Source organism: Pseudophryne corroboree, chromosome 7, assembly GCF_028390025.1.
Source record: "Pseudophryne corroboree isolate aPseCor3 chromosome 7, aPseCor3.hap2, whole genome shotgun sequence".
In the NCBI taxonomy this organism is placed as follows: domain Eukaryota; kingdom Metazoa; phylum Chordata; class Amphibia; order Anura; family Myobatrachidae; genus Pseudophryne; species Pseudophryne corroboree.
Window position 1 is genome coordinate 320,717,899 of NC_086450.1, and position 260,897 is coordinate 320,978,795.

General features: G+C 45.6%; 2 protein-coding genes, 1 long non-coding RNA gene and 1 pseudogene across 3 annotated transcripts; 1 reads left to right on the forward strand and 3 right to left on the reverse strand.

Moving 5' to 3' along the window:
- Nucleotides 1–525: 525 nt before the first annotated feature.
- LITAF (lipopolysaccharide induced TNF factor) lies at nucleotides 526–134,820 on the reverse strand. The gene is made up of 4 exons (XM_063934301.1): nucleotides 134,571–134,820; nucleotides 51,638–51,827; nucleotides 23,927–24,083; nucleotides 526–4,352 (listed from the first exon to the last, which is right to left on the reverse strand). Exons 2-4 carry the CDS (start codon nucleotides 51,819–51,821, stop codon nucleotides 4,244–4,246), a joined length of 450 nt encoding a protein of 149 aa, XP_063790371.1. The 5' UTR covers nucleotides 51,822–51,827; nucleotides 134,571–134,820; the 3' UTR covers nucleotides 526–4,243.
- On the reverse strand, nucleotides 20,835–20,951 carry LOC134946174 (5S ribosomal RNA; annotated as a pseudogene).
- LOC134943638 (uncharacterized) lies at nucleotides 110,014–111,035 on the forward strand. The gene is made up of 4 exons (XR_010181649.1): nucleotides 110,014–110,050; nucleotides 110,162–110,236; nucleotides 110,348–110,412; nucleotides 110,687–111,035. It is a non-coding gene; the product is annotated as an uncharacterized LOC134943638 (long non-coding RNA).
- Nucleotides 134,821–143,689: 8,869 nt separating the features above from the next.
- On the reverse strand, nucleotides 143,690–144,601 carry LOC134944153 (cilia- and flagella-associated protein 251-like; the record flags this gene model as incomplete). The annotated part of the gene is made up of 2 exons (XM_063932732.1): nucleotides 143,965–144,601; nucleotides 143,690–143,760 (listed from the first exon to the last, which is right to left on the reverse strand). Coding segments are annotated over exons 1-2 (708 nt in total), but the record flags the coding sequence as incomplete, so codon positions are not given.
- Between the last annotated feature and the right edge of the window lie 116,296 nt (nucleotides 144,602–260,897).

A 260,897-nucleotide genomic window follows, 5' to 3' on the forward strand; every position in this document is an offset into this window, starting at 1 on the left:
CTTAGACTCCTACCACAATGGTGCTGCTTCAATGAAGGTGATTAACTGCAGTTTGCACAACAGATCTACAATTTTTACATAAAAAGAATAACGCTTTAAAAAAAATAAAATGTAACTTTCTAATAGCACACATCTTATGTACAAATGGTGGCCATAGTATCCATGGTGCCTCTGTGCATTGTGCTTCATATGAAGATCAACAAATTCTGCCTGACTTCATCGGACAATGAAGACACCAAATCTCAGTAGACTGAAACACTTGCCAGTACATGTTTTGTAATAGAAACCTCCTAATCCCTAGAGATAGCATGGTAGGTGGTTTAGAAGTGTTTTCAATTCAGTGTGTTAGCATGTCATTTCTCGTTAATCCTCGGATGTGTGTCTAACATCAGCTGTTTTTTTTGTAGTAGAATAAGTCGCATGTTATTAATAACCACATCATATCCAAGAACGAGTACAATTTAAAATGTGGCAAGAGATATATAAGTTGCATTGTATCTTACAGAGAACACCAGACTTCAGCAATATACGCACGTATCAAAAGTACTGCATTTATTGGTAGGTAATATAAAGCTATTTACTTTAGATGTATATAACAAATGATAACATTTTGTGATCTTTTTGAGAGAAAAAAAAAAACTCTGTAAACATTTTCTAATATATTTTCCATAAAACATCTTTTGGTCCAGATTTTCTTGCGTAACAAAATCCACTTTCAAACTTATAAAGTCACTCAAACATCTTTATGAAAAACATACAGGTGAGTTTCCAAAGAAGGGCCCAATATTATAATACGCAACTTAATTATAACGAATATCAAGCATCAAAACTAGCAAAGTCAAAAACACTAAGCAGTAAATAAAAAAGACAACAAGGGCTAACACAAATGAGACATTAACAAGAAAATGAAAACCAATCTGTGTAAAGAAATAAGTTTATACAAGTTTTCTAGTTAGTGAATGAATTGGTGTGAATGACTTGCTTTACCAGACCACTGAAAATGAGTGACTGCTTCTGGTATGTACAGTTGTAGGCTAAATGTACCCTATAGAGTATATGCTACTCTAAAATCATACAAGTGACCTTTAAGCGTTATTATAAGTGTTATTATATATATATATTATATAGTAAATGTAGATACTATATAAGGGCTATCTTATAGATTACAACTTGCTGAAAGGCTTATCTCTCATAAGCATGTTTATAATGTGTGCAGGGTGTGTATTGCATACGGGCCCCTGAGTCCACGGGGCCCAGCACTGCACACCCTGCACCCAGATTATACTAACTGTACATTGTGCCAGCAAGAGGGTCCCTCCTCCTCCACTGCGTCATCTTCCCAGTGACATCTCTGGGTTAATATGTCCCCAGCTAGCTCAGGTTCCTTCTATTTTATGCATGCTGTCCCACATGGACATTTGCAAAATCCTGCTTAAGGGGATGGAGACTGTGGGTCGGGGAACATTTCAAATGGAGAAATCTGAACCTGTGTGACACCAATTACATAAAATGTATCTTATTTTTGTACGATTAATGGTAAAGATATATGTAACCTGATACCTATGAATATACAAATCTATACTGGGATGTGAGCAACATACATTAATATAACATTCAACTTAGAACAAAAACCACAAAAAAAGTACACATCTTTCAAAATAAATCTGCTAATTACTAATTAGCTACATTTAGGAGTATTTGTTGGTGTATAATTTTTTAATAAAAATTTTTTTTATTAAAATATAAATGCAAATAACAGATTTCATATAAGCCGGATTTATAGATTGGTATATTTATAGAGAAGCTATTGAATTTGATTCCCTGTCTATTCAATTGCAGGCAGTTTTAGTCCGTTTTTAAGGAATTTTTCGCCAATGTCTTTTCACCTTTCCTTTTTTTGTGAAAAGGCATTGGTGAAAAATGCCTCAAACTTGGCAAAAACAGCCCGCGTTTTCCCTGGCGCCAGTGTGAAAACATGTGGATTCGCCGATCCACGTTTTTTGCTCCTGCTGTATTTTTTTTTTACCTAGGTGAAAAAACGACCTTGCTATTGAATATTGAATAACCATACGCCCTAAAAATAGCAAAAAAATTCCTTTTTTTTCGCCTAGGCAAAGAAAAAAAACAGACCTAATTGAATACCCCCCATAGTCTCAAATTATCCCCATAAATTTTATAACTGTAGAAAAATGGCATTGTTGTGTATTTCACCTAAATACTGTGGTAATGAGAAGATAATGTAAGCACCGTCTCCAATGCAATCTGTCACTCAGAAGAACAGAGCAGAACCAGGGACTGCTGGGAACAGGTAGAATAACATCAACAAAAAAATCTAAATGAGGATATAAGCCTCTCCTGTGATGAAGACAAATCACACCCAGATCTGCCCAACACTGTCCACATTCTCATGGAGCCACGATGCTTTCATAGGTACAAAAACTGGGACAGTGCCACCAAAATAGGCACAAGCGCTGTCACAACAATGCAGCAGCTAGGGTGTATCCACTCTTTCCTGATTAGGAGCACTGGTCTTGCACTAGCAGGAGGACCTAATACTGACAGGCAGCATGCCCCCCCCCCCCCCCCCCACCTTTCCTACAAACTCTAGAACCACTGCTGGTAATAAGTCATGCTCTTTCAACCTTGTATACCATGTGCTTCCATAAGACCCCTCTACATTACACCGCAATGTTATAATGGACATATCCACAGCAGTGCTCCAAATACATTTTGCATTAACAAAAACATTAAGGTCTCCTGGTCTGGGATTTAAAAAAAAAAAAAAAAAAGGGGAGAAAGCCACATCCACTCAAATCCTCAAGTACCACCAAAAGGTCTTGTGGATTTCTTTAATCATGCCCAAGTTAATCTATTTTGCTGGGTCACCCATCAGCCTCCACATACAGAAATCCCCCAAAAATGACCAGTTGGAAAAACTTGAGTGTTGAAGTTGAGAACCCCTGCAAAGTGCAAGTTAGCATTAAAGAATATACCAGTCTCATACAGCAAACATATCAGAAACTGGGAAATGTTTTAAACCATTTCCCATATATTAGTTGACTATTACAGCCATGTAGATGGTCAAATCTAGGAGAATCTGTTGGCACAAATGCAAATTCACTTGTTCTATGACTGCGACTGTATTTGCATACAAATGCTATGCTGCAGTGTTTTCATGGAAAACCCTGTAACGTGGCATTTCGGATGCAGCTAGAGCCGCAATTAGACACAGAATATAGTAAAAAAACAAAAAAAACAACTGCAAATAAAGACGCTCGGTGCTACAGAGTCCAGCCACGGCATGGTGTGACTTTAAGGGCTGTTTAGCATGACTGCAGCAAGGATGCCTGTGATCCACAAAGCACCACCGTAGTTTGGAGGGTGCCCATATATTGATTCATCTATCTTACTGGACTATAAGGTCTATAATGGAGCACCACATTGTTAACCTACTTAAGCATTGAGTGCTGACATACCAGGGTGAGTATATATACATACACACACTGATTTATATACATTTGACAAGTGTGTTTTTTCTTTTTATCATAACAATTTCGGTGAGCCATATTAAGGTAAGGAAAGTAGAAAGGTTCATACTAGTGCAAACACAAATTCCTGTTAATGCATCCACAGCTGTGGATTACTCAGTTGGTACGCTTGGCTTAGTGATAGTGGTGGCTGGCATTCTGTGGCCTCTAACAATATGCATGAGAATACAACCACTGAATTCACTAATGTGTTGTACAGTAATTTGATGTCATTTGTTCCTAGCGAATTGATAGTCTGAATATATTAACAAAATGCCCATAGAGAGGTTACTCTGACATGTATTACAGCCAAGGGAATACTAAATGCAAATAACAGTCATTATAAAGGTTACAACCCTCTATATTTTAGCACATTTACTAAAATAAAGTGTATGTGGTATAAATGTTACAAACACTAGGTGAAGTTTTACGCTCATTTCCAGTCACCATGTGCCCAAACGTCAAAATAAAGAAAAACATTTAATAACATAAACGTTTTATCAAATGCTTTCTTTAGGACCAAAGAAAAAACTGCTCATGGTTTGATCTATAGAGGTTTGTTGACCAGACATCTGTACGGAGGACTCCACAAACTGCGTACAAGTCATCACAAGAATGTACATTGCGTACATTGTGTCAGAGCGTGATCTAACATACACACAAAAAATGTTGCAAAGTTTGGATCTACATGAGAACAATTGATGGAGTAGTCTTGTTTAAATCCGTTTGTATGAGCCGACAAGCTTGTGGCAGTTTGAGCAGTAATGATCCACATCCCTTAAAGAATCGATACAGAAGGGGATGAGACAGCAACCCAATCCGCACCTGAGAAGGATAATGGAGAATGTTACTAGATTTTTCAAGTCACTCAGAAGAGAAATATCAATGCTGAATCAGCTCATTTACTCATTATTTACAGAAAAAGACTAACAATATACAATAGCGCCTGCACCTTTCAAAACCTGTATAATTCCTCTTTCCTGCTTGGGATATCGCTCTCTGCTTTGGTGCTTCTAGTACAGTCTTGTCTGCATCTCAGCACTGAGATGGAGACCAGACTGTGCTAGAAGTACCACAGTGCGACACCCCAGGCAGCAGAGAAGAACTGCATGGGGTTTGATAGGTGCACTAATACAAGTCAACTATTAATTAATTTTGCAGCTTGAATCAAATAAAATTTAGGAAAAATCACTGCAAGTATTTAACAAGATATTGGAACCAATGCTTAGAGATTCTGGTCCACATTGCCATGATAACATCCCGCTGTTGCAGATTTGTCAGCTGTATATTCATGCCTTGGGCCTCTTGTTCCACCATGAGTGCCGTAACAGGGTGATTTTCCAGTCTGTGCTGGCTTCGCCCCCAAATGTGATGCCACGCCAAGAGGGCAGAGTCGCCGACATCAGGAAGAAGGGGCACTGCCCGTTGCATCTCTGTAAATTCTAGAAACTCTAGATATACTAATGCCACCCTGTCTGACACCAATAATCTTTCCAAGATCAACATCACTTATATCTAGGCTTACCACACTTTCCCTTTAAACCAGGACACTAATGAATTGCACAGGCTCTGTGGCTGGCTGGGTGGCTGACTTCAAGTCTTCATTTCAGGGGGTTTCACTCAGCCACAGAACCTGTGTAATAATCCATTGTCATCCTGGTTTTAAGGGATAGTATTGTAAGCCCACTTCTATTACATTTCTTCCCAATTCTGGTGTTTGGGCTGAACAATATGTTAACGTCTCACGTCTTTGCCACATCTGCATACTTTCATGCATTCACTTGTTGCCACATAATTAGCTGAATTGGATATTTGCATTAACGACAGGAGTGCTGCTGCTCTGTACGTATACCCAAATTCTAGCACCATACATGCGGCTATTACACGGTTAATGCAGCTGTTCACTATAATTCCATACCTGGCTTCTCTCCGCAGGATCTCAGTTTTCCTTCTATTACACATAAAGGACATTACTTTGGAAAAGGGAACAGGCTGGAGGAGTTACACGCTTTTCCAAAGTCTCTTCCTAACAAATGTATTCTTCTTATAAAACTAGGATGTTTATATATCACTTATTAATGAAACATTTAGAATATAAATACACCTCAGTACTATATTGAATTGCTACTAATTACATGTGGACTATCATAAATGTTACTACTTACCAGCTCGTCAAAATGACGGAAAAACAACAGAACAGAAATGTCTGCGCCGGTAGCTGTGTGTGCTCGAACAGAGCAACACTTGAATTGCTCTGTCGGGCCCCATCTAGTGCCCGCTGGTGCGCAAAACGCTTGCATTCCCCCCATAGAGGAGAGGAGTTCTCTGCAGGGTTCACAGGTTATTCACAGGATAACATTGGGATTTCCCAAAGCAATTTAGGTGGGGACGCTCCTGATTGGACAGGAGAATCCTTCGCCCGAATTCAGTGTCGTGAGAAGCAAAGGTATCCAAGGCATAATGTCTAATGAAGGTGTTAATGGAAAACCGTGTGGCTGCCTTACATATCTGTTCTACTGAAGAACCACATTGTGCTGGCCATGATGGCCCTACCTTACGAATAGAGTGAGCAGACACATTAGCCGGAACATGAAGGAGATCAGCTTGAGAATATGCTTCTGAAATAGTCATCCGAAGCCACCTTGCCAGTGTCTGCTTATCAGCAGGCCATCCTCTCTTGTGAAATCCATAGAGAACGAAGAGAGAATCTGTCTTTCTGATGGCACTGATATGATCCACGTAGATCCTTATGGCACGGACCACGTCCAGCGATGAATCTCATGGAAAGCCGGGACTACAATTTCTTTGTCACGGTTAAATTTAGACACCACCTTGGGAAGATACCCAGATTTAGTTCTAAGAACTGCTCTATCTGGATAAAAGATCAGAAATGGAGGACAATATAACAATGCCCCTAAATCTGATACTCTTCTAGCTGACGCCATGGCCAGTAGAAAGAGAAAGGTTTAGCTGTCAACAATTTAAGATCCACTTTATTAAGTGGTACAAATGGGGCAACTTAAAGGGCCTTTTTGGACTAAATTTAAGTCCTAAGGCACTGTAGGAGGAACAAAAGGAGGTTGAATGAGCAGCATTCCCTGGAAAAAAGTATGCACGTCCTATAAATTGGCAATTTTCTTTTGGAACCATACAGTCAATGCTGACACTTGCACTCTCAAGGAAGCCACCTTAAAAACTTTATCAATTCCTGCCTGAATGAATGCTAAGACCCTGGAAACTCTGAAAGACCTAGGGTCCATTTTCCGTTCACTGCACCAATGAATATAGGTTTGCCATATTCGGTGATAAAGGCGAGCTGAGAAAGGTTTCCTTGTTCTGAGCATTGTTTGAATTACCTGTTGTGAGAATCCTCCAGCATTCAGGATAGAGGTTTCAAGAGCCACACCGTCAAAAGACAGTCGATCCAGATGTCTGTGATAACAAGAACCCTGCATCAGTAGATCTGGACGTTGAGGGAGCATCCATCGACATTCTCTGCAGATCTGTGTACCAATGTATTCTGGGCCAAGCCGGAGCTATTAGTATCACGGCACCCTTTCCTTGCTTTATCTTTCTCACCACCCTGGGTAATAAGGTGATTGGAGGAAACACATAAGCCAGATGAAAGTCCCACCCCACCGACAGGGCATCCACAAAGATCGCTCTGGGATCCTTTGTTCTTGACCCGTATGTGAGAACTTGGTTGTTCTGACGGGACCCCATTAGATCTATCTCTGGCAACCTCCACTTGTCGACTAGAGTCTGGAAGACCTCCAGGTGTAGAGCCATTCGCATGCTTGAATGGCGTGTCGACTGAGAAAATCCGCTTCCCAGTTTAGGACTCCTGGAATGAACACTGCGGACAAGGCTGGATGATGAAGTTCTGCCCACTTTAGTGTGTGACTTACCTCCTTCATAGCTTTTTGGCTGCTAGTTCCTCCCTGATGGTTGAGGTACGCTACTGCAGTCGCACTGTCCGAGCGAATCTGAACTGGTTCCCCGAAGAATGTCCTTTGACTGAATCAGTGCCATGTATATGGCCCGAAGTTTTAATATATTTATTGGCAGGCAACCTTCTTCCTTGGTCCATTGCCCCTGGAAATAAAACCTTCCTGACACTGCTCCCCAGCCCTGGAGACTGGCATCCGTTGTCAGAATTTCTCAACCTATTATTCAAAAGGGTCTCCCTTTTCCAGATGGGATGTCTGTAGCCACCAGGCTAATGACCTTCTTAATTCCATCGTAAGGACTATAGTCAGCGTGTTTATCATCTGATGCAACGCATTCCATTTGGCAAGGATCAGATGCTGCAGAGGCTTCGAGTGGAACTGTGCATACGCCACAATGTCGAATGTTGACACCATCAATCCCATCACACGCATTGCTGCGTGAATGGATACCTTTTGACTGTGTAGCAACTCCTGAATCCTTGACTGAACTTTGGATATCTTGTTCAGAGGTAAAATTACTCTCTGAAGGCTTGAATCCAGTACAGCCCCCAAGTGAGTCATCCGCTGTGATGGAACCTGAGATGATTTTGCCCAATTTATGAGCTACCCGTGCCTTTGCAGACACGTTACTGTCTGTTGCAGATGACATAGGAGCAATTCCTGAGACTGTGCCAGGATTAAAAGATCGTCGAGGTATGGAAGAATTGTTATCCCCTGCTGGCGGAGAGCTGCTATTACCACCATAATTTTGGTAAATACTCTGGGGGCTGTGGCTAACCCAAAAGGTAGGGCCTTGAACTGAAAATGCTGTTGGAAGATAGCGAACCTGAGATAGCACTGATGAGACAGTGCTATAGGAATATATAGGCAAGCATCCTGGATATCCAGGGATACCATATAATCCCCTGGCTCCATGGCCAAAATGATGGAACGTAAAGTCTGCATATGAAACAGAAGTACCCAAATGTATTTGTTCAGCACTTTGAGATTGAGTATGGGCCAGAATGACCCATTTGGCTTCTGAACTAGAAACAGGTTGGAGTAACAACCCTGACCTCGTTGTGCAGAAGGAACTGGAATGATTACTCTTGACTGAAGTAATTTCTGAACTGCCGCTTGCATACCCCTGGCCTTCATCTCTACCCGAGACAGGCTGGCACCTTTGAGGAGGGTGCTTCTTGAAGGCAAAAGCATAACCTAGAGATGCCGCTTCCTGCACCCAGGCATCTGTTGTAGACTGCTGCCAGATCTGTGCAAAGTGAAGAAGTCGGCCCCCCACCCTGATATCCCCCAGGTGGAGGCCCGCACCATCAGGCTGATGGCTTATTTTCTGTTTTACCAACCGGCCCTCTGGTAGCCCAATGCTTTTTAGTCTTAGCAGACTTGTTGTATTGGGACTGCCTGACATCACTTTTTCCTTTAGTTTTTCCTTGAGACTGAAAGGGACGAAAAGCTGGAACTTTAGGTTTAAATTTGTACGTGGAAGGAAACTTAACCTTCTTGAAGTCTGCTTCTGACTCCAAAATATCTGTCAATTGTTACATAGTAACATAGTAATTGAGGTTGAATAGAGGCAAATTGCCCATCATGTTCAACCTGTATTAAGTTGTGATGATTCTACATACCCGCTGAATAATGTTTTATGACTAGTTAACTACTATAACTCATGTTACCCCCGGATTAACCACGTTCATATTTTAATTATTATAACCTTGGATATCATTTTCATTCAGAAATGTATCCATTCCTTTTTTAAATCCAATTACAGAGTCCGCCATTACCACCTTTCCTGGCAGGGAATTCCACATACTAATTGCCCTAACAGTGAAGAACCCTTTCCTCCGTTGCGTTCGGAACTTTCTCTCCTCCAGCCATGTCCTAAACTGTGTTCTTTTAATAAATAATTCCTCTGATAACTCTTTGTGATGTCACTTTACATATTTGAAGATGTTAATAATATCTCCTCTTAGGCGCCTCTTTTCTAGTGTATACATATTCAACCTAGTAAGCCTTTCCTTATAATCCAGTCCCTCTAGGCATTTAATCAATTTAGTAGCTCGCCTTTGAATACTTTCGAGATCACTGATGTCTTTTTTATGCAATGTTGACCAAAACTGAACACAATATTCCAGGTGTGGACGTACCAATGCTTTATACAGTGGCAGGATTACATTCGAGTCCCTTGTCTCAATTCCCCTTTTTATGCACGCTAGCACCTTACTTGCCTTCTTTACTGCGTTCTGACATTGTGTATGGTTATTAAGCCTATTATCAATGAGTACTCCCAAATCTTTTTCCAACTATGTTTCCCCTAGGCGTTGCCCATTTAATATGTAGGCTGCGAGTTTGTTTTTAGTCCCGAAATGCATAACCTTGCATTTGTCTGTATTGAACCTAATTTTCCATTTAGACGCCCAGAGTTCAAGTTTAGATAGATCATTCTGCAAGGACTCCACATCTAATTCTGAGTTAATTACCTTACAAAGTTTAGTATCATCTGCAAAGATTGACACTGTGCTTTCCAGGCCTATTTCTAGGTCATTGATAAATATGTTGAACAGTATGGGAACAGAGTACTGACCCTTGTGGTATTCCGCTGACTACTGGGGACCAGGTTGAGGACTTCCCGTTGACCACTACTCGCTGTACCCTGCTATCCAACCAGTTGCTTATCCATGTGCAAATAGTTTTTCCTAGGCCAAGCTCCTTTAATTTGATCATCTGTCTCCTGTGAGGAACTGTATCGAAGGCTTTTGCAAACTCTAGGAAGACCACATCCACTGCTTTTCCCTGATCAAGATTATTGCTCACTTCCTCGTAGAAGCTAATTAAGTTAGTCTGACATGACCTGTCCCTCACAAACCCATGCTGGTTCTTGCTAATAATAATAGCGGACAGTAGATACTCCTGTATGCTGTCCCTTAGAATTCCTTCCAATATTTTCCCCACTATAGACGTCAAACTAACTGGTTTGTAGTTTCCCAGAAGATTTTTGGATCCCTTTTTAAATAATGGCACTAGCTCAGCTATACGCCAATCCTTCGGTACCATGCCTGATCTAATTGAACTATTGAAAATCAAGTATAGGGGTCGTGCTAGTTGTGAACTAAGCTCCATAAGCACCCTCGGGTGAAGTCCATCAGGACCAGGTGATTTATTAATCTTAATTTTGCTTAGTCTCTCCCGGACTACTTCTTCGCTTAAACAAGTATCTAACCATGAATCATTATTGTCACAATTGTTATGCTCTGCTCCCACCATCAGTTCTTCACTGGTGAATACTGATGAAAAGAATTTGTTCAGTATTTCCGCTTTTATTTCGAAATCATTTATCAATTCTCCTAATTCATCTTTTAATGGACCTATATTCTCCTTTTTTAACCTTTTACCGTTTATGTATTTAAAAAACTTTTTAGGATTGGTTTTACTCTCTATAGCGATTTGCTTTTCATTTTCCATTTTAGCTGCTCTTATTGCTTTTTACCATTTATGTATTTAAAAAACTTTTTAGGATTGGTTTTACTCTCTATAGCGATTTGCTTTTCATTTTCCATTTTAGCTGCTCTTATTGCTTTTTTGCATTTCTTATTACATTCCTTGTAATACTTGAGACTCCTCCTTTCCATTAGATTTAAATGCTTTGAAAGCCCGCTTTTAAAAAAAAAAATCAATTTCTGCCTTAACCTTCTTGCTAAGCCACAACGGTCTGAGTTTAATACTCCTGCGTTTACTGGCCATGGGAATAAGTGTATGAATATTGCTATCCAGCAACCCTTTTAAAACATCCCACATTTCCAAAGTGTTCTTGTTATTAAACAGAACCTCTATGTCGTTAAGTGCACATCTCCGCATACTGAAATTAGTCTTCCTAAAGTTAAAAGTTTTGGTGGAACCCCTGTAGCTGTTTCCTGAAACTGATGTCGAATGTGATCATATAGTGATCACTGTTACCCAAAGTCTCCCCAACTTTAGTGTTTGATATAATGTCCACTTTATAAGTAAATACTAGATCCAGGGTAGCTTTACCCCTAGTTGGATCCTCGACTAATTGAGACAAGTAGTGATCCTTTAACATATTTAAGAACCTATTGCCCCTCGCTTTAGCACATGAATCGTTACTTCAGTTTATATCCGGGTAATTAAAATCCCCAATCACAAGGATGTCCCTCAATCCCGCAGCCATTTTGATTTGCTGCAAGAGTTGTTCTTCCTCATGTTGTTCTTCAAATTTTGTTTGCCAAAAAGAATATCTCCAGAATAAGAGTATTAGGTCAGGACGCCAGTCCTATTGGACGCTGCAGTGTCTAGTATATGAAGTGGCGAGTTATAAAGTGGCAGCTAAAATCAATAGCAGTGTTATACCTGAATGTCAGTTACATCTTCAACTGATTTTAATTGCAAATTGACTCTTCTTCCCTTCTCGTCAACAGGTAAACAATATATTGCAGACTATTCCAACTGTTTTTACTGAAGTATTACTAGGTAAACAATATATTGCAGACTATTCCATCTGTTTTTACTGAAGTATTACTAGGTAAACAATATATTGCAGACTATTCCAACTTACATTGCATGGTAAAAACTTTAGAAAGCTGTTCTAAGTGGATTTTTAAGTGTACTATGCAAAGAACTTATAGTGAGAGTGGGGTTTACTGACCTTACATTTGTTAGATTTTATTAACACCTTTTGCTGAAGGTGGAGTGTTGCGGTGTGGGGGAGGGGGTTGTAATCATGTTGAACATGTGTCTGTAGACTTAAGGGGGGTACACACGGAGAGATCCATCTTTAAAATCTAAGCAATCTGATTAGATTGCTTAGATTTTAAGCACGGATCTGGAGTGTGTATGCCTCCAGCGATAGCGATGCGCACTATCGCCGGTGCTAGAATGAGCCTGCTTGCAGGCTCAATCTAGCGGGTCACTCATTTCAGCGCTGTGTGAAGTGAGCGGCCCCCCGTTGTCGTCCCCCCTCACTAAGCACATCGCGCTGTGCTGAGCGGGGGGAAAGATGTGTGCTGAGCGGTCTGTGTTAAGATCGCTCAGCACGCATCTCTCCCATCAGTACTGGCCTTTATTTATTCAGTATAGGTCAGGACGCTGCAGTTCCTAGTATATGCCTAGTATATGAAGTGGCTAGTTATAAAATGGCAGCTAAACTCAATAGCAGTGTTATACCTGTGTTAAACCGAAGGCAAACAAACTTACAAGATAACAGAAGAACTGCGTTACAACCACAAAACTCAGGATCATTATGTGGCATCTCCTCACCTCTACCATGAGAACTCCAGGACCAGGCTTACCACCTCACCGGCTGAGAACATCAAGTCTGCCCCTGGGCCTAACCCTCAAGATGAGCAAAGAACTGTGGTGGCACAGCACCAGGCTCAGCAGGGACATCCCCATTGCTCCTGAGTGTGCCCCCCACATTCTCATATCCGTACTATGATCTTATGAAAATAATGTTAACCCAATTTTCCTTCTGCCACTGGTTACCTGCAATTGTCGTCGTCGTCCCCCCCCCCCGGTTTTTTTCCTATCTTCCACCCCACCGTGTGCTTTTCCTGTAATGTTTACCTCCACTGATTGCACGCCCTGCCATTGCGCCCTACATACAGGGTACATCATAAATGCTCTGGGCCCTTGTATGGCTCACCTCCCACAGTGTAACCTTCGAAGTGTGCCCAACATGGACCTGGTGGTTTTGTTGGAACCCTACTCTGAACATTAGGACTCTGAAATCACCCACATTTTGTGTCATCTCTTTTAGGGGTGGACTATTCCACTCTGGGTAATTCTACGCTGTGCACCCAAGATGGCTGCCGCACTTGGTACCTTGTGAGGGTGGAATACACAACCCTTGAAAGTCATTACCCAAAATGCCTACACAAATCATGCATTATGCTTTCTGTGTGCTTAAGGTTTTCTTATATGTCTGTGTTGCTTATCTATTGCTGTATTACTTAGATCCGCTGTATTATGTGCATTGTTTTTGATGTCTGTAAAGTGTCTTGAGTCCTGTTGGAGAAAGAGCGCTATATAAATAAAATTATTATAAAAAAGGCAAAGATCCCAAAACCTTCTTAGATTCTGAATCAGCTTTCCACGTACATAGCCAAACTGCTATGCGAGCAGCTATTGTTGAAGCTGATGCCCTGGAGGCAATTGTACCCATATCCAATGCTGCTTCTTCCAAGAACACTGCAGCCTGTTTTATATGTGCTATATGGGATTTTTGCTCTCTAGATGCCATTGAAAAATCCCCCTCCAATTCATCAGCCCAGGCAGCCACTGCCTTTGCGATCCAAGCTGAAGCCATGGCTGGTCTGATGACTGCCCCAGACAGGGAAAAAATGGCTTTCCGTGACATCATTTAATGATGTTGAAAGCAGAGGTAATGTAGATTTTTGCACTAATCGAATTACATGCGTATCTACCTTGGGAGCCACCTCCCTTTTTAAACAATCCCCCGCTGGAAGAGGATAATTGGAATTCCATTTCCTAGGAATTCTAAACTTCTTATTGGGCGTAGCCCAAGTCTCTTCCATGATTTCCGTCAGCTGATCTGACCCCGGAAACTCAGTCTTAACTGTTTTGGGACATTTAAACATAGGTGCCTTGGTTTTTAACACAGGCTCTGCTGAGTCCTTTCAGGATAGAATGGTGTTTTAATTGCTTTAATTAACTCAGCTATATCCACTGAGCCGAGATATGCCTCCTCCTCTTCGTATGCCGAACCAGAGTTTATTGAGCTTTCATCCTCTGATGAATCCTCATCTGAAACATGTGTAGCCTGTGAGAATGAAGATTTACTTACTACTGGCTTATCAGCCTGTTTCTTTTTGAGAGGCTGCTGCTGGAAATTATAAACTGCAGGTGGGAAACTGCATGTAAGGGTTAATTGTGTAACCTATCCCTAGTACAGGAGTTGGAATTATCCGTTCAGCTAACACTTACACAGTTTACTACACAATTTGTGACTGTAATCACTATAAGCTTTTTAAAGTGACATACAATCCGACCCTACCCTGCTATGCACCAGCATTGAGGAAACTGACAGAATATATAGTAAAGTCAGCAATCACACTAGCAGTCAGTCACATGTTATACATTAGTATAATAAGCAATATGAGCACATCATCAACTACAAATACATTTCAAGTATGTAGGAGAACATATTACTGAATCATGTTTAAACAGATCTACTGTATTCAGACACATAGCGAAAGAAACAGTAATAGTATACAGACTCATGCAATACGCACTTATCTAACTATTCGTACTCAAAAGGTAGATAGAAACTTAATGCTGTATTACCCATACAGAGAGACTCACCCTGCTTCCAGGACCGATCAATAAGTTTGCAAACGCTGAGTGGATCCAGCCGCTACTAGTGTACACTGCCGCTCCATGAACCTATAGTGAACACAAGACGCTCCGTGAACACAGACGCACCAGTCACACAGCCGCTTATGCTGCGACTGGGTCCCCTTTGTATACAGCATCTCAGACGGAAGCGGGAAAACAGTTCATGGCGGGAGACTGAGTAAACTGGTCATGAACCGGGGTTAGGGGCGACCAGGAGAGCATCTGACTCCCCACTGCCGACATCAACCCTAGGGATCGCGGCCTCATACTATTCCTAGAGCCTATGATCCCTAAGGCGCTGGTGCACCAGAGGTGGCAGCCGCGTCAGCGACTGTTTCATAGTCTCCTCCCAAAACAGTGCGGTTGTGTCCATATTCCCCTTCTAAGCGGAACCGATGCCTTACCTTCTTCCCATGCTCCGGCCACAGCCTGATAATGTCTGCTGGACCTGCTAATATATCCGACACAGACGCCCGCCGAAACAGCACTGTACTCAAGGGTAAGCGGCGGAGAGTTGTTGGAGCGACTCTTTCTAAGGTACATATAAGACGCTTTTTAGAAAGATCACTCAAGAAAAAATAGTAAGACTATAAAAATAAAATAAGAAAGCTTAGGGCTGCTAAAAACCAGCAGCCCCCTGACCATCATCCGGCTCCTGCCGCACCAAACAAAAAACTGATTTGCCTGAGCCAGGAGGCGGGTATATATGGATGGCCCCATTGCATGCTGGGAGGCCGAAAAGCTTTGACCGATTGATGCAAATCCGCTGTCGCTTCATCATATCCCAATGTTACCAGGTGCTGTAGGTGAATGGGACCCTAAAATTTTTCAGAGTTTCCATGGTCTTAGCATTCCTTCAGGCAGGAATGGATGGCTTCCTTGAGAAAGCAAGGGTCGGCATCGACTGTAGAGTTCCAAAAGTAAATGACCAACTTACAGGATGTGTGTACCGTTTTCCATCCAAGTACTCACCAGGCCCCACACTGCATAGCTTCCAAGATCTGGTGAGATTGGGCATATCCAGTGTGGTGTGGCTGTAGACTTTCTTTCACTGCACCAATGAATATAGGCTTGCCATATTTGGTGATAAATGCGAGCTAAGGAAGGTTTCCTTGCTCTGAACACGGTTTGAAAGTATCCTCTTGACCTCAGGATAGGAGGTTTCAATGGCCACGTTGTCAAAGACAGTCGATCCACATGTCTGTGATAACCAGGACCCTGCGTTAGTAGGTCTGAACATTAAGGGAGCAGAAGTAGAGCATACATTGCCATTCTCTGTTTGGTCTTCCTGTTTAAACTTTCTCACCACCCTGGGTAATAGGGTAATTAGAGGAAAAACCATCCACCAGATGACTGTCCTATCTCACCGATAAGGCATCCACAACGATCGCACTGGGATCCTTTGTTCTTGACCCGTATGTGAGCACTTTGTTGTTCAACCAAGATGCTATGAGATATATCTCTAGCACGCACCTCTTGTTTACTAGAATCCGGAAGATCTCTGGGTGTAGAGCCCATTCACTTCCCTGAATGGTGTGTCGACTTGAGAAAGTCAGTTTCCCCGTTTAGGATTCCCGGAATGAGAACGGCGGACAAGGTTGGATGATGAAGTCCTGCCCACTTAGGTATGTGACTTAACTTCATCACTTTTCGGCTGCGAGTTTCTCCCTGATGTTGAGGTACACTACTGCCGTCGCATTGTCCGAGCGGAACTGGACTGGTTTTCACTGAAGACTGTCCCGTGCCTACACCGGTTTTCAACCCTTATCGGTAGACAGCTCTTTAGGATCAGTGTCAGGAAGAGTGTGTTCCCAGTGTCTGAATCTTCCCAATCGGATATCAAAAGGATTTCCCTTTGTCCAACTGGGATGTCTGTAGCCACCAGGCTAACGACCTTCTTACTTTTATCGTAAGTACCATAGTCAGTCTTTATTGTCTGATGCAATCCATTAATACTTACCCTCCAGGTACCAACCAGGCCCACACTGCTGATCTTCCATGATCCAATGAAATCTGGGCATATCCAGTGTGGTGTGACTGTAGATTCTACTTGGTAAGAATCAGACGCTGCAGAGACCTAGAGTGGAATTGTGCATACTCCCTCCTGTCTGTACAGATACCATCAAACCCATCCCCGCATTGCTGCGTGAATGGATACCGTTTGACTGTATGGAGAGTCCTAATCCTATAGTGAACCCTGGATATCTTGTTGTGAGGTAACAAATTACGCTCTGCAGACCTGATCCAGTACAGCCCCCAAGTGAGTCACTCGATGTGACGAAACTGGAGACGATTTGCCCCAAGTTATGAGTCACTTGCCCCTGCAAACACGTTATTGCTGTTGCCGATGACAAGAGCAAACTCTGACTGTGCCAGGAAAAAGATCATTTAGGTATGGGAAAAACCTTAACCCCTGCTGGCAGAGATAAGGTGTTATTACCCCCATATTCCTGGTAAATACTCTGCGGACTGTGGCCAACCCAAAGGGTAAGGCCTATAACTGAAAATGCTGTTTGGAGGATAGCAAACCTTGGATAACACTGATGGACAGTGGTATAGGAACATGTAGGTAAGCTTCCTGTATATCCAGGGATACCATAAAAGCCCTGGCTCCATGCCACACATAAGGAACGTAACGATTCCACGTTTCCAAATGTATTTGTTCAGCATTTTAGGATTGAGCATGGGTCGAAATGACCCATTTGGCTTCCGACTAAAACCAGGTTGAAGTAAATGTACTTGTTTACCAGAGGTGCAAATAGGAAATACACAGGTGCGCGGCCAACAGCAGCAGGTAGGAGGAAGGTCAGTTCCTCAAGACTAAACAGTAAAGGAAAAAAGTGTGTACCTGCGCTGGCTGAATAAGGTTAAATTGATAAACTGTCAATAAAAAGACAATAATAATAATAATAAAAATAGCAATAATAATAATAATAATGAAAAATGGATGGTTTGTTCTATATAAAAAGGTAACAATTTAATGGCATATCACATAAGACAGTTATTAAAAATGAAGGAATTCCTCTTGCCACTAGGTGGCAGTAAAAACTTGGTTTAGTTTATCTGGACAACAGTTGATAAAATTTCATAGTCTCCAATATTAGAATTGTCCATTCCTATAGGCTAGGACAGCCTCCCTCTGCGCATTCACTGTACTCAATATGTATTTACCAGATCCCCTCGTTGGTGAGCATCAGCCTTGGAACAAGTCCTTTGTGTAGCTGTAGGGGTGAGGCCAGGTAGAAGTAGAGATCCAGTGATGGGAGATAGGTCCAAATTATGCCAAGGAGGACACGGCTTTTGCGGGCCGCTGTGGAGAACGGGGTCCAGATAGAGCAAGTGCGCTCAAGTCCAATGAAAGAAAGCTCAACGCGTTTCACTGGTAAGATCCAGCTTCCTCAGGAGCATAAAATCCATCAGCATGGGGTGCTTTATTTATACCCTTACTAATGAGTCCATTAGTGTCACCTGTTTGGGTAATAACTACTTTATAGAAACAAACCATCCAAAACAATATAGAGAACAATCAGACCAAATAATATGTTAAGTATCCATTCATTTATTATATTAGAATCAGAAAACGAGTAAAAATAACCCATTAAAACATAAAAAGAAAATAAGAAGATGTCGATCACGTGACACACCTCGTCACGTGATCGGCAAGGAGGCAATCCCATTGGTCACTAAAAGGTCACATGGTTTCGAGCATGTGACTATGTGCTCAAGATCCCTTCTCCCAAAGTGTATTCTCCTATCTAGGGAGACCTAGGACACTTCCGTCCTCTGTGTGCATGTTGCTTGGACGCGCTCACGTGACGTGCGTCATCGCGTCACGTGAGCGCAACCAACTGATAGAGTCCCCTTCGTGTTGGAGACCCGGAAGTTCAAAGGGTCTTTTGGTGCAGTGATCGTTCTGTCCCGTGTCTTACAAGCATCGGCTTCCGTATCATGCGGTTGCCATGGAAACCCGCTCTGTATAACAAATCCCCGGAGCCCTATATAATTGATTCCGACATATTTTAGTCAAAAAGATATACATTTTATAAACAATAGCAGATCAACGTTTGGTGAGATATATGCACTTCTTTTTGAAACTTAATAACAGCAAAGTATCTAACTCTATGTGGATACATAAGGGCCTGTATAGGCAAATGATTTTTGGGTCTATTTCTATTTTTAATAAATGTTACCTGTCTAATGATAAATATTTTATTAAGTATTGTTCTCTCACCAAACGTTGATCTGCTATTGTTTATAAAATGTATATCTTTTTGACTAAAATATGTCGGAATCAATTATATAGGGCTCCGGGGATTTGTTATACAGAGCGGGTTTCCATGGCAACCGCATGATACGGAAGCCGATGCTTGTAAGACACGGGACAGGACGATCACTGCACCAAAAGACCCTTTGAACTTCCGGGTCTCCAACACGAAGGGGACTCTATCAGTTGGTTGCGCTCACGTGACGCGATGACGCACGTCACGTGAGCGCGTCCAAGCAACATGCACAAAGAGGACGGAAGTGTCCTAGGTCTCCCTAGATAGGAGAATACACTTTGGGAGAAGGGATCTTGAGCACATAGTCACATGCTCGAAACCATGTGACCTTTTAGTGACCAATGGGATTGCCTCCTTGCCGATCACGTGACGAGGTGTGTCACGTGATCGACATCTTCTTATTTTCTTTTTATGTTTTAATGGGTTATTTTTACTCGTTTTCTGATTCTAATATAATAAATGAATGGACACTTAACATATTATTTGGTCTGATTGTTCTCTATATTGTTTTGGATGGTTTGTTTCTATAAAGTAGTTATTACCCAAACAGGTGACACTAATGGACTCATTAGTAAGGGTATAAATAAAGCACCCCATGCTGATGGATTTTATGCTCCTGAGGAAGCTGGATCTTACCAGTGAAACGCGTTGAGCTTTCTTTCATTGGACTTGAGCGCACTTGCTCTATCTGGACCCCGTTCTCCACAGCGGCCCGCAAAAGCCGTGTCCTCCTTGGCATAATTTGGACCTATCTCCCATCACTGGATCTCTACTTCTACCTGGCCTCACCCCTACAGATACACAAAGGACTTGTTCCAAGGCTGATGCTCACCAACGAGGGGATCTGGTAAATACATATTGAGTACAGTGAATGCGCAGAGGTAGGCTGTCCTAGCCTATAGGAATGGACAATTCTAATATTGGAGACTATGAAATTTATCAACTGTTGTCCAGATAAACTAAACCAAGTTTTTACTGCCACCTAGTGGCAAGAGGAATTCCTTCATTTTTAATAACTGTCTTATGTGATATGCCATTAAATTGTTACCTTTTTATATAGAACAAACCATCCATTTTTCATTATTATTATTATTGCTATTTTTATTATTATTATTATTGTCTTTTTATTGACAGTTTATCAATTTAACCTTATTCAGCCAGCGCAGGTACACACTTTTTTCCTTTATTGTTTACCAGAGGAACTGACTGTTCCTGACCGAAGCAAATTTCTGACCTGCTTCTTGCGAAGCCAGGCCTTCATCTATAGCCGAGACAGGCTGTTTTGAAGGCTAAAGCTTAGCTAGTGATACCGTGCCAGATCTGTGTGACCTGAAGAAGTCGGCCCACCAACCTGGGGTCTCCCAGGTGGAGCTCACACCATCAGCTGATGGTTTAATTTTTCTACCGCACCTGGTATTCCCCGATGGGCTCCCATCTGAGTACTAACCCGGCCCAACACTGTAGATCTTCTGGTAGCCAAATGCTTTCCTAGTCTCCAATCACACTGTCGTGGGATTCAAATCTATGATGGTCTTACACTATCAATGGAAGCCTAACACGACCTGTTAGATACCACAAAAGGGCCGAAATACAGAACTTTTAGGTCTAAACTGTATGTGGAAGGAACCTGACCTTCTTGGAGTCTGCTTCTGACTCCAGAATATCTGTCAATTCTTACCAAAAATAATATTTTCAGAAAAAGACAATGATTCCACCTACAGCACCTGGTATTCGCAGATGTTTCCATCCAAGTACTCACCAGGCCCCACACTGCATAGCTTCCAAGATCTGGCGAGATTGGGCATATCCAGTGTGGTGTGGCTGTAGATCTTCCACGTACCCAGCTAAACTGCTCTATGAGCAGGTATAGTTAGGGCTGATGCCTTGGAGTAAATATTTTGACTATATCCAATGCTTCCAGGAACATTGCTGGTTTTTTTATATGAGCCATATGAGATTCTTGCTCTACTGAAAAATCTCCTTCCATTGCATCAGCCCAGGCAACCACTGCCTTTGTCATTCAAGCTGAAGCCAAGGCTTGGCCTCATGACAGCCCTAGACAGGAAAATTTGAAAGCAAAGCTAATGTAGATTATTCGTATCTACTTTAGGAGCCATCTCCCCATTTTTTAAACAATCCCCAGCTGGAAGCAGATCATTGGAATTCCATTTCTTGTGATTTCTAACTTCTTACTGGGCGTAGCCCAAGCCTCTTCCATGATTTCCGTCAGCTGATCTGACCCTGGAAACTCAAGTTTTGGGATGTTTAAACACAGGTGCCTTGGTTTTTAACACAGGCTCTGCTGTATCCTCTAAGGATAAGATGGCTTCATTGCTTTAATTAACTCCACTATATTCGAGAGCTGAGAACTACTTCTTTTTCATATGATGAAGTAGAATAAATTGGGCTTTCATCTTCTGATGAATCTAAACAATGTGTAGCCTGCGAGGGTGAAGGTTTACTTACCACTGGTTCTGCAAAGCTGTTGCTGTATGCAAGGGCTAATAATGTAACCCTTTCCCTGGTACAGGATTTTGGGGGATTATCCATTTAACTTATACTATAAAGCTTGTGCAAAGATAGCCCAAGGTGGATACACTCGTACCTGTATCCGCCTTGTATCCTTGCTGAGCTAAAACATTATGCATACAAGCCATCCTGAAACAGATCATAAGAGGATAATACAGCTTCAAACATGGTATGAGTGTCCTCACCATTGTCGCTTTAATACATGATAAATAATCAGCACTTCCACAGTGTACTACACAATTTTGTGAGTGTATCACTTTAACCTTTTTTCTTTAAAATGATATCCATCCGACCCTACTCATGCACCAGCATTGAGGATCTGCAAAACAAACTGACAAACATATAGTAAAGTCAGCATCATACTAGCAGTCAGTCACATGTTGTACATTAGTATAATAAGCAATATGAGTACATCATCAAATACAATAATACTTTAAGTATGTAGGAGAAACATTTACTGAATCACGTTTAACATATTAACATATCTAACGTATTCAGACGCAATGCAACAGAAACAACAGTAATGGTATACAGACTCGTATGCAATAGGCACTTATCCAACTATTCGTACTCAAAAGGTAGATAGAGATTTAGGGGGTCATTCCGAGTTGTTCGCTCGGTAAAAATCTTCGCATCGCAGCGATTTTCCGCTTAATGCGCAATGTCCGCACTGCGACTGCGCCAAGTAAATTTGCTATGCAGTTAGGAATTTTACTCTCGGCTTTTTCATCGTTCTGGCGATCGTAATGTGATTGACAGGAAATGGGTGTTACTGGGCGGAATCAGGCCGTTTTATGGGCGTGTGGGAAAAAACGCTACGGTTTCCGGAAAAAACGCAGGAGTGGCCGGAGAAACGGAGGAGTGTCTGGCCGAACGCTGGGTGTGTTTGTGACGTCAAACCAGGAACGACAAGCACTGAAATGATCGCAGATGCCGAGTAAGTCTGGAGCTATTTAGAAACTGCTACGAGGTGTGTAATCGCAATATTGCGAATACATCGTTCGCAATTTTAAGATGCTAAGATTCACTCCCAGTAGGCGGAGGCTTAGCATGAGCAAATCTGCTAAAATCCGCTTGCGAGCGAACAACTCGGAATGACCCCCTTAGTGCTGTACAGTCCGTACTCAGTAGAGTGGGATACAGGGAGACTTGCCCCGCTTGAAGGATCGATCAATACGTTAGCGAACACCGAGTGGATCCAGACGCTACTAGTGTACACTGCCGCTCCATAAACCTATAGTGAACACAGACGTTCTGTGAACACAAATGCACCGGTCACACAGCTGCCTATGCTGCGACCGGGTCCCCTCGTGGTAGCGTCTGGGACGGAAGCGAGGAAACACATCATGGTGGGAGACTCGGCGGAAAGTGGTCATGAACCGGGGGGAGGGGCGACCAGGAGAGCGTCTGACTCCCCCTGCTGACATCAACCCTAGGGCTGGCGGCCACATGCTATTCCTGGTGCCTATGATTCCTAAGGCCTAGCGCTGGTGCACCCACGTCAGCGACTGTTTGGTAGTCTCCTCCCAAAACAGTGCGGCTGTGTCCGTATTCCATCTGCTAAGCGGAACCGATGCCTTACCTTCTCCCCATGCTCCGGCCACAGCCTGGGAACGTCTGCTGGACCTGCTAGTGTATCCGACACAGATGCCCGCTGAAACAGCATTGTACTCGTGGGTAGGCGCTGTCGCGACCTGGCGGAGAGTTGTTGGAGCGATTCTTTCCAAGCGTATAAGACGCTGTTTAGAAAGATCACTCAAAAAAAACTAGTAAGACTATAAAAATAACATAAGAAAGCTTAGGGCTGCTTAGAAAACCAGCAGCCCCCTGACCATGGTCCGGCTCCTGCCGCACCAAACAAAAAAATGATTTTCCTCAGCCAGGGGGCAGGGATATATGGACGGGCCTGTTGCATGCTGGGAGGCCGGAAAGCTTTGACCGATTGGTGCAAATCCGCTGTCGCTCCATCATATCCCATTGTTATCCTGTGGATAACCTGTGGACCCTGCCGGAGAAAGATTAATTCATACATATAGAAATACCTCAAAATGTTAGGTTAGTGTTAGCTGATGACAAATCATGCTCTAATTAAAGGTTTCAGTCAAGTCCGCTTTGTGTCTTATGCAAGTTTGTATTGTACATAGAGTCTCTTAAATAAGGTTTTATAGAACGCAGCTTGTAAAATATAGCATAAAGTTTATTATGAGCTAGATAAAAACAAACAATCTGTCATGGGAAATAAATTGTATTACTTCAGAAGTAATAGTAAACTCACCCCAATAGGCACAATCCACCGCAAGACAACCAGGCCAAAGCTCCAGAAGTATATTGAAGACGGGTAGTTGTAAGTCTGTTACAAAATGGGCAACACATTTGAATGGGACGATCGAGAAATGCAACTGGCTGCTGAACGTACACAGTCTGGACTGCAACTGAAATGGATAGCACAAATTGGATACTTAGACACACAACATAATCATGTCTTTATCACATTATTTAGTCTGTTAATAGGTTTGGAAATAATTTTTGTTTTTTTTAAACCCAAAACCAATAACACCATTTTTTTTGGTTTGAACAATTTTTTACATCTTTCAATAAAACCATTTTTTTTTTACTGCTCATCATTCCTAAAACATCTGAAAAAGCACCAACACCAGAGTCCTACTTTATCTTTGTTGTTTGACTATACAGATGTGTCCTCTTATATCTTTGCTCCGTGCGCTACAAGTTGCGTTACATATAACGCATGATTGCCATGTGGCTCGGTAGGGCAGAGTGCGAAAATGCATCTTAGACGTAATGTATTAGGACGCACAAGCAGCTTCTACTGATTAAAATAATATACAGCAGCCTATATTCTGTGTGTGACTGCGACTGTATTTGCATACAAAATGCTATGCCACAGTGTTTTCATGGAAAACACTAACGTGGCATTTCGGATGAAAGAGAAAGAGCCGCAATTACACAAAGATTATAAGCATGCTGCATATCATTTTAATCAACAGAAGCGGCTTGTGCGTCCTATTACATTACTTTCGGTTATTTTCCTATTACATTACTTTGTGACTAAGATGAATTTTCGCAGACAGAAATGCAAAAAAATAAAAGATGATTAGCGCTACCGTGTCCCACCACGCCATGGTGTGACTTTAAGGGCTGTTTAGAGTGACTGCAACAAGGGTGTAAGAGGACACATCTGTACAGCTGAATATATGTAGATAGATTTAACACATTAAAACAAATCACACTCAGAGATTAAACTGAAAATAAGAACAGCTTAATGTTAAGCATTAGTCCTACTTATTACTCATAATTAAATAAATCTGAATAGCATCAGAGAAAACACACACACACACACACACACACACACACACACAAAGGAGGAGTTGAGCATTAGCACTGGGCATGCCACTGGCATTACACTTTTATTTTAATAAGAACACCACTTTTTTTTGTATACAGGTTGAGTATCCCTTATCCAAAATGTTTGGGACCAGAGGTATTTTGGATATCAGATTTTTCCTTATTTTGGAATAATTGCATGCCATAATGAGATATCATGGTGATGGGACCTAAATCTAAGCACAGATTGCATTTATGTTTCATATACACTTTATACACACAGCCTGAAGGTCATTTTAGCCAATATTTTTTTATAACTTTGTACATTAAACAAAGTGTGTGTACATTCGCACAATTCATTTATGTTTCATATACACCTTATACACACAGCCTGAAGAACATTTAATACAATATTTTTAATAACTTTGTATATTAAACAGAGTTTGTGTACATTGAGCCATCAGAAAACAAAGGTTTCACTATCTCACTCTCATTCAAAAAAGTCCGTATTTCGGAATATTTGGATATGGGATACTCAACCTGTAATAGGCTTTTTTTTAAAAGTCACGATGCCCTGTCTGTAGTCACAGCATGACTAAAAAATAAAAAAAAAACTTTTTTTTTTTTTTTTTTATAAACCATTTGGTTTAAATCAACCAACCCTGGTTAATAACTTTGAAAACCACAGCAGTGGTTTTTGGCAATGCTAACTAATGTATAATATATGGCAACAAGGACAGGAGCGAGTTTGGGTGTGCTCCAACTTAAGGGCCCCAACACACTCCCGCGACATGTCAGACAGACATGTCACGGGCGATCACCCCCCGGCAGCCTCCAAGGGGGCAGGATCGCCCACGATACATTGTATGCTGTCCTTTTGCATACAATATATCTTGGGCGATCCCAGCCACGCCTGCGGGGTCAGACCAGATTGAATGTGCAGCACATTCAATCAGGAGGATCCGATGCTCACGGGAACATGTATCGGATCGGATACACCTGCAAAATGCCCGATTTCATCCGATATATCGGGCCGAATGCTCGATACTGGATGAAATCGGGCATTATCGCTCTAGTGTATGGGGCCCTTTACACACTGACAAACCTTCCTTTTAGGCTCGTTCACACCTATACATTGCTAACGTGCATTTCATCTGCCAATGCCTATTAAAATAAACACACCGGACAAAATAATATGGTATGTGGAAAGACAAGTGGTATAAGTTCAACGACGCGAGATGTGAACATGCGTGTAGATGGTGACACTAAAACTATTGGATGATCATTGTGAATGTCTGAGGCTTTATCAGGTGGAACAATGGCATTATGGAAAGAAAAAAATAAAGAAAGAAAAATAAGATTTTACTTACCGGTAAATCTATTTCTCGTAGTCCGTAGAGGATGCTGGGGACTCCGTAAGGACCATGAGGAAGAGACGGGCTCCGCAGGAGATATGGGCACTTTAAGAAAGAATTTAGTTCCTGGTGTGCACTGGCTCCTCCCTCTCTGCCTCTCCTCCAGACCTCAGTTAGAGAACTGTGCCCAGAGGAGATGGACAGTACGAGGAAAGGATTTTTGTTAATCCAAGGGCAAGATTCATACCAGCCACACCAATCACACCGTATAACTTGTGATAACAATCCAGTAAACAGTATGACAATAACATAGCATCAGTTCACGCCCGATGCAAAAATAACGTAACCCTTATTGAAGCAATAACTATATACAAGTTTTGCAGACAATCCGCACTTGGGATGGGCGCCCAGCATCATCTACGGACTACGAGAAATAGATTTACCGGTAAGTAAAATCTTATTTTCTCTAACGTCCTAGAGGATGCTGGGGGCTCCGTAAGGACCATGAGGATTATACCAAAGCTCCCAAACAGGCGGGAGAGTGCGGATGACTCTGCAGCACCGATTGAGCAAACATGAGGTCCTCCTCAGCCAGGGTATCAAACTTATAGAATTTTGCAAAGGTGTTTGTACCCGACCAAGCTGTACACAGCTGTAGTGCCGAGACCCCTCGGGCAGCCGCCCAAGAAGAGCCCACTTTCCTAGTGGAATGGGCCTTGATCGATTTAGGTAACGGCAATCCTGCCATAGCATGCGCCTGCTGAATCGTGTTATAGATCCAGCGAGCAAGAGTCTGCTTTGAAGCAGGGCCGCCAAGCTTGTTGGCTGCATACAGAACAAACAGTGCTTCTGTTTTTCGGACTCTAGCCGTCCTGGCTACATAAATTTTCAAAGCCCTGACCACATCAAGGGACTCGGAATCCTCTAAGTCCCGTGTAGCCACAGGCACCACAATAGGTTGGTTCATATGAAAGGATGAAACCACTTTTGGCAGGAACTGAGGACGTGTCCGCAATTCCGCTCTATCCATATGGAAAACCAGATAGGGGCTTTTATGTGATAAAGCCGCTAATTCCGACACTCGCCTAGCCGAAGCCAGGGCTAATAACATGACCACCTTCTAAGTGAGATATTTCAAATCCACCGTTTTCAGTGGTTCAAACCAGTGTGACTTTAGGAAGCCCAAGACCACATTAAGGTCCCAAGGCGCCAACGGAGGCACAAACGGAGGCTGAATATGCAGTACTCCCTTAACAAAAGTCTGAACTTCTGGGAGAGAAGACAATTCTTTTTGAAAGAAAATGGATAGGGCCGAAATCTGGACCTTAATGGAGCCTAATTTAAGGCCCAAATCCACTCCAGTTTGTAGGAAGTGAAGGAAACGGCCCAGATGGAATTCTTCCGTAGGAGCATTCCTGGCCTCACACCAAGAAACATATCTTCGCCATATACGGTGATAATGTTTTGCTGTTACTTCCTTCCTCGCCTTTATCAGCGTAGGGATAACCTCAACCGGAATACCTTTTTTCGCTAGGATCCGGCGTTCAACCGCCATGCCGTCAAACGCAGCCACGGTAAGTCTTGGAACAGACAGGGTCCCTGTTGCAACAGGTCCTGCCTTAGAGGAAAAGGCCACGAATCTTCCGTGAGCATTTCCTGCAGATCTGGATACCAGGACCGTCGTGGCCAATCTGGAACGAGGATTGTTCTCACTCCTTTTCTTCTTACTATTCTCAACACCTTGAGTATGAGAGGAAGAGGAGGAAATACATAGACGGACCGGAACACCCACGGTGTCACAAGGGCATCTACCGCTACTGCCTGAGGGTCTCTGGACCTGGCGCAATACCTCTGTAGCTTTTTGTTGAGGCGAGACGCCATCATGTCTATCTGTGGCAGTTCCCATCGACTCACAATCTGTGCGAAGACTTCTGGATGAAGTCCCCACTCTCCCGGGTGTAGGTCGTGTCTGCTGAGGAAGTCTGCTTCCCAGTTGTCCACTCCTGGAATGAACACTGCTGACAGTGCGCTTACATGATTCTCCGCCCAGCGAAGAATCCTGGTGGCTTCCGCCATTGCCGCTCTGCTCCTTGTGCCGCCTTGGCAGTTTACATGAGCCACTGCGGTGATGTTGTCTGACTGGATCAGAACTGGTTGGTCGCGAAGTAAGGCCTCCGCTTGACGTAGGGCGTTGTATATGGCCCTTAGTTCCAGAATGTTGATGTGCAGACAGGTCTCTTGACTTGACCACAGACCAGGGAAATTTCTTCCCTGTGTGACAGCTCCCCAACCTCGGAGGCTTGCGTCCGTGGTCACCAGGATCCAATCCTGAATGCCGAATCTGCGGCCCTCGAGAAGGTGAGCACTCTGCAGCCACCACAGGAGTGACACCCTGGCCCTGGGGGACAGGGTGATCAACCGATGCATCTGTAGATGTGATCCGGACCACTTGTCCAACAGATCCCATTGGAAAGTCCTCGCATGGAACCTGCCAAAGGGAATGGCATCGTATGAGGCCACCATCTTTCCCAGGACTCGAGTGCAATGATGCACGGACACCTGTCTTGATTTCAAAAGGTTCCTGACCAGAGTCATAAGTTCCTGGGCTTTTTCTATCGGAAGATAAACCCTTTTCTGGGTCGTGTTCAGAATCATGCCCAAGAAAGGCAGACGAGTCGTAGGAACCAACTGCGACTTTGGGATATTGAGAATGCAGCCGTGTTGTTGTAACACTTTCAGTGAAAGAGATACGCTGTTCAGCAACTGCTCTCTTGATCTCGCTTTTATGAGGAGATCGTCCAAGTACGGGATAATTGTGATACCTTGCTTGCGCAGGAGCACCATCATTTCCGCCATTACCTTGGTGAAAATCCTCGGAGCCGTTGAGAGACCAAACGGCAACATCTGAAATTGGTAATGACAATCCTGTACCGCAAATCTTAGGTACGCCTGATGAGGTGGATAAATGGGGACATGAAGGTACGCATCCTTTATGTCCAGTGATGCCATAAAATCCCCCCCCTTCCAGGCTGGCGATGACCGCTCTTAGCGATTCCATCTTGATCTTGAACCTCTTCAAGTATAGGTTCAGAGATTTTAAAATCAATATGGGTCTGACTGAACCATCCGGTTTCGGAACCACAAACATGGTCGAATAATAACCCCTTCCCTGTTGAAGGAGGGGAACCTCGACCACCACCTGCTGAAGATACAATTTTTGTATTGCATTTAACACTATCTCCCTCTCTAGGGGGGAAGACGGTAGGGCATATTTGAAAAACCGGCGAGGAGGCACCTCTTCGAATTCCAGCTCGTAACCCTGAGACACAATTTCTATTGCCCAGGGATCCACCTGGGAGTGAACCCACATGTGGCTGAAATTACGAAGACGCGCCCCCACTAGCCCCGACTCCGCCAGTGGAGCCCCAGCGTCATGCGGTGGATTTTGCAGAGGTCGGGGAGGACTTCTGTTCCTGGGAACTAGCTGTATTGTGCAGCTTCTTTCCTCTGCCCCTCCCTCTGGCAGAAAGGACGCACCTCGGACTTTGTTTCTTTGTGAACGAAAGGACTGCATTTGATAATGCGGTGCTCTCTTAGGCTGTGAGGGAACATAAGGCAAAAAATTTGACTTTCCAGCCGTAGCTGTGGAGACCAGGTCCGAGAGACCTTCACCGAACAATTCCTCACCCCTGTAAGGTAAAACATCCATATGCCGTTTTGAGTCGGCATCACCTGTCCATTGCCGAGTCCACAGGACCCTTCTGGCAGAAACCGACATAGCGTTTATTCTAGAACCCAGCAGACTAAGGTCTCTTTGAGCATCTCTCATATAAAGGACAGCGTCTTTAATATGCCCCAGGGTCAATAAAACAGTATCCCTATCTAGGGTATCAAACTCCTCTGATAAGGTATCAGTCCATGCCGCTACTGCACTACAGACCCAGGCCGACGCGATTGCCGGTCTGAGCAAGGTACCTGAATGTGTATAAATGGACTTCAGGGTACCCTCCTGCGATCAGCAGCATCCTTGAGGGTAGCCGTATCCTGGGACGGCAGGGCTACCTTTTTGGATAAGCGTGTTAAAGCTTTGTCCACCCTAGGGGAGGATTCCCATCGTAACCTGTCCGTTGGCGGGAAAGGATACGCCATAAGAATCCGTTTGGAAATCTGCAGTTTTTTATCTGGAGATTCCCAAGCTTTTTCACATAACTCATTCAGTTCGTGTGAGGGGGGAAAAGTTACCTCAGGTTTCTTTCCCTTATACATATAAACCCTTGTGTCAGGGACAGGGGTTTCCTCTGTGATGTGCAAAACCTCCTTAATTGCTATAATCATATATCGGAGTGTTTTAGCCAACTAAATCACACACACAGGGAATGTCCTTTCTGAAGACAGTTCCCCCACGAGGTCCTTTGGAGAGACAGAGAGAGAGTATGCCAGCACACACCCCAGCGCTATATAACCCAGGAATAACACAGTAACTTAATGTTAACCCAGTAGCTGCTGTTTATATACTTTTTTGTGCCTAATTATGTGCCCCCCCTCTCTTTTCAACCCTCTTCTACCGTGTATCAGCAGGGGAGAGCCTGGGGAGCTTCCTCTCAGGGTGCTGTGGAGAAAAAATGGCGCTGGTGAGTGCTGAGGGAGAAGCCCCGCCCCCTCGGCGGCGGGCTTCTGTCCCGCTTAAATTTTATTTCTTTGGCGGGGGCTCCTACATATATACAGTGCCCAGCTGTATATATGTGTTTATTTGCCAGAATGAGGTCCCAAATGCTGCCCAGGGCGCCCCCCCTGCGCCCTAACAGTGACCGGAGTATGTGTAGGTGTGTGGAGCAATGGCGCACAGCTGCAGTGCTGTGCGTTACCTCCAGTGAGGATCACAAAGTCTTCTGCCGCCTGTGAAGTCTTCTTGCTTCTCATACTCACCCGGCTTCAGTCTTCCGGCTCTGCGAGGGGGACGGCGGCGCGGCTCTGGAACGGACGGCGAGGGTGAGATCCTGCGTACCGATCCCTCTGGAGCTAATGGTGTCCAGTAGCCTAAGAAGCAGGACCTAGCTTCAGAGAGTAGGGCTGCTTCTCTCCCCTCAGTCCCACGATGCAGGGAGTCTGTTGCCAGCAGAGCTCCCTGAAAATAAAAAACCTAACAAAAACTTTCTATCAGCAAACTCAGGAGAGCTCACTGAAAAGCACCCAGCTCCTCTGGGCACAGAATCAAACTGAGGTCTGGAGGAGGGGCAGAGAGGGTGGAGCCAGTGCACACCAGGAACTAAATTCTTTCTTAAAGTGCCCATGTCTCCTGCGGAGCCCGTCTCTTCCCCATGGTCCTTACGGAGTCCCCAGCATTCTCTAGGACGTTAGAGAAAGAATGATTAACTTAATGATCTCTTTACTCTTCAGGAACTCATTAAATCACCCCTGACTGTTTAGTTCCAGAAAAAAGTTTCTAGTCGTACACTTCCAGTGACATCACCTCTAATCCATGGAGTATGTCACGCTGGTAAGCATACTGAATTTGATGTTCTTGTAGGAGTCGTTACTGAATTTGTGTTAAAAACCAACTGTCCATAAAAATAATTTTACATGTTTCGGTGACTGGGAAACAGGGATAAGGTAATGTAACAGCTTGAGAAAAAGCCCTTTGTGCCCTGACTTGTACAGTAAACACCCCTTACTTAGTGCAACTAGATCAAGCGTGCCATTTATTTTTTGCTCTCTCTACATTATATTCGACTTGGCCCAAGGACCTTTATTTTCTCTGATTCTGAGTGACTCCTATATTTATGCCGAATCATGTCAGAATGTTATTTTATTTTTTTTTGCATATTTTACATTTTTACATACTGTATTATGTCTGCTCTTGTTTTTATTTCCGCTCTCTAAATACACTGTGCCCTGCTGGTGTAGGAACTAAACAAGTAGCGGTTATTTATTTTTTGTTATTTTTGTACTGAATTATATTGCTATTTGAAGTAACATTGACTGGCCATTAGGAAGTACGACCAATATTCTACAGATATGTATATATAGTTTTTTATATTTTATTCAATACTATCCCAAGCTGACCTGTCCATCTTGTTAAACACGTCATTTTACTATGGCTACCTTTTTTTTGCCACTGCTAGCTTATTCCTAAAATAAGCGTTCATTTGATCACGGACTGTATGCACCTACTCCTGGACAACCTATAATTAAAGATTATTTATGCAAAGGTTGAGTCCTTCTAGGCCAGGGGCGGCCAACCAGTCAGTGGCACAGAGCCAAAAAACCTTGTTAGGTACGTCAAAGAGCCGACATCGAGCCGAAGGCGCGCATGCAAAAATGGAATGTGGCCTTGTGCCTGCTAGACTGGTATAAAATACATTGAAAAAGCCAGAACGACATAAAATAAAAATTTTTTAAAGTCAGATCCATTGAAAAAGCCATTTTCACATAAAATAATTGAAAAAGCCAGATTCACATAATAAACTTTAAGTTCCCCCATGTGTCACTCCAGCCAGCTCCCCATGTGACACTCCTGCTAGCACCCTCCTATGTCACTCCTGCCAGCACCCCCCATGTCACTCCAGCCAGCTCTCCCATGTGTCACTCCTGCTACCACCCTCCTATGTCACTCCAGCCAGCTTTCCCATGTGTCACTCCTGCTACCACCCTCCTATGTCACTCCAGCCAGCTTTCCCATGTATCACTCCTGCTACCACCCTCCTATGTCACTCCAGCCAGCTCTATCATGTGTCACTCCTGCTACCAACCTCCTATGTCACTCCAGCCAGCTCTCCCATGTGACACTCCTGCTAGCACCCTCCTATGTCACTCCTGCCTGCACCCCCCATGTCACTCCAGCCAGCTCTCCCATGTGTCACTCCTGCTACCACCCCCCATGTCACTCCAGCCAGCTCTCCCATGTGTCACTCCTGCTACCACCCTCCTATGTCACTCCAGCCAGCTTTCCCATGTGTCACTCCTGCTACCACCCTCCTATGTCACTCCAGCCAGCTTTCCCATGTGTCACTCCTGCTACCACCCTCCTATGTCACTCCAGCCAGCTTTCCCATGTGTCACTCCTGCTACCACCCTCCAATGTCACTCCAGCCAGCTTTCCCATGTATCACTCCTGCTACCACCCTCCTATGTCACTCCAGCCAGCTTTCCCATGTGTCACTCCTGCTACCACCCTCCTATGTCACTCCAGCCAGCTTTCCCATGTATCACTCCTGCTACCACCCTCCTATGTCACTCCAGCCAGCTTTCCCATGCATCACTCCTGCTACCACCCTACTATGTCACTCCAGCCAGCTTTCCCATGTGTCACTCCTGCTACCACCCTCCTATGTCACTCCTGCTATCACCCTCCTATGTCACTCCAGCCAGCTCTTCCATGTGTCACTCCTGCTACCACCCTCCTATGTCACTCCAGCCAGCTTTCCCACGTATCACTACTTCCAGCATCCTCCTTCATCACTCCAGTCAGCTCCTCCATGTGTCACTCCGCCAGGACCCTTCTGTTTCACTCCAGCCAGCTCCGCCTTGTGTCACTCTAGCCCACCCTCATGTGTCACTAAAGTTCCCCCACCAAGTCTTGCCATTGCTGCAGCCCCTAATGTGTTCTCTGTTTGCCAGTGGGTGTCTCGCCTCTAGTATCTGGCTCCTTCAATTTTCAGTCCCTGTAGTGCTGCTGCGTGTCTGGCTGGAGTGCCGCAGTTTCTGTATCTGTTGTGGTCACATGATTTAGAGTGTTGGGAGCCACATTTAAAGTAAAGAAAGAGCCTCATGAGGCTCAAGAGCCACTGGTTGGCCACCGCTGTTCTAGGCCATAATAAAAGGATTACCTATCCCAATTATCTAATCCAGTGGTTCTCAAACTGTGCGCCGTGGCACCCTGGGGTGCTCAGGACACTTGCAGGTGTGCCTTGGATTATTGGTCCAGCACCAAATTCAAATAATTTCTTTGTCAATGTAATAGGTGAAACCAGTGCTGGCGGCTGTCAATTAAAATATGTGGACAAACAGAAGCAAATCTTGTCCCTCACCACACAACTGAACCTAAGGATGACATATAAACACAATTTACTTAAATTTAATATTTCTTTCTAAATTTCTCAATAAGAAACTCTTGGCCTAGGGGCGCTATGAAAACAATTCTGATACTCTAGGGTGCCGTGATTCAAAAAAGTTTGGGAACCACTGATCTAATCTGAATTCATATAGTTATGAATCAGGAGTGGCACCATAAGTAACAACTGTAGATTAAATTAGCTAGAACTTTATTTCTGCATTTACTAACAAAACAATGGCATTTTTTTTTTTAAAGTAAATTAAAATATCAATTCAACCACAAAGTGACTTAAGATTGAAAATCCTTTTCGTTGGGTCCAAGGTTTGCCTGTCTTCTGAAACATAGGGGTATATTTACTAACAGTCGATTTTGTGTTTCAGCCGATTTTGAGTGACAAGTATTTAGTAAAGTCAAAATCGATCCAAACAGAACTTCAATAGAACCTTCTATACTTGAACAGAGTTCAATTCCTAATCCAAATTTAATAATAGTAGATTTGAAAATGGACTCAAAATCACCATTTTCAATAGAAACACCAGCAATAGTTCTATCTGATTTTTTTTCCCCCCATGTAGAAATGTCTGAAACCTCAATATGATGGGAAAAAAACAGAAGCATGTAGGGTACTCTGGCTGCATAAATCAAGGAAAGGCACAGCAATGATTTAAAAAATAAATTAAAAAAAATGGGAATATGCAAATTAGGACAGGAATGAAGGTGTTTGTGGGTAATACAGTGCATGTGACCAGTCTTGACCAATAGAATTTTTTTTTTTAATAGTTTGGGTTGATTTTGGGTACATTTTTGATAAATAGAACACTTTTAGAACTTCAAAATAAAATTACCATCACACAGCAATTTTTAAAAGGAACTCAAAAATCGAGTAAATGAGCAATTGGAACCACTGTAGTCAATTTTGTGGGGATGTTGGTTGTATTCTGGTCGATTTTAAGTACAACCAAAATTGACTGTTAGTAAATATACCCCATGGTGCCAATTGTCGGCTTTCCCAGTACAGAGATAAAAAGTTAAATGATGCAACTGAATGTAACCCGGCCAAAATCTAAAGTAAAATATACACGTCACACGTGTGTTACAAGCTTTCAGGTAAATGTGGGATAAATCTGCCAGAGGCAGTGACATTGTACTAGTGTACAAAGAGTAAAACACTTTACATGAGGTGATTATGTCAGCTACAGTAAGCATGAAATGTTATTGTCCCTTAGAGACAGTATCTGGCTCTCCTCTGCAGATATTGTGGGCCTAAAAAAGGTATTTCGCTGTTCCATCCCAAGCCTTATGGTAGCAAATTCTAACTTCTGAGAAAGGAAAAAGGAAAGTAAGTAAAGGGGATAGGAAAAAATAAGTACATTTTTAGCATAATAGTCAATGCACCTTTTGATGGTCATCGGAGTACACTTCATGATTTCCGTGGGTAAGTATTTAACCCACCTTAAAGAAGATGAAAACTTGCAAAAAGTGGAGAGACCTAGGACCAAAATCAAATAGTCGCGAAAAAAATGCAACTTTACAGTGAATTGTGAAAAGAGCCTATTCAAATTGTCCGCAAAAATGGATTTGCAGTAATTTTACTGCAAATTTCAGTTCACCACCTCTGAGCAGGTGATGAACTTGAGTTAACAAAACAAAAACAAAAATCACTATTTTAAAGTAAAAAATGTTGGGATTTGGTGCAGAACCCCTGAATGCCAAAATTAGGCACGTAGAACTTTAATTATTTTTAAATGGTCAATAATGACGTCATTGTTGGGGTGAAAGAGCAAAATGATGGAAATTGAGGTACAAGGTATGGGACAGATATATTAGTGGGACAAGTGTTTTTAGACTTTCAGGTGGGAGTAATCGTTATGTTTCCACTTTTATTTTTAAAGTCCCTTAAAATGATCCAAATTTAAATTAATACGCATTTAACAGTCATCTAACCCAATTTAAGTACCCCAAGTTTTTATTATGACCAATAATAAACTTCTATACTGTTATCCTATGTTAGTTTAGCTGTTTTTTGGGGTACAGCCAGATTTCCCCATTTTTCCATACACTTTTAACTGTCATGAAATCTAGTGGTAATCTCGTTTTTGTGAAATTGTAATTGAATAGGCAAATCGCAGGAGAACGCATAGCTGTGAGAGAAAAAAAGTTTCCATTGCAAAAAATCTGTGAAAACCACAAAAATGGCAACTGCGGTAAATTACTGTGATTTTGCTGCTAATGGAATTTGTCTCCTAATATCAAACCATTCCTATGGGCTCTTCTTAACACAAGCAGGATGAAGGCAGCAACTACTAGTGACATTTCATAGGTTTGCTGAAGCAAATATTCCAAATCAAGACAAAATCAAAGTCAGACCTGTCTCTACATTTCCCAAAGCATGTGATGACAGCAATAACCCCCCCACCCCCACACACACACCTCATTTCAAGGGATGTGGTATGTGAGACTACCGGTATCCTGGCAGCGGAATGCCGGGGTGAGGGTTTGGGGATGAGCGCAACAAGCCCCTTGCGGGCTCAGTGGCGACCCGTGGTCGCTGCTGGGTTCTATTCCTACTCTATGGGTGTCGTTGACACCCACAAGTGGAAATAGTCCCTGCTTGTCGGCATGCCGACCGTAGGTATTGTGAGGGGGCGGGATGTAGGGGGAGCTATTGTGACCGGTGGTCTTCTTAAACTGTAGTTTAAAAAAATAATAATAATAATAATTTGCAACTGAATAGGCGAATCGCAGGAGATCGCATAGCAGCGAAAAAAACAGTTTTCATGGCAAAAGATCTGTGATATAGGGGGAAGTATTGTGACCGGTGGTCTACTTAAACTGTAGTTTAAAATAAGACCATAAAAAACTAGCGATACATTTAAAGTAAAAAAAGACAGGTTTGGAAAATGAGCACTCAAAGTGGAACTTTGGAGTCTATTTACTAAGCCTTGGATGGAGATAAAGAACCAGCCAATCAACTCCTGTCATTTTTTAAATCCAGCCTGTGACATGGCAGTTATATGCTGATTGGCTGGTACTTTTTCTCCATCCAAGGCTTAGTAAATAGACTCCTAAACCTCCTAAGTGAAAACCTTTTAAATGTCCATATAGAAGGCAACTTAATATATGTGCAAGCTATACACAGGTAACAAGCCTGTGCTGAGAAAAGTATGCTTAGTAAACATCTAAAAAAAAAAAGGTTAAAAAAAAATCAAAGAGAAAAAACACTACTTGCTCAGTGACATAGGATGAAAGGCAGACTTAAGGAAACACAACTTAATTATACAGTGATTAAAAGCCTAATTACTAAGAAGAGAAAGCAAAGGAAAAAACAAAAACAAACAGCTGTAAAACTATGCCCACCCTCTCTAACATAAATGCCTTATGCATGAATTAAATTAGCTGTTGGTATGACCAGATGTTCATGGAGAAGATGTGAGAGAGCCAATGTAGTGATAGCAGGCAGCTTCAGGATGTCAGGATTACATGTTTTTTTTGCAGGTTAGGTTCTATATTCGGTAAATCGTATCTGTAGATTTGTTAATTAAATTAGTTTATTATTGCGACCATTGGAATATCCTGTTCTCTCTGTGGGGCAGATTTATTAAGCACGGTGAAGTGATAAATTGGAAGGTGATAAAGGACCAGCCAGTCAGCTCCTAACTGTCATTTTTCAAACCCAGCCTGACATGGAAGTTAGGAGCTGACTGGCTGGTCCTTTATCACTTCACTGAGCTTAATAAATCTGCCCCTGTGTGTGGAATTTTAAGATTAAAAGATACGGGAATGGAGTATAATAGTTATACTTTATATTTCTGGTCTTGATTATAAACAGAATATGAAATCTAGAGAGATATACTGTATGAACCTCCAATTATTTTTATAGTTGGCCTCTTCTATAAATTGGTTAAAATAGTTCTTTGTCTTCTTAAACAAGTCATATTAGTGAGACTTTTTTTTTGGTATCCGTAAAGTAACATTGAATGTGGGGAATAATTCTATGTATTAATGGGGATGCAGTCAATTTACCGACAATCAAAATCCCGATGATCAAAATACCGACAGCAATTGACAGACGATGAAAATCCCGACAAGGTCAAAATCCCGACATTTAAAATACCGACAAGATCAAAATACCAACATTTATAATGTCGACAGGTCAAAAGGTCGACATGAGTTTTTCAGGATTTTTTAATTGAAACCAACTTGTTCATACTTTACCATCCCAGTGGACCTGGAGGGGGAATGTAATAGTGTGCCGAGTGCAGCGAGTCATGCGAGGGGACACGGGACACTTACATGGTGTCCATGTCAACATACTCACAAAAAAACAATGAAAAACTTGTGTCGGCTTTTTGACCTGTCGACATTTTAAAGGTCGGTATTTTGACCGGTCGGTATTTTAAATGTCGGTATTTTGTCCATGTTGGGATTTTGACCATCTGTCAATTGCTGTCGGGATTTTGACTGTAGGTATTTTTACCGATCCCTATTAATAAGTTGCGGTTAAGTATTATTTCATAAAAAGTGGTTGTCAGCCATGTTTTATCTTAATCTGCTATAATAGTATACTTATCTTTATTTTATTCAATTTTTCAATATATTTGCCGGTGGTTTGAGGATTTTTATCTTAGTGTGTATGTTATAGAGACATCAAGGCAACAGATGCATTAAAACACCTCTTTGCTAGTAACTAATTCATTAACTACCGGTGTGTGGATCCTATGATGAATGTATATACAGTGGGGATTGAAAGTTTGGGCACCCCAGGCAAAAATTCATTTTAATGTGCAAAAAGAAGCCAAGGAAAGATGGAAAAAATCTCCAAAAGGCATCAAATTACAGATTAGACATTCTTATAACATGTCAAAAAAAGTTTGATTTTATTTCCATCATTTACACTTTCAAAAGAACAGAAAACAAAAAATGGCGTCTGCAAAAGTTTGGGCACCCTGCAGAGTTAATACCTTGTAATGTCCCCTTTGGCAAGTATCACAGCTTGTAAACGCTTTTTGTAGCCAGCCAAGAGTCTTTCAATTCTTGTTTGAGGTATCTTCGCCCATTCTTCCTTACAAAAGTCTTCCAGTTCTTTGAGATTCCTGGGCTGTCTGTGACGCACTGCTCTTTTAAGGTCTATCCATAGATTTTCAATTATGTTGAGGTCAGGAGATTGTGAAGGCCTTCAGTTTATGCCTCTTGATGTAATCCACCGTGGATTTTGAGGTGTGTTTAGGATCATTATCCATTTGTAGAAGCCAGCCTCTCTAACTTGAGATTTTTCACAGATGGCATCAAGTTAGCGTCCAAAATTTGCTGGAATCTTATTGAATCCATTTTTCCTTCTACTCTTAAAATGTTCCCTGTGCCACTGGCTGCAATACAATCCCAAAGCCTGATTGATCGACCCCCATGCTTAACAGTTGGACAGAGGTTCTTTTCATTAAATTCTGTGCCCTTCCTTCTCCAAACGTACCTTTGCTCATTCCGGCCAAAAAGTTATATTTTAACCTCATCGGTCCACAGAACTTTATTCCAAAATGCATCAGGCCTGTCTATATGTTCATTTGCAAACTTCAAACGCTGATTTTTGTGGTGAGGACGTAGAAGAGGTTTTCTTCTGATGATGCTTCCATGAAGACCATATTTGTACAAGTATCTCTTTATAGTGGAATAGTGTACCACAACTCCAGTGTCTGCCAGATCTTCCTGGAGGGATCGTGCAGTCAAACGTGGATTTTGACTTGCTTTTCTCACAATCCTGCGATCTGTTCTGTCTGATATTTTTCTTGGTCTTCCAGATCTTGCTTTAACTTCCACTGTTCCTGATGACTGCCATTTCTTAATTACATTCCAAACAGAGGATATGGGCATCTGATAACGCTTTGCTATCTTCTTATAGCCTTCTCCTGCTTTGTGAGCGTCAACTATTCTCAGTTTCAGTGTTCTACACAACTGCTTAGAGGAACACATGGTACTGATTGCTGGAGCAAGGTCAGATGAGTCTGGGCTTTTAAAACCTTTGAGATTGACATCACCTGGTCTTTCCAGATGATGATTGAGAACAATCCATGACACTGCCAGGTCTCAGCTGTCCAAAGGGGACAGTACAAGGTATTAACTCTGTAATTTGATGCCTTTTGGAGATTTTTCCATCTTTCCTTGACTTCTTTTTGCACATTAAAATTAATTTTTGCCTGGGGTGAACAAACTTTCAATCCCTACTGTAAAGGACCTTTTGGACAATGGAATATTACTTATTGAGAAAGTCACAGGAAGTGACAAAACGCGTTTAGGACTCCTTTGCTGGAGACAACTGGGGTATCGTCACTCCCAAACTGATCGACCTGTCAGGAGCCTGATCAACTGACCCTCTGTGCAGGAATCACAGCTGCCGCTATTAATAGCAGCTCCAGCTAGCCGCATCATTGACCACTGCCGCCAGCTGCACCCGCCGAGAATGCTCGGTAAAGCTATCTCTTCCTCTCACACTGCAACGGGTCCCGCTACTTTGGGATAGCGAGACCAGTGGTTTCTTGCACGGCTTGCATATATGCGGTTATAATTACCAGCACGTCAGAGGAGTACTGTGAGTGACACAGATTAGAACTGCTCCCGTGGACAAAGCATTGCATATGCAATTCTTTCCATATTGGACCCCAGCTTCCAGCAGTTGTTACATACTATCAGGTTGCTACTACCTATGATTGCAACATTATTAAATATTTGATCTGGGTTAAATCTCAGACTTAGGGGTATATGCAATTGCGGTCGAATTGCCGAAAAACGGGTCATTTTCAACACAAAAAACCTGTTGAATTTGATTCGACAACACAATACAGTACTTTTCGACAAAAAGCTGCCGTTTCATTTTCGACTTCTGGCAATTCGACATTTTTTCAATTCGACATGTCTGCAATGTTCAAATGCGGCTTTTCGACAAAAGTATATTCAATTGAAGAATGTTGATTCAACAACAGTGCTTTTCGACAGTCATTTCGTCAATTTCATTCCGCCTCATTTTTCTGTTCGTGATCTAATAAAAATTTTTTAAAACATGTATTTTTTGGTGCTTTTTTATTGCGAATAGCATATCTATTTATATTTGAAGGGATTATCTACTTGGTTTGACTATTTAGGAGCCACAAGTATTATTTAATCGTTTTTTTAAAAGAATATATATATATATTTTTTTTTTTACTAACTACAATAATATGGAGAGATCAGTGCATGTTTTTCAGTTGGAAGGGGTGTGAAATGGTTAAAAATCCTAATCATAACCAGCCTCGGGCTCTTTGAGCCGGTCCTGGTTGTAAAAATACGTGGGGAAAAAATGACCGGGGTTCCCCCGTATTTTAACAACCAGCACCGGGTTCTGCGTCCGGTCCTGGTGCCAAAAATACGGGGGACAAAAGACGTAGGGGTCCCCCGTATTTTTCACACCAGCACCGGGCTCCACTAGTCAGAGAGATAATGCCACAGCCGGGGGACACTTTTATACCGGTCCCTGCGGCCGTGGCATTAAATCCCCAACTAGTCACCCCTGGCCGGGATACCCTGGAGGAGTGGGGACCCCTTAAATCAAGGGGTCCCCACCTCCAGCCACCCAAGGGCCAGGGGTGAAGCCCGATGCTGTCCCCCCCATCCAAGGGCGGCGGATGGGGGGCTGATAGCCAGAGTGTAAAATGAAAGAATATTGTTTTTTGTAGCAGAACTACAAGTCCATGGAGAACCACAAGTACCAGCATGCAGGGGGGAAACAGGCCCGCTGGTACCTGTAGTTCTACTACAAAAAAAATACCCAAATAAAAACAGTACACCTTTATTACATACATGCACACCAACATACATACATAATTACCTATGTTGACGGGAAGAGTCGGTCCCCTTCTCCACGTAGAATCCACAGGGTACCTGTAAATAAAATTATACTCACAACAATCCAGTGTAGATCGGTCCTCTTCTTGTTTGTAATCCACGTACTTGGCAAAATAAAAACATGGACCACGCACTGAAAGGGGTCCCATGTTTACACATGGGACCCCTTTCCACGACTGGCGGGACCCCCCGTGACTGCTGTCAAAGAGGGTCAATTCAGCCAATCAGGGAGCGCCACGTCATGGCACTCTCCTGATTGGCTGTGCACGCCTGAGCTGTCAATCAGGCGGCGCACTCGAGATACAATGTAGCATGTAGGCGCTCCATTATATCCAATGGTGGGAACTTTGCGGTCAGCGGTAGACCGCAAGGTCATGTGGGGTCACTCTTGTGGTCTACCGCTGACCACAAAGTTCCCACCATTGGATATAATAAAGCGCCTATGCGCTACATTGTATTTCGAGTACGCCGCCTGATTGACAGCTCAGGCGCGCACAGCCAATCAGGAGAGTGCCATGACATGGCGCTCCCTGATTGGCTGAAGGGACCCTCTTTGACAGCAGTCACGAGGGGTCCCGCCAGTCGGGGAAAGGGGTCCCATGTGTAAACATGGGACCCCTTTCAGTGCGTGGTCGGTTTTTTTTCGTTTTTTTATTTTGCCAAGTACGTGGATTACAAACAAAGAAGAGGACCGATCTACGCTGGATTGTTGGGAGTATAATTTTATTTACAGGTACCCCGTGGATTCTACGTGGAGAAGGGGACAGACTCTTCGTGTCAACATAGGTAAGTATGTATGTATGTATGTATGTTGGTGTGCATGTATGTAATAAAGTTGTACTATCACGGTGTGTGTGTACTGTTTTTATTTGGGTATTTTTTGTAGTAGTAGTAGAACTACAGGTACCAGCGGTCCCGTTTCCCCCCGCATGCTGGTACTTGTGGTTCTCCAAGTACCAGTTTGCGGGGGAGGCTTGCTGGGACTTGTAGTTCTTCTACAAAAAAAAAACAATATTCTTTCATTTTACACTCTGGCTATCAGCCACCCATCTGCCACCCTTGGATGGGGAGGACAGCTTCGGGCTTCACCCCTGGCCCTTGGGTGGCTGGAGGGGGGGGACCCCTTGATTTAAGGGGTCCCCAACTCCTCCAGGGTACCCCGGCCAGGGGTGACTAGTTGGGGATTTAATGCCACGGCTGCAGGGACCGGTATAAAAGTGTCCCCCGGCTGTGGCATTATCTCTCTGGCTAATGGAGCCCGGTGCTGGTGTGAAAAATACGGGGGACCCCCACGTCTTTTGTCCCCCGTATTTTTGGCACCAGGACCGGATGCAGAGCCCGGTGCTGGTTGTTAAAATACGGGGGAACCCCTGTCATTTCCCCCCCCGTATTTTTACAACCAGCACTGGTTCAAAGAGCCCGAGGCTGGTTATGCTTAGGAGGGGGGACCCCACGCATTTTTTTCAGGATTTTTTTTTTTAAACACTTTTGTGCCGTCCATGAAGTCGAATCCAGGCCGCCCACTATTCGTCAATTGGTCCGTTTTTCGATAGCGGGACTGTCGAATCCGTTATTTATTGACTATGTCGAATTCGGGTCCTGGCGGGAGGGTTTCGACTGTCGAATTGTGTAGAATCCCAAAACGGTCGAATTCCAGCCGTAATTCGACAGCAATTGCATATACCCCTTAATCTGAACTGCAATAATTAGTAACACACTTAAATCCCACTGCCAAATAAGATACATATAGTAGTGTGTTCATCTGAACTGCAACGACAGGAATCTATCAATTAAGATTCAATCAACAGTGTTATTTTACACTATATATTTTGCCTGATGCGTATTTTATTTGTATAGTATCGTGTTGTATGATTATGTGATTTTTCATGCGATACCTTTTTTATGCTTTTTTTAATAAATTGAACAACATATTAATGAAACCACTGGCACATATGGTGGATAGTATTTGGTTCATAAGCGCGACCCCTTCTTTATATTGCATTAGCTTCAGGATGTCACAGGAATTTTCCGTGGTGCTCACTGCCAGAACATGGGGAGGTCACTCTCAATAAGAGGGAGCTGTACTAAGCCTTGGAGAAAGACAAAGTACCAGTTAATCAGTTCATAATTGTCATTTTACAGGCTATGGGGTCTATTTACTAAACACTGGATGGAGATAAAGTCGCTGGAGATAAAGTACCAGCCAATCGGCTCCTAATTGTCATTTTACAGGCTATGTTTGAAAAAATAGGATTTTAGTACCTACCGGTAAATCCTTTTCTCTTAGTCCGTAGAGGATGCTGGGGACTCCAAAAGGACCATGGGGTATAGACGGATCCGCAGGAGCTTGGGCACACTATAAAGACTTAAACTGGGTGTGAACTGTCTCCTCCCTCTATGCCCCTCCTCCAGACCTCAGTTAGAAAACTGTGCCCAGGAGAGATGGACAATTTCGAGGAAAGAATTTATTGTTATACACACAGAGTGTCAAACCAGCTCACACCTCAAACACACCGTAGAACGTGGCATTCAGTAGAATACCAGCCAACGGTATGAACAAAACACAGCCACATGCTGAGAGAATATGTAACACAACCCGTGTGTCCACAGAAGCAAAATAAGACCCCGCATGCCATGTCATGAACAACGGTAGCAACCGCCAGACAGAGAAAACACACCACCAGGGTGTAACCAAAAGCAATAACTGCAGACACCGTACGCACTGGGACGGGCGCCCAGCATCCTCTACGGACTAAGAGAAAAGGATTTACCAGTAGGAACTAAAATCCTATTTTCTCATACGTCCTAGAGGATGCTGGGGACTCCAAAAGGACCATTTGGTTTATACCAAAGCTCCAAAACGGGCGGGAGAGTGCGGACGACTCTGCAGCACCGAATGAGCAACATAAGGTCCCCAAAAATCAGGGTATCAAACTTGTAGAGCATATCAAAAGCGTTTTACCCCGACCAAGAATCCGCTCGGCCAAGTTGAACCGCCGAGACTCCTCAGGCATCCGCCCAAGAAAAACCCATCTTCCAAAAGGAGGAACCTCCACCGACTTCGGTGACGGCAAATCAGCCATAGAACAACATGCCCAACCGCATCACAGATTCAGCATGTAACAGACTGCATAACGCAGTCTCCCAATCTAAGCTGGGAACATACCAGACAAACAGGGCCTCTGTTTCTCCAACCTGAGCCAAATTGATGACCTACATACTCAAATCCCTGGCTAGATCAAGGGAATTTGAACCAGCTAATGCCTAAGTAACCCCCGGCATCAAAATAGGTCGATTTCTGCGAAATCCAGAAACCACTCTTGGTAGAAATACCAACCGAGTACTCAATTCCTCTCTATCCACCTGAAAGATCAAACAAGGCTCTTGTGAAACAAAACCATCACTTCCGACACCCGCCTTGCGGACGTCAAAGTCAATAGCCTGACCACTTTCCAAGAGAGAAATTTCGTAAAGAAACTTATCAGGCTTGCCTCTACATCGGATTGTAAAGTATGGGTAAGCACGACCTAGCTGAAAGTCCTCCATAGGAGCCTTCCCGGATACACACCGAGACACATAATTTCTCCAACAACGGTGGTAACGCTGTGAGTTCTTTCCTAGCCTGAAGAATTGAAGAAACGACTTCACTGGGAACTCCCGTTCGGCTTAGGATATGACATTCAACCACCCCGCCGTCAGACGCAGCCGCGGTAAGTCTTGATACACGCCCTGATCTTGTTGTAACATTACCACACGTAAAGGAAGATGGCAGTAATTTTCTATGAATAAACCATGAAAAACTGGATAGCCAACCCTCGCTGGCTAGACTGGATTTAAGAGGATCATCGGAACCTTCGATTATCTTACGCTTACCACTGTCAGAAAAGTGAAAGCGGAGAGGCCACCTAGACCGACTAAAAACACCCACGGTGTCACACGGATGTCCACTGCTATATCTTGAGTGTCCCTTGACCTGGAACAATCTCCTCGAGACGCCAACATGTCCAATTGCGACACTCCTCAAAGACTTGTCACGTCTGAGAAAGCGTCTTGATGTTGACAGAATTTTTCCCGGCTGGATATCGTGTCCGCAGAGGAAATCTATTTCTCCGTCGTTTACCTCCGGAACGAAGACTGCTAATATAGCGTTTACCAGACTTCCCACTCGACTGCAAACTGTGCATCTTCTGCCATTGCCAATAATGCAAATCTGTACACCTGGCGCTGTCACCTACAAAGTGAGGGCAGCTAATCTTAGGGGACTTGATCCCGAGTTTCCCCAAAAGATAAAATAGCTGACCAAACAATAAGACAGCGCTTCTCACTTTGTAAAAACAATTTTTACTTCATATATATATATATATATATATATATATATATATTTTTATCACGATAAAGCACCGGCCAGTGCTAAAATACTAAAACATACAAAATAATGTTAAAAAATGTGTTTTGTCACATACAAATACTATATTTTTTCCACATGAATAAAGTGCACTGTGTAGATGTTATAATCCCTATATGGCTTTAGTTAAGAAAGACACATAGGGATATAGTATACAAATAAACTTTGAATTAATAGCACATAACAAGCTTATATAAGCCGATCTTCGTTAGCTAGTAAGTCCCACATGTGAAGTGTAAGATGTTAATTCAGCAAGCAGCATGACATTTTTTTTAAAACAGTCCACATGCAGGTAAATTACGATGTTAATCAAGCAGATGTCACTGATTAGAGTCCATCCATATTGGTACTTTATAACGTTGTTAGTATAACCAATAAATAGCAGATAGAGCTGAATTCTGCTGATATAAAAGCATATATGTGGGAGGCAGTAATTAAACACTGCAGTCCAAAGTCCACCTAAGGTACATAAGCTGTGTACCTCGGATTGATACCTCTCCTTAATTGATGAAGGGCTTTGCAGCCTGATTCATGGAGACCGGTGGACAGATGAAGACCAGCGCAGTGTTCCCTTTTCGGAAAAAGCCTCTCTCCAATGTAGCAATAATGGCCAAAGTAGCTGTGATAGCAGAATGCAGTGATTCAGACGGCCAAAGAGTCACCAAACGCGTTTCTCCGCCTACCCTCCGGCTTCAGCGGCTTCCTCAGTGTGTAAGGGATAAAAAAAAATATATATATATATATATATATATATATATATATATATATATATATGAAGTAAAAATTGTTTTTACAAAGTGAGAAGCGCTGTCTTATTGTTTGGTCAGCTATTCTGCCATTGCCGCTTTGTCCTTGTTCCGCCCTAGCGGCTTACTTACGCCATTGCTGACAAGTCGTCTGGCAGAATTAACACGGGCAGAACACGAAGACTACGTTCGTCTAAAATAGCTCTTAATTCAAGAAAACTTACAGCAGACAAGTTTCCCAACTTGACCTCATCCTCTGGAAATACGTCCCCTGCAAAGGACCGCTCCCCAGCTTCAGAGATCTGTATGCACGGACACCAGGATCTAAACCTGGATCTCTAGAAGGAAAGAACCGAGCAGACATCACAGGAGCGATGACCTGGCCGTTTTGATTATATTCCGGTGCATGTGCAGGTGAGACCCGGACCACATTTCCAACTGGTCCCATGTAAACCACTCTGGTATTAAACCTGCTCACCGAAAAAGGCCTCTTATGCCGTCTGTCTTATTAATGGAACCTATTGAAGAGGTGTCACCTCAAAACCGATCCAACTTTGGATCCTCAGACCTCTTTCCACAGGAAAAACATCAAACCTTAACCGGTCAGTATCTACTCTGAAACCCCCTTCTGACATCAGCGTCATTGGGAACAACAGCCAATCCCTGCGCCGAAGAACAGTCAGAGATAAACCACGATATGCACCTTTATACAGGGACAACCATACAATGTCCTGAACATGACGCACCTCTGTATGGTGTCGTGTACTGCCTCCCCTTCCATAGGGGAAAGGCAAGATCTATTAAAAAAAACAGCAAGGGGAAACAACCGTAACTCAGAATGTTCCGCTTTGGCTTCTATAAATAACTCACAGGTCCTAGTCTATTCCTGGACTAACTGAAAATTAGTAGACAAGTGGTCACCGGATTGGGGACCAGCCAGATCGACTCGGCGACAAGTGGTGTATATAGTGGAAACAGAAAACTACGTCCACTTCTGCGAACCTAACAAGGCTGCAGAACTCTTACCTTTTCACCTTCCACTGTCTACACAGAAAAGGAAAAAAGAACGGTATCGAACCGGTTAAAACGACTGCATCCCACAAAAGAATGCGTCACCAACCGTTGTGAAAGAGGCTAACTCACGAATTCAGACTTACCAGCGGAAACCGCCGAGATTGACTGAACAGAGGCCACACCAAACAGCTGTATAACTCCCACCAGCAACTCCCGGAGACCTCCACCGCATTTTTCCGGTCACACCACCTGCTGTCACGTGGCAGCCTGCTGTAAAGTTATAAGGAAACAAACATAGGCAAACCTACGCACTCTGGGTAGGATAATTCTATCGGATGCCTACCCGACTACAACACTCCCTCAAGTGCATACAAGGTCAAAGTATAGAAATAAAATTTCACTTAGCTGCACCCGACTACAACACTCCCTCAAGTGCATACAAGGTCAAAGTATAGAAATAAAATTTCACTTAGCTGCCTGTGTATGATCCCTTGCGACCGGGCTCTGCGTCGACCAGGAGATGACTGTCATAATTTTCTCTCCGCGTTGTGAAGAGAATAATATTTGGACTCCCTGAGAGGATCGAAACCAACTCGTCCTGACCAATCTAGAGCTTAATCAACAGAGGGATCAGCACATAAGAATACCATTATTTCAGCATTCATGGATAAACATCATGTAATACACAATAAAACACATACATCCTAAGCCTGCATATATAAACATATATCTACATATACACCCATATAGATAGAACCTATACGCAAGTGGATTGTCCAGACATGTCAGGTCCATAGTGACAGTAATGTGTTGTAAACGTGTATGAACATGTACCGATATCTACCAGGAAGGTTAAGGTCGACATAAAACATAGTAAATGTCGACCGGCAGGAATATTAAGCGACAAAATTTTGGGAGCCCGAGGGGTCTGAGGGAAGCATACCAAATAATTTGATAAAACTCCCCCTACATATCCCTATAAATATACATATATACATATACAGGTATAGGGCAATAACAGCCTGATAATTTTTTTACACGGGAAATACCATTGATGCCGACAGGGCATCCACCAACGACTGTATCTTCGCTATCGTGTTTTATGTTCTAGGCATACGAACTGCTAATACTTCATTTCCCGAAATAAGCTTCGCCATGTCCAGCGAAACCGACAGTTAACCCCACAGCAGCTCATGACCAAGCCCTCACATCTGCCGACTTATGTCGACCAACCGATAGTGGGTTAACAAACAGGGAAAGAGGGAGATTATGCCCTACTACAAGGAATATGCATCCAATCTCAAACTTAATGCTATATGCCACCCCTAAAGCATTAAAACACCGTGCCCCCCTTCCATCTTCCTTTACAGCAAGTTCTGGCGGGGATCTTGACGAAAATGGCGCTGACTCCTCAGAGAAAGCTTTCCGGTGCCTTACCGCCCCTTATCAGTATACTGGCTGGCCCCATATATCTTCTAACAATGTCCCTCAGGGCGCCCCCCCCCCTTGCGCCCTGCAACCAATAAATTCGTTGGTGTGTGGGAGCACCGGGGCGGGACCGCTGCTATGTCGGAAACAGCGGTGGGGGAGAAAATAGGCGCACAGTGGCCTAACCCGCGCTGTCGGGGGTCCGGGACAAGGAACCCCCGGCCGCGCCAATCGTTTGTCAGGGCGCTCCCCCCTCCGCGCACTGCACCCGTGGGAAGCAGCGGCGGGGAGGAGAAAGCGCGTCACACACAACACGCGCTGGTGGGGGTCCGGGATACGGAGCCCCCGGCCGTGTCATAACTAAGTAATAAGTTGCTCAGGGCGCTCCCACCCCAGCACCCTGCACCCGAGGGAGGCAGCGGCGGGGGATAGAGGCGCGCAGTGCGCAAACATGCGCTGGCGGGGGTCCGGGACACGGAGCCCCCGGCCGCGGCATTACTGTACTCAGGGCGCTCCCTCCCCAGCCCCCTGCACCCGAGGGAGGCAGCGGCGGGAGAGAGAGGCGCGCAGTGCGCAAACACGCGGTGGCTGCGGTCCGGGACAGGGATCCCCCATTAGGGTCACAATAACATCCTGCTCGGTCCCAATAGTAACATGTTACACAGGGCGCTCCCCCCCCCTTGTATGTCGTCGGCGGGGGGTTAATGGCGGGTAGCGCGCTTTACAATGCTGGCGGGGGAATTAGACACGGTGCTCCCAGCACCTAACACGTTTTTAAAGCCAGACTAATTCAAACCTCAGTAACCTGCCGCCCAGGGCGCTCCCCCCCCAGCGCCCTGCACCCAGTGAGTGCTGTTGAGTGGGAGCAAGGAGCGCAGTGCGACCGCTGTACCTCCGTTACTGAAGTCTTCTGCCGTCACTGAAGTCTTCTATTCTTCTAATACTCACCCGGCTTCTTTCTTCTGGCTTCTGTGAGGGGGTGACGGCGTGGCTCCGGGAACAAGCAGCTAGGCGCACCAAGTGATCGAACCCTCTGGAGCTAATGGTGTCCAGTAGCCGAGAAGCAGAGCCCTTAAACTAAGAAGAAGTAGGTCCTGCTTCTCTCCACTCAGTCCCACGCTGCAGGGAGCCTGTAGCCAGCAGGTCTGCCTGAAAATAACAAACCTAACAAAGTCTTTCAGAGAAACTCAGGAGAGCTCCCCTAGTGTGTGACCCATCACTCCTGGGCACAAAGTCTAACTGAGGTCTGGAGGAGGGGCATAGAGGGAGGAGCCAGTTCAAAACCCAGTTTAAGTCTTTATAGTGTGCCCAAGCTCCTGCGGATCCGTCTATACCCCATGGTCCTTTTGGAGTCCCCAGCATCCTCTAGGACGTATGAGAAATGGCAATTAGGAGCTGATTGGCTGGTACTTTCTCTCTCTCCACTTTATCACTCTCCAAGGCTTACTACATCCGCTTCTAATACTCTTGAATATTCGTAGCTGCTTGGACAATTCTAACCTCTATCTGTATGGTATTTATTGTGCACTTCCTAATTAGCGGAGAAAAACACTGCAATGCTAGTTGCACCTAATGATAGAAATATATTGTTATAATGCAGTGATAGCACTACAGCTCACTCATGTATAATACAGTAATAGTAGTAGTAGTAGTACGTTACCTTATCAAACAGTGGTGAAAATGAGACAGAAGTGTGCAGGGCTACTGAGTAATAACTAGTCTCATGAAATACTATCAATGATACAAATTCTAATGCAGATATTTTGCCACATACCTGGAGGATGTACAGGCATTGGCTGGATCATATAAGGAGCAGCAGTGTTCATGTGCTTTGCTTCCATCCCTGGCTGAGGAGGGGGATATTGCGGATGACTGTATGTGGCCTCTTCATATGAAGGTGGCGCAGATGGAACCACATATTGTCCTGGGATTGCTTGATAATCTTTGGTTGTTTGCATTGTGGCCTGGAACAAAGAAAATTAATCATCAGTTCTCTTCTACAGCTGAAACACAACATAAGTGGAGGAATTCAATTATTTTGCGCTGCCTGCAGCTCCCGCCTAAAGTGATGGAAGCAATCCAATTGTTTGTGCCGATGGATGCTAGTGCCATGGGCCCCAATTATTTCTGCTTGCACTTTCCTGAGGTGTGGAGCAGAAATCCACAAAAAGTCAAGCTTTTGAGCACTCCTCACAGCAAGTCCAGTACTTTGCACGGGTTTAGCACCTTCACATGTCTAAACCCAGTGCATGCGTGATTAGTAATGAGTGGTCAGTAACTCACAGCAGCCGGCACAAACAATTGATATCGCCTCGTCCTTTTAGACAGAGATGGGGTGCAATAAAACAGTTGAATTAACCAATAATAATATGAACACAACATTAATAAGTGATTGTGGTTGAGAACCACCCGAATGGTCATGCTCCAGACACAAGAAAATGTTTGGTCAAAATTCTCAGCTCTTCTATATGCCCAGAAGTGAAACAAGCTACAGCTTGCCCCACTACCCACTCTTAAACGCCACTTTTAATTTATATCAACAGTTTTCAATTCAAAACCTTGGTAAGGTGCAATGCAGCTGCTTCCAAAATAAAGGCCCCCATACACTAGAGCATGGGTCTTCAACCTGTGGCCCTCCAGCTGCTGTGAAACTACACATCCCAGCATACCCTACCACAGTTTTGCTATTAAGGTATGCTAAAACTGAGGCAGGGAATGCTGGGATGTGTAGTTCCACAGCAGCTGGAGGGTTGAAGACCCATGCACTAGAGCAGGGATGGGGAACTTTCGGCCCCCAGCTGTTGTTTGTCAAAGTCGAAAAATATTGTAGTACACACACCACGTACTAACAACACACACATGCCCGCTGCGCGTGCACTTGTTCCGCCGTGCGTGCACATATCCGCAATTTGCATATGATCGCTCCCGCGGTCCTGCGCGTGGTATGGGTATTTACGGCGGAGTTTGTGAGCGCATAGAGAGTTATCAAAACATTACATATTTAATCCAAATAGTGCACATTGTACACATAGCCCCCCTGCACCACATCAGCAAGTATCAACAGTTTAAATGATTCCAGGACTAAGGGATTCGCCTTTGCATGATAGGAAGGGACAGACTAAGGTTATAAGGTGATGTCTAGTATCCAGCTGTAGGGTATTTTAAGGGTAACATTCCGGTGTTGGTTAGAGGAAGATCGCATGTTCCTGCGTATAGTTATGTGCAGAAGTAGAATATAGATATAAACTGTATTTACTGTATATTAAATATGCGGTGGGAATCCAGAGGAGACCACCCACAAGAGCAGTTGAGAAAGACATCGCCCACCTTTTCAAATAAACCTATGACCTCTCCTGTAATGTAAAGATGCATCTCTGTCTCCAATGGACAAAGGGATTACAGTATCCATTGTATTGCTTTTGGATGTAGTGTATAAAAAGCCTGTTGCTGTCTGGCCGGTCAGAAGACTCTTAACGCTATCTACCTGATTAGCGGAGGACTGGACCAGGAAGCGCATGCGAATATTCTCACGTATGTACATTGACTGTAGCCATTTACTCTGTTGTATTGTAGTGTATAAATTGTATTGTTATCCCCTTCCAGATATATACGCTGAGGTGTCGGAGCCCAGTATTTAACTACAAATCGGTGTTGTGTCCTCTTTTCCCTGCTAGGGTTTAAAGCGTATTACATTACCTAACTGTATGAGGTTTAAAAGTGTATTGATAAGTTGTGTACGCGCTGCGGGTATTTTGTACCATCAGCACTGCATAAGGTTTAAAGGTGTAACATCATTGCAGCGCTTTGCTGCATAAGGTTTAGAGTGTAATAATATCATTGCGTTGCATTACTAATAAGGTTTAAAGTATATCAAGAGTGTGTACGCGCTGTGTGTACTTTGTACCCACAGCGCGGCGTTTGTACGCTAAGTACGTACACGGTACGGGGCTCTGTACGCAAATAGCGTACAAAGTACGTAGCGTGTGTATAAAGTCTAGCGGCCGCAGCGGCTCCATGTTTTACCATGGAGCCGCTGCGGCCGCTAGACTTAATACACACGCTACGTACTTTGTGTGTTTAAAGGTATAGCTTTATGGTTTAAGATAATATCGACATTATCATGTTGAACTACACATCCCAGCATGACCTACAATAGTTTTAGCATGGCCAAATAGCAAAACTGTAGCAAGGCATGCTGGTATGTGTAGTTCAACAACAGCTGGAGGGCCATAGGTTCCCCACCCCTGCACTAGAGTCATATCGTGCCTTCCTGCAGCAGGTAAAATCTGTCCCTGTCGCTTGCGATGATGTGTTTAACGTTAGATTGCATGCAGTCTAACGTTAGCACATCATGAGTGAAAGTGCCCTGGACTCACGATATCAACTCTCCGCCGGCGGCTGGCGGAGAGTTGAAGGGGTATCGCATGTGACTGAGCGCATGCAATACCTCGTCGTAGTGTATGGGGTCCTTAAGTCTAATTAACCAATTCACTGCAGAATGCAGCAACCTGCTTGAAGACCGGAATGAATAGGAAAAAACGTATTTCTCACTATTACAGCTTTAGCTTCTGAAACTTTCTTATGAGTTGCAAATGTTATTAGTACCACTTTTATATAGAATAACTTAGATTTTAGCTTTTTGTGGTCCTTTTAAACATACTTTGGTGACACAGTCTTTTCCACTGAGACCCTCTACTTCCTGCACCAGAGACCTCTAATACTTTGCAGTCCTTCCATGAGGGTTGACCCCAGAAAAAAGTGGTATTAAAATGGGAAGCAATGCAGTTTAGCTCTCCCTCCAGTCTGGCTACACGGCCACTGTGCCCCCCTTTCTTGCTGTCCGCTGCTACAAGCCACTGACAGTACCTTACTGGAAATAATAGCTAAAAAACACAAATCAATCTATACGAGAGGTAACCTCCAAAACGTGTCATACTCCTTGAGGCACTTAAAGAACATTGGAATTGTGGGGTTGTATGGGTGGAGAGAGGGGGAGCTAAGATTTTAAAGCTATAGTATTATGTGCCAATCACCAACCCAACCTGCAATCCCATGGTTTCATGTCCCCAAGCCTTGCTGCAAGAGATGTTAATATTACAGAATAGACACAGGAAGGACAGTTAACAAGGGCAAGGGTAGGGTCACTTGCTGAAGCTATAAAATGCATACTGTGGCTAGTCACAGGTGGGATTAAATCAGAACTCGGCAATCCCAGTATACTCAACACATTTGAGAGCAGAGTCAGTCTCACTGAAGGGGAGAAGTAGTCCAGGAAGTGGAGCACTGGTGACATGCAGTATACCAAGGAAGATCAAAAGGGAGGAGGGTTCTGCCTGTATGAACTTGCATACAAAATGGAGGGGTGAACAAGTGGGGGGTGAACTGGAAAGGATACACAGAGAAGGAGTAGAGAAGAAAAGTATTGAGTTACGAGGAAAAAAGTTCCATAGGTACATTTGTAAAAATGATTCTCAGATCGATTGATCAACAAAGTAACATCAGATCACATTTATTTCACATAAATATTTTGCAAAGATAATCCTTGCAGTACAGTGCAGGAGGCTTTCAGCAGATGCACAAAGAGGATTCTGTGGAGCGAAAGTGGCACATATCTGAAACGCAATACTACAATTCTGCTACAACTATTCTGTGTAATCCTGAAATAAAAACCATGTGTAATTCATTAAAACATTCCAGAATCCCGGAACTCGTACACATACTCCAGTTGACAAGACACAGACATACTTGTTTCCTCTTTGTCCTTGCTAAGAAACATTTCTGACAACAAACACAGAGCTTGCTTTGCCTACACAGCAGATGTTTATACTGGCAACAAAAGTGAAAACATTTGCAGAATTTGGAAGGGAGAGGAGCTGCTTAGCGCCAGCAGGTCAAGCTCTCGTAAGCATGGCGTGCTAGGTAAACCAAAGTTCAGCTTTATGTATAATCCTTATTAGGGGATCCTCTCTCCTCAAATCCATATCCCGCAGACATGTGATAGGAAGAAGAAGATGGCATGGACTCCATAAGTTAAACCTCATGTTTCAAACAGTTTGAGGGAGGTCAAGTTTTCATTTCTATGGGGGTTTTAACTACATAAACCTCAAGGATGCTGTCTGGAAAATTAGACAAAGTATTTAATTATGTAGTGCCAAAATATGTTATTCTTGCCTGAAAGCAAGAAATATTTAACATAAAAGTGTATGTCAACGTACTCCATACAAGTGTCCCTTTAACCTACACATTCCCCGCAGTCTCAGTAATAAGTTATAACTATACATTTAATTTAAGCAAGAGATACTTATCTGTAACAATATACTATCAACATACATTTTAAACCAGAGTTAACGGGGGTACACACGTAGCGACCGGGCTCAGCGTGATTTGCGCTGAACCGGATGTGGGCTCAAGCGCACATCGCAGCGGGTGTCCGTACACACGCTACGATGTGTGCTAGCCCGATCCTAACTAGACTACAAGGCTCAATGAGAGCCTCGCGATCTAGCAAGATTGCTTAAAAATGAAGCAAAAAAGGAGCTTTATGGTAGACTTACCATAGTTAAATCTTTCTGCGAGGTACACTGGATTCCACAGGGAATAACATCGGGGTGTAGAGTTGGATCTTGATCCGTGGCACCAACAGGCTAAAGCTTGGACTGTTCCCAGGATGCATTGCACCGCCTCCTCTATAGCCCCGCCTCCAGGCACTGGAGCTCAGTTTCGTTAACCAGTCCAATGAAGTAGCAGGTAAGAGAGACGGTAAATGTTAGTCCCATATACCCACATTCTTACGACAGGAGAAGGCACCAGCGGCTAATGTCATACAAACTCAAAAGAAGCTTAGTGCGTCAGGGTGGGCGCCCTGTGGAATCCAGTGTACCTCGCAGAAAGAGATTTAACAATGATAAGTCTACCATAAATCTCCTTTTTCTGCAGCGGGGTACACTGGTATTCCACAGGGAATAACACCGGGGATGTCTTAAAGCAGTTCCTCATGGAAGGGGACGCACTGCAGTGGGTACAAGAACCCGGCGTCCGAAGGAAGCATCCTGGGAGGCGGAAGTATCAAAGGCATAGAACCTGATGAATGTGTTCACAGAGGACCACATAACCACCTTGCACAATTGTTCAGCAGACGCGTCTCCCTCCTAGCAGAGGCTATAGCCAATAACAACACGACCTTAAGTGTAAGACATTTAAGACCCACATACTCAAGAGGTTCGAATGGAGAGTCTTGCAGGGCATTTAAGACAACAGACAGATCCCATGGAGCCACAGGAGGGACATAGGGAGGCTGAATCCTTAAAACACCCTGAGTGAAAGTATGAACATCAGGAATAGACACAATTTTCCTCTGAAACCACACCGACAAGGCAGATATATGAACTCCCTCCCTCCTTGAGGGAGGCCAGATGCCTAAATCTAGACCTTGTTGCAGAAAAGTCGAAAGCCTTGAAGTACTGAATGAACAGGCATCATAATTCTTAGCAGCACACCATGTGAAATAAGAATTCCAGACCGTGTAATAAATCCTTGCAAAAGCCGGTGTGCGGGCCTTCAACATAGTTTGAATAATCGCCTCAGAGAATCCAGATGACTGAGGAGAACCTCTTGGGAGTTTGCCAGGATCAGGAAGTCGTCCAGATAGGGCAGGATCAAGATACCCTGACAGCGGAGAAGAGCCGTCATCACGGCCATGACCTTGGTGAAGATCCGAGGGGCCGTGGCCAATCCAAAAGGCAATGCCTGGAATTGATAATGTAGGTTGACAATAGCAAACTGCAGATATTGCTGATGCGACATGGCAATAGGTATGTGCAGGTAAGCATCCTGTATGTCCAGGGATACCATATAGTCTTCGGGTTTCATGGCCAGCACAATAGAAAGCAGAGTTTTCATACGGAATTTGAATACTCTCACAAACTTGTTCAATGATTTGAGGTTGAGTATAGGCCGGAAGGACCCATTTGGCTTCGGAACTAGAAACAGGGTCGAATAGTAGCCCCTGCCTCTCTGAGACAGAGGTACCGGCACTACCACTCCTATATCCAGAAGGGATTGTACAACGAAGTGTAGAGCCTTTAACGGATCTGCAGGGATAACCATTGTGCAAAACTGGCGAGGGGGACGTCTCTTGAAAGAGATTGCGTACCCGTGAGAGACATTTTTCTCACCCAGGCATCCAAAGTGGTCTTTAACAAGGCCTGGGTGAACTGCAGAAGTCTGCCTCCCACCCTGGGGTCCCCAAGGGGGAGGCCCGTCCCGTCATGCAGCAGGCTTGTCTTGTTTGGAAGCAGGCTGACGGGCGGCCCAGGATTTAGATTTAGGCTTAGTGGTTTTGGAAGCACGTGCCTGTCGTTGGGAGCAGTCTAGGTCCACCTTCCAGGACCTCAACCACATAATTCGACGAGCCAGGATAAATGTAGTAGATGCCTTGGCCGCCATTACACATGCAACAGAGATCGCCTCCTGAATATAGTAGGAGGCTGTCAGAAATATCCTGAGGCAGCTCATCCTCAATTGCCTGAACCCATGCTTCAATACCTTTTGCAACCCAGGAGGCTGCCATAGTGGGTCTATGTACAGCGCCAGTAAGGGAGTAAACAGACTTCAGGCATCCCTCCACGCACTTATACGTCGGTTCCTTCAGTGAGGTGACAGTGGTGACAGGCAGAGTAGATGACACCACAAGACGGGCAACATGAGAGTCCACCAGCGGTGGAGTTTCCCACTTGGTACTCAACTCCGCAGGGATAGGATAACGAACTAGCATCTTTTTAGACAGGGAAAATTTCTTTCCTGGAGACGACCAGGATTCCTGACGTATGTCAATTAAATGGTCAGAATGTGGTAAGACTACTTTAGCAAATTCTGACGTTTGAACATATCAGGTTTCTTAGACCCAGTAGGAGGCTCAATGTCATCATCTATTTGAAGAATTAGCTTAATAGCCTCCACTAGGTCAGGAACATCAACCCGAGTTGTAGATTCCTCATCAGAAGCAACTGTATCAGTGTCTGATGGATCAGTATATTACCCATACTCATCGGAAGAATTATCAGTTTAGATGACCCCTTGGTCCCAGTGGAACGTGGGGGTAGACTTCTGTCTAACCAAAGACTGATTTAATTGTTGTAATTTGGTAAACAGAGTATCCGCCCAGGGCAACAGGGACAATATGTGGCTGCAATGGCACAGGAGGTCCTATAGGGGGCGTAAGACCTGTCACAAGTGTAGTCAGCAGACTTGAGAACGCTGCTCAGGGTGGGTCCTGATTGGCCACAGGTGCTGTAGGTTGACTGGGTGTATGGCACTCAGTGCCTGAACCAGCAGCTAAAACTTCCCCCTCAGGTAAATCCGTGGTGCCAGTAATGCAGGATGCAGAAGCGTACGCGGATTTCCCACCCTGTGTAGCAGACATGACAAGGAATGTAGCCTTAGGGCGTAACAGTATAAAGTAGCCTGACAATTCTAAATTCCTTGTCGTATAAACAACCCTTATGAAGCTAAGAACACTGTACGCTGTTTATTTAAGAAATACCGTAATGATACGCTATTTGCGTAACGATCGCTCAGCCGTAGGCGAGACGCTCAAGCGTCACGTTCGCTCACGGCCCAGTGATCACAGGACACGTTATTGGTTATGTCTAGGGGAAAGATTCGCTGTAACGTAGCGTACGCTAGAGACCACGAGGAGGTCACCAGCGATGCAGACGCTCACAACACTATACCTTTATGTTAAACCTTATACCGATGAAATACACTGAATACCTTAATGTGAGTACAGGGTGTAAGTGCAACCTTGTGGAACCTGACTATCTACAAAGCTGCATGAGTGTCACCGACGCTCACATGAACACTTATCACTATAGGAAATACACAGATACTGGTTTAGGTTTCCAAGGCCTATTAACTGTATTATGTCTAATATACTTGTAAAAGGGGATAACAGTACATATGATACACTACAATATAACAGAGACTTCCTAACCACAGAACTAAACAATAAATACAAAAAGACAATACTACACTGACCTAAATGCAATACGATACAATACTATAATACTATAAGGTATTTAAGAGAAAAAGAGGAGAGAGAGAGATAGAGAGAGAGAGAGAGAGAGAGAGATTGGCTCGCAGAAAGACAATGATTATGGAGAGAACTTACGCACAAAGGGTATGATCGCCAGCGCCTCGATATCCAGCTCCCGATTATCAGCAGATAACCGTTGATGAGAGAGTGAGAGCTGGATGTGGTCGGCCTGCCTATTTATGCTCCACACACAATGCAATCTCCTGGTCCTACAATCCCATTGTCCATTGGCCGAAGGAATTCGGCCCTGCATCATAACAAAAGGTCATAGGGTGATTCATACAGGTGGGCTGTGACGATTTCCAACAGCTCAGGTGGGTGGGAAACTGGGTTTCCCGCCGCATACCTGAGTATGTGTAATTAATAGAAATGGACATAAACTTCTTATGTCCATAACTATTCGCACGAGCGATTAATACGCTCCAAACCAACACCGGAATATTGCTAATTAAATACTCTTCCGATGGGTACCAAACACTGCTGTATGATTCCTGTTAAACCCTTCGTACGATGCAAAGAGGGATTCCTCAGCTCTGGGACATTATACTTTAACCAAACTTACAGAAACTATCAAAGGGATCATGATCTATAAACTACATTAATTGTGAACATTTGTAACTAATGAGTCGCACGCTACGATCACATAAACTCTACCGTAAATGCGCATACTGCGCGTGCGAGTGCACGCTATTGCGGGTATGCGCTTCCACGGGAGAGCGTACGCATGCGCAGCACGGACCAGTGTGCGGTGCAAATATGGCAACGTGCATTGAGACATTTTTCTGACTTTGACAGTCCACCCTTTGGCAGTCAATAATAACTGCCACAAAATATTTAAGGAGAAAAATGTAAGTCAGGGGTTAATTGATTTCCATGGTGGGGAAAGGAAGAAGAATGGAGTAGGTGTGAAGAGGGTATGACCTAGTGAGAAAGTAGAAGCATGTGTGTATGAGTCCATGTTTGGAGGGTCATGTATCATCGTGCCGTACGTGTGGTAAATCAAGCTTCGAGGTATTGCGAAGTATACATTTGAATTCCTTCTTATCCTGTGGTACAGGTCTGTGGATGGGCTGTCAAACTCTACCGAGCTCATTTCGGCTGTGGTTGTAACACAATGGGGATGCACATTTTAGTTGATGATACATGAATTGGGGGGGGTATGTGGTTGCTGCTATCTGTGCCTGTATTCCCTATCGACTATGTGTGTTATTACCTGAGGGTTGCAGAGATGAAGATAAAGAACACTTACGAAAAATGCAATGATATTCTATGTCAGGTTAATGTACGTTCGTCGATTGGGGTCTTGATTGGTGTCGGTTGATTGGAGTCTTCTTCTTTGTGCTTTTGCTCATAAATCGTGAGTAAAGCATACAACGTCCATGGATTTACAAAAAATGTTGGGCTAGCGTGATTTTAAAGTTCCTAGGGAAACTGGGGTACCCATGGCATTGTCCATCAAAATCTTGTTTATCAGGTCGTCTGCTCTTCTTCTTTCCATCTTTCCGTTGTCGGCCCCTTGGCTCATCAAATCCTTCGTCTACGTGGGTCTTTGTACCTCGGAGGAAAACATAGAAATGGGTGAAAGGCGGACCGTATACTCATTACATCATTACGTCATGGTTTCTAGCATTGGGTCATAAATCAAATCCAGGTTAATTACAGTTTCCTCACTCCTTAAGCTCATCACTTTCGTACTTTGCTTGCACCTCATCAAAGCCTGCCCGCATCTAAATATCAATCCAATAGATATAACGACACCCAAAATACATAGGAGAAACTTTCCAACATCCATTATGACTCCTTGAGCCCAGTCTCCTAAACCGGAGAACCAATTTCGCGGGTTCAACCATGACACCCAACCAGTCAGCTCATTACCTACAGCAGCAAGGGTGAGATTGTGTTTTCGACGAAATTCCCACTTTAATTGCAGAATATCGTCCATCTTTTGGTCTATGACCTCTACCGGATCCTCGGTGCTATTTGTGATATACGTGCAACACTTTATGCCGTACTGTGTTGCCAATGTAACACAATATCCGCCTGTTACTGCTGTAAGATAATTAAGAACCATCCTATGCTGAACTAGTTCTGTTTTGTAAGCTTGAAGTTCTCTTCCAGTGTATCTAAACGTGTCATCATACATTTCAGTGATATTATCTAACAAATTGGCGAGTGCGGAAATGTATCTATAATTCATCACACCTCGAGCGGTGCGAGTGAAATCTAACGCTACCAGAACCTGAATCCCGGTGGATTCATGGATAAGATCAGAGGCCGGATGCTCTAACCTTTCTGACAGTTGTCTTTTAACAAGGTGCTCGTAGTGAGTGTGAGTATAAGGAGTTTGGGCACCACGGTGTATGTCCTTCATTTTGTCATGTGTAACAGTCATTACTTCAGGCAATACTTTTCCAATATAACACAATCCTTCAGAGTTTGGGGCAAGCCACTTGTACGCCTTTCTCCCACATATGAAATATGCATCATCGGGGAGAACATAGGGGACGGAGAAGGACATGACCATGTTACAAACCTTCCAGGTGAAATCTCCTGACCCTAATTCTTCCATCTGCCTAATGCACGTATCGGTTTGTACGATATGTGCACAGTATCCTGGTGATACCTCTCCAACTTTAGTAATCCTATTTCCTAAGGTATATCGATACCGGAAAGATTTTCCTCTACTGGCTATGTGGCGTACGAGCTCTGTATCTGTAGGCATTCTATCTGCTCTGTGTGAAAAGGTCATGGTAAGGTTGCTCCATGACACTTCCCAATTTCCCGGTTTTCTGGGATTGGAGATGTTAAAACATATGAGGGACCTATCCACATGGTATTGGTGGAGCTTCAAACTAGGAGGGCTGGAGATGTTAAACCTCCGGTCCACCGGTCTCCCACCACTTAGCTCAAGTACCTCCCCTAACGTTAAAGGAAATGGTACTAGCCCTGATTTACTGTGACCCTGAGGTACTTGAGAGCATACCCAACAATCTGTTTGGTTTAACACGTTACCCACTAAGGAGTGATAGTCACTCAATGGATGCCGGTCTATATGGATATTAAAACTAGATTGGCATTTCTTTATGCATCCATCTTCAACCAGATTATCACAGAGCCTACAGATACAATTTTCTTCAGCTAACAACCCATCACAATTTCTTCTATCGGATCGTTTTCTGATACTCGCCTTTGCTTGTCGGTTTGGTTGATCTTGGAAAACTACGCCTCCATCATCATAATCGGAACCCATTCCAGAACCTCTTTCGACCTCTATGGTACTCTCGCCGGAACAGACTGCTCTGGTCAACATCATGGTTAACATCAAAATCCGGACCACAGTCTCTTGGGGCAAGTCCATCTTTGAGGAGGAAATAGAGAAGAATGAGAAGGGGGAAAAAGAAATTTTAAAGGAGAGGGGATGGGAAGTGGAGAAAACAATAAAAGGGAGAGGGGAGTCGACAGCTGCTTTCGGTCTTCAAGGCTCAGGTGCCGCCTCAGTCCTCCTGGAACAGACACTCTAGTGATACAACCTCTACCGTCTGTTCCTTATCACGGGACTTCTCTGGATCAGCAACCTTCTTGCAGTGGGATGAATGGACCCAAGTCTCTCTCTCAGCAACCTTCAATGCTGTGGTGCTAGTCAATAAGACCTGGTATGGTCCTTCCCATCTATCAATAAGACAACCTGAGCGTAGAAAATTTCGTATCATTACATAATCCCCAGGTTCAATGTCATGACAATTACTATCTGGTAAATCAGGAATCACCAACTTCAGATTATCATTTTGATTCCTCAACTGCTTACTCATATTAATTAAGTACTTTACAGTTACTTCATTGTTACATTTCAAATCATCCTGAGGGTTAATTATGACATGCGGTTGTCGACCAAACAGAATTTCAAAAGGAGACAGATTAAGAGGGGACCTGGGAGTGGTTCTGATGCTATACAAAACAATGGGTAAAGCTTCTGGCCACGTCAATCCTGTCTCTGCCATTACTTTACTCAATTTATTTTTAATAGTGCTGTTCACTCTTTCGACCTTCGCACTCGCCTGTGGACGGTACGGAGTGTGCAGCTTACTATCAATTCCCATCAACTTACACATTCCTTGAAAGACATCACCTGTAAAATGGGTACCCCTATCACTTTCAATGATTCTAGGGATACCATATCTACATACAAATTCCTGCACAATTTTCTTAGCTGTAAACATAGCGGTATTTGTAGCTGCTGGAAAAGCTTCGACCCAATTTGAGAAAACATCTATACAGACAAGTACATATTTCAAATTTCTACATGGGGGCAATTGAATGAAGTCAATTTGTATTACTTGGAAAGGGCCGCCGGCAGGTGGGATATGGGATGGTTCTGTTGGTATTGCTTTTCCAATATTCTTTCTCAGACAGGTAAGGCATGACATTGCTCTTTTACTAGCATGAGAGGAGAATCCTGGGGCGCACCAGTATGCTCTTACCAACTTGCACATCCCCTCCTTGCCTAGATGAGTCAGCCCGTGAGCTGCTTCAGCCAGACACGGAAGGTATGCCCTGGGGGCCACTGGTTTACCATGTCCATCCGTCCAGAGCCCTGAGGACTCCTGGCCATATCCCTTTGCCTTCCAGACTGCCTTCTCCTGAGTGGAACACAAATTCTGCATTTCACACAACTTTTGTGTGTTGATGGTATTAAATACCATCAGTTGTGTGGTGTCTGTCCGTATGGGGGTAGCAGCTGCAAGCTTTGCAGCTTCGTCTGCTCGGCTGTTACCAAGGGATACTGGGTCTTGACTATATGTATGTGCTTTACATTTGATAACAGCCACTCTGTCGGGTTCCTGTATCGCTGTTAGAAGCCTTTTTATGTGAGCTGCATGCGCTATCGGTGTACCAGCTGCCGTCATGAAATTTCTGAGACGCCATAGCGCTCCGAAATCATGGACTACCCCGAACGCGTATCTAGAATCGGTGTAGATATTGGCAGACTTACCCTTAGCCAATTCACATGCTCTGGTTAGGGCGACCAGTTCAGCAACCTGGGCTGAGTGAGGTGGGCCTAGCGGTTCCGCTTCTATGGTGTCTTGGTCATCTACGACTGCGTATCCAGTACACAAGTCTCCCGAGTCTGACTGTCTGTGACAACTACCGTCCGTGTAGAACGTGAGTTCTGCATCTTCTAGTGGATTGTCACTGATGTCAGGCCTTGCGGAAAAATTTTGGGTCAAATATTCCATACAATCATGTGCATCTTCCTTTGCATTAAATCCTCCTTCCCCATCACTCTCACCTCCCACCCTTTGTGCCTGTCCAGGCACACCTGGGAGAAATGTTGCAGGGTTTAATGCGCTGCATCTCCTTATGGTGATGTTTACTGGGGCCATTAATGCCAATTCCCATCTCGTAAACCTTGCTGATGAGACATGTCTGGTTTGGGCAGAATTCAATAAGGCCGATACCGCATGTGGTGTATGGATTGTGAGGTTGTGGCCTAGCACGACATCTTCGCTTTTCGTCACTAGCAATGCTATCGCTGCAACGCTACGCAAGCATGTGGGGAGGGATCGCGCTACCGTGTCTAGCTGCGCGCTGTAGTATGCAATTGGCCTGCTGGCATCACCGTGTTTTTGTGTTAGTACACCTGCTGCGCACCCAGCACTTTCTGTTCCGTATAGTTCAAAGGGTTTCCCATAGTCTGGCATACCTAATGCTGGTGCCTGCGTTAGGCACTGTTTGAGTCTCTCAAATGCTGTTTCGGATTCGTCTGTATGCGAAATCCGATCAGGTTTGTTTGAAGAGACCATTTCCTGCAAAGGTAGCGCCAATATGGAAAACCCTGGGATCCAATTACGGCAATACCCACACATTCCTAAAAACGTCCTGATCTGTTGCTGGGTTTGTGGCAGTGTCATGTCTCTAATGGCTTGGATTCTATCAGCGGTCAGGTGTCTCAGTCCTTGTGTTAGACAGTGTCCCAAGTATTTTACCTTAGCTTGGCATAATTGCAACTTGTCTTTGGAGACCTTGTGACCTGTGTCTGAAAGATGAAACAGGAGCTGTTTCGTATCCTTCAGGGATGCCTCCAATGAATCAGAACACAGCAGTAGATCATCCACGTACTGTATCAACACTGATCCACTTTCCGGTTGGAAAGACTGTAAACAATCATGCAAAGCCTGAGAAAATATACTTGGACTATCTATGAAACCTTGGGGTAACCGAGTCCACGTATATTGGACTCCTCTGTATGTGAATGCAAACAAATATTGGCTGTCAGGGTGCAGAGGTACCGAAAAGAAAGCGGAGCAGAGGTCAATAACAGTGAAAAATTTGGCAGTGGGAGGAATTTGCATTAGGATGACAGCTGGATTAGGCACTACGGGGAACTGACTCTCAACTATTTTGTTAATCCCCCTTAGATCCTGCACTAGCCTGTAACCCCTCCCCCCACTCTTTTTAACAGGGAAGATGGGACTATTTGCTGTGCTGGACGTTCTTACTAGAATGCCCTGTTGTAGCAAGCGCTCTATTACCGGGAAAACTCCTAACTCCACCTCTGGCTTCAGAGGATACTGTGGGATTTTTGGAGCTATCCTACCATCTTTTACTTGTACAACTACTGGAGCTACATTTGCCATTAATCCAGTGTCCTGTCCATCTTTTGTCCAAAGCGACTCTGGTATCTGAGATGTCATCTCTTCTACTTGGGATGGATTCCTATTTGTCATAATGGAATGTGACATTAATTTTGATGGGGAGTCTAACATGTCTCGTACTTCCTGAGCGTGATTCTCAGGGATGTCCAAGAATACACCTTCAGGAGTACAATAAATGACGCAACCCATTTTACATAGTAAGTCTCTTCCCAGGAGATTGGTCGGTGCCGATGCAGCCAGCAAAAAGGAATGCTTGGTATGCAAAGGCCCTATTGTAATCTCGGCTGGTTTGCTAACAGGGTAGTGCTGGACTACTCCTGTTACTCCTATGGCTGGAACTGTCCTACCAGTGGTTCTCATGCCCACTGTCGAATTGATCACTGACTTGGCCGCCCCTGTGTCTACAAGAAAGTTTAAAGTTTTACCGGCTACATTGATTGCAATCTCTGGTTCGCTTCCAAGACTGGCAATCAATTTAACCGGTTGCAGATTACAGGTATGGCCACACCCCTATTGGGTATGCTGACCTCCCTGAATCCCGCTGGCAGCAACTACTTGTGAGGGAGTTAGCTGGGAACTACCAGAGGCATGCCAATCTCTGTGTGGGGGATATCTTTTTGTTTCCCCTGTATGTGGCTCAAAACTCCGCCTCTGTGGACCCTGCTCCCAATGTCGTGTGTGGTGTTGTTGTCTAGGGGGTTGAAAAGATCTTTGTACATTTCTTACTCTACAGTCTCGTGCAAAATGTCCTGGTTTGTTACAAGAAAAACATGTTATTACACTTGCCTTACCCACAGGATTCGGTGGTACATACGCAGGCTGCCTTGTGGTCAGCGCCTGTATACTTACGGACATCAACTTATCACTTTGCGACTCCCTGTGCCTAGTGATATTTCTGTCGTGATCAATAGCAGCCTCTCTCAAGGTGGACACTGACAGACCTCGCCAACATGGCTGCGTGGTCTGTACCCTAGCTTTTAATGTTTCTTTCAAACCATCCATCAGTACAGATACTGCTACTTCTCGATGGTTTGGGTTGGTCTTAATGTCTTCTATACCAGTGTACTTTGCCATTTCTAATAGTGCCCGGTGAAAATATTCTATTGCCGTTTCGGACTCCTTTTGCTTAATGGAAAATATTTTATTCCATTTAACAACGGCTGGGAAATACTCTTTTAGCTGTAAATTTATCCTTTTTACATTATCCTTGTTGTACACGTCTGTAAGCGGTACATCTTTATCCAATGCACAATCAGCTAAAAACTGAGTTGCATCAACATTGGAAGGTAAACAAGCTCTTAGCAGTATCTGCCAATCCTTGTTGTTGGGTTCTACCGTGTTACCTAAATCCCTGATGTATTTTTGGCTAGCAACTAAATCCTTCCTGGGGTCAGGAAATTCGGACACTATTGTTCTTAATTCCATTCTGGAAAATGGAGTGTACATGGCAATGTTCCTTATGGGAGTGGCTCCAGACACATCTGTTTTTCCATTGGGAACTGCTATTACCCTTACAGGAGCAATTCTAACAGCCTCTTCCTGTGTAGATTCTACAGCTTGTTGTGGTACAATTGTTTCAGTGTAGTGCATGGTGCCGTACTTACCCGTTGACACGACCTCACCTATCCCTCCGCTAGGGGCTTTCACTAATCTCGTGGGTGTCGCTGTGCCTACTGTGGTCTCTGCTATGGTGGCTGCAAGAGAGAGAGCTGAAATTGTTGCTGAATCGTCTTCTTGATCACACTCCTGAGGAAGGTTCAAAACAGGGTACATCTTGCACGGGTTAATACTTGCATGAGTTATTTGGTTAACATCATTAACATTTACAGTGTTACTAAGAGTTTGTGTTTTACAACCCAGTGCGTTTCTCTCCGCAATCAACTTCTCTCCTGCAATGTATGGTGGGGGAGGAGCTGTGGCAATCAACTTCCTGACTGCCCCAGATCCCGCCGCCAGAGCCAAACCTCTCTGTATCTCACCTTCCTGGTGCCATAACTGTAAATAATCATGATGCTGAATTCGTCTCTTTGCTGATTTTACGAGACATATCCTCCTCCTTAAATTTTGTAACACCTCTGGACTGAAGCTACCTATTCTTGGGAACTTGTCCCTGTCTTGTACAGTCATTCTCTCCCATTCATCACATAAAACCTCTGTGTGACTACCGTATTTTTCACACATGATGTATCTTGCCGACCCGACTGGTCGGTTCTCTGAATCAACCTGAACCTGGGTTGATCGCCCCCTACCTGAGCAACTGGCCCCCATCGTCTGTAGGTGTTGCTTAATCCTCCTTGGATTTTCTGTATCAAGGTTTTCAGCAAGCCTTTTCAGACAACCAAATTACTCCACAGTAGGCCGGCGGTGGCGGTTTACCGAGTACCCCACTCACTCGCCCACCTCGACCAATACGACCTGTAAACACCGTTATGATGCCAGCGTACTCGATACAGGGCCCCTATGGAACCTTCAGTTTACTGGAACATATGAGGGTTACCCGCAGGACACTTACTCTTTCCAGTAAAGTTGGGGTTGTTAGATAGTTCCTGAGTGACCAGCGAACTTCCCTTCCAAAAATAAAAAATTACACAAATCACGTCAGAATGTACAAATAGCGTTTGTGACCACTTTACTCTAATGGTATTTAGGTCAGATTACTAACTACTGCACACAATTACGTGTGGTCCAATCGTTCAGTACACGAGCACTATTTGTCATGTACTGAAAGACCAATGGAATCGATGTTTCCGGCCGCGATTCCTTCAACCAGAGCTTATGGCCTATATGGGTTCTGCACCAACACCCCAGGCGTTGTGCCACTGGACTTTTATAGCGGACCTTTTACCTTACGACCTCCTGGTCTTGTTCCTTATGACCTCCTGGTCTTGTTACCTTATGGTCCGCTATACTCTAATGCTCAAATATTATTTAACCAGGGATGCCTCCCTGGCCACCGTATATGTCACTTACACGTATGTTCCTTAACGAGTACCCGACTTTCCTTTTGGTTCCACCTTAAAGTTATATAAACTTTTGTATACAAAACACACTCACTCAACACATGTACACTTTGTTTCTATATCTATTTCTGCGCAGAAATTGTCTTCAGGCCAAAAGTGTTACCAATTAGGAGCAGGATCTGTTAAACTAAATTTCAGATTTTCCAAAAAAATAGATTTGCGTTATTTACCGCTGTGCGTTACTTATCGCTTTTGCGCTAATTATCGCTTTGCGCTAATTCAACTTTTCGTGACTTGGGCTACGTGGGCGTAACCAGACGCTACGTTGCGTAATGAACGCTGCGTGCGTCTGCCTTTTGGATTGCGTACGTTAGTCTTTGTTAGCGACACGTGTACGCAATGCAAAGGATCCACCGTAACACAATATATTTATTTATCAATGTAGGTGATCCCTGATCATCTACCGCAATCCACACTGCCTGCCTTGTATCTCAGACAAACCGTGTGTTTGTTCTATACTTTAACTATTACCTCTAAAATAACAGCAAATCTCTTTTTTAGCACTTTCTATCAACTATAAAAAATTGGCAAACAGGAATAGTGATATACGAAAATGAAACAGAAATGCAGATAAATGTGTGCGTACGCAAGACAAAAGAAAAATAAACAGTTTTAAAAGACACAAGCGTTTTGTTCTTACTTCCGGTTACCGGATTCCTTCAGCACTCTTTACCTAAGCGAAGCAGACGCTTATCCCGCCAGCACTATGAGACAACCTCCCACCCTTTGCTGGAGGGATAATGTCTGCTGATCTACCTAGTGCAGATGTGAAAAGGACCGGACGAGCCCGCAATTGACAATTCTAAATTCCTTGTCGTATAAACAACCCTTATGAAGCTAAGAACACTGTACGCTGTTTATTTAAGAAATACCGTAATGATACGCTATTTGCGTAACGATCGCTCAGCCGTAGGCGAGACGCTCAAGCGTCACGTTCGCTCACGGCCCAGTGATCACAGGACACGTTATTGGTTATGTCTAGGGGAAAGATTCGCTGTAACGTAGCGTACGCTAGAGACCACGAGGAGGTCACCAGCGATGCAGACGCTCACAACACTATACCTTTATGTTAAACCTTATACCGATGAAATACACTGAATACCTTAATGTGAGTACAGGGTGTAAGTGCAACCTTGTGGAACCTGACTATCTACAAAGCTGCATGAGTGTCACCGACGCTCAAATGAACACTTATCACTATAGGAAATACACAGATACTGGTTTAGGTTTCCAAGGCCTATTAACTGTATTATGTCTAATATACTTGTAAAAGGGGATAACAGTACATATGATACACTACAATATAACAGAGACTTCCTAACCACAGAACTAAACAATAAATACAAAAAGACAATACTACACTGACCTAAATGCAATACGATACAATACTATAATACTATAAGGTATTTAAGAGAAAAAGAGGAGAGAGAGAGATAGAGAGAGAGAGAGAGAGAGAGAGATTGGCTCGCAGAAAGACAATGATTATGGAGAGAACTTACGCACAAAGGGTATGATCGCCAGCGCCTCGATATCCAGCTCCCGATTATCAGCAGATAACCGTTGATGAGAGAGTGAGAGCTGGATGTGGTCGGCCTGCCTATTTATGCTCCACACACAATGCAATCTCCTGGTCCTACAATCCCATTGTCCATTGGCCGAAGGAATTCGGCCCTGCATCATAACAAAAGGTCATAGGGTGATTCATACAGGTGGGCTGTGACGATTTCCAACAGCTCAGGTGGGTGGGAAACTGGGTTTCCCGCCGCATACCTGAGTATGTGTAATTAATAGAAATGGACATAAACTTCTTATGTCCATAACTATTCGCACGAGCGATTAATACGCTCCAAACCAACACCGGAATATTGCTAATTAAATACTCTTCCGATGGGTACCAAACACTGCTGTATGATTCCTGTTAAACCCTTCGTACGATGCAAAGAGGGATTCCTCAGCTCTGGGACATTATACTTTAACCAAACTTACAGAAACTATCAAAGGGATCATGATCTATAAACTACATTAATTGTGAACATTTGTAACTAATGAGTCGCACGCTACGATCACATAAACTCTACCGTAAATGCGCATACTGCGCGTGCGAGTGCACGCTATTGCGGGTATGCGCTTCCACGGGAGAGCGTACGCATGCGCAGCACGGACCAGTGTGCGGTGCAAATATGGCAACGTGCATTGAGACATTTTTCTGACTTTGACAAGCCAAACACAATACCTGCAAATAACCCCCTATGTTATGTGACAGTAAACACAGTATACAAAACAGAGGATTTAAGCAGAAGAGATATATATATATATATATATATATAAATATACATGCACACAGAATATAGTGATAGCAATATGTGATATAGGACAATGGAATCCCACTCAGTCACATGTACAATGCAGAAGCTATTATATGTAAACAATAAAACTGCACTGGACTAGTAAAACTACATATAAATATGTATCAGTATAGATATAACAATGCACAGTAGATACTGGATGTATATCACAGAATACTTGTACTAAATATTCAGATAGCACTACACTTGTTCTTAACTAACACTGTCTAAAATGACATGTAGAATACTTAAGTGCCTGTAAATGCACAGCGCTGATGAGACCAGTCCAGGAGATCAGCCCAGCTAGTAGTGAAGATGGTGCCAAAATCTGCCATGGAGTGAGGGAGAGAGAAATGCAGCTCCAGGGCGGGAACACCAGCAGTAGATGGCGCCCGGAGCTGGGGGAGGGGCTACAGGTCAGCGTCTTATCCCCTAGGCTGGGCCTCAACACCGGGTACTATGAAGCCTATATTAAACGGATTTTAGTAAATCCGACCTGTGCTCCCTGCCCTTGTGGATATAGTGGGGTCCCCGTGCAGTATAGTGTCCATGCCAGCGGCGCGGTCTATCACCTGGGACCGCGACCGGAATGCTATTTTGGCGGGTCCCACCTTGGGGACCCTCTTACCTCCTCCCTGATGTGCAGCCACGCGATCCAGGAGAGTGTCAGCGGTGTGTGCCTGAAGTCTGGTGCGCCTCTGCTACAAGTACCCAGGAACCAGGCCGCAGGAGTATGCAGCGCTGCTGGGGAAGGTGATGGAACTGCAGCACAGCATGTCAGAATGACATAGAAAGTGCTGCGGCCCTTGAAGTCTTCTTACAAAGCTCTTTTCAGGGATGCCTAGCACAGCCCTCCCCCTGGAAGTGACCTGCTATGCAGGCACCAACTTACAAACTGAGCTCCAGTGCCTGGAGGCGGGGCTATAGAGGAGGCGGTGCAATGCATCCTGGGAACAGTCTAAGCTTTAGCCTGTTGGTGCCTCGGATCAAGATCAAACTCTACACCAGATATTATTCCCTGTGGAATACCAGTGTACCCCGCTGCAGAAATCGCTACGCATGTACCCCCCTTTAGAAGCTATAACAAACAAATCTGACAAAAAGCAGGAAGGAGTTAGCGGCTGCCAGTTGACCATCACGGGAGTATACAGTATACTGATAAAAATGTGTATTTCTGTTGTGTAATACAGAACAATGAGACTACAAAGTAATGTTGTGTTTCTCATAGGGCAAGAATTGGACACGTGAAATGTATATATCTGGCTGTCAGAGGGCCTGATTCAGAGATGTATACAGTAGGAATACTTAAGTTACCAAGCGGCGGCAGCATTAGAATATTGTTGCACGTTAGCGGTGTATGGGATTACATCTGCGATTGTATTAGCACACATCTCTGAATCTAGTCTAGCATCTATACTAGGTATTGTAGGGCTGCTTTTATTTTACTTTTACCGCAGATGTAATTCCGCTCTCGCTTTCTAGTGAATCAGGTAGCCATAGATGTAATATTTCAGCTACCTATTATGGTGAGCTGATTACTCTGATGACTTATTACTGTTCTGAAGGGTTTAAATAGAAATAATTTTGGTTTAAAATTCACTTACGCTTAGAGTTTGGAAATTATTTCATATTTGGATATCACTCTGGAGGCCAAAGCGGATGCTTTGAACACCTATACATTTACAAAGGAAGTGGATCAGAACCGCTATTTGAATGATAAAAGTAGCCATCTACAGAAATGGTGTGACAACGTCCCTAAGGGCCAGTTTATTAGACTCACAAACATCTCTATCGATTAACTACTCCTTTTAACACAGGTGGAATAACTGAAGGACTCCTTTTTAGAACAAGGATATCCTCTCACTATAGTGAATAAAGCATATAAGGAAGTCCGTGATAATGAGAGGGCTGATCTGTTGAGAGTGACTAAATCAAAAGGATGAAACGAAAGTAATATAGGTATTGATCGATCAGCCAACTTTACAACCAAGTACAATTCGCATACACATGAGATTAGGAACATTATTAAAAGGAATTCTATATTGAAGATGAATGAAATACTAAATATGGATGTGGGATGTAGTGACAATCATTTTTCAGAGATCAAATAATTTAAAGCTACCTGTAGAACTGGCACAGGGTCATCTGAAAAGTGACGTGTCTAAGAAATCTGTATTTAATTGGTTACCTGAGAAACTAGTTGGGTTTCAGAAATGTGGGAACATTAAATGTCAGACTTGTGTTTTCAGTAGTCGTAAAGTTATGGGGTTTATGTCACTGATCACTAAAGAAACTTTTTTCATTAACAGATTTTATTCATCGTAAATCCTCATTCGTAATATATATAGTGATTTGTAGATGTGGGAAACAGTATATTGGTCGAACGACCAGGACGGTCCATGCCAGATTAATGGAACATAAAAGGAACATTGTAAATAAAATAAGAACACACAGCCTACATGCACATATCAGTGATTGTGAAATGGGGAGTGTATATAATATTCAGATGTTTGGGATTGAACAGGTCAACAAAACCAGCAGAGGAGGCGATAGGTTTGGCCTCCTCTGTAAAAGAGAGGCATATTGGATTTTCCGTTTAGCGACATTAATACCACAAGGTCTAAATGACACAGTGCAGTTGAATAACATCTAATAGGTCCCTTCATAAAAGATCCTTTTTTGCCTCCTATTTGCTTATTCGCTTCTTTTTGCCTCTTTTTTGAAAATATCATGTGGGATAGAAGATAGATTTTTTATTATTTGTGTTTTTTGCTGTAATGTGTTGTAGTTGAAGGGAACTTTTTATTTATATAATAAAGATATTGTATAATTGAGTATTGAGTAGAGCGTGGAAAAATGAACTCTGCACCACAATTGTTATGATATATACTATTTTATGTTTGAAGCTCTTGGTTTAGTCTCATTAATTGGATATTAATAATAATTATATTGTGAAAAAAGCATGACTAATAAAATGTTGATGCAGTCCAAGTGGAATAATAACCCATATGAATTACAACGGATGTGAACGGAATTATCTGGTGTATTTACTAAGCCTTGGATGGAGATAAAGTCACTGGAGATAAAGTACCAGCCAATCGGCTGGCTCCTAGCTGTCATTTTTCAAACACAGCCTGTAGCATAACAGTTAGGGGCCGATTGTCTGGTACTTTATATCCAGCGACTTTATCTCCATCCAAGGCTTAGTAAATAGACCCCTAAATCAGGTGGAACGCATATGAAGTGCAAGGCAAAAGCGCCTGCGCATCACTATGGATACTTACAATGGAACATAGATGAGACGAATGGGACTGCACCTGCGCACCGCTATGGGATGAACGTGTACAGCTCAGTGGAGAGCAGGCAAGACACATAGTAGTGCGCATGCGCGCTATAGTAGCACCCAGAAGTAGATCGGAGTAGTGCTACTTATATGTGACAGCCAGAGATGTAAAACATACTACTGAGGAAGCCGCCGAAAGTAGAGGCGGGGAAACGCGTTGAGTGTGCATGTATACACACGGATCCGAGATTTATTTTGGCAGCTGATCACTCTGTGGGACTTTGCATTGACTGCATACTAACCACCTGCTTAAACACTGACTGTGATTGAGAAATCTTTTTTGGTGCATTGCACCATACAGGTCATTTATTGCCTATATGGTGTTTTTAATCAATATTACATTGTATTTTAATTTAACAACGGATGTGTGTTTTTACATGTTTATATGTGTTTTTGTAGGATTCAAATATATAAAATGGATTCTGGTATGACAGCGCTTCATTAGTCTGTGTTTTTTGTCTATATGTTCTGAACAAGACCTCCTAGATATGACCTTTCAAAAGTATAGGTTTTTCAAAAGGGACAATAAATCTGGGAAACTGCTCAAATCTTTATTGAAGCAACACACAGCCCTAAATATAACACAAAACTTCATTCCCGTAATCTTTATATGTAAACTCGACCTGACCAGAAAGCGGAAGAATTCCTCCACTATTATGAGGATTTATATGCCAATCCCACGGATGACTCTAATTTAGGTCCAGATTTTCTACACCAAGCTGGCTTAAAAGCATGTCACAGAGGAGGAAAGGGACTTGCTTACTGCTTCAGTTATGGAGGAGGAAATACGGAGAATACTTAGTACTTTGCCTCTAGGTAAATCACCAGGCCTAGATGATTTGGGGGCGGATTATTGCAAGCTACTGCTTTCCCCATGTCACCCCCCATTTAGTTACCCTTTATAACTCTATAATATTGGGACATGATGCCCCCTAATGATTTTAATATTGCCCGTATGTGATTCTCCCGAAAACTTGGAAGGGATCCTTCATCAGTCATTTCCTAACATCCCATTTCCCTTCTCAATCAGTAATCTGAAAATATTCCCCAAACTGATGGCTCAACATTTACAACCAAGTCTAGCTAGATTAATCCACCCTTCCCAAACTGGATTTATAAAGGGCAGGCACTGTATTTAATATAAGGACCCTTATAGCAGCATGACCCGTACCCATCAGACTAATACCAAACATAAAAATTGTAGTAAGTTGTTATGCTGATGATGATGAAGCATTCGACAGGGTCAGCTGGTCTCATCCATTATGTATTTTTAACTTTCAAGGCTTTGGCCCCAAATTTACCCACATATTTCAAACACTGTATAAATTCCCGGCCGCATGTCTCATTAACAATGCATTAAACACGCAACGCTTCATGCTTTATTGCAGGACCAGACTTTGATGTCCATTATCGCCTGTTTTTCGACAGACCCACCTATCCGCCACTTTATACAGTTATCTGGTTGGCAAGTCATCATCAAAGCAAATCATTAAATTAAGGTCTCTGCTTTCGCAGACAATCTTCTTCTATAATTTTTATGACCCCAAACATTACTTTATTACTGAATAAATTGTGGGATTTTGAATCTACAGCAAGATTTCAGGTTAATACTGCAAAAATGGAGGCGTTGGCACTCTACTCTTAGTCCACCTTAAAATACTTAGGCATAATGATTCCCTCACACTTCTCCCAAATATATACAGTTAATTATTAAAAACTCCTTGCACGAATGATAGCGTATTTTAGAAGGTGGGGCACTGCCACTTTCTTCTTTTTATATAGGAGGGTGCCAAGTGATAAAAATGGCCAGTTTTCCCCATATTCTAAACATGATTCAAATATTGCCTCTTCTTATTTCCACACAAACCCCAAAAACTTACAAAGTCTCAACAAAGAAAAGCAACGATTTATCTGGGCCAACAAATGGCCATGTTGGGTATGGGATCCCGACAGTCAGCATACAGACTCCAGGATCCCGGCCACCAGAAAGCCGGCAGTGGGGCGAGCGCTAGCAACCCTCTTGCGGGCTCGCTGCACTCGTCACAAGTTCTGTTCCCACTTTATGGGTGTCGTGGACACCCACAAATGTGAACAGCCCCTGAAAGCCTGGATTCTGGGTGTCAGCATTGGTATTCTGACTGCCGGGATCCTGACTGGCAGCAATGTAACTGAATCCCAAACAGCCCAGCATTTCCCTTAGAAAAATATTCTTTCACAGTGGATCGGACTGACAAATCCCACTCTCAACTTATTTTTACCTAGGGTTTCTCATTTGTTTCATATAGATTGGACAAACACCTACAAACAAATAAGGTCTAGTGGATACATATTTTTCTGTCTGGTTGCCTTACAAATTGACATTGCCACCCAAGATGAAACATACACTCAAAATGTGTTTCTATTTTTTTAACTACTTTGTATAATTTCGCTGTTCTGGATGGAGATGTGCGCCTTTTTAATTCTGGATGTGATAATTCATATGATCTGCCAATTACACAATATAGGTAATGGAGCAACCTATCATTTTTTCCTGAGACAGACCGTGATAGCACTATCTCAGTAACGTGCTATACTTTTTTCTGATTCCGGTTCTTTTGGTAGGAGTTTTATTATGTTACATAAGTGACTATTGTTTGCATATATCCATGCTCTTCTTTCTTATTGTCGATATATATATATATATATATATATATATATATATATATATTGCACAGTTTTGTGTTTACTATTGGAGTTAATAAAAAATAGAAATGTAATACCTACTGCTAATTCCTTTTCTCGTAGTCCGTAGTGGATACTGAGGATCTTTACTTTAGTACCATGGGGCATAGATTGGGTGCATTGGAGCCTGGCACTTTAAAACCTTTAGTGAGTGTATGCACGTGCTGGCTCCTCCCCTCTATGCCCCTCCTACCAGACTCAGTCTAGGAAAACTGTGCCCGAGGAGACTGACATACCACAAGAGAAGGAATAAAAACAACAGCGGTGAGGTAACAAGCCAACACACAACCATAACAAAAAGGAGGGCGCTAACCAGAACCGAGGATAGCAACACCAACCCAACCAGGATAGCACAGCTATCCCAACAACATAATGGGACCGCAACGGAGGGCCAACCAAAAACTTACTCAGGTAAGCAGGAATCGAAGCACTGAGGCGGGCGCCCAGTATCCACTACGGACTACGAGAAAAGGAATTACTGGTAGGTATTAAATTCTTATTTTCTCTAATGTCCTAGTGGATATTGGGGATCTGTACTTTATTACCATGGGGAAGTCCCAAAGTTCACGAACGGGTGGGAGAGTGCCAAGACCCCTGTAAAACCGCCTGACCAAACCGAAGGTCATCCTTGGGCCAAGGTGCCGAACCCATAGAATTTCACAAAAAAGTGTTCGAACCAGACCAAGTAGCAGCTCGGCACAACTGTAAGGCCGAGACACCCCGGGCAGCAGCCCAGGAAGAGCCCACAGACCTCGTCGCGTGGGCCTGAATAGACGTCAGCAAAGGCAGAGCCACCGAAGTATAGGCCTGTTGAAAGGTCAACCTGAGCCAAAGAGCAATGTATTGCTTGGAAGCCGCATGACCAATCTTTGTGGCATCATAAAGGACAAACAGAGTCAGATTTCCGATGACGAGTCGTCCTCTTGACATAAATTTTCAGAGCCCTCACTACATCCAAGGACTCTGGCCCAATGGAAGCGTCAGACAACACCGGAACCACAATGGGTTGATTGACCTGAAAAGCTGAAACCACTTTTGGCAAAAACTGAGGACGGGTCCTGAGTTCCGCCCTGTCTCCATGAAAATACAAATAAAGGCTCTTACAGGATAAGGCCCCAAATTCAGAGACACATCTTGCAGACGCCAATGCTAAAAGCATCACCGTTTTCCAGGTGAGAAATTTTAACTCCACCCCATGTAAGAGTTCAAACCAATCCGATTGAAGAAAGGACAGAACCACATTGAGATCCCAGGGAGCCGTAGGAGGCACGAAGGGCGATTGCATATGAAGCACTCCTTTTAGTAAAGTCTGTACTTCCGGCAACATGGCAATGTGTTTCTGGAAGAAAATAGAGAGTGCCGAAATTTGGACTTTGATGGAGCCTAAAATGTAGGTCCTTATCCACTCCCACTTGCAGAAAAAGTAGAAAACTACCAATTCTAAATTCCACGGAAGACACCTTTCTACTTTCACACCAGGAAACATACTTTTTCCAGGTGAAAATAACCCGGGAGGGAAGACCTTTTCTTGCTAGAATCTCCCTCTCAACTTCCAAGCCGTCAAACGTAGCCGCTGTAAGTCTGCATAGACGAACAGACTTTGTTGAAGAAGATCCTTTTGGAGCGGTAGAGCCCAGGGATCCTCCAGAGCCATGGTTAGGAGGTACGAGTACCACGCCCGTCGAGGCCATTCCAGGGCAATTAGAATTGCTTGAACGGTTTCCCTTCTTATTCTTTTTAGAATCCTTGGGATTAGCGGTAGAGGTGGGAACAGGTACACAAACTGGTACATCCAAGGCGTCGTCAGCGCGTCCACTGCTACAGCCTGCGGATCCCTCATTCTGGAACATTAAAAGCATAACTTCTTGTTGAGACGAGAAGCCATCAGGTCCATCTGCGGACACCCCCACCGGTGAATTAAGTGTTGGGGATGTAGGCTCAATTCCCCCGGATGGAGGTCGTATCTGCTGAGGAAGTCCGCTTCCCAGTTGTCCACTCCTGAAACGAATATGGCTGAGATGGCCCTTGAGTTGGCCTCTGCCCAGAGGAGGATTTTTGACACTTCTTGCATCGCTGCTCTGCTTCTTGTTACCCCTTGTCGGTTTATCTACGTCACCGCCGTGGTGTTGTCCAATTGATCCTGGATCACCCGATCCCTCAGGAGATGGGAAGCTTGCAGAAGGGCATTGTAAATTGCCCTTAGTTCCAGGACGTTTATTGGCAGAGTAGATTCCTGGCTTGACCATATACCTTGGAACTGGGCCCCTTGGGTCACAGCCCTCCAACCCCGGAGGCTGGCATCTGTTGTCAGTAGAATCCATGATAGATATTGAAATTCCTGCCTTTTACCAGGTGAGGAACTTGAAGCCAGCATAATAGAGAAACCTGGGCTTTCTGAGAGAAGGTCACTTCCTGATGCATGTGAAGGTGAGACCCTGACCATTTGTCTAGCAGATCTAGATGAAATAGCCAGGCATGAAATCTGCCGTATTGGATTGCCTCGTAAGCAGCAACCATCTTGCCCAGCAAACGTATGCAAAGATGTATGGACACCTTGCGAGGACGGAGCACTGAGCGGACCAAAGCCTGGATAGCCAAGGACTTGCCAATTGGAAGAAACACCTTTTGAGACACTGTATCTAGTATCATTCCCAGGAATTGGAGACGTTTGGTTGGTTCCAAGTGAGATTTCTGGAAGTTTAGAATCCACCCATGACCCGTAAGCAGGCGAGTCGTCAGATCGATGCTGTGCAATAGACGCTCCCTGGACATAGCCTTTATCAGAAGATCGTCCAAGAAGGGGACTATGTTGACTCCCATCCTGCGCAGTTGCAGCATCATCTCCACCAAGGATCCCGGTAGAACTTCGCCGTGTTGAAGACTAGCACCCACCTGAAAGTCGCCTTGCCTCTGGGGCCAACAGTCACGCGGATGGCTTAGCGGCAGGCGATCCGGAGGTCTAGTCCAGGGATGCAGTAGTTGCAGGTTTAAGGGACTTACCATGAGATCCTCTCGGAGTGGTGGAGACTCCCCAGCCCCTGTCTCTGAACCTTGCCACACGAAAGGACTGCAAGGAGGGTCCTGTGCAATAACATCTAGCAGGTGGCGCAGCCGACGGCAGATAGGTAGACTTACCCGCTGTTGCCTGGGAAGTCCATTTATTTAATCCATCCCCAAACAAGGCATCACTCGTAAAGGGAAGATTTTGTACACTCTTTTTGGAATCAGCATTCGCTGACCATTGACGCAACCACAGAGCTCTGCTTGCCGAAACAGCCATAGCAGCAGTGCAGCCGCTTATCTTACACAAATCCTTTATAGCCTCGCTCATAACATTTGCAACATCCTGTATGTGTTGCAGCAGAGTAATGACCTCATCCTGGGGCAGAGTGTCTAATCCATTAACAATATTATCGGACCACTTGACCATTGCCCTGGAAATCCACCCACAAACTATTGTGGGGCGCTGTGCTACGCCCGCTGCCGTATAAATTGCATTGAGAGTGGTCTCAATTTTACGGTCAGCCGGCTCTTTCAGGGATATAGCCCCTGGCACTGGCAGTACCAATTTCTTAGACAGTCTGGACACAGACGCATCCACTAACAGGGAAGGGGGGGGGGGGGGGGGGGGGAGGGTTTCCCATACCTTCCTGTCATCAGCTGGGAGGGGAAAACTAGCTAAAAACCAGTGTGTGAAATAATGTGTATAACCTGATAAACGTGCAGTGGTGTAGTGCTCCACCCTGCTATGACCCCCTGGTACCAGTACACAATCTGTAACAGCGTGGGTCCGTGGAGGAGCAGCGTGCATGCAGCCTTGATGATCCGCAGCAGCAGGAAATGGCGCCTTCCCTCCTCTGGTCCTGCTCCGGGAAGCCCCTTGCAATGGTACGCGGTCCCTCCCAATATTATACCGGCCATGAGTAAAATCACACATATAAACAGTACAGACAAGCCCTAAGGAGCAGTGAGCACTGCGGGACCTGAGACAGTTTTGTCCACGGTGGGCACCGCAGCTCATGGCCGCCACGTGACCTGCTGCCAAACTGCACTGGGGACCCGCTAACCAGGACCCCAGTGTAACACTCACAGCACCGCGATCTTCACCATCTCTTAGAGGGTGGCGGCTAGCTGCTGGCGTGGGCACACATACTAACGATGTGCGATCAGCACCTCAGGAGCTCAGTGTCCTGCCAGCTGGGATTACGAACGTTAAACCTCAGGAGGTTGGTTCGGTCCCCCGTCTAAGTCCCAAGAAGCAGGTAGCCTAGTTGCCAACCAGGACTACCTGAAAACAATAAACTAAAACAAAAATTTAAGGAAACTCTCTGGAGCTCCAGAGTAATGCACCCGGCTCCTTGGGCACATTTTTCTAAACTGAGCCTGGTAGGAGGGGCATAGAGGGGAGGAGCCAGCACACACATGCACACACTAAAGGTACTAAAGTGCCAGGCTCCAGTGGCCCTGATCTATACCCCATGGTACTAAAGTACAGATCCCCAGTATCCACTAGGATGTTAGAGAAATTATTATAAAAAAAAAACAAAAAAACTGTAAGGATCCATAATTTTTTTTTTTTTTATTGGAAATCATATATATCTAACACACACAATGTGTATATATATATATATATATATATATATATATATATATATATGTATACTATACACACACAGCAACAGATACAAACGACACTCAGAGGGCTTATATACAGTATGTATAAATCAGGACACAGATGCACCTAGCTGTGACTGTGTGCAGATGCTGATTTATACATATATAAGCCCTCTGAGTGCTGTTCGTCTCTCTGTTGCAGAGGCATCCACATTATTTGTGTCTGTACAACTGCTCGACTGTTCTGTTTTATAATAAATATATACATACATATAGATACAAACATAAGGTTACATGCATTCATCTCTTTTTATACAGTATCTGTTGAAAAGGATTTTTACTTTCCATCACACAAAGGGGCAGATTGAGTTATGGGAGGAAGCCACCCAGCACAGGTGAAGGCAGTATTTACGTACTGTAACTCACTGCCGGGAAATCGCGCAAGGTGCGCTGTCGACTGAAGCTTGCATTCATTTGAATCTGTCCAGTAAAGTATAAAGTGGCTTAAAAAGTTATATTTTATTTAATAAAGTGGTAAATTGTGAAGTTTATGATTACAAGCTTTAGAGATCAGAAACATTACTAGTGTTAATGGAGGATGAAGTGATCCATATAGAAACGAGACTGAGCAGCTGTTTTATCTTTCCTGCTTCATGTACCTTTGTACCTTATTGCACTAATTTCTTTCTGCCGTATCTGTCCTATGTAAGCAGACATGTGCTGTACAGCTTAATTGTTGTGCTGTTATCTATTTATTAGAAAAATATCAATATTAGTAAATGTTTTGCAATTCTGATTCTGCCTATAGAAACAGCTGTGCATTATTGCTGACGTACTGTATGTTCTATGAACTTGGATGGGAATAACGCTTTTATTACGTGTATTCTGTAATAAATATATGTATTTCAACAGATACTGTATAAAAAGAGATGAATGCATGTAACCTTATGTTTATTTTCTACCCCACTGAAGCTACAGAATGGCCCGATATAAAGAATTCTATCATGTCCTAGCTGAATCCACTGGTGTGGTATTTGATAGTGGTGGAACTAGAGAGTAGTGGGCCCAGGTGTAAGAATATGTTTTTCCCCACCCCCCCATTCCTGGCACCCCACACTCCAACATCAGACACAAACCAACAGAAGAAAAACAAGAGACTGTTAGTACCTTATTACAGGAGGCAGACACTGAGGCCAGTGCCGGAACCAGACGTGAGAGCACAATGTTCTGAATGACTCACCAGTTTTTATATTTAATATGTACGTGCATATCTTGAGTACAGTATTCTGTTTCTTAAAATAATACTGCACTATCTGTGCCCCCTTTTTATTTCAAGAATATATATTTATCTTACGTCCTAGAGGATGCTGGGGTCCACATTAGTACCATGGGGTATAGACGGGTCCCTTGGGAGCCATGGGCACTTTAAGAGTTTAATAGTGTGGGCTGCCTCGTCCCTCTATGCCCCTCCTACCAGACTCAGTTTAGAAAATGTGCCAGGTAGAGCCGGTCACAGCTAGGGGAGCTCCTAGGAGTTTTTCTGGTTTTATTGTTTTTCTAAGCGTGATAGGTACAGGAAAGCTGTGGCAACAGCCTCCCTGCTTCGTGGGACTTAGTGGGATAGTAGGTACCAACTCTAGAAGTTAATGGTTCCCTATCTCCGCTGTCAGGACATTGAGCTCCTGAGGGTGCTGATCGCAAGCCCACGAGGCGACCGTTCACTCCCGCAGCACGGCCGCCACCCCCTAACAGAGCAAGAAGATAGAAGAGTGGCGAGTAAGACGCCAGCGACCCGGTAAGCGGGTTGCCGGCGGGAATGGCGGCACAAGGATGGAAGCGCAGCTCTGACAGGCTGCGATCCGGAGGGCTCAGCGGTACTTGATGTGTGGCACTGTGAGGTGCGACCTGGGCCAGCGCAAATACCCTATACTGGTCACATATGCTAACAGGAGCTAATCCCACTGTTAGCAGCTAAATCAACCCAGACCAGTATAATCTGTGAAAGCGGGAAGACGTGCCATTACAGGGGGCGGGGCTTCTCCTCAGAGCGGATCCAGCACTCACCAGCCCCATTTTCCCTCTGCAGATCACACTGAAGATACGCTGACGGGGAGTGCTGCCCTCCACATAACTCCAGCATACCCCTGCGGTAGCAGGGTGTTATAGAAGGGGGGGGGGGGTTATTCAGTCAGTGCCTACCGTTTAGTGTATTAACTGACTACTGGGCGCTGTGTGGCTGGCTCCATATACTCTGTCTCTCTCTGATGGTACTGCATGTGTGTGTGTATGTGTATATGTGTATGTGTATGTATGTATGTATAGCTCACATAAACATGTCTAGGAACTCTGTATCTTGTGCTGCAGAGTGTGTGTGTGTATCTTCTCCTGAAGAGTCTATTCCATGTACTGTAATATTCTGTCTCAGCCTTCTGAATCTGAACCCCCATGGGTGGATTCTATTAAGGGAATGATATCCCAGATTTCATCTCGGATAGCTCAAAATGAGACTGAAACACATGTTTTGAGAAAGTCTGTTGAGGTTTTGTCGTATTCAGCTCCCACTACCTCATTAAAGACCCCAATTGTATACCCCAAAAAAGCTTGCTCTTGCCGAGATAATGCAAGCTGACCCGGATACCGACTCTGATACAGGGGACGGTGATGGGGATATGCAGTGGGGAGATGCATCCCTTGCTAAGGGGGTGCAACTCATGATTGAGGCTACTAGGGACATTTTACACATTACTGATAAGGTACCTGAGCAAGTAGAGGAGGCTTACTTTACTGGCAAAAAGAAATCATCTCTTACATTCCCTGCGTCTATGGAACTAAATGCATTGTTTGAAAAATTCTGGGAAAACCCGGAGAAAAAATTGCAGATACCAAAAAGGGTTATCATTGCTTTTCCTTTCCCTGAGGACAGGAAAAAGTGGGAAATCCCGCCTGTAGTAGACGCTTCTGTATCTAGGTTGTCAAAGAAGATGGTTTTTTGTCCCTGGGTCTAGTAAGATTGAGACTACGCTCAAATCACTATACACAGCTACTGGCATAGCTTTAAGGCCCACTAGTACCTGTGCGTGGATTTCTAAAGCCATAGTAGAGTGGTCAGGCACATTACTAGAGGAATTGGATTCTATGGATAGAACGGACATTGAATTGTTTTTACGTCACATACAGGATTCAACAGGTTTCATGGTGGAGGCCATGAAGGACCTTGGCCATATTAATGATGGCTGTCTCGGCACGCAGGGGACTCTGGCTGCCCCAATGGTCTGCGGATGCAGAATCCAAGAAAAGTGTGGAGAACCTGCCCTTCACAGGTCAGGCTCTGTTTGGGGAAGCATTAGATGTGTGGATCTCCACGGCAACTGCGGGTAAGTCAACCTTCCTTCCTTCAGCAACACCGCTAACTAGGAAATCTTATCCTACGTCTACTATGCAGTCCTTTCGGACCGCGAAAGTTAAAAAGTCCAATCCCGTTCCACTTTCTTTAGAGGAGGTCGGGGGAAATCCAGAAAACCTGCTCCAACAGGTTCCCAGGAACAGAAACCTGGTTCTGCTTCCTCAAAATCCTCGGCATGACGGTGGACCTCCCAGCCTGGAGAATGGGCAGGTGAGCGCAAAACTCAGAAATTTCAGTCATGTCTGGGCGTCATCATGCCTGAACCCTTGGGTACAAGATACTGTTACCCAGGGGTACAGACTGGAGTTTCAAGAACTCCCACCTCACAGATTCTTCAAATCAGGCTTACCAGCTTTGCTGACAGAAAGTGCTATCCTACAGGAAGCCATTCGAAAAATGCTAAAGTCAAATGTCATTATTCCAGTTCCACCTCACAAGGGTTATTACTCAAACCTGTTTGTGGTACAGAGACCGGGTGGTTCTGTCAGGCCAATATTGAACCTAAAGTCATTGAACCCTTATTTGAGGGAATTCAAATTCAAGATGGAGTCTCCGAGAGCGGTGATCTGAGGTCTGGAGGAGGGGGAATTTCTGGTATCCCTAGATAACAAGGATGCGCACCTTCACATTCTGATTTTGCCGCCTCACCAGGCTTATCTAAGATTTGCGCTGCTGGACTGTCACTATCCGTTCCAGACACTGACGTTTGGCCCCTCCACGGCACAGAGGATGTTAAGGTCATGGTGGAGATGATGCTACTACTCTGCAAGCAGGGTGTCAACATAATTCCTTATCTGGACAACCTGCTGATAAAAGCGACTTCCAGGGAGAAGCTGTTACAGAGCATTGCTCTCTCAACTCAACTACTCCAGGACCATGGATGGATCCTGAATCTTCCAAAGTCGCATTTGGAGCAGACACGGAGACTGTGCTTCCCGGGGATGATCCTCGGCACAGAAGTACAGAGGGTGTTTCTGCCGGTGGAGAAAGCGGTGATACAAACAATGGTCCGGGATGTCCTGAAGACAGCCCGGGTATCGGTTCATCAGTGCATTCGCCTTCTGGGGAAGATGGTTGCCTCCTACGAGGCTCAACAGTACGGAAGATTTAATGCATGGTCTTTCCAACTGGATCTCCTGGACAAATGGTCGGGATCTCATTTTCACATGCACCAGAGGATACGTCTATCACTGAAAGCCAGAATCTCGTTCCTCTGGTGGCTGCAAACTTCTCACCTACTAGAGGGCTGCAGGTTCGGGATTCAGAATTGGATCCTCCTAACTACGGATGCAAGTCTCAGAGGTTGGGGTGCAGTCACCCAAGGGGAAAACTTCCAAGGAAGATAGTCATGTCTGGAATCCATCCTTCCGATAAACATTCTGGAACTAAGGGCCATGTACAATGGTATTCTACAAGCAGCACATCATCTGAAAGATCAGGCCATTCAGGTTCAGTCGGACAATGTAACGACAGTGGCCTACATAAACCGACAAGGCGGAACGAAGAGCAGAGCTGCAATCTCAGAGGTAACAGGAATCATCCTCTGGGCAGAAAAGCACGCAGTGGCGCTGCCAGAAATCTTCATTCCTGGAATGGACAACTGGAAAGCAGACTTCCTCAGCAGACACGATCTCCATCCAGGAGAGTGGGGCCTCCACCTGGAGGTGTTCGCGGAAGTGACAAGTCTTTGGGGCGTACCTCAAATAGACATGATGGCCTCCCGCCTCAACAAGAAGCTTCTGATGTACTGTTCCAGGACGAGAGAACCACAGGCAGTGGCGGTGGACGCCCTGGTAACTCCGTGGGTGTTCAAGTCAGTGAATGTGTTCCCTCCACTTCCACTCATCCCAAGGATTCTCAAGCTAGTAAAAAGAACAAGAGTTCAGGCGATCCTCATTGCTCCGGACTGGCCAAGAAGGGCTTGGTACATGGATCTTCTGGAGTTACTGCTGAAAGATCCGAGGCCTCTTCCTCTTCGCGAGGATCTTCTGTAACAGGGGCAGTTTTCTTATCAAGTCTTACCGCGGCTAAGTTTGACGGCATGGAGGTTGAACGCCAGATCTTAGCTTGGAAGGGCATTCCGAACAAGGTTATTCCTACCTTGATACAGGCTAGGAAAGGAGTAACGTCTAAACATGCGTCTTGGTGTGAATCCAAGAAGTTTCCTACGGTGGAGTTTCAATTAGGGTGGTTTCTCCTCTTTCTGCAAGCAGGTGTGGATGTGGGCCTGCATTTGGGCTCCATAAAAGTCCAGATTTCGGCCTTGTCCATTTTCTTCCAGAAACAATTGTCTGTACTCCCTAAGGTCAGACTTTCTTGAAAGCGATTCTGCACATCTAGCCTCCCTTTGTGCCTCCTACGGCACCTTGGGATCTTATGTGGTGCTGCAGTTCCTGCAGTCGGATTGGTTCGAACCCTTACAGGAGGTTGGTGTCAAATTTCTTACTTGGAAGGCGGTCACACTATTGGCATTGGCATCTGCTAGACGCGTTTCGGAATTGGAGGCATTGTCCTGCAAGAGCCCCTACTTGATTTTCCATGAAGATAGAGCGGAGCTCAGGACGCATCAACAAGAACTGCATTGTTACTTGGTAAAGTACTGTTGTTCAGCCGTTGTCGACTTGTTTAAGCTGGTTAGCTTGGATTTCTGTTAAGTGTGAGCTGGTGTGAATCTCCCCACTATCTGTGTATTTCCTTATCTCGAAATATGTCCATTTCCTCGGGCACAGTTTCTACTGAGTCTGGTAGGAGGGGCATAGAGGGAGGAGCCAGCCAACACTATTAAACTCTTAAAGTGCCCATGGCTCCTAAGGGACCCGTCTATACCCCATGGTACTAATGTGGACCCCAGCATGCTCTACGGACTACGAGAAAAGGATTTACCGGTAGGTAATTAAAATCATATTATTTATTTATTTAACAGTTTCTTACATAGCACAGTCAATTCCATTTCTTTATATTGAGGGTTAGTAAAAGTATATGATATGTGTGGGGTGCAGTATGGTATGCTGGCGGACGGGATCCCGGCAGACAGCATACCGGCGCCGGGATCCCGACCGCCGGCATACCAACAGCTTGGCCAGCTCGCTGCGCTGCAAGCTATTTATGTATATATATATATATATATATATATATATATATATATACTTCCGGAAAGAAACAGCGGCACTCGGGGATTTCGTAAATGGTAAAAAGTGTATTCAAAATCTATAACATGAAGCCGACGTTTCGGGGCTCACATGCCCCTTTGTCAAGGTGTGTGATATATATATATATATACATACACACACACATACACACATACACACTATAACTATATATATATATAAGAAATAGAATAAAATAGAAAAAATAAGAATTTACTTACCGATAATTCTATTTCTCGGAGTCCGTAGTGGATGCTGGGGTTCCTGAAAGGACCAAGGGGGATAGCGGCTCCGCAGGAGACAGGGCACAAAAAGTAAAGCTTTAGGATCAGGTGGTGTGCACTGGCTCCTCCCCCTATGACCCTCCTCCAAGCCTCAGTTAGGATACTGTGCCCGGACGAGCGTACACAATAAGGAAGGATTTTGAATCCCGGGTAAGACTCATACCAGCCACACTAATCACACTGTACAACCTGTGATCTGAACCCAGTTAACAGTATGATAACAGCGGAGCCTCTGAAAAGATGGCTCACAACAATAATAACCCGATTTTTGTAACTATGTACAAGTAATGCAGATAATCCGCACTTGGGATGGGCGCCCAGCATCCACTACGGACTCAGAGAAATAGAATTATCGGTAAGTAAATTCTTATTTTCTCTATCGTCCTAGTGGATGCTGGGGTTCCTGAAAGGACCATGGGGATTATACCAAAGCTCCCAAACGGGCGGGAGAGTGCGGATGACTCTGCAGCACCGAATGAGAGAACTCCAGGTCCTCCTTAGCCAGGGTATCAAATTTGTAGGATTTTACAAACGTGTTTGCCCCTGACTAAATAGCCGCTCGGCAAAGTTGTAAAGCCGAGACCCCTCGGGCAGCCGCCCAAGATGAGCCCACCTTCCTTGTGGAATGGGCATTTACATATTTTGGCTGTGGCAGGCCTGCCACAGAATGTGCAAGCTGAATTGTATTACACATCCAACTAGCAATAGTCTGCTTAGAAGCAAGAGCACCCAGTTTGTTGGGTGCATACAGGATAACAGCAAGTCAGTTTTCCTGACTCCAGCCGTCCTGGAACCTATACTTTCAGGGCCCTGACAACATCCAGCAACTTGGAGTCCTCCAAGTCCCTAGTAGGCGCAAGGCACCACAATAAGCTGGTTCAGGTGAAACACTGACACCACCTTAGGGAGAGAACTGGGGACGAGTCCGCAGCTCTGCCCTGTCCGAATGGACAAATAGATATGGGCTTTTTTGAGAAAAAACCCACCAATTTGACACTCGCCTGGCCCAGGCCAGAGCCAAGAGCATGGTCACTTTTCATGTGAGATGCTTCAAATCCACAGATTTGACTGGTTTTAAACCAATGTGATTTGAGGAATCCCAGAACTACGTTGAGATCCCACAGTGCCACTGGAGGCACAAAAGGGGGTTGTATATGCAATACTCCCTTGACAAACTTCTGGACTTCAGGAACTGAAACCAATTCTTTCTGGAAGAAAATCGACAGGGCCGAAATTTGAACCTTAATGGGCCCCAATTTGAGGCCCATAGACACTCCTGTTTGCAGGAAATGCAGGAATCGACCGAGTTGAAATTTCTTCGTGGGGCCTTCCTGGCCTCACACCACGCAACATATTTTCGCCACATGTGGTGATAATGTTGTGCGGTCACCTCCTTCCTGGCTTTGACCAGGGTAGGAATGACCTCTTCCGGAATGCCTTTTTCCCTTAGGATCCGGCGTTCCACCGCCATGCCGTCAAACGCAGCTGCGGTAAGTCTTGGAACAGACATGGTACTTGCTGAAGCAAGTCCCTTCTTAGCGGCAGAGGCCATAAGTCCTCTGTGAGCATCTCTTGAAGTTCCGGGTACCAAGTCCTTCTTGGCCAATCCGGAGCCATGAGTATAGTTCTTACTCCTCTACGTCTTATAATTCTCAGTACCTTAGGTATGAGAAGCAGAGGAGGGAACACATACACCGACTGGTACACCCACGGTGTTACCAGAACGTCCACAGCTATTGCCTGAGGGTCTCTTGACCTGGCGCAATACCTGTCCCGTTTTTTGTTCAGACGGGACGCCATCATGTCCACCTTTGGTATTTCCCAACGGTTCACAATCATGTGGAAAAACTTCCCGATGAAGTTTCCACTCTCCCGGGTGGAGGTCGTGCCTGCTGAGGAAGTCTGCTTCCCAGTTTCCACTCCCGGAATGAAACACTGCTGACAGTGCTATCACATGATTTTCCGCCCAGCGAAAAGTCCTTGCAGTTTTTGCCATTGCCCTCCTGCTTCTTGTGCCGCCCTGTCTGTTTACGTGGGCGACTGCCGTGATGTTTTTCCCACTGGATCAATACCGGCTGACCTTGAAGCAGAGGTCTTGCTAAGCTTAGAGCATTATAAATTTACCCTTAGCTCCAGTATATTTATGTGGAGAAAAGTCTCCAGACTTGATCACACTCCCTGGAAATTTTTTCCTTGTGTGACTGCTCCCCAGCCTCTCGGGCTGGCCTCCGTGGTCACCAGCATCCAATCCTGAATGCCGAATCTGCGGCCCTCTAGAAGATGAGCACTCTGTAACCACCACAGGAGAGACACCCTTGTCCTTGGATATAGGGTTATCCGCTGATGCATCTGAAGATGCGATCCGGACCATTTGTCCAGCAGATCCCACTGAAAAGTTCTTGCGTGAAATCTGCCGAATGGAATTGCTTCGTAGGAAACCACCATTTTTACCAGGACCCTTGTGCAATGATGCACTGACACCTTTCCTGGTTTTAGGAGGTTCTTGACTAGCTCGGATAACTCCCTGGCTTTCTCTTCCGGGAGAAACACCTTTTTCTGGACTGTGTCCAGAATCATCCCTAGGCACAGCAGACGTGTCGTCAGGATCAGCTGCGATTTTGGAATATTTAGAATCCATCCGTGCTGTTGTAGCAGTATCCGAGATAGTGCTACTCCGACCTCCAACTGTTCCCTGGACTTTGCCCTTATCAGGAGATCGTCCAAGTAAGGGGTAATTAAGACGCCTTTTCTTCGAAGAAGAATCATCATTTCGGCCATTACCTTGGTAAAGACCCGGGGTGCCGTGGACAATCCAAACGGCAGCGTCTGAAACTGACAGTGACAGTTCTATACCACGAACCTGAGGTACCCTTAGTGAGAAGGGCAAATTTGGGACATGGAGGTAAGCATCCCTGATGTCCCGGGACACTATATAGTCCCCTTCTTCCTGGTTCGTTATCACTGCTCTGAGTGACTCCATCTTGATTTGAACCTTTGTAAGTGTTCAAATTTTTTTAGATTTAGAATAGGTCTCACCTAGCCTTCTGGCTTCAGTACCTCAATATAGTGTGGAATAATACCCCTTTCCTTGTTGTAGGAGGGGTAATTTGATTATCACCTGCTGGGAATACAGCTTGTGAATTTTTTCCCATACTGCCTCCTTGTCGGAGGGATACCTTGGTAAAGCAGACTTCAGGAGCCTGCGAGGGGGAAACGTTTCGACATTCCAATCTGTACCCCTGGGATACTACTTGTAGGATCCAGGGGTCCTGTACGGTCCCAGCGTCATGCTGAGAGCTTGGCAGAAGCGGTGGAAGGCTTCTGTTCCTGGGAATGGGCTGCCTGCTGCAGTCTTCTTCCCTTTCCTCTATCCCTGGGCAAATATGACTCTTATAGGGACGAAAGGACTGAGGCTGAAAAGACGGTGTCTTTTTCTGCAGAGATGTGACTTAGGGTAAAAACGGTGGATTTTCCAGCAGTTGCCGTGGCCACCAGGTCCGATGGACCGACCCCAAATAACTCCTCTTCCTTTATACGGCAATACACCTTTGTGCCGTTTGGAATCTGCATCACCTGACCACTGTCGTGTCCATAAACATCTTCTGGCAGATATGGACATCGCACTTACTCTTGATGCCAGAGTGCAAATATCCCTCTGTGCATCTCGCATATATAGAAATGCATCCTTTAAATGCTCTATAGTCAATAAAATACAGTCCCTGTCAAGGGTATCAATATTTTTAGTCAGGGAATCCGACCAAGCCACCCCAGCTCTGCACATCCAGGCTGAGGCGATCGCTGGTCGCAGTATAACACCAGTATGTGTGTATATACTTTTATATGATATTTTCCAGCCTCTTGTCAGCTGGCTCCTTGAGGACGGCCCTATCTATAGACGGTACCGCCACTTGTTTTGATAAGCGTGTGAGCGCCTTATCCACCCTAAGGGGTGTTTCCCAACGCGCCCTAACTTCTGGCGGGAAAGGGTATACCGCCAATAATTTTCTATCGGGGGGAACCCACGCATCATCACACACTTCATTTAATTTATCTGATTCAGGAAAAACTACAGGTAGTTTTTTCACATCCCACATAATACCCTCTTTTGTGGTACTTGTAGTATCAGAAATATGTAACACCTCCTTCATTGCCCTTAACGTGTGGCCCTAATAAGGAATACGTTTGTTTATTCACCGTCGACACTGGATTCAGTGTCCGTGTCGGTGTCTGTGTCGACCGACTAAGGTAAACGGGCGTTTTAAAACCCCTGACGGTGTTTTTGAGACGTCTGGACCGGTACTAATTGTTTGTCGGCCGTCTCATGTCGTCAACCGTCCTTGCAGCGTGTTGACATTATCACGTAATTCCCTAAATAAGCCATCCATTCCGGTGTCGACTCCCTAGAGAGTGACATCACCATTACAGGCAATTGCTCCGCCTCCTCACCAACATCGTCCTCATACATGTCGACACACACGTACCGACACACAGCACACACACAGGGAATGCTCTGATAGAGGACAGGACCCACTAGCCCTTTGGAGAGACAGAGGGAGAGTTTGCCAGCACACACCAAAAAACGCTATAATTATATAGGGACAACCTTATATAAGTGTTTTCCCTTATAGCATCTTTTTATATATTTCTAACGCCAAATTAGTGCCCCCCCTCTCTGTTTTAACCCTGTTTCTGTAGTGCAGTGCAGGGGAGAGCCTGGGAGCCTTCCCTCCAGCCTTTCTGCGAGGGAAAATGGCGCTGTGTGCTGAGGAGATAGGCCCCGCCCCTTTTTCGGCGGGCTCGTCTCCCGCTCTTCAACGGATTCTGGCAGGGGTTAAATATCTCCATATAGCCCCCGGAGGCTATATGTGAGGTATTTTTTGCCAAAAAATAGGTTTACATTGCCTCCCAGGGCGCCCCCCTCCCAGCGCCCTGCACCCTCAGTGACTGCCGTGTGAAGTGTGCTGAGAGCAATGGCGCACAGCTGCAGTGCTGTGCGCTACCTTAAGAAGACTGAGGAGTCTTCTGCCGCCGATTCTGGACCTTCTTCTCTTTTCAGCATCTGCAAGGGGGCCGGCGGCGAGGCTCCGGTGACCATCCAGGCTGTACCTGTGATCGTCCCTCTGGAGCTAATGTCCAGTAGCCAAAGAAGCCAATCCATCCTGCACGCAGGTGAGTTCACTTCTTCTCCCCTAAGTCCCTCGTTGCAGTGATCCTGTTGCCAGCAGGACTCACTGTAAAATAAAAAACCTAAGCTAAACTTTTCTAAGCAGCTCTTTAGGAGAGCCACCTAGATTGCACCCTTCTCGGCCGGGCACAAAAATCTAACTGAGGCTTGGAGGAGGGTCATAGGGGGAGGAGCCAGTGCACACCACCTGATCCTAAAGCTTTACTTTTTGTGCCCTGTCTCCTGCGGAGCCGCTATCCCCCTTGGTCCTTTCAGGAACCCCAGCATCCACTAGGACGATAGAGAAATAAATAAATATTCTGCCACTGACACCCCCAAGTGATGCTCCACATCTAATGCCCTTTATGTCTGGTCATGAAAAGAATATATGTTACATATTCACGTCCGCAGTGGGGATACAAACCCCTTCTTGGACTGGGTAATAGAAATTAATAAAGATATATTCATCTCCAACGTGTAAATAGAAAAAAAAAAAAAAAAAAAAACACATGAAACTACTCAGTTTATTACCTACCAGGGGCTGCTGCTGCGCGGGGAAATGGCTGACTGTGTCAGGCACAGTACTTCATTTGCTTCTCCTTCCCTCCCATAATGTGGGTGGCAGGGATGGTCACAAGATCTTGGAGTAGCGTGCTCAGATCCCCAGTGCCCAAGAACAGCTACATGGAGAGAGGTAGCGGGGCAGAGATATAAACAGTAGGGGGAGGAGCTGAAAGCCCTGCCCCTCCTCACCCGGACCATCCGCATCAGCTGCACTGCTAGGTCTGGGGGGGAGGGGCTGAGAGTGGTCCCTCCTCCCCAATCGGAGGGGCACTCAGCATCACAATCATCAGGAGCAGCACAACGTCTGGTAGGAGAAGGCGGCGCTTGAGAGGAGAGGGGAGGAGATGGGAAATCGTCCCCTCCTCACCCTTCACAATCTACAGCATGGCATCAGGGGTGTGGTATTGAAGGTCGACAGTGTCTACGTTGACCACTATTCGTCAGGGATTGTAGGTCGACAGGGTCTAGGTTGACAGGTCAAAAGGTCTACATGAGTTTTTATTATCTTTTTTGGTGTCGTTTTCGCCGTACAGTGACTGGGAACACCAATTAGTGCACCGTGTATCCTCGCAGCTTCGGGCAGGTTACCGTTTTCTATCGTAGTCCACGTGGATCGTAACTTATGAAAAAGTAAAAAAAAAAAAAAAACTCATGTCGACATTTCGACCTAGAAAATGCCGACCTAGTTACTGTCAACCAATAGTGGTCGACCTAGACCTAAGTCTTGTCGACCTAGAGACTGGATTCCGGCACCAGTGAGTCTGTGGGGTGGACATGCTTGAGAGGGGAGGAGGAGAGGGAAGAACAGCCCCACCTTCCTCTCCTGCTGGGACCCGATTATACACTACGTAACTGTTATGTACAGGGATATTGGCAGCGGGTGCAGCGCTGGTGGCATACAATGAGTTGGCTGTGGGCTCATTCATACTGGTATTGGACCTGATGTGTTTTGTAAATCACACAATATATTGTGTATGTAAAATTAATCCCCGCAACACTGTAAATAAGATAAAAATAAAAAAAATTAAAAATAAATTGCTGTAGAAGGAGACCAGCCAATAAGGGTGGGTGTTAAACTCAAAGCACACAAATGGTCTCAGGAAGGTAGTTATAAGTATGCATGTCACAGCCCAGAGTCACCAATTATGTGGCTTTCCAGCTAATAACCCAAGTGTGTGATGACAGGAATGTGGACTGTGCACTGGTGCACTATGCCTGGATTTTGTAACACTGCCGACACTGAATCATCAGAGGCGGATTTAAGAGTCAGGCCGCCCCTGGACACAACACATTTAAAAAAAAAATGATGTCTTTAACGGTGACCTCCCTCCATACAATGCATCCGGAAAGTATTCGTAGGGCTTCACTTTTTTCCACATTTTGTTATGTTACAGGCTTATTCCAAAATGGAATAAATTCATTTTTTCCCTCAAAATTCTGCACACAATACCCCATAATGACAACGTGAAAAAAGTTTGAGATTTTTGCAAATTATTTAATAATAAAAACTAAAATCTTTGCCTTGAAGCTCAAAATTGAGCTCAGGTGCATCCTGTTTCCACTGATCATCCTTGAGATGTTCCTACAGCTTAATTGGAGTCCACCTGTAGTAAATTCAGTTGACTGGACTTGATTTGGAAAGGCAGACACCTGTCTATATAAGGTCCCACACTTGACATTACATGTCTGAGCACAAACCAAGAATGAAGGGAATTGTCTGTAGACCTCAGAGACAAATCTGGGGAAGCGTACAGAAAAATATCTGCTGCTTTGATGGTCCCATTGAGCAGTGGCCTCCATCATCCGTAAATGGAAGAAGTTCGGAACCACCAGGACTCTTCCTAGAGCTGGTCAGCCATCTAAACTGAGCTATCGGGGGAGAAGGGCTCTAGTCAGGGAGGTGACTCTGTCACAGCTACAGCGTTCCTCTGTGGAGAGAGAAGGACAAAATGCACCTGAAGGACTCTCAGACCATGAGAAACAAAATTCTCAGGTCTGATGAGACAAAAATGAAACTCTTTGGTGTGAATGCTAGGCATCATGTTTGGAGGAAACCAGGCACCGCTCATCACCAGGCCAATACCATGTTTTTCAGCGGCAGAAACTGGGAGACTAGTCAAGATAGAGGGAAAGATGAATGCAGCAATGTACAGACATATCCTGGATGAAAACCTGTTCCAGAGTGCTCCTGACCTCAGTCTGGAGCGACGGTTCATCTTTCAGCAGGACAACGACCCTAAGCACACAGCCAAGATATCAAAGGAGTGGCTTCAGGACAACTCTGTGAATGTCCTTGAGTGGGCCAGCCAGAGCCCAAACTTGAATCCGATTGAACATCTCTGAAGAGATCTGAAAATGGCTGTGCACCGACGCTTCCCATCCAACCCGATGGAGCTTGGGAGGTGCTGCAAAGAGGATCGGGTGAAACTGGCCAAAGATAGGTATGCCAAGCTTGTGGCATCATACTCAAAAAGACTTGAGGTTGTAATTGCTGCCAAAAGTGCATCAACAAAGTATTGAGCAGAGGTTGTGAATACTTATGTACATGTGATTAAATATGCATTTATTCCAGCTTGGAATAAAGCTGTAACATAATAAAATGTGGAAAAAGTGAAGCGCTGTGAATACTTTCCAGATGCACTGTATTTCCCCATAGCCTCATCAGTACCTTTCATAGCTCTCTCCAGTTCTCTCCATAACTCACTGCCCTACCCCCCGCCTCCACAGCTCACACTGCTCTCCTCACACATCACTGCCCCCCACACCATACTGACTCCCCAATCTCAGCTCACTACCCCATCATACCTCACTGCCCACATATCTGCTACTCCAAACCTCACTGCCCCCCCTCCTGCACTATATCCCCCTACTGAACACACACGCTCACCTTACAAGCAGCTGGAGATCTGCAGCAGCTCCACCGATCTCTCTGACAGCTGCCGACTTGATCCAGTGTTGCTCCAGCCCCCCCTCCCGCTGCTAACACTTCTCTCCCTCTCGTCCTCTCCATTCCTGGTGGGAAAAAAAAAAAAGGTCTGCTGCCCAGATGCAGCGTGCAACAGGCGGTGGATGGCCGCTCTGCCGCCCTCAACAAGTGGCACCCCTAGGCACATACAAATTTGCCACGGTGGATCATGCTACATTATTAAGTAAAAATTCTACAATCAGATTTACATAACCAATGTATATTTAATTACAGTACATGCTCGGTAGGTTTAAACTATTTTCTGTATAAATAACACAAGACTGAAAGTAGATTACGATGGTCGTTTCCTTTATTGCATTATCAATCAAGTTTCTCTTCAAATTTAGGTTTAATTGACGTTTTATCTTCTTAAATAAAGCACAGCACAAAAGGTTGTGAGGATAGGCCTTATAGGCCAGCCTTCACCTGTTATGCAAACTCTGTGGAAACTGTGACTGTGTGCCCTCTGAGAGCAGGGTGACATTTGAGTTGGATTGCTGCCAAGCAGCAGAGAACTATGGTTGTGTACTCAGTAATCGATGCCCCTGGGACTGGCTCAATTGTGTAAGTATTTGTGTTGTGCCGCTTCCTTATTCCAATCATATAAGAGAAGAACATGTTCCTAAAAAGGTTAAAGTTCTACTCATGAGCGACTTTTCTGTAAATAAAAGATAACGGCCCAAATTTATTAAGCGTTAACAAGAGATGAAGTGGAGACGGATAAAGAGTGATAAATGACCAGCCAATCAGCCGTCAACATATGATAAACAATGACAAGAACTCAGCTTATTTCTATTGCAATAATATAGTTTATATTTCTATTACGATACATGCGGAGTACAGCAAGCACAGTAGATTGTTCCCTGGGCATGTGCAGACTCATCAGCTCATTCATGCCCAGTATGGACATGGCTGCAAATCTTTTGCATGTGCAGGCTATCCGTCCTGTGCAGTATACTTTTACATGGGCCCTGCCACTAAGCATTACACTACTATCGTGTTGGGACAGTTTGTTTTTTGCCTGGCAAGTGGTCAGTACTTCGGTAATTGCAGCAGTGACTTGTCTGGTACTGCTATAAATTGATCAGCCATAACATTAAAACTACCTGCCTATCACTGTGCAGGGCACCCCTCATACAATCAAGCAGCTTTGATCCTTCGCATGGACTCAACACATGTAAGTTGTGAGGTGGGTCCTCCATGGCTCACACTTTTTTTTCAGCACATCCCACTGATGCATGATTGGATTGAGATCTGGGGAATTTGGAGGCCAAGTCAATACCTTGAACTCTTTGTCATGTTCCTCAAATCATTCCTGAACAATTTTTGAAGTGTGGTAGGGCACATTATCCTGCTGAAAGGTGCCACTGCCACCATGTAATACAGTTGCCAAGAAGGGGTGCAATTGGTCTGCCATACTGTTTAGGTAGGTGGGGAGTTTCAAAGTAATATCCACATGAATGCCAGGACCCAAGGTTTCCCAGTAGAACACTGCCCAGAGCATCACACTGTCTTCGCTGGCTTGTTTCTTCCCATAGTGCATCCTGGTGCCATCTCTATTCTCTTCCCCAAGTAAACGACGCACATGTACCTGGCTGCTCACACGATGTAAAAGAAAAATGTGACTCATCAGACTGGGCCACCTTCTTCCATTCCATAATCCAGTTCTAACACTCACGTGCCCATTAAATAAACTACTGCCTGGATGTGTATTCAGAAAGAGAGTGGGCAGGTCAGAATAGTACACAATAAGGAAGCCGCAACTGTGGATTCTTACATGTACATGTCTTGGTGACACGTCAGCTGATCAGGAATATTGCAATAAAATAATATTTACAGTAGGTGGAATTATTCTTTAACTGTTTGAGTTCAGAAAATGTGGTCAGGAAAGCATTTTATACATGCCATAGATTACTGCTGGGATACCTTTTATTCTGTAGAATACACTATATAGAGTTTTATTTGGAGTAGCTGTTTCCAATATTCTTTATTGCATCTGGATGATAAATGGGTAACAGCAACAAAATTAAAAAGAAAAATTGAGGCCGGACATGAAGTTGGAAAGAAATTGGGAGCGTGTGCTACTGCATTGCGTGCATGGCAAGTATTACGTGTAAGCGCCTGTATGCAAAATTGTAGCCTTCTGCCCCCTAACTGTACAATTGGCTTCTTGCTCGTCATCATCATCTTCAGAGCACACTTGCACTAGCCCTACACAAGGTTCAAAAGCGAAGTCTAGAAAGACATATTTCCGGTTATGCTAATAATGTAGGCAGTTTATGTCAAGAGGGGGAGTGAATGATGGAAAACAGGCACCCCAGGTGTTTCAGAATGCAAATATCAACTGGTTTCACAGCAGGCCAGGCTTTATGTAGGGGAAGAGTATTCTGTTTCAAATGAATAAGGCTGTATTTCAGAGTATACACAAGTTGTAAGGACGTAAATCAGTCCGCATCTATCCCAGTGTGTGCACTCTAGCTACAAGCCAAGGACCTATTCAGCAGTTACTAGTCATACAGTGCCATACCTCCCAACATGATCCTATCCAGGAGGGACAGAATGCTCTGCTCCTGGACTTCCCTCTTAATTCATGATTGCCATCACCTGTGCTGAAACACCTTTCTTATCCATTAACCGGTTCAAAACAGGTGCCGGCAATCATAAATTAAGAGAAAAGTCCAGAAGCAGAGCATTTTGTCCCTCCTGGAGAGGGCCATGTTGGGAGGTATGCAGGGCATCCGGAAAGTATTCACAGCGCTTCACTTTTTCCACATTTTGTTATGTTACAGCCTTATTCCAGCATGGAATAATTTTTGTCCTCAAAATTCTACACACAATACCCCATAATGACAATGTGAAAAAAAGTTTGAGATTTTTGCAAATTTATTAAAAATAAAAAAAATAAGAAATCACATGTACATAAGTATTCACAGCCTTTGCCGTGAAGCTCACAATTGAGCTCAGGTGCATCATGTTTCCACTGATCATCCTTGAGATGTTCCTACAGCTTGGAGTCCACTTGTGGTAAATTCAGTTGATTGGACATGAATTGGAATGGCACACACCTGTCTATATAAGGTCCCACACTTGACAGTGCATGTCTGACCACAAACCAAGCATGAAGTCAAAGGAATTGTCTGTAGACCTCCGAGACTGGATAGCCTTGAGTCACAAATCTGGGGAAGGGTACAGAAAAATATCTGTTGCTTTGAAGGTCTCAATGAGCACAGTGGCCTCCATCATCCATAAACGGAAGAAGTTCGGAACCACCAGAACTCATCCTAGAGCTGGCCAGGCGTCTAAACTGAGTGATCGGGGAAGAATGGCCCTAGTCAGGGAGGTGACCAAGAACCCGATAGTCACTCTGTCACAGCTACAGCATTCCTCTGTGGAGAAAGGAGAACCTTCCAGAAGGACAACAATCTCTGGAGCAATCCACCAATCAGGGCTGTATGGTAGAGTGGCCAGATGGAAGCCACTCATTAGTAAAACGCACATGGCAGCCCGCCTGGAGTTTGCCAAAATGCACCTGAAGGACTCTCAGACCATGAGAAACAAAATTCTCTGGTCTGATGAGACAAAGATGGAACTCTTTGGCGTGAATGCCAGGCGTCATGTTTGGAGGAAACCAGGCACCGCTCATCACCAGGTCAGTCAGGATTCAGGAGAGGACATAGCACTGAAACAGCCCTGGTGTGTGTGTGTGTGTGTGTGTGTGTGTGTGTGTGTGTGTGTGTGTGTGTGTGTGTGTGTGTGTGTGTGTGTGTGTGTGTGTGTGTGTGTGTGTGTGTGTGTTAAATGATGATCTGATCAATATTAATCCTTCTGGATCTCTCTGCAGCATTTGATACCGTGGACCATGGGCTTCTGATTGAGTGACCGATACATTTCTGTGGTCTGGTTGGCAGAGTACTAAGCTGGTTCAAACCATTTCTCACAAGCATGTGACAGAGAGTCATCTGGAGTATACTCCTCACCATCAGTGCCATTGTCCCACAAGGTTCTATACTATCCCCCATGCTTTTTGCAGTATACATGCTCCCATTGGGTAAAATAACCAGGTGCCATGGCCTGGTCTACCACTGCTATGCAGATGATACACACTGATAACCCAATAGCAACCCTAAATGCCTGTCTAGCTGAGCTCCAGGAGTGGATGAGCGCCAGTTGGCTGCAATTGAACCAGGATTAAACAGAGGTCCTTATGATAGGCCACCAAAATCAAAGGACAAGACTGCAGCATAGCCAACCAACTGGACTTACACTCGGGGATTCAGAATTACAGACCACTGATCGTGTGTGGAATCTTGGCGTTGTCATGGATGGTGGCTTGACACTTAAACATCAGATATCAGCCACAATCAAATCCTTATTCTTTCACCTGAGGAACATAGCATTTAATTCCCTCAGATGATCTGCCAAAAGTCATACATGCATTTGTATCATTAGACTACTGTAATGCCCTATACCTTGGTCTCCCAGTAAAAGAATTGCACCGCTTACAGCTGGTGCAAAACGCAGCTGCCGCTGTTAACCAACCAGCCCCGTTCTAGCCACATAACACCCATCCTCTACTCCCTTCACTGGCTGCCTGTAAGATGACGAATCATCTTCAAGATTGGTTTACTAAGTTTCAAAGCACTATATGACCAGGGCCCAAGGTACCTGAAGAAGCTTCTGACCCCATACTGCCACACTCGATTACTGCGATTTGTAGATGAAGGACTTTTAGCAGTACCTAGAATCTCCCGTAATTCATCTGGGGGTTGAGCTTTTAGTCATGCGGCTCCGACTCTATGGAACTCACTTCCCCGCACAGTGCGAGAGGCCCCAACTATAGAATCCTTCAAAACTAGACTCAAGACTTTCCTGTTTACTCAAGCATTTCCATAATGTCCCTTTTAGTATCTTCATGTTTCTGTATATTATGAAAATGTACTTCATTATTTTCTGTACTATATTATGCTGGGTGCGGTTCATTAGATCGACAGTGTCTAGGTCGACAATATTTAGGTCGACCACTATAGGTCGACAGTCACTAGGTCGACAGGGACAGAAGGTCAACAGGGTCTGAAGGTCGACAGGTGAAAAGGTCGAAATGAGGGGTTTTTTGTTTTTGTTTTTTTGGTGTCGTGTTATTCGTAGAGTGACCGGGAACCCCAATTAGTGCACCATGTCCCCTCGCTTCGCTCGGCACAGATTACCGTTCCAATCGTAGTCCACGTGGATCGTTAAGTATGAAAAAGTTAAAAAAAAAAAAAAAATTTTTTTTTTTTTTTAAAACTCATGTCGACCTTTTGACCTAGAACATGTTGACCTTCTTACCCTGTCGACCTAGACACTGTCGATCTTCAGACCGGATCCCATTATGCTATGCATCTATTAAGCGCCTTGAGTCCTATTGGAGAAAGAGCGCTATATAAATAAAATTATTATTGAATATTATAATACCATCCCTACAGTGAAGCATGGTGATGTTTTTTCAGCGTCAGGAACTGAGAGACTAGTCAGGATAGAGGGAAATATGAATACAGCAATGTACAGAGACATCCTGGATGAAAACCTGCTTCAGAGCGCTCTTGACCTCAGACTGGGGAAACAGTTCATTATTTAAGCAGGACAATGACCCTAAGCACACTGCCCAGGTATCAAAGGAGTGGCTTCAGGACAACTCTGTGAATGTCCTTGAGTGGCCCAGCCAAAGCCCAGACTTGAATCCAAATGAACATCTCTGGATAGATCTGAAAATAGTTGTGCACCAACGCTTCCCATCCAACCTGATGGAGCTTGAGAGATACTGCAAAGAGGAATGGGCGAAACTGCCCAAAGATAGGTGTGCCAAGCTTGTGGCATCATATTCAAAAACACTTGAGGCTGTAATTGCTGCCAAATGTACATCAACAAAGTATTGAGCAAAAGCTGTGAATACTTATGTACATGTGATTTATTTTTAATAGATTTGTAAAAAATAAAAAAACACACCTTTTCCCACATTGTCATTATGGGGTATTGTGTGTAGAATTTTGAGGGAAAAATTTAATTTCTTCCATTTTGGAATAAGGCTGAAACATAACAAAATTTGGAAAAACAGGAGTGTTATGGTAGACTTACCATTGTTAACTCTCTTTCTGCGAAGTGCATTGGGTTCCACAGGGAAACATTGGGGTGTAGAGTGGATCTTGATCCAGAGGCACCAAAATGCTAAGCTTTAGTCTGTCCCAGGATGCATTGGGGCTTCCTCTATAACCCCACTTACAGGCACTGTGAGCTCAGTTTCATTAACAGTCCAATGCAAGAGCAGGCAAGAGAGAAGGCAGAGGTTATTCACATAGAACTGCATTCTCACGACAGGAGGAGAAGGGACCAGCGGCTAATGCCATACAAACCCATAGAAACTTGGTGCGTCATGGTGGGCGCCCTGTGGAACCCAAAGTACCTTGCAAAAAGAGAATTAACAATGGTAAGTCTACCATAACTCATTTTCTGCAGCAGGTTACATTGGTTTCCACAGGAAAACATTGGGATGTCCTAAAGCAGTTCCTCATGGGAGGGGATGCACCTTAGCAGATGTGAGACTCTGGCATCCAAAGGAAGCATCCTGGGAGGCGAAGGTATCAAAGGTATAGAACCTAAGAAACATGTACAACGAGTACCACGTAGCCGCCATGCACAATTGTTCTGTGGAAGCGCCGCAGCGGGCCGCCCAAGAAGGTCCAACAGACAGTATAGACTTTGCTTTAATAGCAGCAGGAGCTGGTAGTCCAGCCTGCGCATAGGCTTGTGCAATCACCATTCTAATCCATCTGGCCAAAGTTTGCTTATTCGCAGGCCAGCCACGTTTGTGGAAACCAAACAGGACAAAAAGGGAATCTGACCTCCTGATAGAGGCAGTCCTCTCCACATATATACGGAGAGCCCTTACCACATCCAAAGAACGCTCTTTGGAAGACAAGTCTGAAGAAATAAAGGCCGGAAACACAATCTCTTCGATAAGGTGAAAAGATGACACCACCTTAGGCAAATAACTTGGTCGAGTTCACAGAACCGCCCAGTCACGGTGAACTACTAGAAAGGGTGGACGACAGGTCAATGCGCCTAAGTCCGACACCCTTCTAGCAGAGGCAATAGCCAATAAAAACAAGACCTTGGCCGTGAGCCATTTAAGGTCCACCGACTAAAGAGACTCTTGCAGGGAATTCAGGACAACCAACAGATCCCATGGAGCCACAGGAGGGACATAGGGAGGCAGAATCCATAAGACACCCTGAGCGAATGTATGATCAGCTATAGACGTAATCTTTCTCCGAAACCTAACCGACAAGGCAAATATGGGAACCTTGAAGGAGGCCAGACGAAGGCCTAAGTCCAGGCCGCATTGCGGAAAGGCCAGAATTCTGAAGTTCTGAATCTGTATGCATCATAATTCTTTCAGCACACCAGGTGAAGTAAGAATTCCAGACCCTGTAATAAATCCGGGAAGATGCCAGTTTGCAGGCCTTCAACAAAGTTTGGAGGACCGCTTTAGAAAATCCCTTGGCCTTCAGGAGTGATGCTTCAAGAGCCACGCAGTCAAAGCCAGTATGGCCAGGTCCGGATAAAGACAAGGGCCCTGTACGAGGATGTCTGGGCACTGAGGAAGTACAAGGGGACGATCTGTCGATAGACCCTGCATGTCTGAGAACCAATGCCATCTGGGCCACGCTGGAGCGACTAGAAGTAGAAATCCTCCTTCTTGTTTGAACTTCCGCAGGACCCTGAGCCAGAGTGACACTGGAGGGAACACATAGGGCAGCCGAAAGTTTCATGGAATTGCCAGTGCATCCACGACCGCTGCTTGAGGATCCATGGTACTTGATCCAAAGACCGGAACCTTGTGATTGTGTCGAGATGCCATGAAGTCTACATCTGGTAGGCCCCACTTGTCCACTAGGAGTTGAAAGACTACTGGAGGAAGACTCCACTCTCCGGGGTGCACGTCCTGGCAACTGAGGAAGTCCACTTCCAAGTTTAGGATGCCCAGAATGAACACTGCCGTATTTGCAGGCAGATGAGGCTTCGAGTGCCGCCTTTATGTATGCCACCGTGGCGGCACTGTCTGACCGTAATTGAACTGGCCTGTTTTGTACCAGAGGCAGGGCGAGAGTTAATGTATTGAAAACAGCCCGCAACTCCAGAATGTATAGTGGGAGAAGTGATTCCTCCTTGGTCCAGTGACCCTGAAAAGTGTTTCTCCAACTCCGCACCTCATCACCTCAGACTGGTGAACCAGTCAGTGATCCAGAAGGGACGGCCCCTGCTCAATTGCTGATCCTGTAGCCACCAGGTCAGCAACAGACGAACCTCCGGAGTCAAAGTGATCATGTGAGATCTGATCCGATGGCAGAGCCTGGAACTGATAGTGGAGATCGCCAATAGCAAACCGCAGATACGACATGGCAATAGGTATATGCAGGTACGCATCCTGTATATCCAGAGATACCATATAGTCTCTGGGTTCCATGACAAGTACAATTGAGCGCAGTGTTTACATACGGAACTTGGACACTCACAAACTTGGTTGATTGTAGGCCGGATAGACCCATTGGGTTTCTAAACTAGAAACAGGGTCGAATAGGAACCTCTGCCTCTGTGGGACAGAGGTACCGGCACTACCACTCCTGTATTCAGGAGGGAACTCACAACCTTTTGCAGAGCTTGCGCCTTTAACGGATCCGAAGGGATAACCATGGTGCAAAACCGGTAAGGGGGACGTCTCTTGAAGGCTGCGTACCCGTGAGAGACAACTTCCCGCACCCATGAGTCTGAAGTGGTCTTTAACCAGACCTGGGTGAACTGCAGAAGTCGGCCTCCCACCCTGAGGTCCCCCAGGGGGAGGCCCGCCCAGTCATGCGGCAGGCTTGTCTTGTTTAGGACTGCTTTGCCTTGGGCTTAGTGGTCTTGGGAGCACGAGATTGTCTCGGGTATGCCGGACCTTTTGCTTTCCCTTGAGGCCGAAAGGATAGAAAAGTGGTACCTTTATTCTTCTGGGCAGAAGGATTAGTAATTGGGAGAAAGGCAGTCTTAGCAGTCACCAATTCAGACTATTTTATTTAGGTCTTCCCAAAACAAAATGTCCCCCTTAAAGGCCATACTGGCTTGAACTCCTTTAGAAAGGGGTTCAATGATTTTAGGTTCAGAATGGGCCTGACCGAACCATCCGCTTTCAGTACCACGAAAAGGTTTGAATAGTAACCTTTGTTCTGCATGTGAGGTGGTACCGGCACAATGACCTGTGCCTCCACCAGTTTTCGGACAGTGCTGTCTGCCAACAGAGTTGGTAAGCCTGATTTGAAAAAACGATGAGGAGGGAGACTTTGGAATTCCAGCCTGTATCCCTGGGATACAATATCTATCACCCAGGGATCCAGGCCGGACGATACCCAGACGTGACTGAAGTGTCCGAGTCTGGCTCCTACTGGGCCCATCTCCAGGCCATGCGGTCCACCGTCATGCGGAGGACTTTGGCGTACCTGAAGCAGGCTTTTGCTACTGGGAACCTGCAGCTGCAGGTTTCTTGGACCTAACTCGACCTCCCCTAAAGAAGGTATTGGACGTTCTGACCTTTCTAGACCTGTTAGGCCGAAAGGACTGCATTGCAGATGAAGAGAAGGATTTCTTCAAAGCAAGTGCTGTTGAGAGAAGAAACGGAGACTTACCTGCTGTAGTTGTGGATATCAACGCATCTAGAGCTTTCCCAAAGAGAGAGCCTGACCTATATAGGGTAGGGCCTCCACACTTTTCCTGGATTCTGCGTCGGCCGACCACTGGCGCAGCCACAGTCCCCGACGAGCTGAAACAGACATGGAAGATATTCCCGAAGCCATGGAACCCAGGTCTTTTATGGATTCTACCATAAAACCTGCTGAATCATGTATGCTGCGGAAATATAAAGCAACGTCATCCTATCCATTGTATCCAAATCCTCAAGTAAGGATTTACTATTGCCTTTGCAATCCATGCAGTAGCAATAGTGGGACGTAATATGGCCCCTGAAGCAGTGTACATTGATTTAAGCATGTTACCAATTTTCCTATCAGCCGGCTCTTTTAAGGTGGTAGATCCTGGAACAGGTAAAAATCACCTTCTTTGAGAGTCTGGACACAGATGCGTCAACAATCGGCAGGTTTTCTCATTTTTTCCTATCCTCCTCAGGGAAAGGAAACGCCACCTGGACCCTTTTAGGGACCTGGAATTTTTTCCTCAGGGTTTACCCATGCTTTTTCAAATATAGCATTCAATTACTTTGACGCAGGGAAGGTTAGCGAGGCTTTTTTATTTTCAGTGAAAAAAAGCCTCCTCAACCTGCTCAGGTGTGGTATCATTAACATTCCACACATCCCTGATAGCCACTATCAACAACTGCATCCCCTTTGCAAGAGCTGCGGACCCCCGCAACACATCCCCATCAGCGTCTGTGGTGTCAGAATCGGTATCCGTGTCGTCTTGTGACCCCTGCACAAGCGACGTTTGTGGGGGTATATAGCCGGGCGTCCTGAGGTACCAGAAACCGCCCATACTGCCATAGAGCTCTGTAATACCTGAGTTGCAGATTCATTACTTGCAACCCTGTCCGAAATGTGAGAAATCTAAGATTTGATAGAGGAAAACCACTCCGGTTCCCTTGCTGGTATCTGTGCTAAACCAGTGCTATCCTGATTACATGGAATGGGATCATCCTGGGAGGATACATTTTCTGCAGCATATGACAGTGTCCCTGGACACAGCTAAAAGGAGACCACCAAACACTCCACACACACACACAGACACACACAGGTGAGGGCAGACAGAATTTCCCCATCAAGAATGACGAGACACAGAGATTGGAGCCAACACACACACAGCGCTTTTAGCAAAGGGAGACCCCTTATCAGCGCTGACTGTGCACCTTAATAGGACACACAGTCGTATTACAGCCTCCCCCCCCCCACCCCTTCCCTTCTACAACCCCCTGGTACCGTTTACAGATAGCTGGAGTTGCTGTGGAGGGACCTGTTCTTATATATATATATATATATATATATATATATATATATATATATATATATATATATATATATATATATATTATATATATATATATATATATATAAATATAATCAGGTAGGCGAGTATGTAGATTCATTATATTTGATAAAAGTACAACATTAATACCAGTTGCTAACGGTGGACCGCATCTACTTCTAGTTTGCATTCCTCCTGTTATATATAATTCTTGTCCTTTACAAATCAACTACGGGCAGCCAGGGTTTACAGGTGGAACGCATCTACTTCCTATATGCGTTCCACCTGATGCATGGAGGCGTCTCCTGAAGATCAAGTGCCAATGACTGTCGAGACCGCGGGATAGTCCGGCCTCTGGAGACGGCGCCGTGGGCGAGGGTCTCTGACGCGAGCGACGTCGGAGACGCGAAGCCCGGCGCGCTGACGGAGTCCGTGACGTCAGCGGGAGTCTCGCGGGGGGTCGCAGTCAGGAGAGGAGCCAATAGGAGGAAGTGAACTCGATCGCACTGTGCATATGTGATCTGTTCCGGTGGAACGCATATTAATTTCTCACACAGCTGCAATCAATTTACTTTTCTTTTTAATGTTAACTTGTGATTTAGTCACCGTTTATCAATCCTTATTAGGCATAGTCATATAAACAATCTCATTGGGCAAGGCAGTCATATTAAAGTTTAACTTACAGATACTTTTTACCATCTAGAATTAATATACATTTCACTAATTAAGGGAAGTGATGTAATCACACTACCAGCTTAAATAGCAGCCAGTGTGAGGAGTATTTCATTCTGAAACTCCTACACACATGGTTGCAGTTTGAGAAATCCTCTGGGTAAGTGTGCCATTCATTTTGGTAATGTTTATGTTTAAAGGCTACAGTTGTAATTCTGTTACTGGAGTGTATATATTAACAAATGGGTGAAATGTTTTTTTGACTTTAAAGATACAACTGTGGGTCCTATGTGGGAGTTCCAGTGCTTATAGCAATTATTGACTCTGTTTCTGGATATACCAGTTGGTATGTACTCTCTACATGAATTTAATTATGTACTTTGCAATTTATTTATGTAAACTGCAATGGCTGATACACCCTATGCCAACCAAACTTTGGTTCTCTCTTCCTTCATAGATACACTATTGTACTTTTAAAATAGGCATTTTAACCGAGTGTACCGAACTAATCCATATGTTCAGGTATGTGTATTTTTGGAGTACTTTTACCTTATCTAAGGCTATTTTCTCTCAGTCAACTATGTGCCATATAACTATTCTTAGGTTATCATCATTTTCTAGGCGGACTTAGTAAAGTCTGACCATGAAGTCAATTTTTAAAGGAATATTACCCCTTTTTTATACAATGAGTTTAATTATATAATGATAATACTTTTCAATTTTATTCTACATTAATGTTGATTATACCTAAGGAAGACACCCTCCTTTAAAGCCCCTGTGTTTCTTTCTTCTTTAGGTTGATCATAATACTCTTTATGCAGAATTACAGAGTTTATAGGTGTTTCAACACAAACATTTTTTGGTAGGTACCTATTGATTTACTTCTCTAAACTACTATAATTTTTTTAAAAGAAAACCGTTAAATGGTATTTTCTTTTCCCCCAAACAAGTTACCCCTGATGAAGTCAAACTGACGAAACGCGTTGGGTTTATCAGTCATTAGTCAGTATTCCAGATAGGAAAATTACTCCCTTTGCCAAGCGCACACCTTGCTAAGGTGAGGGAGTTTATACATCTACCTACTGGATGTCTCTGTTGTCAGAGTTACTAAAATCTATGTACAACCTGTTGTAAAATTCTCATGCTAAAGACTTTTATGAATTTCTTTGCATTAAATATTTTTATTCTAATTGGCCTTGGGCCATTTGTTTGGGTGACTTTCTGGTGAGGGGTTATCCGCTGCAGGGAACCCAAGAAATTCAATTATCCATAGTATAAGATATACCTACTTGGAAGGACTTCCGCTTTATCTATACATCTAACAGAGCGCGCTCAGGATCTGTTTTTTCTATTCTATGCATGTTTGAGATATGGCAACGGAGGTCTCGCCTGTAGTGCTGCTGGTTCTACGAGCGCAAGATAAGGATATTTTTGTGTGTATATATATATATATATATATATATATATATATATATATATATATATATATAGATATAGATATAGATATAGATATAGATATATATATGTATAGATATATATATAGATATATATATATAGATATAGATATATATATATATATATAGATATATATATATATATATATATATATATATAGATATATATATGTATATATATATATATGTATATATAGATATAGATATAGATATAGATATAGATATATATAGACAGAGAGAGAGAGATCTCTCTCTATCAATAGGCCCAGCGCTCCTCTCACCAAAGATAATTTGCTACGGTGCCATCCAGATGAAATCCCAAGATATCACAATGTAAATGTTTGCAGTAGTAGCGGCACTCAAGCAGACCAATGACAAGAATTTACTGAAGTGTCAGTTCATTGCGTAGTCACAGTTCTGTATACCGGCGGCATTACAAGGGAGACATTGCCCTGCAGTCTCGGAGACCAGACGCAGCTATGCTTAGAAGATGGCGCCCAGCGTCTCAGTCAGGGAGTGAGGGAGAGCCTGAGCTAGCTCTAGGGCGGGGTTAAAGAGGAGGCCCCAATGCATCCTGGGACAGCCTAAAGCTTTAGCCTGTTGGTGCCTTTGGATCAAGATCCAATCTACATCCCTAAGTTTCCCTGTGGAAACCAATGTAACCTGCTGCAGAAAGTGAAGCGCTGTGAGTACTTTCCGGATGCACTGTAAGTGGTATTATAAAAAGATAGCCCCCCCTACCCATGATATATGCCCTCCCCTCCTCACAAACCACTGTAATACACCCACCATCCACACCTGCCAGTCCACTATAATATTCTTAAGGTGCGTACACACTGGCCAATATATCGTCTGTTCTATTGATCGGCTGATATATATCACTGGCCGTCGGCCAGTGTGTAAATACTATATGTCTGTGAACGTCATCGTTCACAGACATATCGTGTCAGCCCTGCAGCACAGCCGATGGACGATACATCTAAAGATACTGTATGTTGGCGCATCGTGATGCGTGTACAGGTGGTCAGCCGACCGCCCACACACTAGCTGCACAAGCCGGCGGTGACTGACAGTGCAACTGGACAGGTGCATGTAAACGCCCTCCTAGTTAGTTACGTCAGTCACGATGGATCGGGATGTGTGTATGCACAACACACTGCCCAATCCGTCCGTAGATATATCTGTGTATGCCAGATTTGCGGATGCCCGTGATCGTTAGCAGCGTCACCCGGTCGACCCTGCTGCACTGACGATAATGCTAGAGACCTAATATATGTAAATTAAGGACAAAGTGAATCTATCCCTCATTACATGTTCTGGTATGTACCCAGCTTTACAATACCGTCGATCACATGGTGTCTACCTAATGACTATCTATCTTTGAACGGTATATGTGCTATACCACACCCAAAAAGACAGCAAACGGAACTTGTATGTTGTTATCAGAGCAGTGCTTAAAGAGGCAATAGTGACAGAAGGCCATATCTGCCTGGATTGGCAGTATATGTATGCCCAAACTTGACACCGCTTCTAACATCTGACTTTTGCGTCCTACTGGGTCGCCTAAATCTAGAATATGCTGCAAGATCAAATGAATGTAAGTATTAGATTGGCTAAAGTATCTGGATCTGTGATGCTACTGATGCCAGGTCACTCTTCCTTCATGTGCTTTTCCTCCCCTTACTTATGAGAGGGTACCCAAAAGAAACAGGAATCGTGTTCTAGAGGGCGGGGCGCTTGTAGTACGGGCTACCGCCGCTAGTTGAATGTTTCCAGAACTCTTGAGCCAGCATCCCCGCTGACATTGCAGGGGAAGGTATCGTTTGACTGCAGTCATTTTTTCTTTCAATGAGTTATTCACTCTGTCGTCTATTTTTGTGATGGCTGATTCACACGAACAACGTGCTGCTGTGAAGTTTTGTTTCCTTTTGGGGGAAAAATTAGGTGGAAACTGTTGTTATTCTACAAGCAGCAGAAACGTTTTGCAGCAAAATTTGTGCCTCACGTTCTCAGCGCTGACCAGAGAGACAATCGCCTGGCTGCGTGCCGTGCTTTGAAGGAACACTTGGAAGCAGACCCCGATTTTTTTTTTTCCCCAAAAGCATAACAGTACATGAATCTTAGTGCTATGGTTACGAACCAGAAACAAAACAGCAATCCATACACAACAAAACTGTGCTAACGTGCTACTTGAAGCATGACGACTGAATCTGCATTACAACTGTAAAGATGCTTTAGTAACTTTACAGCGGTAATGGCTATCTGGGTAACAGCATGTAAGTAGCATATTAGCCTTTTCAGCATGCTGGCGGCTGCATTCTGGGATCCACATTGTCACCGTCGACATAGCGGCTGCCGACCTCATAATTACTTCCCGTAGTGACTACGGGCATAAATCTTAAAACTGCAGAAAAAAAAATGGGTCTTTCGTGCTTGCAGATTTGCAGCGTAAGACTGAGCCTTTGTGACGTCATAGCAAAAAAATTTGACGGTATATATGAACCGCTTGGCCCATCTAGTCTGCCCATGTACGAGGGGTGACAAAAAAGAAACAGGATTTACTGATTAACTATTTATTTATTTGTACATTTTGAAGCTTCAGTCAGCCTCAAAGTACTCTCCACTTGAATCAATACATTTGTCAAAACGTTTTTTCAATTGCTCAAAACATTTTTTTCAACTCATCTTTGTTAATGCCTTTCACGACTTTTGCCTTTTTTTGTTTCGTCTCTTCAATATCAGTAAAACGTTTTCCTTTAAGGTCTCATTGCATTGGGTAAGAACGGATGAATATGGGGAGGGGGGGAGCAAGAGGTGTCATGTCGTTCTTGGTTAAAAATTGCTTAACAATCAGCGCTGTGTGGGCAGATGTGTTGTCATGATGTAAGAACCAGTCACCTGTTCATCACAATTCGGGAATAGTTTTTCCTGAGCTTCCTGGCTCAGAATTGTTCCACGAACATTCACTTAGCGGCAGAAGCCCGTACTACAAGCGCTCTGCCCTCTAGAACACAATTCCCGTTTCTTTTGGGTACTCCGTTGAACTCCTGGATGTGGCCACTGACTACATCTTTGTAAGAAAGCACAGTGTGTACACACTATGGGGTAAATTTACTAAGGTGGGAGTTTTTTAGAACTGATGATGTTGCCCAGAGCAACCAATCAGATTCAACGTATTATCTTCTAGAAGCAGCTAGATAAAATAAGAATTTACTCACCGGTAATTCTATTTCTCGTAGTCCGTAGTGGATGCTGGGAACTCCGTAAGGACCATGGGGAATAGACGGGCTCCGCAGGAGACTGGGCACTCTAAGAAAGAATTAGGACTACTGGTGTGCACTGGCTCCTCCCTCTATGCCCCTCCTCCAGACCTCAGTTAGGGAAACTGTGCCCGGAAGAGCTGACACAACAAGGAAAGGATTTGGAATCCCGGGTAAGACTCATACCAGCCACACCGTACAACTCGTGATACTATACCCAGTTAACAGTATGAATAACAACTGAGCCTCACTAACAGATGGCTCATAACAATAACCCTTTAGTTAGGCAATAACTATATACAAGTATTGCAGACAATCCGCACTTGGGATGGGCGCCCAGCATCCACTACGGACTACGAGAAATAGAATTACCGGTGAGTAAATTCTTATTTTCTCTGACGTCCTAGTGGATGCTGGGAACTCCGTAAGGACCATGGGGATTATACCAAAGCTCCCAAACGGGCGGGAAAGTGCGGATGACTCTGCAGCACTGAATGAGCAAACTCAAGGTCCTCCTCAGCCAGGGTATCAAACTTGTAGAATTTTGCAAACGTGTTTGATCCCGACCAGGTAGCAGCTCGGCAAAGTTGAGAAACCTCGGGCAGCCGCCCAAGAAGAGCCCACCTTCCTCGTGGAATGGGCTTTTACTGATTTAGGATGCGGCAGTCCAGCCGCAGAATGTGCAAGTTGAATCGTGGAGCAGATCCAGCGAGCAATAGTCTGCTTAGAAGCAGGAGCACCAAGCTTGTTGGGTGCATGCAGGATAAACAGCGAGTCAGTCTTTCTGACTCTAGCCGTCCTGGAAACATAGATTTTCAGGGCCCGGACTACGTCCAGCAACTAGGAGGCCTCCAAGTCCCGAGTAGCCGCAGGCACCACAATAGGTTGGTTCAAATGAAACGCTGATACCACCTTAGGGAGGAATTGGGGACGCGTCCTCAATTCTGCTCTGTCCATATGGAAGATCAGATAGGGGCTTTTACAGGACAAAGCCGCCAATTCTGACACCCGCCTAGCCGAAGCCAAGGCCAAAAGCATGACCACTTTCCACGTGAGATATTTTAATTCCACGGTCTGAAGTGGCTCAAACCAATGTGATTTTAGGAAATCTAACACAACGTTGAGATCCCAAGGTGCCACTGGGGGCACAAAAGGGGGCTGAATATGCAGCACTCCCTTAACAAATGTCTGAACTTCAGGCAGTGAAGCCAGTTCTTTTTGAAAGAAAATAGACAGGGACGAAACTTGGACTTTAATGGAACCCAATTTTAGGCCCATAGTCACTCCTGACTGTAGGAAGTGCAGAAATCGACCCAGCTGAAATTCTTCTGTGGGGGCCTTCATAGCCTCACACCAAGCAACATATTTTCGCCACATGCGGTGATAATGCTTTGCTGTCACATCTTTACTAGCTTTTATCAGCGTAGGAATGACTTCAACCGGAATGCCCTTTTCCATCAGGATCCGGCGTTCAACCGCCATGCCGTCAAACGCAGCCGCGGTAAGTCTTGGAACAGACAGGGCCCCTGCTGTAGCAGGTCCTGTCTGAGAGGCAGAGGCCAAGTGTCCTCTGAGATCATTACTTGCAGTTCCGGGTACCAGGTCCTTCTTGGCCAATCCGGAACGATGAGTATAGTTCTTACTCCTCTCTCTTTCTTATTATCCTCAGCACCTTTGGTATGAGAGGAAGAGGAGGGAACACATAAACCGACTGGTACACCCACGGTGTCACTAGAGCGTCCACAGCTATTGCCTGAGGGTCCCTTGACCTGGCGCAATAACTTTTTAGCTTTTTGTTTAGGCGGGACGCCATCATGTCCACCTGTGGCCTTTCCCAACGGTTTACAATCAGTTGGAAGACTTCTGGATGAAGTCCCCACTCTCCCGGGTGGAGGTCGTGCCTGCTGAGGAAGTCTGCTTCCCAGTTGTCCACTCCCGGAATGAACACTGCTGACAGTGCTATCACGTGATTTTCCGCCTATCGGAGAATCCTTGTGGCTTCTGCCATCGCCATCCTGCTTCTTGTGCCGCCCTGTCTGTTTACATGGGCGACCGCCGTGATGTTGTCTGACTGAATCAGCACCGGCTGGTTTTGAAGCAGGGGTCTTGTCTGACTTAGGGCATTGTAAATGGCCCTTAGTTCCAGAATATTTATGTGTAGGGAAGCCTCCTGACTCGACCATTGTCCTTGGAAGTTTCTTCCCTGAGTGACTGCCCCCCAACCTCGGAGGCTTGCATCCGTGGTCACCAGGACCCAGTCCTGTATGCCGAATCTGCGGCCCTCGAGAAGATGAGCACTCTGCAGCCACCACAGCAGAGACACCCTGGCCCTCGGGGACAGGGTGATCAGCCGATGCATCTGAAGATGCGATCCGGACCACTTGTCTAACAGATCCCACTGAAAGATCCTTGCATGGAACCTGCCGAATGGAATTGCCTCGTAAGAAGCTACCATCTTTCCCAGGACTCGCGTGCAGTGATGCACCGACACCTGTTTTGGTTTCAGGAGGTCTCTGACCAGAGATGACAACTCCTTGGCCTTCTCCTCCGGGAGAAACACCTTCTTCTGTTCTGTGTCCAGAATCATACCCAGGAACAGCAGACACGTCGTAGGAACCAGCTGCGACTTTGGAATATTCAGAATCCAGCCGTGCTGTTGTAGCACTTCCTGAGATAGTGCTACTCCGACCAACAACTGCTCCCTGGACCTCGCCTTTATAAGGAGATCGTCCAAGTATGGGATAATTATAACTCCCTTCTTTCGAAGGAGTATCATCATTTCGGCCATTACCTTGGTAAATACCCTCGGTGCCGTGGACAGACCAAACGGAAACGTCTGGAATTGGTAATGGCAGTCTTGTACCACAAAATGGAGGTATACCTGGTGAGGTGGGTAAATGGGGACATGTAGGTAAGCATCCTTGATGTCCAGTGATACCATGTAATCCCCTTCTTCCAGGCTTGCAATAACCGCCCTGAGCGATTCCATTTTGAACTTGAACTTCCTTATACAAGTGTTCAAGGATTTCAAATTTAGAATGGGTCTCACCGAACCGTCTGGTTTCGGTACCACAAACATTGTGGAATAGTAACCCCGTCCCTGTTGAAGGAGGGGAACTTTTATTATCACCTGCTGGAGGTACAGCTTGTGAATTGCCGCCAGCACTACCTCCCTGTCTGGGGGAGTAGCTGGCAAGGCTGATTTGAGGTAACGGCGAGGGGGAGACATCTCGAATTCCAGCTTGTATCCCTGAGATACCACTTGTAGAACCCATACCTGTGAGCGAACCCACCGGTCGCTGAAGTTCCGGAGACGGGCCCCCACCGCACCTAGCTCCACAAGTGGAGCCCCAGCGTCATGCAGTGGATTTAGTGGACGCAGGGGAGGATTTTTGTTCTTGGGAACTGGCTGTATGGTGCAGCTTTTTCCCTCTACCCCTGCCTCTGGGCAGAAAGGACGTGCCTTTAACCCGCTTGCCTTTCTGGGGCCGAAAGGACTGTACCTGATAATACGGTGCTTTCTTAGGCTGTGAGGGAACCTGAGGTAAAAATGTCGACTTCCCAGCTGTCGCTGTGGAAACGAGGTCCGAGAGACCATCCCCAAACAATTCCTTACCCTTTTAAGGCAAAACCTCCATATGCCTTTTAGAATCCGCATCACCTGTCCACTGCCGAGTCCATAATACTCACCTGGCAGAAATGGACATTGCATTTAATCTAGATGCCAGCCGGCAAATATCCCTCTGTGCATCTCTCATATATAAGACTACGTCCTTAATATGCTCTATGGTTAGCAATATAGTGTCCCTGTCAAGGAAATCAATGTTATCAGACAGGGAATCAGACCACGCTGCTGCAGCACTGCACATCCATGCTGAAGCAATAGCAGGTCTCAGTATAGTACCTGAGTGTGTATATACAGACTTCAGGATAGCCTCCTGCTTTCTATCCGCAGGCTCCTTTAAGGCGGCCGTATCCTGAGACGGTAGTGCCACCTTTTTTGACAAGCGTGTGAGCGCTTTATCCACCCTCGGGGATGTCTCCCAACGTACCCTGTCCTCTGGCGGGAAAGGGTACGCCATTAGTAACTTTTTAGAAATCACTAGTTTTTTATCAGGGGAAGCCCACGCTTCTTCACACACTTCATTTAACTCATCTGATGGGGGAAAAACCACTGGTTGCTTTTTCTCCCCAAACATAATACCCTTTTTAGTGGTAACCGGGTTAATGTCAGAAATGTGCAACATATTTTTCATTGCCGTAATCATGCAACGGATGGCCCTAGTGGAATGTACATTAGTCTCGTCGTCGTCGACACTGGAGTCAGACTCTGTGTCGACATCTGTGTCTGCCATCTGAGGTAGCGGGCGTTTTTGAGCCCCTGATGGCCTTTGAGACGCCTGGGCAGGCCCTGGCTGAGAAGCCGGCTGTCCCACAGCTGTTATGTCATCGAACCTTTTATGTAAGGAGTTGACACTGTCGGTTAATACCTTCCACATATCCATCCACTCTGGTGTCGACCTCGCAGGGGGTGACATCACATTTATCGGCACCTGCTCCGCCTCCACATAAGCCTCCTCATCACACATGTCGACACAGCCGTACCGACACACCGCACACACACAGGGAATGCTCTGACTGAGGACAGGACCCCACAAAGTCCTTTGGGGAGACAGAGAGAGAGAGTATGCCAGCACACACCACAGCGCTATATAAACAGGGATTTACACTACACAAAGTGATTTCCCCTATAGCAGCTATACAATACAGTTTTGCGCCTAAATTTAGTGCCCCCCCCCCCTCCCTTTTTTACCCTTTGAGCCTGGAAACTGCAGGGGAGAGCCTGGGGAGCTGTCTTCCAGCGGAGCTGTGAAGAGGAAATGGCGCCAGTGTGCTGAGGGAGATAGCCCCGCCCCTTTTTCGGCTAGCTTCTCCCGCTCTTTTATTAATGTTATGGCAGGGGATTTTTACACATATATAGTTTATTAGACTATATTATGTGTTGTTTTGCCAATTTAAGGTACTCTAATTGCAGCCCAGGGCGCCCCCCCCCAGCGCCCTGCACCCATCAGTGACCGGAGTCTGTGGTGTGCATAGGGAGCAATGGCGCACAGCTGCAGTGCTGTGCGCTACCTTAATGAAGACCGGAGTCTTCAGCCGCCGATTTCCAGGACGTTCTTCTTGCTTCTGGCTCTGCAAGGGGGACGGCGGCGCGGCTCCGGGACCGGACGACCGAGGCTGGGCCTGTGTTCGATCCCTCTGGAGCTAATGGTGTCCAGTAGCCTAGAAGCCCAAGCTAGCTGCAAGCAGGTAGGTTCGCTTCTTTCCCCTAAGTCCCTCGTAGCAGTGAGTCTGTTGCCAGCAGATCTCACTGAAAATAAAAAACCTAATAAATACTTTCTTTACTAGAAGCTCAGGAGAGCCCCTAGTGTGCAACCAGCTCGAGACGGGCACAGATTCTAACTGGGGTCTGGAGGAGGGGCATAGAGGGAGGAGCCAGTGTACACCAGTAGTCCTAATTCTTTCTTAGAGTGCCCAGTATCCAGCGGAGCCCGTCTATTCCCCATGGTCCTTACGGAGTTCCCAGCATCCACTAGGACGTCAGAGAAATGTGAAGTAGAATCTGATTGGTTGCTATGGCATCATCATTAGTGCTAAAAAAAACTCTCACCTTAGTAAATTTACCCCATATCATTTGTCCAGGAGTTCAAGGGAAATCGTTGACAACATCGCATCGTTTGCTGGTCGTCTTATGTGTACCAAGCTTTACACATTGGGGTCAATTCAATTCAGCGACAGTTGAATAGCGCCGGGAATAAGCTCCCGGCGCTATTCAATACAGCGACAAGTGACCCTCAATTGTTGGGAATTCTTCTCTCACCCTCGGGGGATGAGAGAAGAAATCCGACAAAAGTGCGGCCGGCGCAATGCTGATTCTGTCGGGAATCAGCATCGCGGCGGGGAGTTAATTCGGGGAATGCCCGTTCTCCCGACAATTCAACCTGTTAAGTCCGCGAGAACGAGCCTTCGCCGACTTAACTTGAGCTGAATTGAATAGCAACGGGAGCTAACTCCCGGCGCTGTTCAACTGTCGCTGAATTGAATCGACCCCATTGTATTTTAAATATAAACCTAAATACTTATTGTAGGTTACATTTCGTCTCATACACTGTAAATGCTTAAATAAAAATCATGTCAGTAAACATGACAGAAATAATACAGACAGAGAACTGCACACTTCAGAGAAGTCCTAGAGGGAGTCTGTGTGATAAGAATGTATTTACTGACTCCTCGCTTTTATTGCTTACCAGCGGGTGTGGTAGAAATGATCTACAGCAATTAGTCAACATGTCGACCCCATATGGCCGACATGCATTAGGTAGACAGGGTCAAAACGTTGACAGAAACAGCTTTGAAACACTTTTTTTTTTTTTTTTTTTTTTTTAAAGTGGAGATTTTCTGTGAACAATTCCTAACATTGAAAACACCCACTTTTATAGCTTAACAGCAATTTGTGTACTACAGGTACCGTAAAGAGAGCAGTATAGAGCAGGTATTCCCAACCTCGGTCCTCAAGGTACACTAAAGGCCCATACACACTTGCCGATAAAATGAGTATCACTCATTTTCCCCCTTCCTGAGCGACATTGCACATTTTATCGGCAAGTGTGTATGCCGCCAGCGGCAAACGATGCGCAACCCCGCGTGTCGCAATGAACGTCGCTGTCGGCAGTGCATGCAAGCTCAATCTGGACTGTTTTCCAGGAGCTGCATGCACGGCCGGCGGCTAGGTGGCGTCACGGACCGATACAAGCGGTCATATCGCTCAATGTGTACGGCAGGGGAAAATAAGATTTTACTCACCGGTAAATCTATTTCTCGTAGTCCGTAGTGGATGCTGGGTACTCCGTAAGGACCATGGGGAATAGACGGGCTCCGCAGGAGACTGGGCACTCTTTAAAGAAAGATTAGGTACTACATCTGGTGTGCACTGGCTCCTCCCTCTATGCCCCTCCTCCAGACCTCAGTTAGGGAAACTGTGCCCGGAAGAGCTGACATTACTAGGAAAGGATTTGGAATCCAGGGTAAGACTCATACCAGCCACACCGTACAACTCGTGATAACTATACCCAGTCAACAGTATAAACAACAACTGAGCCTCATTAAACAGATGGCTCAGAACAAAAAACCCTATAGTTAAGCAATAACTATATACAAGTATTGCAGAAGTCCGCACTTGGGACGGGCTCCTAGCATCAACTACGGACTACGAGAAATAGATTTACCGGCGAGTAAAATCTTATTTTCTCTGACGTCCTAGTGGATGCTGGGTACTCCGTAAGGACCATGGGGATTATACCAAAGCTCCCAAACGGGCGGGAGTGCGGATGACTCTGCAGCACCGAATGAGCAAACTCAAGGTCCTCCTCAGCCAGGGTATCAAACTTGTAGAATTTTGCAAACGTGTTTGATCCCGACCAGGTAGCAGCTCGGCAAAGTTGTAAAGCCGAGACCCCTCGGGCAGCCGCCCAAGGAGAGCCCACCTTCCTCGTGGAATGGGCTTTGACTGATTTAGGATGAGGCAGTCCAGCCGCAGAATGTGCAAGTTGAATCGTGCTACAGATCCAGCGAGCAATAGTCTGCTTAGAAGCAGGAGCACCCAGCTTGTTGGGTGCATGCAGGATAAACAGCGAGTCAGTTTTTCTGACTCTAGCCGTCCTGGAAACATAGATTTTCAGGGCCCGGACTACATCCAGCAACTTGGAATCCTCCAAGTCCCGAGTAGCCGCAGGCACCACAATAGGTTGGTTCAAATGAAACGCTGATACCACCTTAGGGAGAAATTGGGGACGAGTCCTCAATTCTGCCCTGTCCATATGGAAGATCAGATAAGGGCTTTTACAGGACAAAGCCGCCAATTCTGACACACGCCTAGCCGAAGCCAAGGCCAAAAGCATGACCACTTCCCACGTGAGATATTTCAACTCCACGGTCTGAAGTGGCTCAAACCAATGTGATTTTAGGAAATCCAACACAACGTTGAGATCCCAAGGTGCCACTGGAGGCACAAAAGGGGGCTGAATATGCAGCACTCCCTTAACAAACGTCTGAACTTCAGGCAGTGAAGCCAGTTCTTTTTGAAAGAAAATCGACAGGGCCGAAATCTGGACTTTAATGGATCCCAATTTTAGGCCCATAGTCACTCCTGACTGTAGGAAGTGCAGAAATCGACCCAGCTGAAATTCCTCTGTTGGGGCCTTCATAGCCTCACACCAAGCAACATATTTTCGCCATATGCGGTGATAATGTTTTGCTGTCACATCCTTCCTAGCTTTTATCAGCGTAGGAATGACTTCAACCGGAATGCCCTTTTCCATCAGGATCAGGCGTTCAACCGCCATGCCGTCAAACGCAGCCGCGGTAAGTCTTGGAACAGACAGGGCCCCTGCTGTAGCAGGTCCTGTCGGAGCGGCAGAGGTCAAGGGTCCTCTGAGATCATTTCTTGCAGTTCCGGGTACCAAGTCCTTCTTGGCCAATCCGGAACGATGAGTATAGTTCTTACTCCTCTCTTTCTTATCCTCAGTACCTTTGGTATGAGAGAAAGAGGAGGGAACACATAAACCGACTGGTACACCCACGGTGTCACTAGAGCGTCCACAGCTATCGCCTGAGGGTCCCTTGACCTGGCGCAATATCTTTTTAGCTTTTTGTTGAGGCGGGACGCCATCATGTCCACCCGTGGCCTTTCCCAACGATTTACAATCAGCTGGGGGACTTCTGGATGAAGTCCCCACTCTCCCGGGTGGACGTCGTGCCTGCTGAGGAAGTCTGCTTCCCAGTTGTCCACTCCCGGAATGAACACTGCTGACAGTGCTATCACGTGATTTTCCGCCCATCGGAGAATCCTTGTGGCTTCTGCCATCGCCATCCTGCTTCTTGTGCCGCCCTGTCGGTTTACATGAGCGACCGCCGTGATGTTGTCTGACTGAATCAGCACCGGCTGGTTTTGAAGCAGGGGTTTTGCTTGACTTAGGGCATTGTAAATGGCCCTTAGTTCCAGAATATTTATGTGTAGGGAAGCCTCCTGACTCAACCATTGTCCTTGGAAGTTTCTTCCCTGAGTGACTGCCCCCCAACCTCGGAGGCTTGCATCCGTGGTCACCAGGACCCAGTCCTGTATGCCGAATCTGCGGCCCTCGAGAAGATGAGCACTCTGCAGCCACCACAGCAGAGACACCCTGGCCCTCGGGGACAGGGTGATCAGCCGATGCATCTGAAGATGCGATCCGGACCACTTGTCTAACAGATCCCACTGAAAGATCCTTGCATGGAACCTGCCGAAGGGAATCGCTTCGTAAGAAGCTACCATCTTTCCCAGGACTCGCGTGCAGTGATGCTCCGACACCTGTTTTGGTTTCAGGAGGTCTCTGACCAGAGATGACAACTCCTTGGCCTTCTCCTCCGGGAGAAACACCTTCTTCTGTTCTGTGTCCAGAATCATACCCAAGAACAGCAGACGCGTCGTAGGAACCAGCTGCGACTTTGGGATATTCAGAATCCAGCCGTGCTGTTGTAGCACTTCCTGAGAGAGTGCTACTCCGACCAACAACTGCTCCATGGACCTCGCCTTTATAAGGAGATCGTCCAAGTACGGGATAATTATAACTCCCTTCTTTCGAAGGAGTATCATCATTTCGGCCATTACTTTGGTAAATACCCTCGGTGCCGTGGACAGACCAAACGGCAACGTCTGGAATTGGTAATGGCAGTCCTGTACCGCAAAACAGAGGTACACCTGGTGAGGTGGGTAAATGGGGACATGTAGGTAAGCATCCTTGATGTCCAGTGATACCATATAATCCCCCTCTTCCAGGCTTGCAATAACCGCCCTGAGCGATTCCATTTTGAACTTGAACTTCCTTATATAAGTGTTCAAGGATTTCAAATTTAGAATGGGTCTCACCGAACCGTCTGGTTTCGGTACCACAAACATTGTGGAATAGTAACCCCGTCCCTGTTGAAGGAGGGGAACTTTAATTATCACCTGCTGGAGGTACAGCTTGTGAATTGCCGCCAGTACTACCTCCCTGTCCTGGGGAGTAGCTGGCAAGGCTGATTTGAGGTAACGGCAAGGGGGAGACGTCTCGAACTCCAGCTTGTATCCCTGAGATACCACTTGTAGAACCCAGAGATCCACCTGTGAGCGAACCCACTGGTCGCTGAAGTTCCGGAGACGGGCCCCCACCGCACCTGGCTCCACCTGTGGAGCCCCAGCGTCATGCGGTGGACTTAGTGGAAGCAGGGGAGGATTTTTGTTCCTGGGAACTGGCTGTCTGGTGCAGCTTTTTCCCTCTACCCCTGCCTCTGGGCAGAAAGGACGCGCCTCTAGCCCGCTTGCCTTTCTGAGGCCGAAAGGATTGTACTTGATAATACGGTGCTTTCTTAGGCTGTGAGGGAACCTGAGGTAAAAAAGTCGACTTACCAGCTGTTGCTGTGGATACGAGGTCCGAGAGACCGTCCCCAAACAATTCCTCACCCTTATAAGGCAAAATTTCCATGTGCCTTTTAGAATTAGCATCACCTGTCCACTGCCGAGTCCATAATACTCTCCTGGCAGAAATGGACATTGCATTAATTCTAGATGCCAGCCGGCAAATGTCCCTCTGTGCTTCCCTCATATATAAGACTACTTCTTTAATATGCTCTATGGTTAGCAAAATAGTGTCCCTGTCAAGGGAATCAATGTTATCAGACAGGGAATCAGACCACGCTGCTGCAGCACTACACATCCATGCTGAAGCGATAGCAGGTCTCAGTATAGTACCTGAGTGTGTATACACAGACTTCAGGATAGCCTCCTGCTTTCTATCTGCAGGCTCCTTTAAGGCGGCCGTATCCTGAGAAGGCAGTGCCACCTTTTTTGATAAGCGTGTGAGCGCCTTGTCCACCTTAGGGGATGTCTCCCAGCGTAACCTATCCGTTGGCGGGAAAGGGTACGCCATTAGTAACCGCTTAGAAATCACTAGTTTCTTATCTGGGGAACCCCACGCTTCTTCACACAATTCATTTAACTCATCAGATGGGGGAAAAGTCACTGGCTGCTTTTTCTCCCCAAACATAATACCCTTTTTTGTGGTAACCGGGTTAATGTCAGAAATGTGCAACACATTTTTCATTGCCGTAATCATGCATCGGATGGCCCTTGTGGATTGTACATTTGTCTCAGACTCCGTGTCGACATCTGTGTCTGCCATCTGAGGTAGCGGGCGTTTTTGAGCCCCTGATGGCCTCTGAGATGCCTGGGCAGGCGCGGGCTGAGATGCCGGCTGTCCCAAAGCTGCGTCATCGAACCTTTTATGAAAGGAGTTGACACTGTCAGTTAATACCTTCCACATATCCATCCACTCAGGTGTCGGCCCCGCAGGGGGCGACATCACACTTATCGGCACCTGCTCCGCCTCCACGTAAGCGTCCTCATCAAACATGTCGACACAGCCGTACCGACACACCGCACACACACACAGGGAATGCTCTAACTGAGGACAGGACCCCACAAAGTCCTTTGGGGAGACAGAGAGAGAGTATGCCAGCACACACCAGAGCGCTATATAACAGAGGGATATACACTATACACAAAGTGAATTTTCCCCCAATAGCTGCTTATATCACAATTTGCACCTAAATTTATGTGCCCCCCCCCCCTCTTTTTTACCCTTTCTGTAGTGTATACTGCAGGGGAGAGCCTGGGGAGCGTCCTTCCAGCGGAGCTGTGAAGAGAAAATGGCGCTGGCTGTGCTGAGGAAGATAGCCCCGCCCCTTCAGCGGCGGGCTTCTCCCGCTTTTTTTAATGAAAATTATGGCGGGGGATTAGGCACATATACAGTTTAGAACTGTATTATGTGCAGTTTGCCATTAAGGTATACTAATTGCAGCCCAGGGCGCCCCCCCCCCCAGCACCCTGCACCCACCAGTGACCGGAGCGTGTGGTGTGCTGTGGGAGCAATGGCGCACAGCTGCAGTGCTGTGCGCTACCTTATTGCAGACCGGAGTCTTCAGCCGCCGATTTTCTCCGGTATCTTCCGTCTTCTGGCTCTGCAAGGGGGACGGCGGCGCGGCTCTGGGAACGGACGATCGAGGTCGGGCCCTGTGTTCGATCCCTCTGGAGCTAATGGTGTCCTGTAGCCTTAGAAGCACAAGCTAGCTGCAAGCAGGTAGGTTTGCTTCTCTCCCCTAAGTCCCACGTAGCAGTGAGTCTGTTGCCAGCAGATCTCACTGAAAATAAAAAACCTAACAAATACTTTCTTTATAGTGAACTCAGGAGAGCCCACTAAGTGCATCCAGCTCTGGCCGGGCACAGATTCTAACTGAGGTCTGGAGGAGGGGCATAGAGGGAGGAGCCAGTGCACACCAGATGTAGTACCTAATCTTTCTTTAAAGAGTGCCCAGTCTCCTGCGGAGCCCGTCTATACCCCATGGTCCTTACGGAGTACCCAGCATCCACTAGGACGTCAGAGAAACACTAGATGACATCGCTCACAGAGCGACATCGTCTAGTGTGTACAGTATTGTGTGTATGGACCTTAACAGTGCAGGTTTTAGTGATATCCAGGCTTCAGCACAGATGGTTAAATTAAAATAACTGAGGTATTAATTAATTAAGTCACCTGTGCTCACGCATAGTAATCACTAAAACCTGCACTGTTAGTGTGCCTTGAGGACCAAGGTTGGGAATGCCTGGTATAGCGTTTTCAGGAAACTACTCTTCCGTGTTAGGAGACTAAGCTCCGTCCTTTTTAAGTACTGATGATTTAAGTATTTGCAATAGTGGGGGATGTACTAGTGACCCTTCATTTGTGGCCCGATTGTGCCTGTGTACAGGGAAGTCTAGGATCTACAGTAGGTATGGAAACCCAGTCTAAGGGTACCTCTAATGCCCTTCACAGATTCACAACCTAGAAGATAATAATTACATACCTGCAAGGGTGCTTTAAGAGAGGAGGAGGCCCGTGTGCTGCCTCCACCATTCGGGCCCCCTCCTCCCTGTTGGCAGCGCTGGAGAGTCTGAGCACTAGAAGGCTCAGACTCTACTGCGCATGCACAGATCACCGGGAAATTGGCACGGGGGTCATTTTCCCAGTGGTTTTCTACTGCCCATGCGCAGAACACCGTGAAAATGGTGCTGAGCCATTTTCACAGTGATTCCACAGCGCTGCAGACGACGGCGCGGGACTACAAAGGGGTAAGTATTCAAAAAAATGGGTGCACCCATTATAGATACTCCAGTGCATACTTCCCAACATTATGCACAAGAAAATAAGGGATCCCTTCTGCGCTCATCCAACAACAATAAACAGTAATGCAATAAATGATAGGTTCCCAATGGATAAGTCTATGACTAAATTATAGTCTCTTTTAGTTCTTATACAAAGCGGAAGTGCTGGATGTAGGGAGACTCAATGCATACCGTACTCACAAGGAGTCGTGGTATGTCCCGCATGTAGAGGTGTCTTAAGTCGCTTGGTTCTTCTTTACCTTCTCCGAGGTGGAAAGTTCTTATCCTCGTAGTTGGATGACCTTAAATGCAGAGATCTGACCCATCTGGCTCCGCTACCGGTTCGCCCTCCCTGCCGTCCCCGGCTGCTGCTGCTGCGGGCGGTGGCACTGACTGGACGGGTCGCTGTATCTCCGAACTTGTTTGCAGAGCTCTGATGGGTCAGATCTCTGCACGACTCCTTGTGAGTACGGTATGCATTGAGTCTCCCTACATCCAGCACTTCCGCTTTGTATAAGAACTAAAAGAGACTATAATTTAGTCATAGACTTATCCATTGGGAACCTATCATTTATTGCATTACTGTTTATTGTTGTTGGATGAGCGCAGAAGGGATCCCTTATTTTCTTGTGCATTGTGTTCCAGGGTGATTGAGTGATCATCTGTTGGTATCCCTACTGCAGCTCTCTGAGGCGCAGCAGTCCTCTACCTCCCCTTTTTTAGATTACTTCCCAACATTACCCTCTTTAGGAGGGACAAAACGCTCCACTTCTGGACTGTTCTCTTAATTAATGATTGCAGGCACCTTTTGTGAACAGGTTAATGGATAAGAAAGGTGTTTCAGCACAGGTGATGGCAATCATAAATTAAGAGAAAAGTCCAGAAGCAGAGCACTCTGTGCCTCATGGAGCGCCTCAGGTTGGGAGGTACAGTGGGGCAAAAATGTATTTGGACAGCCACGATTGTGCAAATTGACCCACTTAAAAAGATGAGAGAGGTCTCTAATTTCCATCATAGGTACACTTCAACTGTGAGAGACAGAATCTGAAAGTGAAAAAAACAAACAAACCAGGAAATCAAGTTGTATGATTTTTAAACAATTTACTTGTATATTTTTGTGGAAAATAAATATTTGGACACCTACCAAGCAGTAAGATTTCTGGCTCTCACAGACCTGTTACTACTTCTTTAAGAAGCGCTTCTATCCTCCACTCATTACCTGTATTAATGGCACCTGTTTGAACTGGTTATCTGTATAAAAGACCCCTGTCCACACCCTAAAACAGTCAGACTGCTACCTCTCCACCATGGCCAAGACCAGAGAGCTGTCTAAGGACACCAGGGACAAAATTGTAGAGCTGCACAAGGCTGGGATGAACTACTCGACAGTAGGCAAGCAGCTTGGTGAGAAGAGATCAACTGTTGGCGCAGTTATTACAAAATGGAAGAAATACAAGATCACTGACAATCTCCCTCGATCTGGGGCTCCATGCAATATCTCACCTCGTGGGGTATCAATGATCTTGAGAACGGTGAGGAATCAGCCCAGAACTACATGGGGGAACCTGGTCAATGACCTCAAGAGAGCTGGGACCACAGTCACAAAGGTTACCATTAGTAACACACTACGCTGTCATGGATTGAAATCCTGCAGCGCCCAAAAGGTCCCCTGCTTAAGACAGCACATGTCCAGACCCGTCTAAAGTTTGCCAGTGACCATCTGGATGATCCAGAGGAGGATTGGGAGAATGTAATATGGTCAGATGAGAGCAAAATGTAACTTTTTGGTATAAACTCCACTCGCCGTGTTTGGAGGGAGAAGAATGATGAATGGCATCCCGAGAACACCATTCCCACTGTGAAGCATGGGGGTGGAAACATCATGCTTTGGGGCTGCTTTTCTGCAAAGGAGACAGGACGACTGAGGAGAGGATGAATGGGGCCATGTATCGCGAGATTTTGTGCAAAAACCTCCTTCCCTCAGTAAGAGCATTGAAGATGGAACGTGGCTGGGTCTTCCAGCATGACAATGACCCTAAACACACCGCCCGGGCAACTAAGGAGTGGCTCCGTAAGAAACATTTCAAGGTCCTGGAGTGGCCTAGCCAGTCTCCAGACCTCAACCCAATGGAAAATCTGTGGAGGGAGTTGAAAGTCCGTGTTGCCTGGCGACAGCCCCAAAACATGACAGATCTAGAGAAGATCTGCATGGAAGAGTGGGACAAAATACCTGCTACAGTGTGTGCAAACATGGGCCCTCATTCCGAGTTGTTCGCTCGCAAGGCGATTTTAGCAGAGTTACACACGCTAAGCCGCCGCCTACTGGGAGTGAATCTTAGCTTCTTAAAATTGCGAACGATGTATTCGCAATATTGCGATTACAAACTACTTAGCAGTTTCAGAGTAGCTTCAGACTTACTCGGCATCTGCGATCAGTTCAGTGCTTGTCGTTCCTGGTTTGACGTCACAAACACACCCAGCGTTCGCCCAGACACTCCCCCGTTTCTCCAGCCACTCCTGCGTTTTTTCCGGAAACGGTAGCGTTTTTATCCACACGCCCATAAAACACCGTGTTTCCGCCCAGTAACACCCATTTCCTGTCAATCACATTACGATCGCCGGAGCGAAGAAAAAGCCGTGAGTAAAAAAAACTATCTTCATAGCAAAATTACTTGGCGCAGTCGCAGTGCGAACATTGCGCATGCGTACTAAGCAGAAAAACGCTGCGATGCGAAGAAAATTACCGAGCGAACGACTCGGAATGAGGGCCATGGTCAAGAACTGCAGGAAACGTTTGACCTCTGTAGTTGTCAACCGAGGTTATATTACAAAGTATTGAGTTAAACTTTTTGATTGTCCAAATATTTATTTTCCGCAAGAATATACAAATAAATAGTTTAAAAATCATACAATGTGATTTCCTAGTTTCTTTTTCAGATTCTGTCTCTCACAGTTGAAGTGTACCTATGATGGAAATTACAGACCTCTCTCATCCGGGGTGTGGGTCCCCCTGGACTGTTGTGGCTGTTTTGCCTCAGGAGCAACACATATTAACACTTATTTTCATATTTACTTTCATCCCTATCGTGTGTTTTGTTTCAATGTAATTCATTTCCTACCTTCACTTTTCACTACTTTACCTCTCACTACTTTATCTCCCCCTTCATTACCTCTCACTAATTTACCCCTGCTGTTTTCAGCAGCCTCTCTCACTAACCTATTTTCACTATATATTTTTTCACTTTTGTGTTGCCCTGGGGTCACTCAGTTGCTTAATTTTGGGGGGTCCCGCACCCTAGATTTTTACCCCCAAAATGTTAGGGACTTGCCCGACTAATGAGGTCACCTGGACGCGGTGGGCAAGCCGTTACTTATGGCCATAACTATGCGAGGAACCTCGCTTAAAATGCAAAATTTTATTGCAATTATTATTATTAATAAATTGGTAATGTTTGAATTGTGCACCTGCAACCTTTTTCTTTGTATGCAGTTCTACTGAAAGGTCTCCGCAGGGTCGCACCTCTCATTACCGGTGTGCACCCCAGGACCCCTCCCCTGTATGTTTACAAAGGTCTCATAGGGGTTGATTCAATTCAGCAACAGTTGAATAGCGCCGGGAGTTAGCTCCCGACGCTCTTCAATACAGCGACTTGTTACCCTCAATTGTCGGGAATTCTTCTCTCTCCCCCGGGGGGCGAGAGATGAAAACAGACAAAAGGAATGCCGCGCAGCCGGTGCGAGGCCGATTCTGTCGGGAATCAGCATCGCCGTGGGTAGTTAAGTCGGAGAATGCCCGTTCTCCGGACAAAACAACCTGTTAATTCCACGAGAACGGGCATTCTTCAACTTATCTTTAGCTGAACTGAATAGCGTCGGGAGCTAATTCCCGGCGCTATTCAACTGTCGCTGAATTGAATCAACCCCATAGATAGGGGCCATGATCTGTACACACAATCTCAATCTGCTCAATCTAATTGTGCCCATACACTTGTGAGATATCTGGTACAACCCTTCGATTTCGACCACATCGGTGCGATAAATCGCAGGATTGTATGCACATCGAATCTGTTCCCCGATGCGATGCACGGGCACGCCGGTCGAATCTCACATCTCAAGATATTATGTGCGGCACTTACTATTTGTCGGATCACACGTGCGATCGCATGCTGTTTTTACCACATTCAATTTATCGTACTGCGATGGGCGATCTAGGAGTTTTTTAGCTCATTTCCTGGACACTCCCCTCCACCCATTTCTGGTCACCCGAATTCTGGTCGTAAGGGGCATGCGATAAATCATCTGATTGTATGTGCATCGAATGCACAAAAAAAGAGCTTTCAATGTGATTTATCGCACGGGGAGCTTCAAGGGAAATCGAAGCGCAATATCGCATTGCGCGCAATCGCACAAGTGTATGGGCAGGATAACATTATGTAGTCTCACTGTTTCTAAAAAACTTAATTTGCCACTGTACTGTAATTACCTAAGAGGAAGCAGCATTTTTGTATAATTTTAGACATGGGAAACATTATAAAAAAAGGAGTATGTCCCTATGCCAAAATCATAACATATCACCAGCTGCCAAGATCATTCTCATCAGTGAGAGACAACCAGATACAGGGGCCGCACTGGGCATCCTGTAACCTCCAGAAATGGCTGCACATTATCCAAAATGCCAATAATACATTAAATCTAGAGAACACTCTCTGTAATAACATATTAGCAGGTATGTTAAACAAGTGCTAAAAGCTATAACAAACAATTATGACAACAAAGCAGGAAGGAGCTGGGCACCACAGGTAAGTGCTCAGAGGGCCATTTGCTGCTTTACATTATCGTGGGTCTACGCCCTCAAGGCACACTTGCAGTCCAGGTTTTGGTGATATTTATGTTGAACACAGGTGACTTAATTAGTAGTGATGAGCGAGGTTCGGTTTTACTCGGTTTTACTCGGTTCTCAAAACGGCATCTTATTGGCTATCCAAAACACGTGACATCCGTGAGCCAATAAGATGCCGTTTTGAGAACCGAGTAAAACCGAGTAAAACCGAATCCGCTCATCACTATTAATTAGTACCTCGAGGGCAGTATTAAGCCTGGAGAAGTGATAAACCAGTGATATAGGGTAAATGTATGAACAGCCATTATGGGGGAGAACATTATGTGCGCTATAACGCTTCCCCCCATGTATGATAGCTGCAGTACTGTCCATATCGGCGTTGCTATGTAAAAATATAGCAGGCTGATATTCGCGGGCAATGTATGAACTGTCAGCATCGCCAATATGTGCGGGTAATGTATGAACGGACAGCATCACTGACAGTTCCAACACCTGCAGCTGCCGTGGCTATGCCCATACACACAGCAGGGACAGAGCTGTCCATGGCCGTAGCGGGTGCTGGCTCAGGACTGCGCTGGGGATCTCACGTGAGTAGTGACATCCCGCGCATGTGCTGAGGAGCCGGCCAGGAAGGAGAGACCACGCATCAGCACTGAGTTCTGGGGGACACTGCCGGAGGGGGGAGCGAAACCGCTTCAGCAAACAAGATGTTAATACATCTTGTCGATGTCCCTTCCTGCTACACCTCGGTAATGAGGCGAAGCAGGAAGTGTTATAGTGGCACGATACATGCTGCTAGAATACATTTACCCCAAGATGTGATAAGTGGAAGATAATAACGCACCAGCCAATCAGCTCCTGTCATTTTTTCTAACCCGTAATGATTGGCTGGTGTGATATCACCTTCCACTTATCACAGCTTTATCACTTCTCCGGGCTTCATACATCCGCCCCTAAGTTACTGTGATTTAACCATCTGTGAGGAAGTCTGGATATCACAAAAACTTGACGTTGTGAATGCCTGGTATACTGGAATCCAGGGTAAACAAAAGATCAGAGGGCTTCCACTGTGGGTCAAGTAGTCTAACATTTATATCCAGATCCACTTTCCTACTTACCCAGAAAACTATACATTAGTAGAAATGGGTCCCAATAGGGTAATTTAGGACTGTTTTAATGTTACAATGTTGAGTTTGTATTTCATTCACCAATATAAGATCTAAAACATACTTTGTACTAAAAGTAATCCCACAATGTAGTCTTAATTATCCCATTCAGCATATGAAGGGGAATCAATACATCATGTGTACTTACTTATTACTGTACTGCATTGGACTTATTGTAACTAACACCAGTGTAGAGGGAGCTGCCATGTTACTTTTCACACGTTTCATGGCTGTCAGTATCAGTACTGTATATGTGCTGAGTGTAGGCATCTACGGAATTTCCTAGTGAACTAGCACTACTCTCAATTAATTATTACATAATGCTTCTGAAAAGTCATCTGCAGGCCACGCAGCTAGATGCAGGATCAGCTGATGATGATGAGTGTGTGGGAAGACAAGAAATACATTGTAAGATTACTAAGTAACTAGTAGGAAGTTGGGAAAGAGCTCTGCGAGCGCTAACCTCCCGATTCCAGCAAGCTACCCGTGTAATCACATTAGCCAGGGACAGGTGATATATACACACACACCTATAACTACTATGTACATGATCTACACCAAAAGTACTCCGGTGTCCGGACACAGACCTGCCATGTTATTCCATTACATTGCTACGCCCAGCAGACGTAAGAGTAACTTGTGTGCCCCTGCCCTGCTACACCGGAGTTAGACATGTTAAAAACTTACTACAAGCGCCGCTCACAGGTTCAAACAACGTCCTTCGGGTTCCTTCCCAGACGCTGCTGTTGCCCTATTCGGGCGGGCTGGAGGGCGAGTGAGTGGGCGTACTCTTGACTGTACAATCGCAGCAGCAGCAGCTCTACTACACTTTCAAGAAATAAATAATCTTCCCAACTGAGTCAGTGAGAGAGCGGGAGCGCGCTGCGCGCACCACCAGGCTCACAGCATCATCATCAGCCACCCCTTGAGGCGCCACCGACCCTTTTCGTACTGGGCTCCAGGGCGTCTGCATTCTGCACACACTAGTGACAGTGGGGGTAGGGAGGGAGTGGGTGGTCAGCATGAGCCATTAAGAAATACAGTGGGCAGTAACAGGAGAGAGGTAAAAGTAGTAGGCAACGTGAGTTTTATTAAAAATGATAGCTTTGTTTATGTATACTTATACACATACGTGTGTGTGTGTGTGTGTGTGTGTGTGTGTGTGTGTGTGTGTGTGTGTGTGTCTACCTATCTTAGATAGTTTCCAAATTAGTGGATGTACTATGGGATCACATACCTCCCAACATGACCCTCTCCAGGAGGGACACAATACTCTGCTTCTGGACTTCTCTCTTAATTTATGATTGCAGGCACTAGCTTAGGTGAGGGCAATCATAAATTAAGAGGGAAGTCCAGGAGCAGAGCATTCTGTGCCTCCTGGAGAGGGTCATGTTGGGAGGTATGGGATCACCTGTAGCACCCTCTTATGCAGGGCCGGTTCATGGGCTTTTTGCGGCCCGGGTGGCAATAGGGGGTGTGGCTTCATACAGGGGGTGTGACCATTTACGCCCCCTTTACAGTAGTAGTGCCGCTGAAATGATGTGCGGTGCGCGATGATGTCATCCGCGATGAAGTCAATGCGCACTGCACATCATAACAGTAAAGGTCCTCTCCACGAAGGGAAACTAGCAGCAGCGGATCTTGCCATGGTGCGGCACCCTCCGGATAGCGCCCCGGGCAAAAGTCCTGCTTGCCCGTGGCAAGATCCGCTACTGCTCTTATGCTAATATATTTACGATTATTGTTGAAGAAGAAGTCTTTTTTAGTGATCCTACTGACCTTGTGGCGCAATAGGCGAAAGTTTCCTTTGCCCCCCCATATTAAAAACAGGGTTAGTGTGCTCCAAAGGCCTCTTACACATTATTCCACACACTGTAATGCCCATTACACATTATGCCACACACCTTAATGCCCATTACACATTATGCCACACACTGTAATGCTTATTACAACTTATGCCATACACCGTAATGCCCATTACACATTTTGCCAGACACTGTGATGCTGATTGCACATTATCAGTGGCGTAACGAGGGCGTAACGAGCAGGGTACATGCCCTGGGCGCCGTGACGGGTCCAGAAAAGGGGGGGGGGCACAGCCGGCAACATTATTAGCTCTACTGTCTCTGCCAGCAGAGATGCAGCTGCTATGGACCCAGGCCACACTGCTTCCAGGGCCAGGTTCCCCCCCCAAAAGAATGCCAGAAATACAAGAAAGCGCTAAGCTGAATCATGTGTGTCAGTTATCCAATTCCCATAGAACCTTTACCATTAATTCAATTCCTCTTAAAACGGACTGCTGCCCTCAAATAATTGGGGTGTTGAGTCCCAATATTTTAATAGAACAGTAGAAAAAAAGAATTTATTGAAAGCGCTGTCCAGTTTTAAGATATTTTATTTAAAATATTAAAATCACCAAAACTATATGCATTCACATTATATACCAATCCTACGGTCTCTATGTCTAAGGGATCCAACTATAACCAATGGACATCATAGTGTTCCAAAAACTACTTTTGTCTTTGTAATACTTAGTTGAAACACAACTGTGCACAGCGGATACAGTTTCAATACAACAAAAGCACCTTATTATAAAGCAACAATTGTATCAATAACTCATATAGGTAGTTGTTATAAATATTCTCCCACAATGGGCATCAAATAAAACAACAGCCTTTCAGTGTAAAAAATAACCCCCCCAGGCAGGTCTGAGGAGACACGTCACACAGGCAGTCCCGGATCCCGGCCTCTACCAGCAGGGCCAGCTGGAGCATCAGCACTGCTGGGAGACAGGAGCAGCCTTTAAGAGCTCATTATCAATAGTCAAAGGAAATTACCAGGGTGAGTGGCTGACCCTCTCTCTCTCATCCTCACCTCTCTCTCGTCCTCACCCCTGTCTTGCCTCTCACCTCTTTCTCTCTCGTGCTCCCTCATTTCTCTAACGTCCTAGTGGATGCTGGTAACTCCGTAAGGACCATGGGGAATAGCGGGCTCCGAAGGAGGCTGGGCACTCTAGAAAGATTTATGACTACCTGGTGTGCACTGGCTCCTCCCACTATGACCCTCCTCCAAGCCTCAGTTAGATCTTGTGCCCGGCCGAGGTTGGATGCACACTAGGGGCTCTCCTGAGCTCCTAGAAAGAAAGTATATGTTAGGTTTTTTATTTTACAGTGAGACCTGCTGGCAACAGGCTCACTGCAGCGAGGGACTAAGGGGAGAAGAAGCAAACTCGCCTGCTTGCAGCCGGATTGGGCTTCTTAGGCTACTGGACACCATTAGCTCCAGAGGGATCGACCGCAGGCCCAGTCCTTGGTGTTCGGTCCCGGAGCCGCGCCGCCGTCCCCCTTACAGAGCCAGAAGCAAGAAGAGGTCCGGAAAAACGGCGGCAGAAGACATCAGTCTTCACCAAGGTAGCGCACAGCACTGCAGCTGTGCGCCATTGCTCCTCATGCACACCACACACTCCGGTCACTGAGGGTGCAGGGCGCTGGGGGGGGCGCCCTGAGCAGCAATATAAACACCTTGGCTGGCAAAAATACATCACATATAACCCCAAGGGCTATATGGATGTATATTAACCCCTGCCAGATTCCATAAAAATGCGGGAGAAAAGTCTGCGAAAAAGGGGCGGAGCCTATCTCCTCAGCACACTGGCGCCATTTTTCCCTCACAGCTCCGTTGGAGGGAAGCTCCCTGGCTCTCCCCTGCAGTCTACACTACAGAACAGGGTTAAAACAGAGAGGGGGGGGCACTAAATTTAGGCGCAGTATAAATTATATAAAAGCAGCTATAGGGGACATAACTCAGTTAGTCCCTGCATTATATAGCGCTCTGGTGTGTGCTGGCATACTCTCACTCTGTCCCCCCAAAGGGTTTTTGTGGGTCCTGTCCTCATTGGAGCATTCCTTGTGTGTGTGCGGTGTGTCGGTACGGCTGTGTCGACATGTTTGATGAGGAGACTTATGTGGAGGCGGAGCAGATGCCGATAAATGAGATGTCGCCCCTGTGGGCCGACACCAGAGTGGATGGATAGGTGGAAGGTATTAACCGACAGTGTCAACTCCTTACATAAAAGGCTGGATGACGTAACGGCTATGGGACAGCCGGCTTCTCAGCCCGTGCCTGCCCAGACGTCTCAAAGGCCATCAACGCTCCCTCAGATGGCAGACACAGATGTCGACACGGAGTCTGACTCCAGTGTCGACGAGGTTGAGACATATACACAATCCACTAGGAACATCCGTTACATGATCCCGGCAATATAAAATGTGTTACACATTTCTGACATTAACCCAAGTACCACTAAAAACAAAGGGTTTTATGTGTGGGGAGAAAAAGCAGGCAGTGTTTTGTTCCCCCATCAAATGAGTGAATGAAGTGTGAAAAAGCGTGGGTTTCCCCGATAAGAAACTGGTAATTTCTAACAAGTTACTGATGGCGTACCCTTTCCCGCCAGAGGATAAGTTACGCTGGGAGATATCCCCTAGGGTGGATAAGGCGCTCACACGTTTGTCAAGGTGGCACTGCCGTCTTAGGATACGGCCACTTTGAAGGTACCTGCTGATAAATAGCAGGAGGCTATCCTGAAGTCTGTAATTACACACTCAGGTACTAGACTGAGACCTGCAGACTGCTGCAGCGTGGTCTGTACCCCTTTCAAACAGGGATACTATTTTGCGAACATAAGACGTCGTCTTATATATGAGGGATGCACAGAGGAATATTTTGCCGGCTGGCATCCTGAATTATTGCAATGTCCATTCTGTCAGGAGGGTATTGGAGACCCGACACTGGACAGGTGATGCTGACTTTAAAAGGCACATAGAGCCTTATAAGGGTGAGGAATTGGTTGGGGATGGTCTCTGGGACCTCGTATCCACAGCAACAGCTGGGATGAAAATATTTTACCTCAGGTTTCCTCACAGCCTAAGAAACGCACTGTATTATCAGGTACAGTCCTTTCGGCTTCAAAAAAGCAGGCGGGTCAAACGAGGGAAGAGGGAAAAAGCTGCACCAGCAGCCAGTTCCCAGAATCAAAATTCTTCCCCTGTTTCCTCTGAGTCCACCTCATGACGCGGGGGCTCCACAGGCGTAGCCAGGTACGGTGGGGGGCCGCCTCAAAAATTTCAGCGATCAGTGGGCTCGCTCACAGGTGGATCCCTGGATCCTTCAAGTAGTATCTCAGGGGTACAAGCTGGAAGTCGAGGCGTCTCCCCCCCGCCGTTTACTCAAATCTGCCTTGCCGACAACTCCCTCAGGCAGGGAGGCTGTGCTAGAGGCAATTCACAAGCTGTATTCCCAGCAGGTGATAGTCAAGGTGCCCCTACTTCAACAAGGATGGGGTTACTATTCCACACTGTTTGTGGTACCGAAACCAGCCAGTTCGGTGAGACCCATTTTAAAATGGAAATCCTTGAACACTTACATAACAAAGTTCAAGATGGAATCGCTCAGGGCGGTTATTGCAAGCCTGGACGAGGGGGATTACATGGTATCCCTGGACATCAAGGATGCTTACCTGCATGTCCCTATTTACCTTCCTCACCAGTAGTACCTCAGATTGTGGTACAGGATTGCCATTACCAATTCCAGACACTACCGTTTGGACTGTCCACGGCACCGAGGGTGTTTACCAAGGTAATGGCAGAAATGATTTATTTATCCCATACTTGGACGATCTCCTTATAAAGGCAAGGTCCAGGGAGCAGTTACTGGTCGGAGTAGCACTATCTCAGGAGGTGCTACAACAGCATGGCTGGATTCTGAACATTCCAAAGTCACAGCTGGTTCCTTCCACTCGCTTACTGTTCCTGGGGATGATTTTGGACACAGAACAGAAAAAAGTGTTTCTCCCGCAGGAGAAAGCCAAAGAGCTGTCATCTCTAGTCAGAGACCTCCTAAAATAAAAAAGGGTATCGGTGCATCGTTGCACACGAGTCCTGGGAAAAATGGTGGCTTCATACGAAGCAATTCCATTCGGCAGGTTCCATGCGAGGACCTTCCAGTGAGACCTCTTAGATAAGTGGTCGGGATCGCATCTTCAAATGCATCAAATGATAACCCTGTCTCCAAGGACCAGGGTATCTCTACTGTGGTGGATGCAGGGTGCTCATCTTCTAGAGGGCCGCAGTTTCGGCATACAGGACTGGGTCCTGGTGACCACGGATGCCAGCCTTCAAGGCTGGGGAGCAGTCACACAGGGAAGAAACTTCCAGGGCCTATGGTCAAGTCAGGAGACTTCCCTACATATAAATTCTGGAACTGAGGGCCATTTACAATGCCCTAAGTCAGGCAAGACCCCTGCTTCAAAACCAGCCGGTACTGATACAGTCAGACAACATCACGGCAGTCGCCCATGTGACCCGACAGGGCGGCACAAGAAGCAGGATGGCAATGGCAGAAGCCACAAGGATTCTCCGATGGGCGGAAAATCACGTACTAGCTCTGTCAGCAGTGTTCATTCCGGGAGTGGACAACTGGGAAGCAGACTTCCTCAGCAGACACGACCTACACCCGGGAGAGTGGGGACTTCATCCAGAAGTCTTCCTGCTGTTGGTAAACCGTTGGGAAAGGCCACAGGTGGACATGATGGCGTCCCGCCTCAACAAAAAGCTAAAGAGATATTGCGCCAGGTCAAGGGACCCTCAGGCGATAGCTGTGGACGCTCTAGTGACACCGTGGGTGTACCAGTCGGTTTATGTGTTCCCTACTCTGCCTCTCATACCAAAGGTACTGAGAATAATAAGATGGCGAGGAGTAAGAACGATACTCGTGGTTCCGGATTGGCCAAGAAGGGCTTGGTACCCGGAACTTCAGGAGGACCCATGGCCTCTGCCGCTCAGACAGGACCTGCTTCAGCAGGGGCCCTGTCTGTTCCAAGACTTACCGCGGCTGCGTTTGACGGCATGGCGATTGAGCGCCGGATCCTGAAGGAAAAGGGTATTCCGGAAGAAGTCATTCCTGCGCTTATTAAAGCCAGGAAAGATGTTACGGCAAAGCATTATCACCGCATGTGGCGGAAATATGTTGCATGGTGCGAGGCCAAAAAGGCCCCAACAGAGGAATTTCCACTAGGTCGATTTCTACATTTCCTGCAAGCAGGAGTGAATATGGGCTTAAGTCTAGGCTCCATTAAAGTACAGATCTCGGCTCTGTCGATTTTCTTTCAAAAAGAATTAGCTTCAGTACCTGAAGTTCAGACATTGTGAAAGGAGTGCTGCATATTCAGCCCCCGTTTGTGCCCCCTGTGGCACCTTGGGATCTCAACGTGGTGTTGAGTTTTCTTAAAATCACATTGGTTTGAGCCACTAAAAACCGTGGATCTAAAATATCTCACGTGGAAAGTGGTCATGTTATTGGCCTTGGCTTCAGCCAGGCGAGTGTCGTAATTGGCGGCTTTATCATGTAAAAGCCCTTATCTGATTTTCCATATGGATAGGGCAGAATTGAGGACTCGTCCCCAATTTCTTCCTAAGGTGGTGTCAGCGTTTCACCTGAACCAGCCTATTGTGGTGCCGGCGGCTACTAGTGAATTGGAGGACTCCAAGTTGCTAGACATTGTCAGGGCCCTGAAAATATATGTTTCCAGGACGGCTGGAGTCAGAAAATCTGACTCGCTGTTTATCCTGTATGCACCCAACAAGCTGGGTGCTCCTGCTTCTAAGCAGTCTATTGCTCGCTGGATTTGTAGTACAATTCAGCTTGCACATTCTGTGGCAGGCATACCACAGCCAAAATCTGTAAATGCCCATTCCACAAGGAAGGTGGGCTCATCTTGGGCGGCTGCCCGAGGGGTCTCGGCTTTACAACTTTGCCGAGCAGCTACTTGGTCAGGGGCAAACACGTTTGCAAAATTCTACAAATTTGATACCCTGGCTGAGGAGGACCTGGAGTTCTCTCATTCGGTGCTACAGAGTCATCCGCACTCTCCCGCCCGTTTGGGAGCTTTGGTATAATCCCCATGGTCCTTACGGAGTTCCCAGCATCCACTAGGACGTTAGAGAAAATAAGAATTTACTCACCGGTAATTCTATTTCTCGTAGTCCGTAGTGGATGCTGGGCGCCCATCCCAAGTGCGGATTGTCTGCAATACTTGTAAATAGTTATTGTTAACTAAAGGGTTATTGTTGAGCCATCTGTTGAGAGGCTCAGTTGTTTTCATACTGTCAAACTGGATATAGTATCACGAGTTGTACGGTGTGATTGGTGTGGCTGGTAAGAGTCTTACCCGGGATTCTAAATCCTTCCTTATTATGTCTGCTCGTCCGGGCACAGTGTCCTAACTGAGGCTTGGAGGAGGGTCATAGTGGGAGGAGCCAGTGCACACCAGGTAGTCATAAATCTTTCTAGAGTGCCCAGCCTCCTTCGGAGCCCGCTATTCCCCATGGTCCTTACGGAGTTCCCAGCATCCACTACGGACTACGAGAAATAGAATTACCGGTGAGTAAATTCTTTTTTTTTTTCTCTTGTCCTCTCTCTCTCACCTCTCTCTCTTTCGTCCTCACCTCTCTCTCTCTCTCTCTCTCTCTCTCTCATCCTCCCTTCTCTCTCTTTCTCTTGTTCTTTCTCTCTCTCTCTCCTGTGCTTATCTCACAGCTACTTTCACAGTGGCTCTACTGTAGTGTAATTTGTATAAGGGGCTCTACCATGGCATAATTTGTATAATTGGCTCTACTTTAGTGTCACGTGGCTAAGGAGCTCTACCATGGCATAATTTGTATAAGCGGCTCTTCTTTAGTGTAACATATATAATCTGCCGTACTGTGGTGTAATGTGATTAAGGGGCTCTACTGTGGTTTAACGTGAATAATGGGTTGTGTTTTTTTTCATGTAAATATGTGCTTTATTAATTATATATTTTTTGATCTACAGATTCCCTTGTGTCATTGTTACATTATTACTTGTACTCCCGATATTTCACACACTGAGTAAATTACAGTTCCGTAAATATATGAGGGTTTATTACACCAAGTGGACCCAAAATATATATCCGCTTACCATAAAATTTAGGCTCGGGCCGGCCCTGCCCGGGGTCATACATGGGTAGGTCTGGTGAGCCAGAAAGCTGCGCAACTCGCCAGATCCACAATCTGGAGCCAAGCGATTCTCTAACCTAGAAAAAGCTGATTATTATGGAGATCTGTGCTGCCCTCCCCACCCCCACCCCCAGCAGCCCCGGCGCCCTCCCTCCTCCAGCAACCGCACCATCAATGGGAAGCAGAGCTTAGGCTCCTGTGGCACAGTTCCTGCCTCACACTGCAGACATTACAGGCTGGGCGGCGCCATGTGGCTGTGTAGCAGCTTCAATAGCTCCGTGTCCTGCCTGGAACTCTCCTGCCGCCATCCTCACTATTAGCCACTGTAGGCCTGTACCTAGTTCTGCGGGCCTCCCTCTACCCTGGAGCTCACCTATGGTGTATTGGGGTACAGAGCTGTGAGTGCCCAAGGAGCACTGTATCCCCCCATCCCTATGTGTGTGTGACACCCTGTACCCCCCTACCCGTGTGTGTGTGTGACACCCTGTACTCCACTACGTGTGTGTGTGTGTGTGTGTGTGTGTGTGTGTGTGTTATACCCTGTACCCCTACCCCGTGTGTGACACCCTGTAGCCCTCTACCTCTGTGTATATGTGTGACACCCTGTCCCCCATCCCTGCATGTGTTTGTGATACCATGTATCTCCCTACCTCTCTTTCTCTTCTCCTCTCTCTCTTCTTCTCCTTATCACCTCCTCCTCTCTCTTTCTTCTTCTATTCCTCTCTCCCCTCCCTCTCTCTCCCTCTCTTCTTCTTCTCCTACTCCTCCCTCCCTCTCTTTCTTCTCTTCTTCCTCCCTCCCTCTCTTCTCCTCTTCCTCCCTCCCTCCCTCCCTTTTTTCTTCTCCTCCTCCTCCTCTTTCTCTCCCTCTCCTCCTCCTCTCTTTCTTCTCCTACTCTTCTCTCTTCCTCCCTCTCCCACCCTCTTTCATCTTCTCCTCCTCCCTCCCTCTCTCTCCCCCCCCCCCTTCCCTCTCCCTCTCTCCCCCCCCCTTCCCTCTCACTTCTCTTCCTACTCCCTTCCTGTCTTGCCTCTCCTCCTCCCTACCTCTGTCTTCTTCTTCTTCTTCTTCTTCTTCTTCTTCTTCTTCTTCTTCTTCTTCTTCTTCTTCTTCTTCTTCTTCTTCTTCTTCTTCTTCTTCTTCTTCTTCTTCTTCTTCTTCTTCTTCTTCTTCTTCTTCTTCTTCTTCTTCTTCTTCTTCTTCTTCTTCTTCTTCTTCTTCTTCTTCTTCTTCTTCTTCTTCTTCTTCTTCTCCTTCTCCTTCTTCTTCTTCTTCTCCTTCTTCTTCTTCTTCTTCTTTTCCTTCTTCTTCTTCTTTTCCTTCTTCTTCTTTTCCTTCTTCTTCTTTTCCTTCTTCTTCTTTTCCTTCTTCTTCTTTTCCTTCTTCTTCTTTTCCTTCTTCTTCTTTTCCTTCTTCTTCTTTTCCTTCTTCTTCTTTTCCTTCTTCTTCTTTTCCTTCTTCTTCTTTTCCTTCTTCTTCTTTTCCTTCTTCTTCTTTTCCTTCTTCTTCTTTTCCTTCTTCTTCTTTTCCTTCTTCTTCTTTTCCTTCTTCTTCTTTTCCTTCTTCTTCTTTTCCTTCTTCTTTCCCTCCTCCCTCACTCTTTCTCCTTCTCTCTTCTTCTCCACCTCCTCCTCCTCCCTCACTCTTTCTCCTTCTCTCTTCTTCTCCACCTCCTCTCTCCATCTCTCCCACTCTCGTCTTCTTCTCTTCCTCATCCCCCTCTCCCTCTTCTAATCTACCCTCTCTCTTCCCCTCCTCCTCACTCTCTTTATTGTCCTACTCTCCTCCTTCCCTTTCCTTCTGTCTTCTTCACCTCCTCCCTCTATTCTTCTCCTCCTCCCTCCCGCTCTCTCTTCTCCTCCTCCCTCTTTCTCTCTCACTCTCTGTCTCTTCTCCTCCCTCCCTTCTCCCTCCTTCTTTCTTCTCCTCCTCCCTCTTTCTCTTCCCTTCTCCTTCTCCGCCCCTCTCTTCCTCTCCTCCCCCTCTCTCTTGTTCTCTCTCTATTTCTCCTCTTCTCTCTCTTCCTCTCCTCTCCCCTCTCTACCTCTACTCTTCTCACTTTCTTCTCACGTCTCCTCCTTCCTCTCTCTTTCTTTCTCCTGCTTTCTTCTTCTCCCCTCTCTTTCTCCTTCTCTTTTCTCCTCCCTCCTTCTTTCTCCTGCTCTCTTCTTCTCCCCCTCCATCCCTTTCTTCCTCCCTTTCTTCTTCTCCTCCTCCATCCCTCTCTCTTCTTCTCATCGCCCCCCCTCTTCTCCTCCTCTCCCCTGTCTTCCTCTCCTACTCTTTCTCGCTTCTTCTCCTCCCTCCCTTTTTTCTCCTCCCTCCCTCCATCCCTCTCTTTCTCCTCACTTTTTCTCCTCCTCCCCCCTTCCCTCTTTCTCCTCTTTTTCTACTCCTCTCCATCTCCCTCCGTATTTCTTCTCTCTTTTCCTCCTCCATCCCTCTTTCTCCTTCGTTCTTCTTCTCCTCATCATCCTCTCTCCCTCTTTCTCCTTTCCGTCTCCTCCTCCATTCCTCTCGCTTCTCCCCTCTACCTCTCCTTTCTCTTTCTCCTCACTTTTTCTCCTCCCTCTCTTTCTTTCTCCTCCCTTCTTCTCCTCTCTCTCTTTCTCTTTCTCACTACTTCTCCTCCTCTTCATCCCCTCTCAGTTTCTTCTTATCCTCCTGCATCCCTCTCTCCCTCTCTTCTTCTCATCTTCCCCCTTTCTCTATTCTCCTTCTCTCCACTTTCCTCTTTCTCTCTTCCTCCTTCTTTTCTTTCTTTCTTCTCTCTTCTTCTCCTCCCTCCCTCTTTCTTCTTTTCTCTTACCTCCTTTCTTCTTTGTCCTTCTCTATTCTTCTCCTCCTCCTTTTTCCCTCCCTCTCTTTCTCCCTCCCCTCCTCTCTTTGTTATGTGTTTACAGGCACTATCCATACATCTGCCCCTGTTGCTTCTCACAGTTCTCCTTCTCCTGTTATATGTATACAGACTGAGACTGCCTTTACTTCCTGCCCCTACCACCATTTCTGTCTTTGTTTTATATTATAGTAATACAGGCACTATCCTTTCCTTCTGCCCCTATTGCCTCTCACAGTCCTCTCTCCCATATCCTTTATATGTATACCACATAGACTGCCTCTGCTTCCTTTTCCTTTTGCACAGCTGCCCCCCACCCCCTCCTCTATACCAGTCCTAGTTTATATACCTATGTAAGATATCTTATATATAAGCTTTTATAGATTTTTTTGTTTTTTGGGGGGCCCTGACACCATTTTATGCTACACACACAATAATGTACATTACAAAATATGCCCCACAGTAAGGCTTCTAATTACTTTTAAATTACCTGCTCATTGCCAGGGGTCTCGTACTCGTTGCCAAGGCTTTCCTGCCCTGGGTTCCATGTTCATTGCCAGGGGGTTTGCTGCACACTGCCAGGGGTTTCATACTTGTTGTCAGGGGTTTCACGCTCGTTGTCAGAGGTTTCACACTCTGGGTTCCATGCTCTTTGCCGGGGGTTTCCTGCTCGTTTTCTATGGTCACATGCTCTTTGCCAAGGGTTTCATGCTCATTGTCAGGGGCTTCATGCTCTGGGTGCCATGTTTATTGCCAGGGGATTCCTGCTCGTTGCAGGGGTCTCATGCTCGCTGCCAGGGGTTTCCTGTTCATTGTAAGGGGTTTATATTTCTGCATCTTCTCCTGCCGCCACTGTTCCCGGAGCTATCAGACACTAGAGGTCAAGTAGGACCAAAACCATCTCTAAAGAGTTTGTGCACTACTAACAGTCAGATTGCGTAAAAATGGAGGAATTTCCAGATCATTAATACCCTCCCCAGGAGTGGTTGACCAACAAAGATCATGCCAAGAGCAAGGCGTCTAATACTTCACAAGGTCACAAAGGAACCCAAGGCAACCTCTAAGCAACTGAAGGTCTTTCTAACATTATCTAATGTTAATGTTCATGAGTCCACCATCATTGCAGGATTACAATGAGAAAGCCACTGCTCCTCAAAAAAGAACATTGCTGCCCATCTGCAGTTTGCACCTGCACAAGCCACACAGCTATTGGAACAATGTTTTGTGGACAGATGAGTCCAAAATAGATCTTTTTGGTTTAAATTAAATTAAAATTTGGTGGCTTTGATATAGGCAGCAGTTGGATTTCCGCTAGAATAACCTTAGCATCTAAAAATTTACTTGGTCTACATTCATAGAGAGCAATATTCATCAGTTCCAGACTGATATATGATATTTGATTTAGTATAAAAGGAACAGCGATAAATAGCAAAAGAGGAATTGACATTTCTAGAATTTGTTAATAATTTACCATTAAACAACTAGAAAAGAACTTATGGTCACGTGTAGGGATATAGATTCCTGGTAAATATCGCTAGTGGATTTCTAGTTTTATTGCCATGCTCCATTACACATTGGGAAATCTTTAATTATTTCTGGCAGGTGCTATAATCAGACACAATGTGTGACTTCTACAACCTTGAGGTGTGTTAGATGAGATGCTACAATATATACAGTATATTTATACATTTTTCATTTCCTCAATTCTTTTCTGTGAAATCCTTTCCACTGATAGTTGCCATGCAGCATTCAGATATCCTCACGCTATTTCCTCATGTAAGAGCTGTAAATGTTGAACCTGTAATGTGTTCAAAATGGTTTAGAATGTAATCAGTAAGGGTTAATTAAACTTGAGGGATCGCAAACAAAAACTGCAAAGTTTATTATTGTCTCTCAGTAAAATGGTAAAATTTGAGGTGAATGATCTGAGACATTACATATATATATTTTACAAACTAACAAAAATAGGATTTTGATAACCTACCGGTAAATCCTTTTCTCCTAGTCTGTAGAGGATGCTGGGGACGACATCAAGACCATGGCGTATAGACGGGATCCGCAGGAGACATGGGCACTCTAAAGACTTTTCATTGGGTGTGAACTGGCTCCTCCCTCTATGCCCCTCCTCCAGACCTCAGTTGTAGGAACTGTGCCCAGGGAGACTGACATTTCGAGGAAAGGAATTACTTAACTAGTGGTGAGATATCTACCAACTCACACCCTCAACTATGCCGCACACATGGCATTCAACATAACACACGCCAACAGGCATGAACTAATTGCAGCAACATGCTGAAACTAAGATAACACAACTTCTGTAACTCTAATGATTAAACTGCAGGTAAAGTACGCACTGGGACGGGCGCCCAGCATTCTCTACGGACTAGGAGAAAAGGATTTACTGGTAGGTTATCAAAATCCTATTTTCTCATACGTTCTAGAGGATGCTGGGGACGACATCAAGACCATGGGGTCTATACCAAAGCTCCAGCACGGGCGGTAGAGTGCGGATGACCCTGCAGCACCGATTGACCAAACTTTAGGTCCACATCGGCCAAGGTGTCAAACTTGTAGAACTTAGCAAATGTGTTTGACTCTGACCAAGCAGCTGCTCGGCAAAGTTGTAATGCCGAGACCCCCCGGGCAGCCGCCCAGGATGAGCCCACCTTCCTAGTGGAGTGGGCCTTTACCGACGTCGGTAACGGCAATCCAGCCATAGTATGAGCTTGCTGAATCGTATGTCTAATCTAACACGCAATAGTCTGCTTGGAAGCAGGACACCCAATCTTGTTGTGATCATACACGACAAACAGAGCCTCTGTTTTCCGTATACGAGCTGTTCTAGCAACATAGATTTTCAAAGCTCTAACCACATCTAGAGACTTTGAATCAGTGAATGTGTCAGTTACTACTGGCACCACAATAGGTTGGTTTATGTGAAAAGCAGAAACCACCTTTGGAAGAAAATGTTGGCGAGTTCGCAAATCTGCCCTATCTTCATGGAAAATCAGGTAAGGGCTTTTGTGAGACAAGGCCCCAAATTCAGACACCCGCCTTGTGGATGCCAATGCCAAAAGCATCACCACTTTCCAAGTGAGAAACTTCAACTCTATCTTTTGTAGAGGCTCAAACCAATCCGATTGAAGGAACTGCAATACCACATTAAGGTCCAATGGTGCCACTGGAGGCACGAATGGAGGCTGGATGTGCAGAACCCCTTTCACGAAGGTCTGAACCCCTGGAAGGGAGGCCAATTGTTTCTGGAAGAACACTGACAAGGCCGAAATCTGGACCTTGATTGATCCCAATTGAAGGCCCGTCTCCACACCATCCTGCAAAAAATGGAGAAAACGCCCTAAGTCAAACTCTTCCGTAGGAGCTTTCTTGGATTCACACCAAGACACATATTTTCTCCAAATACGGTGGTAATGTTTTGACGTTACTCCCTTTCTGGCCTGAATAAGTGTGGGGATGACCTCCTTAGGAATACCCATCCTGGCTAGGATATGGCGCTCAACAGCCGTGCCATCAAACGTAGCCACGGTAAGTCTTGGTACACACACGGCCCCTGCTGCAGCAGGTCCTCCCGAGGAGGAAGAGGCCGAGGATCTCCTATGAGTAACTGCTGAAGATCTGGGTACCAAGCCCTCCTTGGCCAGTCTGGGGCAATGAAGATTGCTCGAACCCTTGTCTTTCTTATGATCCTGAGTACTTTTGGGATCAGCGGAAGTGGAGGGAAAACATACACTGACGGAAACACCCACTGGGTTACCAGTGCATCCACTGCTACTGCTTGAGGGTCTCTCGACCTGGAACAGTATTTCTGAAGTTCTTGTTGAGACGAGACGCCATCATGTCTATTTGAGGAACTCCCCAAAGACTTGTCACCTCTGCAAAGACTTCTTGGTGGAGGAACCACTCTCCTGGATGGAGATCGTGTCTGCTGAGGAAGTCTGCTTCCCAGTTGTCTACTCCCAGAATGAATATTGCCGACAGAGCTTGTAGATGTTTTTCTGCCCAGCGGAGGATTTTTGTCGCCTCTGCCATTGCCGCTCTGCTTTTCATTCCGCCCTGCCTGTTTATGGACTGCTGTTACATTGCCCGCCTTGATCTGCACGGGACGGTCTTGAAGAAGATGTACCGCTTGTTGAAGGCCATTGTAAATGGCTCTTAGTGTTACGCACACCAGTGCTAACAGGAGTATACCGGTGTATGAACAGAGAGGGAAGCAAAGCAAACAAACTCACAGACAGTATAACATAACATACACAGGAGGTGATGGAATAACTAATAAACACAAAGTGAACGGGGAAGCCCAAAGGCTCAGGAATTGGGTGTCTCCCTAGTGTCAGGAATGCTCAGATGGAATAGAGCGGACAATGAAGCGATGTGTAGTGATTTCACATGTGGAGCACCTGAAACGATGTTGCTAAGAGCAACAGAAAAAACCCCAAAGGGTTACCAACGGGTGTGGGAATAAACTCCTTGGTCAGAGATAGAAATATAGACACAAGGAGAGTATCCACAATCCTAACCCCCACTTGCAGGGCACAGGTTCAGCTTACTGCCACTAAACTGACACCTGGACGCCCTGCACAGTGAGGGAGGATTAAGCAAGCAGGTCTGAGAGTACAGCCGCAAACCTGCTGGGTTCACAGAATAGCAAAAGAACCCCAGCAGGTCAAACAACTGACTCCAGTCTTACTGCTAGGTCCGGATTGGCAGAATGAAGTACCAAATCCCAAGGCCTATTCGCAGTAAGCAACAAGTAAATACAAAGTCACACAGTACTAGCTAACTCTCTGGAACTGACTAACAAACAAAGATTCAGCAGCATTTGCCTAGCCTGAGAGGATGGTTTATATAGCAGGTGCTGTCCACGCCCCACTCAGACCTCACAGACTGTGAGCACAAAACCAGCGCCGGATTCCCTGCCGTGCACAGAGCCTGTAACCACTACACAGTAAAAACCCGGACCGGAGTATCAGCTGCGCTCAGGTTACTTCGCTAACACTTGCCTCCCGGTTGCCATGGCGACGTGGCAGCACAGAGCAGGAGATCCTAACACATAGCTCCAGAACGTTTATGTGAAGGCAGGCTTCCTGTTGTGACCAACGTCCCTGGAAGTTTTCTCCCTAAGAGACTGCTCCCCAGCCTCGGAGACTTGCATCCGTAGTTACTAGGACCCAGTCCTGAATACCGAACCTGCGTTCCTCTAGCAGGTGAGAGCTGTGCAACCACCACAGGAGCGAAATCCTGGTTTTTGACGACAGGATTATCTTTCTGTGCACGTGTAGGTGTGACCCCGACTACTTGTCCAACAGGTCCCACTGGAATACTCTGGCATGGAACCTGCCAAACTGTATGGCCTTGTAGGCCGCCACCATCTTCCCCAACAACCGAATGCACTGATGGATCAACACACTTGATGGTTTCAATATCTGTTTTATCATTTTCTGGATTTCCAGAGCCTTTTCCAGCTGAAGAAATACTCTCTGAACTTCTGTGTCCAGAATCATCCCGAGGAAAGACAACCTTGTCGTCGGTTCCAACTGTGACTCTGGGTAATTTATGATCCACCCGTGTTGTTGGAGTATTGTCAGGGAGAGGGATATGTTTTGTAATAACTGCTCCCTGGATCTCGCCTTTATCAGTAGGTCATCCAGATAAGGGATTATATTGACTCCTTTCTGACAAAGGAGGACCATCATCTCCGCCATCACCTTGGTGAATACCCTCGGCGCCGTGGAGAGACCGAAAGGTAACGTCTGGAATTGGTAATGGCAATCCTGAATCACGAATCTCAGATAAGCCTGGTGAGGAGGATAAATGGGAACATGCAGGTAAGCATCCTTTTTGTCCACCGACACTAAGTAGTCCCCCTCCTCCAGACTGGCAATCACCGCCCGAAGTGATTCCATCTTGAACTTGAACCTTTTCAGGAAGAAATTCAGATCCTTTAGATTTAGGATCGGTCTGACTGAGCCGTCCGGTTTCGGAACCACAAAGAGGCTTGAATAAAAACCCCGCCCTTGTTTGTTACTGCTTCTCTCTCTGGCGGAGAAGCTGGCAAGGTCGATTTGAAAAATCGGCATGGGGGAACGTGTTGAAACTCTAGTTTGCATCCCTGGGATACTATTTGCAACACGCAGGGATCCAGGCCAGACAGAATCCAATCCTGGCTGAAGAGTTTGAGACATGCCCCCACCCGAGCGGCCTCCCGCAAGGGAGTTCCAGCGTCATGCTGGGGATTTGGCAGAATTAGGGGTAGACTTCTGCTCTTGGGAACCTGGAGCCTGTGTGGACTTCTTTCCCCTTCCCCTTCCCCTACCTGCAGAGAAGAGGGAACCTCTCGCCTTTTTGTATTTATTGGGCCGAAAGGACTGCATTTGCGGGTGATAGGTCTTTTTTGCCGGTGCAGCCGCAGAGGGCAAAAATGTTGACTCATCTGCGGTAGCCGCCGAGACTAACGCATCCAGGCCATCGCCAAATAAGGCCTCACCTTTATATGGGAGAGCCTCCATGTTTCTTTTGGAATCTGCATCCGCGTTCCACTGGTGAATCCACAACGCCCGCCTAGCCGATACTGCCCTGGTAGCGACTTGTGAACTCAAGAGTCCAATATCCTTCATTGCTTCCAGCATGTAGGCGGCAGCGTCCTTGATATTCCCTAACTTAAGGAGTATCTCATCTTTATCAATCGTGTCAATTTCTGATGACACGCTTTCTGACCATTTTTCAATAGCGCAACTCACCCATTCGCAGGCAATAGTGGGCCTGAGCAGTGTACCATTGGTAACATAAATGGATTTCAATGTCGTTTCCATTTTGCGGTCTGCCGGCTCTTTAAGAGAAGCCGTGCCAGGAGCAGGGAGAATTACCTTCTTTGTCAACCTGGAAAGTGCTCTGTCTAATACAGGGGGTGACTCACATTTTTTCCTGTCTTCAACCGGGAAAGGATAAGCTATGTGAATTCTTTTGGAAATACAATTTTTTTTTTTTTTTTAATCAGGATTCACCCACATCCCTTCAAACAGAGCATTTAGTTCGTGTGAAGGAGGGAACGTGACTTTGGATTTCTTTTCCTTACATAAATAAGCTTTCTCCTGAGGTACAGGAGTGCTTTCTATAACCTCCAACACATCCCTTATAGCCACAATCATATATTGTATAAAATGTCTTCCTCCGCTGAGGAACTCCCTGCCTCAGACATACCTCACACGTGTACACCACACTCACAGACACACTGGGACTTATTTTGGGGACAGACCCACAGTAAAATCTGTCAGAGGGACACAGGATAGGAGCAGCCAGTTCACAAACCCAGCGCCAGTATTGCCTGTGAACACAGTATGTCCATAGCCCAAAAGCGCTTTTAAATAGTAATATACACTATCAAATGCACCACAATCGCTTTGTGCTCCCCCTTTATAGCACCCTGTACTTGTCAGAAGTGGAGGAGAAGACCAGCGTGTTCTCTGCAGCCTGAGGAGAAAGAGGAAATGGCACTGAGTAGTGTGCTGGCTGCCTGAAGAAGCTCCGCCCCCACAATGGCACGTCCTTACACTCAGTATATTGACTCATTATTTATACTGGCGGGGGTAGGGCTGTGCCAGCGGCATCTTATGCCCCTTTTTAGCCAGTTTGAGGTATTTTTCTTGCTGCCCAGGGCCCCCGCCCCACGCCCTGCACCCTGCAGTGCCTGTGTGTGTGGACAGCAATGGCGCGCTGCGCTCCCGCCAGCCGCGCCGCACCTCAGCCGTCACTTACTTGATTGAAGATCATTCTTCTCATACTCACCTGTCTTCTGGCTCTGTGAGGTTGGTGACGGCGTGCTGTGGGAGTGAGCATCTAGACATGGCTTGTGTTCAGTTCCCTTCAGGAGCTAATGGTGTCCTGTCAGCCAGAAGCAGAGCCATGAAACTCTGAGGAAGTTGGTTCTGCTTCTGCCCCCTCAGTCCCACGAAGCAGGGAGTCTGATGCCAGCAGATCTCCCTGAAAATAAAAAACCTAACATAAGTCTTTTTAGAGAAACTCAGTAGAGCTCCTCAGAGTGCATCCAGTCGACCTGGGCACATTTCTAAAACTGAGGAGGGGCATAGAGGGAGAAGCCAGTTCACACCCAATGAAAAGTCTTTAGAGTGCCCATGTCTCCTGCGGATCCCGTCTATACCGGAAAAAACAATGTGTTCCCTAATGCACACCGAGTGAAAAATATTACTACATAATAGTCAGATAATACGGAGATCTTAGTTGCGTATATCTGCAGATATAGGGTTAAGCCCCCAGGCCGATCGACAAGGCTTCTTCGTCACTTCTCCCGTCTATACCCCATGGTCTTGATGTCATCCCCAGCATCCTCTAGGACGTATGAGAAATTAGAAATAAATACTATGGGCGGGATGTAATGCCGCCCGAATTCCGCAGCCGTGTGGGATGCCGGCCGAACAAGGACGTTTTTTAAAGGGGATTTCACTTATAAGGTATGCTTTTGCCTTGTAAGTGATTGTCACTTAAAATCCTGCATGGCCGCTGATGCCACCCCTTATCCAATTATTATAGACAACTGTACATTGGAATGGGGATAATCATTTTCAAATGATTATCCTCGCTATGTACTACATGTAACTCTCAGGAACACAGTAGTGCTACTGCTAACCACTGTTTTCTCTGCAAGTTACGTTACACATTTGTGAAAGACTCCTCCTGAGAAGTTACACTGACCATGTACACAGGGCCAGGGCCGGATTTAGGGGGGGGGGGGGGGGGGGCGATTGGAGCGAACGCCCCCCCTAACTTACAGATACAGCCACACCCACTTAGGAACTTTCTGTTGCTGCAGCTCTGGGCACAGGGGTGAGCTGCGAGGTCAGCACGTCTGCTGTGAAGGGACCCGCGGCCAGCCAGCGGCTTTTTACTGAGTCGTTCTGACTTTTTAGTGTGCTGCTGCTCAATCGCTGTGATTAAGAGGATGCAGTCTGGCTGAAGGAGGACAAGGAGGAGGGACAAAAGGAGGCTACTTCTGAGACTAGTCAGATGTAGAGATGAGCGGGTTCGGTTTCTCTGAATCCGAACCCGCACGAACTTCATGTTTTTTTTCACGGGTCCGAGCGACTCGGATCTTCCCGCCTTGCTCGGTTAACCCGAGCGCGCCCGAACGTCGTCATGACGCTGTCGGATTCTCGCGAGACTCGGATTCTATATAAGGAGCCGCGCGTCGCCGCCATTTTCACACGTGCATTGAGATTGATAGGGAGAGGACGTGGCTGGCGTCCTCTCCATTTAGATTAGGAGAGAGAGAGAGAGATTGACCTGAGGCTGATACTGTAGAAGAGAGTGCAGAGTTTAGTGACTGACCACAGTGACCACCAGCAGTGCAGTTGTTTTATTTAATATATCCGTTCTCTGCCTGAAAAAAACGGTACACACAGTGACTCAGTCACATACCATATCTGTGTGCACTGCTCAGCCCAGTGTGCTGCATGCCTGCATCATCTATGTATATATTATATATCTGACTGTGCTCAGCTCACACAGCTTATAATTGTGGGGGAGACTGGGGAGCACTGCAGTGCCAGTTATAGGTTATAGCAGGAGCCAGGAGTACAAGACAGTCACATACCATATCTGTGTGCACTGCTCAGCCCAGTGTGCTGCATCATCTATGTATATATTATATATCTGACTGTGCTCAGCTCACACAGCTTATAATTGTGGGGGAGACTGGGGAGCACTGCAGTGCCAGTTATAGGTTATAGCAGGAGCCAGGAGTACATATTATATTAAAATTAAACAGTGCACACTTTTGCTGCAGGAGTGCCACTGCCAGTGTGACTGACCAGTGACCTGACCACACTGACCACCAGTATAGTTAGTAGTATACTATATTGTGATTGCCTGAAAAAGTTAAACACTCGTCGTGTGACTTCACTTGTGTGGTGTTTTTTTTTTTATTCTATAAAAAACTCATTCTGCTGACAGACAGTGTCCAGCAGGTCCGTCATTATATAATATATATACCTGTCCGGCTGCAGTAGTGATATATATATATTTTTTATATCATTATTTATCATCCAGTCGCAGCAGACACAGTACGGTAGTTCACGGCTGTAGCTACCTCTGTGTCGGCACTCGGCAGTCCATCCATAATTGTATACCACCTACCCGTGGTTTTTTTTTCTTTCTTCTTTATACATACATACTACTACATCTCTTTATCAACCAGTCTATATTAGCAGCAGACACAGTACAGTACGGTAGTTCACGGCTGTGGCTACCTCTGTGTCGGCACTCGGCAGTCCGTCCATAATTGTATACCACCTAACCGTGGTTTTTTTTTTCTTTCTTCTTTATACATACATACTACGACATCTCTTTATCAACCAGTCTATATTAGCAGCAGACACAGTACAGTACGGTAGTTCACGGCTGTGGCTACCTCTGTGTCGGCACTCGGCAGTCCGTCCATAATTGTATACCACCTAACCGTGGTTTTTTTTTCTTTCTTCTTCATACATACATACTACGACATCTCTTTATCAACCAGCCTATATTAGCAGCAGACACAGTACAGTACGGTAGTTCACGGTCACAGTCATGTGCTGATTGGGGAGGGTTTTTTGGAAGGGACATCCTGCGTGACACTGCAGTGCCACTCCTAAATGGGCCCGGTGTTTGTGTCGGCCACTAGGGTCGCTAATCTTACTCACACAGTCAGCTACCTCATTGCGCCTCTTTTTTTCTTTGCGTCATGTGCTGATTGGGGAGGGTTTTTTGGAAGGGACATCCTGCGTGACACTGCAGTGCCACTCCTAAATGGGCCCGGTGTTTGTGTCGGCCACTAGGGTCGCTAATCTTACTCACACAGTCAGCTACCTCATTGCGCCTCTTTTTTTCTTTGCGTCATGTGCTGATTGGGGAGGGTTTTTTGGAAGGGACATCCTGCGTGACACTGCAGTGCCACTCCTAGATGGGCCAGGTGTTTGTGTCGGCCACTAGTGTCGCTTAGCTTAGTCATCCAGCGACCTTGGTGCAAATTTTAGGACTAAAAATAATATTGTGAGGTGTGAGGTATTCAGAATAGACTGAAAATGAGTGGAAATTATGGTTTTTGAGGTTAATAATAATATGGGATCAAAATGACCCCCAAATTCTATGATTTAAGCTGTTTTTTAGTGTGTTTTTTAAAAAAACACCCGAATCCAAAACACACCCGAATCCGACAAAAAAAATTCGGTGAGGTTTTGCCAAAACGCGGTCGAACCCAAAACACGGCCGCGGAACCAAACCCAAAACCCGAAAAATTTCAGGCGCTCATCTCTAGTCAGATGACATGTACGTATTATGTACTGTCAGACACCTCTATTCTGAATAACACTACAGTGTTGTGGCAGTGTCCTGTCAGTGTTACTGCACTTTGTGTTGGTAGGCAGCAGGGCCGGACTGGCCATCTGGCACTTCTGGCAAATGCCAGAAGGGCCGATGGCCACTTGGGCCGGTCCAGCGGTCACTGAGACACGCTGCCGCTCAGTCCGGCGGCAGCATGTCTCAGCTGTCAGGAGAGGAGAGCAGAGCGCCCGCCAGCGCGGCTGTGTCTGGTGCTGCGGCGGCTTCGTTCAAACCAGCTGCCGGTTCGTGAGCCAATCAGAAGCCGCCGGTCCGCGAGCTCTGATTGGCTCACGAACCGGCGGCTGGTTTGAACGAAGCCGCCGCAGCACCAGACACAGCCGCGCTGGCGGGCGCTCTGCTCTCCTGATTCACCCCCGTCCCTCACAGCCCGGAGGAGCAGCAGCAGCAGTGCAGCAGCGGTAAGTAGCTGCAGCACTGGCTGCTGTGGGGACAATTGTATATCTGGCACTGTGGGGGCAATTGGCTGGCACTGTGGGGCATTTGTATACCTGGCACTGTGGGGGCAATTGTTTACCTGGCACTGTGGGGGCATTTGTATACCTGGCACTGTGGGGGCATTTGTATACCTGGCACTGTGGGGGCAATTGTTTACCTGGCACTGTGGGGGCATTTGTATACCTGGCACTGTGGGGGCATTTGTATACCTGGCACTGTGGGGGCAATTGTTTACCTGGCACTGTGGGGGCATTTGTATACCTGGCACTGTGGGGGCATTTGTATACCTGGCACTGTGGGGGCATTTGTATACCTGGCACTGTGGGGGCATTTGTATACCTGGCACTGTGGGGGCAATTGTTTACCTGGCACTGTGGGGGCAATTGTTTACCTGGCACTGTGGGGGCATTTGTATACCTGGCACTGTGGGGGCATTTGTATACCTGGCACTGTGGGGGCATTTGTATACCTGGCACTGTAGGGGCAATTGTTTACCTGGCACTGTGGGGGCATTTGTATACCTGGCACTGTGGGGGCATTTGTATACCTTGCACTGTGGGGGCAATTGTGGATCTGGCACTGCACTATTGGGGGCATATAATGTAAATTTCGGCTCATACCGGGTGCTATAATGTAAATTTCGGCTCATACTGGGGGCTATAATGTGAATTTTGGCTCATACTGTGTGGTATAATGTGAAAGAGGCACCAGTACTAGATAGTATAAGGGGTCCTACTATTGTGGTGCATAATGCGTATAAGGGGTGTATGGTGTGATAAACTACACTGAAGGACACGCCCCTTTTTGAGTGGCCACGCCCCCTTTTTCGGAGCGCACGCTTATTTACAAACTTCACATTTACATACCCCCACTTAAAAATTTCCACTTCAACCACAGGTTGTGTGTATTTTAATAGAAAATGATGTACGCTTGTATGTTGTTAGAATATTAATTATATTTGTAAGAGCATAGACTAATAAGTGGGAGGAGTCAGGAATAGTAAGGGGAGGAGTCACAAAGGTGGGCCTGTGTGCTTCAAAAATGCCAGGGCCTATTTTTAGTCCCAGTCCGGCCCTGGTAGGCAGTGTGACAGGGCAGGGGTGTAGATAGTGAACTGCATTAGGAGAAGCTGCAGTTGCACTCACTTCCGCTGTTTAATTATTCTGTAAAGTTATTTATCAGGTATGTGTTTCTATGCATCTTACTTTCTCAGAAATAATGCTATGGGAACTTTTTGGCATATTGGTTGTATCAAGGCAGTACATTAATGAGCAGCCAGGTTATATGACACTGCATTATCTGAGGTGGGCAGGTGTTGCATATAGGAAGCTTTAGGAATACACTATTTTTACTTATAAAACTTGCAGACACGTCTTCGGGTTTATGTAAGGTATCTAATGCAAGCTTGTGTACCCTATAGTTTTTCAAGTGTGGTGAAACTGTAAGTTCCAGCATGCCCTGCTCCTCCCAGGGCCCTTCTCTCTCAGCCTCCTCCTGACTGATTGGGAGCTACAGGTGAGGCAGCCCTATACTCTTGCCTCCGGGGGATGACATCACAATGGGAGGGGCAGGTCTGGAAGTGGGAGGAGTAATGAGTAGAGAGAGGAGGAGTCTGTATGAATTTTTAAACCGCCCCCCACCCCCCCACCAAAAAAAAAAAAAGAACAGTCTAGATCCATCCATGCACAGGGCCTGATTCAGATGTGGTTCTTTGGAAGTAGCAGCGATGCACTAGTAGGGTAATGCAGCATGAGGTGTCTGATATAACCTTTGGATCACCTGCGACACTATTGGTCGGCTGCGTGATCCATGAGGTCGTAGTAGTGCCTGTCATAGTGTCTGCCAAGAGTCCAGGAAATTTCCCATCTTTTGACGAAGATCCTGGTTTCGTCAGTCATCTTAAACGTTGACAACATGCCTATGTTTAGGAAATCTGCAACCGCCCCTAAATGGCAGCAGATTGTCAATCACTGTGCAGTATGGGACCTGCACATGCGCAAAGTACCGAACATCAGTACTTTGTGCTATGCGTCGCACAGTGACGTGCGGTGGGGTGAGGCAGGTGAGGCAGAGCCTTTCCTGTCATACTAACGTTTGTGCCACAGTTTTGACTATATAAAGTATATGAAAAATACAAATAATATGTTTGAAATATCTTCTTTGCATTATTCTAATAAATTTTATAGCCAAAACTCTGGAGTAAAAAGTCTATGGTAGGTGAGGCAGTGTCTCACCTGGCTAACTTTTCCGCACATCTCTGATCAAAACTCACCAAATTTCCTGAAGTTTATATTGCTGCACCTGTGTATAATGCCCGGATGTACACTTTGGCTCATATATTGCGTGTAAATCTGGCTCTGGTGCTAGCCAGTGCCTCCTGAACCATTTAGCTCACCGCACGTCCCTGGCGTCGCACCTCCAACCACCGATGGGATGTAATGGAGTCCAAGATCGCTGGAGGTGCAGGATGCCAGACGATCTTGCCAGAGGCGGAACTACCGCCAGTGCAACCAGTGCATTGCACTGGGGCCCGCCTCTGTCCAGGGGCCCAAAGCATGTGCACAGCCGCCCGGAGAGAGGAGAGGAGCAGCGGTACGGGGGAAGGAGGAGGAGGGAGGTGAAGGAGGGAGCCGCAGCAGCGCTTTACTACTGGTGGAGGCGCTGCTGCTGCTGCCCCTCTGCTTCACTATAGGCTGTCTTCCGAGAACAGCCTATAGTGAAGCAGAGGGGCAGCAGTAGCAGCGCCTCCACCAATGACACAGCGCTGCTGCGGCTCCCTCCTCCACCTCCCTCCTCCTCCTCCTTCTCTCCAGCCCGGGAATCGTCTGACGCTGCACCGAGGAGCCTGAGCCAGCAGAGACGCCGGAGAGGGTAAGTATAATTCTTCTTTCTTTCTTTCTTTCTTTCTTTCTTTCTTTCTTTCTTTCTTTCTTTCTTTCTTTCTTTCTTTCTTGGGACTGCCTGCCGCTATGTGTAAAAATGGGGAATCTGCCTGCCGCAATGTGTAAAAATGGGGAATCTGCCTGCCGCAATGTGTAAAAATGGAGGACTGCCTGCCGCAGTGTGTAAAAAGGGGGAATCGACCTGCCGCAATGTGTAAAAAGGGGGAATCTGCATGCCGCAATGTGTAAAAACGGGGGACTGCCTGCCGCAATGTGTAAAAAGGGGGAATCTGCCTGCCGCAATGTGTAAAAATGGGGAATCTGCCTGCCGCTATGTGTAAAAAGGGGGAATCTGCCTGCCGTAATGTGTAAAAATGGGGGACTGCCTGCCGCAATGTGTAAAAATGGGGGACTGCCTGCCGCAATGTGTAAAAATGGGGAATCTGCCTGCCGCAATGTGTAAAAATGGAGGACTGCCTGCCGCAGTGTGTAAAAAGGGGGAATCGACCTGCCGCAATGTGTAAAAAGGGGGAATCTGCATGCCGCAATGTGTAAAAACGGGGGACTGCCTGCCGCAATGTGTAAAAATGGGGAATCTGCCTGCCGCTATGTGTAAAAATGGGGAATCTGCCTGCCGTAATGTGTAAAAATGGGGGACTGCCTGCCGCAATGTGTAAAAATGGGGGACTGCCTGCCGCAATGTGTAAAAATGGGGAATCTGCCTGCCGCAATGTGTAAAAATGGAGGACTGCCTGCCGCAGTGTGTAAAAAGGGGGAATCGACCTGCCGTAATGTGTAAAAAGGGGGAATCTGCCTGCCGCAATGTGTAAAAACGGGGGACTGCCTGCCGCAATGTGTAAAAAGGGGGAATCTGCCTGCCGCAATGTGTAAAAATGGGGAATCTGCCTGCCGCTATGTGTAAAAAGGGGGAATCTGCCTGCCGTAATGTGTAAAAAGGGGGACGCTGTCTGCCGTAATGTGTAACAAGGGCACGCTGTCTGCCGTAATGTGTAAAAAGGGGACGCTGTCTGCCGTTATGTATAAAAAGTGCACGCTGTCTGCCGTAATGAGTAAAAAGGGGGACGCTGTCTGCCGTTATGTGTAAAAAGTGTACGCTGTCTGCCGCTATGTTTAACAAGGGCACGCTGTCTGCCGTTATGTGTAAAAAGTGTACGCTGTCTGGTATCCATTTCTCTGGCCCTGAGCAGGTCCCCCTCACCAGATCCTCTCCAGGGGTGAGGGGTGGACTTGGATGGGATGTGGTGGGGGGGGCAAAGCAGTTTGTCGCACCTGGGCCCACCGCTCGCTAGTTCCGCCACTGGATCTTGCATGTTTTTTTAAAGGGGCAATGACTTACAAGGCATGGTTTTGCCTTGTAAGTGTTTCATCCTTTAAAAAGATGTTAGAGATCGGCCTGCATCCCGCTGCTCCGGAAATCTCAGACTCCATTACATCCCACCACACATCTAAATCAGGCTCGCAGTGTCGGATTCTGGAGGCAGATGGATGCTGCTATAAAGGGCACGTAAGATCCCTCTCCTGCGAGAACGCATTCATAGGCATTAATATGTTTACGCCATCTTAGGATAATATACATCCGAGCACAGCTTTTCTGTGTTTGGTAGATAGGGGTCAGACTGCAGTCCCGTTTGACATTAATAGTGACAGCAGTCTACACAGGTATTTAGCCTTTTGCAGGAGATTTTCGGTGAACTCTCCTGCATTAAGCTGTTACATAGCTGGGATATAGAAAACTATTCAGAAACTGCAGTTTCTGTATAATATGAAAAAACGGGCTTGATAAATAGGCCCCTGAATAAAAAGAAAATATTTTTTGATCACAGTAAGAAATGTCAGTAAACTAGCTGAAGTTTTGGGCATTTCATTGCTTTACCACTCTCCTACAGCTTCTGCCCTGGCTAATGGGATTACGTCTTCTGTGTTCAATATCTTCAGTGGTACTCATCAGGGCTGTGCCCGCCCCACTTATATTTGCTTTAGTTATTGAGAGTCTCACGGCTATAATCCATTTAGAGATGTGCGGCTGGCACTTTTTGTGTTTTGGTTCTAATTCCACTTTCGTGTTTTGTTTTTGGCTTGGTTTTGCCAGAACCACCCTTTTGTGTTTTGGTTTTGGATCTGGGTGATTTTTGAAAAAAAAAACATAAAAACAGCTAAAATCACAGAATTTGGGGGTAATTTTGCTCCTACGTTATTATTAACATCAATAACATTCATTTCCACTCATTTCCAGTCTATTCTGAACACCTAACACCTCACAATATTGTTTTTAGGCCAAAAGGTTGCACCGAGGTTGCTGAATGACTAAGCTAAGCGACACAAGTGGACAACACAAACACCTGGCCCATCTAGGAGTGGCACTGCAGTGGCAGACAGGAGGGCAGATATAAAAAAAAAAGGCCCCAAACAGCACATCATGCAAAGAAGAAAAAGAATTGCAATGAGGTAGTTGTATGACTAAGTCAAGCGACACAAACAATTAGCCCATCTAGGCGTGGCACTGCAGTGGCAGACAGGAGGGCAGATATAAAAAAAAGCCCCTAACAGCACATGATGCAAAGAAGAAAAAAAGGTGCACTGAGGTTGCTGTATGACTAAGCTAAGCGACACAACCACCTGGCCCATCTAGTAGTGTCACGCAGTGGCTGAATGTTGAGAGTGAGCCGCAATTGTTCGGTCCACTGACAGCATCTCCAGCACGCTCCAGTCATTTTTTTAAAAACTCTGTAATTGGTGACTTATACGGCAGTACGCCAGGACTAATACAGCAGTACCCCTGGATTCATACGGCAGTGTCAGACAGGATGGCACTTTTCAAAACTAGGCCCCAAACAGCACCTCATGCAAAGATGTCGAAGAGGTGCAATGAGGTAGCTGTATGACTAAGCCAAGCAACACAAACAACTCCAGCTGGAATTATACATCCAAATCACTGGAATTAATTGGCAAAATCACTGGAATTATACATCCAAATCACTGGAATTAATTGGCAAAATCACTGGAATTATACATCCAAATCACTGGAATTAATTGGCAAGATCACTGTAATTAATAATTATACGTCCAAATCACTGGAATTAATTGGCAAAATCACTGTAATTATACGTCCAAATCACTGGAATGAATTGGCAAAAATCACTGTATTTAATAATTATACGTCCAAATCACTGGAATTAATTGGCAAAATCACTGGAATTATACGTAAAAAAAATGGGTGTGGCCAATTAAAATGGGACGTGATACACATATGCCCCTAATAGTGCAGTGTCAGATCCACAAATGCCCCCACAGTGCCAGATCCACAATTGCCCCCACAGTGCAAGGTATACAAATGCCCTCACAGTGCCAAATCCACAAATGCCCCCACAGTGTCAGGTATACAAATGCCCCCACAGTGCCAGGTATACAAATGTCCCCACAGTGCCAGATACACAAATGCCCCCACAGTGCCAGGTATACAAGTTCCCCCCCACAGTGCCAAATCCACAAATGCCCCCACAGTGCCAGGTATACAAATGCCCCCACAGTGCCCCCCCACCCCACTGTGCTGCTTACCGCTGCTGCTGCTCCATCCGGTGGTGTGTCAGGGGTCAGAACAGCGAGGAGAGCGCGGCTATGTCGGGCGGCGGCGTGTAGGACTTCAAACCAGCCGCCGGTTCGTGAGCCAATCAGAGCTCGCGGACCGGAAGTGGCGGCTCTTGATTGGCTGCCGGTCCGCGAGCTCTGATTGGCACATGAACCGGCGGCTGGTTTGAAGTCCTACACGCCGCCGCCCGACATAGCCGCGCTCTCCTCCCTGTCCTGACAGGTGAGACACGCTGCCGCCGGACTGAGCGGCGGCGTGTCTCAATGACACAAGTGGGTGGGCCGGAGCAAACGGCTTCCCACGGGCCGGAGGTTCCCCAGCCCTCATCGGCCTTGGCAGACGACGTTGACGGCATTTCATTGTCTATGTCATGGCTAGTGGCAGCAGCTTCAGCACTAGGAGGAAGTGGTTCTTGATCTTTCCCTATTTATTCCTCCAAATGTTTGGTCTCCATTATTTTTCTGGAGTTATATAACACAATGGCCCTCATTCCGAGTTGTTCGCTCGCAAGGCGAATGTAGCAGAGTTACACACGCTAAGCCGCCGCCTACTGGGAGTGAATCTAAACATCTTAAATGTGCGACCGATGTATTCGCAATATTGCGATCAAAACCGAGTTAGCAGTTTCTGAGTAACTCCAGACTTACTCTGCCTGTGCGATCAATTCAGTGCTTTTCGGTCCCGGCTGACGTCATAAACACACCCAGCGTTCGCCCAAGCACTCCCACCGTTTCTCCAGACACGCCTGCGTTTTTTCCGGAAACGGTAGCGTTTCCTGCCACACGCCCCTAAAACGCCGTACATCCGCCCAGTAACACCCATTTCCTGTCAATCACAATGCGTTCTCCGGAGCGACGAAAAAGCCGTGAGTAAAATTACTTTCTTCTTAGTAAAGTTACTTGACGCATGCGCAGTGCGAACATTACGCATGCGCACTAAGAGAATTCTCACTGCGATGCGATGAAAAATACCGAGCGAACAACTCGGAATGAGGGCCAATATGCGGCACAAGAGAGCATACCCCTCCACCTCACAGGGCAAACCCTGTAAAAATTATTTGGATTAAATATTAATAACTCATTTATTTGGAGTAAATAATATACAGCACATGACAGCACCACTGAATTTATATGGCAGCACCACTGGACTGTATTTATGTGGAATTATATGGATATATATTCGTAATTATACGGCAGGATAACTGGAATTATACGGCAGTATTCCGAGAATTATACGGCAATATCACAGGAATTGTACAGCAATATCATAGGAATTATACGCCAGTATCACAGGAATTATACGCCAGTATTCCGAGAATTATACGGCAATATCACAGGAATTATACGGCAATATCATAGGAATTATACGACAGTATTCCGAGAATTATATGGCATTGTCACAGGAATTATACGCCAGTATCACGGGAATTATACGGCAATATCACGGGAATTATACGGTAGTAACACTGGATATATGGCAGCAGAGGACACCACCACTGTGACTGGTCACTGGACTGATGCTGCACAAGACACTTCCCCTGGTCTGATGCAAGACAACACAGCACCACTGAAAGGGACTTATACAGCTACTCTGGATATATGGCAGCAGAGGACACCACCACTGTGACTGGTCACTGGACTGATGCTGCACAAGACACTACCCCTGGTCTGATGCAAGACAACACCGCAAAAATGCAATGGACTTATACAGCAGCCAGCAGCACTAGGGACATATAGCAGCAGAGGACACCAACACTGTAACTGGCTGGACTGATGCAGCATAAGACACTGACTACACTGGACTAGACTGAGCAGCACAACACAGCACAAGACTTGCCACCCCACTTTCCCGCCCCCACACAGACACTGACGATGGAGACACGTCCTCTCACTACACTCTCCGAGACTGGAGTGAAAATGGCCGCGGCTCCTTATATGGAATACAAATCCCGCGAGAATCCAACAGCGGGATGATGACGTTTTGCCTTGTTCTGGTTTCCGAGTCAGGTGGGAAAACCCGAGACTGGCTCGGATCCGGACTCGAATGGTGAAGTTCAGTTCTCTGAGAACCGAACCCGCTCATCTCTAATTCTAATTTTAACATCCCAGGCATTATGACTGGCAAATCTAAGCACAAAATCTTCCAAAGGGCCTAATTCTGAGTTGATCGCAGCATCAAATGTGTTAGCAGTTGGGCAAAACCATGTGCACTGCAGGAGGGGCAGATATAACATGTGCAGAGAGAGTTAGATTTGGGTGTGGCGTGTTCAAACTGAAATCTAAATTGCAGTGTAAAAATAAAGCAGTCAGTTTACCCTGCACAGAAACAAAATAGCCCACCCAAATCTAACTCTCTCTGCACATGTTACATCTGCCCCCCCCCCCCCCTCCCCGGAAGTGCACATGGTTTTGGCCAACTGCTAGCAAATTTGATGCTGTGATCAACTCAGAATTAGGCCCAATATGCGGATGATACTCTCCTAACTGTCCATTATGTAATACTTGCAGACGGGATGCCGACTGTCAGTATCCCGACAGTGGCATCTCGTCTGCTGGAATACTGGGAGCGATTCAGCAAGTCCCCTCGCCACGCATCGGGCACGGCGGCGATCTTTGCTCGCCACAGGTTCTATTCCCACTCGGTTGGTGGCGTGGACCCTCCAACTAAGTGAGAATTCACAGCGGGTGTCAGGATGCCGGCGTCGGTATCCTGACCGCCAGGATCCGGACAGCCGGCATTTTGACTCCATCCCATCCTAACACTCCCCTCCCCTCAGTTTCTCTCCCTACAACAATACCAGAAATTGAGACCTTTGGCTCCCATTGCTATAAAATTAGCACTCAAAATGTATATATTTGGGTGTACTATCTATCACAAAACATTATCACCAGCTCTGTCAGGCAAACTACCTCCACCTCTTAACTCTTAACTACCCCCACCTCTTGTCCACAGTCAAACAAGAGTTATCATCCTGGAATACACTATTCCTCTACTAGATCGGACAAATAAACTCCTTTTTTCAGACTTTCCCTGTCTGAAATCCCTTTTAGACGTTTACATTTTTCCAACCTATTCCCTTTGTCTTCATCTGGGCCAACAAACTTCATAGAGTTTGCATCAATTCTACAGAGTGATGGTAATAGGTACAACCTTGGGTCACAGCTCATCAGTGGTGCAAGTAGAAAAAATGTCTTACGGGTACTGTGTGCGCGCGCCGATGGCGCGCGCGCAAAAAAATGGGTGTGGCCAAATGCCACATGGGGCGTGGCCAATGAAAAATAAGAATTTACTCACCGGTAATTCTATTTCTCGTAGTCCGTAGTGGATGCTGGGAACTCCGTAAGGACCATGGGGAATAGCGGGCTCCGAAGGAAGCTGGGCACTCTAGAAAGATTTATGACTACCTGGTGTGCACTGGCTCCTCCCACTATGACCCTCCTCCAAGCCTCAGTTAGGACACTGTGCCCGGACGAGCTGACATAATAAGGAAGGATTTTGATTCCCGGGTAAGACTCATACCAGCCACACCAATCACACCGTACAACTCGTGATACTATATCCAGTTTGACAGTATGAAAACAACTGAGCCTCTCAACAGATGGCTCAACAATAACCCTTTAGTTAGCAATAACTATTTATAAGTATTGCAGACAATCCGCACTTGGGATGGGCGCCCAGCATCCACTACGGACTACGAGAAATAGAATTACCGGTGAGTAAATTCTTATTTTCTCTGACGTCCTAGTGGATGCTGGGAACTCCGTAAGGACCATGGGGATTATACCAAAGCTCCCAAACGGGCGGGAGAGTGCGGATGACTCTGCAGCACCGAATGAGAGAACTCCAGGTCCTCCTCAGCCAGGGTATCAAATTTGTAGAATTTTGCAAACGTGTTTGCCCCTGACCAAGTAGCTGCTCGGCAAAGTTGTAAAGCCGAGACCCCTCGGGCAGCCGCCCAAGATGAGCCCACCTTCCTTGTGGAATGGGCATTTACAGATTTTGGCTGTGGCAGGCCTGCCACAGAATGTGCAAGCTGAATTGTACTACAAATCCAGCGAGCAATAGTCTGCTTAGAAGCAGGAGCACCCAGCTTGTTGGGTGCATACAGGATAAACAGCGAGTCAGATTTTCTGACTCCAGCCGTCCTGGAACATATATTTTCAGGGCCCTGACAACGTCTAGCAACTTGGAGTCCTCCAAATCCCTAGTAGCCGCAGGCACCACAATAGGCTGGTTCAGGTGAAACGCTGACACCACCTTAGGGAGAAACTGGGGACGAGTCCTCAATTCTGCCCTATCCATATGGAAAATCAGATAAGGGCTTTTACATGATAAAGCCGCCAATTCTGACACTCGCCTGGCTGAAGCCAAGGCCAATAACATGACCACTTTCCACGTGAGATATTTTAGATCCACGGTTTTTAGTGGCTCAAACCAATGTGATTTTAAGAAACTCAACACCACGTTGAGATCCCAAGGTGCCACAGGAGGCACAAACGGGGGCTGAATATGCAGCACTCCTTTTACAAATGTCTGAACTTCAGGTACTGAAGCTAGTTCTTTTTGAAAGAAAATCGACAGAGCCGAGATCTGTACTTTAATGGAGCCTAGTTTTAGGCCCATATTCACACCTGCTTGCAGGAAATGCAGAAATCGACCTAGTTGAAATTCCTCTGTTGGGGCCTTTTTGGCCTCGCACCATGCAACATATTTCTGCCATATGCGGTGATAATGATATGCCGTAACATCTTTCCTGGCTTTAATAAGCGTAGGAATGACTTCTTCCGGAATACCCTTTTCCTTCAGGATCCGGCGTTCAACCGCCATGCCGTCAAACGCAGCCGCGGTAAGTCTTGGAACAGACAGGGCCCCTGCTGTAGCAGGTCCTGTCTGAGCGGCAGAGGCCACAGGTCCTCTGAGATCATCTCTTGAAGTTCCGGGTACCACGCTCGTCTTGGCCAATCCGGAACCACTAGAATTGTGTTTACTCCTCGCTTTCTTATTATTCTCAATACCTTTGGTATGAGAGGCAGAGGAGGGAACACATAAACCGACTGGTACACCCCACGGTGTCACTAGAGCGTCCACAGCTATCGCCTGAGGGTCCCTTGACCTGGCGCAATATCTTTTTAACTTTTTGTTGAGGCGGGACGCCATCATGTCCACCTGTGGTTTTTCCCAACGGTTTACCAGCATCTGGAAGACTTCTGGATGAAGTCCCCACTCTCCCGGGTGGAGGTCGTGTCTGCTGAGGAAGTCTGCTTCCCATTTGTCCACTCCCGGAATGAACACTGCTGACAGTGCTAGTACATGATTCTCCGCCCATCTGAGAATTCTTGTGGCTTCTGCCATTGCCATCCTGCTTCTTGTGCCTCCCTGTCGATTTACATGGGCGACTGCCGTGATGTTGTCTGACTGGATCAGCACCGGCTGGTGTAGGAGCAGGGATTTTGCTTGACTTAGGGCATTGTAAATGGCCCTTAGTTCCAGAATATTTATGTGAAGGGAAGTCTCCTGACTCGACCATAGTCCTTGGAAGTTTCTTCCCCGTGTGACTGCCCCCCAGCCTCGAAGGCTGGCATCCGTGGTCACCAGGACCCAGTCCTGTATGCCGAACCTGCGGCCCTCTAGAAGATGGGCACTCTGCAGCCACCACAGTAGAGACACCCTGGTTCTTGGAGACAGGGTTATTAAGCGATGCATCTGAAGATGCGATCCGGACCGTTTGTCCAATAGGTACCACTGAAAGATTCTGGCATGGAACCTGCCGAAGGGAATTGCTTCGTAAGAAGCTACCATCTTTCCCAGGACCCGCGTGCAGTGATGCACCGATACCTGTTTTGGTTTCAGGAAGTCTCTGACTAGAGATGACAACTCCCTGGCTTTCTCCTCCGGGAGAAACACTTTTTTCTGGACTGTATCCAGAATTATACCCAGGAACAGTAGCCGTGTCGTCGGAATCAGCTGTGACTTTGGGATATTCAGAATCCAGCCGTGCTGGTGCAGCACTTCCTGAGATAGTGCTACTCCCACCAACAACTGTTCCTTGGATCTCGCCTTTATTAAGAGATCGTCCAAGTACGGGATAATTAAAACTCCCTTTTTTCGAAGGAGTATCATCATTTCCGCCATAACCTTGGTAAATACCCTCGGTGCCGTGGACAGTCCAAACGGCAGCGTCTGGAATTGGTAATGGCAATCCTGTACCACAAATCTGAGGTACTCCTGGTGAGGATGGTAAATGGGGACATGCAAGTAAGCATCCTTGATGTCCAGGGATACCATGTAATCCCCCTCGTCCAGGCTTGCAATAACCGCCCTGAGTGATTCCATCTTGAACTTGAATTTTTTTATGTATGTGTTCAAGGATTTCAAATTTAAAATGGGTCTCACCGAACCGTCCGGTTTCGGCACCACAAATAGTGTGGAATAGTAACCCCGGCCTTGTTGAAGTAGGGGTACCTTGATTATCACCTGCTGGGAATACAGCTTGTGAATTGCCGCTATCACCGCCTCCCTGTCTGAGGGAGCAATCGGCAAGGCAGATTTTAGGAACCGGTGGGATGGAGACGCCTCGAATTCCAGTTTGTACCCCTGAGATACTATTTGAAGGATCCAGGGATCCACCTGTGAGCGAGCCCACTGATCGCTGAAATTCTTGAGGCGGCCCCCTACCGTACCTGGCTCCGCCTGTGGAGCCCCACCGTCATGCGGCGGACTTGGAAGAAGAAGCGGGGGAGGACTTTTGCTCCTGGGAACCTGCTGTTTGTTGCAGCCTTTTTCCCTACCTCTGCCTCTGGACAGAAAAGACCCGCCTTTTCCACGCTTGTTTTTCTGGGTCCGAAAGGACTGAACCTGATAAAACGGCGCCTTCTTAGGCTGTGAGGGGACATGGGGTAAAAATGCTGACTTCCCAGACGTTGCTGTGGAAACTAGGTCCGAGAGACCATCCCCAAATAATTCCTCACCCTTATAAGGCAAAACTTCCATGTGCCTTTTAGAATCTGCATCTCCTGTCCACTGGCGAGTCCATAAGCCTCTCCTAGCAGAAATGGACAATGCACTTACTTTAGATGCCAGCCGGCAGATTTCCCTCTGTGCATCTCTCATATATAAGACTGAGTCTTTGATATGGTCTATGGTTAGCAGGATCGTGTCTCTGTCTAGTGTGTCAATATTTTCTGACAGTTTATCTGACCACGCGGCGGCAGCACTGCACATCCATGCTGACGCAATAGCTGGCCTAAGTATAATGCCTGAGTGTGTATATACAGACTTCAGGATCGCCTCCTGCTTTCTATCAGCAGGTTCCTTGAGGGCGGCCGTATCCGGAGACGGTAGTGCCACCTTTTTAGACAAACGTGTGAGCGCTTTATCCACCCTAGGAGGTGTTTCCCAACGTGACCTATCCTCTGGCGGGAAAGGGAACGCCATTAGTACCTTCTTAGGAATTACCAATTTTTTTTCAGGGAAAACCCACGCTTCTTCACACACTTCATTTAATTCATCTGATGGAGGAAAAACTACGGGTAGTTTTTTCTCCCCAAACATAATACCCTTTTTAGTGGTACCTGTATTTATATCAGAAATGTGTAACACCTCTTTCATTGCCTCAATCATGCAGTGAATGGCCTTAGTGGGCATCAGGTTAGACTCATCGTCGTCGACACTGGTGTCAGTATCAGTGTCAACATCTGGGTCTGCGGTCTGAGGTAGCGGGCGTTTCAGAGCCCCTGATGACCTTTGAGACGCCTGGACAGGCACGAGCTGAGAAGTCGGCTGTCCCACATTTGGCATGTCGTCAAATTTCTTATGTAAGGAGTCTATACGTGCACTCATTTCTTTCCATAAGCTCATCCACTCAGGTGTCTGTCCCGCAGGGGGTGACATCCCTTCTAAAGGCATCTGCTCAGTCTCCACATCATTATCCTCATCAAACATGTCGACACAGCCGTACCGACACACCGCACACACAAAGGGAATGCTCCAACAGAGGACAGGACCCACAAAAGCCCTTTGGGGGGACAGAGTGAGAGTATGCCAGCACACGCCAGAGCGCTATATAATGCAGGGACTAACTGAGTTATGTCCCCTATAGCTGCTTTTTCTATATAAATGTATACTGCGCCTAAATTTAGTGCCCCCCCTCTCTTTTTTACCCTTTTCTGTAGTGTAGACTGCAGGGGAGAGCCAGGGAGCTTCCTTCCAGCGGAGCTGTGAGGGAAAAATGGCGCCAGTGTGCTGAGGGAGATAGCTCCGCCCCTTTTCCGCTGACTATTCTCCCGCTTTTTCCTATATTCTGGCAGGGGTATTTTCCACATATATAGCCTCTGGGGCTATATATTGTGGTATTTTTGCCAGCCAAGGTGTTATTATTGCTTCTCAGGGCGCCCCCCCCAGCGCCCTGCACCCTCAGTGACCGGAGTGTGAAGTGTGTGTGAGGAGCAATGGCGCACAGCTGCAGTGCTGTGCGCTACCTTGGTGAAGACTGATGTCTTCTGCCGCCGATTTTCCGGACCTCTTCTTGCTTCTGGCTCTGTAAGGGGGACGGCGGCGCGGCTCCGGGATCGAACACCAAGGCTGGGCCTGCGGTCGATCCCTCTGGAGCTAATGGTGTCCAGTAGCCTAAGAAGCCCAAGCTGGCTGCAAGCAGGCAGGTTCGCTTCTTCTCCCCTTAGTCCCTCGCTGCAGTGAGCCTGTTGCCAGCAGGTCTCACTGAAAATAAAAAACCTAATTTCTATACTTTCTTTCTAAAGGCTCAGGAGAGCCCCTAGTGTGCATCCAACCTCGGCCGGGCACAAAATCTAACTGAGGCTTGGAGGAGGGTCATAGTGGGAGGAGCCAGTGCACACCAGGTAGTCCTAAATCTTTCTAGAGTGCCCAGCCTCCTTCGGAGCCCGCTATTCCCCATGGTCCTTACGGAGTTCCCAGCATCCACTAGGACGTCAGAGAAATGGGGGCGTGATACACATATGGGGGAGGGGCAGATACACGTATGACCCCAATAGTGCCAGATACACGTTGCCCCACAGTGCCAGATATACATTGCCCCACAGTGCCAGATACACATTGACTAACAGTGCCAGATACACATTGCCCCACAGTGCCAGATACAGAACTGCCCCCAGAGTGCCAGATATACATTGCCTCGCAGTGTCAGATACACGTTGCCCCACAGTGCCAGATATACATTGCCCCACAGTGCCAGATACACAAATGCCCCCACTGTGTCAGATATACATTGCCCCCCATGCCAGATACAGAAATGCCCCTACAGTGCCAGATATGCCCCCAGTGCCAGATATCCCCCAGTGCCAGGTATACATGCCCCCCTGTGCCAGATATCCCCCAGTGCCAGGTATACATGCCCTCCCAGTGCCAGGTATACATGCCCCCCTGTGCCAGATATCCCCCAGTGCCAGGTATACATGCCCCCCTGTGCCAGATATCCCCCAGTGCCAGGTATACATGCCCCCCTGTGCCAGATATCCCCCAGTGCCAGGTATATATGCCCCCCAGTGCCAGATATCCCCCAGTGCCAGATAGAAATGCCCCCCCAGTGCCAGATATCCCCCAGTGCCAGATAGAAATGCCCCCCCAGTGCCAGATATCCCCCAGTGCCAGATAGAAATGCCCCCCCCAGTGCCAGATACCCCCCAGTGCCAGGTATAACATGCCTCCCCCCTTCCCCCGCTCACCGCTGCCGCTGGCCGCTGCCGTCCCGTGTGAGGGAAGGAGAGCGCAGCCTGTGCCTCTCCTTCCCCTCAGTCTCCGGCGGGTGTCTCACAGTTTAATTCAGCGCCAATCCGTGAGCCAATCAGAGCTCGCACCGCGAGCTCTGATTGGCTCACGGATCGGCGCTGAATTAAACTATGACACCCGCCGGAGACTGAGGGGAAGGAGAGGCACAGGCTGCGCTCTCCTTCCCTCACATCAGCGGCGGTGCGAGGAGCGGCGGCCCGTCGGTGTGGGTACGGCGTACCCACGGCTAAATTCTTACGGGTACGCCGTACCCACCCGTACCCGCCCACCTGCACCACTGCAGCTCATCCATTGTATCAAAAGTAATGTAACTAAACACTACGCTGATAATATATGCTGTGTGCTCTAGCAGCGCTCACCAGAGGCGGGAGTTTTTTTTCACTCCCCCATCCGAGATGTTAATACACCTCGGTGCGGCTGCTTCCTGCTTCGCCTTGGTAAAGAATCGTTATACCCACATGATACGTGCAGGCATAATACATTCACTTCTTAGTCTCTTCATTGCTTTGGTTCACTTCACTTTTTCTGTGAAGAGAACCAAAGCTACCAACCTATCCAGTCACAGAAACCAGGCATGGACTTTCTCTAGAATGGATCACTGGAAGAGCTGGCAAGATATTGGACTGAGTGGCCAATAAGGAGCAGGCTTTCTGCCACGTGACTACTTCCAGTAAGGGTTCACTATGGTATGCCGGCGGTCGGGCTCCCGGCGACCAGCATACCGACGCCGGGAGCCCGACCGCCGGCTTACCGACAGTGTGGCGAGTGCAAATGAGCCCCTTGCGGGCTCGCTGCGCTCGCCACGCTATTTTATTCTCCCTCCAGGGGGGTCGTGGACCCCCACGAGGGAGAATAAGTGTCGGTATGCCGGCTGTCGGGATCCCGGTGCACAGTATACCGTCAGTCGGCATACTGAAGACCACTCTTCCAGTAATTATGCTAATAGCACAGCCTCTAGTAGCTGCTGACAGCACAGACTCCTTACATGCTAAGGGGTGTCTTCATCCCAGCATAAACAGTTTGTAATTGTCATCACGGAACCGAATAAGGAGACCTGTAACTTTTAAAATATTGATTTTGATTACCTATTTAGTTGCTCTTTATAGGTGATGCTAAAATCTCTGTTGTGGCTGTTGTCAACAGAATCCAAGGACCATCACAGTGGTGCCTGAGAAACTTGTAAGATCACATATTACAGTAACTGTTCTGACTGGTCCCTGTATAAAACTCCTTGGGACACAACCCTCAAACCCCATCACACATCAGTTCCAGATTTCAGTAAGGAAGGAGTTGGGTGTCTTCATTCCTGTCTAGACTTGGCTCATATGCCCTCATGTTAGGTTGTAATCGGAGAGAGCAACCAGCCTGTAAATACTATTCAGCTCAAGACATTAAGATCAGCCGTATGACACAGTGGTGTTTTCAGTGTTGTACAATTCTGATACAAGTAATTTTGCTTGTTATACGTGCCCAGCAGCTATGCAAGTAAATAGGCACATTGGGGGTTATTCAGAGTTAGTTGCAGTTTTTGCTAAAATAACAAAATCTGCAACCACTAAAATCACATGCTGGGGGCCGGCCAGCATGTGTGGCACCGCCTAGTGTTGCGATCACAATTCAATTGCGATCACATCGCAGAACCCTCAAATAGAGGTTAACACATGCCTACGCAGCCTGGCGTGGGCAGGCGCACTGCTGCCATGTTTCCAATCACAAGAAACGCAGGTGACATCATTGTCTGGCCCCGAAAATGGCCATGACACGCCTGCTCCACTCCCTCACAACACCGCGTCACCACCCCCGAACACCAGCCGTCTGTCAGTCATAATCTGACTGCATCCTTCCGGGGTGCGATCGCATAACGAAAGTCCACATGCGCAGTTTTCTGAAAATCACCTATTTACGATTTTCGAAACACTGCGATCAACTCTGATAGCTCCCATTGCATTGATTCAAATATTCATGCTGTATATTGCTTTCCAGAATACACTGTCATAAAGCAGAATTTGTTGAAAGACACTAGAGGGGTTATGTAATATGTTCCAAGAATATTTAACCGGTGGGATTTCAGCGAGTTTGCCACTACATTTAAAGTGGCAATCAATTGTAACGCTGGTTTTGCCTTTAACGGAATATCACTTTAGCTTAGATTCCGGAAACTCTGAACCTATTACATAACTCCACTAGGGCTCAATTACTAATTGCTTATTGGTTGATGCATTTCAAATGTCCTCTTATGCATATCAATAAGTAAGATGTACTGTCATTTTATTTATTTCTTTTTTTATCAAAGAAAGACAATTATGTTATGGCTAGTCCTAAAAATATAGAAGATATTGACACAAGGCCTAATTCAGATCTGATCGCAGCAGCAAATTTGTCAGATAATGGGCAAAACCATGTGCACTGCAGGGGGGGGCAGATATAACATGTGCAGAGAGAGTTAGATTTGGGTGGGGTGTGTTCAAACTGAAATCTAAATTGCAGTGTAAAAATAAAGCAGCTAGTACTTACCCTGCACAGAAACAAAATAACCCACCCAAATCTAAAGGGGGGGTACACACTAGAGAGATGCGTGCTGAGCGATCTATCACAGACCGCTCAGCACTCCGCACGATGCGTGCTGAGCGAGGGGGGGACGCTCACTTCACACAGCGCTGAAGTGAGCGACCAGCTAGATTGCACTGGCGATAGCGATGCATGGGGTCGCGCATCGCTATCACTGGGGGGCATACACACGAGAGATCGGTGCTTAAAATCTAAGCAATCTAGTCAGATTGCTTAGATTTTAAGCAGGGATCTCTCCGTGTGTACCCCCCACAACTCTCTCTGCACGATACATTTGCCCCCCCCCCCCCCCCCCCGCAGTGCACATGGTTTTGCCCATTAGCTAACAAACTTGCTACTGCGATCAGATCTGGGAGTAATTCAGTCATGATCGTAGATATGCAAAATTTAGCACATCTACGATCACTTTCACAGATACGCAGGGGGACGCCCAGCACAGGGCTAGTCCGTTCTGCATGTCTGGCTCTGCCCCCCCTCCGCAAAGGTACAAAAGCATCGCACGGTGGCAATGCTTTTGTACCTGAAGGGTATCTCCCTGCCAGCTCGCAGGGAGCTACCCGTCGCTCTCCGGGTCGCGCGGTCCGGGCACGCCTGCGTTGCCTAGACCGCACCCCCAAAATGGCGGCCCTGTCAATCAGGCAGAGGCGATCGCTGGGCTGAGAAGCCGATCGCATCTCTGGCATGCGCCGGCGCCTGCACAGTTCAGACCTGATCACCCGCTGTGTGAAAACGCATAGCAGCAATCAGGTCTTAATTAGCCCCTGAATTAGATCCACAGATCCTTAAAATTGAGCAGTAAATCACTGGTCCAGCTTCAGTGCAGTTAACGTGTTAAAAAACTTTTTTTTTTTAAATTCACATATAACAAGTTATAGTGGTTCTCTGTTTAACCATCTATGAAGGTAAAAGTTGTTTCTGAAATGAAAAAAAAAAAAGTCTAACACAGCTGGATCTGTAATGTGCAGACAGCTCGCTCCTCTTCCTTCCTGTGACAGAAAAGACCCGCAGGCTGACTAGAATGTTGTAAAACTAAAAAGAGTCAAACCGGAAACCCTTCTGGTGGGAGTAAAGTAGCAGGGGAGAGGGAGTAATCATAGTTACAGTATGTGATGTTTGGGGTTGCATGCCACAGCACTAGGAACATACAAAGGCTAGCTATGTTTTCCTCATACTGTATCCTTTACAGATTGCTCCATTACATGTAGATCACAACATTTTTTGTGATGTAAAACAAAATTACATTAACATACCTCCCAACATGACCCTCTCCAGGAGGGACAAATTACTCTGCTTCTGGACTTTTCTCTTAATTAAAGATTGCCGGCACCTGTTTTGAACAGGTAAATGGATAAGAAAGGTGTTTCAGCACAGGTGATGGCAATCATAAATTAAGAGGGAAGTCCTGGAGCAGAGCATTCTGTCCATCCTGGAGGGGGTTATGTTGGGAGGTATGCAAAAGTATTGCTGCACAGCAGAATTGCACTTTTCAGCACAGTTAGTAACTGATGCCATTTACTCCTGAGTATTCCCAAGTTTACAACAGAAACAAAACACTACTGCTATAAGCGCCAAGATACAACAGGTTTCAATTCTGGTCCCCTATGCGCTGCTGTAAAGGGTAAGTGTATACCTTAAATGCACAAGAAAGAAAAAAAGAAGAAACAGCAGCGCTCGAGGGAGCAGAGGTGAATGATTGGAATGGAGTTTATGTATAATATATGAATTTATTCAATTTCACAAACAAACACATATATAATGTGGACATTGATATAAAAAACACGTGTAGATAAAACAGTATTCCTTAAGATAAAAATTACTGGTTCACTGAATCAGCACAATTAATAAATGTGCACTTATAAGCACTCGGCAGATGCAGATCCTCAGAGCTTAAAAGCCATAATATTAGTCTGATACAAATAAGCACGCTGAGTATGAGGCCAGGCTGAAATAGGAGGTCTAAATAGGAACTGTAGCAAAAGTTATTAATAGGGGGCGTGGCTTGGCGAGCAACCTAGGTGGACGTGGAGTGCAGGAGCTCCTGCTAATTTGTTTTATAATTGCCCTCTCTGTGCTGCCAGCCAGCCCCAGTCCGCACTCCCTGACTGCAGTGTGCCCATATAGCGCGGTGAGGCAGGACACGGAGCCAGGGGACTGTTAACTCAGTCCCCGCGGGTTGTGGCCTCCTTGTCGTTTGAAGCCGGGCCTCGCGTGCCAGATCCGCCCCGCATCACCGGAAGTGTCGCATCGGCGACGGGACCTGATCCTTCCTGACCGCTGACCGCGGCGCCGCTGACAGGAAGGAACTCACCCGCCGAGGCTGTTAGCTGCGCCCGTGTGAAGGGATCTGCTTCCCCCAGGGCGGCTGCCGGGCTGCGGCTCCGGAAGGCGGCGGCCATCTTCCCCAACTCCGTGGGAGGCCCGAGCAGTGCGGCAACACCGGGAGGAGGCAGGCGGCTAAGGGAGGTGTCCCCCTGACCCGCAGAGGTGCCGCTTGACCCGCAGGTACTTTTTGCTGGACGCTGGGGTGGAGGGTGCAGTGGGCCATATTGGGAGGCTCACCTCTTTACACTATACCCTGCTTCACAGATTGGGGTAGTGCTGCACACACCCAGGAACCCTGCTGATCCCCTATACACAGCTGGGCTATTTAGCGGATGTTTTATTACCAGCTGAGCCTTTTTGATCTCTGGCGCACCGCAAGAAGTTAATCACCCCTGTTTGTTCTGGACATTTGTGACACCACAGCATCTTCTTTTGGAGTTTCCCATTCTTTATATATTGCTGTGCCGTCTCCTGCTTTATATGGAAGCTATATAGAACGAAAAGCAGGCCGGAAAGGTCATACCCTTGACGCATGTTTTTTCAAGATAATGGCGGTGATGCTTGGTCCTCCTGCACCACTCGTGAACCGATCTTAACTTGATGACTTGCTAATGCTGACCCACTGGGAGTCACTGTACTAGGGACACTTCTCTAAGCGTTATGTAGACATTCAGCCGCTGCATGTTCAACCGTGTGATGTATTCGGGTCTTCTTCTCTAACTGCATTATGATCAGGCGCAAGAAATCTGCTCAAAAGGGACCCACACATTCTCTTACCGAAAACATGTCACAGGCCGATATGAGACCATTCTTAAGACCCACTCCATCGAAACTCACTGATGATGTTTCTGTATCCAGCCCCTCAACTACCCCCTCAGCTTCTCCGAAATTGTCTCCTGCTGCAGAATCTCCTCAGACACAACATGGAGGTGATACAGACCTCCGCGATATTCTTGCCTTCATGAGAACGCTTCCAACCAAACAAGATCTTCAGGACACTATCCGTAGGGAATTAGCAACTGTCCGACAGGATATCTCCCAACTCTCTGACCGGGTGTCTTCTATGGAAACTCGTCAAGATACCTCTGAGAGTTTTCTGAAATCCCTTACGGACACCGTTATTGCTCAGTCCACTGAAATTCGTTCGCTAAGGTCGCAGATATTGGATTTGGACAACAGAGGGAGAAGAAATAATATCCGGATTCGGGGTTTACCGGAGGATGTCCCGCAATCTAGTTTGATCGCTGCTCTTACAAAAATCTTCAACGAAATACTGGGCGCTGATCCCACCAATACCATTACATTTGACAGGGCTCATTACGCTCTTAAACCAAAGAGCCTGTCTGCTGATCACCCACGAGATGTTATATGCCGCCTACACTACTACTCCCAAAAAGATGATATCATGCGTAAAGTGCGACAACTAGATGGCGTCGATTTCAATGGCACATCTTTCAAGATCTGTCATGGCATACTCTCCAGCAAAGAAGATCCCTGAAACCTCTCACGGATGAACTCCGGAAGCGCCAATTGAAGTATCGGTGGGGCTTTCCCTTCAGCCTCCCGGTCTCTTCGGCTGGGAGACTACATACCCTGACCACTCATTCCGAACTCTCATTATTTTGTGCAGGACTTGGCCTCCCGAATCTTGTTATCCCCGCCTGGGAATTTATTGTGCCTGACCTTCAACCACCGCAGCCACTCGAGAATGGTGCCTCTTGGCAAAGGTTCACCGTTCCCGGAAGAAGAGCCCTCTTGTAAAAGCATCTCGTCCAGAAGATCCCAATACCTGACTGACCCTTGCTTAATGCTGCAGGTGTTAACCATGTGTCTGCTATATCCTTTGGTGTCGAATGTTAATCCTACACCGATTGAGACTTTAGCTAAAGTTTTTATATTTCTTGAGTTCTAGGTTTAAAATACACCATTAAGTTGATGGCTGCTCAACTCAGATTTGTTCATGTCAGCCCTACATGTTATGTTGCTTTTTGTATTTGTAGATTCAATCAAGGTGTAACGGTTGTTTCTATCTCTTTTTCTGTTCTCGCGATATGTCTACAATATTTAGAGATACTATGCGATAATTTCTTATACTACTCGATAATTTGTTTTTAAGTCCCTAGTGGTGACTCCCTTGCCCCTTACCCGCATATGGCCTATGCGCCTTCTGGATCCCTGGTGTACATGCACCGGGTTTCCCGTAGTGGGTGTTTAACTGTTGTTATTGTTCATGTTTCCCCAGTTTGGTTTTCCCATTCTTCTCCTTTCATTTCTGTCTTCTTCTTTCTCTTTGTTCTCCTGGGTAGACCCGAAGTCATTGCATGTCCTAATGTCTGGTATAGTGAATGACAGTACCGGCTAAACTAAAAATTTTATCAATTAATGCAAAGGGCCTGAACCTCCCAGAAAAAAGATCCAACCTGCTTCAGTTTTTGTGGGCAGACAGGGTTGATGTTGCCCTGATTCAAGAGACACATTTTAGAATTTTGGCACGCAATCCATCCCTGACTAACCGTAGGTTCCCTATAGCCTACTATTGCAATAACCCGGGTGGCAAATCGAAGGGTGTAGCAATTCTTTTTTCCAAAAATTTTCAAATTTCTGATATTTCAGTCCGTAGACCGGTACCGGGGAGGTTGCTAGTTGTGAACTATAAGATCTTTACCCAGATCTATACGTTTATAGTACTTTATGCACCCAACCAAGGTCAGGTGTCCTTTTTTCAATCAAATCTTTTGCATCTAGATTCCATTACCACAGGACTGGTGGTCCTGGGGGGAGACCTGAATTGGTCCATGGATCCGTTCCTTGACACCACCTCCGCCACCCCTAATTTCTCCAAGCATAAACACCGCAAGGTTAAAAAGATCTTTCATGACTTACAGATCGTAGATTCCTGGAGGGTTATTAACCCGACTGGAAGAGACTGCTCGTTTTATTCCAACCCACATCGAGTTTACTCACGCCTAGATTATCTATTTCTAAGTCATAGACATCTACATCTATTAGTTGACACATTTATTGGTTCAATAACCTGGTCAGATCACGCCCCGGTTTCTATGGTGTTATTAGTGCCTTCACACACCATAGGCTCATGGACATGGCGTCTTAATGAGACTCTTCTACACGACACATATTGTAGGGGCGAAATTGAAACAGCACTTACTGAATATTTTGAAAATAATGTTACCGATGAGGTCTCTAAAGTAATTATCTGGGAAGCACATAAATGTACCCTGAGAGGCAAACTTATTCAGCTAGGTTCCCTTAAGAAAAAGCAAAAATCCGCCCAAATAAGCAAGCTACTACAACAAATCCATTTGTTAGACACGTTGCATAAGTCATCCTTATCACGGGAAGAATTTATGGAACTAACGGAAGCGCAGACTAATTTAAATAAAATTCTTAACGCAAGCACCCAACTTTCTATACGCAAATGTAAGGCTAGGTACTACCAGTGGGGCAACAAACCGGGACGCCTTTTAGCACAAGCTTTTAAAGCCCAACGCTCATCCCTGTTTATTAATGCTATGAAAAATGATAGTGGTGTCCAACGCTTCAAGACGCCCGAAATAGCAGAATGTTTTCAAAAATATTACTCACAGCTATATAATTTAGCTGCCTCCTCCCCAGACGCAGATCCTCTCTCGGAGATTCTCCAGTCCAAAGGTTATTTAGAAAAGGTTGCTTACCCCACACTGACCCCATCCGAGGTACTTCTGTTGGAACGGCCCTTTACCCTACAAGAAGTAGAGCATGCCATATCGTCCATGCCCCAGGGCAAAAGCCCCGGCCCTGACGGCTTTACGTCCACTTATTACAAGTTATTTAGAGATAAGTTATCACCTCACCTTCTTAAAGCTTTTAATTCCATCTCGTCAGATATACATTTTTCCACACAATCCCTAGAGGCTCAAATAACAGTCATCCCCAAACAGGGGAAAGATCCCTTGGTGTGCTCCAGTTACCGAACCATATCTCTGCTTAATGTTGATGTAAAACCATTTGCAAAATTGATGGCGACTAGACTCAATGAGTTCCTCCTTAGTCTTATACACAGCGACCAGGTGGGATTCGTTCCGGGTCGCGAAGCTAAAGACAACACAACTAAAATTCTGAATCTTATACACTTGGCTTCGCACGGACGGATCCCTGCCGTTCTTTTGTCAATGGACGCCGAGAAGGCTTTTGACAGGGTCAATTGGGGTTTTATGAGGTCGGTTCTGGAGCATATTGGACTGGGTCCGCGAGCAATGGCTAGGATTATGGCTCTTTACACATCACCGTCAGCACGGGTTCGTATTAACGGCTCGCTTTCGGATCCTTTCTTAATTAGTAACGGAACGAGACAGGGATGCCCTCTGTCTCCCATAATTTTTGTCCTCTGCATATAAGCGTTAGCCAGGGCTATTAGAGCCAACAAATGTATATCAAGCCTACAATTGGGAGATGAGGAATATAAATTAGCACTATTTGCCGACGATATCTTAGCTTTGACTACACGACCCGTTCATTCACTACCCCACCTTATGAAGGAACTAGACACATTTAGTGCCCTCTCCAATTTTAGGGTGAACACGTCCAAGTCCAACGCCCTGAACATCTCTGCAACTCCCTCTACAGTAACTAAATTGAAACGCTCATTTCCATTTCTTTGGAAACCTTCCCATATTACATATTTGGGGGTTCAATTACCACAGGACCTATCACGCCTACTGTCTTTGAACTTCCTCCCGCTCCTCCGAGCTGTAAGGAATGATTACTGCAGATGGCATTTACGGCATCTGTCCTGGCTCGGTAGAGTGGGCGTGGTTAAAATGAACACGTTACCTAAATTACTTTACACTCTTCAGACGCTACCAATACAGATTCCGGACTCGTGGTTCAGATCCATTCAACTCCTTATACAGCAATTCGTATGGTCCCGTAAAAGACAGAGAATTAGTAAATCCATTATGATGAGGCCAGCTACACAAGGAGGGTTTCAACTTCCCGATATTAGGAGCTACTATAATGCAATTCTGCTTAACAGAATTCTGGACTGGACTGGACCAGGAGTCGGGACAAAAAGCAATGGGTGGGTTTGGAGGGCCTTTATGTACGGCAGTACCCTGAGATATTTCCATGGCTCCCTACTATACCCAAATTGATTGCACCTCATCCTACTATCTCTCCCACATTATCTTTCTGGAAAACTATCCGTCGATGCCCGTATATTTCCTCGGATTTTGGTCCCTTAACCTCCTTCTTAGGTAACTTAGACTTTATGCCGGGTATCTCTCTCTCACACTTCCGCACATGGGCACTGGAGGAGCTATTTAGTGTTGGACAATTAGTTTAAAAATCTGGAGTTAAACAGTTTGCGGATGTTCAAATTAAGTGGAACATCCCACACACTGATTTTTGGAAATATCTTCAGGTTAGGCACTATCTAAATTCGGATAAAAGACTTTCACTGGCCACCAGAGAATTAACACCGTTTGAGAGGCTATGCATTGCCCCAATTAACCCCACCCACACGATTTCCACATTGTACAAACTATTGCATACACACGATACACTCACGCTTCCATCTTTCACTTTAAGGTGGGAGAAGGATCTGAACCTGAGGCTCTCTGACAAGGAATGTGGGGCTATTTTTCTCAAAACTCAGAATAGTTCTGTCTGTATACAGATCAGGGAAACACAATACAAAGTTCTAATGCGATGGTACAGACACCCTACTCTTTTACATGCCATCTCTCCTTCGGTTTCCGCTAACTGTTGGAGATGCTGTAAAGCTTTGGGTACATTGCTGCATATCTGGTGGAGCTGCCCCCTGCTAACCTCTTACTGGAACGATGTCATAGCGACCTCCCAGGACATTCTCCATATTACTGTTCCCACTACTCCGGCCTGTTGGTTGTTGAATCACTCCTCCATGACCTTGTCAGATTATAAATCATCATTACAGATGCATCTGGGCAATGCAGCCAGAGCGGCGATACCTACTTTGTGGAGATCCACCAACCCCCCTACACGTAAAATTTGGTTTTCTAAGATAGATTATTATATGGCTATGGAGGAAATGCTTTTAGCTTCTAGAGATAAGACTGGCGACTTTAATTCTTTATGGTTTCCCTGGTTGACCTATAAGGCCTCAGCCTTATACAAAGACTATATATTGTTAACGCAGTAGAAGGGGTTGAATACTCTCGTTAATTTGATGTATTCTAACTAAGACATTCTAGTGTGGATTTGTTTTCACTACCCTGATCTTTCCTTTCCTTCTCCTTACTCTTTTTAACGCATTTGACCCTCCCTACGTCCTCTAGTCCCCTTTCTTTAGTTAATAATTAAATTGTGATCTATACTGGAATATGTACCGTCTCGGCCGGACTTGATATCAAGTTTCAACATTTTTCTTTTTTTTTTAATGATGGACTTATGTTGTTATATTTCGCAGTGCCCTACCAGATTTCCTGAGTCTACCTACCTACTAGGAATGTGTATACACTGTTTTCTCTTCTCTTTTCTTTATATGTAAGTCCATTGTAAGCTCTCCGCTGTTGAGATGGTGTGAACATTTTCACTGTAATTCTTCATTATTTTCAATAAAAACAGACTATATAAAAAAAAAGTTATTAATATGGGTGAGACAATTGTTGCAAAAATGTCTCAGCAGTAATAATAGGAGTAGGAGGTTACATTTACAGAAAGTCATTCATATTTTATCTTTATTACTTATCACCACTTTGTGGACTGTATCTGTTACGTTAGCATACATTCTAAACGCCAACATTCACTCTCTCCGCACACCTGTCAGGACTGTATCTTATACTGATTTGCAATCTGGAGCTGTAAATACATGTACATAATAAAAAAGAAGCAGTACAGCCTATTTAGAGGGAAAAAGTTTCATGCGTTTAAAGAAAGGGATTTATATTTTATCTTTTTATTATTTTTTATTTGTTATCACCACTTTGTAGGCCAGAGCTGTTCCCTGAGCAGTCCATTCTAAACGCTCTTTCACTCTCTCGCACACCTGTTTGTAGCTTATGCTGATTTGTGGTCTGGAGCTGTTATCGCATTAATACATATTGTTAAAATATTTTGTTACTTTTTCATTTATCAAAGTGGTGGTGTATATAAATTCCTGAGATTGGACAGGTATTGTGGAGGTGACTGCTATAATAAGAGGTTTCGTGTGCAAAAATTGGACCCATGTCCCTCAAGATATCCCTGGTAATGTAGCATTAGAAGAGGTGCCTTTTCCAGAATCTGTCATGTGTAAGTTGATCATGCACGAGTTTCTTAAAAATTACATATATATATATACCCTCTGAAGAAGTCTGATTGAGATGAAACGCGTTGGGTTCCCTGTAGTGACCCCACTTGCCTATTTTAAAAGCGAAGTCCGAATTCCTTACCTTTTACAAAGTTTTTTATGCTTTTATCCTTACTTGTGAAATTTTCTGTATTTTATTCCACATATATATTAAAAAACTTGTTTGTTGATTTTATATATATTTTGGCTCATAAATCTTAGTCTTTCATTATTGTTTTGTTTTAAACAACACCAGTCGCCGATACCCATATCCCCCCATTCTTTATATATATATATATATATATTGCAATGTACATATATGTGCACAAATAAATAAGTTGTCAATCATCCGATTCTAATAATAGTTCTAAATCTGGCTGGACAAAATTCTCACTATCTGACAATTGTGACAATTGTGTCATTCTAACTTTGAATACCGTATAAACAGGGCAAATATAAAATTTAGCATATGATACATGAAAACAAAAAATGTAATATACACATTAATTCAGTTTGATAGATCAACAGCAGTCCAATACAGTGCAAATAATATTAGCCAATCAAAAGTCCATTTTCAATGTGCTGTAACGACTGTGAATTACTGAATTCATACCAGTTCTTCAATATCCAGTTTTAATGCTATAGCACAACTGGAGCCAAAATCGGTGTCACACACCGGACCATGTGTGCCGCTTACCAGGTCCATCTGCTCCCCTGGCCGGGCGATTCTACTTCTGAGTCCTTTTGGGACAGTTTTCTCTCTCTGGATCCCTGGTGGTTTCGGGATCTGGGACATGTGATCCGCCATCTTGCTTCTTTCATCATGAGGCGGCTGGCCAATCACACCTTGGGAACTTCAGTTGTGTCACTGGTTCTGATGAATCCCAGGAACTCTGGGATTCAGGTGCCCTATTTAAATTTCATAATTATGGCAATCTTTGCCAGACATTGTTCTTTCCCTTTTGGACTGACTCCTGGTGTCCTTGTGTCTCCAGTTCCTGTTCCGTTTCAGTGGTTCTGTGCCAGCATTGTCCGCATTGCCTACTGTCCAGTACCTCATACCTCACTGCTCCAATTATTATCAGCACTCTTCCGCAGTGAGTCCTGTTTAGTGACTTATGCCTCATGGATTCAATCAACAATTGTCTGCAGTGCTTCCTGTTCAGTGCCACTTACCTCACTGCTCCACTTAGCCACTGAGTATCTTCTATCACTTCCATACTGGTCCTACACTGGAGGGAAGTCCATGCTGCAGCGGTTCTTGGTAAAAGCTGAGGAGCCTATTAGACTCCATGCCTCCGGGTTAGTAGTGCTAAACATGTAGATTGTCCCAGGATTTTCTTGACCCCTGAGTATTGTGACAGTAAGTACAGCAAGGGAACTCCCAACAGCGGATCCAGTTCAGTTTTTGGCAGAGTGTCTGGAAAAGCAGGAAGTAAGCCAGGCTTGGTACCTGCAAGACTTAGCTACTCATATAGGAGCTGTCCAGGCCACTATAGCTAATTAGACTTTTCCGCCTTTGTCTGTGGTTGCAGATCCGCCATGGGTGACTTCTAATCTCTGCACTCCTACACCTGTGAAATATGATAGGAATCCACAGTCCTGTCGCAGATCACTAAATCGACGTGGAATTTAGTTCGAACTGCTTCCAAGAAACTTCCCCCACCAATGAGCTACGGTTGCATAAATCACTTCCCTTTTCCCGACCAAGCACACGGTTGGGGTTCTCCTTTGTGGGAAAGATCTGACTCCCATCTACAAAGGTTATTCCAACTTCAATTTCCAGTGAGCCAGGCTTGTCATCTTCTATAGCTTCTATCATCCTTTGGGGTTATCCAAGATGGACATTTTCTGTGATTTTTTTCCTCATGTTTCATCCGTATTTTTTTTTACAGGCTATCCAATTTGGTCACCTGTAAAAAAAAAATACATTGGGGTAAATTTACTAAGGTGGGAGATTTTTTAGAACTGGTGATATTGTCCATGCCAACCAGATTCTATTTACCATATATCTAGCTGCTTCTAGCAGATAATAGATATAGTCTGATTGGTTGCTATGGGCAACAACACCAGTTCTAAAAATCTCCCACTTTAGTAAATTTACCCCATTATCTCCCGAAAACACACAGATCCAAGAGCTCCCACCTCACAGATTCTTCAAATCAGGCTTACCAGCTTCACAAGAGGCAAGTATAACTTTACAGCAGGCCATCCAAAAACTGGTACAGACTCAAGTCAATTTTCACGTTCCACCTCATGTACACAACAGGGGGTACTATTCCAACTTGTTTGTAGTACCGAAACCGGACAGTTCGGTACGTCCAATTCTGAACCTCAAGTCCTTGAACCCGTTCTTAAGAGTGTTCACGTTCAAGATGGAGTCTCTGAGAGCGGTGATCTCAGGTCTGAAGGAAGGGGAATTCCTTGTGTCTCTTGATATCAAGGATGCGTACCTTCACATTCCGATCTGGCCTCCTCACCAGGCTTATCTACGGTTTGCACTACAGGACTGTCACTGCCAGTTCCAGGCCCTGCCATTTGGTCTCTCCACAGCACCGAGTGTGTTCACCAAAGTGATGGCAGAGATGATGTTTATACTCCGCAAGCAGGAAGTGAACGTAATTCCGTACCTGGACGATCTTCTGATAAAGGTGCCATCCAGGGAGAGGTTGCTGGACAGCATTGGCCTCTCAACCAAACTTCTCCAGGATCACAGGTGGATTCTGAACCTTCCGAAATCTCACCTAGAGCCAACACGGAGGCTCCGATTCCTGGGAATTAAACTGGACACGGAGTCGCAGAAAGAGTTCCTTCTGTTGGAAAAGGCATTGGTAATTTATTTATTTATTTTTTATTTATTACCAGTTTCCTATATAGCGCAGTATATTCCATTGCGCTTTACAATTAGAACAACAGTTATAAAACAAAACTGGGCAAAGACACAGACAGACATAGAGGTAGGAAGGCCTTGCTCGCAAGCTTACAATCTATAGGGACAATAGGCATTGATACACAAGGATAGATGCTACCTGTTGCATACTGGTCCACCAGATTGCTAGGTTCTTAATGGGTTGTATGATATGATCACCCAGCAATGTTGGAAGACAAAATATGTGAGGTTATGGGGACTGTACAGAGAGGATGTAATTGGATAGGGAAGCATTGAAGGTTATGTGGGTGGGTTTGGAATTTGGTAGGCTTGTCTGTAGAGGTGAGTTTTCAGGGAACGTTTAATGGTTTGGAGACTAGAGGAGAGTCTTATTGTGCATGGGAGGGCATTCCACAGAGTGGGTGAAGCCCGGGTAAAGTCCTGTAATTTTGAGTGGGAACAGGTAATACATGTGGATGAGAGGTGCAGATCTTATGCAGAGTGGAGAGGTCAGGTATGGAGATATTTTGAGATGAGTGAGAAGATGTATGATGGTGCAGTTTGGTTAATAGCCTTGTATGTAAGTAAAAGTATTTTATATTTAACACGGTAGAATACTGGTAACCAATGGAGGTACTGACAGAGCGGATCAGCAGACAAAGAACCTCTAGCGAGGAAGATTAGCCTCACAACTGCATTTAAAATGGATTGTAGTGGTGAGAGCCTATGTTTGGGAAGACCAGTAAGGAGACTATTACAATAATCAATGCGGGAGATGAGTGCATGATTAGAGTTTTTGCAGTGTCTTGTGTAAGATAAGGGTGTATTTTGGATAAGTTTTTTAGATGCATGTAACATGATTTAGAGACAGATTGGATGTGTGGAACAAATGACAGTTCAGAGTCAAGGGTGACACCTAGGCAGTGAGCTTGTGGAGTAGGGTGCATTGTCAACAGTTATGGAGATATCAGGTTGGTAACTACTCTTGGCTGGTGGGAAAATAATTTATTCTGTTTTGGAAATGTTGAGTTTGAGATGGCGAGATGACATCCAAGATGAAATGGCAGACAGGCATTCAGTGACACGAGCCAAAACAGATGGTGATAAATCTGGGGAGGATATGTAGATTTGAGTATCATCAGCGTACAAATGATACTGAAATCTGAAGGAGCTGATTATTTTACCAAGAGATGAAGTATAGATTGAGAACAGCAGAGGACCCAAGACTGAGCCCTGCGGTACTCCAAATGATAGAGGTAGAGAAGAAGAGGTAGAATCAGAGAAGTGAACACTGAAAGAGCGATTAGACAGGTAGGATGAGAACCAAGTAAGGGCTGTGTCCTGAAGATCTAGGGATTATAGTGTTTGTATGAGAAGAGAGTGGTCAACAGTGTCAAATGCAGCAGAGAGATCTAGAAGAATAAGTAGTGTATAATGGCCTTTTCGATCTAGCAGTGACTAGATCATTCACTACTTTGGTCAGTGCCATCTCTGTGGAGAGTTGGGCACGAAAGCCTGACTGAAGTGGGTCCAATAACTTGTGGGAGTTAAGAAAGTGTGTAAGGTGAGTGTAGGCAAGTCTCTCAAGTAGCTTGGAGGGACATGGTAGCTGAGAAATGGGACGGTAGTTAGAGAGTGTGTTTGGGTCAGAGTTGTGTTTTTTAGAATGGGAGTAATCACTGCATGCTTAAACAGAGAAGGAAAGATACCAGCAGAGAGAGAGAGAGATTACAGATTTTAGTTAAGGTTGGGATAAGCATAGGAGACAAAGTTTTACTGAAGGTATAGGATAGGAAGAGGAGAGGTAGTGGAGTAGGAGGATGAAAAGAGTGTTGATACTTCATCTTCACTTGAGGGATCTAATGAAGAGAAAGTGCCAGAGGGTTCAGGTAGGAAATTGAACAGGCCACTGGATGAGTTAGAGCATACCATTTCATCTCAGATTTTTTCAATGTTATCGTTGAAGTAGGAAGCAAGGTCTTGTGCACTGATAGTAGCTAGTGGGGGAGGTGAGGGAGGGTAAATAAGTGATTTAAATGTATTAAAAAGTCGCTTGGGGTTGGTGGCATGATAAGAGATGAGAGATTGGAAATATGTTCGTTTGGAAGTGTCCAGGGCTTGACAATAGGAGTGGTAGGTGGTCTTATATGTGAGAAAGTCACTTGGATTCTGAGATTTACTCCACTGACGTTCTACTTTACGTACAGTTTTTGGAGGTGTCTTGTTGATTTAGAGTGCCATGGTTGGAATCTAAGCCTACGTGGAATGTGATGCGTAGCTGGAGCCACTTCATCAAGGGCACTCTCTAGGGTCTGGTGCAGGTAGGATACAGTACTGTCAGGTGTGGTAAATGTAGAGATCGGTGAGAGGAGTTGTTGCAGATAAGTGGAAAGTTCTAGAAAATTTATATTGTTAGTATTTCTGCGGGTTAGAGGAGGCTTGCTTGGTTTTAGTGTCATAGAATTTAGAGTAATCTATGGTTCGGGGTGCCCTGAAGCCAACCCGGATATTGGTGCATCTATGCATTCGCCTCCACATAACTCCAGCTATCCTGTGCGGTACCAGGGAGTTATAGAAGGGGGGGGGGAGTGTTATTCACATTGCTGTGTAGTCTATTAAGGTTGCAGTGTCAGCGCCAGGCATTTATTATATAACTGTCCCCTGGGGCACTGTGTGGGCTGGCTCCAAAACTCTGTATCTCTCTGAAGGTACTTGGGGGAAACTGTGTTTGACATTTTCGTGTGTGTGTGTGTGTGTGTGTGTGTGTGTGTGTGTATGCTATACAGTATATCTCACATTATCATGTCTAGGGACTCTGTATCTTGTGCTGCAGAGTATGTATCTTCTCCAGAAGAGTCTATTCCATGTACTCAGGAATGCAATACACTGTCTCAGCCCCCTGAACCCGAACTCAAGTGGGTGGCTTCTATTAGGATAGCTCATTATGAGACTGAAACACAGGTTTTAAAACAATATGTGGAGGTTTTGCTGTATTCAACTCCCATTACCTCATCTAAGTCCCCTGGTATATGCCCCCAAAAGCGTGCTCTTTCCTAGGTAATGCAAGTCGACACGGATATGACTCTGATATGAGTGACGGTGATGGGGACATACTGCGGGGGGAGGCATCCCTTGCTAAAGGGGTGCAGCTAATGATTGAGGCCATTCAGGATGTTTTACACATTACTGACAAGGTACCTGAAGAGGTCGAGGAGGCTTTCTTTACAGACAATAAGAAAGTCTCCCTTACCTTTCCTGCGTCTAGGGAATTAAACGCAATATTTGAAAAATCCTGGAAAAACCCAGAGTAAAAATTCCAGATCCCAAAGAGAGTTCTGGTTGCTTTTCCTTTCCCTGAAGAGGATAGGAAAAAGTGGGAAAACCCTCCTATACTAGACGCTTCTGTTTCTAGATTGTCTAAAAAAGTGGTTTTACCTGTCCCTGGGTCTAACGCTTTGAAAGAACCGGCAGACCACAACAATGAGACTACGCTCAAATCCATATACACTGCTACAGGCATGGCGCTTAGGCCCACTATTGCTCGTGCTTGGATTTCTAAAGCCATAGTAAAGTGGTCAGGCACGTTACTAGAGGATTTAGATATTATGGATAGAAGTGACATTGAAATGTTTTTACGTCATATACAGGATTCTGCGGGTTTCATGGTGGAGGCCATGAAGGACCTTGGTAATCTGACTGCACGGACGTCTTCCATGGCTGTCTCGACATGCAGGGGACTCTGGCTGCGCCAATGGTCTGTGAATGCGGAATCCAAGAAGAGTGTGGAGAACCTACCCTACACAGGTTAGGCTCTATTTGGGGAAGCTTTGGATGCGTGGATCTCCATGGCAACCGCGGGTAAGTCAACCTTTCTTCCCTCAGACACTCCGACGCCAAATAAATCCTTTTCTGCATCTACAATGCAGTCCTTTCGGACTGCAAAGGTTAAGAAGTCCAAATCCCCTTCCACCTTCTTCAGAGGTGGTCGGGGAAAATCCAAGAAACCTGCACTGCAAAGTATCGCCTTTGAATGTGTGTGAGAGTGATTTTATTATAATGTGTGCGCACAGTAACTTGCCATTGAAGAGTGTACAGACTGTGTGTAAATTATGCACTGTATGGATAAACTATTGAATATGGCTTTGTGGCTTTTCTATGTGAATGCATATGTTACCGTATTTACTCATACCACGTGCTAATAGGCAGGGCTTTACGAGCCAATGTACGCAGCTTGCAGGTATGCGCCCGCACGGCGAGTACGCACCCGCACAGAGGCCACTCTGAATGGTGTTTGTATGTGTAGAGAGTAGGTGTAATATTTTCAACTTCGACAGTCTACCCCTTGGCAGTAAACAATAACTGCCACAATTATTAATATACAGAAAATATTTCATATACAATATGTACAAAGTTTGGGTGACCGGGGAAAAGTTGTAGGTGGGAAATGTATAGCCTAGTGGGATAGGAAAAAGCGTGTATGTATGAGTAAATGTCTGAGGGGCATGTATCATCGTGCCGTATATGTTCTAAGTAAGCTTCGAGGTACTGCGAAGTATACATTTAATCCTTCCCATCCCGTATTAAGGGTTTGTATATGGGCAAACAAACATTACCGAGCTCTTTCTAGGCAAGGGCAATTAACCCTCACCTTGTCCGGCTTCTTATAATAAATGGGGAGCACATTTATCTGATGATACATGTGGGGGAGATGTATGTGTATGCTATTATGTGTGGATAACGTTTACCGACTATGTGTGTTATTAACTGAAGATTGCAGAGATGAGGGTAAGACATATAAAAATACGGGTATACTGAAGTCTTTTCCGGTGTCTGAGTTGAGGGGAAAACCGAATAATGGTGAAAGAAACAGGCCATGAAATTCATTTACAATCCTTATCACAACACTGTTTCTACGGATGGGTCATAAATCAAATCTGCCGCTGTTATTACAACGCCTTCGCTCCTTAGACTCATCAAATTTGTCCTATGTTTGCGCCGCATCAAAATTTGAACACATCTGATTATCAGACCAATAATTATGACGACACCCAGGATACAGAGGAGAAACTTTCCCACACTTGCAATTACATTTTGCGCCCACTCTCCTAACTCAGAGAACCATTTGAGTGGGTTCAACCATGAGGCCCAGCCGGTCTATTCATTACCCAAAGCCGTCAAGGTAAGGTTGTGCTTCCTTCTGAACTCCCACTTTAACTGCAAGATCTCGTCCATCTTTTGATCGATAATCTCCGTTGGGTCTTCGGTACAGTTCGTAATATACGTACAGCACTTCACACCATATTGAGTTGCCAGAGTAACACAGTACCCACCTGTCACAGCCGTGACATAATTCAAGACCATCCTGTGCTGGACCAGCTCCTTCTTGTAGGCCTGTAACTCCCTACCCGTATACCTGAAGGTGTCATCATACATCTCAGTGATATTGTCTATCAAGTTCGCCAGCGCGTGGATGTACCTATAATTTATAATTCCTCTGGCAGTATGGGTGACATCTAATGCGAGAAGAATTTGAATCCCGGTGGATTCATGGATCAAATCAGAGGCTGCGGGCTCTGTCCTATCTATGAGGTGTCTTTTGACAATGTGTTCATAATGTGGTAGTACTCTGCCAATATAACACAACCCTCCAGAGCTCGGCGTAAGCCACTTGTACGCTTTCCTTCAACACATGAAGTAGGCATCATCTGGAAGAACATAAGGGACAAAATGCAACAAAACCATATCACAGATTTTTCTTATAAAGAAACCGGTCCCCAGTTCTCCCATTTGCTCAGTACAAGTATCGGGCTGGATGATGTGGGCACAATACCCCTGCGACACTTTTCCAGCCCACATGGTTCTGATCCCACGTGTATACCTATATGGAAAGTACTTCCGGCTTGTGGCTATCTTACATACAAGTTCGGAGTTGATAGGTACTTTATCAGCTCTATGTGAAAAGGTCATTGTCTGGTTATTCCATGTCACTTCCCAATTTCCTGGTTTCCGGAAATTGGACACGTTAAAGCACAACAGTGACCTATCTACGTGGTACTGGTGGAGCTTCAAGCTACGGGGCCTAGTGAACTATGTTGAATTTCTTTTCCACCGGTCTCCCACCCTGTAATTCGAGTACCTCATCTACTGTTAAAGGGCATGGCACTAATCCCGTCTTACTCTGTCTTTGAGGTACTTGTGAGCACACCCAGCATTCTGTTTGGTTTAAGACCGTACCCACTAATGAGTGGTAATCACTCAAAGGATGTCCGCTCATGTCGATATTACTGTTTGACTGACATCTCTGGATGCACCCATCTTCGACTATGTTTTTGCAATACCTACATATGCAGTATTCATCAGACAATAACCCTTCACATTGCCTCCGAGCTCCGTGACTACCAGATCTCTTACTGATACCAGCTTTGACCAAAGTGATGCGCTGATCCTGGGGTCCTACGAATCCGTACTCTCCATCAGAACCCATTCCAGATCCTTGCTCGACGTCCCGGGGGCCCTCACAAAAACAAATGTGTCCTGATCAAAAACAGAGTCACAAGAAAAAGCCGGAACACAATTCTCTTGGTGTGGATCCATTTAGTTAAGGAGAAAAATAGGGAGGGAAAAAATACATAATGCAGCGACAACAGTCCTTGATTTTGCTGCTCTCCACGCTCAGGTGCCGTCCAACAGTCCTGCCTCTCAGCTTTCCCGGAACAGATTCTCTAGTGATACGAGGTTCTCTTCACCTTTCTCTTTCTCACGAGTTTTCTCTGGGTCAGCGACCTTCTTGCAGTGGGACCAGTGGACCCAAGTCTCTCTCGGCAACCTTAAGTGCTGTCGTGCTGGTCAACAAAACTTGATACGGTCCTTCCCACCTGTCAATGAGGCAACCTGAGCCTAGAAAATTTTGAATCATCACATAATCCCCAGGTTCAATGTTATGACAATTACTGTTTGGTAGGTCAGGAATCGCCAGTTTTAGATTCCTTTGCTGGTTTCTCAGTTGCTGGCTCATCCTAACCAAATATTGCACAGTCATCTCATTATTGCACTTCAAATCATCCTGGGGGTCTATCATTACATGGGGTTGTCGTCCAAAAAGAACTTTGAGGGGTGATAAGTTAAGCGGTGACCTGGGAGTGGTTCTGATGCTGTACAACACTAGTGGCAGTGCTTCTGGCCACAACAGTCCAGTTTCAGCCATCACTTTGCTCAGCTTGTTCTTAATAGTGCTATTCATTCTCTCCACCTTCATATGGAGTATGCAGCTTACTATTAATACCCATCAGTTTGTACATGACCTGAAAGCCTTCACCTGTTAAATTGGTACCCCTATCACTTTCAATCATTCTAGGGATACCATATCTACACACAAATTCCTGCACAATTTTCTTTGCAGTGAACACGGCAGTATTTGTGGCAGCGGGGAATGCTTCTACCCAGTTTGAAAAGACATCGGTACATACTAATACATACTTTAAATTCCTACAGGGTGGTATCTGTATGAAGTCGATTTGTATTACCTGAAAAGGTCCGTCTGTAGGAGGGATATGGGATGGCTCTGTTGGTATTGTCTTACCAATACTCTTCCTCAAGCAAGTAAGACATGTCATTGCTTTCTTACCTGCATGAGAAGAGAACCCTGGTGCACTCGAGTAGGCTCTTACCAATTTGCACATACCCTCCTTGCCCAGATGAGTCAGACCGTGTGCCGCCTCAGCTAAGCTCGGGAGATATGTCCTGGGGGCCACTGGCTTACCGTGTTCATCTCTCCAAAGTCCTGAGGACTCCTGCCCATATCCCTTTGCCTTCCAGACAGCCTTCTCCTGTAATGAACACAAATTTTGCATTTTGATTTAACTGCTGTGTATTTGTTGTGTAGGGTAAAAAAGACATCTCTAGAGGAGAGAGAAGAGAAGAGAAAAAAAAGAAAATGTCAGGTTTGCGTTCACCAATGGGCTGTCACACCATCATGCATATCAGTGTCTGGACACAATTTCCCTTCACCAGTATTCTCATTCTCCACCCTTTGTGCATGACAAGGCACACTGCATTAATACTGGTGCCATCGTGCTGGTGAGACATACTGGGTTCGGGCAGAACTCTGAAGGACCAATAAGGCATGTGGTGTATGAACTGTAATCGGGTCCATGTATTGTACCCTCCTGTAGGTAAACGTAAAAGATGAAGAGGAAACTGTGAAGAAAAAAACGCATAGAGGTTGGTAACAGATAAGTTTTGTAGAGGTGGAGAGGATTTTATAAAAATGACAACTGGATTGGGCACGACGGGGAACTGATTCTCTACTTGGTCTACTCCCTTTAAAGTTTGTGCTTGCTGTATTACTACTGGGACTATCCCAGCAATCAATCCAGTGTCCTGTCCATCCTAAATTCATAGGGAACCCAGTATTTTGCGAGATAATTTCCTCTACCTGTGATGGACATGAATCTAGAACAGTGGAATGCAACATTAGTCTTCGTGGGTATCTAACATACTTTGTACTTCCTGAACGGGAGCACACTATGGGGTAAATTTACTAAGGTGGGAGATTTTTAGAACTGGTGATGTTGCCCATAGCAACCAATCAGATTATATGTATTATCTGCTAGAAGCAGCTAGATAAATGGTAAGTAGAATCTGATTGGTTGCCATGGGCAACATCACCAGTTCTAAAAATCACCCACCTTAGTAAATTTACCCCTATATGTATATCATATTTAACAAAGTCTCTGTCGATTAAGTTAGTCAGGGGCCACTGCTGCTAGGAAAAAAGAAAGAAAAGGTTTAGCATCATAGAGGCCCAATCTTAACTTCAGCAGGTTTTGTCAAAGGGTAATGTTGCACTTTTCTTGTTCTTCCCATTTATCGAATTAGTGTTTTCTATATGGCTTTAAATTCTTACTATATGTCCCTTGGTCCCGTCTATGTGTTTGATAACGTGGCTCATATTCAGGTCTAGGGGGTCTATATATGTTATGTGTCCCGTTACTTCTACAATCCCTGGCAAAATGCCCTTCTTTCTTGGGGTTAAACATAGAAACATAGAAACATAGAATTTGACAGCAGATAAGAACCACTTGGCCCATCTAGTCTGCACCTTTTTTTTATCCTTTAGGTAATCTCAACCCTTTTTGAACCTTAATTCTTTGTAAGGATATTCATATGCCTATCCCAAGCATGTTTAAATTGCCCTACAGTCTTAGCCTCTACCACCTCTGATGGGTGACTATTCCACTTATCCACTACCCTTTCTGTGAAGTAATTTTTCCTTAAATTTCCCCTGAACCTCACCCCCTCCAGTTTCAGTGTATGTCCTCGAGTTCTAATATTTCTCTTCCTTTGAAGAATGTTTCCCTCCTGAACTTTGTTAAGACCCTTGATATATTTGAAAGTTTCTATCATGTCCCCACTTTCCCTTCTCTCCTCCAAACTATACATGTTAAGATCTTTTAGCCTTTCCGGGTACGTTTTGTGATGTAGGCCATGCACCATTTTAGTTGCCCTTCTTTGTACACTCTCTAATGTATTTATATCGTTCTGGAGATATGGTCTCCAGAACTGGACACAGTATTCCAGATGGGGCCGCACCAATGACCTATACAGTGGCAGTATCACTTCTTTTTTCCTACTACTGATTCCTCTCCCTATGCAACCAAGCATCTGACTTGCCTTTCTCATTGCTTTGTTGCATTGCTTTCCTGCCTTCAAGTCACTTAAAATAGTGACTCCTAAATCCCTTTCCTCCTCAGTAGTTTCCATTATAGTACCCTTGATACTATATTTAGCCTTTGGATTTTTGAGACCCAAGTGCATGATTTTGCATTTTTTAGCATTAAACTGTAGTTGCCACGTTCTTGACCATTTCTCAAGCCTACCTAGGTCATCAATCATTTGTTTTACCCCTCCCGGTGTGTGTCTACCCTGTTGCATATCTTTGTATCATCTGCAAAAAGGCATACCTTCCCTTCAATACCATCTGCAATGTCACCAACAAAGATATTAAAGAGAACTGGACCAAGTACAGATCCCTGGGGTACTCCACTGGTAACATTTCCCTCCATAGATTGCACTCCATTAACTACAACTGTCTGTTTCCTATCCTGCAACCAGGTTCTTATCCATTTAACTGTTTTATAATCCACCCCCACGCTTTCAAGTTTATTTAGCAATCTGCGATGTGGGACAGTGTCAAATGCCTTACTAAAGTCTAGATATGCTACATCTACAGCTCCCCCTTGATCTATTATTTTTGTCACAGGACAGGGTTTAGGTTGATTGGACATCCCTGTAAGAGCCTGTATACTTACCATCATAAACCTATCCCCTTGTGACTCCCTGTGTTTACTGATGTTGCGATCATGGTCGATTGCAGACTCTCTTAGTGCAGCTACCGTGATACCTCTCCAATTTGGCAGAGAGGTTCTCAATGCCTCCTTCAGTCCATCCATTAGTATGTGGTTGGTATTTTCCTTTATATCCTCTATCCCAGTGTATCTAGCCATTTTCTGCAGTGCTCTATGGAAATACTCAGATGCCATTTCACTTTCCTTCTGTCTTATGGAGAAAATTTTGTTCCACTTAACAACAGTAGGGAAATACAATCCTAATTGTTAATTTGCCTTACATTTTCCTGGCTGTACTTATCAGTGAGAGGCACTTCTACATCTAGTTTACAATCAGTTATGAATTTTGGGATGTCAATATTTGAGGGCAGACTCGCTCTTAGCACTGTCCGCCAATCTTTTGTTTGCTTAATAAATTTCTGGCAACCGACTAGATCTTTTCTGGGATCGGGGAATTCTGCCATAATTGACCTCAGTTCTGATCGGGACCAAGGACAATGCATTGCAATGTTCCTGATGGGGGTTACTCCCTGATTATCAGTCTTCCCATTGGGGACTGCAATCACCCTGACTGGGTTTAACTCAACCACTTCATTTCTGTTTGTCTCTATAATACGGGGAGCTATTGTTTCTGCATAATGGACGGTTCCATACTTACCGGTGGACACGACCTCATTCGCCCCTCCACTGGAGGGCATCGCCACTGTTTTCAACGGTTGGGCCATGCCCATCTGAGTGTCCTGTATGGTAGCTGATAGAGAGAGTGCTGATATCGTGCTAGGCTCGTCATCTTCCTTACAACCTTGGGGGAGGATTCAAAACGGAATACAATTTGCAGGGATTAGGGTTAACACACGGATTATGCCTTTTGCTATCATTTACCGATGTACCATTGGTTGTAGCCGGTTTCTACCCATCGACATATGGCGGTGGTGGTGCGCTCGCAATAACCTTACTGTCAGGTTTGGAACTTGCTGTGCGAGCCAGCTCCCTTTGCACATCTCCCTCTTGTTGCCACAGATTTAAACAGTTGTCTGATCCTCTGTTTCCTAGATTTGATCAGACATATCCTAATCCTTACGCTCTGTAGTACCTCTGGTTCAAAACTACCCATCCTAGGAAATGATGCCCTATCATCAGCAGTCATACATACCCATTCGTCACAAAAAGCCTCCGCGTGTGGACCATACTTCCCATACATTATCAACCGAGCTGCCCCCCTGGGCCGCAGCTCTCAAGCCTGAACCCTGGGTGCTGAACGCCTCCCACTTGTGCATTTGGCTCCCATTGCGGACTTTTTAAACACAATCCTCAAATGCACAATACGAGCAGATGGTGAAAGTCAACCTAGTGCTTTCACTCGCTCCTGCCTCCGCTGGCCGTACCACAACTCACTCCAATAGTGACCACCGTGTACCCAGTGAGGCCCCTATCAGCTTCTGGTTTCTATTCACTGGAATTTTTGTAGGATCGATCACCTTTTCCAGTGAATGTCTTACCTAGGAAGGTTTCCTGTAGAGCGAGACAGCGAAAACTTCCTTCTACTATACACAAATCACGTTTGCGTATGCTTTACATGACGTGTATGATGATGCAATTTACGCAAAAGAACGCAAAATGGTATCATGTTGCGCCACGTATCGCACACACAAACGCGCGGTCCAATCGCACAGCGTATAGATACTTGTTATCTATCCACCCTACGATCACTGGAGTCGAATTCACAAGCTGCGCTCCACAGCTGGAGCGTAACACAAAAACCTTAAACTTCAATTTCTTCACAATATATACTCTATCACACTCCTGTGCAAGTTTCCTCACTACTTGCATATTTCTCTATTAATGTAAGGTAGCTATTCCTCACGCCACTGAGCCTCTGCTAACTCAGTGTCTCCACGGGATCCCGACTTCTGGGGTTCAATACGTTCACTCCTACTTTCACTCACTCAAATACACAATGTTTTTCTGTACCGAAAAATATCACTCCCTTTGACTGATAGCCTATCCCAGAGTTAGTACAGTTTAAACAAAATATTATAATAATCTGCTTTTTAAAATCGGATAGTTATTTGCTATTGTATAAATGTCTTTTATCCCACCTTAAATTGAACTGCTATTGTGCGGTTATAACTTGCACTCGCAACTCTATGCAACCTTGAGTAAACACGCCACGTGCACGTTCCTGCGCCACGTGCGTGCTCCTGTATGCTGTCCTCACGTACTGTACCACGTGTACAAATGTCCGTTCGCAACTCAATAAACCACATTATCTCGTTAAATGTGAGCAACAAAAATACTACTGCTCACTAACACAACACACAATTGTTCTGTACATTTGCCAGAAGTCACCCACACAGGCAATCCTCTTTTGAATGTATACCTAAACGTTTAGGCCGGAACTGCATTTCGTGTTTTTTATAATTATTCCCTTAACACACTATCTCAAAATATATATAGCAAATAAATGTATCCGATTTCACACAGATCTATAATGACTGTTATAACTTCTGGCAACAATATGTGAGAATGTATGCAAAGTATCGGTACGCTCCAAAAATTACACACAGATAATAAACGGCTTTTTTCCTGTGTGTCCCTCGGGTTACACCAGCACGTCTAAGACTATACAGAACAGACTTGGCCTAACAACACAAAATTATTTCAAACACAATGCAAGTTACTTAAGATGCGTCTCCACCCTTTGTTGGTAGACCAAAGTCTGTTATCGCCTGCAAGTCTGTAAGTATGTGGTGAACCGGACAAAGCCCCCGATTGTTAAGTTTGTTTAACTTACAGGAAGAAGGAAGAAGAAAAGCACTACCTTAATACAGAACTGTTCAGGCTGCTGCGACCTCTAAGCGTGTGTGTGTTAACCCTCTATGAAATGCGTACACGTTGAGTAAGCATGCAGTCACGCTATAAGCACAAAGTAGCTACACGTGTGGCGGAATACACTTTAAAACTCCTAACAGGAAAGGAATAAGACACCAATTGTATATGTTATGTTGTGGTCCAACGCAGCAACAAATATTTACTTAAAAGGGGGGATACAACAGAAATACAACAATACAAGAGAGTCAATCTGGCTAGATGACCTTCAGAGAATTAACCTGAGACCGGCCAGGAGGCCATGTTTTTATATAATGGTCCAAAACACAATACAATGGGAAATGTATGCTCTTCTTCCATTGGTTCGGGGGTGGGACATATCCTGAGCACTGGGGATCATTGGTCAGCTGAAACGGTGGGCGATGGCTAAGTCCTGAGATGTGATTACTGTTGTTTACATCTGAGTTCCCGCCCCAAGACCAGTTAAACCCACCACATTATCATACTTAATCTGGTATTACTAATAACTTATTCCCGCAATATGAGACAATATCCTCATACCCACCTAACTACTGCTTATGTGACCCTGAACAATATTATCCCACACATGATATATTTACTTATTCCCATCCTCGAGATATGTGTACGTGTGTGTGTGTGTGTGTGTGTGTGTGTGTGTGTGTGTGTATATATATATATATATATATATATATATATATATATATATATATATATATAAGAGCAAAAATTACAGCACTCAAAACCATAGTACAAAATGAATAGATGGTGCAAGGCAGTAAAATAACATAAAGGCACTCGCTTTTCCAGCTCATTGGAAAAAGCAAAACAAGCCAGCACTCACGGTTTAGATGAGAAAACGAAGAAGATTTATTCCATATCAAGGCGACAAGTGTACATACAGGCACAGCCCAACAGCTGTTTCAACCGATACAGGTCTTCCTCAGGAGCAAGTCTCAGAGGTTGGGGAGCTGTCACCCAGGGAGAAAACTTCAAAGGAAGGTGGTCAAGTCTGGAATCCAGCATTCCGATAAACATTCTGGAACTAAGAGCCGTGTACAATGGTCTTCTACAGGCGGCTCATATTCTAAAAGATCGGGCCATTCAAGTTCAGTCGGAGGCCTACATAAACCGACAAGGCGTAACGAACAGCAGAGCTGCAATGTCAGAGGTAACAAGAATGATCCTCTGGGCAGAAAAACACGCAGTGGCATTGTCAGCAATTTTCATTCCGGGAGTGGACAACTGGGAAGCAGACTTTCTCAGCAGACGCGATCTCCATCCGGGAGAGTGGGGACTCCACTCAGAGGTGTTTGCAGGGGTGACAAATCTTTGGGGCGTACCTCAAATAGACATGACTGCCTCAACAAGAAGCTTTGGAGGTATTTTTCCAGGTTGAGGGACCCACAAGCAGTGGCGGTGGATGCCCTGGTAACTCCGTGTGTGTTCCAGTCAGTGTATGTGTTCCCTCCTCTTCCACTCATCCCAAGGATTCTAAAATAATTAAAAGAACAAGAGTTCAGGCGATCCTCATTGCTACAGACTGGCCAAGAAGGGCTTGGTACATGGATCTTCTGGAGTTACTGCTGGAAGATGAGAGGACCTTCTGCAACAGGGGCCATTCGCTTATCAAGACTTACCATGGCTACATTTGACGGCATAGAGGTTGAACGCCAGATCTTGGCTCAGAAAGGCATTCCGAAAAAGGTTATTCCTACCCTGATACAGGCTAGGAAAGGAGTAACGTCTAAACATTACCATTGCATTTGGAAAAAGTATGTGTCTTGGTGTGAATCCAAGAAGTTTATTACGGTGGAGTTTCAATTTGGGCGGTTTCTTCTCTTCCTGCAAGCAGGTGTGGATGAGGGCCTACATTTGGGCTCCATAAAAGTCCAGATTTCAGCCTTGTCCATTTTCTTCAGGAAACAGTTGGCTTCCCGCCAGACTTTCTTGAAAGGGGTGCTGCACATCCAGCCTCCCTTTGTGCCTCCTACGACACCTTGGGATCTTAAAGTGGTGTTGCAGTTCCTGCAATCGGATTGGTTTGAGCCTCTACAGGAGGTTGAGGTCAAGTTTCTCACTTGGAAGGCGGGCACACTGTTGGCGTTAGCTTCAGCTAGGTGTGTATCTGAATTGGGGGCATTGTCCTGCAAGAGCCCCTATTTGATTTTCCATGAAAATAGAGCTGAGCTCCGGACGCATCGGCAGTTTCTTCCAAAGGTTGTGTCGGCTTTTCATATCAACCAACCTATTGTTGTGCCAGTGGCTACTGACTCCTCAATTACCTCAAAGTCCTTGAATGTTGTGAGGGCTTTGAAGATCTATGTGAAGAGGACTTCACGTCACAGAAAGTCGGACTCTCTGTTTGTCCTTTATGATCCCAACAAGATTGGGTGTCCTGCTTCTAAGCAGACGATTTCTCACTGGATCAGGTTCACTATCCAGCATGCTTATTCTACGGCAGGCTTGCCGTGTCCAAAATCTGTTAAGGCCCACTCTACTCGTAAGGTGGGTTCTTCCTGGGCGGCTGGCCGGGGTGTCTCGGCTTTACAGCTTTGCCGAGCAGCTACTTGTTTAGGGTCGTACACGTTTGCTAAGTTCTACAAGTTCGATACTTTGGCCTCTGAGGACCTACAGTTTGGTCAATCAGTTCTGCAGGAGCCTCCGCGCTCTCCCTCCCGTACTGGGAGCTTTGGTACATCCCCATGGTACTAATGTGGATCCCAGCATCCTCTAGGACGTAAGATAAAATAGGATTTTAATAACCTACCGGTAAATCCTTTTCTCGTAGTCAGTAGAGGATGCTGGGCGTCCGCCCAGCGCTTCGTTTTCCTGCAGTTGTTACTTGGTTCAGTACTGCCTTGTTCCTTGGTTTAGTATTGTGTTGTTACTTAATTAAGTACTGTTTTTCAGCTGTTGCTGAGGTTGTTCAGGCTGGTTGGCCTGGTTTGTCTTGTTATGTGTGAGCTGGTGTGAATCTCACCACTATCTGTGTATTTTCTTCTGTCGAAGTATGTCCGTCTCCTCGGGCACAGTTTCTAGACTGAGTCTGGTAGGAGGGGCATAGAGGGAGGAGCCAGCCCACACTATTAAACTCTTAAAGTGCCCATGGCTCCTACTGGACCCGTATATACTCCATGGTACTAATGTGGACCCCAGCAGCCTCTACGGACTACGAGAAAAGGATTTACCGGGAGGTAATTAAAATCCTATTTTGTGTCTTAGCTGACTATAGTATGTATTACAGCAGGTAGTATTGATAATTAAAAGTCCACTCTCTCAGTATATGATGAGACTGAGGTTCACTGTAGCTTAAAAAATATTGAATGTGAACAATCTCTCAGTGAGGATATGAAAATGTACCATGTGCAGTCTCTTCTCCATAGTGTTCAAAGAACATGGGGGTAATTTAGATCTGATCGCTGGGTTGCTAATTTTCCTGTCCTGCGATCGGATAGTCACTGCCTCCAGGGGGAGTGTAAATTCGCCATGCAAGTGTGTGATCGCATGTGTAGCCAAGCTGCAAAAATTCACTTTGTGCAGTTTGTGTGCAACCCAGGACTTACTCCTCCAGTGCGATCATATCAGGCTGATCTGGACCGGAGCTGACGTCAGACACCCTCCCTGAAAACTCTTGGTAACGCCTGCGTTTTTCCGAACACTCCCTGTAAATGCTCAGTTGCCACCCACAAATGGCCTCTTCCTGTCAATCACCTTGCGAGTGCCTGTGCGATTAGATTTTTCACACCATCCTGTCGCTGACTGGTGATGCCGGTTGTTTTTGTCCGGCGCACGTGCGCATTGCAGTGCATACGCATGCACAGTTAGTACCTGATCGTTCACTGTGTGAAAACGCACAGCAACGATCAGATCTGAATGACCCCCTATGTCAGCACCACAATATCAAGGCAAAGCAGATGATTACAGTTTTAAGAAAGCTTAAAAAGGTGGTTTCTTCAGACGACCAGCATGGAAAACGCTTTAGGGGAACGACATTGTGCTTATAAGTGGTTATTATGATATAAAGTATTTTTTTAACCAAAAATATTATTTTTATATGTGGTTGTTCCAGCAAACTCTACATCAGTGTTTCTCAATTCCAGTCCTCAGGGTCCCCTAACAGTGCCTAACAGTGAAATTTTACAGATCTGCTAGTTCGTGCACAGGCATATAATAGTATATAGTAATATAGCATAATATGTTAATCTAAATGCATAGCAAAACATTTAGGGATAGATTTATTGTGTTCATATACATGTAAAATGTAAACATTTCAACAAACAGTAGTATATGCATCACATGTATCAAACAAATTTCTCACATCCCTTTCCAGACTTTCAAATATACTAAAATAATAACAAAAACCTAATTATATAAAAGTCAATACCCCTTTTCCACTACTGATGCGGGTCGCAGCCGGGAGCCTGACACGGGAGCTACTCGGCTGCGACCCACATCAGAGCCCACTTTCCCACTGCACTCACCCAACCCGGCATATTGCCGGGCTGGTGACGCGGCAGGGGCGGCGCTGGGAGATCACACGATCTCCCAGCGCCGCCCTTCCATACAGTGTAAACGGCTTCCGTTTACACTACAACCCTACCCGGTTCATTCCCGTGTCCTACCCAGGTAGCTACCTGACTCCCGCTGTAGAGAAGATGTGGCGCCCGGCTCAGCGTCAGCTCCAGAGCCGCGATACATGCAATGGAATGCTGTGAGTCTCTAGCTGAGATCCGCTCCCAGTCTCAGCTCTGCATGCTTGAACACACCAGGACTCAGTCTCACTCACTCACTCACTCTAAAATGGAGGAGCAGGGATTACACCACATAGCTCCGCCTCAGAGTAACTCTTGGCACTAGGGGATTAACACTAGGGGATGCGCCCATAGACTGCTATGTACAGTAGAAGGAGAAAGGCACAGAGCGCACCATATCCTAACAATTAAATGGGTGTGGTATATTAAGCCGGCATTCAGGATGTCATCAGGGTCTGAATGTTGACATTGTGAATGTTAAAAGTTGTAATGTCAACAATGAAAATATTGGTGCACTTTTCATGTAACATTAACCCTATCTGCAGACTAACCCTAATATCTGGTGCTGACATTCAGCTCATGTACACATTCTGACTACATACCATTCAAATCAATCAAATGCCCTTGTGGGCTTTGTTTCATTGGCACAACTATCCGCTTCTTTTAGGAGAATTAAAAAAAGAAACCGACAGCTGTTAAGTAACTTTATTTCCAGAGAAGAGCACAGAGAAGGAAGTATTGCTATGTAGAAAAGAAATGAAAAGGCAGTTGACAGTTGTGTAATTTTTATTTATTACATTTTATAGGAATATAAGGAAAGTAAATTGTTGTGGGCAACATATTATTACAATGCATATGCATAATATTGTATAGTCATCAATACATTATGTATGCATTTTATTAGGTGCTCTTAGAAACATAGAAATTGACGGCAGATAAGAACCACTTGGCCCATCTAGTCTGCCCCTTTTTTTTACCATATTTTTATCTCAGACCTTATTTGATCCTTATTTCTTTGTAAGGAAATCCTTATGTCTATCCTATGCATGTTTAAATTGCTCTTATGTCTTAGCCTCTACCACCTCTAATGGGAGGCTGCTCCACTTATCCACTACCCTTTCTGTGAAGTAATTTTTTTTCTTAAACTTCCCCTGAATCTGTCTCCCTCTATTTCAGTGTGTGTCTTTGAGTTCTAATACTTCTCTTCCTTTGAAGAATGTTTCCTTCCTGTACTTTAAGGGGTATATTCAATTGAAGTCGAAAGCTGTCGTCTGTCGAAAAGATGGCAGTTTTCAACTTTTTTTGGTCGGAAGGGGTTCCGACCTATTCAATCTAACCCCAAATTTTTCAACAGGTCGAGGAATTCTACTTGTCGAAAAGCACGTGGATCGGCGGAATAGCTGCCGATCCGCGTGCTTGTGTCGAAAACGCCCTTTTCGACCATCTCAATTTGACTTTAAAAAAAGTCGAAGTGAGACAAGGAGAGCAGCGCCGGAGATGCGGAGAGCAGCGCCGGAGACAAGGAGAGCAGCGTAGCCGGAAGATGTCACAGCCGCTCACAGCAACGTCCACCCGGCTCCAGCAAGCGAGACCTCGCTTGCTGGAGCCGGATGGACGGTGCCGCGAGCGGCGGCTGTGATGCGGGGACAGGGAGAGGCAGAGACAGGGGGGGAGACAGGGGAGAGCCGCGGGCAGCGCTGCTGTAGCACTGCTATCTCCCGTCTGCCCGCGGCTCTCCCCGGTCTCCCCTCCCACATCTCAATTCGACTTTTTTAAAAGTCGAATTAAGATAGCATTGAATAGCCCAGGTCGGATCCATTCCAACAAATGAATGTCGGAATGGATCCGACTTCAATTGAATATACCCCTAAGACTCTTAGGGGGGGGGGGATATCCAATTAGCCCCGGTAATTTACAGGGACTAATTGTCCCGCCAGGGGGCTATCTAATTAGCCCCGATAAGCGGGCACAAGACCCGGCTTATCTGGGATTTTGTTTCACCTGCCTCAGGCAGGCAAAGCAATATCCCCAGAAACAGCCCTCTACTGTACTTTCCATTTTGTCTGTGTACTATTTTGACTAAGTGCCAATTTTTACTATACTTTGTACTAGATAGTACACTAGATAGTCAAGATTGACTTGCCTGCACAGTCTATCTAGCCTTGTGATACCGACCCGCGGAGCCGCGCACCGGGATCTAATCGGTATCACAAGCTGCCTAACACCTTGAGGTGTGCACGAACTTTCCTTAAGATTTTGACTATATAGTCAAAATATTACAGATTTATCTCACCGTGTATACACACCTTAAGTTTTGTGATGTTGATCATGAACCTTTTTAGTTGCCCTTCTTTGTCTTTTAATGTCTTTTTTTCTTATACTTTTGAAAAGCTCCCACCATCCTGCATAACCTCACCTCCCACAATTTCATTATCTATTGACAGCACTACCATTTCTTCTAGCCCCCAAGTGCGCTGTCTTGGGTTTATCCGTGACTCCTCCCTCTCCTTCAAACCACACATTCAGTAGCTTTCACAGTCCTGCTGTTTCCATCTCAAAAATATTTCTAGGATCAGACCCTTTTTGACCCAGGATGCTACCCTCGTCCACTCACTGGTCATCTTCAGATTAGACTACTGAAACATCTAATCTGGTCTCCCTGGCTCCAACCTCTCTCCACTCCAATCTGTCGTCAGTGCTTCTTACTGGCTATCTTCCTCTACAAATATACTTCATCTTCCTCCCCTCTCCTACAAGTCCTACACTGGCTGTCCTTCCATTTCAGAACACAATTCAAGCTTCTCACACTCACATACAAAGCCCTCACCCAATCCTCTCCCATTTACACCTCTGACATTATCTCCCTGGGTGTAGTATGGTATGCCGGCGGCCGGGCTCCCGGCGACCAGCATACCGGCGCTGGGAGCCCGACCGTCGGCATACCGACAGCGTGGCGAGCGCAAAGGAGCCCCTTGCGGGCTCGCTACGCTTGCCACGCTGCGGGCACGTAGCGCGCCATGCTATTTATTCTCCCTCCAGGGGGGTCATGGACCCCCACGAGGGAGAATATATGTCGGTTTGCTGGGTGTCGGGATTCCGGCGCCGGTATACTGTGCGCCGGGATCCCGGCATTCGGCATACAGAAGACCACCCATCTCCCTTCACACTCCCATCCGCCTTCTTTGCTCCACAAATGAATGCCGTGTCTCCTGCCAACTGACTACTTCCTCCTATAAATAAAGGATAATAATAATAAGTCAGTGTGATAAAAAAACAACAACACTAATGTTAGTGATTACAATTTACACATTGTTTAGAAGTATTGATAAATGATTTTATGTTTGGCAGTTTTAGAGAAAATTACCAATTGAGCCCCATCGGATACAGGGGGACATTTACTAAGCAGTGATAAGAGCGGAGAAGTGAGCCAGTGGAGAAGTTGCCCATGGCAACCATTCAGCACTGATGTAACATCTATAATTTGCATACTATAAAATTATACAGAGCTGCTGAGTGTCACGATCCGGGTATCTGGACGCCATTACTTACCCTTCAGATGCCTCCTAAGGCTGGCTCAGCGTTCCAGGACCGGATCCCGCTGTTCCTGAGTTTCCACATGCAGAATGTCAGAGTGGTGATTTCATCAGCCGCGGCCTCCGCTGTGCCCGCGTGGTTAAATGTGCGCTTGTCAGTCTGGCGTCTCCTGTGGCCGGCGTCGCCATTACTGTTTCAATTCTCACATGGATTACAAACCAAACTTCCCTCCAAGTGTCTGCATGGGCGCAGCCATCTTGGATTTTGTCATCTGAGCATTTCCACCAATCTGCTGTCTGTATTGTTGATTTGCATAATTGCCTAGCCAACCCCTTCCTTGCTGCAGGTATAAGTAAGCTGTGCCTGAGCAAGGAAGGCGTCAGTGCTTTGGTTGTCTAACCTATTTCCAGTTTGTCTCTCTCCTGTGGTTGTCTTCCAGGTTCCAGCTCCTGTCTCCAGACTTCTGCTATAGAGACCCGCACCAGCATTCCATCTGCGGTGTAGCCTGACTCTCCGATCCATTCTGGACTCACCTGTTTCCAGTTACAACAATCACCTGCTTCCAGCCCAGCTTCCAGCAGTGTACAGCTTCTCTTAAAGGGCCGGTGTCCTTTCTGCAGTTTACCACTCTCCACCGGTATTATTATTTCACCGCTCTCAAACTCCAAACTTCATCAATCACCTGCTTCCAGCCCAGCTTCCAGCAGTGTACAGCTTCTCTTAAAGGGCCGGTGTCCTTTCTGCAGTTTACCACTCTCCACCGGTATTATTATTTCACCGCTCTCAAACTCCAAACTTCATTATTATTTCATCGCTCTCAAGTTCGTTTATTATTTAACTGGTTCCAGACAGTATCCACTCCGTACCAACAACAGTCTGGTTCCAGCCAGTATCCACAGCAGCCGTTTTATCTTCAGCAACCCAGCCTTTCCTGGAACACCAGCTGGTACGATCCTGGGTTCTCTCCATTGCTACAGTCAGGTCTGGTAAGGACTTTCCAACTAGAAGATTATAAGAACTGTCTCACTCTACCAGTGCATGTGGCCCTTGCCACCCTGTAGTACCCAGGAATTGTATTTATCCTCTGTTGACTTTTATGTTTCCTTTACTGCTGCTGTGTTACGGAGTTTGTCATAATAAACATCATTGACTTTTATCCTGGTTGTCGTGGTCACGCCTTCGGGCAGTTATTCTACATGTTACTTACATGTCTAGGGGTCTGATACAACCTCCCAGGTTCCGTTACATCTCAGCCCCTACAACTGAGGCTGCCTCCCGTCAGCTCAGGCCCTCAGTTGTGACACTGAGTGGTTGATGGGGCAACTTCTCCACTGGCTCACTTCTCCGCTGTTATCACTGCTTAGTAAATGTCCCCCATAGTCACTTACCACAAGTGTAAAACAGCTATGTCTGTCCAATTTAACCATTCATCTACCTATTAAAGGATGTAATTCGTGATGTTCTTTAAAACTGTTTATTTAAATGAAGCTATTCTTACATAACTGTATGTTGTAATGCATACCTTTTGTTTCTGGGCAAAACAATGAAGACACTAACTTTATTTAGTATTTCCTGGCTAAGAAAACTACTGTATCTTGTTGCAACGTATTCATCTTGTAAAGTCCACCTTAGGGGTATATGCAATTACCGGCGAATCGCGGCAATTTTTCGGCCGTTTTTTAATTCGACACAACTCGACTGTCGAATTCCGGCAAGTGGGTGCCGGAATTCAACATATTCAATAAAAAACGGATTCGACAGTCCAGCTGTCGAAAAACGGCCGATTTGACGGATTTTGATCCGATTTTTAAAAAACGGGAAAAAACTTTGAAAAACCCGAAAAAAATTGCGTGGGGTCCCCCCTCCTAAGCATAACCAGCCCCGGGCTCTTCGAGCCGGTCCTGGTTCTAAAAATCCAGGGGGGGGGGAATTACAGGGGATCCCCCGTATTTTTAAAACCAGCACTGGGCTCTGCGCCTGGTGCAAAAAATACGGGGGACAAAAAGAGTAGGGGTCCCCCGTATTTTTTACACCAGCATGGGGCTCCACTAGCTGGACAGATAATACCACAGCCGGGGGTCACTTTTATACAGCGCCCTGCGGCCGTGGCATTAAATATCCAACTAGTCACCCCTGGCCGGGGTACCCTGGGGGTATTTGGGTATTTTTTTCCAGTAGAACTACAGGTACCAGCGGGCCCGTTTTTCTCCCGCATGCTGGTACTTGTGGTTCTCCAAGTACCAGCTTGCGGGGGAGGCTTGCTGGGACTTGTAGTAGTACTACTGGAAAAAACAATATTCTTTCAATTTTCTCAAGGCTATCAGCCCCCCATCCGCAGCCCTTGGATGGGGGGGACAGCCTCGGGGTGACTAGTTGGATATTTAATGCCACGGCCGCAGGGCGCTGTATAAAAGTGACCCCCGGCTGTGGCATTATCTGTCCAGCTAGTGGAGCCCGATGCTGGTGTAAAAAATACGGGGGACCCCTACTCTTTTTGTCCCTCGTATTTTTGCACCAGCACCAGGCGCAGAGCCCGGTGCTGGTTTTAAAAATACGGGGGATCCCCTGTCATTTCCCCCCCGGATTTTTAGAACCAGGACCGGCTCGAAGAGCCCGAGGCTGATTATGCTTAGGAGGGGGGACCCCACGCAATTTTTTTTCTGATTTTTACCATTCCATTTTTAAAAAAATATATATATATTTTTAAAAATATATAAATAATACTTGTGCCTCCAAAATAGACAAACCAAGTACCTAATCCCTTCTAATATAAATAGATATGCTATTACCAATAAAAAAAACACCCCAAAAAAATGTTTTTACATTTTTTTTATTAGATTCCGCCACCAAAGTGTGGCGGATTGAAAATGACGAATTTACTGTCTAAAAGCACTGTTGTCGAATTTCCAAACTTCAATTGAATATACTTTTGGCGAATTGCCGCATTTGTACCATTGCAGAAATGTCGAATTTGACAAATGTCGAATTTCAAAAAGTCGAATTTGGAAAGTCCGTTTTTTTGACGGAAAGTACTGAATTGCATTGTCTAATTTTTTTGGGGGGCGAAAATGTCCCGTTTTTCGACATTTTCGGGAATTCGACAGCAATTGCATATACCCCTTAGTCTGAATGGTGTTAAGAGCCCAATGCTTCATGTATTACATGTGATTCAGTAGCAGGAAAGTGGCTATTAGTGGTCTGTTTAAATTGCACAATATTATCTTGCTGTAAAATTATGTCATTTCACTCAAAACAGTTACAGCACAGAATCCTTAGAGCCTGTTTTGCTTACAGGTAATGAGATATGTATGTCTCTGTGGTATATTGGGAACATGTAATATCAGCATGACAGAGAGGGACATTGCTGGGTGAATGCCAAGTTACAGTTCAGTAACAAAACAAGCCTGTGTTTCCTACATTGCTTGAAACTTTATTATCTATGTGATGCTGCAGAAATAAAACTCCCTTATTTTTCTCTGTTACAAACAATGACAATGAGCAGTTTTGTGTAACAGTTCCTGAACCTACTGAGTCATTGACAATTCTGCCCAACTGATGTTCCTTACTTACACGGGTATATTTTATTTTACTCATGTAACTAAAGGGCTTAATGTCATGATAGCATGGTTATCACTGATGACAACTCCTCTGGTAGTAGTCTCGGTGTATAGGTGCATACACAAGGTGCATTGTATTCTTGCGATTTTGACTATATATATTGCAAAAACAGTTGGCACATATTGCACCATGTGTATACAGCTTGCGACACCAATGCGCGGTCCCGCAGGAATCGGTATCGCAAGAAAAAATAGACTGTGCAGGCAAGGCAATTTTGACTATATTGTGTACAATCTAGTACAAAGTATAGTCAAAAATGACCATAGTCAAAATCGTACTGTGTGTATAAACAATATCTATGCTTCTGGGCTCTGGGGGAGTTCAAGGGAAATCCCAAAGTCAAAATCGGGCGTAGTCAATATCTTACTGTGTATATGCACCTTAGGCCTGGTTATCACTGGTGATGACTCCTCCGGTGGTAGTCTCGGTGTAAGCCAGGTTATCAGTTGTGATATCTCCTCCGGTGTTAGTCTTGTTGCAAATCTAGTTATCAATGGTGATATCTCCTCTAGTGGTACTTTCTTTGATAGCCTGGGAATCACTGGTGACAACTCCTCTGGTGGAAGTTTCATGATAGCCTGGTTATCACTGGTGACAACTCCGGAGGTAGTGTCATGATAGCCTGGTTATCACTGGTGACAACTCCGGTGGTAGTCTCGATGTAAGCCTGTTTATCACTGGTGACAACTCCTCTGGTGGTAGATTCTTTGAAAGCCTGGGTATCACTGGTGACAACTCCTCTGGTGGTAGATAGCCTGGGTATTACTGGTGACTGCTCTTCTGGTGATAGTGTTGGTGATATCATGGTTATCACTGGTGACAACCCCTCCGGTGGTACTGTTGATGATAGCCTAGGTATCATTGGTGACAGCACCTCTGGTGGTACTGTTGCTGATAGCCTGGGTATCACTGGTGCTCAGACTCCATATTCTGTTTGCTATCTTTAACACCATAGACTAACAAGCATTGCCATTATCACGTATCACTATTATTAATCTAATTCAGGGATTCCCAATCTTTGCCATTACAGTCCAGGTTTTAAGGATATCCATGCTTGAGCACAGGTGACTTATTTAGTACAGTACCTCAGTCAATTTGAGTTAAAATCTTGAGTCAAGCATGCATATCCTTAAAACCTGGACTGTAATGCCAGAGTTTGGGAAACTACTTTAATTCAAACACACAGTACTGACTTCATCTTCTTTTACTATAGACATCAGCACTTCCCAGTATGTATAACACTAATGCCGGTCATGTGTACACACACACACACACACACACACACACACACACACACACACACACACACACACACACACACAATAAGCTATTTTACAGTGTACTACTAGTACCTCAGTTATCATTACTCATCATCACAACTTATATATGCATTATGTATACCATAGCATTTCCTGATATGCAGATGCATAACCGCATATATCCAGCATTAGGCCTTTTGAGTCATGTTCATGGTCAAGTTTTGATAGGGACCGATGGGGAAGGAGGACATAATCACACATACCTGGACATTCTCTATTGTTAGTCAGCTGTGTCCACTGTGTATGGTACTGAAGTCTGTCTACACAATGGAGACCAACTGTAGTACTACATTTGTGCCATCAGTGCAGACGCAGTGTGCCATACACCCACAAAATGGTAATGGAAATGTCCCACTGAAGCTGTGAGTTACTTTTACTGTTCTGGGCTAGTATTTCTGGAGTAGCTGAGTATCGCCTAGCTATTTTGTAATATAGCGGTTTTGTAATAAATAGAGAAAAAATATTAAGATATTGATGATCTAGCATATTACATATATGCATACCCTGGAGGAAAATATCCTTTCAGACTAATGTGTTAATATGTGGGTGGTTGTTTTAACAAAAACAAAAAAAATATTAATAATAAGCTTGCCTTCACCTCAAAAGTGCTACAGCGCTAGTGCTTCTAGACTGGTAGTGACACAATTACAGAACAAAAAGCAATCATACAGTTTTAATGAATGAAGTTCATTGTAAGTTTAGCTACTTCAATCATGTCAGATTTTCCCATGTTCTGAACAATAAAAGATGAACCACACTGGTTATTATGAGTCACTTTAACCACTTAACTGACAATTTTTTCCCCCAGAAAACCGCTCAGAAATTGAAGTTTATTTATTACTTTTTTTTTTTTTATTGTGTAATTTTTATTGTAAATGTAAAAAGTTACACCCAGACATTAAAGAGGCATATGAATTGTAAGGCAAACATGAGGAATAATACGGGAAGGCATAAACAGTGTATAAAAGACAAAATAAAGATCAGCCACCAAGCCATCGGACATGAGAAATGGAAAAATAGCAGGATATATTAAAAACAATGACATACAGAATACCCCACATCAAACACTGATAACTTAATCGCCACCATTCGGGTGTACATATGAGAGAACCAGATTTATAATGGGGCATAGGTGACCATAAATGAAAAAAAAAAAAAACAACTCACATCCATCAGAATATCAAAACAAAAAGCCTCACATCCCCCCCCCATATACCCTAACCTCCAAACCAAATACACAAAATAAAATAAAGACACCCAAAGCAAACCTCCCAAGAACCCCCCACCCTGTATAACCTTACCCCAACCTAGGCATACCTGGATCCCCATAAGAACCCCATCCCTAACTACACTATGCCTAAATGCATAACATCCCTCCACCCCCCCAACCCCATAACACAGGAAAAGTGTACCGTATAATTGACAGCTAAAATAAATGGTCATAAGCTAAGTGGAGCAGGTTATACCCGCAGAATGGGTGTAGTATGGTACACCGGCCGCCGGGGCCCCAGCGCACAGCAAACCGGCACTGGAACCCTGACCGCCGGCACACCGACAGCTGGGCGAGCGCAAATGAGCCCCTTGCGGGATCGCCGCGCCCGCCATGCTGCAGGCACGGTGGTATGCCACGCACGCCACGCTATCCTCCCTCAAGGGGGGTCATGGACCCCCAAGAGGGAGAAAAGGTGTCGGCATGCCGGGATCCCAGCACCGGGACACCCCGCACCGGGACCCCGACAGCCGGCAAACCAAAGACCACCCCGCAGAATAGTAAAGTAGTATGCAAATATTGAGGTAGCTGAACTTAAAGACAGAACATAAATATAAATGGCTGTGAAACTAAAACAAGCGACCACAGACTAATTATGGCAAGTTTCTCCCACAAAATTGTAAAAATTGCACAAGTTCTTAGATACAAGGAGCCGGAAACAGACATAATACTGATGTAACACTAAATAAAGGACCATACACCAATTAGAACAGGATTCTCTCGGAAAGTAAGTGTTGCAAGCAAATATTTAGCTATAATGAGCACGAAGATAGCAGAACAACAAAACTGTAGCTACAGGATAAGCACACGATATACTGTAAATGACAGGGGCAATTAAATAAAAGACCATAAACTAAATAGAGCAGGTTACACCCATAGAATAGTAAAGTATTATGCAAATACCAAGATAACTGAGTGTAAAGAACAGACATAATATAAAGAGAAGTGGCTGCGGCATTCAAATAAAATGACCACAACCCATATATGGGAAGTTGCTCCTACAAAATAGTGAAAATTGCACATACAGTAGGTTTAGATACACTGAACCAGAAAACAGACGAATATCTATATAAGTGACAATAACACGAAGTAAATGGCCTTAAACAGTACAGCAGAATTCTCCTGGAAAATAATTAGCTGTATGCAAATAATTATCTAGAATGAGCACAAGAATAGCAGTATAATACAACTGAAGCTTTGAAAGGATGTACAAACAATATGAAATTACGCAGTAGCTAACGAGAATCAGTATACAGAACAGAGCACAGTAAGGATCTCAGCAGCCAGTGAAATGGTTCCCAGTCCCAAGGTGAGCAAAATCAGTCCAGAGGATGAGTCCACACTGGAACAAAGTAATCCAGCCAAATGACAGTCCCTTGAGAGTGGGCAGAAGGATAAACTGGGCCATCAGAGGTCACACACAGCTGTGTCAAAATAAACGTATAGGGACAAGTGGCAGCTGAAAAAAACTGGATTAGGGACAAAAACCTCCAACCACGGGTTACACCGAACCACTGTTCCAAATAAATATTAGAGCGGAAAGCCATTCCCTCTCGCGGACTGCCAGCAAACTGGAGGATGTTACGTCGCCATTCTCCCTCTTGATCGGATAAGTGACTCTGTGTGACTGCAGATTGAATCTTCACGCGGGACCATGAAATCACCACTAAAGAAACAGAGACCGCTGGAGGATCCACACGCGCCGTCACCAGCCGTAGTTCACGGTGAATATGCGTAAGGTCATCCCTCAGCTCCTCCAGTCTATTAGTAATTCGTTGCTCGGAAGAACCCATAGCGGTAAGCACCTGCTGTAGTGTAATAGTAAGTGGTGCAGATAAAGGGCTAGATGCATCATTGCTTGGAAAGTGATAAAATGGAGAGTGAAAAAGTACCAGCCAATCAGCTCCTAATTGCCATTTTTCAAACACAGCCTGTGACATGGTAGTTAGGAGCTGATTGGCTGTTACTTTTTCACTCTCCATTTTATCACTCTCCAAGCGATGATGCATCTAGTCCATAGACTCACTACAGGGCCCTGAAAGCTGCTGCACTGAATCAGGATAAAAGGACATAGAAGCAAAGCCATCCTGCTCACCAGCTACAGAGTTGTGGTAGAATTTGCGCATTATGACAAAGCTGGAGACAGGGCACAGAAATCCACAGGATACTGCCACCAAAACCTCAGCAGAGCACACTGGCCCCAGCAGCTGAGTGAGGGCAGAGCTGCAGAAGGAGCAACATCCACACTGAGAGCAGAACCTGTCTCAGGATCCAGTCACAGACTTCACCAGGCAGTAAGTTAGGACTCTTGGCACCGAGAATCCCCAAATTCACACTGCAGGAGCAGAGGGGGGTACTGCACTCCTGCCGTAATTTTCAGCCACAGAACAGCAGGGAAACAGGAGATACGGTAGATCAGGATATTAGCAGGAGCTCTGGCAGGAAGCTGCCTACACCATGCTGTGTGAATACAGTTTACAAAGTATTTTTAATTAGCTGTTCAACCTGTTCTTCACACGGGCATTTCTGATTTTCACGGTTATAAACATATATATATATACTGTATGAGTGTTAATAATTTTGTAAAGCTATACTGTAGAGATGGAAATTTGAAATGTGTTAATGTAAGTAAATATTAATCCATGGTTCTTGGTGTTACCCGAGGAGCACCAGTAGCCAGGCACGGATACAGAGGGGGGCGGTGGGGGCGATCGCCCCCCCTAGCACACTTCTGCCTACAGACAATCTGTCTGTGAAGTCCTGCTCCTTAACCCCTTCCTATCTCAGCTGGCCGTCAGCTATAGTCAGTCAGCTATAGTCAGTGGTGTGAGTCGCAGCAGCTCACAGCGGGTGCCCCTTCCTCCTCACTCACCCTTTTGGCCTGCACGGCAGTTAATCAATCAACATAGTTTGTTGATTGAGACTGCTTTCATCTCCCCAGCGTCTCCTTGCTGATAACAGATCCAGGAAGTGTGGCTGTGTGTTGGGGGCGTGGCTTCACTTATAAGACAGGCTAGTGGGCTAATACAAACAGTATACTATAGTGTGTTTACTTTTTTCCACACTGAGAGCATGCTGCATTCCTGCACCCAGAGACCAGCCAGAGGGACTTTCCTGCCAATCTGTGCCATTGACCAGCCTGTGGAAAAGGGACCATCTTACCAGCCTGTTGCAGAGGAACCAGCCAGTAAGAGATCTTCTTGCCATATTCCCTAGGCAGGGTATTACAGGTTGAGTCTCACATATGTGCGATACAGTAGAACAGAGGATGTCTGTAGTAGATGCACTTATAGGTTTTAAAATATTCCTTGTATTTCATAATATTAAACATTACATATCATGTCCTGTCAGTGAAATACTAAAATAATAGAGAGATGCGTGTAAAAGTACAGAAAATGTGTATAAAAATGCTATACAAGAAATATGGTGTATGCTAATCTGTCCTCTATTTGGTTACTTTCTCATAACACCATACTCCTTCTACAAGGTATCAACTCGGAATTGTCCTCACCGTGTAATTCCCCTACAAGGTGCCCTCACTATAGCCTCACAAATGAGTATTAACGTCTTCAAGTTCCTGTATAGCATTGGTCCTATAATGTGCATCAGTTTATATATCAGTGGGAGAGATCCCTTGATTATAAATGGCACCCTAATAGCTGGTAGGGATATATTGCAAGATAAGCAGGTAAAGGATTTGTTAGTGGGTGTTTGGTATAATAATCACTTCTACAACACATCAAATCAAAGTCCCCCAATATAACATCTATCCAAATCCCTAGAAATATTTCAATTGCTTGATATGGTGCGTCCTCGGGAGCCTCACTCTCTTATAACTGATGTCATTACAGACAAGGGGCCTAATTCACACCTGATCACTGCTGTGCATTTTCTCACAGCAGCCGTTCAGGTTTGAACTGCACATATACGCTGGTGCATGCCAGACAGCCGACGGCCATCTCAGCCCTGCCAGGCAGAGGCGGACGCTGGGCAGGAGGGTGCGGGCCGGTGGCGTTTTGCTGCCTTTTTAGGGGTGCGGTCCAGGCAACGCAGGTGTGCCCGGACCGTGCGGGGGGCAGGCTGCTGCGTGACGTCACACGCAGCCGCTGTGACCCGGTCAGTGACTAGTAGCTCCCTGCCTGTGCGCAGGAGCTGCGCTGGTAGGGAGCTACTCATCAAGTACAAAAGCATTGCCGCTGTGCGATGGTTTTGAACTTGTACGGTGGGGAGTCAGACATGCGGGGCGGACTAGCCTTGTGCTGGGTCCCCGTCCCCCCCCCCGCATGTCTGAGTAACTGATCGTAGCTGCACGGCTACGATCAAGTTTGAATTATGCCAAATGTCTTGTCACTACTGTTGCCACAAATGCCGTATTTTGATGGCCCTCTATTATACCATCTATATGTTCATCATAATTTATGACACGTCCTGTACAGTTGTGATACCTACAGTATACAAAGTTGTAATTCCCTAATATTGGGGTATAACAAAAAAATATTAAATTAAAGCAGAATGTCTGGATTAATTATGATTGACTTATTCTATATCAGCACCTCATATTAACATGAGAAACATTAACAATCTGATAATAGATTTATAAAATAGACAATCCTAGCAGTGCGCACAAGCAGAAAAAAAGCAGCTCGGTGAGCTCAATATTTTACTTAAAGGTATCCTCACATCTTCACCAAATATGTGCCAAAAAAGGTTGAATAGAAGTTATCCAGCGCTACTGCATACAGTATGTAGGTCATTCATAAATATACCACTTCAGATACAGCAGATGTCATATCTCACAGTATACTTCTTATTAGGCTCATTCAGATATACCCAAAATGTAAGAGATAAGCAATTATAGTGAAACACTGTTTAATAATTGTAAGATTTAATATGAGAAAAACGAAAACATATAAACTCCACACAGATCACATGTATTTCCAAGTGGCCAAATTTTGACAATTCCAGCTAGACATGAACTGTTATTTAAGCAGTTCAGAATGCACTTGAAACAGTGCAAGTCCTGGGTTCTCCCACTGGTGCAGGCTCAGGTTTGGCTGAAATTTACAATTATTAAACAGTACTTCACTATATTTGCTTATCCCTTTCATTGGAGATAGCTGAATGAGCCTAATAAGAAGTATGACATCTGCTGTATCTGAAGTGGTATATTTATGAACAACCTACATATGCAGTAGCACTGGCTAAATTCTATACAACAATGTGATAATACCTATAATTCCTTAAATTAATTGTATCAATCAGATAACTATGGTATACTTGCAACATTTTTCTGGAAAAAAAAGGGTGGTGGGGGGATTTCCCAAACCTATGTGGCACATAGATGCAAAAGGGATTTTAATCTACAGGTGAACTCCTGCGAGTATTACGTACTCTCACTTACTCCTGGTTAGTCTCAAACTCCATTATTGGACAATTACAAATGTGGAATTCATCTATTAGGGTTGGCAAGTGTTGAGTACTGTGTGGGATTATCAAATAATTGGTCTAACCCCCCAAGACTCTGTGCCTAAAATCCCCTTGGTACTATTCAGCAGTTCCCCTTATTATAATAATATAACAGGGTATTATAATGTGTCTTCCCTTCCTGGTTCAGTAACACATAAAATGCCAGTTGTTACCATTTGTATCCATAAAAGTTGCTAGTATCCCAAAGAAAGGAATTATAGGTATTATCACATTGTTACTGTTTCTCATTTTAATATAATGCGCTTATATAGATTCAGTCAATCATCAAGGTTTATGATAATACTGTATTTCATAACGACGTTGACATATAAACCTTGATGATTGACTGTCTCTATATCAGTACCTCATATTAAGATGAGAAATAGCTGCAAATAATTACTCCAGACATTTTGTTTATATTTAATTTTCTTTTGCTATACCCCAATATTAGGGGATTATAACTTTTTATACTGTAGGTATCACAATTGTACATGACGTGTCATACATTATGATGAACATAAGGAGGGATTTGGATAGATGTCATATTGGGCAACTTTGCTTTGATGTGTTGTAGAAGTGATTATTATACCTAACATCCACTAACAAATCCTTTACCTGCAATTATACCTATTTGTGTGATGGATGAATTTGGACGGGAGAGGGGAGGAGTCAAGATGGGAGGGGTCAAGATGAGAGGGGTGGAGTCAAGACGAGAGAGGGAAGGAGTCGGGACTGGAGAGGGGAGGGGTCAAGATTAAACCGTAAACCGCCCCCCCTAAAAGAAAAGTCTAGATCCGACCCTGCCAGTAGCACATACGGTAAAAAGTGACAGGACCGTTTTTGTAGTTTATTAAATTCTACACACTGGAGGTGCAATCCAAAATTTGATCCGATTGTCTGTGTGAGTGTTATCGTTCACACAACGCATGCCACAAATCGGTAATGATGTAATTATGTCAACCCCTTTTCATCCCCTTAGGGGAGGTTTATTAAAAGGCTAATTACGTAGTTTTCCTATTTACTACCTGATGAATACCTATGTTGAATTTCACCTTCCTAACAAATCGGGAAGTAAGAGAATTAGTGGTTGGTGAGTGAGTGAGTGAGTGAGTGAGTGCTTCCAAATTTATGTATATAATAGAGATGAGCGGGTTCGGTTTCTCTGAATCCGAACCCGCACGAACTTCATGTTTTTTTCACGGGTCCGAGCAGACTCGGATCCTCCCGCCTTGCTCGGTTAACCCGAGCGCGCCCGAACGTCATCATGACGCTGTCGGATTCTCGCGAGACTCGGATTCTATATAAGGAGCAGCGCGTCGCCGCCATTTTCACACGTGCATTGAGATTGATAGGGAGAGGACGTGGCTGGCGTCCTCTCCATTTAGATTAGGGTTGAGAGAGAGAGAGAGAGATTGACCTGAGGCTGTGATACTGTAGAAGAGAGTGCAGAGTTTAGTGACTGACGACCACAGTGACCACCAGACAGTGCAGTTGTTTGTTTTATTTAATATATCCGTTCTCTGCCTGAAAAAAACGATACACACAGTGACTCAGTCACATACCATATCTGTGTGCACTGCTCAGCCCAGTGTGCTGCATCAATGTATATATATATCTGACTGTGCTCAGCTCACACAGCTTATAATTGTGGGGGAGACTGGGGAGCACTGCAGTGCCAGTTATAGGTTATAGCAGGAGCCAGGAGTACATAATATTATATTAAAATTAAACAGTGCACACTTTTGCTGCAGGAGTGCCACTGCCAGTGTGACTAGTGACCAGTGACCTGACCACCAGTATATATAATATTAGTAGTATACTATCTCTTTATCAACCAGTCTATATTAGCAGCAGACACAGTACAGTGCGGTAGTTCACGGCTGTGGCTACCTCTGTGTCGGCACTCGGCAGCCCGTCCATAATTGTATATACCACCTAACCGTGGTTTTTTTTTCTTTCTTTATACATACATACTAGTTACGAGTATACTATCTCTTTATCAACCAGTCTATATTAGCAGCAGACACAGTACAGTGCGGTAGTTCACGGCTGTGGCTACCTCTGTGTCGGCACTCGGCAGCCCGTCCATAATTGTATATACCACCTAACCGTGGGTTTTTTTTCTTTCTTTATACATACATACTAGTTACGAGTATACTATCTCTTTATCAACCAGTCTATATATTAGCAGCAGACACAGTACAGTGCGGTAGTTCACGGCTGTGGCTACCTCTGTGTCGGCACTCGGCAGCCCGTCCATAATTGTATATACCACCTAACCGTGGTTTTTTTTTCTTTCTTTATACATACATACTAGTTACGAGTATACTATCTCTTTATCAACCAGTCTATATATTAGCAGCAGACACAGTACAGTGCGGTAGTTCACGGCTGTGGCTACCTCTGTGTCGGCACTCGGCAGCCCGTCCATAATTGTATATACCACCTAACCGTGGTTTTTTTTTCTTTCTTTATACATACATACTAGTTACGAGTATACTATCTCTTTATCAACCAGTCTATATTAGCAGCAGACACAGTACAGTGCGGTAGTTCACGGCTGTGGCTACCTCTGTGTCGGCACTCGGCAGCCCGTCCATAATTGTATATACCACCTAACCGTGGTTTTTTTTTCTTTCTTTATACATACATACTAGTTACGAGTATACTATCTCTTTATCAACCAGTCTATATATTAGCAGCAGACACAGTACAGTGCGGTAGTTCACGGCTGTGGCTACCTCTGTGTCGGCACTCGGCAGCCCGTCCATAATTGTATATACCACCTAACCGTGGTTTTTTTTTCTTTCTTTATACATACATACTAGTTACGAGTATACTATCTCTTTATCAACCAGTCTATATTAGCAGCAGACACAGTACAGTGCGGTAGTTCACGGCTGTGGCTACCTCTGTGTCGGCACTCGGCAGCCCGTCCATAATTGTATATACCACCTAACCGTGTTTTTTTTTTCTTTCTTTATACATACATGCTAGTTACGAGTATACTATCTCTTTATCAACCAGTCTATATATTAGCAGCAGACACAGTACAGTGCGGTAGTTCACGGCTGTGGCTACCTCTGTGTCGGCACTCGGCAGCCCGTCCATAATTGTATATACCACCTAACCGTGGTTTTTTTTTCTTTCTTTATACATACATACTAGTTACGAGTATACTATCTCTTTATCAACCAGTCTATATATTAGCAGCAGACACAGTACAGTGCGGTAGTTCACGGCTGTGGCTACCTCTGTGTCGGCACTCGGCAGCCCGTCCATAATTGTATATACCACCTAACCGTGGTTTTTTTTTCTTCTTTATACATACATACTACTACGACATCTCTTTATCAACCAGTCTATATTAGCAGCAGACACAGTACAGTACGGTAGTTCACGGCTGTGGCTACCTCTGTGTCTGCACTCGGCAGGCAGTCCGTCCATAATTGTATACTACCTAACCGTGGTTTTTTTTTCTTTCTTCTTTATACATACATAGTTACATAGACATCTCTTTATCAACCAGTCTATATTAGCAGCAGACACAGTACAGTACGGTAGTTCACGGCTGTGGCTACCTCTGTGTCTGCACTCGGCAGGCAGTCCGTCCATAATTGTATACCACCTAACCGTGGTTTTTTTTTTCTTTCTTCTTTATACATACATAGTTACATAGACATCTCTTTATCAACCAGTCTATATTAGCAGCAGACACAGTACAGTACGGTAGTTCACGGCTGTGGCTACCTCTGTGTCTGCACTCGGCAGGCAGTCCGTACATAATTGTAAACCACCTAACCGTGGTTTTTTTTTCTTTCTTCTTTAGACATACATAGTTACATAGACATCTCTTTATCAACCAGTCTATATTAGCAGCAGACACAGTACAGTACGGTAGTTCACGGCTGTGGCTACCTCTGTGTCTGCACTCGGCAGGCAGTCCATAATTGTATACTAGTATCCATCTCCATTGTTTACCTGAGGTGCCTTTTAGTTGTGCCTATTAAAATATGGAGAACAAAAATGTTGAGGTTCCAAAATTAGGGAAAGATCAAGATCCACTTCCACCTCGTGCTGAAGCTGCTGCCACTAGTCATGGCCGAGACGATGAAATGCCAGCAACGTCGTCTGCCAAGGCCGATGCCCAATGTCATAGTACAGAGCATGTCAAATCCAAAAAACCAAATATCAGAAAAAAAAGGACTCCAAAACCTAAAATAAAATTGTCGGAGGAGAAGCGTAAACTTGCCAATATGCCATTTACGACACAGAGTGGCAAGGAACGGCTGAGGCCCTGGCCTATGTTCATGGCTAGTGGTTCAGCTTCACATGAGGATGGAAGCACTCAGCCTCTCGCTAGAAAAATGAAAAGACTCAAGCTGGCAAAAGCAGCACAGCAAAGAACTGTGCATTCTTCGAAATCCCAAATCCACAAGGAGAGTCCAATTGTGTCGGTTGCGATGCCTGACCTTCCCAACACTGGACGTGAAGAGCATGCGCCTTCCACCATTTGCACGCCCCCTGCAAGTGCTGGAAGGAGCACCCGCAGTCCAGTTCCTGATAGTCAGATTGAAGATGTCAGTGTTGAAGTACACCAGGATGAGGAGGATATGGGTGTTGCTGGCGCTGGGGAGGAAATTGACCAGGAGGATTCTGATGGTGAGGTGGTTTGTTTAAGTCAGGCACCCGGGGAGACACCTGTTGTCCGTGGGAGGAATATGGCCGTTGACATGCCAGGTGAAAATACCAAAAAAGTCAGCTCTTCGGTGTGGAGGTATTTCACCAGAAATGCGGACAACAGGTGTCAAGCCGTGTGTTCCCTTTGTCAAGCTGTAATAAGTAGGGGTAAGGACGTTAACCACCTCGGAACATCCTCCCTTATACGTCACCTGCAGCGCATTCATAATAAGTCAGTGACAAGTTCAAAAACTTTGGGTGACAGCGGAAGCAGTCCACTGACCAGTAAATCCCTTCCTCTTGTAACCAAGCTCACGCAAACCACCCCACCAACTCCCTCAGTGTCAATTTCCTCCTTCCCCAGGAATGCCAATAGTCCTGCAGGCCATGTCACTGGCAATTCTGACGATTCCTCTCCTGCCTGGGATTCCTCCGATGCATCCTTGCGTGTAACGCCTACTGCTGCTGGCGCTGCTGTTGTTGCTGCTGGGAGTCGATGGTCATCCCAGAGGGGAAGTCGTAAGCCCACTTGTACTACTTCCAGTAAGCAATTGACTGTTCAACAGTCCTTTGCGAGGAAGATGAAATATCACAGCAGTCATCCTGCTGCAAAGCGGATAACTGAGTCCTTGACAACTATGTTGGTGTTAGACGTGCGTCCGGTATCCGCCGTTAGTTCACAGGGAACTAGACAATTTATTGAGGCAGTGTGCCCCCGTTACCAAATACCATCTAGGTTCCACTTCTCTAGGCAGGCGATACCGAGAATGTACACGGACGTCAGAAAAAGACTCACCAGTGTCCTAAAAAAATGCAGTTGTACCCAATGTCCACTTAACCACGGACATGTGGACAAGTGGAGCAGGGCAGGGTCAGGACTATATGACTGTGACAGCCCACTGGGTAGATGTATGGACTCCCGCCGCAAGAACAGCAGCGGCGGCACCAGTAGCAGCATCTCGCAAACGCCAACTCTTTCCTAGGCAGGCTACGCTTTGTATCACCGCTTTCCAGAATACGCACACAGCTGAAAACCTCTTACGGCAACTGAGGAAGATCATCGCGGAATGGCTTACCCCAATTGGACTCTCCTGTGGATTTGTGGCATCGGACAACGCCAGCAATATTGTGTGTGCATTAAATATGGGCAAATTCCAGCACGTCCCATGTTTTGCACATACCTTGAATTTGGTGGTGCAGAATTTTTAAAAAAACGACAGGGGCGTGCAAGAGATGCTGTCGGTGGCAGGAAGAATTGCGGGACACTTTCGGCGTACAGGCACCACGTACAGAAGACTGGAGCACCACCAAAAACTACTGAACCTGCCCTGCCATCATCTGAAGCAAGAAGTGGTAACGAGGTGGAATTCAACCCTCTATATGCTTCAGAGTTTGGAGGAGCAGCAAAAGGCCATTCAAGCCTATACAATTGAGCACGATATAGTAGGTGGAATGCACCTGTCTCAGGCGCAGTGGAGAATGATTTCAACGTTGTGCAAGGTTCTGATGCCCTTTGAACTTGCCACACGTGAAGTCAGTTCAGACACTGCCAGCCTGAGTCAGGTCATTCCCCTCATCAGGCTTTTGCAGAAGAAGCTGGAGACATTGAAGGAGGAGCTAACACGGAGCGATTCCGCTAGGCATGTGGGACTTGTGGATGGAGCCCTTAATTCGCTTAACAAGGATTCACGGGTGGTCAATCTGTTGAAATCAGAGCACTACATTTTGGCCACCGTGCTCGATCCTAGATTTAAAGCCTACCTTGGATCTCTCTTTCCGGCAGACACAAGTCTGCTGGGGTTGAAAGACCTGCTGGTGACAAAATTGTCAAGTCAAGCGGAACGCGACCTGTCAACATCTCCTCCTTCACATTCTCCCGCAACTGGGGGTGCGAGGAAAAGGCTCAGAATTCCGAGCCCACCCGCTGGCGGTGATGCAGGGCAGTCTGGAGCGACTGCTGATGCTGACATCTGGTCCGGACTGAAGGACCTGACAACGATTACGGACATGTCGTCTACTGTCACTGCATATGATTCTCTCAACATTGATAGAATGGTGGAGGATTATATGAGTGACCGCATCCAAGTAGGCACGTCACACAGTCCGTACTTATACTGGCGGGAAAAAGAGGCAATTTGGAGGCCCTTGCACAAACTGGCTTTATTCTACCTAAGTTGCCCTCCCACAAGTGTGTACTCCGAAAGAGTGTTTAGTGCCGCCGCTCACCTTGTCAGCAATCGGCGTACGAGGTTACATCCAGAAAATGTGGAGAAGATGATGTTCATTAAAATGAATTATAATCAATTCCTCCGCGGAGACATTGACCAGCAGCAATTGCCTCCACAAAGTACACAGGGAGCTGAGATGGTGGATTCCAGTGGGGACGAATTGATAATCTGTGAGGAGGGGGATGTACACGGTGATATATCGGAGGGTGATGATGAGGTGGACATCTTGCCTCTGTAGAGCCAGTTTGTGCAAGGAGAGATTAATTGCTTCTTTTTTTGGGGGGGTCCAAACCAACCCGTCATATCAGTCACAGTCGTGTGGCAGACCCTGTCACTGAAATGATGGGTTGGTTAAAGTGTGCATGTCCTGTTTTGTTTATACAACATAAGGGTGGGTGGGAGGGCCCAAGGACAATTCCATCTTGCACCTCTTTTTTCTTTTCTTTTTCTTTGCATCATGTGCTGATTGGGGAGGGTTTTTTGGAAGGGACATCCTGCGTGACACTGCAGTGCCACTCCTAAATGGGCCCGGTGTTTGTGTCGGCCACTAGGGTCGCTAATCTTACTCACACAGTCAGCTACCTCATTGCGCCTCTTTTTTTCTTTGCGTCATGTGCTGTTTGGGGAGGGTTTTTTGGAAGGGACATCCTGCGTGACACTGCAGTGCCACTCCTAGATGGGCCCGGTGTTTGTGTCGGCCACTAGGGTCGCTAATCTTACTCACACAGCTACCTCATTGCGCCTCTTTTTTTCTTTGCGTCATGTGCTGTTTGGGGAGGGTTTTTTGGAAGGGACATCCTGCGTGACACTGCAGTGCCACTCCTAGATGGGCCCGGTGTTTGTGTCGGCCACTAGGGTCGCTAATCTTACTCACACAGCTACCTCATTGCGCCTCTTTTTTTCTTTGCGTCATGTGCTGTTTGGGGAGGGTTTTTTGGAAGGGCCATCCTGCGTGACACTGCAGTGCCACTCCTAGATGGGCCCGGTGTTTGTGTCGGCCACTAGGGTCGCTTATCTTACTCACACAGCGACCTCGGTGCAAATTTTAGGACTAAAAATAATATTGTGAGGTGTGAGGTATTCAGAATAGACTGAAAATGAGTGTAAATTATGGTTTTTGAGGTTAATAATACTTTGGGATCAAAATGACCCCCAAATTCTATGATTTAAGCTGTTTTTTAGTGTTTTTTGAAAAAAACACCCGAATCCAAAACACACCCGAATCCGACAAAAAAATTCGGTGAGGTTTTGCCAAAACGCGTTCGAACCCAAAACACGGCCGCGGAACCGAACCCAAAACCAAAACACAAAACCCGAAAAATTTCAGGCGCTCATCTCTAGTATATAATATGCAAATGTATGTATATGCAGATAAAATCTGAAAATATTTTATTAAAAAAACAATATGTCTATAAAAACATAAATACAGATTCAACTTAAATGAATTAATAGTAATTGACAGTAATTAATAGTTATTGAAACACCAAAATCTGTTGGATTCCCCTTTGAAGATCAAAGCTGAATTATCTTCACTGCAGCAGTACAAATGGAAATATCCATTAATTAAAGTGACTAGACAGCCACAACTTCATATCATACAGCAGCCATGCTAAGGAATTACGCACTAGCAACTAGTGGGATCAATCAGCAACAGCTAGTCAGTCAACATCATCATCTCATCTCTTTGTACCAGCACGCCAGCAGCCACAAGAAAGGTGTGTATGTCTACCTTATATGCAGTTAGATACTATACTCAGCCTTCCAATCCCTTTCTTACCAGTGCCACCTTTCTGAATGAAAGGAGTCATAAGGGGTTGGGAAACCGTTGACCGGGATCCCGACCGCAGAATGGGTGAGGGGGTGGGAGCCGCGAGCGTGACAAAGCCCCTTGCGGACTTGCTGCGATCGCCACAGGTTCTATTCCCATTCTGTGGGTTTCGCGGTCTAGTGGGAATAGTCCCTGTGGGTTGGCATCTCGTCTGGTGGCATTTAGAGTGTTCGGGATTCCAGCATCAGCATGTTGACCACCGGGATCCCGTTCGGCGGTAACATAACCGCATCCCGTCATAAGTGCATCACATGAAAACTACATATGGACATATCTGTGTATGCATTATATGGGAAAAAAGCAATGTGTCCTACTTTACATAAACCAGAATAAGCATAAGATTGTATGCTACTTGATTGCCTTGATGACCATGCTGACACTCTCATTCCGAGTTGTTCGCTCGCTAGCTGCTTTTAGCAGCATTGCAAACGCTAGGCCGCCGCCCTCTGGGAGTGTATCTTAGCTTAGCAGAATAGCGAACGAAAGATTAGCAGAACTGCTACTAAATAATTTGCTGCAGTTTCTGAGTAGCTCCAGACCTACTCCTAGACTGCGATCACCTCAGTCCGTTTAGTTCCTGGCTTGACGTCACAAACACACCCTGCGTTCGGCCAGCCACTCCCCCGTTTCTCCAGCCACTTCTGCGTTTTTACCTGGCACGCCTGCGTTTTTTAGCACACTCCCTGAAAACGGCCAGTTTCCGCCCAGAAACACCCACTTCCTGTCAATCACACTACGATCACTTGAGCGTTGAAAAAACGCAGCTCGAGCTTGTGTAAATCTCCAAAGTTTTGTGTTAAATTACTTAGCGCATGCACGCTGCGTACCATGCGCATGCGCATTTTCCACCTAATCGCTGCGTTGCGAAAAACGGCAACGAGCGAACAACTCGGAATGACCACCACTATCTCCTGTTTACATAAGTAATTTATTTGAAACTTCTTTTTCAGCAAGTATCAGTGGATTTTGCCCTTACTGTATATTTGCGCAATTTGCATTGTTCTGTCTGCTACACCAACAATTACGGAATCATGGCATATCCACTTGATGAATGAATGTAACTTCTGCAAGTGAAAGAATGCTTTATGGTTTATAGAGCCCCATGATTTAGCAGTGTGATTTAGGTGAGTTATCTATGTGATATTGGCATGGCCAAACATGCCCAGATACAGATGTGTTCTTACTCACCTAGCCTCAAATCATGCCAAATAGATTCATTTGACAACCCTACATATTTTACGTAAACCATGCCATGTGTGCCTTTCTTACATTTACACTGTGCTAATATGCATACCCTGTACACCACTAGTGTATTGGTGTGCTATAGCAGTGGTAATAGGAGAATAATCTGAGGAGAAAAAAGAGATACCATGGCTTCGTTAGAGCGTGAGAATACCAAACTAGCTAACTGTGATACAGAGTCTAAGTTGTGTCATTCCTCTAGCGTCATATAGTGTAGAAATGCTAGGCAAATAAGCAGGGGAAGATTTAGGGGTAAGGGAGCCCCATGGCACAACAGCAATAGCCCCCCCCCCCCCCCCCCACACACACACACACACACACACACACACACACACACACACTTCCCCTAATTTTATTATTTTCATTTATTGTTTATAAGCTTTCATTTGACAATAGCCAATTTAATAGAATAATAAAAAGCCACTATGACATTTTTTTGTTTTTAATTACTGTATTTATTTACTAAGCATGACGGCTTACAAGGGCAGTGTGGGTATGTCCTGCCCATATACACTTCATTCAAGATGGCATATGGTACAGTACACTGGAAATATTTAGCAGTTACTGGTACATTTCGGGCTGACAGTACCAACATAAGCATCCCAAGTGCTGCCCCTTGGCACGTGCCTCACGTGCCTAATGGGAAATTTGCCACTGCAAATAAGGACACATTTGTATCTAAAGCAGAAATGTTGGTTGGTAATATGCCCAGTCTGTATTATACCTGTGCACCCAGAACATTGAGAACTTCAGATACCCCTGTATAAGGGTGTTTGATATGGAGTCTTTAATTATGAGATCTGAATTCCATAGATTTGTTAGTCTATTGGACTCTTAACATACTCGGCTAAGATGCAGATAATGTGAATCAGCTATATGACCCCTAGCTGAGTGTATCAAAATTTATGTACATCACTTTCTGTTACCTACTTGGGTATATTCGTGCAATTATGATAAATATCAAATTGGGACATTTAAAAAAATAATACTGTGTAAAATATGATTACCATCATTTAGATGGTAATACACAACTTAGGGCCTAATTCAGACCTGATTGCTCCTCTGCGAATTTGCAGAAGTGTGCGATCAGATAGTCGCCGCACAGACCAAGTGAATACCTGCCCTGTGCAAGTCTGCGTATGGCTGCCTTCTGAAAATCTCTGCGAACGCTGGTCAGCTGCAAATCCTCTCACAACTCACTCACCATCGAATGATTTTTCCAGTCTGTGCAGTCTGTGTGCAGCCCAGGACCTACTACTATAGTGCGATAGAATCAGGCTGATCTGGGCCGGAGCTGAGGTCACACATCCTCCCTGAAAATCCTTGTGAATGCCTGTATTTTTCCTGACACTCCCAGAAAACGGCCAGTTACCACCCCCAAATGCCCTGTCAATCAACCTGCATACGCCTAGCAATCAAAAAAGATGCTGGATTTTTTTGCAGTTTGGCCACATGCGTGCCCACTATGATCTGTACGCATGCACATTCGATCAATAATCGTCCACCTTGCGGATTCACACAATAGAAATCAGGTCTGAATTAGACTCTTATTTGCCAGCACGATAATTGTACCAACAACAAAAAAGCAGGACGAGTCATGTTTTGGGTCACAAGCGATATGGTCTTTTCTAGTATGATAGATATTATGCACTTAAGTGGGGGTTTTGAGCACCTACTGTAAAAAGGAATAAGACTGTAGTTCTCCTGATATTGGAAACACATAGATACAGTATAAACCATTTTACTAACATTAAGAGCAGAGCGGAATTAAGGTTATAACATATGGCTCTAGCAGTGTTGCAGCCATTGGCGTTTCTATAATGGGTGCAATGTGTGCGGTGCACACGGGCCCCTGAGTCCAGAGGGGGCCCCCACCACACACACTGCACCCATTTGTAAAATACTTACCCCTCCGAAGTCCAGCGCCGGCATCCGCAGCGCCGCTACAACACAGTGAAAATGGCCCAGCGGCCATTTTCACTGCGTTCTGCGCATGCGCAGTAGATAGATCTCAGGGAAAATGGCTGCCACGCCATTTTCCCGGAGATCTGCGCATGCGCAGTAGAGTCTGAGCCCTCTAGGGCTCAGACTCTATGGCGCTCCGGGCAGAGAGGAGGGGGCCCGACGGAGGAAGCTGAACACGGGCCTCCTCCTCTCTTAAACCGCCCCTGGTTGCAGCGATATTACTAGTTCGAAAATTACCCAAACCGATAATATGTCGTTCAGGTTGCTAGCACACTTCATTTACACCAGATGAGAATCTGGAATAAATAATAATCAAAAACATCCCAGTTGTATTAATAATGATTTGTGAAGGTGGTTAGCACAGGAGCTTTCCAATGGCCAAGAAGCCAGAGGTGTTTCAGGGTCATAAAAAGGTGCTTATATTACACACCCTCAGGGAGAAACGCATTACACATATAATTTAAAAGCTCTCATTTACTTAATTATATGCCGCCACAGTAATACTTATCTAAAATTACAAAAAAAAAAAACACCCTGTGAAAATCAAGTGAAATAAACATGTCAGCTATTAGAGGCTTGAGAAATTTGAAAGTTCAGATACCATGGAAAAAGGAGCCCTACCAGTGCTGAGCAGGAGGATAAATTTTAAGAGGGAAATTTACTAAGCACCGTGTTCATTCGAGTTTCTTTCTCGGTAAGTGCTTCCAATACGGCAGTGTTTTACTCAAAAATAAATAAAAAAATGGTAGAACAGACATGTATGAACAAATACACCATCGGCCAAAAATGTACGTTCCCTTGAGCAGTGTGTTTAGAGAAGGCTGCACAGATCAGTGATATCCGTGCAGTGCTTCTCTGTGTAAAAGTTAATTAAAGAGTTGAAATAAAAAATAAACAAAACTGCATGAGGTCTGCCCTCCTAAGTATAAACAGTCCTGGGATCTTTGAGCTAGTCCTGGTTCTAAAAATACAGAGGAAAAATAGGATTTTGGTACTTACCAGATAAATCCTTTTCTTTGAATCCATAGGGGGCACTGGAGTACTTTCTGGGATATGGACGGTTCCACTGGAACTAGGCACTGAACAGTTAAACTTTGACTATACCTCCCCTCCATATCCCAGAGTACCTCAGTGTTTTTTACTGAGCTGAACTGGAGCTATAGAGGTTGACAATGGAGAAATATATATAACAAAACTGGACAACAATAAAGTTGACACCAACAAAAAATGACAACTAACAGTTGACACCAACCCGACAGAATTTCTAATTTGAAACAGTCGGTAAGAGTGTGTAACCATAATATTCCCTGCACTTACCACAACCAGGTAATAACTGCTCTGGGTGGGCGTCCAGTGCCCCCTATGGATTCAAAGAAAAGGATTTATCTGGTAAGTACCAAAATCCTATTTTCTTTTTCATCCACTAGGGGTCACTGGAGTACTCTTGGGACGTACCCAAGTTTCCCCCGTGGGCGGGAGAGCTATTTGGCACTTGTAACACTAAACGGCCAAAGCTAGATGCTGAAGCCGCAAAAGTATCAAACTTATAAAAGCGCACAAACGTGTGCACTGATGACCATGTAGCCGCCCGGCAAAGCTGTGTCGTAGAAGCTCCACGACCAGCTGCCCATGAAGTTCCAACAGAACGTGTGGAATGAGCTGTTACCGATGTAGGCGGCTGTAATCTAGCCTGAAGATAAGCCTGACGTATGGTCAGTTTTATCCATCTGGATAGGGTCTGCTTAGAGGCTGGCCAACCCCTCTTGGCAGCATCATAGAGAACAAACAACGTATCCGTCTTACGAAGTGTAGACATTCGAGACACAAACGCGTAAAGCGCGTACCACATCCAGAGTTTCAGAATGTCCTAATAACACAGGAACTACTATTGGTTGGTTGATGTGAAAAGATGACACTACTTTTGGTAAGAAAGCAGGATTCGTCCGAAGTTCCGCTCTGTTATCATGAAACACCAAATATGGTGGCTTGCATGACAAGGCAGCCAAATCTGAAACTCGCCTTGCCGAAGCCAAGGCTAGAAGAAAAATTGTATTCCAAGTGAGAAATTTAATATCCACTTGTTGTAAGGGTTCAAAATGAAAAGACTGTAAGAAATCTAAAACCAGATTCAAGTCCCATGGCGCTGTAGGTGGAATGAATGGAGGCTGTACTCTGAGGACACCCTGCATAAAGGTGTGTACTGATGGCAAAAGAGCCAATCGTCTTTGAAAGTAAATTGACAAAGCAGATATCTGCACTTTTAGTGTGGATAAACGTAGACCTCCATCTAATCCCATCTGTAGAAATAACAAAAGACGGGATAACTTGAAAGATGAAGTTGGAAACTTCCTAGCTTCATACCAACCTATATAGGCACGCCAAATTCTATAATAATGAGCTGCCGTAACCGGCTTCCTAGCTCGTAAAATGGTTGGAATGACTGATTCTGGAATGCCCTCTCTTCTTAAGAGGGCGGTCTCAACAGCCACCCCGTCAAACGCAGCCCGCTAAATCGGGGTAAAGAAATCGACCCTGCTGTAACAGGTCCGGACGTAGTGGGAGCGGCCAAGGATCATCTGCGAGTAATCTGCGAAGTTCCGAAAACCAAGCTCTCCGTGGCCAATGAGGCGCCACTAGTATGACTGTGACAAACTCTCTTTTGATCCGTTTTAGCAATAGAGGGAGCAGCGGAAACGGTGGAAACAGATATACTAGACTGTATGGCCACCTGACTGTGAGAGCATCCACCGCCACTGCCTCTGGATCTCTCGTTCTGGATACATACTGGGGCGTTTGATGATTGTGGCGAGATACCATCAAGTCCACCTGCGGGTAACCCCACCTCTGGACCAGCATGAGAAATACGTCTGGATTTAATGCCCATTCTTCTGGATGGAAATCCCGACGACTGAGATAATCCGCCTCCCAGTTGTCCACTCCCGGAATGAATACTGCCGACAATATCACTTGGTGATACTCGGCCCAATTGAGGATTCGAGCTACTTCCCGCATTGCCATGCGGTTTCTCGTTCCGCCTTGTTTGTTGATGTATGCGACCGCCGTCGCATTGTCTGATTGCACCTGGACTGCCTGAGCCTGCAGCACTTCAGCATAACCTCTATTTTACGGTCCGAAGGGTCCTTGAGTGTAGTTGCAGCTGGTACTGGTATGGTTAATTTCTTTGTAAGTTTAGACACAGATGAATCCACCAACGGCGGATTCTCCCATGTAGCTGTCATAGAATCTGGAAACGGATAGCTAGACCTAAATCTGTGAGGTACAGAAAACCGTTTACCTGGATTCTTCCTTGTTTCTAGTAACATTTTATTAAGAGATTCTGACACAGGAAAACAAATTGGAATTCTCTGTCGTTTAGTAAAAACGACCTCATCATTTGTCAGAGGCTCCTCAGTTTCTGTAAAATTCAGAGACTGATGCACTGCTCTGATGAGATTATCAATACCCGGCCTGTCAAAATCGTCACCATCTGACTGCTGGTCTACTTCGCCCTCCTCACCCACATCTTGTACAGTGAGGTCTGGTGAAGAATCATCAGACAGTAACATAGCAGAAACCGGTAGTTTATAAGAAAAATGAAACTTATCCCCTTTAGTCAAAGAGGATCTGGACCTTTGGTAAGGCTGAGACCCCTCAGGAAGTTCTAGCGGTCTCACCCTAGATTCAGATCTTGCCGCCTCTCGCTCCTGCCGAGAGGCGGCCAACTCTGATTGCAAACCAGCTAAAACATCTGCTAATATAGCCCATGGCGGGTCCGGGGTAGAAACTGGATTTGGAACCGGAGCAGGAGTTGTATTTGTTTCGGAATTTACCACACATACTTTACATGTGGTAAATCCGTCAGGTAATACACCCTTACAGACATTGCAGAAAAACTGCTTCTTAGACTTTGCTGGTGTCTTACTCATTATGTAAATAATAATAAAAAATAAAAAAATAAGAATTTACTTACCGATAATTCTATTTCTCATAGTCCGTAGTGGATGCTGGGGACTCCGTAAGGACCATGGGGAAATAGCGGCTCCGCAGGAGACTGGGCACATCTAAAGAAAGCTTTAGGACTATCTGGTGTGCACTGGCTCCTCCCCCTATGACCCTCCTCCAAGCCTCAGTTAGGATACTGTGCCCGGACGAGCGTACACAATAAGGAAGGATTTTGAATCCCGGGTAAGACTCATACCAGCCACACCAATCACACCGTATAACCTGTGATCTGAACCCAGTTAACAGCATGATAACAGAGGAGCCTCTGAAAGATGGCTCACAACAATAATAACCCGATTTTTGTAACAATAACTATGTACAAGTATTGCAGACAATCCGCACTTGGGATGGGCGCCCAGCATCCACTACGGACTATGAGAAATAGAATTATTGGTAAGTAAATTCTTATTTTCTCTAACGTCCTAAGTGGATGCTGGGGACTCCGTAAAGACCATGGGGATTATATCAAAGCTCCCAAACGGGCGGGAGAGTGCGGATGACTCTGCAGCACCAAATGAGAGAACTCCAGGTCCTCCTCAGCCAGGATATCAATTTTGTAGAATTTTACAAACGTATTTGCTCCTGACCAAGTAGCTGCTCGGCAAAGTTGTAAAGCCGAGACCCCTCGGGCAGCCGCCCAAGATGAGCCCACCTTCCTTGTGGAGTGGGCATTTACAGATTTTTGGCTGTGGCAGGCCTGCCACAGAATGTGCAAGCTGAATTGTACTACAAATCCAACGAGCAATAGTCTGCTTAGAAGCAGGAGCACCCAGCTTGTTGGGTGCACACAGGATAAACAGCGAGTCAGATTTCCTGACTCCAGCCGTCCTGGAAACATATATTTTCAGGGCACTGACAACGTCTAGCAACTTGGAGGCCTCCAAGTCCCTAGTAGCCGCAGGCACCACCAATAGGTTGGTTCAGGTGAGACGCTGAAACCACCTTGGGGAGAAACTGAGGACGAGTCCTCAATTCCGCCCTGTCCGAATGGAAAATCAGATAAGGGCTTTTTCAGGATAAAGCCGCCAATTCTGACACGCGCCTGGCCCAGGCCAGGGCCAACAGCATGACCACTTTCCATGTGAGATATTTTAACTCCACAGATTTAAGTGGTTCAAACCAATGTGACTTTTGGAACCCAAAACTACATTGAGATCCCAAAGTGCCACTGGAGGCACAAAAGGAGGCTGTATATGCAGTACCCCTTTTACAAACGTCTGAACTTCAGGGACTGAAGCTAGTTCTTTTTGGAAGAAAATTGACAGGGCCGAAATTTGAACCTTAATGGACCCCAATTTCAGGCCCATAGACACTCCTGTTTGCAGGAAATGTAGGAATCGACCCAGTTGAATTTCCTCCGTCGGGCCTTACTGGCCTCGCACCACGCAACATATTTTCGCCAATTGCGGTGATAATGTTTTTGCGGTTACATCCTTCCTGGCTTTGATCAGGATAGGGATGACTTCATCCGAAATGCCTTTTTTCCTTCAGGATCCGGCGTTCAACCGCCATGCCGTCAAACGCAGCCGCGGTAAGTCTTGGAACAGACAGGGTCCTTGCTGGAGCAGGTCCCTTCTTAGAGGTAGAGGCCACGGATCCTCCGTGAGCATCTCTTGAAGTTCCGGTTACCAAGTCCTTCTTGGCCAATCCGGAACCACGAATATAGTGCTTACTCCTCTCCATCTTATCAATCTCAGTACCTTGGGTATGAGAGGCAGAGGAGGGAACACATACCCTGACTGGTACACCCACGGTGTTACCAGAGCGTCTACAGCTTATTGCCTGAGGGTCCCTGGACCTGGCGCAATACCTGTCGAGTTTTTAATCATGTGGAAGACTTCTGGGTGAAGTCCCCACTCTCCCGGGTGGAGGTCGTGCTGAGGAAGTCTGCTTCCCAGTTGTCCACTCCCGGAATGAATACTGCTGACAGTGCTATCACATGATTTTCCGCCCAGCGAAGAATCCTTGCAGCTTCTGCCATTGCCCTCCTGCTTATTGTGCCACCCTGTCTGTTTACGTGGGTGACTGCCGTGATGTTGTCCGACTGGATCAACACCGGCTGACCTTGAAGCAGAGGTCTTGCTAAGCTTAGAGCATTGTAAATGTCCCTTAGCTTCAGGATATTTATGTGAAGTGATGTCTCCAGGCTTGACCATAAGCCCTGGATATTCCTTCCCTGTGTGACTGCTCCCCAGCCTCGCAGGCTGGCATCCGTGGTCACCAGGACCCAGTCCTGAATGCCTAATCTGCGGCCCTCTAGAAGATGAGCACTCTGCAACCACCGCAGGAGGGACACCCTTGTCCTTGGTGACAGGGTTATCCGCTGATGCATCTGCAGATGCGATCCGGACCATTTGTCCAGCAGGTCCCACTGGAAAGTTCTTGCGTGGAATCTGCCGAATGGGATTGCTTCGTAGGAAGCCACCATTTTACCCAGAACCCTTGTGCATTGATGCACTGAGACTTGGCTCGGTTTTAGGAGGTTCCTGACTAGCTCGGATAACTCCCTGGCTTTCTCCTCCGGGAGAAACACCTTTTTCTGGACTGTGTCCAGGATCATCCCTAGGAACAGAAGACACGTCGTCGGAACCAGGTGCGATTTTGGAATATTGAGAATCCAATCGTGCTGCCGCAACACTACCTGAGATAGTGCTACACCGACCTCCAACTGTTCCCTGGATCTTACCCTTATCAGGGAATTGTCCAAGGAAGGGATAACTAAAATTCACTTCCTTCGAAGGAATATCATCATTTCGGCCATTACCTTGGTAAAGACCCGGGGTGCCGTGTACCATCCATACGGCAGCATCTGAAACTGATAGTGACAGTTCTGTACCATAAACCTGAGGTACCCTTGGTGAGAAGGGTAAATTTTGACATGAAGGTAAGCATCCTTGATGTCCCGAGACATCATGTAGTCCCCTTCTTCCAGGTTCGCAATCACTGCTCTGAGTGACTCAATCTTGAATTTGAACCTCTGTACGTAAGTGTTCAAAGATTTTAGATTTAGAATCGGTCTCACCGAGCCGTCCGGCTTCGGTACCACAACAGTGTGGAATAATACCCCGTTCCCTGTTGCAGGAGGGGTATTCTTGATTATCACCTGCTGGGAATACAGCTTGTGAATGGCTTCCAAAACTGTCTCCCTGTCAGAAGGAGACATCGGTAAAGCCGACTTTAGGAAACGGCGAGGGGGAGACGTCTCGAATTCTAATTTGTACCCCTGAGATATCACCTGAAGGATCCAGGGGTCTACTTGCGAGTGAGCCCACTGCGCGCTGAAATTCATTGAGACGGGCCCCCCACCGTGCCTGATTCTGCTTGTAAAGCCCCAGCGTATACGGAGGGCTTGGCAGAGGCGGGAGAGGGTTTCTGTTCCTGGGAACTGGCTGATTTCTGCAGCCTTTTTCCTCTCCCTCTGTCACGGGGCAGAAATGAGGAACCTTTTGCCCGCTTGTCCACGAAAAGACTGCGCCTGATAATACGGCGTCTTCTCATGTTGAGAGGCGACCTGGGGTACAAACGTGGAATTCCCAGCTGTTGCCGTGGCCACCAGGTCTGAAAGACCGACCCCAAATAACTCCTCCCTTAATAAAGCAATACTTCCAAATGCCGTTTGGAATACGCATCACCTGACCACTGACGTGTCCATAACCCTCTACTGGTAGAAATGGACAACGCGCTTAGACTTGATGCCAGTCGGCAAATATTCCGCTGTGCATCACGCATATATAAAAATGCATCTTTTAAATGCTCTATAGGCAAAAATATACTGTCCCTATCTAGGGTATCAATATTTTCAGTCAGGGAATCCGACCACGCCAACCCAGCACTGCACATCCAGGCTGAGGCGATTGCTGGTCGCAGTATAACACCAGTATGTGTGTAAATACCTTTTAGGATACCCTCCTGCTTTCTATCAGCAGGATCCTTAAGGGCGGCCATCTCAGGCGAAGGTAGAGCCCTTACAAGCGTGTGAGCGCTTTATCCCCCCTAGGGGGTGTTTCCCAACGCACCCTAACCTCTGGCGGGAAAGGATATAATGCCAATAACAGTTTAGAAATTATCCGTTGTTATCGGGGGAAACCCACGCATCATCACACACCTCATTTAATTTCTCAGATTCAGGAAAACTACAGGTAGTTTTTCCTCACCGAACATAATACCCCTTTTTTGGTGGTACTCGTATTATCAGAAATGTGTAAAACATTTTTCATTGCCTCAATCATGTAACGTGTGGCCCTACTGGAAGTCACATTCGTCTCTTCACCGTCGACACTGGAGTCAGTATCCGTGTCGGCGTCTATATCTGCCATCTGAGGTAACGGGCGCTTTAGAGCCCCTGACGGCCTATGAGACGTCTGGACAGGCACAAGCTGAGTAGCCGGCTGTCTCATGTCAACCACTGTCTTTTATACAGAGCTGACACTGTCACGTAATTCCTTCCAACAGTTCATCCACTCAGGTGTCGACCCCCTAGGGGGTGACATCACTATTACAGGCAATCTGCTCCGTCTCCACATCATTTTTCTCCTCATACATGTCGACACAAAAGTACCGACATACAGCACACACACAGGGAATGCTCTGATAGAGGACAGGACCCCACTAGCCCTTTGGGGAGACAGAGGGAGAGTTTGCCAGCACACACCAGAGCGCTATATATATACAGGGATAACCTTATATAAGTGTTTTTCCCCTTATAGCTGCTGTATAGTTAATACTGCGCCTAATTAGTGCCCCCCTCTCTTTTTTTAACCCTTTCTGTAGTGTAGTGACTGCAGGGGAGAGACAGGGAGCTTCCCTCCAACGGAGCTGTGAGGGAAAATGGCGCCAGTGTGCTGAGAAGATAGGCTCCGCCCCTTTTTCGCGGACTTTTCTCCTGCTTGTTTATGGATTCTGGCAGGGGTTAAATGCATCCATATAGCCCAGGAGCTATATGTGATGCATTTTTTTTTGCCATCCAAGGTGTTTTTATTGCGTCTCAGGGCGCCACCCCCCCCCAGCGCCCTGCACCCTCAGTGACCGAAGTGTGAAGTGTGCTGACAGCAATGGCGCACAGCTGCAGTGCTGTGCGCTACCTTGTTGAAGACTTCTGCCGCCGATTTTCCGGACCTCTTCTGCCTTCTGGCTCTGTAAGGGGGCCGGCGGCGCGGCTCTGGGACCCATCCAAGCTGGGCCTGTGATCGTCCCTCTGGAGCTAATGTCCAGTAGCCTAAGAAGCCCAATCCACTCTGCACGCAGGTGAGTTCGCTTCTTCTCCCCTTAGTCCCTCGATGCAGTGAGCCTGTTGCCAGCAGGTCTCACTGAAAATAAAAAACCTAATCTAAAACTTTCACTAAGAAGCTCAGGAGAGCCCCTAGTGTGCACCCTTCTCGTTCGGGCACAGAGATCTAACTGAGGCTTGGAGGAGGGTCATAGGGGGAGGAGCCAGTGCACACCAGATAGTCCTAAAGCTTTCTTTAGATGTGCCCAGTCTCCTGCGGAGCCGCTATTTCCCCATGGTCCTTACGGAGTCCCCAGCATCCACTTAGGACGTTAGAGAAAAACAAAGACAAGAGAGAGAAAACCTGTGCGACTCAGTAAATAGTACTAAGGTGTCTATATATCTGGCCAAGTGTGCCAGTAATATGCCTGATCCCAAAATCCCCCTAACACTCCTGCGCCTTCAATGGTGGAGAGAAGTATTACAGGAAAATCTGGAGAGAAACAGGAAAAACAGGAAGCATGGTTTAATATGTCCCCATGCTCACAGAATATCACAAAGTGCAAACATTTAACTTATGCAGCAGATTATACTTAAATGTATATATGCCATCCTGTAACTTATCTATGCAGCGCTGCTGGCTCTGTGTTAGACCATACACCCTGGATAAAGAAGTGTGTGCCTCCCTCTCTCCCCCGTGCTCCATGTACCGCTACTCTGTATCCGGAGACCGCTGCTATGACTCCGGAAGTGCCAGACGATATGCCGCATGGAGCCGTGGAACGGCTATGCACCAGCGTGGCTGAGCGCGGCGGGAGAGGTGTTCACAGCGGCGCTGAAAGCGGCGACGGGCGGCTGTGGGCAGCGCACGGCATAATACACAGACACAGTAATCCCACACAGCGGGGCGGCAGCATGAGCTGACCGCCCCAAACACATACCTGGACCCTGTGGTGAGGGCAATGACGGGGCTTCTCTGCAAGCACTGTCAGCCTTTCACTGCAGGTGTCCTGCACGTGGAAATGAGGGAGCTCTTCTAGAGAGGTCCGACACCCACAGCTGCATCAGCAGCTTTCACTATCCCAAACCCTCGCCTTCTTGGAAGGGGGAAAGGGATGTTTTCAAAAATAATCAAAGAGAAAAATCAATAATTGTGGATCCACTTCCACAAGCCTAGTTGCTCTGTGAGCACCGAAAAAACACTGAGGTACTCTGGGATATGGAGGGGAGGTATAGTCAAAGTTTAACTGTTCAGTGCCTAGTTCCAGTGGAACCGTCCATATCCCAAGAGTACTCCAGTGACCCCTAGTGGATGAAAAAGAAATACAGTTATGCCTCCATGGACAGAATAGGACCGATCTACACAGGAAATAGGTGAGTATTTTTTTTCCTTTCTTTTTTTACAGGTTACCTATGGATTACTACTGGACAAGTGGACCGATAACACACTACGGGGATGGTAGGTTGGTAAGTACAGTATGTGTGAGTGTGCAAGGGTGTTTTGTTAAAGTTGTACTGTGTATGGAGTGTGTGTCCTGTCTTTATATTAATAATAAGATTTTACTTACCGATAAATCTATTTCTCGTAGTCCGTAGTGGATGCTGGGGACTCCGTCAGGACCATGGGGATTAGCGGCTCCGCAGGAGACAGGGCACAAAACTAAAGCTTTAGGATCAGGTGGTGTGTACTGGCTCCTCCCCCTATGACCCTCCTCCAAGCCTCAGTTAGGATACTGTGCCCGGACGAGCGTACACAATAAGGAAGGATATTGAATCCCGGGTAAGACTCATACCAGCCACACCAATCACACCGTATAACTTGTGATCTAAACCCAGTTAACAGTATGACAAACGTAGGAGCCTCTGAACAGACGGCTCACAATAATAACAACCCGATTTTTTTGTAACAATAACTATGTACAAGTATTGCAGACAATCCGCACTTGGGATGGGCGCCCAGCATCCACTACGGACTACGAGAAATAGATTTATCGGTAAGTAAAATCTTATTTTCTCTGACGTCCTAAGTGGATGCTGGGGACTCCGTCAGGACCATGGGGATTATACCAAAGCTCCCAAACGGGCGGGAGAGTGCGGATGACTCTGCAGCACCGAGTGAGAGAACTCCAGGTCCTCCTCAGCCAGGGTGTGCCCCTGACCAAGTAGCAGCTCGGCAAAGTTGTAAAGCCGAGACCCCTCGGGCAGTCGCCCAAGATGAGCCCACCTTCCTTGTGGAATGGGCATTTATATATTTTGGCTGTGGCAGTCCTGCCACAGAATGTGCAAGCTGAATTGTACTACACATTCAACTAGCAATCGTCTGCTTAGAAGCAAGAGCACCCAGTTTTTTGGGTGCATACAGGATAACAGCAAGTCAGTTTTCCTGACTCCAGCCGTCCTGGAAATCTATATTTTCAGGGCCCTGACAACATCTAGCAACTTGGAGTCCTCCAAGTCTCTAGTAGCCGCAGGTACCACAATAAGCTGGTTCAGATGAAACGCTGACACCACCTTAGGGAGAAACTGGGGACGAGTCCGCAGCTCTGCCCTGTCCGAATGGACAATCAGATATGGGCTTTTGTGAGACAAAGCCGCCAATTCTGACACTCGCCTGGCCGAGGCCAGGGCCAACATCATGGTCACTTTCCATGTGAGATATTTCAAATCCACAGATTTGAGCGGTTTAAACCAACGTGATTTGAGGAATCCCAGGACTACGTTGAGATCCCACAGTGCCACTGGAGGCACAAAAGGGGGTTGTATATGCAGTACTCCCTTGTCAAATTTCTGGACTTCAGGAACTGAAGCCAATTCTTTCTGGAAGAAAATCGACAGGGCCGAAATTTGAACCTTAATGGACCCCAATTTGAGGCCCATAGACACTCCTGTTTGCAGGAAATGCAGGAATCGACCGAGTTGAAATTTCTTCGTGGGGCCTTCCTGGCCTCACACCACGCAACATATTTTCGCCACATGTGGTGATAATGTTGTGCGGTCACCTCCTTCCTGGCTTTGACCAGGGTAGGAATGACCTCTTCCGGAATGCCTTTTTTCCCTTAGGATCCGGCGTTCAACCGCCATGCCGTCAAACTCACCCGCGGTAAGTCTTGGAACAGACATGGTACTTGCTGAAGCAAGTCCCTTCTTATCGGCAGAGGCCCTGAGTCCTCTGTGAGCATCTCATGAAGTTCCGGGTACCAAGTCCTTCTTGGCCCATCCGGAGCCACGAGTATAGTTCTTACTCCTCTACGTCTTATAATTCTCAGTACCTTTGGTATGAGAAGCAGAGGAGGGAACACATACACCGACTGGTACCAGAACGTCCACAGCTATTTCCTGAGGGTCTCTTGACCTGGCGCAATACCTGTCCAGTTTTTTCTTTCCCAACGGTGCACAATCATGTGGAAACAACTTCTCGATGAAGTCCCCACTCTCCCGGGTGGAGGTCGTGCTGAGGAAGTCTGCTTCCCAGTTGTCCACTCCCGGAATGAAAACTGCTGACAGTGCTATCACATGATTTTCCGCCCAGCGAAGAATCCTTGCAGTTTCTGCCATTGTCCTCCTGCTTCTTGTGCCGCCCTGTCTGTTTACGTGGGCGACTGCCGTGATGTTGTCCCACTGGATCAATACCGGCTGACCTTGAAGCAGAGGTCTTGCTAAGCTTAGAGCATTGTAAATTGCTCTTAGCTCCAGTATATTTATGCGGAGAGAAGTCCCCAGACTTGATCACACTCCCTGGAAATTTTTTCCCTGTGTGACTGCTCCCCAGCCTTTCAAGCTGGAATCCGTGGTCACCAGGACCCAGTCCTGAATGCATAACTGTGGCACTTTAGTAGATGAGCACTCTGCAGCCACCACAGAAGAGACACCCTTGTCCTTGGAGACAGGGTTATCCGCTGATGCATCTGAAGATGCGATCCGGACCATTTGTCTAGCAGATCCCACTGAAAAGTTCTTGCGTGAAATCTGCCGAATGGAATCGCTTCGTAAGAAGCCACCATTTTTCCCAGGACCCTTGTGCAATGATGCACTGACACTTTTCCTGGTTTTTGGAGGTTCCTGACTAGCTCGGATAACTCCCTGGCTTTCTCCTCCGGGAGAAACACCTTTTTCTGGACTGTGTCCAGAATCATCCCTAGGGACAGCAGACGTGTCGTCGGAGACAGCTGCGATTTTGGAATATTTAGAATCCACCCGTGCTGTTGTAGAACTACTTGAGATAGTGCTACTCAGACCTCCAACTGTTCTCTGGACCTTGCCCTTATCAGGAGATCGTCCAAGTAAGGGATAATTAAGACGCCTTTTCTTTGAAGAAGAATCATCATTTCGGCCATTACCTTGGTAAAGACCCGGGGTGCCGTGGACAATCCAAACGGCAGCGTCTGAAACTGATAGTGACAGTTTTGTACCACGAACCTGAGGTACCCTTTGTGAGAAGGGCAAATTTGGACATGGAGGTAAGCATCCTTGATGTCCAGGGACACCATATAGTCCCCTTCTTCCTGGTTCGCTATCACTGCTCTGAGTGACTCCATTTAGAATAGGTCTCACCGAGCCGTCTGGCTTCAGTACCACAATATAGTGTGGAATAATACCCCTTTACTTGTTGTAGGAGGGGTACTTTGATTATCACCTGCTGGGAATACAGCTTGTGAATTGTTTCCAATACTGCCTCCCTGTCGGAGGTAGACGTTGGTAAAGCAAACTTCAGGAACCTGCGAGGGGGAGACGTCTCGAATTTCCAATCTGTACCCCTGGGATACTACTTGTAGAATCCAGGGGTCCACTTGCGAGTGAGCCCACTGCGTGCTGAAACTCTTGAGACGACCCCCCACCGCACCTGTTTGTACGGCGCCAGCGTCATGCTGAGGACTTGGCAGAAGCGGTGGAAGGCTTCTGTTCCTGGGAATGGGCTGCCTGCTGCAGTCTTCTTCCCTTACCTCTATCCCTGGGCAGATATTATGGGGACGAAAGGACTGAGGCTGAAAAGACAGTCTTTTTCTGCTGAGATGTGACTTGGGGTAAAAAAGGTGGATTTTCTAGCTGTTGCCGTGGCCACCAGGTCCGATGGACCGACCCCAAATAACTCCTCCCCTTTATACGGCAATACTTCCATGTGCCGTTTGGAATCTGCATCACCTGACCACTGTCGTGTCCATAAACATCGTCTGGCAGATATGGACATCGCACTTACTCTTGATGCCAGAGTTTCGCATATATAGAAATGCATCTTTTAAATGCTCTATAGTCAATAAAATACTGTCCCTGTCAAGGGTATCAATATTTCCAGTCAGGGAATCCGACCAAGCCACCCCAGCGCTGCCCATCCAGGCTGAGGCGATCGCTGGTCGCAGTATAACACCAGTATGTGTGTATATACTTTTTAGGAAATTTTCCAACCTCCTATCAGTTGGCTCCTTGAGGGCGTCCGTATCTGGAGACGGTAACGCCACTTGTTTTTATAAGCGTGTGAGCGCCTTATCCACCCTAAGGTGTGTTTCCCAACGCGCCATAACTTCTGGCGGGAAAGGGTATACCGCCAATAATTTTCTATCGGGGGAAACCCACGCATCATCACACACTTCATTTAATTTATCTGATTCAGGAAAAACCACATGTAGTTTTTTCACACTCCACATAATACCCTTTTTTGTGGTACTTGTAGTATCAGACATATGTAACATCTCCTTCATTGCCCTTAACAAGTAACGTGTGGCCCTAAAGGAAAATACGTTTGTTTCTTCACCGTCGACACTGGAGTCAGTGTCCGTGTCTGTGTCTGTGTCGACCGACTGAGGTAAAAGGACGTTTTAACGCCCCTGACGGTGTTTTAGACGCCTGGACAGGTACTAATTGGTTTGCCGGCCGTCTCATGTCGTCAACCGACCTTGCAGCGTGTTGACATTATCACGTAATTCCTTAAATAAGCCATCCATTCCGGTGTCGACTCCCTAGAGAGTGACATCACCATTACCGGCAATTGCTCCGCCTCCTCACCAACATCGTCCTCATACATGTCGACACACAAGTACCGACACACAGCACACACACAGGGAATGCTCTGATAGAGGACAGGACCCCACTAGCCCTTTGGGGAGACAGAGGGAGAGTTTGCCAGCACACACCAAAAACGCTATATTATACAGGGACAACCTTTATATAAGTGTTTTTCCCTTATAGCATTTTAATATATATATATACATATCGCCAAATAAGTGCCCCCCCTCTCTGTTTTAACCCTGTTTCTGTAGTGCAGTGCAGGGGAGAGCCTGGGAGCCTTCCCACCAGCCTTTCTGTGAGGGAAAATGGCGCTGTGTGCTGAGGAGAATAGGCCCCGCCCCCTTTTCGGCGGGCTTCTTCTCCCGTTTTTCTGAGACCTGGCAGGGGTTAAATACATCCATATAGCCTCCAGGGGCTATATGTGATGTATTTTTAGCCAGAATAAGGTATTATACATTGCTGCCCAGGGCGCCCCCAGCAACGCCCTGCACCCTCCGTGACCGTTGGTGTGAAGTGTGTGACAACAATGGCGCACAGCTGCAGTGCTGTGCGCTACCTTCATGAAGACTGAAAAGCCTTCTGCCGCCGGTTTCTGGACCTTCAATCTTCAGCATCTGCAAGGGGGGTCGGCGGCGCGGCTCCGGGACGAACCCCAGGGTGAGACCTGTGTTCCGACTCCCTCTGGAGCTAATGGTGTCCAGTAGCCTAAGAAGCCAATCCATCCTGCACGCAGGTGAGTTGAACTTCTCTCCCCTAAGTCCCTCGATGCAGTGAGCCTGTTGCCAGCAGGACTCACTGAAAATAAGAAACCTAAAAACTTTTTCTAAGCAGCTCCTTAAGAGAGCCACCTAGATTGCACCCTGCTCGGACGGGCACAAAAACCTAACTGAGGCTTGGAGGAGGGTCATATGGGGAGGAGCCAGTACACACCACCTGATCCTAAAGCTTTAGTTTTGTGCCCTGTCTCCTGCGGAGCCGCTAATCCCCATGGTCCTGACGGAGTCCCCAGCATCCACTTAGGACGTCAGAGAAATTTGTTTTACTAGTGGGACTACAGGTACCTGTGGGCTCTTTAATGCCTCACATGCTGGTACTTGTGGTTCTCCAAGTACCAGCATGTGGGGGAGGCTTGCTTGGACCTGTAGTTACACAAATATATATATTCAAAAAGGGGAGCAAAGCTGAACCAGGTAATTATAGACCAGTTAGTCTTACATCATTACAGTATTCAAAAGTTCCTTGAAGCAAATAAGGTCATTAAGAGGAACCAACATGGATTTGTGAAGGACAGATCATGTCAAACCAACTTACTTGGCTTTTATGAAACAGTAAGTGCGAACCTTGATCAGGGTAAGGAGGTGGATGTAATCTTTTTAGACTTTGTCAAAGCTTTTGACACTCTACCACACATGCGTCTTATCTATAAGCTACAAGAAATAGGGCTAGGGAGCACAATATGCACTTGGGTCAGTAATTGGTTAGATAATAGGGAGCAGCGCATTGTGGTCAATGGATTATTTTCAAATTGGACTACAGTACTAAGTGGTGTGCCACAAGGGTCTGTACTTGGACCACTTTTGTTCAACATTTTCATCAACGACCTAACAGTAGGTCTAGAGAGCGGTATCCGGACTCCAGGTGACAGCACAAAGGTCGACACACCTTATGTCGACGCCAATTGGTCGACACACCTTAGGTCGACATGGACAAAAGGTCGACATGGACAAAAGGTCGACAGGAACAAGGTCGACATGGAAAAAGGTCGACATGAGTTTTTCACGATTTTTTTCTTTTTTTTGAACCTTTTCATACTTAACGATCCACGTGGACTACGATTGGAACGGTAAAGTGTGCCGAGCGAAGCGGTAGCGGAGCGAAGGCACCATGCCCGAAGCATGGCGAGCGAAGCGAGCCATGCGAGGGGACGCGGTGCACTAATTGGGGTTCCCGGTCACTCTACGAAGAAAACGACACCAGAAAAACATAAAAAACTCATGTCGATCTTTTTCCATGTCGGCCTTGTTCCTGTCGACCTTTTGTCCATGTCGACCTTTTGTCCACGTCGACCTAAGGTGTGTCGACCAATTGACGTCGACCTAAGGTGTGTCGACCTTTGTGCTGTCGACCCTCAGTCCCAGACCCCTAGAGAGCATGGTGTCAGTTTTCGCAGACGATACCAAATTGTGTAAGGTTATAAATACAGAGGGGGATGCTGAGTCTCTTCAGAATGACTTAACTAAACCGGAAGCATGGGCAGCAAAATGGAGAATGAGATTCAACACAGACAAGTCTAAGGTAATGCACTGTGGGGGCAAGACCAGAACTTACACCTACATACTAAATGGGGTAATACTAGGGGATTCTGTACTGGAAAAAGACTTAGGGGTTCACATAGACAACAAATTAAGCAGCAGTACCCAAAGTAGGAGTACAGCAAAGAAGGCTAATAAGATATTAGCATGCATAAAACGGGGAATTGATGCAAGGGACGAGAGTATTATACTCCCATTATATAAATCACTAGTGAGGCCACATCTTGAATACTGTGTGCAATTTTGGACACCATATTACAAAAAGGATATCCTAGAGCTAGAAAAGGTTCAGAGGCGGGCGACCAAACTAATCAAGGGCATGGAGACGGTGGAATACGAGGAAAGGCTTGCAAGGCTAGGCATGTTTACATTGGAAAAGAAGAGACTAAGAGGGGACATGATCAACATCTACAAATATATAAGGGGTCAATACACAGAGCTCGGGAGGGACCTGTTTTCTATAAGATCAGCACAGAGGACACGTGGTAACTTGCTTAGGTTAGAGGAGAGGAGTTTCCGCACATTGAGGCGAAAAGGTTTTTTCACAGTAAGGACAATACGAGTTTGGAATTCCCTGCCTGAGAGAGTAGTAACAGCGAACTCCGTCAACACCTTTAAGAATGGGTTAGATAAATTCTTATTGGATAAAGATATTTAGGGTTATGGTGCGTAGGCACACATTATAGTTAATATAACTAGTCCTAACATAAAAATAACTAGTCCTATAATAAGGGTGTAGTACGGGTGACTGGCGGTCTCCTGACCGCCGGTCACCTTACCGACGCCGGGATCCCGGCAGCATACCGACGCCGGGATCCCGGCGGGGAGGGGCGAGTGCAGCAAGCCCCTTGCGGGCTCGCTGCGCTCGCCACGCTGCGGGCTCGGTGGCGACCTGCGGTCGCCACGGGTTCTATTCCCACTCTATGGGTGTCGTGGACACCCACGAGTGGAAATAGTCCCTGTTGGTCGGCATGCCGACCATCGGGATAGTGAGCCGTCGGGCTCACGGAGGAGGTCATGTGACTGTCGGTCAGCCGACCGGCGGTCACATGACTACCACCCCTATAATAAGACTGCATAGGAGACCACAAATAGGTTGAACTCGATGAACAATTGTCTTTTTTCAACCTTAGTTACTATGTTACTATGTTAAATATAACACAATATTAATTATTATTTTTTGTACACTTAAATGCTATGAACTATACGGACTTCATGTTCGGCAGTGTTTGACTGTCAGCAAACCTGGCAGCAAAACACGAATGCATACACCATCGAAAAACAATAATCCAGCAAACATGGGTGCTTAATAAATTGCCGGTTTTAAAAAGATAAAATACTGTACACCCCTGCATGTTCGTAACCAGCCGGTTTAATCTCAGCCAAAACATTGATCTTACTAAAATTACTTAAATTCACAGAATGGCACGTTAAAGCTTACTAAGAAAAAATAACTGTTTCAGTTTACAGTAAAGTGGTATTTGTTAGAATGAGAGAGGGCTACCTCGCATTCTCCAATATGACTCCTCTGAGGACGCTTCATTCCCTTACCAAGATGTCTGCCAATGTTACTACTCCGCATGTGAGGCGCCATCTTGTTAGTGTGTAGAGTGACATAGTAGAAAACTGACACATCCCCCTTAGCTCCAAAATACCTGCTGCTTTTACCCACGTTACTGTTGTTCCAGAAGACAGTCACCAGCTGGTGAGGTGTCACAGACCCGCTCCTCTACAGGCCTCAACCAGTGTAACAGTGAGTATGGCTGTACCTTCATGTATCTATAAATCACACTACTGGCTAAGCCACTGGATTTTGTGATTGGGTCAAATTCCGCTGGCATGTACATTAGTTTGCCAAACCACTGCTGTACACACTTAACAGTATTAAGGCAAAGAAATTAAATAAATAAAAATTGTAATTTGTCATATTGACCTAAATCTAGAGATGAGCGGGTTCGGTTTCTCTGAATCCGAACCCGCCAGAACTTCATGTTTTTTTTCACGGGTCCGAGCGACTCGGATCTTCCCGCCTTGCTCGGTTAACCCGAGCGCGCCCGAACGTCATCATGACGCTGTCGGATTCTCGCGAGGCTCGGATTCTATCGCGAGACTCGGATTCTATATAAGGAGCCGCGCGTCGCCGCCATTTTCACACGTGCATTGAGATTGATAGGGAGAGGACGTGGCTGGCGTCCTCTCCGTTTAGAATTAGAATAGATTAGAGAGACACTTGATTTACTAATTTTGGGGAGCATTAGGAGTACTCAGTAGTGTACAGTGCAGAGTTTTGCTGATAGTGACCAGTGACCACCACTTTTATTTATAATCCGTTCTCTGCCTGAAAAAAGCGATACACAGCACACAGTGACTCAGTCACATACCATATCTGTGTGCACTGCTCAGGCTCAGGCCAGTGTGCTGCATCATCTATTATCTATATATAATATTATATATATCTGTCTGACTGCTCAGCTCACACAGCTTATAATTGTGGGGGAGACTGGGGAGCACTACTGCAGTGCCAGTTATAGGTTATAGCAGGAGCCAGGAGTACATAATATAATCCGTTCTCTGCCTGAAAAAAGCGATACACAGCACACAGTGACTCAGTCACATACCATATCTGTGTGCACTGCTCAGGCTCAGGCCAGTGTGCTGCATCATCTATTATCTATATATAATATTATATATATCTGTCTGACTGCTCAGCTCACACAGCTTATAATTGTGGGGGAGACTGGGGAGCACTACTGCAGTGCCAGTTATAGGTTATAGCAGGAGCCAGGAGTACATAATATATTATATAGTGAGTGACCACCAGACACACAGTGCAGTTTATTTAATATATCCGTTCTCTGCCTGAAAAAAGCGATACACACAGTGACTCAGTCAGTCACATACCATATCTGTGTGCACTGCTCAGGCTCAGGCCAGTGTGCTGCATCATCTATATATATTATATATCTGTCTGACTGCTCAGCTCACACAGCTTATAATTGTGGGGGAGACTGGGGAGCACTACTGCAGTGCCAGTTATAGGTTATAGCAGGAGCCAGGAGTACATAATATTATATTAAAATTAAACAGTGCACACTTTTGCTGCAGGAGTGCCACTGCCAGTGTGACTAGTGACCAGTGACCTGACCACCAGTATATAATATTAGTAGTATACTATCTCTTTATCAACCAGTCTATATTAGCAGCAGACACAGTACAGTGCGGTAGTTCACGGCTGTGGCTACCTCTGTGTCGGCACTCGGCAGCCCGTCCATAATTGTATATACCAGTGACCTAACCGTGGTTTTTTTTTCTTTCTTTATACATACATACTAGTTACGAGTATACTATCTCTTTATCAACCAGTCTATATATTAGCAGCAGACACAGTACAGTGCGGTAGTTCACGGCTGTGGCTACCTCTGTGTCGGCACTCGGCAGCCCGTCCATAATTGTATATACCACCTAACCGTGGTTTTTTTTTCTTTCTTTATACATACATACTAGTTACGAGTATACTATCTCTTTATCAACCAGTCTATATATTAGCAGCAGACACAGTACAGTGCGGTAGTTCACGGCTGTGGCTACCTCTGTGTCGGCACTCGGCAGCCCGTCCATAATTGTATATACCACCTAACCGTGGTTTTTTTTTCTTTCTTTATACATACATACTAGTTACGAGTATACTATCTCTTTATCAACCAGTCTATATATTAGCAGCAGACACAGTACAGTGCGGTAGTTCACGGCTGTGGCTACCTCTGTGTCGGCACTCGGCAGCCCGTCCATAATTGTATATACCACCTAACCGTGGTTTTTTTTTCTTTCTTTATACATACATACTAGTTACGAGTATACTATCTCTTTATCAACCAGTCTATATATTAGCAGCAGACACAGTACAGTGCGGTAGTTCACGGCTGTGGCTACCTCTGTGTCGGCACTCGGCAGCCCGTCCATAATTGTATATACCACCTAACCGTGGTTTTTTTTTCTTTCTTTATACATACATACTAGTTACGAGTATACTATCTCTTTATCAACCAGTCTATATATTAGCAGCAGACACAGTACAGTGCGGTAGTTCACGGCTGTGGCTACCTCTGTGTCGGCACTCGGCAGCCCGTCCATAATTGTATATACCACCTAACCGTGGTTTTTTTTTCTTTCTTTATACATACATACTAGTTACGAGTATACTATCTCTTTATCAACCAGTCTATATATTAGCAGCAGACACAGTACAGTGCGGTAGTTCACGGCTGTGGCTACCTCTGTGTCGGCACTCGGCAGCCCGTCCATAATTGTATATACCACCTAACCGTGGTTTTTTTTTCTTTCTTTATACATACATACTAGTTACGAGTATACTATCTCTTTATCAACCAGTCTATATATTAGCAGCAGACACAGTACAGTGCGGTAGTTCACGGCTGTGGCTACCTCTGTGTCGGCACTCGGCAGCCCGTCCATAATTGTATACTAGTATCCAATCCATCCATCTCCATTGTTTACCTGAGGTGCCTTTTAGTTGTGCCTATTAAAATATGGAGAACAAAAATGTTGAGGTTCCAAAATTAGGGAAAGATCAAGATCCACTTCCACCTCGTGCTGAAGCTGCTGCCACTAGTCATGGCCGAGACGATGAAATGCCAGCAACGTCGTCTGCCAAGGCCGATGCCCAATGGCATAGTACAGAGCATGTCAAAACCAAAACACCAAATATCAGTAAAAAAAGGACTCCAAAACCTAAAATAAAATTGTCGGAGGAGAAGCGTAAACTTGCCAATATGCCATTTACCACACGGAGTGGCAAGGAACGGCTGAGGCCCTGGCCTATGTTCATGGCTAGTGGTTCAGCTTCACATGAGGATGGAAGCACTCAGCCTCTCGCTAGAAAACTGAAAAGACTCAAGCTGGCAAAAGCACCGCAAAGAACTGTGCGTTCTTTGAAATCCCAAATCCACAAGGAGAGTCCAATTGTGTCGGTTGCGATGCCTGACCTTCCCAACACTGGACGTGAAGAGCATGCGCCTTCCACCATTTGCACGCCCCCTGCAAGTGCTGGAAGGAGCACCCGCAGTCCAGTTCCTGATAGTCAGATTGAAGATGTCAGTGTTGAAGTACACCAGGATGAGGAGGATATGGGTGTTGCTGGCGCTGGGGAGGAAATTGACCAGGAGGATTCTGATGGTGAGGTGGTTTGTTTAAGTCAGGCACCCGGGGAGACACCTGTTGTCCGTGGGAGGAATATGGCCGTTGACATGCCAGGTGAAAATACCAAAAAAATCAGCTCTTCGGTGTGGAGGTATTTCACCAGAAATGCGGACAACAGGTGTCAAGCCGTGTGTTCCCTTTGTCAAGCTGTAATAAGTAGGGGTAAGGACGTTAACCACCTCGGAACATCCTCCCTTATACGTCACCTGCAGCGCATTCATAATAAGTCAGTGACAAGTTCAAAAACTTTGGGTGACAGCGGAAGCAGTCCACTGACCAGTAAATCCCTTCCTCTTGTAACCAAGCTCACGCAAACCACCCCACCAACTCCCTCAGTGTCAATTTCCTCCTTCCCCAGGAATGCCAATAGTCCTGCAGGCCATGTCACTGGCAATTCTGACGAGTCCTCTCCTGCCTGGGATTCCTCCGATGCATCCTTGCGTGTAACGCCTACTGCTGCTGGCGCTGCTGTTGTTGCCGCTGGGAGTCGATGGTCATCCCAGAGGGGAAGTCGTAAGCCCACTTGTACTACTTCCAGTAAGCAATTGACTGTTCAACAGTCCTTTGCGAGGAAGATGAAATATCACAGCAGTCATCCTACTGCAAAGCGGATAACGGAGTCCTTGACAACTATGTTGGTGTTAGACGTGCGTCCGGTATCCGCCGTTAGTTCACAGGGAACTAGACAATTTATTGAGGCAGTGTGCCCCCGTTACCAAATACCATCTAGGTTCCACTTCTCTAGGCAGGCGATACCGAGAATGTACACGGACGTCAGAAAAAGACTCACCAGTGTCCTAAAAAATGCAGTTGTACCCAATGTCCACTTAACCACGGACATGTGGACAAGTGGAGCAGGGCAGGGTCAGGACTATATGACTGTGACAGCCCACTGGGTAGATGTATGGACTCCCGCCGCAAGAACAGCAGCGGCGGCACCAGTAGCAGCATCTCGCAAACGCCAACTCTTTCCTAGGCAGGCTACGCTTTGTATCACCGCTTTCCAGAATACGCACACAGCTGAAAACCTCTTACGGCAACTGAGGAAGATCATCGCGGAATGGCTTACCCCAATTGGACTCTCCTGTGGATTTGTGGCATCGGACAACGCCAGCAATATTGTGTGTGCATTAAATATGGGCAAATTCCAGCACGTCCCATGTTTTGCACATACCTTGAATTTGGTGGTGCAGAATTTTTTAAAAAACGAGAGGGGCGTGCAAGAGATGCTGTCGGTGGCCAGAAAAATTGCGGGACACTTTCGGCGTACAGGCACCACGTACAGAAGACTGGAGCACCACCAAAAACTACTGAACCTGCCCTGCCATCATCTGAAGCAAGAAGTGGTAACGAGGTGGAATTCAACCCTCTATATGCTTCAGAGGTTGGAGGAGCAGCAAAAGGCCATTCAAGCCTATACAATTGAGCACGATATAGGAGGTGGAATGCACCTGTCTCAAGTGCAGTGGAGAATGATTTCAACGTTGTGCAAGGTTCTGATGCCCTTTGAACTTGCCACACGTGAAGTCAGTTCAGACACTGCCAGCCTGAGTCAGGTCATTCCCCTCATCAGGCTTTTGCAGAAGAAGCTGGAGGCATTGAAGAAGGAGCTAAAAGGGAGCGATTCCGCTAGGCATGTGGGACTTGTGGATGCAGCCCTTAATTCGCTTAACAAGGATTCACGGGTGGTCAATCTGTTGAAATCAGAGCACTACATTTTGGCCACCGTGCTCGATCCTAGATTTAAAGCCTACCTTGGATCTCTCTTTCCGGCAGACACAGGTCTGCTGGGGTTGAAAGACCTGCTGGTGACAAAATTGTCAAGTCAAGCGGAACGCGACCTGTCAACATCTCCTCCTTCACATTCTCCCGCAACTGGGGGTGCGAGGAAAAGGCTCAGAATTCCGAGCCCACCCGCTGGCGGTGATGCAGGGCAGTCTGGAGCGACTGCTGATGCTGACATCTGGTCCGGACTGAAGGACCTGACAACGATTACGGACATGTCGTCTACTGTCACTGCATATGATTCTCTCAACATTGATAGAATGGTGGAGGATTATATGAGTGACCGCATCCAAGTAGGCACGTCACACAGTCCGTACTTATACTGGCAGGAAAAAGAGGCAATTTGGAGGCCCTTGCACAAACTGGCTTTATTCTACCTAAGTTGCCCTCCCACAAGTGTGTACTCCGAAAGAGTGTTTAGTGCCGCCGCTCACCTTGTCAGCAATCGGCGTACGAGGTTACATCCAGAAAATGTGGAGAAGATGATGTTCATTAAAATGAATTATAATCAATTCCTCCGCGGAGACATTGACCAGCAGCAATTGCCTCCACAAAGTACACAGGGAGCTGAGATGGTGGATTCCAGTGGGGACGAATTGATAATCTGTGAGGAGGGGGATGTACACGGTGATATATCGGAGGGTGAAGATGAGGTGGACATCTTGCCTCTGTAGAGCCAGTTTGTGCAAGGAGAGATTAATTGCTTCTTTTTTGGGGGGGGTCCAAACCAACCCGTCATATCAGTCACAGTCGTGTGGCAGACCCTGTCACTGAAATGATGGGTTGGTTAAAGTGTGCATGTCCTGTTTTGTTTATACAACATAAGGGTGGGTGGGAGGGCCCAAGGACAATTCCATCTTGCACCTCTTTTTTCTTTTCTTTTTCTTTGCATCATGTGCTGATTGGGGAGGGTTTTTTGGAAGGGACATCCTGCGTGACACTGCAGTGCCACTCCTAGATGGGCCCGGTGTTTGTGTCGGCCACTAGGGTCGCTAATCTTACTCACACAGTCAGCTACCTCATTGCGCCTCTTTTTTTCTTTGCGTCATGTGCTGTTTGGGGAGGGTTTTTTGGAAGGGACATCCTGCGTGACACTGCAGTGCCACTCCTAGATGGGCCCGGTGTTTGTGTCGGCCACTAGGGTCGCTAATCTTACTCACACAGTCAGCTACCTCATTGCGCCTCTTTTTTTCTTTGTGTCATGTGCTGTTTGGGGAGGGTTTTTTGGAAGGGACATCCTGCGTGACACTGCAGTGCCACTCCTAGATGGGCCCGGTGTTTGTGTCGGCCACTAGGGTCGCTAATCTTACTCACACAGTCAGCTACCTCATTGCGCCTCTTTTTTTCTTTGCGTCATGTGCTGTTTGGGGAGGGTTTTTTGGAAGGGACATCCTGCGTGACACTGCAGTGCCACTCCTAGATGTGCCCGGTGTTTGTGTCGGCCACTAGGGTCGCTAATCTTACTCACACAGCTACCTCATTGCGCCTCTTTTTTTCTTTGCGTCATGTGCTGTTTGGGGAGGGTTTTTTGGAAGGGCCATCCTGCGTGACACTGCAGTGCCACTCCTAGATGGGCCCGGTGTTTGTGTCGGCCACTAGGGTCGCTAATCTTACTCACACAGCTACCTCATTGCGCCTCTTTTTTTCTTTGCGTCATGTGCTGTTTGGGGAGGGTTTTTTGGAAGGGACATCCTGCGTGACACTGCAGTGCCACTCCTAGATGGGCCCGGTGTTTGTGTCGGCCACTAGGGTCGCTAATCTTACTCACACAGTCAGCTACCTCATTGCGCCTCTTTTTTTCTTTGCGTCATGTGCTGTTTGGGGAGGGTTTTTTGGAAGGGCCATCCTGCGTGACACTGCAGTGCCACTCCTAGATGGGCCCGGTGTTTGTGTCGGCCACTAGGGTCGCTAATCTTACTCACACAGCTACCTCATTGCGCCTCTTTTTTTCTTTGCGTCATGTGCTGTTTGGGGAGGGTTTTTTGGAAGGGCCATCCTGCGTGACACTGCAGTGCCACTCCTAGATGGGCCCGGTGTTTGTGTCGGCCACTAGGGTCGCTAATCTTACTCACACAGCTACCTCATTGCGCCTCTTTTTTTCTTTGCGTCATGTGCTGTTTGGGGAGGGTTTTTTGGAAGGGACATCCTGCGTGACACTGCAGTGCCACTCCTAGATGGGCCCGGTGTTTGTGTCGGCCACTAGGGTCGCTTATCTTACTCACACAGCGACCTCGGTGCAAATTTTAGGACTAAAAATAATATTGTGAGGTGTGAGGTATTCAGAATAGACTGAAAATGAGTGTAAATTATGGTTTTTGAGGTTAATAATACTTTGGGATCAAAATGACCCCCAAATTCTATGATTTAAGCTGTTTTTTAGTGTTTTTGGAAAAAAACACCCGAATCCAAAACACACCCGAATCCGACAAAAAAAATTCGGTGAGGTTTTGCCAAAACGCGTTCGAACCCAAAACACGGCCGCGGAACCGAACCCAAAACCAAAACACAAAACCCGAAAAATTTCAGGCGCTCATCTCGGTTATTTTCATTTGTTTGATTACAGTTTTTGTGATTCATAAATAA

What these genes read in the sequence shown, in the direction of transcription:
- LITAF (XM_063934301.1), bottom strand. Translation starts at nt 51,821, where the DNA reads ATGCAAACAACCAAAGATTATCAAGCAATCCCAGGACAATATGTGGTT. An exon ending in AATGCCTGTACATCCTCCAG is followed by an intron (nt 24,084 to 51,637) that starts GTATGTGGCAAA and finishes TATCCATTTCAG; the next exon opens with TTGCAGTCCAGACTGTGTAC. An exon ending in GGTGGATTGTGCCTATTGGG is followed by an intron (nt 4,353 to 23,926) that starts GTGAGTTTACTA and finishes TATCCTTCTCAG; the next exon opens with GTGCGGATTGGGTTGCTGTC.